The sequence below is a fragment of the Uloborus diversus genome, chromosome 2 (genome assembly GCF_026930045.1).
Source record: "Uloborus diversus isolate 005 chromosome 2, Udiv.v.3.1, whole genome shotgun sequence".
Taxonomy (NCBI): domain Eukaryota; kingdom Metazoa; phylum Arthropoda; class Arachnida; order Araneae; family Uloboridae; genus Uloborus; species Uloborus diversus.
In genome coordinates this window covers 201,385,786-201,674,143 of record NC_072732.1, presented here as the reverse complement: position 1 = coordinate 201,674,143, position 288,358 = coordinate 201,385,786, and the positions used below count along the sequence as shown (strand labels likewise).

Sequence of the window (288,358 nt, the reverse complement as noted above, 5' to 3'; positions counted from 1 at the left end):
GTATGTTGGGCACCATTTCGATTAGTTTCACTTTGCATTCATTTTTATTATTTTACTAGAAAGTCGCCCCTCAAGGAACGACGGGTGAAACTTCAACTCATCTACATTTGAACAAAACCATTGCCTGTTTGGTGATATTTTGATAGTTGAAATGTTAACCCTAACTCCTGTGGATTAATCCTAACCTCTAGTAGACAGCATTCATTGTTGTCCACTTTTTGGTTTCTTCAATACGCAACTCCAGCGCTCGAATACGCTACCTGGCGGTAATTTACGTAACTGCGGAAAAAACTAAAACATTGCGTTCCACGTATGTCTGTTGAGTAAACATAGGCAGTTTGTTATGAGTATTTATTAACGCATTCGATGTGTCTTGGATTGCTTTCAGTAATAGAAAGTGTTTTTTTCCCTTAATGTTATTCTCGAGCTCCTCAAAATAATGTTAGTCTTGATTATTTCCCTCTAAAAAGTGAGTTGACTGTCGTAAATGGCGTGAAATCCTAAACAAAGAAGAACTCTGGATTAACAAACTTCGCATTTGCAAGTCTATTCGAAGCATTTTTTTTTTTTTTTTTTTGGAAGAGGATAACTTTATACAAGTTAAATTTTTTTATTGTTTTGTGTGAATTTGTAAGAATATGTTTTATTTTTTATCTTAAGCTCAAAAGAAGGATTGTATGCAGTATTATCGTAGAACGGAATGAAAAATGTTTAACGCTGAGAATTTTCATCGCCAAAATAGTGCGATTATATTTTAGGGTTATAGTTTTAGTATTGTGCGAGCAAAGAACACTTGCTTGGCGAGATTTTGCATGTCAGTTGTAAACCATTTTTATTTTTTATCATGTGTGGATTAAAATGGTAGAAAGATAACAGAATTCGATAAGTTTAAAGAAATAATGGAAGATCAATTAAAAAGAAAACTACCGCCATGTATCCGTGAGAATTTTATTGATGATGCATGACAGAATTAAATCATAATTCAGAAATTAGAAACATACGAAACCGAATGTAAAACAATTAGCGCTAGCCAAACAAAACAAAGATCTTTCATCTTCCTCTTTTGATAACACTGATAAACAAAGGTTTATTTACATGAAATATTTATAGTGTTCATATGGCTACAATAAAAATGTAGTTTCATCAAGAATTGATAAATTTTGAAATCGACGTCGTGGAAATGACTGCTTACAACTACGCACTACGAAATTTGTATTAATTTCTAATGTTTAGTAATGCTTCTTGAATTCTCATTTCTTTTTACATGGCCCAGAATATCCATAAGACTTAGAAAATTAATTTAAAAAGAATAAAACAAAAAAGTCATGCATACAAACAAAAATTACTAGGCTCATTAGCATTTTCTACGCTACGGCGTGCGTTTGTTTTAGTTTTTTCGTCCGCCATTAGACAGTGACTGCAGTGCCCCCTATAGTTCGTTGGAGTTGCGAATCTTCATTCTCCTAAAATGAGTTTTACCAGTAAAACAGTTAAGTGACCGGATGCAGTTCAGCCTTGTCAAAATAAAGTATTTCCCTCCATGTCAAACATTAATAAAAAATATTATGAAATTATTATGCCGTGGCGCGGGTTTCATTGTTGGTGAAGTCAGGAGCGTTACTAGATCATTCGCTATCATATAATTGAGTATTAATAAATTAGTTTTTTTTTTTAATTTCAAAATTTGTTCATCCATTTAGAGGTCGTTCGCAAATGAGGCAGTAAGAGGTAAAAGGATGCAACTGCCAAAATCAAAAAATTTGTAAGTAATCTGTACAAATTCTAGGTGTATGTCTCCTCCTGTTTTGGAGAAAGAGATAATACTATATCCCTGGAGGATGCTGCAATACAGCATGATTTAGAAAATCTTTTCAAGGAAAGTCTACCTAGGACCGGAACTTAAAACGCGTTTTAATCAAAACTTGGGAAATGTCCACTTTCATCCCTTTGCTTCTTACTGCCTCAAATGATGTCAAGCTTTGAAAGGAGAAGGAGATTGTGATATTGTGACAGTTTGTGACAAGGGGGAGGGAGGATGTAACAAGAAGTGTGACACCACACTTTTTTGTTACAATATTTCAATGAAAAGTAGGGTTACATGAAATAAGCGTTAAGTGTTAGTGACCAATAATAATTCTCCTTTTTCCTCCAAAAAAAAAAAAAAAGGCTGTGAAACTTGAAAAAAATTAGGGGGTGCCATCCCCAAAACTGGGACGTGTAGAGGGAAAACGGTTTTTATGTTTGTATTCGAGGATATTACATAAGAATCAGAAAGAATACATAATCCAATTGTAGAACTCACTCCGCATAGTTTCTACAGTTGGAGCAAACCAGAGGCGGCGGTTGGGACTTAAAAGGGGGGCGGGGCGACATCTAAAAGCCCTTGCATTTTTAGCTACAGCAAAAAAAATGAATGAAAAATAACGGGAGGGGGGAGTACAAAATTTTTCTAAGGCTGGTTTTGAGAGCATATGAGTGGTAATTGATGAAAATCTAACAGCTTAGCTTATGTTTTTCTTAAGATTTTGATGAGTTATGTACATAATTTTTCCCGAAGAAACACTCAGACATGAATTGGACTTACATTATGTACCCCAAAATATTTTGAGGTGTCACAAACACTTAATTTCATTAAGCAAGAATGACTTGTTTAAGTAAAACATTTGGTTTACTAATATCTAAACAATGAATACATAAACTAAAGGTTTCTGCTCGTACTATATAATGTTTCGTAAACAGATATACGAAGTAAAACAAATAACTATGATCTGAAAATTTTGACATTTCTGCTTTTTTTATAACTTCTAGTTTTGGTTCTTAAATTAGAAAATAAAATAAATAAATGAACCAAAAAAACTGGAGGGGCGGTTAACTCCCCCCCCCCTTTTTTTACCCCACTACTTCCCATCTCCCTTAATCGCCGCCACTGGAGCAAACCTAACCTGTCAACGCCGTAATGCTCTGGTAAAGATCTGCGTAGCCTTCGCGATGCTGCTTGGTTAGTTGCCCCAATTGTAGTTAGTTGCTCTTAGCATACTTAAGTAAATTTGATTTTAAAGAAAAATTCGCCTATTAATCAGTAAAGATTTCCCAATTGTAAATTAATCTGGCAACCGGCTCATTATGGCTGATTGCTGTTTACTACCATATAGACTAATAATAAGAGTAGACCAAGCTATGGCAACCCTTTTGTTGCTCATAAACCAAACCATGTGACTGGTGGATATCCTAGCAACAGCGGGCGTTAATCGTAGCAGACGATCAACACCAGCGAGAAATAAAATTAATAGAATTGATGGAACACGGAAGAATGATCTTTTATGGAGTCCGATCTGTAAATTTGTTATTGTAAAGGTGCAAATATTTTGTTAATATAGTGAGTTTATCGTTTAGATAGTATTGTGCATTTTCTTTAGTCAATTTCAATAACTCTCTAAGCAATTAAAGATGCAAGCGCCCAAAAAGAATCGGCAAACGGTAAGATTTTTACCAACAATTTCAATTTAAGATACCGATTAGTACATTTTTGCGTTAACGCAAAACGTTTACGAAATTACGTTCACGCCAACGCTGACGTAGCAGTTCCAAATGAAATAAAAGTTACTGAAAACTGTGATCAAAAACTAATTACTGATGTCAAAATAATGCATAACTAAAAGAAAAACAGTTGAATCTCTGCACCTGGAAAAAAATTATAATGAAAACACATTACATCTTAAAATACATGTCGAGTGCCAAACTATAGATAATGTTGCCATCTAGCAACCATGCTGCCAAAGTTTTCGCCAAGCCTTCCACCAGTCACATGATGTATCCATGAACCAATTTTTTCATCAGCAAGTCTGAGAAAGCTCGGTCTACTCTTGTTATTAGTCTATGTTTACTACCGATTAATTGGTGCATTCGCTAAATGTACTTGAGAAAAGGCCTGTTTGAAGTAAGTGACCTATCTTTTACACCAGGATGTTTTAATTTTCGGTACACTATTGTATTTAGGAATTCCTGTGCGTAAAATTCGGGAGACTTTGCGTGAATAAATTTAGCAACGAATTTTGAATTTAAAGTTGAAAGTTTTTTATATAAAAGTTGGTATTTCTTAAATAAAGCTCGGATATGAACTGAAATTCGGCGTTCGGAAATCTGGAAGGCCCAAAAGTTAGGAAATTCAGATTACTATTTTGACCTTATTGAAGTTACAAAAAAAGAAAAACCTACAGCTTTTAGATTGGGGGGGGGGACGTTTTAAAAGAGGTATGTACTTTTTCTGTAATAAATGAAAATAAATTTATTTCTAAAAATTATAGCTTATTCCTAGATATTTATGATGAAAGATGACCAAAAAACTTTTGCTGTTTTAGAGAAAAGTCGGGAATGTTTTACCGCATTTTTAGGGAAATGAAAGCTTTAAAAAAGGGGAAATTAACTTAAAATGTTTCCAAAATGATCAGACATATTCTATTTTCATACTCGTGTATGTAATGGTTTCGCTTTTGCGATTGCGATGTTTCTGCCATGGGGTTTTTTGCAAGGCTGCGGAGTCGAAGGGGAAAAGACCGGCTCCGACTCCAGGAGTTTTAGAACATTCGACTCAGACTCCTTTACACCAAAATCAGTCTGACGGTATTTCCGAAAGCACTGCTAAAGTTGCGGAATTTGAGACAAAATGACCGACTCTTGGAATTTTCAACCTTTGACTCCCGACTCTTTTACCTCAAAATCAACCCGACTGCGATTCCGACTGGATTTTTTTCCGAATTTCTAATCACACTCAAATCTATTTCTCTTGGGGAACTTCGTTGATTTGATGAAATTTCGGAAGATATTTACTTTATTAGGCAGTTTGGGAAACGGCATCAAAATTCGGGAGTCTCTCCAATAAAGCGAGAGGATTAGCAGTTATGCCATTGTCAGTGGCGCACACAAGGACACAAGGGGAGGATCCAAAGGGTCCAGACCCCCCCCCCCCCCCCCACACAGTCCTTGAGGTTTTTTAATTGACTGTAATCCTATGCATGTAGTGCGAATCAAAATTCCAAGCAAAGGTAATAATCATTTCAAGATTCAATAAATGATAAAAAAATTTATTGAATTAATTGAAATGAAAAAAAAAAGAACCAACTTCAAAAGTGCTCTAAAAAGTGAAAAACAATTTTATTCTTTAAACACCATCGATAATACTTTTAAACATAATTTTTGAAGTTGGCGCAAAAACAAAAAGTAAAATCCAGTGTAACATGCTTCGTTCATATTTTTTTCAGAAAATCAAAAATTAGGAACGAAACATTTATATCGTTACTCAAATATGCTGTCATCAATGCATAATGTAAGTGGTAGTGAAGAAACTGGGCCTGGTTAATTTTTTATAGTTGTAGTTGAGTTATGGCTGTGAATGATTTTATCTATCGTTTTTGCGCCAACTTCAAAAATTATGTTTAAAAGTATTATCGATGGTGTTTAAAGAATAAAATTATTTTTCACTTTTTAGAGCACTTTTGAAGTCGGTTCTTTTTTTTTTTTTTTTTTCAAAATTTTTTTATTCTTTTTAGTGTAAATGTATTTCAGAAATAGTAAGAAGTTACCATCACGAAACTTCACCTTATTTTTTTCATAAAAATGCCCCATACTAAAAAAAAAAAACTATAAACACGCCTTAAACTTTAAGCGATTGGCACTAAAGACTTATCTTTGCTCCTTTCTGCAATTCATTTGCGTGTTAATTTAATTATAACCATTTAAATAATACGTTTTCCCAAACTAATTTACATTTCACAGCATACAAGATGCTTGTAATGCAATCCTGTATCTCCTTACTTAGCCCCGATCATCTGCTATTGACATAGATGATAACGATAAAAATACTACTATAGTTGAGGCAAACGTAACCTGGTAGCATTGTGAAGGCTAAGCAGATCCTAATCACTGTATTACTTCGCTTCCACGTTTGGTTTACCCCCACTATTGAGCAATGACACTGAAGAAACTAGATGCTTGCTTCAGAGAAGCCTTCACTCAAAATTATCATTACAATTGCTATTAATATCACTGTTGTATGGCACCAAACTTTTGTAACAATGGATTTTATATTTAATCATTTAATAGGGAAAATGCGTGAAATTTACTGTTTTTTACTGATAACTTTTTTTCTAAAAAACAAATATGGTCAAACGAAGTAATGGGACCTAAGTTGAGCCATCCCCTATCCATTAAAAAAAAAGAATCATCAAAATCGGTTCGCTAGGTGAGACGCTGTGAGTGGACAAAAAAAAAAAACATACATTACGGTATGAACTGATAACCGCTTCCTTTTTGAAGTCGGTTAAAAATACGTAATAAATTTATTTTTCTCTCTTTCTTTCCCTGCAAAATCGAACTATATGTGAACATAAATTGTTCTACAATGACGATTTTGCTTCGATGTTTTACTTTTAACATTGAGAAAAGTAAATATATTCATTCTTGTGCTTTCTGATATTTTAGTTAAAAATTTGTTATTCATAAATTTATTTTATTAACTAATGCTAAGTAATTATTCAATATACATATTTTTTTTAATGCTTTTTTTTTTCCTACAGTCGATAAAATCAAAGGAATATGTTTGGATGCGTGTTGGAGTATATGAGAATGGTGGACCTTCGATCCCGTACCCTTTGAAAAATTTCTGTGTGCGCCACTGGCCATTTAATAGAACCGTAACCGTACCTTTACCGTTCGTGTAAACCTCACGTTGGCTTGAAACTTGATCTGTTTGTTTTGCTGGCTCCTCACCATCCTGGCGACATTGGAATCGTCGAAGGGCATGGCTCCCGTGATCATGATGTACAGGACGCAGCCCAAGCTCCACACGTCATACATCATGGGGTTGTAGGGAGTGCCTTTGAGCACTTCTGGGGGCGCGTAGGCCGTGCTGCCGCAGAACGTCTCGCTGAGAACTCGCCTGCCTTTACTGTTGACTGGAAGGAGGAAGAGTGAAAAGTAATTAGGGGTAACGACACCAGTAACAGACATGCTTAAGACATTGCTCTCAGGTTAAGTCAATTTTCTGAGCCTATTAATGTATTTAGACTTGGAAAACTATTTTTCTCACATGCAACTGCATCTCGTCTAACGTTTGGCTGCTTCTAGATCCTTTGAATCGGTTAATTCTATTTTTATTTGCTCAATTTCGAAAAAAGGTCCGACCCTCCAGTAACATACACCGGAAATTCTGATGAAACCCAGCAACAGATAGGATGAGTAATGGACAGAATTCTTCTTTTCTCTTCAAAACGAGCAAAAGTTCTTTATTTTTATACCACCTAAAACCTTACTAAATTCAAATAAAAATAAAATATCGGCAGAGCTCGTGGTGGCTGTTCATAACCTTCCACCACTGCCTTGTAAAGACCAACTGGCTCATAAAATTTACTCTGAGAACACTAGATGGTTGCACCGTTATTCACGGGTCGCAGCAACAACAGTTTTACCCGCCTAAAATTCTTATTATTTAAATCGAAACTTACGACTGTCCGTTACTGGTGGCGTTACCCTAGTGAATTTCTGATACTCTAAAGCATTGGTGCCCAACTGTTTTTTACATCCGGGTCACAATCGACACTAGGATGAATCTCGCAGGTCAGAACACATATAAATAAAAAAATATTTTAATAGATAGCATGGGAAAACGAGGAAAAGGAAAGAAAATTGCAAACCAAGAACTGTTGTTGTAGAGAAATTTTAAAATTAAGTTTAAAGATATTAAACCTAGGCATTTAATCGATTGCGAATAATAAAAAATCCTTTGTGTTGAAAATACGATAATATATTTTCCAAATTTTACTCTTCCTTGTTTTTATGTAAGGAGAAAAAAAGATTTTCTATTACGAAAATTTTGGTGACATTCAGAACTCTACAGAATGTTTGATACAGAACATTCAAATCTAGTTACCGAACTGGTCCTACTAGCGATCGAGGAACGGGTTTGTCTGACAACAACATAACACGTACCCTATAAATATGTATCAATCAATTCCTCCAAATATTTAGACCAACTTCAGTACCGCTGACAATCCTCTAACTCTCCAGAGAAATTTTGAGGATTCTTATTTCGATTCTAGCCAGGAAACTACAATTTAGAGCAATAATAAAACAATTAAATAAGAAGCTACCTAAGAGCATTTTAAACACGTTTCTGGAAGCATAAATTATTTGCCCTCCTGTCCTCATCATTGAAATATGAGTTCTTAAAGTCAGCTGAAATGATAAGAAAAGTTGCCTAAGCGAGTTTAAGCAAATAATGGAAGAAGTCTTTCATAAAATTTCTTAACATTTCGGCAGACTTTAAGGCAGTTCACTTTGTTAAAGGACACTAAAACTTGGTGGCATGTATCACCATGTGTGCTACTTTTCAGTTCTGACCAGAAAACCAACATTAGAGCAATGTAAAACCTGTTTCAAAGTACAGGGCCCGACTGTGATTTTTGTAAGCACTGGGCACGAACCGGATTTGGTGCTCTCCCCCCCCCCCTTTCCCCACTTATACAATATAATGAAGTAATTTAATATTTTGGATTTGGAATATGTGAATATCGTTTTTTTTTAATTAAATATGTACATTGTACATCTTGCTTTGATACAGTTGGAAATTACTTCAACTTTTTTAAACTTTAGGTACAGATTTGGTGCCCTGGGCTTGTGTCCCATGTGCCCCTGCCTTAATCTGACCCTGTCTGGGTGCATAAATTATTTGTCCTCGTGTCCCCGTCATCTAAATATAAGTTCTTACAGTCGACCAAAATTTTTGGAAAAGCCGCCAAATTTAGCGAATTTTAGATAATAATGGAAGACATCTTTCACACGATTTGTGGATGGATGCAAACGAATTGCCGGCTCAATTTATTAGGCGCTTTTATTAAAATGTCGGCTGACTTTAAAACCTTATATCTCTACGACGAGAGGAATAGGACAAATCATTTTTGCATCAAAAATGTGTCTTAATACGTTCTTTCGATTACGACCCATTTTAACTTTTTTCATGATTACACTATTTAAAATTTCCCTGGTGAGAATCCGTAAGCTCCTGGAAACCTTTTGAAATTATTAGAAATCTCTAGAAAATCTTTACCTGTACTTCTGCAAAACCCGAAATCTATGAGTTTAATTTCGTCTTCTTCGTTTATCAGGATGTTTTCGCATTTTATGTCTCTGTGTGCCACGTCGAGGCTGTGCAAATACCTCAAGGCGCTTACCAGTTGCTTGAAGTAGTGGCGACTTTCATGTTCGTCCAAGCATTTGCGGATCTGTTCAGAAAATTAAGTTGGAGAAGATTAAGATAGGGAGATGTGGGCCAAAGAGAAATGGTTAAGATCACTTACTTTTTTAATGTGAACAAATCGAATTTTTTTTCTAAAATTTACTGTTCATAAAGAAGGTACAACATATTTTATGACAAAAATTGCATCGAAGAATTTTTTGTTTTTGGCAGTAACTTCGTTCCTCCAAGAAAAAATGGAAATTTTTCACTTCTTTTTTCAATGGGGCACAGTGAAAAAAAAATCGAATCAAATATTTTTTATCTGATTATTAGAGATATTTTTGATCAAATGAATGTGAAAAAAAAGAATGAATGAATAAATAAAAATAAAAAATAAACAAATAAAAAAGTAATTAATTAATATACGACAAAAACAAATAAGCGAACAAAGTAGTGAATGAATAATAAATTAAGTTTATGAATGAATAAATGAGGGAATTATAAAATGAAAGAATGTAGATGAGAGAAATAAGTAATAAACATGCAAGTGATTTGATAAAGTAGGGTCTGTTGGGGTAAAGTGGTCATAAAATCGTAGGTTTTCAACTTTGGTGGATAATAAATACAGCAAATAATTTAAACACCTCAACTTTTTTTGTTGTTATTTTACATTGCATTATTAAAGAACACAGTACATTGAAGTTTAGAAAAAAAAATTGATTTAATTAGTTTTATAACACTTTCTTTTCCCTTTGTATTTATGACCACTTTACCCCATGGGATGGGGGAAAGTGGTCATAGCATGGGTTAAATGGTCATAGTTAAAAAAAATGCAAAACCGTATTAAATAACTCTAATATTTGTATATTTCAGTTATTTTTATGGTTACAAGTATATGCACTAAAATATGCATGTATTCACGAGTATATACGTGTCGTTTAAGCATGAGTAATCACGTTCATATATGAGTAGATACCGTGCATACCTGAGTAAATACATGTATAATAGACGCATACACGCATATATGTACAAATGTACATGTGGGTATATACATAACTGTACAAAAATGTATGTACGGGTATATACGAGTTAATTCGTGGATGCATCCAGTGCGTGTTTTTACGTGTCTACTCACGTATATACACGTATATATGAAAGCACGAGTATATACGTATGTATATGTGTAAACACAATTATATACCTAAAAAAACGTATATACGTACATTTACGTGTACGTACATACTCGTCAACCAGTACATATATGTATTCACGAGTATATACGCTTACATACATGCATGCCTACAGAGTGAATCCAAGCTCTTGAGCAAAAATCTAAGGGGTGTGAGAGGTGAGGATAAAAAGCAAAGAATAATAAGGAGTTTAAGGTCGTTGACGCGCTACATGCACACAAAGCCAGAAACTGGTGGATGCAAAACAGGTCACAAATTTTTTCCGCAAAGATGATTTTACTCAAAATTTAGTTTTTAAGAAATATTTAGGGAACTTGTTAAAAGTTACGGCCCGTAGTAGTTCTAATACACGCGTCGCAACAAAGGCGCAGCGACAGATGAAGTTTTTCAGAAGTCTCGTTATTAAAACAGAGAGTGCTTTGTGATTGCGACGCATGTATTACAGCTGTAGGCCGCAAGTTTCTTCAATCGCTTTAAAACCTTCTTACGACCTAAAATGTTGTGCAAAATTGTCTTAGTGTAACAAATTTGTGACCTGTTTTGCATCCATCAGTCTTTGGCTTTGCGTGCATGTAGCGCGTCAGCATTGTGTTTGTTACCATATGTTGTTTGTGATTCTTGCTTCTTATCCTCCCCTCTAACACCTGTTAAAAATTTCCCCAAGAGTTTAACCTAACCCTGTATACTTGTATGTCATATGCTTGTATGTAAGTGTTTACTCGAGTATGTACGTGTATACACGTGTCTACCTGAGTATATAAGTGTTCGTATACATACGAGTAAAAGCAAGTATATACTTGTATAGTCGAATGTATATCTGCATAGATAAAAAATACCCATATCGCAGATACCCATATACGTATTTATTGGTCCATTTATGTGAATACGTTTATATACGTGCCTACACGAGTATATGCGTATGAATACGTATATACTCGTATATTTAACCCCATTTACGGTAAAAACCATACATATTAAGTGAAATTAATATTTCATTCATATCTGCCTTATACATAACTATTAAGTGACATTAGAAGAACAATATTCGTTAAGCCTAATATTATGACCACTTTGCCCCATCTTACTGAAATTGTTCTAAAAAATGATCCAAAATATATTCAGCTAACTGCTAATGAGTAAGCGATCTTAAGACATGTAGGAAGCTTCCTGTGCCATCAATCTGTTCATAATTCTAACAAAAAAAATTTCCCAAAGAAGTTAAAAGAGGTGTTTAGATTTTTAAAACTTTCATATTTCCCCAAATATTTTTTTTTTTTTTTTACCAAATAAAATTTTTCCAGGTTTGGAAATTTTGTATTCAAAATGTAGTTTCTAACTCCCCGAACCTAAAATAAAATTTTCACATTCATTCGAACATTTATTTCCAAGCTATAGTCATTTATTTGAAGTATGACCACTTTACCCCATTGACCACTTTCCCCCACCAGACTCTATTGAATAAGTAAACGAAACGAGCTATTTCACTTTGCCCTGAATGCACTTGAATAACTGTACATTATATTAAACACAAATAAGCCTAAAATTAAACAAGTAAATACTGTATCGAATGTTAGTTGATCTCAATTAATATTTAAAACGTTAATAATAAGAACTTTATCATTTATTAATGATAAAAATAATTTTTGACTAAAAACAAAATATTACAATATGAGTATCAATTTTTGAAAATTGCTTTTATTATGTTCTTTAATTGTCAGAGGTAACTTTATCTTGACTGGAATATGCTACATGTGTTACTACATGATTAAAATATTACCAGATAGGTGGTGCTAAAAACGGAGTAAATATTTCACCATTTCACTATGCCCCACATTCCCATACATCGCAAAAAAATAAATCTGGACATTGTAAATTTTATATTCAACTATTAAACGCACGCATTGACACAAATGAGACAATTTTACACATATACTGTTCAAAACCTGGTTTTATGTCCCTCGAATCTACGTTTTTCCCGCATTTCACGTTTTTTCCCCAGCAGGTCCCAATTTTTCCGTTTCTAACAATGATAGTTTAACCCGGATGGAAAATTTGTTAGTTAAACATTTCCCGCCTTTTACGTCTTCTCTGAGAAGGAAAAAAACTATTAAATGTTCCAAAATAAGTAATGCGTTCTCTTCTGGGTTTTTTAAAGGTAAATTTTCGTTGTTGATAGTAAATGTATGAAAGCAGAAAAGCTACTACTTCATCCAGTTATATTACGGACGAGTTTTACCCTAAACGCTCGAATTCGCAACTAAATGTATTAAAATGATCTAAAATTGTGTATAATAACGCATGAAGCGTCGTTGTATGTTTGCAATAAGAAATGAATTTGGATTGAAGTCTCGCGCCAAACTCCTCGATAAGGAGCGCATTGTGAAAAGCTTCTTTTGCTTATTGTGTTTACTGCCTTCCTTATTTCTTTCGAGTTCGAAGTTTTTGACTCTTCCAACGAGCGCCAACAATACTGAGGAGCACTATACGATAGCTTTAGGCTACCTTTTCATAAAAACTTTTTTTCTAATAAACTTTTTTTTTAGCGCTCCCTCATTAAAAAAGGATTAAGGGTGAGTAAAGAAAATATTGTTACAAATTTTGTAAATAGTAATTATTTTTATGATTAATTTTTTGTAATCTGGCTAAATTAGGCGTTTATTCCATTATTTTTCATCTAAAGTTATCTTAGTAACGTCACTTGTAAATAGTTTCTTGTAATGTACATACAATCCCCCAACATTCGACTGAAGTATACGGTACCCCCATTTCTAAATGATAAGATTTGTGAATGGAATTTAAAAAAAATATGAGAAATTGGTAGAACATTATAGGATTTTCTGGATATTTCTTTGCTGGGTATAAAACGCAAGACGTTGGTAAGGGCGTCTTGTGAATGGAGGAGAGTCAGTTTTGCTTTCTAACTGTGGAGTCTTGTTTTCAGCGTTCCGCTGGAAGTGTGTATTAGCCTTTGCGCTATATTATTGCGTATTTTTTATGTAAATACATGTGTAACCGTTTAGTTTACGGTGTTAATTGATATTTGCCTAATTGCTATGGTTAATTTAGCAGTTGAGATAACGATAGTTCTTGTACATAGTTGTAAATATATCTCCTGTGTTTTCTCAAGAACTGTGTCGTCATTTCGAAGAAAGTTTTAAGTGGCACCGGACTCGTAACAATATGTTTTTATTTACAATTCAGAACTTTTATTTGAGAGCTTAACTGCAAAGCATCAAATCGTAAAATATTAAATATTTCATCAAATCTGCAATTCAGCCAAGTTCTATGAATTAACATAATAGTTTTGGTGTAAAAACATTGAAACATATTCTGAGTAACTACGCCATCTTGATCATTCTGATTGGGTGAAAAGTAACACTTTTAGTAAAAGTTTTTCGAATTAGAACTACCATCGCTGCAACCAATCGTAATGTAAAGCATTTCGAAAAGCGTTAGTTGAAGTTGAGTTGAACCAAACACTCAAAATGCCGATTGTGACATTTAGAGAATGCAGTTTCATCCTTAACCCTGGTAAATCTTGGTCACGAACTCATCAATCTGGAGTAGTCGATAACGGAGCAGAAGGCTGATGTTCCTTAATCAAACTTATAGCAATCGCTTTTATGGAACATTTCAGAAGCAGCGGAACTTCACTGTCCACTACATCTATACAACGAGATTTGTCAGTTAGACCAAAGTTTTTCTACCTTTTTTGATCGACGGACTGGTAAAAAATTTTGAAAAGTTTCGTGAACTAGTGACATTAAAAAAAATATTTTTACTATGTAATACAAATAACAAATAAAACAATTAATATATAACATTTTAATTGGTATTAAAGAACTCTCACAAAAACATTTAAATGTGAGGACAAGTAATCCTCGTATATATAACAGCGAATGATCGAGTAACGCTCTTGACGTCATCAACAATGAAACTTGCTCCAGCACATAATTATAATAGTTATTAGTAATGTTTGACATGAAGGGTGATGCTTTATTTTGACGAGGCGGAACTGGATCCGGTATCTTAATTGTTTTACTGGTAAGACTGTCATTTTAGGAGAATAAAGAAACTAAAAAGTGGTCAACAATGAACGCTACCTACTGGAGTTGGGAGTTAATCCACTGGTTAAAATTTCAATGATCAAAATACCACCAAACAGGCAATTGATTGGTTCAAATGTAGAGATTTTCAGCCGTCATATATTGAGGGACGATTTTCAAGTTATTCTGATTTAATCATACTTAAGTAAACAATCATTTACCGGTCCGCCAGACCACCGGTTGAGAATCGCTGAGTTACACTATTCTATTCTATTCAAGAGTCACAACTGACTACAACTGTATTTATGTCGAGGACTGCATACTAAGTGCCTTGCCTCCATTATTTTATATACCGATAGATGGCAGCACCATCACCGGATCGAACAGTTAATGAGAATTTAGAACTAGTCCAAGAGAGTTACACTATGAAAGTGAAAATAGTATTTTTTTTTAAATCTTCTTACCCTTATATGCGACAGTAAATCTCCCCTTCCAATATACTCCATGAAGATGTAAACTGTTTTGGGGAAATCGAATATCTTGTAGACTTCGATGATGTTCTTATGCTGCACCGTGGCTAGAGTTTGGAGTTCTCTTGGAAGGAAACGGTTGTTGAAATCATTCGATATTTTAGCTCGTTTTATGATTTTCACGGCGATTCGCTTCCCCTTGTATGTAGCAGCTCTAAAGTGAAAGCAGTAACACTATCAGAACCAATTGACATGGGTATTTTTAATCAAAAGTACAGAAAACTCCCACAACCACATTCGCAGCATTAAGAATCAAAGGAAATTTAAGTTTAGTGCAGCAGACGATTGCAAAAAGAAGATTCTGACGAAAAAGAAGATTTAGTATCAACACTGACGCATATAAGCAACCTTTACTCAACTTGAGACCTTGCAATTAATTTGGGGCTTTAAAAGAAAAAGAAGACTTAGTAGTAACACTGACCCATATAAACGACCTTTACACAACTTGAGACCTTACAATTAATTTGAGGCTTTAAAAGAAAAAGAAGACTTAGTAACACTGACACACATAGCAACCTTTACTCAACTTGAGACCTTAAAATTAATTTGGGGCTTTAAAAGAAAAAGAAGACTTAGTAGTAACACTGACCAATATAGACGACCTTTACTCAACTTGAGACCTTATAATTAATCTGGGACTTTTAAGAAAAAGATTTAGTCACACTGACGCATATAAACGACATTTACTCATTGAGACCTTGCAATTAATTTGGGACTTTAAGAAAAAGAAGACTTAGTAGTAACACTGACGCATATAAACAACCTTTACTGAACTTGAGGCCTCGCAATTGATTTGGGACTTTTGTTTAGTAAGTCGGCTCAAATGCGTTAGTCGTATTTTTCCCCTCAACCAACGCATGTCAATAAATTACCTTCCTCAAAAGGTCTGAATTCACGTTTGAATGTATTCAATTTCGCAAACTTTTCGAATATTATCAAGAAGTTCTTGTTTCGAAATGAAACAGTAGTTATATCATGTAAAACTTCGAAAGAAATGGATAAAGTTTTTGTCTGGTAGCCAATCAGCAGTCCCCAAATTTTTAAATGGTCTCTAACAAAGTAAACGTCGTTTACATGCATCATAACATTATACATCATAACATGAAGTATCAACTTTCTCAAAAGAATGTTGTACTTGGAAAATAATAATTTGTACGTGTTTCGAGCTTTTTTCTAGAACAAGAAACTATGACGAATGCGTTTAGAACTTCTACCAATAGTTTCGAACTCTCCCAGTGCTCTCCCAATGTGCAAATGATCATGGTGCGGATATGAACAACAATCATCTTATTAGAAAAAAAATGCAACTGGATAAAATAGGTAACAGCAAAGCTCTAACTCACCCCCATCCCAGCCCTCCAAGGGGAGGGTTTGGAATTAAACCGCTCCCATTACAGAAGTAAAAAATTAAGTAAAAAATAGCTCAAATTTTAATTTAGGCTAGCTTAGAGTTACTTCGTATGTTTCTGCAATATATCTTTCTCCTTCGCATCTAAATAAAATTAAGCTGAATAAGTTCAATGAGGAAAGACCAGTTGAAACAATCTGACAAAGCTAAGCATCCAGGGTAATGCACCTTAACCTGTTTCTATGCGGTCTTTTTTTTTTTCGTGCGGTACATTAAAATTTCAATTAGGTTGGGGTTTAACTGCCGAAGCTCTTTTTAAAACGAGTGCGAGGTAGTATCTTCAAGTAACGACATAGGCGCCCCGATGGGAAGTCACTGTGACCTCCAAAAAAATTTCCCATTCGGGAAATTTGTCCGACTACTCGGGAAAACTATCATCACTTGGTTTACAGTCGAGTCCCGACTTACGCGACGGATGTGTTCCAAGACTCCTCGCGTAAGTCGAAATTTCGCGTTGTAGAGAATTGTACTTATACAATTTTTTAGAAACATACCAAATTCTTTAAGACACTGTTAAATACCCCTTAAACTGCTTTAAAGTATTCCTGAACTAAACATTACAGTTTCTTACTTAAAGAACTGAACTTTTACTGTTTTTAAAGAATAAAAAGCCATTTTATTCAACATAAAACACTTTAAGTTGCACAAAATGAATGATCAATGGGAGGGAAAGACATAAAATAAAACACGGCATGGTAGTAATAAAATGCTGCACTATAATAGTACTGTACGGTAGATACAGTAATAATATTCATGATTTGAGAAATAAAGATGGTAATGATGTTTGCTCCTTTCTTTTTCAATGCATCTTTAATACGTTTGCTTTGTCCTTTATAACGTTTCATTAATGACAACAGCCTCTTTCTGAACTCGAATTCACAGTGCAAGAGCAGCTTCCATTTTCATAATATATATTTACTTCGCTTAGACACTACTCTGCAATTCAATATTGAAACTAAGTTCTGAAGTCTGAGTTCTAAGTTCTGTTGTTTTGACTTTTAATTGTACGTATGAAAGATTCACTCATACTTATTTTCGTGCTACCGTCGACGTTTTGTAGTTTTCAAGCATATCGAGAATCTTAACCCTTTTTTTTCTCAGGAACTTTATTTTTCTTCCCATCTTCAAACTTTGGACGAAACAGCGCACGAAGGCGTCATTCTATTTCATCAACTTTAATAATTAGAAAGAAAAAAAAATAAATGAAAGATGCAGATTGGTTATTTGATGCACTAACAACGCGGTACGTAGACTAGTTTGGTATACGAACTTTCGCTGCTGTCAGTGATGCTAAAGAGATGTAATAACATTCACAAAATCAATATTTAGTAGCCAATATCGAAACTGATACTTCCTTCCAAAAAAAAAGTGTTGTCGTCGAGGAATTCGCGTTAGCTCTAAAATTCGTAATTTGTGAAAAACTCGCGTTATAGCCCTTTCGCGTAAGTCGGATCGCGTTGTAGCGGGAGGCTACTGTATTTTGATTTCGTTTAAAGATTATTTTGGGTTATTTTCTACGGGCGCCTTTTTTATGCGGTTTCTATCCACCGTATATATATATATATATATATATATATATATATATATATATACTAGCTGACCCAGCCACGCGTTGCTGTGGCAAAAAAGTTGGATTAAAATAAACTTTTACTCATTAATTTGATAGAATCAAATAAATATTTTTAAAAGAGCTTAAAATAGTATAGCCGATTTTAAAATATATAAGATTGATAATGGGCGTGATTCAATGTAAAAACGATTCATAAATGTTCCTGGAAAATTATGGGCAGCTGATGTGGCCAATTTCTGGCAGTAACACATCATGCCAAAACCCGGAAAATTTTTCCGATAAAAGTTAATAACCTTCCTGAAATTATCTCGGAAGCCTCTTGAAAAATTCGAAGATCTTCCTGTTTGAAGCTAGTCGTGTTTCTGGAACTTTAGTGTAAACTTAGGAAGGGATAAAAAAAAGCTTAGCACCTTTTTGATTTATTAAGGGGACACTGGACGTTCAAAAAGAAGAAATCTTTGTCAAATTTTTGAAATTTTTATTTTTTGAATTTATTTGAATGTGAGGGCAATTTTGTGAGTTTTGTTTTATTTATTATAATATAGAGAATGACTTTAAAAAAATTTCAGTGTTGTGAAATCAAACTAATTACGCAAGGGACTTTTCAAAGTTTTGTTAATTATCGTTAAGGTTATTTACATTTTTTTAAATAATTGGTCTTCTAATTGAAATTTTTTAAAGAAATTTTATAATTAAGCTTGTATTAGTGTTTAAAGTATATGGTTAAAATTTCATGCAAATCCATCAATAATTAAAAAAGTTTGTTTTCATGGTCCAGTGTCCGCTTAAGGAACTTCTATAAGCAGTAATACAAACATAGCCAAAGCTTAGGCAAAACTGCAAGCAAGTATCGAAAATTTTTACTCAGTAACGTTTCGGATTTTATTTTTTTTACAGTGCAGGCTGAAGAAAGTACTTATTGAATTCAGGAAGTACTAACTACATTTTCTATGGAAAAAGCACTATACTTACGCTTAGTAAATTTTGTAAGCATGACTTTGGCCCCAAAAAAAAAAAACTTGAAAGTGATAGTAAATATCGAAACTGATTGTAAAATAACCGAATGTATAAACTAAGCGTAAACCACCATACACTTTTAGATTCTACACTACATTTTATTCACTTCTGCTTTCTCTATAGTTTGTAATTAATAACTTCTTTACAAAATATATTAACTAAATTAAAAACATATAAAAATTAAATTTTTTTCAATGAAGTAGATAACATTGACTTCGAACTATTGTTTCTATTATTTGAAAACTGAAAACTGTCTAAGCACTAAGTTGTGCACAATGTTCTTGCTTAACCAGTCTTTTGCTAATAAGAAAAGTATGATAACTTTCCACTTGTTAGTAGGCGATATATGGTAGCCCATGAGAGAAATATTTATGTTTCAAGTTCAAACCGAAAGAAGACATTGTTTGTTCTTGAGATATATTTATGGCCTTTGCAAAAGCTAAACGAATCAAAAATTGAAGCCTTTCAAATGTGTTTGAAAATTATGACGCTATTAATGGATTACGTGGCAACACAAACATTTCTCCTTTAAACTTTCCCGTCAAAATTGTTGAATTTTGATGAAAAAACGTGTACCGTTGTGTAATTTAGGTGGGTTTAAATCGCGAAAAAGAATAAATTTCTTGAGCCAATTTTCAACCGGAAATCGTGTAGACGCATTCCTGGTGTATCCAGGGAATTAAAAAACTCAGTTGGAATGTTAACTGCTTTGTTTTCATCGACAACTGTATAGGCTTGTTCAGCATCCATGGGGAGCTTTTTTTTTTTTTCCAGTCGTCAGTAATGGCTCATTATTCGCAATAATTGTAGCTAAGACAGCGTCATTGCTCTGTTGTTATACGTTGCAAATCAGTGTTAATTAAGTCGATGGCCCAACTATCAAGTGACGGCATATCATAATAACTAAGTGGCACATTTGAAATTGAAACGCAAAAACCTTCAGTGAAAACTAAAGCTTCATATTCATCTCTGGTTTAAAATCTAGATTTGGACATTTGTGTGTTTGTTAAACTTTATGAAATACATCTTCAATTGTGAAAGTTATATAGTTTCTCCTTAAAAAATGATGATTGTGTTCACTGTAAAAACGATTCAGAAACGTTCCTGGAAAATAATAGGCAACTGATGTGCCCAATTTCTACCAGTAACATATCTTACAAAAACCAGGAACGTTTTCTGATAAAAGTCAGTAACCTTTCTGAAATATTAAGAAATCTCTCCTATTAATGCCAGTCGTGAACCTTCTAGAAAAATTACATAGGTTTAATTTATTCGATTAGAAACTTCTTGATTTACCAAGAAAGCTCCAGAGGTATTAGAGCAACCACGGCCACGCAAAAATTGCAAGAAAGAACCAAGCATACTCCTTGCCTGCAATTCCAGCCTCGCAAAGCTGTAGCTATCCAGTGACTTATTGCTCCCATTGGAAGCTTAGTCAATCCGAACGGGCCATAAACATTCTAAAGCCGATACACTTAATAAACACGCTCCGTCGATATTTAAACGGGTAGCAAAAAATATTTTTCACACCAGTGCAAGGTCTGCATTCGTGCATCTTTTAGGAATTCAGGAAACTTTTTTGCGAAGATACTTGATTTTTTGGGGAAATAGGTGAAAACCTCTGAAATCACGAAACGTATCACGGAAATAACCAGTAACGTTTCGGAATTTTTTTAAAGTGTTGGATAGTATGTCGTCAAAATTGTTTTTAACAGTTGACGAATACTGTTTCTCCTTATGTCAAACCTGCATTTGAAAGTGTTAACTCCCAATGACTTTGTACGACCAATAAACACAATTTGCGGCATGCATCGGGATATGTATTTGACAGTCGACAATTGACGATCCATAAATATTCCTGTCTGTTCGGGAATGTTTACCGAAAACAAAACTGCTACAAAACCAGTGCTATTACAGAGGCAATTATGATTTTTAAAAAAATTAATTTCATCTGGGAATAGACTCTCAATTAGTTCACTTTTCGTCTCAACGGCAGTGTAGAAATTGTCTGGCTATTTCTTGTAGTGTATATTTTGGTACAGATCAATTTCACCGTTTCCAATACTCAGCAATTGCTTAGAAAATACTTGTGCGATTAGATTATTTTGCGTTTATACTCTCATGTTCATGGCCAATCGCATTATCTCGACATTGCGCTATAAAAACGATTGTTTTAAAAATGCGTTGATTTCATCGGAATAACTGGTAATGTCTGCCGGAAGTCCCCAGACAGTATTCAGACGATTTCGCCTAAAAGTTTATCGTTGCCGTTCAAATCTTGCACAATCCTAGGATGTGCTTCCCCCCCCCCCCGCCTTTTACTCATGAGCCATAGTACACTTATCCCAAATTATAATTTCACTCTCTTGCAACACTACAGCCATACCACGTTTTTTTTCTTTAATGTTACACATTGCGTTTTGTTTGTTATGAATATCTAATAGGCAACTTTAAAGCTGAATGTGCTGTTCGTCTACCGTCTAAAAAAAGTAGCAGCAATGCCTGACGATGCAATTGTCACTGCAATTTTCTATTGCGGACGTGTCTTCGCAAGAATTAATGATATTAAAAATCTTTTGGGGAACAAAATAAAGAAAATAATTATTTTCCGCTTAAATTCATTAACCTTCCTCAAATTAACCTGGAATATTTTTGAAAAATTCAGTAGTCTTCTTGGTTAAAGGCAGTTATGATTCTGGCACCTTCAGAGAAGCCTACCGCAAGTTTGATATAATAGCCTGGAACCTTCCTGCTTTTCTAAGAAAGCTCTCAAAGCATTAATGCACGCATTGCCAACGCGAAGCAAGTAGCTCGAATGTAACTCCTCTGCAACTCTTGCAAAGCTTCGTGATCCAGATATCTTTTCGCACTTATTGAGTGTTGAGTCTATCTGGACAACCCGTAGTCGTTCCGAAACCGATACACCTATTAAATACGTTTAGTTAATCTTGATACTGGTGGAAAAAAATATTTTTCACAACGGTGTGAAATCTGGAATTTGTAGCAATTCAAGGAAACGTTTTGAAAAGTATAGTTGATTTTCTCAGGAAGTGAATAATAACCTGTAATATCCCGAAACGTTATATGGAAATTCTAAGCAACATTTCTGAGTTTTTTTATCATGGTGTTTTTAGTAGTAAGTCATACGATGTTAGAGTTATATCGATTAATTTACACCGCCATCTATTAAGAATTTTTAGAACTAAACAATTAATTCACACTATTGTTGCATAATTAATAGGAAATTTGCAATAAAAAAATATAAAAACGATCCTATCTTTTAAGTTGGACCAAATTACAGATACATATGAAATTTGATAAAAATCGGTTCAGTAGTTTCGGAGTTTACCCCGAACAAACATCGTGACACGAGATTTTTATATATATATATATATATATATATATATATATATATATATATATATATATATATATATATATATATATATATATATATATATATATATATATATATATATATATATATATATAACTGTGTTGCAAAAACAGCTTTTTAAAGCTAATCGCGAAGTTTTATGCGCTTCCCTATTTACTGCATAAAAACAGGTTTGGGTGTATTTTTATTTCTTATGTAAACAGTTTTTAGATCAATTTTGTCTTGTCGCTATACTGTAGTAATAGTGGTAGAATGTAGTGGGAATAAAATAGAAAAGTATTTCTTTGCTATGCAATTTTCATTTTTAATGACTTTCTGTAAATCCATTGAACGCGATTTTTTACTAAATAAACATTAATATAAGATGCAAAAAATTATTTGCTCACTTCTTCCAAAATATAAAATTGTGTAGAAAATAAAGTGTTCGGTTGAAAGAAATCTATAAAATTAATGCCCGCTTTTTATTTTTGTTTCATTTATTTATTTATTTGCATATTTACTACTATTTTTCCAACTTTGGACACTGTCACCAGCGATGGAAAAAGCTTTAGTACCCATTCCCGTTGGAAAGAAGTGAGCAAAAGATATTTGCTCACTTCTTTCAAAATGTAAAATTGTGTAGAAAATAAAGTGTTCAGTTAAAAGAAATATCTAAAATTAGTGCGCGCTTTTTATTTTTGTTTCATTTATTTATTTATTTATTTATAAATTCATTACTACTGTCTGATTTCGAAAGCCGCGACTAGCACCGTTGAACGGTTCTATTTTAAAAAGGGGTGAGAGCTTGATGAAGAAAATGCACCATGGCAGCATTTCTGCTTTACCGATAAGGAAGGGGAATGAATTTAAAAAAAAAAAAGCCTCAACTCAAACAAACACCTCTAATAAACGAATCCAACGGTAAAAAAAAGAAATCCCCCCACATTCGTTATCTCTCTTATCATTATCTCCCCCTATTTTGATAAGATCAGAAGCGACCTGACGCATGCGTAAATTTGAGGAAGGTTGCGGTTTAAAATATCAAACAGTACTTTTAAAACTTTGGGCACTGTCACCCAGTGATGGAAAATTTATTAGTACTCTTTCTCTTTGGAAAACCCTGGTCGAGGGCCTGACTCTACCTGAACAAATCTGAGAAAACTTACTTGACTTTGCTGTAAGATCCTTCTCCAATCGTTTCACCGATACGAAACCCATGTTTCATCAATACTTCATTTGACTTGCGATTCATCTTTTGTTTTTCAACCTCTAACGAACCCTCCATATTTACTTTTTTAGCCAAATGGGAAGCGTTTTTTGACATCACCACCTAGCTGTAGAATCTAACCAAATCTGAGTTACTGAAAATTCCAATTTAAATCACATTTATAATTTCGTTAATTTTTAAGCTGCTAGCTGCTAAAATCTGACCTATTATACTAAAAACTTGGTCACTCATTCATTGTTAGAACTCACTGTTACTCTTGGTTATGAGGATCCATTGTTACATTTCTAACAAGTATCAATAATAGTATTGTGATTTGATTGTTATGACTAAATAGTGATGAGAAAAATAGCGTCTGACAAGTAAAAGTACAGCATAATCTCGATTTAACGATTGTCAAGGCACTGGAAAAAGTTATCGTTGAATCAATTTATATCGCTAAGCATAGAAGGAGTGTGAACCCAAATAATTTATTGTGTAATTATTTATAGGGGAACACCAGTACACTACCAAAAAGTGAGCAAACTAATTTTTCTTTTTTTTTTTTTTGGAATCAATGTCAATTTTAGTGAAATCGGCAAAATCAAATTTTTGTGGTGGCAACTTTTAACAGTACTGTACCTTAACCGTTTTCATTTTAAACATTGTAACTTTTTTTCTGAATGCTTGGAGTAACTAGTTTTCATAGATACCAAACACTTCTATATTTCATGAGTAAAATTGTTTAGAAAAAAAAAATAAATAGCATCAATATTTTAGCATTTTGAGCGGGTGGACGAATTTGGAGAACCGGTATCTCAAAACAATAAGTGGGAGCAAGAACCTAAAAATTTGTACCAAATTTAAAGAAAATCCGAGTCGGTCATGCAACCAACTTTTTTAGTTTGCAGAGTGATTCCATACCAACTCAACCAATATCTGGACCAGTGATATGTATCATTTAATTGAGGAAATCGTTAAATCGAGTATCGTTAAATCGAAGCTATACTGGTGAGGTGTGAAAAATGGAAATTAAGGTCGATTTTTGAGTGAAAATTTTTTCGCGAATACAATACTTCCTTTTTTGTAAAAGGAAGTAAAAAGAATAAAATCGAATTTCAAAAAATCGCTTTGAGGTGCACTGCGCATTCTACAAACTAATTCTGTGCCAAATTTCATGACAATTGGCCGAAGGGTCAAGGAACTATGTGCGTCACAGACATGCAGGCATCCCGACAGATACCCAGACTAACAGCACCAAGAAGGAATGTTCAGAAATTTATGCAAATTTTAGAGTAGACGTACATCACTGAGTTATGTAAATGTTGTGAAATGCGCAGCTCTCCGACGCACGTGAAGTACAGGGGCTAGAAGGGATAGTGTGCCGTTCGACATTGTTCTGCGACGTTTTTTCTGTACCCGAAACCAAGCCTACCACTAGCTGGCACTCCATCCAACAGCGAGGTAAACATCAATGGTTTTAACAGTGGCTAGAAGCGATGGTGTGCCGTTCGCTATTGTTCTTTGGTGTTTTTTTTGGTACTCGAAACCAAGCCTATCTAGTTTTATGATATTACTATTGATACCCGCACGGCTTTGCCCGTAATAGAAAAATCAAAAGGTCTTTTGGTTCGCCTGTATATTTACAAATAATGTATGGTGAATTTTCTCGCCAGTTGGCTTGTACCCATCTTACGGTTCCACGTTATGATAATTTCGTATCTCGCCAATTGGCTTGTGCCCATGTTTCGGTTCCACGTTATGATAATTTCGTAATTTACTCGTCCATCTTATGATATTTTTTTTCTTAAAATTGGAATAGAAAAAGAACCACATCGAATTTTCGAAAAATCGCTTCGAGGTGCACACCCCCATGCTACGTACTAACTTTGTGCCAAATTTCATGAAAATCGGCCGAACGGTTTAGGCGCTATGCGCGTCACAGACATCCTATAGACATCCAGACATCCTCCGGACAAAGAGACTTTCAGCTTTATTATTAGTAAAGAAGATTTGCTAAATTTTGCTTACATTTAGTCATATGTGATTTTAGTTGGCCTTTTTCGGGACCCATGGTTCCTAAAAAAGCCAAATCGCCTTCTTTTGTTAAAACTGCTTACGAACATGAGTAACACTCAAAATTTTGGCTTGTAAATATTTTTTTCTTATTCTTCATGTGTCGGTTGATGAATGTGAAAAAGTTGGAGCCAATTTAATCATAAATGAGCAAGATTAACATGAGGACAGCTGTATTTGGCGCACTTACCTTATATCTATAGAACAGAGGTAGGCAAGGGTACCGTGAGAAAATTCTAATTCTTCAAAGGGTAGCGAGTCGGAAAAGTTTGGGAACACCTCTTATAGAAGACAATAGGATCTCCAGAAAAGAGATAAAAGGAATTTTTAGAAATATTTTTGGCAACAAAATGAGTGAGAAAGATTTTAATACTTAAGTGGGATTGGAAGTGGAAAGTCCAAACATTTCGTTAATAGCCCAAACAAGTTACACAAAATATTACTAATGAACGCATTGGGAAAATGTGAAAGAACTACAACAGTTAAAGAAAAATGAAGAATAAATGAGAAAATAATAAAGGTTCGAAATGAATATTATACTCCACTGAGAAAAAGAAAATTTGCAATTGATTGAGAGTAAAAAATTTAACAATGATTGTAATTAAAAAAGAAAAAAAAAACATGCATCAATACAATGCTCCAAACTGCTCACTGTTCAAAAGAACGGAGCCCTCTTTAGGAGATTGTACTAAAACGTTCGTTTAAGAATTCGGTCTTTTAGACTGGTTCGTTCATGAATTGCACATCCCTATTTGGGGGGGGGGGGACCTAAAATGTTTACAGAAAAAATTCTCTTAGGATTCAGCTAATAAAATTTCAAGTGTTGCGGGATTCAAACGTGAACGAAGAACTGACTCACTCCGTCGTCATCTTTGAATTGCATAACTTTTTATTACTTTTCAAACACTATATTAAACATTGTTTTTAGTTCTTCCAGTTCCGGTTTCAAAGACTAGATAGATTTGTTATTACAGTTATAACGTTATCGACCGATTTGCGAAAATTTATTTTTTGACGCAATAACTAATTTGAAATAATATAATTTTTTTTGTTTTTCATCATCATTGCATTTCAACTTTGGAATCAAGTTTTAATCGCCAAGCCGTTCTAACGGCAATTTCTCAATAAAAAAATTAATGAATTCTGTAAAAGATTTTTCTTTGCCAATGCAGTGTCAATGCCAAGAAAACAACTTGCCGAAGCCGCACGACAGTCGAGTTTCCACTGACTCGAATGATGCGTTCCAATACCCCTCGCGTAAATCGAAATTTCGCGTTGTAGAGAAGGGTTTATAAAAATCTCCTTTTTTTTTTGGCATTTTTAAACACACCTCAAACTGTTTTAACCAATTTCTTAACTTTATATAATACCACTATTCACATTAAGAACTGAATTTTTCCTGTATTTCGAAAAAAAAAAAAAAAAACTGTGTTATTCAACATAAATACTATTACGGTGTACAAAATCAATGGGAGAGGTAGGCATAAAATGAAACAGTACGGTGCGTATAGCATGTAGTAATAATAAGATGCAGCACTATAATAGTACTATACAAACAGTAGATACAGTAATTATATTTGACGAACGTTTTAGTTGTTCAAACATACCGAAAATGCTTACCTCTTTAATCGTCAAAAAATTGATTTTTTTTCCATTTTCAAGCTTAAGATAAACAGCATGCTTATATTTCATCAACTTCCTATTTAGAATGAAAAAAAAAAAAAAAAAAAAAAAGAAGAAAGAAAGAAAAATCTGAAGTGGTTATTTGCTTACACTAACAAAGCGATATTTAGACTTCACACTCCAGGGTCCCCAGTACCTACTACTATTGGTGGATTAACCGGTTGGATGGGATTCTGAAGACAGTTCCGGTTTTTTGATTCAGACTAGAAGCCGAGCAATCCCTGGTCCAGCAACCCCAGAGGTTTTGATTCGTTTGGAGGACTTTGTGACTACGAACATATTTAGCGTGGCGATATTTAGACTAATACGGTATAGGGGGTCTTCCGTTCGGAAGATCCGTAGGAAGCTCGTTCACGAAACTAATATTTAGCAGTCAATAACGACGGTGATACTTCAGCCACGTGATTCCATTTCGAAAATTTTCGCGTTGCAGGCGAGGAGTTCGCGTTAGCTCTAAAATTCGTCACTCCTAAAAAAACTCGCGTTATAACAATTTTGCGCAACTCAAATCACGTTGTAGCACGAGTCCACTGTAATAAAAAGAAAGGATGTGTGTTTTTAAGAAGTTGTACGTTGTGCATAGAAATATTGGTGCTGTGTTTGAATAAGCCAACCCGTTAATTCAGGCAGTTAATGACGTCAATGGTTAACGGCACTCATCAGTGATAAGTTTGGGTCGGGGGGAGCTAGTTGCCTTACGATTTCCAAAAAACCAAATCAGGGTCTGCTTTAGTGCACGAACTAAATTTTAATTTACTTGTGCTAAAGAATAATAAATTGACTTAAATACTTATTTCTCAAGCGACGATCGTAAACATACATAATTGTAAGAAACTTCTGGAAAATTTACAGATTGGTTTAGAAGTGGGCATACTCCTCGCTTTATTTTCAACATTAATATTAGTTAAGGTTGGATGCTTGTTATACACAGCTACTTTGAAGTCTTAAGAGTCATAAACATCGGTAGAACACCATTCATGTCGTAACACATGAGAATCCTTCGCCATGTTCTCGCAGATATTTATCGAAGTTTCGGGGAATCGTAGAGGTTTTGCTGCAGACATTTGCAAGAACGTTGTGCAGAACTCAGCTGTGTTACGACACAGATAATGTTCTACCAATGTTTATGACTCTTAAGACTTCAAGATAACATATTTGTGTACGTAGTCTGCCCAATAAATACGTGAACTCATGCAATCTAGCAGCCATGACGCGGACTATAGTCCCGCTAACTGTCGGTGACAGTATATATATATATATATATATATATATATATATATATATATATATATATATATATATATATATATATATATATATATATATATATATATATATATATATATATATATATATTATATATTGATTTATCGTATCAATCCCAAAATAATTCTTTTTTATTTATGTGCATAGCAGTGCAAGAAATTTCATGAATAATATCTGCTTCACTTTCCTCTAAATGTCTATTTTCTATGTCATCTTCAAATACCTGTTCAGAGTTCTGTTTCTTATGGTCTTGGTCAGGCATCTACCAGTCAACAAGAAGAAAACAAAGAAGAAAACATTTTGTCAATCTCATGTGAGGGGTGGGCTCTCCCAACTCGTAAAAGTACACGATTTTCAATGAAACAAAGAGAGTTTCTTTAAGAAAAGTTCCTTTATGGTGAGAAAACCGGGAGAAATCAGACGCCCGACCAAGTAGAACATGCAATGAGAACAGAGATGATTGAAGATATAAAAATATTCCAACCGAACAATATCTGACAAAAAGTCAAATTCAAGCTGCTTTTAGCCGATATACAAAGCAAAAAAAAAAAAGCAAATAATACTGATTTATCAAGAACCGACAGCCTTTTAGAGGTATTTAAAGATAACATAAAAAATAGACATTTAGAGGAAAGTGAAGCAGATATTGTTCATGAAATTTCTTCCATTGCAATGGACATAAATAAGAAAGAATTATTTTGGGATTGATACGATAAATCAATATATATATATATATATATATATATATATCGTTTTCTGATTTACCTGAAATTAAAACACCATCAATTTGTAAAAATCAGAAAAATAAAGTAGTGCTAGTCTTTTTCTCTTTCTTTAAACATATATATATATATATATATATACATACTTACTACATCCTTTAAGTTTTAGCAGATCTAATCTGCATACTGGACACACGTTTTATGCGCGAGAAAACGCATAAAACGAGCTACAAAAAAAATTATTTTCTAGAAAACAAGAAGAGATCCCATGCTGTTTTCTTTTTCATGATGATTTACACATAGTCAGGTACCATAATATATAAAAGGTTTTTTTTCCTAGTGATGCTGTTTTGAGTTAATTGCGATCAAAAAAGCACAATTTTTGAAAATTTGAAAAATATGAGGGCATTTTTCTCCTAAAAAAATTAAACCTAAAACAAATTTTGTGCTATTTACTCTCTTTATAGTCTAAACTTTCAGTATATGTCACATTTTTTTCCGGGGGTGGCTTTTTGGGGGGAAATAACGCAGGTTAAACTTTCGTGAAAACGGATAAAATCCATACTTTGCGACCCCTTATCTGAAGAAATCAACAATCCCCAACCAAAATAACTATGAAGTCATCATCACTAGATACAGTACAACCAATAAATATAAACATAACCGTGAGGTGGTGTTTCTGTAAAGAGCTATAGCGCACTGAAATGCGACTTATAGAATTTTTCTAAAAAGGCGCTGCAAAACCTCAAACTTTGGGAATTTTTAACGAGTGAAAAAATTTTTTTGGAAGACTAAAAATTTCAGAATGTTCACTTCTTATGACCTACTTTGACATCTAAAAAAATTAGGAAAATCAAAAATGGTCACTGCCAAAATTTCCGTTTTTTGTCTGAATTTCAAAATAATGGCTCTTAACATACATTATACACTTGGAATTTCTGTAGCTGGTTAAAGCGAAAGAAATATTCCATCATAATTAACGGAAGGTCATTTATGTTGCAATTAAAGCAATTCGAACTTCTTGCTATGACTTTTATGCATGCCATTGTTCTAATTGTTATGGAGCATAAAAACGTGCGAAACATGTTCAAGGGTTACAAAATAAGTCGGTATACCCTGTGGATTTGAAAGAGCGCACATTTCGGAAGGTTTACACCCTACCCATTTCTATGGAACCTGAATGCCGGGCGGCGCTGAAAACCCTGACGTCATAATCATGAACTTTCTGGTAACGCCGTCGTAAAAATAGCGGAAACTGTTATTTAAATTTCAGATCTAAGTTCTGGTAATTCAGGAATGGATTCTGGGGCTCAGGGGAGGTATTAGTTGTCGGCTGACTCTCTATTTTGCTGCAAACGGTATCTGCAATTACGTGAAAGTGCTTTTTGTCTGATCGAGGTAGTGGATTGGCTTACGTCACTAGGCAAAGGTTGTTACGTTTGGCATTTAGTCACTTTTAACTTTCAAATACTAGGATAAATAAAGGAAAAAAATCACACCCTTGAAACATTTTCTTCTACATTATTTTTAACCCCCGACACACAAAGGAAGAGGGTTTTAAGTTGGATGTGTTTGTGTATCTGTCTGTGGCACTCTAGCGCCTAAACGGGCGGACCGATTTTGAAGGGAAAAAAATATTCGAAAGGAGAGTTGATCGAGAGTGTTCTTAGCTAGGTTGCGTCTTCGGGTGGCATTAATTAAGGAAGATATTAATTAAAAACCTCTAAAAGGTTTTTTACGATTTTTGAAAAGAAAATATGTTTAAAATTTTTTTAATTTAGTACCAAAATTAAGGGTATTTTTTTCTTCTTCTGATAGAAGGTGTTTGGAACAATCATGTTATATAGAGGTCGAATTATAACGCTTTTTAAAGCAGATTTTAAAGACGGTTAAGCCTATATTCAGCAATTAGTAACGGAATTCATTGATAGCAGACAAGGAAACTAAAAGCAATGATTTAAAAATTTTATTTGTTGCCAGTTTCTATTTGATTTTTTACTAATAATAAAGCTCAAAGTCTCTCTGTCGGAATCTCTGTGACGCGCATAACGCCTAGACCGTTCGGCCAATTTTCACGAAATTTGGCACAAAGTTAGTTTGTAGCATGGAGGTGTGTATCTCGAAGCGAATTTTTTAAAATTGATTTTGTTCTTTTTCTATTCAAATTTTAAGAACCTTTTTCGAGGAAAATATCATAACGTGGAAAAATAAATTACGAAATGATCATAACGTGGAACCGTAACATGGGAGAGCAAATGAACATAGCCAATTGGCAAGAAATTCATTATCTATTCTTTGTAAATATACGGGCGAACATAATGACCTTTTAATTTCCTACTACGGGCAAAGCCGTGCACGTGCCACCAGTAGCAAATAAAATACTTGACATTGTTTTTTTTTATCAATATAAGGTTTTGAAAAAGATTTTCATTTTTTCCTCTTGATTCTACATTTGCGACTCACAGTCGGCATTTTTTTAAACTTTTAATTTTAGTTACTTGTTTTAATTTCTTAACACGTTCTTTATTCGGCAGTTTTTGTCTGACGATTCGGCAAAATCATCATCACTCGTTAAAATTTGGGATTATTCTCGGCAAATTGAGAATTTCTGTCCTCCCCGAAGCTTAAGTTCTGGACGCCCCTGCCCATAAATACATACTTCAACCAACGAATAATTAAAATCTAATAACTTGTCAACATTTCCTCAACGTCTTGTTGAATTTACATACAGAAGCGGCAGAAAATATTCGTACTCCCTCGCATAATTTTGCAATTTCTTTAGAAAATAGTCTGCTTTAAAAGTTCATTCTTATTTATGATCTAAAAGTTCCCAGCACGTTCCAGTTTAACGTTTCTTCTCCGTCATTAACATACCATTTGAATACCATTCTGAAGGAGGAACTTACGTGAAAGCAGTGAGTTTGGCTGCACTCACGCGACAGGAAATGACGATATTCGTGAATTACCGACACTTTTGTTCGAGATTTCGGTCACGTTTTCTTTAAGGAACCCCGAATACAGTTCTTGGGTTCTTCTGAAACAAGTTGACACGTGTTCTGAAGTTGACCTTGCGTAATGCATTTAACCTTGGACATTAATGTTTCAGTTTCTTCACCATGTAATATGGAAATTGAAATTATCGTTTTTATACGGAATTTTGAAATAGGTTTCGAGATTGTCCGTAAGTACGCTGCAAATGCAGTAACATAATCTGTCTCATTTCGCAAATGAATCTTTTACCACAATTTTAGGCCCGGGGGGGGGGGGGGGGGGGTTGGAATGATCCAAGAGTGGAAGTGGACTCAAGTAAAATTTTCTGAAGACATGTGAAATTTTCGGAAGCTTGCCAACCCCCCCCCCCCCCCGTTCATTTCCTGATTTCCGATCTTGGCTGACACACTGTCATGAGCTTAAAATTATTCATGTGCCGGATATCCGTATTCGCGGATATCCGATGGAGAAGAATGATCTGTATCCGTATTACATTTAGCGGATTTAATACAGCCTAAAAAATTTTCATACATTTGAAATTCTACTCATGGATAACTATAAATTGCTAATAAATTCAGTTTTTATTTGTTATAAAAATTGTACGGTATCATTTCAGCAATTTGTCAACTTTAATTGATTTAGGGATTGTATTGTTCCTTGTTTTGGCTTTTCCAGGCATTCTTCGAAAAATGTGTGACTAAACTCTGTTCACACTGTTTGTAGTTTCGTCGGTAGGGTGGTTAAGAAAAATGGGTTAGCGCTGCGTGTATGCCGAAATAAAAGAGTAAAAATGTATTTCTCACTTGTCCCGTGCAGATGCTACATCAACAGATCAAGCTGGGAATACTAAATTTTCATTTTATTTTGGCATAAATGCAGAGCTTTCCCATTCCTCCCACCGTCACATTTCTACCTTCTCTCCTTTTAGGACTTCCATTTCAAATAAATCGTATAATCTTGATCATGTGTTTGCTAAGATTTATTTATTTATTTTTTTTAAAGAAAGAAGTTATGCCTTTACCATTTAGATCTCATTTAGTTGAATTTCTATGGCATTTACCCTAACAGAAATACTTGAGGGCAGGGGTACTCGCCCCCTAAGAGCAAGGGCGCACCCCCCCCCCCGCTAAATATTGCGAAGACCCCCCCTCCAAAAAGTGAAAACTATCCCTTAAAATAACCCTCCTAAAAATTTCAATGACGCAGTTTGCGCCATGACTTCCTCTAGGTCGGCACCCTTGCCTTAGGTCACCAAGTTTATGTTTAAACCGAAATCAAATTGGGTAAAAAAAGTTGAGGTCGTGTCCGTGGATCAGGAGACAAAGGATTCGTATCCGTATCCACAGATTTACATTATTTAACGATCTGGCACATCACTTGTATAAAAATCAGTTGGCAAAATAGCATTTTGATATTTTTTTAAACGAGCATTTCTGCGTTTAACACTCACACTCTTGTTAACGAGTATACCATATCGAGACTTGGGTTGTTTCTGATTTTTCAAAAATATTGTTTTCCGAAAGAGCATGAGCGAAAACATCTGGAGAGAGTTTTTTTTTACTTCCTTTTACATAGTAAAGGAAGTTTGTATTCGGAAAAAAAAATTCACTCAAAAATCGGCATAAATTTCCATTTTGCTCACCCCCGAATGAATGTTGAGTTTTATTTTCGACCCGACCACATTTGCATATAATACTATATTTGCATATAGAACGTATGCACGCCTGAAATATCCATTTTAACGACCTCCAAGTTAATTACAACGGGTTTTCTCGAGACGTCTGTATGTGCGTATGTATCTCGCATAACTCAAAAACGGTATGTCGTAGAAAGTTGAAATTTTGCAAGTAGACTCCTAAGTGGGGTCTAGCTGTGCACCTCCCCTTTTGGTTGCATTCAAATTGTCCAAAAGAGGTCTTTTACACCAATTTGGGGGAATCATTGTTTATTTCGATTCTAACTCACGTGATGTTATAATTTGGCAGACACATGGTCGCCAGGCTTTTGATCGCCAAGCTTTGTTGCCAACTTTGGGGCGGGGGGGGGGGGGTCTTTAAATCTGCTTTCAATTTGGCCATTATTGGTGATATTTAGAGAGTTAACCGTTAAGTCACAACAAAATAACCGATAATGAGGAGAAAAATCTGTGAAAAAAGTTTTTTTGATCCGGTTCGCAACAAACTAAGGGTAAAATATTTACAATATTTCCTTCCATACTCTACGGCACTATTATCATTAAACTGGAGAAAAAGGAAGTCATGTAATGCACACATCAGCTCGTTTTTTCCTTAATTTTGACTTATCTCTGAACAATTTTTTTAAAAAAATCATCTTAAAAGATGTTCAGTCGTTGTTTCTATCTCCGTTGCTGACGTCACAAGTAAAGAAGTCACTAGGACTACCAGAATAAAGGTTCAGGACATTGAAAAATCACCAAAAGACAATATCTTGCCAGAAAAGACAGCCACGCGCTCCGATCCAAAAGATGGCTTTCTTCACTTGTGACGTCATACGTTGAAAAATTTTGCTTTTGAAATCTGACATTTAAAAAAAAATGATTAAAGCTAAAATGTCAGAAAAATAAAATGATTTTCTGGCTCCATGTTTTTTTTCTTAATTTTATTTAATTAATTTTTTTACTTATTTTTCAGTTCCAGTGATTAAAAGTAATATTTTTGACTAAAGGACCCCCCCCCCCCCCTTCTTCAGAAGATAAAGGTACAAATGATTTTGGCGATTGGCGTCATTTTGCGATATTTTTGTACACTACACGAGCAATGGACTTTTAGACAGATCGTTAATTCTGGTAGTAGGAATGAGATTAATGATGCCAGAGTGTATTGATATTGAAAAAGAACCTTCAAGAGAACTATTTTTGACATAAGTTGAGGGAAAGTGGTTAGAATGGCAACTGATATTATAGGAATGATTTTGTAAAGCAGTAGTTGTGTAAAATTTCTGCAACATTATATGCTATCATTTAAAAAATATGCTCCATAACAGCAAGAATTGTTTATTTTGTAATTACACAATTAACATACAGGGGCTCCCCGAGGTCACATTTTTGGGAGAGCAAAAAGTCTCAATTTGCAGAATATAATTATTAATTTTGCAGAATGCTAAAATACCGTCATGCACATCAGCACATCTAATGAAAAGGGACATTTAAAAATTGCATTTTTGCCTCTTTGGCCAAATTATCAGACAAAATGTACCGAATAAAGAAATTTTTGGGAGGTCAGAGTGACCTCCCAATCGGGGCGCTCCTATTAATGTACTCTCCAGTTAGTATAAAGAAATCAAGCAAGACTCTTTGCTGTATCCACTGGTCCAGGTCTTTTAAAATACTATATCATCTTAAGACAGAAACAAGCCTTCCTAAAAATAAAAATAACATTCTAAAATCTAAACGTCCCTCTTTTGACCAGTTCCTGTCTGGCTTCGTCTTTCGAAGAGCTGGAACAAAGCTTTTATATTTTTAATAACTCTAACTGGAAAAAAAAAAAAAAAACAGTATCTCAACCTTGTAGAAAACAATTGAGGTTTCAGAAATTTTTTCTACAACTGATAAAGACATTACTTGAGCTTTTAGTCGCCTTTTCTGCACAACGAGTACTTCAAGATCAGTTGTGAAATTTTTTGAAAGGCGCAAATCGAACCACAACGTTCTAATTCAGAAACTAAACGAAACTTCCTTCGAACATGAAAATGAAACCCTAGTGGTTTATCCGATGAATCAAAATCAAACCAAAATTTCAGACATGGTTTCTTAAAGATGCGCTTGAGAGTGTGAGGAGTTTGAATAACGCTGAGCTCCTGCTCATGATTGGGAACACCCACTTTTTCATGCGCAAATTGATCGATGTATTGAAAAAACACACACACACACACACACACAAACGGCGCGGCGTTGGAACGATTGGCGTGTGACTAAAGTCACTCATTGGCACACTCCGGACAAAAGAAACCCTTTCACAAGGCAAGAATTTTCGTCTATTTATGATTTGCACTTGGTGTTTTGTAATTGGTGTTTCCACTACTATATAAACCTATAAATTATTCAAAGTTAACCAAAGCTTCTCCTCTCTCTCTCTCTCTCGGATTGTCTTAAGTTCTTTATAATGTTGTTCTTTGAAAATGCCGGCTATTTTTCATCTCACACCAATTGTTCATGTATGGTTTTTAAATTCACTAATCAATTTGTGAAAAAAGTGGGTTGCCTTTACTACATTTTGATACTTTCTCTCTATAGCCGTAACCGAGAGAACTGTGTTGTTTAAAATCATCACAATCTCCAGCGCATATCTATAGTTGCCGAGGTGGCTTAGCGGTAAGGCGTCGGACTCGTAACTAAAGACTCGAAGATCCTCCTTGTTGGCTAATAGTCACCGGGACACGTTAAATATGTTCGTGGTCACAAAGTCCTCCTTCCAATTCCAAATCAATACCTCTGGGGGTAGTACGGCTCTTGGTCAGGATCAAATCATAGAACTCTTTCCAGGACCCCCCAAGCAACCGTTTAAACCGCGTGTAGTGGTAGGTACGGGAAAACTTGTAATAGTGTAGCACATACACTATAGGATCAAAATTCCTGGGACACTTTCAAAAATTCACATTTTTACGGATTTCTCAAGAAATAAACGACCAATTATTCTGTAATTGTTGCACATAAAAGGTATATACTCCAGCTGTCATTTTCCAATAAAAATTAAATCTAGTATTCATTTAGGGGACCAGTAATAAATTGAGGAAACAAAAAAAATGTTTTTGATCATTTTTCATTGTAAATAGCTGGGTATAAGCCATCAATATCAGACATAAGTTAAAACACTATCTAGAATTTATTTTTATATTTCCGTAAAAGTATCTCTTATACAAACGGAAATATAAGTATTTCTTTCAAAAATACAATTTTTTAAAAAGGTTTTCGGCTCATATCATGCAGAGTTTTCCGTCAAACGTTACTAAACTTTCAGAATATTTGATAGCATATCAGAGAAACAATAATAAAATTTGAAGTTAAAATATTGAAGATTCAGTGAAATATGAACGTTTAAAAGAATTAATTTTTCACTGCGCATGCGCAAAAGATAGCAATTTATAACTTTCATTATCCAAAGCTCAGATAGATTCTGCAACTCATAAAAAATTCCACCTCCATATCTTTAAAATTTAAAAAGTTATCAGCGATCCAATGAGTTGAATTTCTGCAATTCTTGGATGGGCGACGAATGGTAAGGGGTCGTTCGCAAACTGGCAACACTTTCCTCTTATCGTTGCAGAGTGATTAATGATAAGAACGGATTATTTGCGAACGATCCCCCAAGAGTCGTCGTCTAGCCAAGAATTACTAAAACTCGGCTCATTAGAGAGATCGCTGATAACTTATTACATTTTAAGAGATATCAAAGGGGAATTTTTTTATGAGTTGTAGAATCTATCTGGGCTTCCGATTATGAAAGTTATAAATTGCTATCTTTTGCGCATGCGCAGCGAAAAATTAATTGCTTTAAACGTTCATATTTCATTGAATTTTCAATAGTTTAAATTTTATTACTATGTTTCTCTTATATGCTGTCAAATATTCTGAAAATTTAGTAAAGTTTGGCGGAAAACTCTACGTGATATGATCCGAAAACCTTCAAAAAAAAAAAAAAAAAAAAAAAAATTGTATTTTTGAAAGAAATGCCTATTTCTCCGTGGGTATAATAGATACTTTCACGAAAATATAAAAATAATTCTAGATCGTTTTTTTAAACTTATTTCTGAAATTTATAGCTTATTGCCAGCTATTTAAAAATGAAAAATGACCAAAAGCCTTTTTTTTCTCAATTTGTTGCTGGTCCCCCAAATAAATAGTAGACTTAATTGTTTCTTGGAAAATGACAGCTGGAGGGAATCTTTTATGTAAAAAAAAAAATAAAAAATTACACAGCAATAATCAGCGTTCTCAAAGGAAGAATTGAAAATTTATTTGAAGCATTTAAAGATGAGAAAAATATGCTGGATCAGATGAAATCTTTCTCTGAATTCGTCCTGGAACTCTGCGTGAATGCTAAATCAGGACTCAGGCTTTATTTTAGGCTTAACCTGCAAAATATCTGCAGATTTTGTGCAGAAATCTACAGAATTTCTTTAGAAAACTTGTTCTTCCAACTTCCATTGCCTGTTTCCTTATGCCGCGATGTCAGACTGGGGGATAAATGCTTGTCTATATATCGAACCCTCGGTGGTGGTGACCCAGGCGAGAAGAGAGACCTCCATAAAAAATAAATAAGTAAAAAAAAACCAGCATTTTACAAAATTTCAAATGTTTACTATGTAGCTTTTGTTGTCTAAATTAGTTGTGCATTGTAAAATTTCGAAATTTTTTTTTCCAAGATTATGGAATTTTAATGATGTGTCACTATTGGTATATCGTTTTTGCGTCACACACCAGTTAATGTAAGCTAACTTTGTGTCAGTTTTGTGGCGAGAAAGAGCAACAAATTGAGTTTGGATTAGTAGTTAGTACGTTTTTCACAAAATTTTGAGTTGTGTTACTTTCCTTGCCGAAGTTCGTTGCGTCCTTTTTCTCTAATCAAAATTTTTTAATGTACCTAATGATCGCTAGCCAGCTCTTGGTCTAGTAGCATTTGAAGTAGGGATGTGCCGTTCATGAACAAACGGGTCAAAAAGAACGAATCCCCGTTCGTTCACTTAAAAAATGAACGACCGTTCTTTTGAACGGTGAGCAGTTTGGAACATTGTATGGATGCACTTGTGATAAAATCGCTTTTTTTAAAAAAAATTAGATTCATCTTTAACTTTTTAACTCTCAATAAATCTCAAACTTGTTAAAATTACATTCGTTCTGTGGATATTTGATTTTATAAAGCGGCATTCAAAACATAATAATAATAATAAAAGGTTTTGAAGTTTAAATACTCTTTAAAAATGAATTGAATTACTTCATTTATTTCTTTTTTAAGTATTTCAAAATACAGTTATCATTTTAACTAAACTTAAGGTAAATATTTTTTTATTATTTGCTCAGGGATCTTAAAATATAGGCGTATTATTGTTTGTTTAACAGAATCGAGAGAGCCAAGATTCAATATCGTTTGAGAGTTTACAGAGTGCTTTGTAACCTTGAACATTATATTTTCCTCTTTGTTCTCAAGTGCATCGTAGATTATCAAGCGCTTTTCTGACATCTGTTGAAGAGGCAAATCTGACTCTGAGATTTTCTCATCTTCTGAGACCGATTCCTTCACTTTCCTGGTGGTGTTTTAAAAAATTTTGACGTATGATGTCCAAAAAGTTTGATTTGATAAAAAGGCGATAGTGATTTTATTAAAAGATTGTTTTAACATGTTTTGGTATTGCAATGATTCTGTTCTTCCAGATTTGTTTTTAAAAAGTGGCTGATTTTATAATCCCGTGATTTTATTAGTGGCGGGAACTGTATATTCATTCGAACCTTTTTAACTTCTGCTTTATTCATATTTTTTTTTCATCGTTGCAGTATATTTTCTATTTTCCAATGTATCCATTAGTAATATTTTGTGTAATTTGTTTGGGCTATTAAAAAATGTTTGGACATTCCACTGCCTGTCCCACACACCTGCTAAAATGCTTCTCACGCTTTCTGTCGCCAAAAGTATCTCTACAAATACCGTTTATCACTTTTTTGGCAAACCTTTTCTCTTCGATAACATCCCTATCAACTAGCATCTACATTGATGTGACTTTATTTTTACTGATTACTGCTGTCTATTTTTTTCCTCATTTAAAAAGTGTTGCGGTTTTTGTTCTCATCGGTACTGTGGAATAATTTTGAAGCTCCCTAATATATTTAGGTGGGCCTTTTTTTTTTTCAAAAATTAAGTTATCCGGAACTCCGGCTGAGCTACCGATATATTTGTTGTTACTTTTTTCGTAATTCGTGGTCTATTATTGATAATACTATAATTATAATAGTGCTGTAGTTGGAAAACTTTAACAACTTAATTTTTTGACATGCTGAAATGAAACATGCAATTTTTGTAACGGAAAGCATATCTTACCCATTCGGCAACTGAGAAATATCTTAGAAAATGAACTATAATTGCTTTATTCATCTAAACCTGAATAAAAAATGTTTGATTCATTTTTCATATGCATATTTTCTTACTTTTAGATCATTTTAGTTATTTTTGCTTCAAAAAATATTAAATTACTGATCAAAAGTAACATTTCGAATGTGCGTGAGTATGTCGTGCAGAGTCTGCAATTGCAACTGTTCTAAATGAACGAAGTCGTAGAAATGAACTAGTTAAATGAACGGATCAAAAGAATGAACGATCCTATGATCATTAAAAGGAACCACAATTGTCCTCCTCTAATTTGAAGGCACTGCGCCATCGCCCGGGAACGGGATATCCCGGCCTAAAACCTTTTACATTTTAGTAAAGACGTATAAAATCGTCCAGAAATTCAAAATTATTTCTGTTTCAGATTCAGCATAATGAGGATAGAGAACCTTTAAAGACCGATTCCACCTTTAGATGGACGGAGCGTCATCTTTGAGCAAGTTCAAAAGGATATAGGAGTAGTCTGGATTTTTTGGTGAGTTTGGTTCTCCTAGTTTTTACATTCATCAAACATTCTTGAATTTATTTTAAATCTGGTTTCTAATTTTCAACTGGACACTGATTGAAAATTGTAATAATTCAAAACGATCTATTGTGCTAAACAGTTCTATTTATTATTGATAAGTTATTTTTATCAGTACTGCTAATTTGCACAGTAAAACGGATTAACTGTTGTACATCCCGCTCTCAATATCCAGTATAAGAAACCTTATACTGGAGACTGCACAAGAAAATATGTACCTTATTTACCTTGAACAAAGGGTTCTTGCCAGGGGCGATAGTGGTCTTAAGTAAAATTTTCGGAAACTGGAAAGAAGCTTCCCCCCTCCCCCCCATCAAAACTCTTCAAATATGTATACAAAAATCATTGAAAAAATTTAAAAAGTCTTTTTTTTTTAAAATTATTTTTCAGTTTTAGAATGTGTTGTCAGCTTAAAATTTTTGGAAACGGCAAGCCAAAATTTTCGGGTCACAAACAACCCTGGGCTCTTCAAAAATGCATTGCGACAGGCTCCAAAACAGAAACCACTATAAAAGTGGTGCAAATAACATCCAAGCTATTAATCCAAAAAAAAAAAAAAAAAAATAGTAACACTAACACATCAGAGAATAAATGGGAAAGAGCTTATAACTAGAAAACATTAATTTAAAAAAAAAAAAAATATGTACATAAATTCTTAACTTTTTTTGTTAGAAACTTTTCCTTAATATTTTGAACTTTTGTGATTGCGAGTTTGCAACTTACAAATAATTTTCTCAAATGTATATTAATTCTTAAGCAACCCCATCTTTAATTCATTAACTTTTTTGATATATTTCAAACTGTCTGCGTCGCCCGGTTTGCATGGTCTACTTTAATAACAAAAGTTGCATCAAGTGACATATGTTCAACAATTAAGCTTACAAAAAAAAAAAAAAAAAAAAAAAAAAAACATGCAAAATTTCGCTTCAGAACAATGACGACAGATATTAAAAATCCACTATAAAAATTGCACATCAGTCCCTAAAGATTCCCATTCGAATAAGAAAAATTCGTAAATCAAGTTAACTCTACCATAAAAATTCTAATGAATACGGAGAGTATCTAAAAGGATTCAAATAAAGACAAGTCCCAAAATAGCGTCCATAGATCCTACAAATCCTTGTTAGAATTAGGAAAACAGTTTCCAGAAATTATACAGTACAATCTTAACATTAGTCCCCGAAAAATTCTTACATAAGTAAGAACAACAGTCCTTAAAAAGCCCTGTCAGAGTAAGAACTACAGTCCCCGAAAATTCCCATTCAAATGAGGACAATAGTTCGATTCTCCATTAGAAAAAGAAAAACACTCCATTAAGTTCGCTATTATGATGAGGATCTCAGTTTTTTAAATTCTCGGTTAGATTAAGATTCGATTATTTAATATTGAAGAGAAGAGGGGTTTTTTTTGACTGATGCGTGAAGATATGTTGATGTTGTTCTGCATCAAAAAATTCAGTACCAAAAAAAAAAAACTTGTGCAGTTTTGAAAACTTTTTTTTTCTGAAGCGGGTTAAATGTGCACTATCACATAGTTAAATTTAGAAAAGTTTTTATTTTGCTGGATGAGTTTAGAAAAAAATTAATCCCAGAAAAAATGCAAAATGAAGTTTTTTTCAAAAATTCATAAATACAAAAATTGCTCTATCATTAAAAACTTTTTTTCATCATTTTCAAATTATATTTCATTTATTTTAGTACAAAGAATATCTTTCTGGTGCATTTAGTTCAGGGTCTGTGGGATAAAAACTACTAAAACTGCAAAATCACAAAAAAACATATTTCATAATTCAGAAAAAAGTTATTTAAAAAATCGAAGACCGAGGTGCACACCGTCGGCAAAAAAATTTCACCTTTCTAGGCCTAACTGGTTTCCCGGGAAGAGCGCCATACACACACTCACACAATCAAACATCCTATTTTATTATGTACTGTGTAACTAGGTGTAGTATAATCAAGGCGACTCATCGTTTCTTTGAATAACACTGTCGAAATAAAGAATTTTTTAACATACCACTTTTTATTGATGCTTAAAACTTGTAAATAAACAGAGACATGGCACAATATATGTGTTTGTTAATTTATTTACATAGGCACATCACAGAATGTTACAGTTATAAATTTTTACTCTCCTTATCCGGCTTTCCAGTATCCTATAAACACGTCTTTCTGAGCTTCCAAAAATAGAAATGTGGAATTTATTATTATTTTTTCATGCTACACTCTACAAACTAAATATATACAAAGGGGGGTTGAAGAGGGGAAATAAAATCTTCCCCTAAAGTAACTACAACAAGTAGAGTTGAGCAGAAACAGGTCACACTAAGTATGGAAAAACAATCGTACAAAAACCCAATCATCACTGAATAAGTAGTACGGTTCCCATGATTAGAAAAATTCTTTTCTAAAATGCAAGCACCCAACGAGCTGTCTCACAAATAACTGTTCTGCTCTAAAAGCACTATTATTCGAAAGAAATGAACAAAAAAAAATCTTAAATACATTTTAAATACATGTAATACACCGCCAGCTCAGTCATTCCAGCCGAGGACTGCAGTTTCGTGCTTATTAGCACTCATCAGCATAGCTTAGGAAATGGCCTGAGTTGGAGATGGAAAACCTCTTAAGGAAGCCAAGAGTGCCAAACAAACTGGTAGCTAATATGGAATTAGCACTCGCCAGACGAGTGACATGAGTGATTTTAAATAATTATTTGCTCTAAAATATACCAGTTGGATACGAGAGCACAATATATGTAATGAAAATGAAACGGGAAAATGCTTGGCTTTTAAATTTTTAAACGAAGATAAATAGATAGATTCTGAATCCATTTTGAAATCACAGGCAAATTTTAAACACATATCCATTCATAACACCATAAGTGAGTTTAAATGAATCAAAATATTTATTTAGAAAAAGAAAAGAAGTGATTTAAATAAATAAAATTTATAAAAATAAAATTTATTTCTTTAAATCAATCATTTCTTTTCTTAAATAATAATTAAAATAAAATTAGATAAATAAAATTTATAGAAATGAATTCAAATCCTTTGGCAATTGCGCAGTGAGTGCACATGCACCAAAATGTGACTTAACCTTCAAATTACGAATAAAGTATATAATTGAAACATATCAGCCTAGAAGCAACAGTATCAAAAACTGTTCTGCCTTCAAAGAGTCGTCATGGCTTCCAGTGCGCATGCGCAAGTTTTGAGTGATGAAATTTTTGATGCTGTCGCTTGTGGTGTGAAGATGGAAAATATTACGAAAGCATTTCTAATCAGAATATTGCATTAGTCTTTTGTGTACAGCTTGGTGGGTGCATGAACGCAGAAATTTCTACAGAAGCTCCAATTGGCATGATTATCAAAACCGTTTTTCTGTGCCCTTTGCCTAACTTTAGAAAATACTAATAGAACTACACAAGAATGTCTGCAAAAGAAGGAGGTAGAATCAGAAAGACTTGAGGAGGCCAAGCGTACATGAAATCGAAAAGCAATGATAGCTCATGTCGAGCTAAATTATTAAATTCAGTTTTTTCTTGTTCATTGGTGGCAACAACAATGCAAATACGATGCAGATTCTTTTTAAAAATAAGTAATGATGATTTTAAAAGTAAATTAACTAAACAAAGACACCCTTCATATACATAATAATTCCAAAAACCCATTAAAAACTTTTTCTTTTTATGCCCAAAATTATGATGCATAAAATCGTAAGAATGGAAAGAAAAAAAAAACTTTTAGCCATATTGATGCAATTTAATCCATGAATTTTTGGAAAGAATAAAAAACATACTTAAAAAAATAAAATAAAAATTGTTAGGGGAAAAAAAGTAAATGCGGTATACAATTAATTTAAACGCGGTTATACAATTCTATAGAATGTTTTTTCTGAAATAAATATATTGGACTAGGAGAAGGGTCACATTAAAAAAACTTTTAATTAAAAATAAATAAACAAAAATAACAAAGGATAAAACACAATTAAAAGTATTACATTTTTCTTATTATTGCCAAATTTTTAAATAGTGGTTTCTCAAACAAACAACAAGACAATACTGCAATAAATTAAATTCATTTATAAAATTATAAATATGTTACCTTTCACTATCAAGTTTGATTTAGCAAGTCCTGGTAATTCAAAAGTAATTTAAAAGTAGAACTAAAATACAGAATTTAGGGTGTACATAGTGTCAGTCAGTAAATGCTGACTCCGAAATCAGAAAAAGTGATAGCTTTTGAGTGACGCCGCCTATGAACTAACTTAATAACTAAACAAGTAGATCGCCAACACCATGAGTACCATATATATAACAATGCCAGTGTTATAACCCACATGCTGATTGCTTGTTGTTGCTCCAACAAAAATAGTTTCATGTTCTAAAAAAAAATTGGTTCAGTTCAAATTTCCCTTGGCCTCGGATATTACTAATAGGCAGTCATAACTTTTGACGCATTCGATAAACATCATCAGTCGACACAGTTAATAAATGCATTTTTAAATGACATTTCTATTTCGAATGTCATTAATAAACGCTAATTTCAGCGGGAAAAAATACATTCGAATTTATAATCAAAATAAAATTGTTAAGACTTTCCTAGAATAAATTGTGAAACTGCTTCACGAATAGAAGCCGTAACTACATTCTTTATAGAATTACTTTTATCTGATAAAATATGTAAAAATATTAAGCTTATCTAAGCCGCTAGCTCCTTTCTAAAATATATACGCCATTTTTCCCCAAAACACAAAATTTGACTCGAGTCGAGTTAAAAATAGACAGGAAAATTCAATTCTCCCACATTTTTAAGCTTTTTTGTTTTCCATGACATAATTTAAAAATGAGAGATACAAAAATAAAAAATATAAATTAATATGAATTAAAATGGTTAAAAGAATTCCATGAAATGATATAAAAGATGCTGGTATTATTTATCATTATTGTTTCATCAAATTGAATGTACAAGGTTATCACACAATGATAAATAACTACATATAAATGATATTTTCACTTCGGTCAAAAATGATTTTAAAAACAGGCAACATGATTTTTAAAAAGTAACCCTTTACCTACCATATAGTGGAACAATAAAAAAATATCGTACTACTCCTGAAGTAGTATTTTATTTTGTGTTTTCTAAGAACTAAATAGTAATTATGTGTTATTTCAACTTTCAAAAACTATACATATAAGCAGTAGTAATTGAGCTCTTTTTTTTTTTTCAAAAGCTAAAGCTTACGGCACATAGTTAAGATTAAAGATTGCTTGAGTCTGAAATCGAAGCTCGTTACATTAATGAACAAAAAAAAAAAAAAAAAAAAAAAAAAAAGGAAAAAGAAATTCAGATCTTTTTTTCCATTTAAGTAAGATTAACAACTAGAGCTTGGGAGGGGGGGGGGGGGGTTGTTTATGCCGAATAATCACATCAAAATTAGTGTTTTCTAGATCTTTGAAAAATGTCAAAAGGGTTCATTAAGTTGAAGGAAAAAAGTTGTTCTTAATATCTGCGGATATCTATGCAAAAAAAAAAAAAAAAAAAAAGTTGTAAATTCACAAAAATCATATGAAAAGAACAGAGCTTCTTTTGTTTGCACCGAAATAAGGGTTTATCTTCAATTCCAAAGGTCACATACGCCTCTTTTTTTTTCTTTTTTAATTTTTAGGTATTCATAAAAAAGGTTATTTACCTGCATCATTAGTTTTTAGATGACATCACTAAAATGTGACATTGAATTATACTAGTGGTGCCATCTAAGAACTAATTAATTAACTACCCGGGTAGAGCGCTAAAAACATGAATTCCCATTTTGTGTCTTGATGAAGTAGGACATCATGGAACAGGAAATGTGAAGACACTTTTGGTAGGTAAAGGGCTACGAACCATTTAATGGAAATGATATTTGCAATTTATAACATAAATAAATTATTAAAATCATAAAATCTCGCTATAGCATGAATTCGATATAGAAAATACATCAAAACAAATTGATAAAAAAAAATGTTCACAGCGAACCACCCAAAATTCAACTTTGATAAAAGAAAACACTCCAAAAAACCTTTCGTTTAATAACGTAGCCAAATGTACAAAATTCCTGTTTCATACTTATATAGTGCTTCGTGCAGAGGGAATTTCTTTTTAGATATGGGAATAAAAATGAAAGACATTGAAAGGGAAAAAGGATTTACTAACAAATAAAGAACAGGAAGAAATGTGAAGTGTATTAAACAGAGGTATTTATATACAGGAGGATTTTATGCAAAAAGGAACTATAATACATATATACCTTTTTTTTTTGTTGAAAAGACATCACTCATTTAGATTGAAACACATTGGTAAAAGAGAACACAGGGTAAAAATGATGTCTAACTACACATTACACGTTCTTCAAAGAGATAAGAAAACTGCAAAAAATTAAATAAATGCACGCGAAAAAACATTTATGCTATGACCATAGATATGACGAATTTCCTAAACAATATGAAAGATACAACATTTAATAGTTTGAGCATGCCACATGATAAACAGGTGAATTTGACGAAACACAGACTAAACATAAGAAATCTAACAGTTCAAGACTTTGAAAAACCGACAATGGGTGAAAAATGCAACTGAGATTTAATGGCAAAACTTTGAAAAATCTGTAAAAGTCACTCGCAAGCAAGCCTTAAGCGCCTGACGCTTGAGTAAGAAAAATAACTTTAACTTTTACAGTAAAAACTGACGAATATATGCTCGTCCGAAGGCTAAACCGTGTTTCTCACGCCTAAAACATAATACATAAAACAAAATAATAAGTGAATAAATAGAATAAATGATTAAACCATGTAAAAGTGTTCTTTTTTACAGAAAAGCTTCACTTTTTTTCTTTTAATTTAGCAAAACAATGTAATTAGTATTTGAGTTGGTTTTGAAACATTTAAAAAACATCTTTCGATTCATGAGGGGGGAAAAGAAAATAAAGAAAGTAATTGAATAAAAACAATAACATATATATTTTTGTATATAAAAGTAACATAACATAACTTTAACAAATGTGTAATTGTAACTTGTTACAATGTGTAACAAAATATTGCACCAAATTGATAAATGATAAATATTCGTAAAACTCGGAGCTTAACTAATGAAAAAAAAATCAAAAACTTATTTTTTGTACCATATTTTTCCTAACCAAGTAAGCATATCTTGAACTTCAAAAGAGACAAATACTAATTTCAAAAACAAGAAAAAAATCATAAGAAAAAACAATATAAGCTTAATATATTAACTCAAAATACCAACAAAAAATCCAATACAAAATGTCATCAGACACGAATAAAACTCAACTGAACATCAGAGAAGGAAAAAAAGGTTGACTAGCCAAAGCATGTATCAAAAAAAAAAAAAAAAAGCAACTTTTGGTATTAATGCAGCAGATTCATTTACTCATTTTAGATGGCACAACTGAAATTTGTTTCTTTCCCGGGAGCATATAAACAACTTCTACTCATCTAGGGACTATATAATAGTTGTGGGAATCCTGATTGGTCATCCAAAGCAAAAGTGTTGGCAATGCTTCTTTTCCCCTCTGGTGCATTAGAACAAATTTTGTTACTCTGAAGCAAGAGTGCCCACAGGGGGGAAGGATTATAGGGCAAGTTGCGCCATCAAAATTGTTTTTTTTGGGGGGGGGGATTTTTATTTATTTTTAAAATTTATTTATTAATTTTTAATTTAAATTATTTATTTTATTCTGTTTACATTTTATTTTGTTTATTTATTAAGTTGTATGCATGTCATTGGCATAGCACAGAACTTTTCTAATAAAATAATAATAATTAAAAACAAATAAATAAAAATATTTTTAAAAATAATTAAAGAAAAAAATTATTAAAAATAAAAAAGTAAAAATATTTAAAACAAAATAAATTTAAGAATGAGAGATCAAAAATGAAAAAGGGAAAGAGAGTTGAGAAAAATTGGGGGGGAGGGCACCCCTACTCTGAAGTTCTGAACTCACATTTGAATGTGTTTTTGATCCCCCCACCCCTTCGAATAATGTTTCAATCTTGTTTCAAAATGAAACAATACCATTAGAGAATGCAAAACAAGCTATAAAGGAGATGGAGGATGCTTTCACGATGTAGCCAATCAGAAGTCTTCAATTTTTGCTATGATCTCTAGCAAAGTAAAGGTTGTTTAAATGCTTACTGGGCATCATCACCGAAATTAACTACTGACTAGAACAGTATAGATCCCCTGCTACACTAAATAAATTTCATCTTTGAAGAAATTTTAATTAAAAAATTACAACTAAAAAAACTGAGAAGCACAGTTTATAACCACCAGGAAATAATAGAACATAATACTCTATAAATAACCGGCATAACATCAAATATATCATTTATTAAGTTCGGAGAAGAGAACCACACAGGTTATGATTTGTCACTGGAATGATGAAAGTCTACTTACATTACTTTTATAACTGGATGAGAGAAATTTAACTTTGAGATCCTTTAGAAAGATGTGCAAATGCATTACTTATGGATAAATGCATATGTATTATGAATATTTCGAAAATTTCCTATTGTTTGCGAGCAGGTACAGCCTAAGCACTCGTCTAAGAAGGACCACCAATTTTGAAATAAGTACCTCAAGAAGCGTAGAGTGTATTAAAATCTATGTCCTATGCATATTTCCAAAACGCAGTCGGAAAATAACACAGGTACCTGACCAGGGCGGCTTAGGCTGACCTTAGGCACTATATAGTACACTGTTAGAACAGTAACACTCTAGCTATTAGGGGATTTGACGATCGTAACACATCAAGGCGTCACTTCTTTTTACAGATTTCAAAGCTTCCCTCAAATCCCACTGAATAATAAAATGCAATATCTATATAATATACATATTTATATAGATATATTACGAATGTGAGTGTATATATATATATATATACTACATTTTCAAAAATTGACCTTTACAATGAAGATGAAGCACCTAAAAATCTTTCTCTCACGCTATGGCAGAGTAATAGTAGTATTAGTTACAGCAAAAGAGAATAAACCTCTCAGAAATTATCAACAGCTATATACATGAACAGGATTGGCAAGAATAAAAAAGACAGAATTCACCATCCTTCCTTTTGGTTTTTAAAGACTCTTTTATCCCGTTTTTTTTTATATATCAAAAGAACCCAGAAAAGGTGAAATGGTGATATTCCCCTTTAATTTGCAGATAGGGGACACTGCTTAAATAGAGCAGATCACCTCTGCTTAGGCACATTTCTCATTCCAGCTGGAGGCTGCCACATACGTATGGCAGGGAGCCATCAGATTGTTTCAATGCTAGTTCAATGTAAAACAAAGCAATTCAAGTTATAACTGGACAAGGGAATCAGCCTTGCTTGAAGAAATTTTTAACCTGGTGATGCTAAAAAAACACTTCATTTCATGATTAATAGACGATAGTGTGACAGATTTTTCGAAACTAGCTAATGTAAGGAAAAAAAAACTCACAAAAAGCCCAAAAATAAAATTACTATGTTTTATTTTTTGTATAATTTGGAAACTTTTAATTTCATACGAACTCTTTTTGATACTTCAGAAAAAAATATTGAATATGAAAATGTAACAAATTAATTGTAGTATTGAATTAAATAATAAAAATATTTTTAAAAAATATAATTTTCTTGCTAACAAGAAGTTATTTTTGATACATAATTGCACTTTTGGCCTTTGTACGGGTTTTTATTTATTTATTATTATTATTTTTTTTTTCATTAGATTTTTTAAAGTTTAAAATCTTTGTTTTACTTTTAGATCTATTACAAACACAATCAAGAAACTAACGTCAGTTTCTAACATAGCTCAGGACTAATATCCCTTACATTTAGCAAAGCAGTTGCCAGTGTGTGGATTATTAAAAGATAAAAATAAATTGAAGATAGGATATTTTTTAGTTTAAGATAGTTTTTTTTTTTTTTTTAATTGCAAGCAAGATTTCTTAACAATATAAGTCAAAAATATTCTCAAAATTAAAACAATAACAAATAAATATGGATTGACAAGATATAGCTGATCTTAAATCAAAAGCAAAATTTAAAACAATGTTTAGATTCCTATAACACTTATTAAATATCTCAATAATACCTAACAATTGGACGAATATATTATTTTAGTCAGCAGTTCGCAACAGCCATTCTATTTCTCACTGATAGCTTTTAAACGTTGTTCACAAAATTCCAATTTATACCTACACACAGAAGAAAAGAAAAAAAAAGTTTGATAGGGAACTCTTAAATAAGTTGTGGTTATTTCAGCTAAAACAATGGATTTCTATTAAACTAATTAAAAACTTAAAGTTTTTTGTGAGCTGACAGGAGCCAAAGTTTCAATGTTAAAGAATAGGAGAACATTACATTTTCGAATTTGTTAACAAGAAGTACTTAGTAACATAATTAAATCCACCACATGTGGACAAAATTACACGCGAATAAATATTGTAACATAATTTAGACAATGCAAATTTTAATTGTGAATTTGAGAAGAGTTTTAGGAAAATACTTCCAGTTTCCTTGGATTCCTTAGTTTTACATTAAACTAATGCTCAGTACTCCATGGTACTGTAGTAAAGGCTCGATGTAGGCAGCTCCAAATTCGCATGGATGCAATCAGAAAATCAAATTTCAACACGAAGTTCATAAAACCACTATGTTTTCCAATATAAATGCCACTGAAAGTTTAAACATTCAACTGATTTTTAGTTAATTTACTTAAAAGACAATGAACTGGAGGAGCAGACCAGAAAGTTGAAGTTTGTCGTACATGCAGCAGTATTCATTTTCAACATACAATTAATACTCGAAAAAATATATATAAAATTTTACAAATATGAAATATTCCTTCTTCCAAACTATGAAGCTATTACTCCTATGTAAGGTCTGCCCCTTCAATACCTTCCTAATCTACAAAGCCAATGAAGTTATCAATTCCAACATTCGTACAAGTTTGTCCAACAGTAATTTTAACTTTGATCATATGCTGCAACATTTCGGCAAAAGAATCAATAGAAGACAGAGATAATTAACCGGGATTGATTGGCCCTGAGTAGGGCACAGGCCTGGCACAAACTAGGGAGTCTTATCCCAACAACTTTAATAATAACAGATAAATGAATGCACAGTTCATATTGCACAAACAGCATTAAAATGCTAAAATAGTAATAGTAATAGTTTCTACTTAGATAAAACTGAATGTTTGTCTGCTTGTGATGCACCAGATGAATCGGCACTCAAAGCCAAAAAATTATGTACATAAAGTTCAAAAAATAAGAAATTGCTCTCCGTATACAATTGGCAATAAAGTAATGAAATAGTAATAATTTAAAACATAACTGTTCAGTAACCTCATCATGTGTGAGGGGGGGACTTCAAATGGGCCCTTAAAATTTAAGGGGGCCAGAACCGTGGCATCTTACGATAACCTAGCCCTGATAATAATAAAACTTCATATGGGCCTTTAGAATTTAGGGGGCCAGAACTGTGGCATCTTACGATAACCTAGCCCTGATAATAATAAAACTTCATATGGGCCCTTAGAATTTAGGGTGCCAGAATTGTGGCATTATACAATAGTCTAGGCCTGATAATAATAATAAAAACACACAAGCACAGCTTCGTTGGCTTTGAGGATTTGGGAAGCTTCAGAACCCTTACCTATGCTAGTAAAATACAAGTATGATATTTAATTAAAAGAAAAGATGGTTACAAATATTTTGATATAAGTCACTGAGTTAAGTTTCTAAGAAAAGTTTAGAGTTAAAGCTTTTTGTACTTTACTCTCAAGTTGAACATCTCTTCATGGGACAATGCCAGATAGTTTACAGGTGATGCAAAATGTGACTAAAAGAGATCCAGAGAGCTTGACCAGGCGTGTTTTTAAAACTGTTGCACTCTCACTTTGTGAAGCTCATCACCCGCTATGATATATTCATTTCATGAGTAACGATCTGAATGTTTTCAAAAATATTTCATACCTTTTGTTTCATTGAATGAGCAAACAAGCTCGAAATTTCACATAACTAATGGAGACGTACTAAGAAATGGTGCATGGAGATATTTTCAAATTGAAAGTAATAATTTATAGGAACAGCATCAGTATTAAATATGTCAAATAATCAATGTACATTAAAAAATTTCATATGTTACAAAAAATATCCATGAGTTAATTTCACAATAGTAAGCTATTACTTTATATTCTTTTTCTAATGCTTATTTTGTTTGCTTCTGAAACTGAAGTTATAACCAAGATTCATGAAGACTACTTGTATTTACATCTTATCCATTTACAGCTTACACTATACCCAAGAAAAAGAAAAGAAAAGTTATATTCTTCACCTAAATTAATTTGTTTTTGAAAGGAAAATGTTTTTGAAGATTTAAATATTTTTTTACCATATTTAAATTTTGATCTATTGAAATTTATTTTCACTATTAAGTAATGAGAAGCATTGAAAGATTTCTAATAGGAGTGAAAGAGAAATGAAAGCGAACTTTGTTTGAAATTAGTAGCCTATAAGATGCCTTCAATGAGTTAAAAGAACAGAAATTGACAAATTTCAAATTAAATCCACATAAGGTCAGAATCGGGGAGAAACTAAATTGGTTAGAATAAATTTATCTATGGATAAAACATTCGAACAGAGATTTACATTATTCATCTCTGTGATCCTCTTATCCTCACAAGATCTTTTTTATTATTCAGTTGGTTCATTCAACGAACACAAAGCATTAAAAAATATGTCCTCAATGCACCATTTCTTATGCATAACGAACACTGCATATAAAAACTTTTTACTGTTTTTTTTTCCATCAACCATTTTTAACTAATATTGATGAAGTACAATGCCTTTAATTTATATATATTAATTGTTTACGTTAAAGTAAATAAATAATTTTTCATTAGACTAGAAACAAAGAATAGCATTAATTGTTTAGTAAAACAATTTCTATGAGTTGAAAATATAAAGTACAAATGCAATTTTTGATTTTAAGAAAGAGAAATTCATAACAAAAGATAAAACTAACAAATTTAGACATTTTCTGAGAAATAGTCATTGAACAATCTTTTTTAAAACTAAACACATTTTCTTTGTAACAGGCATGGCCTCATTATTAAGGTAGAGTTCAAGGCCAGTCTTAAAAAATGTACTGTAAAAAGCAATATACAGAAAAAAATGGCAATGAATAATGACTGAAACTAATTTTTACAACAAATTGATAAAAGCGAACAATTGGGTTAATTGTGGTGTAATGACAAATCTGAATGAATAATATTTTTTTATCATTCTAAACAAATATTTTCGATTTTTTTTTCCTTTCTTCTTTTTTTTGACAATAGAATTTTAGCCATTTTTAATCTTTTGGACAGACTTTAACTTTTGCCATAAAAACTCATGGTTTCTAGACCATGGCCATCTGCAATATAATACAAGGCCTAAAAGAGAAACTGGCTGGTTTCTATAGGAGAGTAAACAATAACATATTTCTATGGGGTAAAGGATTTACATCTACGGAAGCAAAGACCTAATAAAAATAGAGATAGAGCTTTAAATATGACTCAGCACATTGTTTGGAAAAACAGGACAAACATAAACAAAATTTTAATCCTGGAATAATACAAATGAAGGAGTGATTAATAACAAATTATTGCTGGGTGTGTTTACACCAAGTTGAATCAGGTTTGCAGCTCACTCAAGTTTTCAACAATGATCTTTGTTGTAAGTGTCTGCAGCTAACTTATGAGCTGTAGTAAACTAAATCTAAATATTTGGCATTAAATATAACTCAGCCAGAAAGATTTTTTTAAATTAATGTTCGAAATAGGATTTTTTTCAAAAACTACACCATCAATCCTTATGTTAAATTTGAGACGGCCATGTTACTAGATGGACAAAATGTAGCAAATGTTACGAATTTTTATTAAACTAGATTAATTTCACATCACAGATCATTTGGCAAAGCAAGAAACATTTCCAATATTAAAAAATAATACGCATTTCATAAAACAGAACAATGATTAAGAGGGAGCTTGAGGTTTTGCCTTCTATGTTAAAAATGCAAACGATCACAAATGTAGAACTCTCAAGTCACCACTTAATCAAATTTAATCTTTGCTCAGACTTAACTTCTATATCATCCTAGGAAAATACAAACTGTCAACAATCAACAACTATTTACAGGATTTTAAGTTAAAACGTTGCTCATCAATAAATCGAAACACTACATGACGTAAATGGATAAACTCAACATGAAGTGGTCAAATAAAAAAAAAAGACAGTTACATCCAAGTACAAAATGCTCAATTTCATTAAATATTAAGTGTAAACTGACCGAAAGTCCAAAGAAAGCTTAGCATTGTGATTTAGCCACACATACAATAACACTGTATACGTAAAGTACTAAGAAATTATGAGATTCAACAATAACAATATGTTTACTAACACAGGTGTTTATATTTATACAAGGATACAAATTATGGGAAATATATTCTTAATACACACATATCACAGCCACAAAGAAAAACTCTAGATATATTTATGAATATATATATATATATATGTTTATATATATATATCGGCAATGTTTGATATTTTGACATGAATGAATGCTTTAAAGTTAATGAAGTACCCTTATAACGCTTACACATTACAGTAAGTAGGAAAGGCATTTTAAAGCAACAAAACTCCAATTGCGAAACACGGGCTGATTATTTACGGAGTGAAAAGCTATCCCAAACAAGCACCGGTAATTTCCATAATTGGCATAATAAGTACCAATTTCCATTCAAAAATATCACACTTGGAGGAAAATTGCATGGGCATATAACATAATCTAAAAATTTCCCGCTGCGCTTTTTTTATGAACAAAAAACGAGTGAACAGAAAGTACGGATGATGATTTCACGTTTCCTCTTCATAAAAATTTCCACCCCACTGCATTTCTGCGAGTGGTTGCTCACTGCAGGATGACTAGTGGCAGTGTAGGAGTTAATTCAGACATGCTGGAGGTAAATTTTTACATACTCTTCTTCAAGCAAGTAGCATGCTTCAAGTGAAACCAATTTCTGAACGCTTTTTTTCAAGTGTTATCTTTATCTTCGTTCTTCAGACCTCTAGAAATAACAGAAATTTATGAAAAATTGAAATTGCAAAATTTGATGTATTACGATTGTAATGGAACATGAATTAAAACCTGATTCAGGTCAAAACATGGGTTTTAACACTAGAACCAGGAACGAGGTCAATTTGGACCAAAACAATGTTATGAGTAATCACCTCCTGAAAAATTCCTTTAATGACTTTTAATTATTTAAGGTGACCAACATTTCGCCAGATTTAAGAACTTTTAACATGCATAATTTTCGGATTATTAGCACTTATACCAGTGGCGTCACTACGGGGGAGCGTTCCCCCTCTTGGGTGTCACCCATCTGGGGGTTGACACACAAAGTAGAATTGCAAGTTTTTGAAAAATGTGAAGCTAAAATACATTTTTAATACTGCTAATTTGAAAATTTTCCAGGGGTGAGGGATACGTCAGACCTCCCTATTTCCCACCCCACATCTTGGCATTAATACTATACTTAGAATTAGATTCATATTGTTACTATTTAGACCTAGTAGTGGCCTCTTTTACCAAAAACTTAAAATCCATTATCGTTCCCTGTGTTTGAGATACGTTTGAAATAATTATGTGACCATCAATTTCATACATTCCCCATACTTTTTTTACCTCTTGACGCACACATGCGTCTAGGACAAGTTACATAAAAAGTAATCAAAGTTTTTATTTGTCTTTTGTACATTATCCCACGTAAAATTTTGTTACAACACAAATGCAGCTATTTCTGAAAATTGTAAGAATTTCATGTTTAAATAGAATCTAAAACCTTTTCTTTTTTTTGCATTTGTAAGGTGGCGTGGGGGGGGGGATACACCAAATATTACCCCCTAGGTATCACCCATGCTTGGTATGCCACTGCTTATACTTAAAACTGGGGTGTAGGCCATTTGACCCGTAAGATATTTTAATGCACAAATGACAAAAAGGATGTGTTTTCTCAGAAGCAATTGTGGAATACTTCTTCCTCACTCTTGAATTCCTGAAATAGACTGCACCAGAAAAGAAAATAGTGAACCTTTTAAGTCAGCAGCAGCATGATTGGTTTGAAATGCAAACTACCTTTGAATGCTGTACAAAATAACATTGAAACGTTAAAAGACTTTTTGAAGTTTCTTTTTTTGCATGCATGTATAAAAAGACATTAATACTTCGTAATTTACAGTCTAGGAAGCTCTTGAATATTCAAAACAATCATCTGAAAACGATTCAGAAGGTGATGATGATGAAAGTGTTTTGATTTTGAGTAGGCTCTATTTTCAAAATTGATGATAACTTATCAAGTCAAAACATTAACTATGTTCCAAGGAGAGATACACATCAAGAGGAAAGACATTTGAAAATTAAATCATTTATAACATTCAAAATTGGAAATTATGACGTTGGCAAAGAGAAGGGAGTTTTGATTGCTCAAATATAAACAAAAGATGCAACTTTTAAGAGAAATTGGAGCAGGGTTTAAGCTGGGTTCAAAAATTCTTTAGCATAAAAGCTAAAATTGAGGGGAAAATGTCAGCAAAATGCTAAAATGTTACAAATTCTCATATATTTATGTATGCATAAGTGTGTTTCATCTCCAGTTGAAAATAAAATTCATATTTCATCTGTGACATCTTTGAAGAAATAAGTACAACAGCTATTTTTTTAAAACATAAAATGAAGAAAGAAAACACGATTGGTGTTTAGAACATTGCAGTCTCCTCCTCCTAATAAAGCAGTTATTGGGGGGACATAATGCTAGATAAGACTAATAGTTATTGAACTTAATTATAGTTTAAACATCTTAGCTAAGATTTAAAAAGATTAAGTTGATTATCGCCATACATGCTTCCTCTTTAGGATCATAGATTTCTTCCTTTTTTAAAAAAATTAATTTATTTTTTATCTGAGAAAAAAAGCGAAAATGCATTGCTTTATTTTCGCAATTCAGAAGGTGTTTTCGCATTATGCGAAAAATGCGACCGTAGCGGAAACCCTGAATTGGAGGCCTAACACCACATACTAAATGCAGTATTATCCACAACAGTCCTTCAAGGGCTTGGAGATTTGTTGTGAGTTGTGAATAAAGTGGTATTGAAGCACATAAGAAAATGTATTGAAGATAAAACATAACAACAGATTTAAGGAAAAGTATGGAATAAAACATTATAAAAAAAATCTATGTTTTATATCGGTTTTTATAAGCATGTAAAATGAATTTTGCAAAAGGATTTCAACTGCATAAATTGTAGCCGATGGACTGGCGACCATTTCTTTAACATATTTTGTAGAAGTAGTAACTAACTGATTTTTTTTTTTTTTTCAAACTATGTCTAAGTACATTGAAAACCAGGATATTTATGTCATATATTGTTAGGGACATGTTACTAGACTCACATGTTCCTAACTCACATGTCACTATTTAGACTCAAGCGTATAAAAAAAATCAAATACTGTCAGCCCCTTTAATGGGGTAAGGGATAACCCTGCTTATACGAATAAAACCTCCCGGAACAGAATATTTCCCCATAGACGCAATGTTAAAGATCCCTGTTTAATTGAATTGTTTCCCTGTTTTATCCAATAATAGTGCCAGTTATCATAAATGTTATTGCTAAGAAAACTTCTGAATAAATTAGAAATAAATTAAGTAAGAATATACAAAGATATAAAGTAATATTTTTCAGCGACAACGGGTGAGAAAAACAACATTCATATTCCATCTAAACATTTTCGCTTCTCTATACAATTTCTTTTGTCTTTGCCGTCACATACAAAAAAAAAAAAAAAAAAAAAGAAAGAAAAAAAATGCAGTTGATAACTAAATTAAATAACACTAAGAAATATGCACATTTTTGAAGTTAATATATTCGCAACTCTAACAAACTATAGGCGGCATTGCAGCAACTGTCCAATGTGGAATAAAAAAGGTAAAACAAACAAATGCCACAACTTATAACTTGCTTTGACGCTTAGTGAACGACAGTAATTTTTCATTGTGCTTGTGAGAAGCTTTCTTTTCCATTCCTCTGAAATTACATTACACCACAAACTGTCTGAAGCCTGTAATTTACCCCAAAGAAAACACTTGGAATGAAATGTTTTGCCTTTTTCTTTAATATAATTAATCACCGCAAGGTAGTGTATTCCAGCTCCGGAATTGCGAATTGATAATTATTAAATGTAAAACACGGCAGACGAGGAGGGAAAAAAGGGAGTCAGAAAAGTGTTTCCAAAAGACTTTGAGCAAGCAATTCACTTTTATGGAATTTTTCAAAAATTAATGTACTGCAAAAAGGTGACAGAACAAAGATTTCGTCATTCTAGTTGTTACTTTTTAGAATTTTCATACGTACATGTAACATATATATATATACTAATTATCAAACTATTGTGTTGCTTATTTAGCTTATTTCAAAAACTTTCAACCAATAACATTAACAATTTCCTTTATATAGTTATTGATTTATTATTATTACCTTTTAAGACAACTGTTGTCAGCTTAGATATGTAAAGAAAATTTCCTCGCTTAATCAACACCCCGCTTAATTGAATAATATTTCTTAGAACCGACGATATTCGATTAAGCGGGGCCAACAGTATGATTTTATAATAAATAAGTTGACTCAAACATGTTTTACACAGCAATTAATCAACTTTAATGATGAAAAATATTGATGATAATTATATTTAAAATATATTTCAGTTAACTAAACTAAGAGCTTATGCATTATTGCTTTACAATCTGGGGCAAAAATGACCCGGCATGCGATTCTAGCTTTAAATTTATAACAAGACACATTAGTCTATTAATAGATTGCAGTATTAATAATAAAATATGTTTTTGTTTGGATAGTATCTGAAAGAAAGTATGGAAATTAATACCATGCACATTTACCAAGTAAATCTGCACATACAGTTTTGAAGTTTTAGAAAAATTACCATTTATGTCAAAAAACCTTCAAAAAGTAAAACTCCAACACTTGGACTTAACCGACTACACGACAAAAGTTAGATACTGAATTGTTTGCATTAAATGAAATAGTGAAGTTGAAGGTAAATACAAAGAAATGTAATAAAATTAATATTCAAAGAAACACACATACACAAAAAATCTTTCTTATAAAAATGTTAAAAAAAAGCCATGTAGCAGGTTTGACCGTGGCATTGAATGAACATAAAATAAAGCTGGCTTAGATAATTTTTGTGCCTAAATATGAAGTATAACTAATAACAATTCTAACTGAAATAAGAAAGAAAAGCTAGCTGGCCTGTGTGAAGGATTCAGGCTTGAAATTTATAGTCCTGCTGTTAAAAATACCATGTAAAAACCAACATATGCAAAAAAATTAACACATCAGCAAAAAGCATTCCAAATGCACCAACTTTAAGACCATAGGTGTTATACCAAAATTATTTCTTTAAAAATGCTATAAAGGCAGACTGCCTGAACAGGAACTCAAGCTTTCAACAGCCCCCCCCCCCCCCCCAGGGACGGACTGGCCCGCTTGCCGATGCGCCCTCTCAACTATGTGTCCTCAAGCCTGAAAAACTCTTTTTTATTTATGTATTTTTTATTTTATTTTTTGTTGCAGATTTCCTTATTCCTTAAATTTTTTTAAAAAAATGTATCTTATTTTTTTACCCTCACAGACTTGTGCAACTTCGCTTTTTTTCTTTTCTTTACACTTGTAAACGTGTGTAACATTTTTTTTGTGGGGGGGCACCTTTTTTATTTTATTTTCTGCACTTTGTTTTGCAACTTTTTTTTTGCGCCCTTTGGAGGCCAAGGTCGGTGCAATCTTGTGGGATCCCGCTGCCCCTGCCCCCCCCCCCGCAAAAAACCACTCTGAGAAACAATGTATATGATAAAAATCAATCAACTATTTCAGTGACAGTCTAGGTTTACTTTCAGATACACATTTTGCAAAAAGTTAACAAATGGAAGGCATTCAATACTGAAAACAGTTTAAATTTGAATCAACAGAGACCACGGTTAGGCTCTTACTTGGAATCAGAAGCGAGCCTTTTGTCAGAAGGCAGTTCCTGGTATTTTAGGCGCAGAGGCGGCAGACTCTGTGCTTCCACCAGTTGCTTCTCTCTTTCGGCAGCTAATGCACGTTCTCTCTGTAATCTGGTGGATAATACGAAAAACAAAATATTAGACACAAACACACAACTAGAGCTCCAATGGAAACAAGTTGAAATAATTAATAAAACTTTTGTTTCCCTTATGATGCAAATGGTTACAGCTTTCATCAAAACCAAAAGCTTTTGTAAATGATTCAATTTCTACTTACTAGGGGAGGGGAAAAAAAACTAAAGTGATAGGCTTTATAGAATTTACAATTACTACAGCATCAGATAACTGATAAAAACCAGTTGAGAAACATTCATCTAATCTATATTGAATCAGCTATGAGAATTTAGAATCCTTATGCCCAAGAAAAAAAGAAACACCAATGCATATAAAAAATAAAAATATTTAACCACTGGAAGACAACAGGCACAACATTTTACAGTTTATGGGAGAGGGTAGGGCTTGGAAGAAGTTGATAAAGTAAAAGTGGTAGAATGGCAAAGCCCCTCCTAGAGAGAGCGTCCCCACTCTCCCAAATAAGTTTTCATAATTTAACAAAACAAAAATCATTTAACATTTCTTTAGTTTAATTTAGAAATGATATTAACAAATTAACTACACTGGAGAATAATTTTTTATGACAATTAGTTGTTTGTAATAATGGATTTAATTTTTTTCCCCTTTAGTCAGAAAATTATTTTTCTTGAAGTAACAAACCTTTCGTTCACGGGCTTCAATAAACGGACTTTAAGAGTAAAAAAAAATTATTTATGGATTTCAGCCTGTTCTGAACTGAAATGACAAAAAAGTTCAATATTTTGAACTTTCTAAACATATTTTTCAATTTCACTCCATTCTCATTAATTTCTTGGTCAAATTTTTCAACTGTAAGATATTTCAAAAATTTTACCAAATTGAAAGCATACTATAGCAGTCAAGAACACTAATGAAACTTAGACAGACAAAAGTATGAAATGAAAGGTTTAAATTTCAATTTTCTTTACTTTTCAATATACTAGGAACTTGCTAAAAAAGTTTGTCATGAGCATACCTCAGTGTACCAATTTACGTACCAGTATAACAAATATATATTTCAGTAGTAAAACTACTTTTTTCATTATTCTCATGCCTGATTTACTTAGACTTGGTCAAATAAAAACTTGTATTAGCACACTTTCAAAAAATAATTCATTCATCTTTGAAAATAGTTTTTTTACACATGAAATGGTATTTCCTTTGGAACTAAAAGAATGAATAATTACTTTAAAAAAAAAGAGAGACATTTTATTCATACAGCTACTTAAGTTAAAATAAAAATAATTTTTGTGCCCAATTCCATTTCACACAAGGGAGCCCATATGAAAAATTATAAGGGGGGGGGGGGGTCTCAGACATTTTCCCCATGGATTAGCAGGATATTTTCCCATGAAAACTGATTTCAGTGCAGATTAAAGTTATTACAATTTCATATTTTTGATAACTTATTCATTAACGGCTGGAGAAGAAATGTTTTTACATTTTTGCAAAGAAAAAAGCACTAAGAGCAAGGAAGTTCTAAATTCTAAGGGGAAGGGTTGAGCCCCCTTGACCCCCCCATGGGCGTCCTTGGTTTCACTTTGTCCCAAACAAATCCTTCAGGTTTCTTCTAAAAACAAGAGCAATTACTTTAGGAAAACACATTTTATACTTTTGTTTTTAATAGTTGGGGGGGGGGGGCATTGTATAAATAAACCATTAGTTTACCAATTGAAATTTAACTACTACAAAACTACTACAAACAGAAACATTTTGCTTTGATCAAAGGTTACAAATAACTCACCGCTTTTCCTTGAAAATAATCCCACATGCTGGTTAGCAAGAAAGAGAGAAATTCAAAATTGAAGAAAATTTAAGTCACAAAAGGGAATTAATTATATAAGAGAGGAAAAGGTAAACAGAGGTAATTATACAAAAATATTATTGAAAATAAAAAAACATATAACAAAAAAAGAATTTATGTTTTACTTGTTTTTTGACTGCCTGAGAAACTGCTGTATTTTTCTAGCTGCTTGGTGTTGTCTTCTCTGTGAATACGTTCTCCTATTTTAGAGAAAAAACAATAAGTATGTTAAAATGAATTAAAAATGTGTGGCCAACAGAAGTAGCTTAGCACACATTTCAAAATTGTATCAAGGCGTCCTCAATAAAATTATATTAATTTATATGCATAAATTCAATTTATGAATATGATCAATTTTGATAATTCAAATAATTCTCACATGTTTACAGATTACTATATTAAGATTAACAAATAGCTTAAAACCAGAGCTGGATCTAGGGGGAAGCAAGACAAGGCCCTTACCCCACGCTTCAACTTCACCCTATTTCTGCATTATTTTCCCTTTCAAACTCAATACAAATGCTTGAAGGAAGATGAGCAAGAGCAGCAGTTTCAAGTTTTTTCAAGTAAGGACCTACTCGAAAAAAATCATAGATTCTCATAGCTTAAAACTCAGTACAGTAAAACCTGTTACCGCGACACCAGGATTTCACGACACTCTAGATGTCATGTCAAATAGAGATGAGATGGGCTCTAAAACCGAAAATAGGTTTCTGGCTCGGGCTCAAGCACACATATTCAATCCCCAATCTCCATACAAACTCAGAGCAAATAAACATTTTCCCACTGTGAGAAAATGAAAGGAACAATTAAATCAGTTCAATCAATGCCAAATTTACCCCCCCCCCTCCCTTCACCAAAAAAAAAAAAAAAATTAAAAAAATTAATGCTTATTTATAATGTTTTCTTTGGCGATCACTATTGCAATATGTCATACAGTAATGCATTTGAAGTGGAGCATTTTAAGAAAATTTAGAAACTTCTGTTAATGAAGAACATTTGACGTAACATATTTCATTAACAGACATCATGTCAGACTGTAGAAGGCTTAGTTTTTGATACAAGAAAGTTTCCTTCGGGCTCGGTTACAGATTTTCGGGTTCGGGCCAGCCCGGGCTCTCTAAAATGAGCCCGAACTCATCTCTAATGTCAAAGCCTCTAACTTATCTATATATATATAAATGGATGTTGGTAAATTTGTTCCCTAAGATCTCAGAAACTACTTTGTTCATTTTGGTACTGGGAAGGTTTATAGACCTGTTCGAAAAAAATCCAATTGATAGTTCCTTTTTTATTCCAATTTTAGTCTCAATTTTCGCATAAATGCCCCAATATGGGGGTGGGAAAAAACGTGCACATATTAACATTATGTGTCCATCGAAAACGCTAATTTTTCTGCTGAAGATGGCATCTGTTAGAAAGTTCTAAGTTGTATAAAAAACGAATTATGAGCATTTTAGTTCCATGTTTGAAGGCTTTCCTCAACTCAATACAATATTTAGTGTATCATCTCAACTCCCAATTGATAGCTAGAATTGATGTACTGTTCAATATTTTTGCGTTTCGTGTGACTGTTCGAGGCTTTTCTCAAGTCAAATCTTAAAGTAACGTTTTCTCACAAGATTGGCAAATAATAAATGGATTTGGCTGATCATTTTCCATTCGATTTAAACAGAACTTTAATGTAGTTAATGGTTTTTTTATTACTATTTATGCTGTCACCATAGGTGGATTTACGGGGATGCCAGGGGGTGCGCCGCACCCCCAAAATTTTTGGTTGGGTTTTGAAAGTCAGTTTAGTATATTTCACTCAGAAATGCTGTTGGGGGAAAAAATTCATAGCTTTTATACTAATAAATTTACTTTGAATCCAGTGTATCACCACACGTCGCTAGTGCAAGAAAAACATAACTGTGTTCATATTAAGAATTAAAGTAATTTTATCCATTTGGGAAAAAAAAAACTAATAAATAATTTCATGCAAATAAAGAAATTTCTCAAACAATTTATTGTTCAGTGCTGTGTTATTATATAGAATAATTACATGTTCTGTAATTGGGTATTTATTTGTATATCAATACCAATTCTTCTATTTTAAAACAACAATAACTAATAAAGTCAAAAAAAAAAAAAAAAAAAAAAAAAAAAAAAAAAAAAAAAAAAAAAAAAAAAAAAAAACATGGCTATTGCAAGAAACTTTATCAATAAAATCTACGCCGAAATCAACTGAAAACCAAAATTTTTAAGTTAAATGGGGGGGGGGGGGGTTAAGGGTTGAAGGAGGACTCCCGGACATTTTGCTGCAGTGGTGCATCCAGGGGGGAGGGTGCACAAGACTGGTGACCCTCCCCACAAAATGCTGATATATGATGAGTATATGTTTTTAAAAAAATATTCTTTATTGTTGAAGAGAAGAAAAGATCTCATTTTGGGAAAACGCAGTTATTTTACGAAAAAAAAGAATGTTGGGAAAAAATCTTAATTTCTTTCAAAAAGAAATATTGACATTTAAATTTTTCAACAGCTTCAGATTATTGGCGGTGAATTATGTGCGTCCAATTCGCTCATTCCTCTCTCTTTCATATCTCCCCCCTCCCTTTTTTTCATTTTTTCTATTTCGTTTTCATTTTTTCTATTAGTACTCAAAATTTTTCCTCTCCAAATCCCTTTCTCCAGCCAAAGTTATTACAGAGTACCTCAAATTTCGTTTCTTGGGCTTCACTTTCGCAAAATTTCCAAGGAAGATCTTCTAATCACCTAAATATATCGAAAATCGTTTAAAATTGCGTTTTTGGAGCTTCAGTTTTGAAAAACTGCAGTGTCCCTAACGTTACCAAATACGGTCTTACACTCATGTGTAAGACCGTGAGTTTGGAAAATATTCGAACAAGAGTCTCTGACCACCTTTCTCTAATATCATCAAAGAGTGTTAATATTTTGGTTTTGAAAACTACTATTTCGAAATATTTAAGTGGGAGAATCCTTTGTTTAAATACTATGGAGTATTGCAGAAGAAATTCATTTTTAAGACTTCAATTTCGAAAATTTTCCAGGGGAGAGCTCCAGAACACCCCGTCCGGTAACAGCATCAAAAATTGTCCTCCATAGTATTTTTGGAACTTCAATTATGAAAAGTTAAAGAGGTAACATGGGGGAGGGGAGGGGGTTACATATTTCTATCTGCTTTTCAAAAAATCGATTGGAGACAGTCTATGAGTCTCATTCCTAACTCAAACTATAAATATGGACTATAATCACATTTATAAGACTAAAATTTCTAAAAATAGCCTTGGAGCCACCCGTATCTTTCTCGCCCCTAAAATATCACCAAGAATTGTAAAACTGCGTTTTCAAAACTACTATTTCAATTTTTTTCTGGGGCGTGAATCCCATTCAAAACAAGAGGCTGGATTCACCCATTGTTTCTAATATCGACTTTCGTTTAAGACTTTTTCTGCAGTTTGAAATGTTAAGAATTACCCATCTCCTAATCTTACTAAATATGGTTTACATCGCGTTTTTTAGATTTAAAAGTGTGTCCCGCCCTAAAATTATTTTCTAATTTCGCCACTGCTTTGTTATTCTGGGAATACCCCCCCCCCATCCCTGTTATTGTTGCACCCCCAAATATTTCGGCCTAAATCCGCCTATGGCTGTCACTGTTTTGAAGTCAAAGACTACGCAATAGTGTTTCTCAGCTTTCACCATGTAAACAAAATATCTCCAATCAAAGAATCTTTTTAAAAAAAAATTTCTAATATGTAAAATAATCCAGCATCTAAATTAGGCAAATCCACAAACAGCACAAACACTTCAATTAATTTTTCTTTTTGCACAATTTCAAACAGTCGCCAAATTTTACTACTTATTTTGGGAGCATTTCGGATGAAACTGTTAAGCGCCATTTTATGGTGACCAAAAATATTTCAACATCTGGCGACAATATCTTTGTAAAGAAAATTAGTAACATATCATTTTACAAAGTAAGGGAAGGAAGGGGAGCCTTATCAAAGGTGTCCCAAAAAGATTCCCACAAATTTGGTAAAATTGCACCAAGAGCCCACAGTGATTAAAATTTCCCAAAATAACTAAAACAAGTATAAGGGGATTACGGGCGGCTACATTTTTTAAACACTTCGTACTTCAATGGCCATACAGAGAAGGTTTTTGACTCCATGTTAAAAAAAAGTATTAACAGATAAATCTTTTCAAACATGTGAAGATTAATTTCATATTTTGGAAATTCTTCAAATTTGTATATGCTTAAATATCATGCTTTCGTTTTCTATATCAATACTATTTTGTTCTTTATACTTATTGCTATTTTAGTTTTATGAGTAAGGAAGATGCTCGATTTTTTTAATCATGTCAAAAAGGTGTGTTATGAATTCTTTCACTTAAAACAGAAAACAAATGCAAGTAACGATTGTTTCTCATTATTATTACTGACCCAGGCAACGCCAGGTATTTTTACTAGTTGCATATAAGTTTAGTGGCTTCTGATTTCACGACAGCGTTTCATTGTGAAAATCCAGCTACCACAGTATTTTCGGCTGCTTAGACAGAATCAGCTATAGTTGTTCATTACGAGCTTTCATGGAAGAAAGAGCACATTATTGAACCCCTTAATTAAATTGACAAGAAATATGCAAAGTCTTTCAAGTATAGAAAAAAGTAGACAACGTTTTTCTATGTTCCAAAGGTATGGATTGGCAGTCAGAATCTCTTTTCTCTCAAAAATGTATATCATAGAAAGCACAATTGTTCAAATTGTTATTCAAAAAGCAAGCAAACTCTTTTTTAGAAGTTTTCAAGTCAAATAAAAAAGTCAATGAAATATGTTTTCTTATGATTTTACCTTTCCCTTTGTCTATCAATGATTCAAAATTATGCTTGTGAATCTAATTAGTAACACCAAACTATTGATCAATTTATTAATAAGTAATTTTTATAATAATAGTTTAACTAGGTGTTTTTAAACTATTCTGGTTAAGCTCTGGCTGTGACAACACTTCGTAACTAGTCACAAGGCTGACGTGATAACGAGATTCAACTGTATTCTAGGATTGGTTTCTATCCTTTTTGCTATGCCTTTGGTTGGTTGTATGAATATCATAAAGCCAACATAAAACTACAAACATTAACCATCAGAAAGCTGATGTTTAAGGTTTTATAAGTGCCAAAAGCAATTAAAATTCCAAACGTTATTTAATAGTTAAGTTACTTTGGGGGAAAGTGAATTTATAGCTATTGGATGTTAAAAGTAAGACATTGAAAATATTATAGGCATACTTGCTTTGCTTTTTTGTTCTGAAGTTCGCATGAAAGTTCATCAATTTTCAATAAAACTTACAATTTATAGCACAACCGCAAAACCAAAGACTCCAGAGAAATGTGCCCCAGTTCCCAGCATGGCCCAGTCATAACTTTGACAATTATCCAAAACGAAATTTAATTTTAGCAGATCTGCCAATTTTCTACGTCCCAAATTTTAACTTACATCATATACATTTCACTAATAAGAAACCTACAAATGATAAGAGCCTCTAAGGAATAATTGCTAAATTGTAGAGATAAATCAATTGTAAATTGTATGGCATCAAGTTAAAATTAATCAATTTAAATAAAAATAATTTTGAAATGCATATGAAAGCAAAAAAATATGAAAAAGAGAGAGACTTCTTTGCTTCTCCCAGGAATGGTTGCAAGGCCTTCTCAGTTTATGTGGGAGATGTGAAGTAACAAACGTTTATTTTAAATTTTGAAAACATCACCATTAAAAAAAAATCTTGGCATAATTGATTACATATTTCTGAAGTATACATTGAAGAAAGCATTGATATAAATTTCACATTACAAAAATTTAAAATACAAATGATATCTGCCAAAACTGAAAAATTTGAGAACTTGCAAAGAGTTAATAATTACAAAATCAAATTAAGGTTCCATAACATGATTACAAATAGAATTCAAAACTTAACATAAACTGACTTGATTATATATAAAAATCAAATTAACAAATCATTATCGGTAATTAGTCATAATCATAGTTGAGCTGTCAAAGTCATAAGGCACTCATCAATGGCATCTAAAATCATTAAAGGGGCCATTCCTTAATTATGTAAGGGTTCCAAGAGGGAGGGGGGATTGGAAAAATCTCTACATAGCCTTACTTGGCGGGTTAGACCCATTCTTACATAATATTTTCCAAGTCGATATCTTATATAAGAAATTGTGTGGTCAAGTGCTTTTGCAGGGAACACATTTCATTTGCTTCTGGAAGGTAAAAAGGATGGAAGGTATTAGGATGAGCTGTTTTTTACTTGTTTTTCTAAGAATGAATAGTGTAAAATATAAAAAAAGAATCGCACTGTGCATGGCATGTTTTATTTTTAACTAGTATTGCATCATTTACAAAAAAATGTTTCTTGAAAAAACATTTAGTCTAGATTCCTTTTAGTAAATATTTCTTTGCACAAAAAATGTTTTTAAAAAAATTTAATAATAGCGAATTTAATAACGATTCCAGTGATGTCCAAGATTTGTTATTTTATCATTTTGAAAAACGAAATGGAATCTTACGTAAATTGGGGGGGGGGGAGGGGTTTGAAAAATCTTACTTACCCTTACATGGGAGGAGGAAGGGTCACAAATTGCCAAAATCATCCTTACGTAATTAATGAATGACCCCAAACACGATATGAAAGAGAGACTTCTTTTTTTTAAAAAGGAGTCTTACTTGAGGGTTGAGGATGTTGGAGTGCCTTCCCTACTGGAGTTGAGCCTGCGCTCAGACTCTGCCAGCGTCCAGTAAAGGGACTGCAAGCTTGCAGCAGAGGGTCCCGCAGCAGAGCTTGGTGAGCTACCAAGTGCTGGAGAAATACAGTCAGCGTCACTTTCCTTCCATTTCTTGAAGCGCTTGTGTTCGCAGTAGTTGCGAAATTGGCTCTGGATCAGCTGGGCAGCCTTAGTCATTTGCTTGTAATACATGTACTGGAGAGAATCGGAAAACAATGAATGAGTGAAGCCTTCAGCGATTGTCAAGAAAAAAATTGATTCAGGTAAACACATCAAGCATCTTCACACATATACACAGAGATGCCAACTGCTATGAAATGGTCGTAGTTTCAGGGGTAGAAGTGATTGACTTGTCACATATAGGACATTTTAAACAAAAAATATAGGACAAATATAGGACACATTATATGACTGATTTTGCGATGAAAAAATAAATAATACGTATCATATATTATTTATTTAGTTATTCTTATCAATGATTTTGTTTAAAGAAAAACCACAAACAATATTATAACTTACATCTGAAATGACTTTCCTGTAGTTGAAAGAATAATTTTTGAGAAAAGCAAAGTGTACTTTATAGACTGAATAACTAAACAAAATATGAGCAAAGATAATTTTATTATTTCTTCCTCACTCATGAACCAAGTACTCATTCCACTGTTCTTTGATTTTATATCTAAACCGAACCCTTTAGCATTTGTATTAAGAACAAACAGAACTTGAGAAAAATCCTTCTGACGTTTTTCAGAGTTTTCTTTATGCTTGAATGTCTCAGCATGCTGCCTCCATTGCGAAAATCCACTATTGCTTATGGGCACTGAACAGTTGCAAAAATGGCAAAAAGCGGTAAAATCATGTTTTCCTTTAGTGCACCATGCACCAAAATTTGTACTATTAATGTGCTCCTGGTCCAACCACTCCACACGAAATTTTGTTAAGCGATGCGATTTCGCCATTACAATTCCACTTATTACAACAAACTACGTTTTAACATCATAAGAAACTAACATTCCACGATCCCAAAATTCCACAAAATGAAAAGATTGCAAAAAGAATATTTGAACATTCCGATCAGAAAATGCACTAAACACAAAAATATACCAACGAAAACCATGATAGAAAAACAAAACAAACGGTTGTTGCCTCCCCCCTCCCCCCAAACGCAAAATTCTAAAACCAAGTTCTCGAAACTCCACCCACTATAGTGACGTCACATTGCTGTAGCCAATGAGAGAAGATGCCTGTTGCAGGATTTAGTTTCGTTTTTTAATTTGAAATTCGTTTGGGGACGTATTATAGCTATATTTCAGCAAAAAATCCGATGTCAAAAAGTTTATTTACTGTTCTTTTTAAAAGATATATAGAGTAAAAAACGGGAATATAGGAAATATAGGACATTTTCGAAAAATATAGGAAATATAGGACGGTTTTGATGCTTTTTTTGAAAATATAGGAAATATAGGATATATAGGACTACTTCGACCCCTGTAGTTTCTATGAACTGCAGCTTTAAACTACGACGCTACGAAAACGAGTCCAAAAATTACGATTTTCTTCTTTTTTTTGTAACCTTTAAAAAATTCAGTTATTGTAGATACTGTTAATATTATTAATAATTTAGATAATAACGCTTTTGTGATAACTAATGTTCCAAACTTTTGTTTAAATATAAACAAAATGAATTTATCATACTACTGTTTTATTGGACACACTCTCTCTCTCTAAAAAAAAAAGCACACCAAACATTTTTAGCCTTGCTTGTCAGAACGTTTGTAGACGAACGACAGGACTAAAAACAAAGTTTTTAGAGTTTTAGTTCCCCCCACCATATGCAGGTTTTCTTTAAAAAAAAAAAAGTAAAGCAAACTGTCATGCATAAAATATTTTTAAAAAATCATGCAAAATAAAAATTTGCCAGTTTAAAGGATTCATTCCTTCCACCTTGTCTAGACACATTTTGATGCTAGGTCACTTTTGCTTTTGTTCACATGTGTTACGCTTTCAACTAGTAAAAATAAACAATCTTCCACTTCATGCTATAGGCAAAACAAGTTGTTTAAAAATTATCGCAAAAGTTAGAAATAACCTAATACTATTTTCAGTTTTCAAAAAATCTCAATTACAATCACCCCCCCCCCCTTCCCCGTTAAGTTTATCAGTTTCATTTTGAAAATGGGAGGATGGGGGGTACTTTTTGGATTTTACTAGCGTAACTTATTTATTGCGTCTTGCATTTGTTAATAAACATGTCATCCCCCCTACCCTCCACGCAAAACTCTGCTACGAATTTAGATTTTCAAAAGTTGGTAGCTCTGCATTAGAGATGAGACGGGCTTAGCCCGGGCCCAGCAGCACGAGCCTGGTCTCTAGAACCGAAAATAGGTTTCGGGCTCAAGCGCAGATATTCAATAACCAATCTCCATAAAAATTCAAAGCAAATAAACATTTTCCTACTGTGAGAAAATGGAAGGAACATTTAAATCAGTTCAAACAATGTCAAATTTACCCCCCCCCCCCCCCCAAAAAAAAAAACAAATAAATAAATCAATTAACGCTTATTCATAGTGTTTTTTTTTTATTGCGATTGAAATATGTCATATGGTAATGCATTTGAAGTGGAGCATTTTAAGAATATTTAGAAACTTCTCTCTGTCAATTCAGAACATTTGACGTAACATTTTTCATTAACAGAGAGATCATGTCAGACTGTAAAAGGCTCAGTTTTTGATACAAGAAACTTTCCTTCGGGCTCGGATTTTTGTCTGAGACAATACCACTTGGGCTCGGGCGGACTTGGTTACAAATGCTCGAGCTCGGGCGGGCCCGGGCTCTCAAAAATGAGCCTGAACTCATCTCTTCCAGGGTTCATACACTTTTGGTTAAAAAAAGTTCCCTGACTTTTCCAGGTTGTTTTTTAGAAAATTCCAGGTTACTCGCTTCATTCAAAATTTAAGTTTAAATAGTAATATTTTCAAAATAATTAAAATTGTTTAAAGTAGCGATGCAGAAGAACTGAAACTTCTCCCTTAGATTAAAAAAAAAAAAAAAAACTTGGTTTTTTTTTCGTTTGTTTTCTCTGTCAAAATTTTAGGTTTTTTTTAAACATTTTGTTTAAAATTGTTTTAATTTGTTTACTATTTGTTGAAAACAGAGTACTTTCAACTTATTTTAGCGTTTCTTTGATGTCACGCGTAATATTATAGCGTTTTGCTGTAGTCCTGCAGCAACCTTTTAGCATCCGCTTTTGGTTTACAATACTTTTTATTTTCTTATAAGTAGGTTACACGAAACATATTGAGCAAAATGCAATGCTAAATTTCAGTATAAATATGATTAACTTGTTGCATCAATCGGCATACCATGTAATGCATAGTAACAAAAATCAACATCCGCCAATCATAGGCCAATGCCAATAATCTTTTTTTTTTTTTTTCACATATTAAAGGACGCTTACATTAAAATTTCAAACTTTCTTTTCCAGAAAGTAATAGTTAATTTTCAAAAATTCATAACTTTTTGCACATTTAATGTTATTTTCAATATTACACATTGATACAAACGTTCAATTGTGTTTCTGGAAGTTTAAGTCTACTTCCATTGTGCAAACGATCAAATATGGCGTCAAAGTGAAAAATTTAAAATAATAAGTAGATTTTTGGATTTAGTATAAAAGTAGTAATAAATAATTAATAATCCTTAAAAAACTACAATAAAAGCAAAATAGTCAGTATTTAGCACATAAGAGTCTAAATCAATTAAAACAAAAAAAATTTTATGAAGATTAAATTTTGAATTTTTCCAGAAAATAATTACAAATTATCCGGAAAAAAAGGGCACAATTTGTGTTGTTTTCAATAGTTTGCATTGCAATTAACATCCAATGCCGTTTTTGGGAACTTAGGCACTTGAAAAAGTCTTGTGTACTTCCATATTGGGAATGACCAAATATGGCGGCTATGCCCAAAAATAAGAAATAACTTTTTTTTAATTTGTTGCATGAAGACAATTAAAAAATAATAAATCTTCATGATACTACAATTCATTGAAAAGTTTTTATCACATTTGCGTCCGAGGCAGTGAGGACAAGATTAAGTTTTAAGAACAAAATTTTTCATTTCTCAAGAAAATTATTTCAAATAATAATAGAAAAACAATTTGCAGACCATTTTGGTTGTTTTCATCAGTTTTCAATTAAAGAAAACATCCAATTCTGCTTTGTTTTTAGAAACTTAGGCATTTTTGGATCGTATCTCCATCTTGTGAATGACCAAAGATGGCGACTACGTTTCACACGTAGCTGAAATGATTTTCCGATAAAAAAAAAAAAAAAAAAAAGATTTTCCCCGATCGACTTTCCCATCTACAGGTTGTGCTTCCGAAGCAGTAAATTGTCTTCTCTCCTGTTGAGTTTGTGCATAATTGCTGTTCACCTGATTGTTTTTCCCTTGGGAACTACTGAGAGCCAAAAATGGCGGCTGCTGAAGATTTTTTGTGTCGCCACTTTTTTCATTGCTTTAAAATTGTTACAATTTTTTTTAAATACATTGATAAAAATGAAGATTAGATCTTATAAAACGAAATTCTCTGGGAAAAATTGGGAAAAGAAAAATTTTGGGGACACATTTGGAAAATTCCTTGACATTTTTGACTAAGACATTTTCCCTGATAATTCCAAGTTTTCCCGGAGCGTACGAACCCTGAACCGAACAGAATGTTGTGGCAACCCATCTAAAACTTTAGGCAGTAGAAAGAAATGCGTTCCCCTCACTGACTCCATGCAAGAAAATATTCGCTCTTTTGGCGCATTTTTCGTTGTGAAAAAAAAAACGTTCATTTTTCGATTGCAGTTTTTAAGTGCCAGCGTCGGTTTAGATAAAAATTTACAATTTTTTTCGTGAAATCACAATAAAAACGAAGACTAGATCTCATAGTACTTAATTCCTTGGGAAAAAAATGGAAAAAAAATTTTTGGAGGACAAAATTTGAAAATTCCCTGACTTTTCCCTGACATTTTTGACAGTCATTTTCCCTGACAATTCCCGGTTTTCCCGGAATTCCCGGAGCGTACGAACCCTGTCTTCTCTGCATATACACTATGCAGTGATGAAATCTGAAGTGTTTTCCCGGGGGAGAAGGAGAGAGAGAGCTTTGTCATAGGTTGTGAATGTGTGACATTACTAAAATAAAAATTATTATTAAAAAATTCTTGGCAGGTTTAATTAGATATATTTTTGATGAAGTAAAAAATCATTGTTAAATGAATTGTTCCTAAAAGTTTTTACTGTAAAAGGCTTGTGACAGAAAAGTTACACTTTTTGAAGAATTACCCATAAAGATTACTCTGAAAACTTTATATAGCAGTAGGCCAAGGCACTAAATTAAGCACAAGCCACCACTGGCTACAAGAAATATTCTTAAAAACATATCTTACTCCAAAAGAGGACTTTTTAAGAAACACTACTTAAACAAACTTAAAAATGACAGATTTTTCATTGAATATTCGAAAGATGTACCAAAAGTACTAAATAACATACTTGTTTGTATCGCCTGTAATATGTTTGAATGAGAGTTGCAGCAGCTTTCTCTTTCTCTTGTTCCTCTTGGCGTTTACGTCCCTTGTAAGATCTGTAAGCTTTTTGGATGATTTTGGCAGCTTCATATAATTCTCGCTGTTCTCGGTCTGAAAATTAAATAGGGAGAGAAATTAAATGCAAATGATTACATGAAGAAACTACTCCGAACACATATATGTTAGGAAAAAAGAAAAAATATAAATGTATCTATTTTTAATTATTGCTAAAAATTATAATGTTTAGGGAATAATCCTTAAATTGTTCTCGGTCTGAAAATTAAATACGGAAAGAAATTCAACGTAAATGATTACATTAAGAAACTGCTCCAAGCACATATATGTTACGGAAAAAAATATATAAATGTATCTTTTTTTAACTATTGCTAACAATTATAATGTTTAAGGAATAATCCTTTGTACTAATAAGTTGTGAAAATGGTTTCTTCAAAATAAAGTAATAGTTTTCAAAAGAAAAAAAGGCCTTAGCAGATTACTTCCTATTTTTCCTTTTTAAAAATATATGCTTATTGAAAAAATTACGGTAACGCATTCAGCATATAAAGTCACATAACAGCAGTCACATATATAAAATCATGCACATCATGTGATGTTGTGATACAATAGGGGGACTTTTTAAACATTTGCACATTTTATTTTTCTCGTTCAAAGATTCATTACTTTTATTAAGATTATTAATTTTGTATGCCATTCCTGATGCGGCTCCAAAAATAGATGACTTTGAACCAGGTAAAGAATTAATTTTAAACGATTTATATAAATACCATTTGCTAATTTTGATACAATATTTTGAGAGCTTTTCTTCAGTTTTAAGCCAATAAATGAAATAACACTATTAAAATATTGAGGGATTTAAAAAGCAAAGAAATTCTGAATCAAAGTTAACCTAAATGGATTTTTAATTTTTTCTTTTATCTCTCTTTTAACCAAGAAATCAAAAATTTCATAGGTAGATCATAACATAGTATTAGAGGAAGTTCACCGAGGTCGGACTCCTGACTTACTCGTATTTTGCCAAATAAGTGGCATTTGCGAACGGTAAACATCTGAAACAGTTCACTTGCTTGTCAACAACCTGTGGGATCACCATTTTTCAGTTCAAGTCAATTAATTTTGAATAGCGTTCGAATGTTTGCTTTTGTGTTCTACGAAATTTTTTGAAGTATGACTTTGAAGTATCATCACTTCGCTTTCAAACAGGTAAGAATTATTACACATTTACTAGTATGTAGTAGATGAAAGGAAAGAGCCGCTTATGAGTGTTGAAAACAATTGGTAAAAATTTGTAACTCACAAAACCATGTTATTAAAAACATTTGTTTTTCCTGGGTCAGATTCCTACATGTTCCAAATTGTGACCCTGCACCCCCCCCCTCCCTTTGTGTTTGCTTTATCCAGCAGCATATTTCTAAAAAAATCATATATCATTTTAGTAGCTGAGTAGTATCTTCTATATGTACAATTTTCAAAATCAGGGAAACGATTACAGTAGGGGTGGACAAACTTTGACCACAACCAAATTAACATGAAATTTCTCAACATATTTTAATTTTCTAATTCTTTAATGTATAAACAAATATATGCTTTTTTGTTTTGTTTCTTCATACCAGACAAATTTTTTTTCAAAAATTCTAGGGGTCCAAATTAGGAGCACATATTAAAAATCATTTTCCTCACTTCTCACTAAATAACAGAATATTATTTCATTTATTTTTTTTTTAATTTATTTTTTTTTATTTTAACGAAACTTAAGAAAGACAATGAGATTCTTAAGCAACAAAATGAAGCATGTTTTATCACTGGAAAAGCTATGTATTTTTAAATACAGTAGAAGACCGTTTCACTTTTGTATTTGTATTTGAATCTGACAACACCAAATAGTTAAAACATCATGAACAAACCTGACAAAGTCAGCTTGGAAAAGTCTTTTTCCATTATTTTGCCAGATGCCTGAAAGAATTCACAAAAATCAGCGGTAGTGGGTGGAGGTGATGGAGAATCCAAGGTGAAACTTGAAGGGCTCTGTAAGCATGATGATGAAGCAGGACTTAATGATGACACAGGAGTACTGGTTTCACAGTACCTGATAGGAGGAGAGAAAAGGTTATTTCTGTAACAGTAAAAAAGGAATAACTTCAAATGTAGCAAGAACAGTTTGTAGATAGTGCTTGTTTTATAACCCTCTATTGCATACTTGTCTTAGATATGGAGGCAGAGCTTAGGGCATCTTTTCTTTAATGTTTCATGATTTTCAATATTTTTTGTTCAATTAGTTACAGCTTCAACAGTACTATAGGCATTTGGAATGGTTTACGGAAAGCAGCTGTAACTTTAGAATAGTTTTATAAGGGCTTTTGATCTTCCTTGGGTATTGATAAATTGACAAGGAACAACCTGCCCTGAGCCAATTGTTAATAGAGAGTTATATGTATTTTTCATTCAAAAAATATAAAATTACCATTATTTGTAAAAGATATTTAAGAATTTATGATTTTTTAGATGGCGCTATTTTTCAGATTAGGCTTATTTCCTCAAATTTCATCCAGAACAAAATAATAATGCTATACAACAAACCATGGGTGCCCATTTAGGAGGCAAGTGGGAGCTCAACCCCCCTTTCCCCTTAGAAATTGGAACTTCCTTGCTTTTAGTACTTGTTTCTTTGCAAAAATGTTAAAACATTTCTTCTCCAGCCATTAATGAATAAGTTATTAACCATGTCAAATTTTAATAACTCTAATCTGTACTCAAATTGGTTTCCATGGGGAAAATATCCTGCTAAACCATGGGGAAAATGCCTGAGCCCCTCCTTAAAATTTTGCATATGGGCGACCATGCAACAAACCAATAAGCATTGTTTGACTATTTTTTTTTATCTGCAGATTTATGTAGAACAAGTAACATTTTTCACCATTGATAAGGAAGCTTTGCTTTTTATTTTTCCGAAAAATCTTTGAGTTCTATCTCACAACTTTAAGAACAACCTCTTAATACACAGACCATTTTTTTCCCATTCATTCCAAAAAGAGTACATATGCAGGGCAGTCAGAGCCGCCAAGAGCCAAGGCTGTCCCCTATCAGTTTGAAGTTAGTCAGTTTTTGAAGTATTATGTATTTCTTGAAAACATGTTGTAGAAATCAACTTAAATTCTCCTAAATTGTTTTTTATATGTAAAAATATCTATTTTACAAATTGAGAAAGAATGAACTTTTGTTAAAATTTTCAAGTATAGACTGAGTTAAACAAACTTTAATAGATTAGGTCATAGAGGAACCATGTGAGACCTTTTGTGTAGTCTCGCATGCGAGTTCTCTCATGTCAAACAATCAAGAAATTGCATCAGGGCTAGAAACTTCTTAAAAAAACATTAAAGAAAATTAAAATAAATAGTACATTGGTCATTAAGATTACCAATACTTAATTAAAAAATATAATAATTATATGTCCAGACGGGCATATAAAGGTAAAAGATTCAGGCCTGATCGGAATTTTTAAATGCCCCGGGCATTTTGCGCAATATAATTTTCCAGCCATGATTGCATGAGTGGAATGGGGCTGTTTCCTTCAGTCAAAAGTAGTAATTTTAGTCATTGAAATTGATAGAACAAGCAAAAAAAAAAAAAAAAAAAAAAACATGGACCCAGAAAAAAAACTTTCATTCTCCCAACAGTTATTTTTTAACAAATTTTCGAAAATGTCCGATTTTTCAAACAAGGCATGGTCTTGATGACGTCCCAAATGATGCACTTTGCCGCATTTTTCTACACGTTTCGACGTTATGATAATTAAGAAGCGAATGAAATATGTGCTCTACTCTTGTCAGCAACCATATTGTTGCTAATACACGTGAGTAAAGATGCGAATTAAATATTTTGCTCTGTGAATGGCAACACTAAATGGCATCTCATTATTTGTGATGTCATCGGCAGAAGTATAAATAATCGGCAGAAGTGTGCGCACCGATTAAAGTATTTTTTTTAAACTATTAAACCTAAACAAATTATTTAAAAAAATGGTCCGATCCTCTGTTTTTAAGCATGCTCTTTCAGAAAAAAATTACTTTTAAAATTTTGGAAATGACCCCATTACTAATCTGCTATGAAAAAATACCTGTATGTATGATCAAAGTTGAATTCCTCATTCAGAAGTGGCGGAGGTGAATCATCAATTGGGCACATTTCCAAATCTGGAGGGTTCTGCTCTATTGACATGCATCTCCCATCTGTGTAGTCATCTCCGCTGCGAAAAGACATCTCTTCGGAGTCTGTGTTCGCAGTGGCTTTGATTCGGTCTGGCATGGCCGCGATGATGTGCTCTGCTAAAGTGAGTACCCTGTTGTCGGCTTCGCTATTCATGGGTAAGTTAAGGTCACAGCTGCTGCAACTGTCACGACGACTCGATAAAGTGCTTCCTTCTGAAACACAGAAGCATTTTAATTTGGATACAAACTATCATAGGAATGAAAATCACACAGAGATAAATATGTTGCAAATCATTTACCTATCTACAGTGGTATGTTATATATTATTAGACCCATGTCAATAATGACATTAAAAAATCATTTATAAAAGAAGAATAGCTATGTCTTTGCAAACGATGACAGTGGTTCTATGAGTAATTGAGCTAACAATATTTTATCATGCCGGCTCTATCAAATTTTTCCCAAAGAGGGGAAGAGAGGGGGCGGGGGTGGGCAAGGGAATATACCCTACACAAATATTATCAGAAAATAACAAAAACTGTGCCCACTTGTATGCACAACATAACGATTTTAAAGCCAGAAGGGTGAGGAATTGACCCCTTCTTCCTTCAAATAATGAGCCTGCTTATGGGGTGAAAGAAGATCTGAAAAATGTGAAAAGAACTACAGCTGTTCCAAAAATGATGATCCATTTACACGGAAAAACTAATTTATTGTTGGGTCGCCATTTTCGAAACACCGTGTATTGAAGAAAGAGATAGAATAACATTAAAAAGGGAATAAGCGATAAGAGTATTAGAAGTAGAAATGAAAGAAACAAATAGGAAACGAAAAAAATCAGCCAAGGTAGTATTGTTTAAAATAATATAGAATTTTACTAGTTTCTTGGGTCATTTTTCACTACTACTTTTGTTTGATGTTTTCATCCACAAGCTCACACCTTTTCCACTAAAAAAAGGGGGTTCTATGTAAACCCAAAATACCTGCATGCAATAATTTGTAATATTACACTACATAAGGATTGCATTTATCAATTGTTAGTTTGTTAGTGCACACAATTCAAAATGATCTTTTAAATTTTCTAATGTCTTATTGTACAGTAAATTACATTAGAGATTGATATGAAAGTGTTACACATGGCTTGGTAAAATACAAATAAGAAAAAAAAAAGTTGCCAATACAAATTAAGATTACATAAACAATTAATGGAGAAAAGTTATACACCTGTCTTAGACTTAAATCAATCTCATCTTAAGAGAAAAGAAAATAAAACTGTGAAAAAATAGCTATTATTTTGCACCAAAGTATCATTTCTTATAATCAACATCAGTATTTCATTTTCAAAGAACACTGGATTTGCCAATATATAGTTACATTTATACTTGCTGTCTTTTTCGTTTTTTTTTTTTTTTTGGGGGGGGGGGAATTTTGATATTCGACTCTTAAAATTTGTAAATTATACTGCTGAGCAAATAGACTTATAATTTAATTTAATTGATTAATTTGTAAAAGGAAGAGATTACATGTACCAAAAAGTTGCTAATAAAATTGATAAAAGCAATCTTAATACAGCATATCATTACAAATTATTGCATACATGCATTTTGTACATAGAAACCACTTTTCAGTGCAGATGATGTGAGCTTGTAGATGAAAACACATTCAACAAAATTGACTAAAAAATGAGCCAAGGAAGTATCAAAATTCTATTGGATTGTGAACAAAGGATGGTAAAATTATGTGTCACATCATTTCTACTTATTTTTTATATTTGTATTATACATTATTGCTAACTTTTGGTTGTTCCATTCCTTATTATATTTTTTGCATTAATGTTAGAAAATACAAAGAACACCACAAGAAGACTGCACAAAAAATGAATGAATAAATAAATAAAATATAATTAATTAAAATAAAATAAAAATAAATGAAATACATAATAATTGAAGTAATGATACAGCAAAAAATAAACATATGCTTACTTATGTAGTTAATGAGACAAAAATTTTGAATATTATAACCAAAAGAATTCAGAATAATTATGTGAGTAAAATCACATAATATTAGAAAAAAAAGAACTCATTTGGCATGTGCATCTTCAAGCATGTAAGTTTTTTTTTTTAATGATGAAGCAGGAAGTAATTAAAGCAAATACTATTTTCACATATGGTCAGTCTTAAGCACATGGTTTTCAAGAGCAGGTCTTCAAGAACTTACCAGTGGCTGCATTAGAATATTGTCCATCTGGCTCGTCATCTGAGGCTATGATGTCTGCAAGAGGACTTTTATTTTTATCACCTAAGAAAAGAAAAAAAGGAAAATGACATAATGTTCTACATTATTAATTTACGTTTAAAATCAAAATTATTCTGGTTTCACTAAGACTACTTAGAACTTTAACAAAAGTTACAAGAAATGACAGGAATGCAATTACGTCATTTTCACAAATCAATATACTAAAAGTTTTATTATCCTAAAACCATACACAGTCTCAAAATTTCACGGACTTTCTTTAGTAGTATTTTGCAGTTCAACTTACATTTTAAAGTCATTTTATAGCAAACTAATGTATCATAAGCTGAGATTTGCAAGAGAGATACAAGTTTTGATATTGCAGGGATTTTCTTTTTCAGTACTTTACATCTCAAATAACATGACCAAAAATTTTTCCTCCCAATAAACAAGTCATGAAAATGAAAAATGATGACATTTTGTCTCCCCATTAAAGCGAGTTTAGCTTTCAGCAATTGTTACTAAGATAGAATTACCATGGCATTGTTGTAAAAATCAAGGCATTACAATTTAAGATTTAACATTTGAATAACATCTAATATTACACATCATTCCGAGGTCTCCTCCATGGTTAAGTCACATTGGTGACAGAACAAGGAACCTCTGAGAGTGATGTCTAATTTTACAGGCTACAGGAATTTTATTTTCCAGTATTTTCTAAAAGGAATAAAATACATTTTCACACACATCAAAGTAATACAAGTTAAGTATTGTAAAGGAAATCGCAGATACTTCATAATATAGGGACTTTTCTATGCAGGGATCAATTGGTAGTTTGAAATTTTGTCTCTGACCGAGGCAAACTGGACAAAATCATGATTGATGTTTTTTTAATCTTTTTTTTGTGATGTTTCTCTATTGTCTGCAATGTATTTTTTTAATTCAAGGCGTTGATTAATACATCACTTGTATGCTGCAATGCACGTGTAGCTCGTTTCTTTCGACTTTCACAGCTGGTTAATCCAATCTCATTTAAATTTAGTTAACTTTATTTTATTATTTTTTACAATTTTGTTTGACTAAATTAATAACATATTGCTGATTTTACACCTTCTTATAACTTATTGCTCTCTTAACACTTGTTTTTAAAACTCAGTTTTATACAGAGTCTTTTAAGGAATACAGAAATGCAATAAAACAGCTATCATTATATTACTTACTATTTTGTATGAGGGATGGAGGGGAAGTAGAAACATCTTTCTTCATTTTTGATGAGTTAATGTTATATCTGTCTCTAGTACTTGAAGGATGAACATTTAAGAAAGACAATAAACTACTTTCGTTCAAATGCAAGCTGTAAGATTGGCTTTCCGGACTCGGATGATCCAAAACGTCGGACAATGAAAAAGATGAGGTTTTTGTTGAAGTTCTCTGACTCGAAACTGGTTGTGACTCTTTGGCACTGGCTGACGTGGTTTTCATCCTCGAGGGAGAATTTGACATGTTCGCCAGTAACTGATCCAGGTGCTTCATTGATATATTCGAATTAGAGTCTTCCAGCTTCAGGCCAGCAGATATGTCTTGATCAGGACTAAAAATGAAAAGAAAAATAACTCTAGCCATAATTAATTTTAAATTGTAAACATTTCGGATGTAGGGGAATGTGATGCAAAGTGAAATGGTTAAGATGACCGAGCTTTTTCAAAATGAACAGATCGGAAATTTGTTTTGAATATTAGAGTACATTAAGAAAGAAGATTCTATTTCATAATAAAACTTGTCTAGAAATAGTATTTTTAGTTTTAGACAATAAATTTGCACCTTTAAAAAAAAGGGGGGGGGGAATTTGTTCACTTCTTTTTTTTTATGGAGCAAAGTGAAAAAGAAAATATTTTTCTAATGAAATATTTTTTATTCAATTATAGCAAATATTTTTGATCAAATGAATCAGTAAATAAAAGGTTCAATGAATAAATGAAAAGATACTGAAACAATAAACTGAAAATTAAATTAGTTAATTAATTAATATATGATAATATAATACGATGAAAAACAAATGATCAAGTAAAAGAGAGAATGAATAAGAAAATAAGTGAATGAATTAATGAATGAATACGTAAGTGATTAGTAAATGAATGAGTGAGTAAACAAAATAAACTATTTCACTTTGCCCCATCTACTATGGCCCCATGTACTTGACTCATTGCAGAAAATATTTAAAATACAAATAAGCTTAATATTAACTAAATAAATATTTCAGAGTATTAGAAGGTCTTAATTAATATTTAAAATGTTAATATAACAAGAACTTTATCATTTTATAATAACAAAAATAATTTTTGACTTGCAAAAAAATATTACAATATGAGTATCAATTTTTGAAAATTGCCTGCATTATCATATGCTTTAATGTTTGGTGGTATTTTTTTTCTAACTGGAATAGGATTACATGCGCTACTATATCGTCACCTCAGAGCAACAGTAAGACATCTTAGAGTTATTTCTGGGATTATATATCTTACTGTTGCTTTGAGGCGAGGATCTAGTTAAAATATTACCAGATAGATGGCACTAAAAACAGAGTAAATATTTCACCATTTCAATTTGCCCCACATTCCCCCACTAATCAAGAAGTATACATCTGAAATTACTGGTACACTAAAAATTCTTCATGATTAATTCTGAGGATGAAAATTAAAAAAGCACAGCTAAGAAGCAAGTTTACCTTTTTCGGGAGCTCAACTGCTGTGATTTAGAACATTCCAATTTCTCAATCTGTTCCACGAGATCATCATGCCCTCTTTCAGAAGCGACAGTGAGAGGCGTGACACCTCTGTTATTGGGCACTTTTAAAGCAGCTAAATTCCACTGATACAACAACAAAGCCACTTCAGTGAATCCCAAGGCACAAGCCCACATCTATCACAAATAAAACAGTGTTGATTATAAATTAATGTGGTACAAAATAGAATTATTAGGCACTAAGCATTGAAAAATATATGTAAACAAAATATTGCAAAGCATTGATGGGGATGACTTCTAGCTTTAGATTTGTCCTCATCACATCATTATCATTGTATTAAAAATGTTTATTTTATAATTTTTATTTTCAGTTTTAAAAAGTCCATGCTTATTGCCTATGCTGTGATTTTTTACAAGCAGTCAAAAGACCTGTTAAGCGTAAAAGGGCATCACCAATATAAGTTCAATGTCAGTGGAACAATGAAAAAATAGGTACTTGACACCATTGTTCATGAATATCCTGGGAGATCAAGTGTAGATAAAGAAATTTTTCAAGAAGGAGGGCAATTGTGACTTTGTAACTTACCTCAAACTATGTATCTGTTTTACACATACTGGGGGGGGGGGGGGGAGCTGCCATATCACTTTGTTTCCAAACAAATAAAATATAAAAAACTAAAATATATAGCTTTAGCCAAGGAGGTTTCTGAACCTATTCCTTTCATTCTCCATTGCCAAAGGTATTGTAATGATGTATTATCAGAACTTCAATTTCATAAAAACTCAGGGGGAATGTTTTGAAACTCCCATCTCCTAACATCATTGAAAGTCATCTAAAATAGCACAGTTCTGAAATTTCAGTTTCAAAAAATCATTGCAAGAATTCCTCTGAACCCCATCATTTTCCCTAACACTACCTGAGATGGTTTGCAATCAGATCTTTATGAAATTTTTCCCTTGAAATTTTGAAAAATGTTCAAGGGAAAAGGACTCTAAACATCTCCTAAAATCACAAAAGATTGTCAAAAACTGCCTTTCTATAAATTTAATTTTCGAAAAGGTTCTGGGTTTAAACTCAATTCCTTCACTTAAAGTCAAAGATGGCCCTATACTTGCATTTTTAGGATTTCAAAACATTGCTGGAATCGAGTCCTTTTTGCATTTGCATTTGTATAAAATAAGAACTTTTTGTATAATCACCTAAACCCATCTTAATAAATTTAATATATATACATAAAATTTATATATACACCTTTTTTTTGTCTTATATGGTCCTGGTTTTCCCAATAACAATACTTTTTAAGTAGAATATAAAAAAAACAGCCCAAAAGATGAAAAAATGACATTTCCAAAATTCAAAGCAGCAGTAGAAACTCTAATTATTCAAAGCATAATATATATTTTAAGAACATCCTTTTTTTTTACTGTTTTGAATTATCTGTAAACTGCATCTGCTTATAACTAGAATTTCAATCTATAATCATAAATTCACACAACAAAATACAGTAAACAAAACAAAAATGTGAATTTAAAAAGTAATTATTTTATCAACTTTTGATTGTTTACCTAAGAGTTGATTCTACTGATGTTTAGCAAAGTGAAGAAAATTGTAAAGCAACCAAGCTAATTCTTAATTGTTTTAGTTTTAGTTTATAATAAAAACAAAATAAACTAAGTGCAAATATCAAAAAACAATAATTGATAAATATTAAGGAAGATTCCTAACAAACAATTTCAACAGCTAAATGTAGAAATAAAAAAAACATTAAAAATAATGTGTTTTTAAGCATTTAAAAAGTGCAGAGCAGTTTACATTTGTGTTATGCTATTTGGAATAATTTCTTAAGCCAAATTTTGCCACCTTTTACATCTGAGGCAGTGAGAAGCAAAGTGATGTTTACAAATACAAATACAAAAGTGACGACCAGCAACGTACTCTGGGCCCAGCTAGGCTGGTCCTAGGCAATTTACAATCCCCAGTGAAGATCAATGGCCCTCTTAAAAATTTCTACTCCCTTGCTCATTACCACCTCTTCCGATAAGCTGTTCCAAGGTTCCACTACCATGCTAAAATAATAATTTTTCCTAATATCCATGTTAGCCTGAGATTTAAATAGCTTAAAACAGTGACCCCTTATTCTGTTTTCAGTGGCTAACTTTACCCCATAACATCTTTGTGGACATTTTCAAGTTTTGAGTAAAACGCATTTCAGGTAACATCCTAGGTAGGCTTTCATTGAAATTTTTTTCTAAATCATGCTGTATAGCAGCAACTACCAGGGCTACTCTTGCCCCAAGATAGAGGAGAGGTTCACCTACCATGTATACTGGTTATCTCCAAATTTTTAATATTGCTACTTACATCCCTTTGATTCTCGCTGCCTCATTTGTGATTCAGTCAAATTTTTCTCAACTGTCATTGGATACGTTTGCAGGACACTAATACAAAAATCTGACTAAGCAATAATTTTATGGATACTAAGCATAGAAATATGACCGAGCAACAGTTACTGAAGGGTGCATTACCAGTGGAGTGCAGCCCCACTTGTCCTGGCTCATAGCGTCCACTTCTCGCTGAAGCATAAGTGAAGAGTTCTCAGTTCTCCAATGCAGCAGAGTGCAGACGAGACGTGAGAACCCTAATGCCGCAGCCAAGTGGAGTAGTGTCAGGTCCGAGCAAGTGGTGGTAGCGATGGGAGTGACGTCATCGTGGCGATTCCAACTGCCAGTCATGAACTTCTGGCAGAGAGTCACCAGCCTGTCTTCGAAGGACTTTTGTTCATCGTTAGCATTCTGCAAAAGAAAAAGAAGTCTTTAAAGAGGCATTCGGCAACTTAAATCGACTAAAGATTGACTTTCTGAGATCGAATGGTGGGGGGGGGGAGGTGATGCATACACTATGGATTTAAGTGGGTGTGTTACCCACCCGGTTGAGTTGTGACTTTGCTGACTACAAATTGCAAGACAACCCTTATCAAAACAGACTTTGGTATTCATTAAATAGTTGCTTTAAATTGCTAAATGATGTCACATAAGCACTATAAACTCAGATCCAAATATTTTCAGACAGCTACAGTGAATTCGCGATAGCTGGAAGTCCGATAACTCGAATATTACAATAACCCGAAGTTTTTATCAAGTCCCGACCTCTTTGTTTTTAATTATATGCTAATTATTCTCAATATCTTGAAGTTAACTTCCTTTAACTGGAAGTTTTTCAAAGATGACTCAAAATTTATTTCGAAAGAACGAAAAAATGAAGTGTTTATGAGAAAAATATTAATTCACTTTCACTTGCAATTCCTGCACAATAGACCTCTAAAGCAAGAAGAGCACCTGTTGAGCCAATGTTCTATAAAGGAGTTACACGTCTGGAATGAGTTAGCTTATTTTCTTTTGTTGTACTGTACTGTTTACACTTCGACATGTTGCTGGAATAAGAATTTGCTTTTATGTTGTCAAATCAACTAATTGCTTCTTTATTCAAAGGCTGATCTAAGATAAGATGTGTTCCTCCTCATTCTTTAGTTCGATCATTTGCTGATAAGATCCTGAAAGGCAGAGTGAGTTTTCTTTAGTATTAAAAATGTCTAAGCAAGTACTCTGTCAATGACATTAAAAGAAAAACTTCAAAAGTGGAAGAATCCATGAATACGAATTTGAAACGAATGAAGATGTGCACCTTTCCAGAAGTAGAATCGGCTCTACCCAAGTGGTTCCAGCAGTATCCAAATCAAAACCATGCTTTTGATTTTTTCCTCTATAGATTTTTGATTAAACTGTGCATATTGTGCTTAAAAACTTTTATGTTCTGTAATTTTGTCTGTTATATATACGAATTAATTAAAATATTCAATGGTTTTTAATATTAAAATGTTGAAAACCGAAACTAGCGGTAAGTCGAACTTCCGATAAGTTGGAGCTTTTTGTTGGTTCCTTTAGATTTGAGTTATCGCAAATTGACTGTATATTGCTTGTTTTAAAGATGACTAAATTAATAATGACTAAAATTTTCAGTGAGTATAAAAGAAATTTTTCAAATGACTATCAATTTCGACTTCAAACTCAGGGCTACATAGTCAGAGGAAAAATAACCAGCATTGAGAATTTTAGATCCTTCAACTCAGACGCCGACGCCTTGGTGAAACTAAATTTTGTTCCCGAAAATAACGTTTAGTCTGACCAAAAGCGAAATTCAAAATATTGCCATGATCGACTGAAAATGGGCTCGAGATCGACGGGTTGCTGACCGCAACTTTAAAGAATGATGGTAGCAAAACAAGTGGAACAGCTCATACTAGAACTGCAATACACCCAAACCTTCTTTTTAGGCAGTGGATAAGGATCGCATAAAAGAAAAATTGCATATAACTCCTGAGTAGCTATAAGAAAGTTAAGAAAAACAGTGTACAACACAATTAAAAAGCATTTCTCCATGTGATGAATATGGACAGCATAAAAAAGTCCCACATTGAAAATAAGTCGCTATACAAAATAACTGGGAAATGCTTTTTCAAATGAAAGCAAGACACACGGCTTGGTACTCACTTGGAATCTGAACAATTTTTTTTGGAATCTGATTTAGAAAATACACATGCAGCATTTTAAAATATTTTATTCACATGTGCACTTATTTTACAAATTCAAACTGCCACAATTGCCTTTGTAATTTTCAGTAAGCATTTTAAGCAGCATGCTGGGTACGATGAATCCTAGGATGATGTTACAACGAATCCAGCCGTAAAGTAAGAACTAAGAGCCTTTTCTAACAAAGAAAGGTATGAAGCAATTCAGTAATGAATAGAATCTGGATTACAGGAATGTTCTAATGTACAGGAGCGTATGTAGGAATTTACTTTGGGAGGGGTTCAAGGTTTGAGCTCCAATGGTATGAAACTTTATAAATGTCAGTTCAAAAATATTAAAATCCTTATTCACAAACAAGTAGTTTTAAGCTTATTTTACAAGAGGCTCGGCTCTTTCGGTTTCTCTCATAAATACGTCCTGGCTACCTCTCTAAAAAATTAGAAAAAATATGCAATAATATAATCTAAAATATGCTCTAAAAATCATAAAAAATATGCAATAATTATTTTTATAGTATTTCAACAAATGTCCTTATTCAGTTTCATTTTGCCTGTTGTCATATTTAGTATAATTTTTATAGATGTAAATATCCTTTTAATTTCTGCAGATGCTACTATGCAACATCTAAAGTATTTAATCATGTCCAGTTTCTTGTTTTTCACAATCATATTATACTTGTAGTCAAATCTTTTCCATGATAATGGCATTATAGTTTTAAAACTAAAATGTGGTCAGAAAGCTTCAGAATATGCTTGGTGCTCATCACATAAGATTTGGCTACTCTTCTGCACAGGGAAGCAATGTCTTCCTGTACAGAAAGACTGCTTTAGTATCATCTGTCATGTTTGGTTAAGTGCATTATGATTCAAATATTGCAACATGCTCATTCTAAGCCTTGATATCGTTTTTTTTTTTTTTCCTGATTTTTTAAATTACTAAAATTAAACCAATAATAATCAAGCAAAGATAATGTATGTGCAATTAATTCCTCCAAAACTAGACACCTGAAATTTGCAAAAATGTAAAACTACTGACAACTTCAGGGCAGGGTTTCTGGTTTTTCCACTGTGGGGGAAAAAAAAACCTTGGTTATGTTTCATATAATGGTAATCAAGCAAAAACAATGCATGTGCTATCAATTAATTTAAAACTTCACACCTGAAATTTGTAAACATCTTATATCCAAAAAACTTTCAGTGGCAATTTTAGGAAAGCCTCAAATGATTCCAGTGTATTCAAAAATATTATTTGTGCTTCATATTTAATATATACTTATAAAAACGAACAAATACCTGAACCACACTATTTGTTGTTAGACCAGCAGAAGAACTATCCAAGTTGAATGTTAGCTTTGTTTCCATGATTTCAAGTCTCTCCAAGAGTGAAAGCTTCAATGTGCTATCTAAAATGGAACAATATTTAGAACATTTGTCTTCTGGACCACTTCTTAAAAGATATTTTGAAGCTAAACAAATTAAGATCATCAAGTTCATTGAAAAATGGGAGAAAAATAATACCTTCAACAGAAAACCAGTCCTCAGATTTTATATTGGTAGCAGATTGTCTTTGTCTATACTCGAAAAATACTGAATTTGATATAACAAAGCCTTCACAGGCAACTTGAAGAGTTACTAAGCCGGTTTCATGAGCTAGTAAACAAAATCAAAGAGAAGGAAAAAGTAAGTATATTATTAACTAGCAAACACAAACACACACATACCCAGCATTGCCTGGGCCAGTAATTATATTGAGAAACAATTTATACTTTTCTTCATTTATATTTAGCTGTGCCCCGCAGTTCACTTGCATTAATAAGACAACAATGTATTCAAAAACTATTTTAAGTACTGTAAAGTCTCGAAAATTAGAGGTAATTGGGGCTTGCGCTACTTCGGATTATCCGAAGAAATATTTGAACTACATAAGGACATGCGCTTTTTACTTCCTTACACTATGAAAATGAAATATTGTCTCCTCGAAAAATTTATCACTCAAATAGCAACATTAATTTGTTTTAATTAACCCTAAACAAGATTTGATTAGATTTTTTTTCTTGATGTCTGCAAGTACTTGTGTGTAAACTAGCAGGCAATCAAAAAATGCCCTTTAATTGTCCTCAAATAAGTTTTGTAATTCCCTTTTTAGTTGCAATTGGATATTTTTAAACAGCTGTTTGTTCGTTCTTTGAGGCAAAACAATGTTTTAATTTCATTTTACTTTTTGTATCAACCTATTTTCTACTTTCTGCAAGAAATTTCTTAATCCATCTCTAACAGCCAATAAATATTTCATGCCACTTTAACCTTTCAATATCTTTTTATTACCTTATTGTAGGTTGTCAAAAAAGTTCTACATAGCAAAATATTTCAATTTTCAGAATAAAACATTTTTTGTGTTTTAAAAGTATACCTTAAAAATATCAACAAAGCACCTCGAATTAAGCGGAACCTCGGACTTTTGAGACTTTACTGTACATCATGCTATGATATATATAGTAAAAAATTATACACCCTTATCCACATCAATGTTTCCGTCAAATAAGTAAATCGGAAAAAAAAAATCAATACAAAATAATTCAAAACCCTTGATTTACAAATTAATATTTAAATGAGCAGGAAAATAAATGTTGAAAATCTTTTCGCCTGCAACGGGGTTCGAGCCCGAGACTCTAGGGTTGTTGGCCAAGTGCTTTACTGATTGAGCTATTTGGGCAACAAAAGTTCGAGCTATTGATGCAACAAAAAATGCATCATGATTATTATTGAGTTAATTAGTCATAGTGTGATGTTATATAGCCTATAGCCTTCCTCAATAAATGGACTATTCAACACAAAAATAACTTTTCAATTTGAACTAGTACTTCCTGAGATTAGCGCTTTCAAACAAAATAACTCTTCAGGTTTATTTTATTTGTATAGATAATAATAAGTGGAGCCTTTCAATGTGTGTCCCAAAAGACAAATCACTTTAAAACAGTATTAGAAACCAACCAAATACACAATGGGAAAAATTATTTACTTGCTGTTATTTTATGTAAAACCAAAAAAAAAAAAAAATTGAGTTTAATAAAAAATTTTACTAGCAGCAATAAGAAATATCCACTCCTCTTTTAATTAAATACATTTTACAAAAAAAATATTGATGCATCAAATTTAGAACAAATAAATGTACAATTAAATGTTGGTTTTGGTTTTGGTCACACAAGATTGATCATACTGAACAATAGAATTTGCTGGTTTACACAAAAAGTAAACCAAAAAACGTAATATCTACAGTAGGCGCCGCTTAATGTGATCACTTTGGGACAAATAGAATTTGATAACAATAACCGACTGATAACAATAACCGAAAAGAATCCAGGAGACACAAAATAATGATTTTTTTCCAATTAAGGTGCATTTGTTTCGGCAACCTCAAATTAAAATCACAATGACTCAACTGAACGCAGTTTTAAATTATAAATTATTAAATTAACAGAGTTGAAATATCTGAATTATAAAGTTAAAGCTAAATTATGCAATTTTTAATCACATAGTAATAGGTGAAAGTAAACTATGACCATTTTCCCTGACATTTGTAAACCAGTTTCAAAGCACATTCAGCTTTTCTATCTTTTCCAGCATGGTTTTGCTTGTTGTTTAAATTTTAATTTAACTTCGCTTTGTTTTCAATCTTGACACAATTCTTTAATAATTTACAAAGTAATGGCAACAATGGAGAACCTACATCAATGCCTGCAACATGTCAAGCGACTGAATTTTTTTAGGTGCTAAAGAAAGTTTTCTTAGAAGGAGTCTGGTCACTGGGGGCCAGCTTTCTGTGGCTTCATTCCTAAAAAAAATTTGAACTGCTATTGAAAACCACAAAATGCTACACAGAAAGTTAGTCTCGTCAGGGTTTGTCTATGTATTTCTGTTAATTAAGGAACAAAAATGGGGAAAAAATTGAAAGTTTATGAAAAAGTGATAACAATAAACGAAGACGCTGATTACAATATCCGACTTTTTTTAACATGTGTTAACATACAAGTGTTCCGGGAATTGGCTATTCTGATAACATTAAGCGAATGATAACATTAACCGTGATCACATTGAGCGGCGCCTACTGTATAAACCATAATTCATTATTTGTTTTATCTGTTAGCAAAATAAAAAGAAATAAATGAAGCACACAACACACAATAAAGATACCAATAACAATAAACTAGAAATGTATTTGTAATAAATGAAATAACATTATAATTATGCACTTTGAAATGTCAGTACTATATGTCACTATAAAGCATTATGATTTTTTAAAACAGGAAAAACAAAATTATTATTGTCAGTTCCTTCAATCTACTAAACTTGCCGCAAATTTTCTGGTGCAAAATGATAGAAAGGCTTGTGAGAGCTGAATTTTGATTAATGCAGTGATTCCTAAATGAGTGGTAAGGCCTTAAATCTGATAAGAGGCTGTTTACAAATGATGTCAAGCTTTTGGGAGGGAAAGGGAGGGGTGTGAGATCGTGACAAAGGGTTAAAAACAACTGTCAATCATTATGTCAACTTCAATTATTATTTAAAAAAATATCTTTGTAAAAAATAGTGTGGCATGTGAGAAGGAGGGGGAGGGGTAAGGTGAAGTGTGACACTTAGTCAGAGGCGGCGAGTGGGGCTTATAAGTGCGGGGGCAAATTTTGTTTAGGAAGTTAAAGACTATTTTAGGCTATCTTGAGTGACTGGGGGAAGGGGGGGGGCTTTTGATGTTCTCTCGAGTGAATGTTTTGGAATTGTAGTTTTAAATACGCCGTCTTAATACAGTTTTGTCAACGTTTGGGGAATGAAGAGGAGTTTCCATGGTTGTCTCCGTAATGTTTTTTTTTTTTTTTTTAAATAAAGTCTAATTATTAATAATAATGATAAAAACAAAGAAGTTTGGACTGTCTTTGGTAATGTAAGGGTAAGGGAGACTCATCCCGGAAAAAAAATCTTAAACTAATGCCTTAAAGAAGCAAATTAAAGCCATCTTTAGTAAACTTAGAGCAAGGGGTTTGGGGTTCTCTCCCAGAAATTTTGCGAAGTTTAAAACATTTTTTAACAGTCCTTTAAAACATCAATCGGATCATTTCAGAAGGAGTAATGATAGGGTTTGGAAGTTCTTCCAGTATTATTATTATTATTATTTTTTTTTTTTTTTGAACTGATGAAATATTAAGAACTCAATCTTGAACTTCCTTTGGGGGCTTCAGAAAAAGATCTCTGGATTTTTTTTTCTAAATCTGAGGCTTAAAAATGCAGTTTTACGATATCAAGGAGGATTCTCCTCCTGAATTTCCCCCCTCAAACTGGACTCTTTATAACGCGAGTTTAGGTCATCTTTGAATTTAAAGAAATGAGGAAGTGCGCTCAAGGATTTTCTCCCAGAAAAATTTCAAAATTGAAGTTTTAAAACTGAAATTTTAAACAGTATTTGGTGGCGTTAATGTTTGGGTAACCTCACCCAGAATGTTTTGAAGTTTAAATCTTAAACATTGAGGCAATCTTTGATGATGAAAAAAGTATGGGGGTAGTCGCCTACCTTGCCCCCCGATCCGCCGCCACTGCACTTAGTGACAAAAGGGAGAGGGGTCAAAAATTTTGAAAAAAAAAAAAGCCATCATTTATGACAACCCCTCAATACAAATAGTGAAATCCTGCAACAAGCAATGGGATTGGTTGGCAGAAATTTTACTCCATTATCAAATCTTTAAGGGTTATTCCATATGAAACAACAAAGCACTCAACTTGATAATTTCAGGGTTTTTAAAACTTTATTTGTATGTCTTTTTTTTAAATTTTTATCATTTGTGATTGATGATAACGTTAATTTTTGAAATTTGTTAAGATTTAAAAAAAAAAAAAAACTTGCTTGCAATCTCTTAAAATGTTAAAAGCTCAAGCTCAATGGAAACTGCAGAGTTACAACACAGCTCAATTTAAGGATAATTACCTGAACTTTAATTTAATATGTAACTTAAATATTTTTGTTTTTAATGTTTTCCAAAAAATTAAAAATTCAGAACTTTTTGAAACACAGTATTTTTCAAATCTTTTATAAAAATATATGGTTTTTAAAAAATACATCCAACAAATTTCAGAGTGGGGCCACGAAGGGATCAACTGTTACAGCAAATAATGTAGGACACTTTTTTTTACAATGTTTGCCCAAATTTGCTTTACAATAATAAAGCTCAAAATTGGTAGCAGCTAAAGGGTTGTATAATAGTTCATTTTAAAGTTAATTTGAGCATTTCAGTTTGATATGCAACTTAAATAGTTTTTGAGAAATTTATTTTCACAAAATATTAAAATTTAACAATTCATATAAAGTGTTAAGTAATTTTCTTTAAAATGAGCTGTCATACAACTTAGTACCTCCCATAGAATCTGAGTTACAACATTTTAAAGCACTGCTGGCAAATAAAAAAAAAAACCTTTTTAAATAATTTTAAAAATAAATTCACTTGTGAATGTGATAAAAGTTTTTTAAAAATTTATATATAAATTTACTTTGCAATTTATTATGTATATGAACAAATATACATAGAAAAACATGAAGCATTAAAAAATCCCTGGATCCCTTTTTATCCTTTATCATCAAAAAATTGCATTTTTGGAACTTCAATTTCGAAAAATATCTGAGGAAGAGTTCCAAGCTGTATTCCTTTTGCTACTGTTATTAAAGATGGCCTATAATAGCATTTTAGGAAACCCCAAAATTTCTTTTAAATGAGCTGTTGTACAATTCTATAGCTCCCATAGAACCTGAGTGATAATATTTTAAAGCACTGCTGATGAGTGAAAAAAATGCTTTTTAACAAACTTTTAAAAATGAATTGCATATATTTATATAAATTAAGAACTTAGCAAATTTGTATCTTAATAATAAATCGGATAGAAGTGTAATACATCTTTATCAGGTGGCAGATAAGAGAGTGATGGTTATATTTAAAGTGTAACTTGATAAAAGCTTCAAATACCTGGACTATAGCATCTAAGTACACCACTTTGAACTAATGTAGTTGGCACACTAACTCCATCAAATAAAATGGTATAAGGGGAAGAGGATGAATACCAAGGTCCTGTGACAAGAACCTTAACACCACCCTGGAAAGAAAGAAAAACAAGGTGAAATTTAATAAAATTAGGTACAGTCAAAAACTCTAAAACTAGACTTGAAAATGTAATGATCAGGTGGTACAAAGTGCACTTGAAATATGAGAAAAATCATTAAAATCTAAGAATAATCTATTGTGTGGGCAAATCATTTATATGAAATACATGCATACAAATCTATACAAAATGTGGTATGTCCATAGGTAGCTAGTGCACCAAAAAAGTTGGGAAAGATTCAGAGAAGAGGGTGGAGGTAGGGAATATCAATCCTCCTCAGCAGGGTTGGGTTTTGGTCTGTCCGAAACTGGTTTAGGATAAGATAGGTGGTTTTTATCGTCCAAAACTGTCTAAAACTGTCCAAAAGAGTCTGAAACTGTTTAAAAATAGCTAAAACTAAAGGGGTGCAATCTAATCAATTCGTATTTACTGCAATATTCATAATGCATAAATATAACTATTAATGAGGTTTAATCACACACACACACACACAATGAGTATTTAATAATATTTTTCTCCAAAATGTTCATTTAAAAAATATTTTACTGAAAAGAAATTGTGTCAATAACTCATATTACATAAAAACTTCCTTATGTAACATTTGGTAGAGTTGTGAAAGAAAATTCACAACACTACCAAGAGAACTAATTTTAGCTCCATTTATAACTCAAAGGAATGTTATTACATGTGCAATATTTAGGTGCAAAAAAAAAAAAAAAAAAAGCTTAATTTTTTTAATGGGTTTTGCAAATAAGTTTCACAGAATGTTTTAAAGATTTTTTTTTTTTTTGAATCATTAAAAAATTGATGATGAAACACTTATATTTTAAAACTTGTGCTACTCCTTTTTTTAGTTCATATTTTTTAATATAATACATTCTGTAACTACAAAAAAAGTAATTTATTGCATTTAAGTCAATTATTGCACTATATCTTGAACTTTCATTTGCACAGATGCATAAATGTCGAAAAATTTGTTTCATCGAAGAAAAAAAACTCAAGCATGCAAATTGAAATTTTAATTGAAGAATTTGATTTTTACGTAGCTACATTAAAACTAGCTGTATAAATAAGACATATATATTTATACTGGAATGATCACATTGAATAAATATATTAAAGAGTCCAAAAAATACAAATATAATTTGGACACATTTTGTTCTGTTTTTGATATTTTCTTACAAAATATAGTTTCTCAAAAAAAAAAAGGTTTGGACACTTTCGGACACAAGGGCTTTGAACAGGACGGTAAAAACCTTGCTAACCCGTCTTTCATCTGCATATACATAAACATAGGGAAAGTTGGTTACTATTATCAAAAAAATTAAATAAAAATTGAACTCATGCATACAAATTGAAATTTTAATCAAGAATTTAACTACAGTAAAACCTGTCTACAACGATACTGTTGGGACCTAAAAAAATATCGTACCAGACAGGTTATCATTATAGACAGTTTGATTAATAATGCTGAAATTTTGCTGGGACCAAGGGAAATATTGTTGTAGACAATTGTTATTGTCTATTGCTATAGACAATACCGTTATACACAGGTTTTACTGTAGTTTTTTTCATTAAGTGCACATTTTATTCTGTTTTTTGATGTTTTCTCACAAAATACAATTTCTCTAAAAATATAGTTTCGGACAGTTTTGGACAGGACAGTAAAAACCAGGGTTTTTACCGTAGTAGTGTCCAAAACCTTACCAACCCTGCCCTTGGGATTTTTGTTTTGTAAAATTGGGCAATATTGGAAATCATCGTCAATCAACTGACCTTCCAAAAAAAAAAAAGAAAAAAATTTGGGACGCAGCCATCTTTCACATTTTATGAAATAACATATTAAAATCCTGTTTATTCGCAAGTGTAAAAATGTAGTTTTTACTTTCAAAATAGATCAATCTACACTGCCTTTTTTTCTCTCGATTGATTGTTAATTTTAAACTTAATAACGTAGGGGGGGGGGGGTGTTCCTTTAATTTTCGAAGTGAGGGTGCAGTTACTGCACACTGCCTTCTTCAACGGGTCGTCTATGAATGCATCAGCTGAGTTAACAATTTTCTAAACAGCCATTCACCGTGTTAACTTGTGGGGAAAATCTGCTTTGAAACATAAGGAGCAGAGTGATCGGGCAACATGCACACATTTATTCAAGCTCTTCCCCCACCCTCTTATAAATTATTTCAACAATCAGAAAAAATGAAATTATTACAAAATTAAATTAAGAAAATATTATGCAATATTGAAAATAAATAAGCTTTTCACAACAACACACCATTTATATTTAATGACAAGAAAATAAATTTCTCCTTTTCCTAGTCTAACACTAAAATTATACTATACAATTTTAAAAGTAATCTTGCTGCAATAAAAACACCACAATATTTTTCAGTTTTCTCAACATTTTAGCACTAAGCAATAAAGCAAAAATTTAAATAATATTTTTAAAAAAAATGCCCCCCTCCTTTGACAGAAAGGCCCAGGACACTTGCCCCTGCAGTAATCAGGCACAGCTTAAATCTAAATGATATGTAGTTGACAGTTCTGATAGTGATTTGATTTATCTGTGCAAGCAACTACCAACAAAATATCAGATCAGCAAATCATCTGATTTTCCGCCGATGATGGATAGTTGCTTTTCCCTAAAATGATCTAAAAATGAATGGTTTCTTTCTAATCTCAACGTCCACAGACCAAACATTTAACATGACAAAAATAAGACAATTCCATTCATTCAGGGTTAAAATGGAAGAGTACAAAATATTCATCAAGATTACCGAACGTAGCTGGATGGATCGTTCCACCGAAGGGCCATCTGAAGAAGGGCGCGAGCGAAACGATCAACCTGGGCGCCATTTTTAATTTTTCTTAACGAAGTATCACTCTTTTTTGAAAGTTTTTTCTTTCCCTTTGAATCTAACACACTAGACTCAATTCCAGTCTTTTTCTAATAAACAGATTACATCTTTACTTAAAGCTGAAAGTCTCTCTGTGTGGATCTCTCTCTGTCCGGATCTCTGTCAGTCAAGATCTCTGTGACGCGCATAGGCCTGGATCGTTCGTGCGATTTTCATGAAATTTGGCACAGAATTAGTTTGTAGCATGCGGGTGTGCATCTCGAAGTGATTTTTCAAAAATTCGATTTTGTTCGTTTTCTTTTCAAGAACATTTTCCCGAGCAAAATTATCGTAAGATGGACGAGTAAATTACCAAGTTATCATAATGTGGAACCATAACATGGGCAAGCCAATTGGCGAGAAATTCATCATATATTATTTGTAAATATACAGGCGAACCAAAAGACCTTCTAATCTTCTACTACGGGCGAAGCCGTGCGGGTGCCACTAGTACTCAATAAATGGAATACAGTAAAAGCTCTTATTTAATTTTACACACAATGAAATGAGTTTATGGATATAAACACTACAGTACATAGTAATATGAATATTTAACTTTTTTTTAGCCGCCAAAATCACGCTAACAACTGTGATGGGCGCATAATGAGAAATTACAGAACATTTTAAGACATTTTGATTTCTGTAAAAGCACTTATTTTCACTAGGAGTAATTTTCGCGAAAATAAAGATATCGGAGACTAAGCGAGTTGAAAATTTTGAAAATTTTTAATGAACAGAACCAGTGGCGCCGACTCCATGGGTCCTGAGGGGGCCCAAGCCCCCTCAAAAATATTTTTGAGGGGGCAGAGCCCCCCCCCCCAATAAATCAAGAAAATTATTAGTTATATTATGCTTTCTAAACTCATAAATTTAACTTTTATTTTCTTTCTTTGAAGATAGCTTTTCTTGTAAAATACATTCAGTAACAAGTTAAAACAAATAATTATTGCGGTAGTAAGCAGGTTAACTGAAAACGAGTAGTGTGAATAATGATAGTGTTACGGTGCTGCAAGCACACTTAGAATTTGTCCCAGTGCGCGAACTTACGGGTCAAGTCATTTGCTGGTGGGCAGCGATGCGACGCGCTCATCTAAATGTTGCTGATCTGGAAAAAATATACGAGGGTTTGATTTGTATATTAAATGAGAGGCGTGATAGTTTTGAATACTTTTGGGTATTGTGTTTAAAAGAAAAACCTTCACAAAATGAACAAATTCAACATCCTTCGTTTTCTCAGAATCGACGTATACCAAAGAAGTATGAAGACAACGAAGCCAGCTCACCGCACACTTTCAAAATCCCACAGGGGCCGTGGTAGCCCGATCGGTAGAGTGTCGGATTCGGGGCCGGAGGGTCCTGAGTTCGAACCTCGATGGTCGAAGATCCACCGTCGTCATTAAAGGGGACTGGGCGACGTTAAATATGCTCGTGGTCTCAATGTCCTCCAAGTGAAACAATACCTCTGGGGGTGCACCAGGTAGCTATTAGCTCCTGGACTAGTTCTAAATTCTCAATAACTGTTCAATCCGGTGATGGTGCTGCCATCTATCGGTATATAAAATAATGGAGGCAAGGCACTTAGTATGCAGTCCTCGACATAAATACAGTTGTAGTCAGTTGTGACTCTGAATAGGAATAGGAAATCCCAAAGCACTACAAGGCAATACATTGATGAGGTTTGCGAAATGGCGCAATCTTGCATTATTGGGCGGTTTACATCAACTGAACTCCCGCAGGTTATTGCAGTTGAACAAGAGTGCTTGCTTTTGTTAAACAGAGGTGAAACAAATTTTGAAAAATCAACTGCTTTTCAAGAATGACCTAGACATTGAGAGACTTGCGTTTACATATGAGTATGTTAGCCGATATCACTAATGAAAAAAAAAAAACTGGTCTTAAAAAACATGTGTAAATTAAATTACCTTTTTACAAAAAATACTGTGCATGTTTGTATTTATTTTTTCCTTTTTTCAAAGCCAAAAAATGTTTCAGGCTTGTCGAGTTTTTGGGGTTCTAATGTTCATTATATAATTTTGAAATGCTTTAAAACTCACTTTTTCATCTCAATTTTAGAAAATTTCCCGCTGCGAGACCCTCCGGTATGCCCCCCCCCCCCCCACACAATATATTTTTTTTAGTCCGCGTCTCTGGGAGTGCCCTTCTATGCAAGTCAAAGGCCCTACCTTTTTCAATGCCTAGCTACGGCACTGCACGACTCCCCGTAAAAATGAACAAAAAAATGTCTCTTACTAAGACAAGTGACATGATCTAAATGAAACAGAAAATTTCTATACCAATTTTTAGATTGTTTTACTTTGAAAACGCCATATCACATTTGTTTGTTTAAATTATACACACCAGAAAATATGTAAATTGGCATTTTCAAGGAACAAAAATCTGACCTTTATTGTGGGGGGGGGGGGGACCTCCGTGGAAGTACATAACCCCCTAAGCCCCCGGTGATGTCTAGCCCCCTCAATAATTTTTGCAAGTCGGCGCCCCTGAACAGAACCGAAAGTTGATTATTAAGTTGAGATATTTCGCTAGGCTTAAATTTTTGCGATTTTGATGGGTTTGCTTAACGAAAACATCCTTTCAAGAGCATCCATTTATCATTTGAAAGTACGAACACTTTCAGATTCTGTTACCAAGCTGTTTTAAATAACAATAATCAGCAGCTGACATGCATTTTCGCGTAAAACAGGAGCAGATGTTTGAATTTAAAAAAAAGGGAAAAAGACTCAAAATGCAGCGCTAAAATAAACTCGTTCTAAAATATGGGACATAAAATTTATACTAAAATAATGAAACTAAATAAATAACGAAATAAGAAAACTAAAAGGGTTTGCATTATGTATTTCTAGCATTCAACATAAACTTTTGTTTCCGGGCTCGACATTTATGGGGGTCAGTGGAGTCAATTTCTTTTAGAAAATTAATGCTTTATTATATAGGTTTGTGGAGTTTTTGGTTTTTTTTTATTTTTATAAAAAAAATGCATTGAGTATGCATCATTTGCCTTCCCTCCCCCCCCCCCCAAGGGAAAAATCAAAATGACGGACCAGTTTTAATTTTAAGTCAGCAATCAAAACGGATATTGTTTTATTGGTTTGATGATTTTTTTTCCCTCCTTCTCGTTCCAAAATTTTTGTCACAAAAGAAAAAAAAAGGGAGTGGGGGAATCCATGCATGTCAAACATAACATTTTTAATAAAACAAATATAAGTTACTAGCGTGTAGCTTCTATCAATCCGCAACATACAGCAAAAATATTCATTTTGAAACTGTTCATGAAACTGCAAGTGAGGGGGGAAGCACCTGTCGTCAAATGCCTGTATATATATATTTCCTCGACCCCTCTTTGATCAGGCGCTATGAGTACAGTAACTTAAAGTAGAAGCGCCGCATCGGCATAACTTCCGCATCCCGAATAAAGTCCGTCAGAAAGTTTTTAAGTGCTCTGAAATGCCGCATTGTCACAAACGCAGCATATAAAAACGATGATCGACATCAATGGCACACCAGAGTAAAAAATACCCATTAAATTTGAAAGAATTTACAGTATAAATTGGAGTGTAGGTGTATCCCCAAACTTTTAAACAAAAAGTGAAGAAAAAACGGAATCCCGCATTTAAATCGATTTTGCCGAGGTTTTTTTTTTCTTTTTGCAAAAACACTTTCTGCAAAGTGCACAATTTTCCTCCACAAAGAACACTCAAAAAACCGCTTTTTTTATTTAAGTAGAGCAAAAAAAAAAAAAAAAAAGCTCAAATTCCCCGTAGTGTGCAAAAAGTAGCGTTTGATAAAGATAAAAAAAATCTCGCTGTTTTTATTGAATTAATGCGCACAACTATGAAATGTAACGTAATATAGATACAGCGAAAGTTCCAGCTTGGGGGGGGGGGGGATGGAAAAAGAAATAAATGCAATCCCTAAATAAAACAAAAAAAAAAGGAAAGAAAAAAAGCAAGCGCTGCCGAAAAAACACGTGATCATCACGTCAGAAAATGTAGAAGTATGCTATATGAAGTTGAAGTTGAAGAAGAGTCTTCAGACTCCAGGTTGATGAGAGGACTGCGTGAAAAACGCCTTGCCTCTGCTAGTTAAAAGGAGCGAATATTGAATCAAGGAGATTGACCAATCATGGGAGGGTCTTTATATTTCTTCTTTACGAGGACTGGGATATTAAAAAAGGAGTGCCATCGGATCTTAGTGAATAGTGGCTTGAAGAATTTGGACGTCAAATTGCAAGGATTATTATTAATATAAAAGGTTGATACAAAGCTTGTATTGGAAAAGGTACACAATATGATATAAAAGGAATGATCAAATATGTATGCAAATAAGGGATAATTGTGGGATTTTAGGCAATTAGCATAAACCTAAGAGACAAGAAGAACGAAACCAAATCGAGATATAAAAGCAGGGAGCGATGAACTGAAAACGAACAGGGCGAAAAGCCAAAAGGGATTACGGTTCTAGAAAAAACGAGGAGAGAACCGAACAATAATCAGGAGAGAAAGCGAGAAGGGGAGAGGCTAAAAAATCGTCAGAGCAATAAACAAGGTGTTTAGGGATAAGTTGAATAAGCTGGTTTCTTTGGTTATTATAACGATCACAAGTGTTTAATCTGTGCCAGATAGCTTCGGGAGAATCACAGGAATTACAATTTGGGGATGTTTCAAATTTTAGTTTAAAGAGTTTGTCTTTCAAGAGGAAACTGTCAAGGACTAGTCGATTTAAAAAGATTTCTTGATTTCTGTTTTTAATCCAATGGATGCTTGATTTATCAGGGATAGTTCTTAGTTTGAATTTGTCGTAGTATTTTGAGTTCATCCACCTTTCCTTTTGTTAATTTTTATGAGCTGATTCGATGTGGTTTTTACAGTCTTTCCAGGTTGTTAGCGAAAGTATTGGAATATTATGGCCTATGACGGCTTCTCTAGCTAATTTGTCGGCTAATTCATTTAGATAAATTCCTGTGTGGCTAGGGACCCAGGTTACAATAATTTTTTTGTTCTTGCTGGCTTCTTGTAAGATATTTCTTGTGGCTACAATAAGTTTTTCTTCTTTTTTCTTTTTGTTCTTTAATGCTTCTATTGAACTTAAGCTGTCAGTAATAATAATGGTGGGATTTGATTTGTCGATGAGAAATTTAGCAGTATAATAGATGGCGATCATTTCCGCTGTAAACACTGAGCAAATGTCTAGAAGTTTTATCTTCCTAATAACTTTATTACTGTTCGCAATGCCAAAACCGACTTTGTCTTCTATTTTTGAGCCGTCTGTTGCCCAGATAGCAAAGTTGCTGTGTTGATCAGTATATTCAAGAAAAGATTGTTTAATTTCTTCTATGTAGGTTGCCTTTTGAAAATGTTCAGATTTCGTGATAAACTCGAGGTTGTTTTCTTTCCATGGTGGTATATTAAGATTTCCTAGCAAGTTGTCTTGATTATTGACATATTTTGATTTATAATTTTTTATGATACTGAGTGCTTTGATTTCTATGTCGCTCTTGGTTTTTATTTTCATATTGGTTTTAAAGTTTCTTCGAAGATCACTTTTGTAATTTTGTTTTAGATTATATTTGACAATGTTCCAGATCATTCTGTCTTCGTACGAGCCAAGGTGCGTGAGATGTCGTAATACATCGTTAGGGGTAAAAGAGTTGACTTTTAGGCAGCATCTAAGTGCCTTATTTTCAATGGTGGAGAATCGGTTTTTGTTTCGTTTCGTGTCTTTTGTCCTGCATATGTTGGCGTAATCGATTTGTGGGATAATGGTTTGTTTAACTATTGAGATAAGGTTATTGTTATTCATTCCGGTACTTTGTGTGTTGAGAATTTTAAGAACATTGATTGTTTTGATGATTTTTCTTTCGATTGTATCTGTGTGGGTTTTCCATTTGAGATTATTATTTATCCATAATCCATAATCCTTTCTCTTGGGGGGGGGGGGCTCCCCTGTGTCACTGTATTAATTAGAATCAGTGTTGAATTTACGAATAAGCTAAACAAGCTATAGCCTTTAGGTGAACTTTCTGAATGGTAAGAAGTGTTACTTTCTCATTAGTATCTATTTTTTAAATATTTCCACCATTTCTTTTAAAGAATTTTATGCATTGTTTAATCTAGATAATTTTTCAATTGATTCAGCGTTGTGTTTGTCGGTGGGTAAAAGGGATAATCAAAACTAACGGGGTCGAAAAATAAAATATGTAACCAAAAGTCGATGTGAGCAAGTGATAGACTTTGCGTCATATCGTTTCTTCTCTCTCGCTTTTCCTCTCTGTCAATAAATATCAACGATTTGTTGAACCAAGGGCAATTTTTCTTTTGTATTGCCTTAATTTGCAAAAGAGTGCATAAGTTTAAAACATTTCTGTATTTTGTTCTCCTATTTTTGCTGATGTCTTTGTAGTTCGAATTACCTCTTAAAAGACCTCAAAATGCAGAATTTTTTAATGCATTTTTCAAAAACATTTACGGGGGAGAAACGACCGGACCCCCTCAAATTTGAGGTATTCTACCTTCAACTCAAAGGAGGTCCCTGTATAACTGTCCTGAAAACCCTCCTCGTCCAAGGTAAAAAAAATAAATAAATAAAAAGACAGTATAACAAAACATTTTTTAAAAACACATTCACGGCTATATCGCTATATGTGCCAGAAGAAAAGACACATAGTTGGGAAAAAAAAACTTAAAAAATAGCCTGTTTTGCTACTAATAAAATGTTGTCCGAGCTACGAAAAAGGTCCCCCATACTTAAACTAGCCTAGGGCCCACTAAGTCAAAATCCAGCCCTGTATACAAGAACCTCTTTTTAATAACATTACAAAGTTTGATTAAGAAGAAGCACAGCAAAGCAATTTTAATTGAGAAAAAAAAACTTTCAGTTAAAAAAAAGAACAAAAAAACCCTTTTTATTAGACCTAGACCCATTGACAATATTTAGGATATTTATGTAAAAGCAGAGCGAAGAAAGAGGAGATTCAAGTAAAAAGTTAGGGGCCCTGAAGAAAGTTGCATAGGGGCCCATAAATCCTGTCGACGGCCCTGGAAAGCTGATAAGATTGAGCCTTGAGGCAAACCATACGCGAGGGGTTTGGTGGTTGACATTGAGTTTCTCCAACTCACTTTTAAAGACCTGTTTGTTAGAAAATTATTTATCCATTTGATTATCTTTGTGTCAAGATTAGTTTTCAACAGTTTTCCTATTAAGATGTTCGTTCTGATGTTGTCGTATGCGCCCTTTATATCTAATGAGAGGAGGTAGATGGTATATTTGTCTGTTCTGGCGTCTTTTATGTCGGTGATTAATTTGATTAGAAAGTCTTCAGTTCCTCTTTCTTTTCTGAAACCAAATAAAAAATTAGGAAAAATATTGTATGTTTGTTCCCACCATATCAATCTTTCAAGGATTAGTCTTTCCATTAATTTACAAGTATTTTGAGTAAGGGCAATCGGTCTGTAATTTTCTGTGTTCTTGTTATCTTTTCCTGGTTTGCAGATATGGGAATTATTTTGGACATTTTCCAGATATTAGGAATGATACCGGTGGATAGACTATTGTTAAAAAACTCTCTCAGCAAATTTTTTCCCGTAGCTGGTAAATTCTTTAAAATTTTGTTATTTATCCCGTCTGTGCCTGCAGCTGTGAGTTTTAAATTCTTGATTGCAAAATCGAATTCTTGGGTGGTGAAGTCTTTTGAAATGCAGGATGTGTGGGAAAGTTAAGTCCAAATGATGGGAGTTGAATCTGAAGATGGGTTCGTTGTTCTGGAATAGTGTTCTGCAAATAGGTCTGCTTGTGCTTGTGGCTCTTTAATCAAATTGCCTTTGTCTTCCAGAACTAAATTACTAACGTAACTATGTCTTGTGGAATAACGTTTCAAATTGTTGACCGAACGATAAATGTCCTTGGTAGTTTTTAGGTTGTGTTGGATATTTCCCCAAAATTAATATTTTTCTTCTTTGATTACTTTTCTAAATTTTGCTAGTTTCTTTTTATAATTGAGCCAATCTGTGACGTTGTTCGTGTGATAAGCTTTATTCATCGCTGTATTTTTTTCCTTTTTGCTTATAGCACATCTTTTGTTCCACCATTTTTGATGAGTTTTTGTGTCTTTAAAGGTGATAGTGTTTGTATTTTCTTCGACGACTTTAAGAATACCTTTGTTGAATTTAATGATGTCTTCGCTTTGTGTTGGGTTTATATTTGTTTCAGCAATAAAATTGCTTATGCTATTAGTGACAATATTCCAACTTGTATACCGTTTTTTGATGAGTTTGGTATCTTTTGCGTTACTTTGTTTTAAAAAAGTTGGAAAGTGGTCGCTATCTCCACTTTCTTTACTTCGAAACCAAGAAAATAAGAGAATTAGGTCGGTGCTAACTATTGTGAGGTCGAGGATTCCGTCTTCTTTGCCTCTATTGCGGCGGGTTGGTTCTTTACTATTGATTATACATAAATTTTTTTCAAGAATCCAGTCGAAAAATTGTTTCGAACTGGGATGGGAGATTCTGTCACCGATGCATGTATTTCTGGCGTTAAAATCTCCGGTAAAAATAATATTATTGTGTAAAATGTTGTTGAAAAAGTGGATAATGTTATCGTGAAAGTGTCCGGGGGGACGATAACAATTAAAAATCTTAATAGATTTGTTCTCGACAAAAACTTCAACTGCGTTGAATTCTAGGGTTAAATTGCTTGTATCATAAAAAAGTTCGCGGGAAGATAAATTTTTTTGTACATAAATGCAGACACCTCCACCTTTATGAGGAAACGGTTCTTCTTTTGCATATGAAATGTAATTAGACAATACTGGTATTTTGTCGTCGCTACTCCAAGTCTCTTGGAGGCAAATGATATTGGGGTTAGACCAAGAAATAAGAAGTTTAAGAAAACAAAGGTTTTTGCCTACGCTGCGGCAATTCCAATTAAGTAAAAAAACACCCATAAGAAAAACAAAAAAAAAAAAAAAACATTAAGGGGTCGTGCTTCCACCTGGTTCGTCCACATTAGGATTAGAGATTTGCATTGGACTACCAACGTCGTAAAAAAGATCTTCTTTTGAGGAGTCGAAAACGGAGCATGAACTAAGTAAAATGTCTTTGTTTCGTAAAGCTCTATATTGTTCAATTAGTTGTTTTTCGCTGTCTCCCATTACATTTTCAGTATTATCGAAAAGTCCGGTGAGAGCGTTTCTTAACGCGAAGAGTTCCGTCTTTATGTTTTTGATTTCTTCTTTTAATGTGTTTATTTCAGAGTCTTTTTCTTTGATGATATTTAATAAAGTCTTGTAGTTTTTATTTTCTTTTGATTCTGTTTTTTGAGAAGGGATATCAAAGTTAGTGTTTGCTCTTACTGCATTGGCGTAAGTGGGTTTTATTTCAGTTATGCTGTTATTTTTCTTGTTAATGTACTTTTCGTATTCTGGACAATTTTTATCAAGAGAGTGATTTCCCTTACAGCGTAAACACTTTGGAGTGATATCGCATGTGGGGTGTTCTCCGCCGCAATTGACGCACTTTTGGGTTCCTCAGCAATATTTTTCAGGATGGCCTATCTTAAGGCATTTTCTGCATGTACTAGGTTTGTCGATGAATTTTTCGATTTTAAAGCGTAATCGGCTTATTTTTATGTTATCCCTATTTGTTATGCCTATTTCTTTTATCAGAACGACGGGAATGGGTTCTGTAGAGCCTTTTTTCTTAAATCTGATTAATTGGCTGACTATGATACCGTCTTCGGTTAATTTTTCAGCGATATATTTTAATGAGGTTTCAGTGTCGACGTTTCTAATGATGTATTTGGTGCTTATGGCGTCTTCAATCAGTCTGGTGGCTGTATTTACTCCTAAGAAACATTTTAACTGACTTACCTTGTCAACTGTGCTCTTTTTGTTAGTTGTTATTATAATGTTGTTATTTCTTGAGAATTGAACTTCATCTGTCTTGTCTGTGATTTTATCTATTTCTTCGTGGAATTTAATTCCCTTGTTTCTTGGGATAGGGGAGCTGATACCCATAAACACACAATTTTATGTTTGTCGCTCCATTATTAAAGGCTGCTTCTACTTTGTCCTCTAAACTTAAGTCAGCTTCGAAGACATTGAGATTTCTTTTCACATTTTTTTCCGAGGTACGTTCTTCGTCCTCAGAAGGATTGGCCTTTCTTTTTTCTGACATAGAAGTAACTTACTCCCCACTTGCAGAATAATGAAACAGCAACATGAAAAATGAAGGAAAATGGAAAGGAGGGAAAAAAATATAAATATATAAATAATATTGTGTAAACGAGAACACAAAAACAGCCTAAATTGGGCTAAAAAACCAAGACATAAGACCTCAAAGGTCAATACAGAAAAATTCTATTGAAAATTGAACACCCCAAGATGGTGGTTTTCTACGCGCATAACCTCATACACCTACATACACCTTCAACCGCGTCCCCAGCATACACCATGCAGAAAAAAAAAAAAAAAAAAACCAAGTAAGCTATATAGTAAAAAAAAAAAAAAAAAATTAACATTGCTTGCGATTAAGATTCCATCGTAAATATCGAATCGAAACCCAAGTAGTGACGTCGCAGGCATAAAAGATTGAAGAACGCTTTTTTCGACTGATGCGTGAAAGGACATGATGTGTTCAGCATTAAAAAAATTGTAAAAAAAAAACTATTGCGTATTTTTAAGAATTTTTTTCTTTTGAAGAGGGCGAAATGTTTTTACTATTACCAACTTAAATTTCAGAAATGAGGCTTTGATACTTCTCGCAGTATGATATTAGAAAAAAATAAAACCCAGAAAAACATGCAAATTAAAGGTTTTTTCAAAAATTCATAAAAAATACAAAAATTGCTCTATCTTCAAAATTTTTGTTCGTCATATTTAAAATTAAATTTCCGACACTATAGTACCAAAAATATTTGTCTGGCGCGATTAGTTCGGAGTCTGTGAGGTTAAAAGTACTAAAAAGTGCTAAAAATCACATAAAACATGAAATAACTTTTTTTCTAACTAAAATATCAAAAATCGAAGCCCGAGGTGCACAACTTCAGCAAAAACTACACCTGTATACCAAATTTCATACTTCTAGGCCTTACCGTTTTCCCGGGATGCGCGCCACACACACACACACACACACATACACACACAAACATTTTATTATATGTACTGGCCGCCTGCGGCGACCAGCTGGTCCGCCTTTTTACGCCAGAGGTGCCGCCTTCAGCGGCTGCTTAAACAATTTAGCGACGACATTAATCAATGTTTTTCTCTATAAATCAGTATTATCATTTCTTTTTTTACGCCAATGTTGCCACCTTCGGCTGCTGCTTAAATAAATTTCGTGGCGGTGTCAATCAATCTATATCTATCTATATCATTAATAATTTGAATAAAATATTTTCTAGATCTGTCTCCAGTTTCGTCGTTTGGAATATTTTTAAAGGAGGGGGAGGGGAGACACAAACGACGTACTCTTCATGCAAATTTTGTCGAAAAATAACAAAAAGCACTTCCACTTTTATGTGAAAGCATTGTTTTTTCAAAGTCATGGTGTATGTGGGCGAGGGAGGAGGGCATTGACATCCAATGTGCAAGCAGCCACCTACGGCGGCTGTTTGGCTAACTTGTCATTTACCTTTTTATTTCAAGTTTGCCGCCTTCGGCGGTTGTTTAAATAAATTTGGCAGCAGTATTAATCAATCCATCTCTATCTTTTTTTTGTGCCATTCACATTTTTACGTCAAGATTGCCGCCTTCAGCGGCTATCTACCTTTACAATCTATCTCTACATTTTCTTATCCATCTCTATTTATTTTGACCTCCTCACCCATTTCCTAATAAAAACAAAGAACACTCAAAAAACCGTTTTTTTTATTTAAGTAGAGCAAAAAAAAAAAAAAAGCTCAAATTCCCCGTAGTGTGCAAAAAGTAGCGTTTGACAAAGATGAAAAAAATCTCGCTGTTTTTATTGAATTAATGCGCACAACTATGAAATGTAACGTAATATAGATACAGCGAAAGGTCCAGCTTGGGGGGGGGGGATGGAAAAAGAAATAAATGCTATCCCTAAATAAAACAAAAAAAAAGGAAAGAAAAAAAGCAAGCGCTGCCGAAAAAACACGTGGTCATCACGTCAGAAAATGTAAAAAAAGATTAACATTGCTTGCGATTAAGATTCCATCGTAAATATCGAATCGAAACCCAAGTAGTGACGTCACAGGCATAAAAGATTGAAGAACGCTTTTTTCGACTGATGCGTGAAAGGACATGATGTGTTCAGCATTAAAAAAATTGTAAAAAAAAAAAAAAACTATTGCGTATTTTTAAGAACTTTTTTCTTTTGAAGAGGGCGAAATGTTTTTACTATTACCAACTTAAATTTCAGAAATGAGGCTTTGATACTTCTCGCAGGATGATATTAGAAAAAAATAAAACCCAGAAAAACATGCAAATTAAAGGTTTTTTCAAACATTCATAAAAAATACAAAGATTGATCTATCTTCAAAAATTTTTTGTTCATCATATTTAAAATTAAATTTCCGACACTATAGTACCAAAAATATTTGTCTGGCGCGATTGGTTCGGGGTCTGTGAGGTTAAAAGTACTAAAAAGTGCTAAAAATCACATAAAACATTAAATAACTTTTTTTCTAATTAAAATATCAAAAATCGAAGCCCGAGGTGCACAACTTCAGCAAAAACTACACCTGTATACCAAATTTCATCTTTCTAGGCCTTACCGTTTTCCCGGGATGCGCGCCACACACTCACACACATACACATACACACACAAACATCTTATTTTATTATATGTATAGATCAGGGTTCATACTCTATTTGGATGAAAAAATTCCATGACTTTTCCAAGACTTTTTCATGACTTCATTGAAAATTTTCATGACCTCATTACATGAAGAGAATAGCACTATTTAATCTCAAACTTGGTAATATTTTGAAATGAGCATTAGCAAAACGTCTAGTATATGAATGCCACAGCCTCATTGAAGCACTTACTTGTAATGGAAAAAAAAATAAGTGCACACTTAAAAAACTAAACTATTCTTATTTGTCTTCATCGTATAAATTTTTGTAAAGTAAAAATGCAGTGAAACAAATATGATGCTGCTTAAATGTCTTGATTTTTTTTTTTTTTTTTTAATGTGCAGAATGATATTGAATGGGACAAAGGTCATCACTAATTTTCAATAAATTTGCTTCAAAAGTTACCTTTTAGTGTCAACAGTGCATTTAATCATCCACGTAACTTGACAGTATTTTGGTTCTTTAAAGTAAAGCTACATAGTTTAGTTCTTTTTATGTTTTTAAACCAAATCTTTTTTGAAAAAAACATTCACTAATGAATCAATCTTCTGATTCAAAAGTATATTTGTTTTGTTTACAAATTTGCATATTTTCAAATGCATATAAATTAATAGGCTCAGAAATTCCAGAACATGTTTAATTCTTGACACTGAACGTAGTAGTGGGTCGCATGGATTAGTTTTGCGAGCCGTATGTTGGAATTGGGAACTACTGTTTTAGAACATTAGAATTCCTCTATTTCCGTATTCTATCGCCTGACTTAAGATCTTTATTTTCTAAAACATTCAACAAATTAAGATAAACTCTGATAAATTTAATAATAAAGTCCTTACGAGTGATGGAATCGAACTTGCATGCAATTGAATTGCTTTTTTTTGAGTGGGCGTGGCAAAACTAAGAACGTTAAATTTTGCTACTACAGAATATGAAACATAAGAAGTGTTGAAAATAACAGAAAATTCAAAATAAGTCCAGGCAATAAAATCACATCTCAAAAAATGGCAAGCGGCTGCGACAGAAGTAGATGCAATGAGATTTCAAAATTCAGATTTGATTTTTGGAACGTTCAATTTTTCACTTTCAATAGCTTTTATGTACTATACTGTTAAATCACTCAAGATTTCTAATGCTCTTTTAGCTACTGTTCCTTTCTCTTTGTCCAAGACATTTTTCCATGACTTGAAATAAATTTTCATGACTTTCAATGAAAATTTCAATTTTCCATGACTTTTCTAGGTCTGAAATTCTGTTATTTTTTTTCCATGACTTTCCAGGATTTCCATGACCCGTACGAACCCTGATAGATAGATATGAACACACACACACACAAAAAAAAAAAAAAAAAAAACAGCTCACGTTGTATAATATAAGCAGGGGTGATTTTGAGTTCATCAAAAAATACCTGAAAGTTTCAAAGCGAGAACGGGGGGGGGGGTAAATCTTTGGCCCCTATTACTTAAGTGCACCTTTGCCATAGTTTTAAATAGTTCTGAGTCAAAATATTGCGTGCACATTTCATTAAATTTGTAATGGATTACAAAGTTACTTTTGAGCTGGTGTTATACAAATTATCTTGACATTTGTCCATCTTAAGGGATAGTTGTCCATCTTAAGGCTCTTGCAGGTATATTTGATGTGTATTATATAATTTAAAATAAATTGCGGAGGTAGGGAGATAAAAGCAATACGAAAGAAGAACATAATTCCGGTATTTTCAGACATGAAAATACCGGAAATACGTCCGAAAATACCGGAAATTCGGTAAAATATCGAACCACAATCACCCCTGAATATAAGTGTTTAAACATCAATTTTTTTGTTTTCTAATCTATGATTTAAAAAATAATTTTCGTTATAACATCATGCAAAACTTATTTGCAAAAACCAAGCTATTTTTTTTGCACTTAGATATATTGCACATTTAGTAACACCCCTTTGAGTTATAAATGGAACTGGAATTAGTTGTGTTGCTAGTGTTGTGAATTTCTTTTCATAACTCTACTAACTGTTACATAAGGAAGTTTTTATGTAATAGTTATTGACAATTGTTTTTAGTAAAATATTTTTTAAATGAACAATTTGGAGAAAAATATTATCAACTACACATTAATTAAACCTCATTAAGATCTATATTTATGCATTACGAATATTGCAGTAAATACGAATTGATTAGATTACACTGCTTTAGCTTTGGCATAATTTTGGACAGTTAAAGACAGTTTTGGACACTTTTAGAGAGTTTTGGACGGTAAAAACCACCTGTCCTGTCTTAAATCAGTTTTGGACGGTCCAAAACCCAACCCTGCCGTCGATCATAGGTTTTCATCATTAATCATCAGTTTTTTTTTCTTTTTTTCTTTTGCATATAAAGGATGTTTATATTAAAATTAAAAAATTTCTTTTCTAGAAAATAAATAATTTTTAAAAATTCAAAACTAACTGCGAATTTACTTTTTATATTTTACATTGAGATAAACATCCCATTATGTTTTTGTAAATTTATGTCTACTTCCATCTTGCAAACGACCAAATATGGTGACTTAAGTAAAAAATTTAAGATTGTAATAAGTAGATTTTTGAATTTGTAGAATAAAAGCAATTATAAATAATATTAATAATTCTTAAAAAACTACAATTAAGACAAAATAGTCAGTTTTTAGCACATAAGCGTCTAAGCAATTAGAATTTAAAAAAAAAAATGTTATGAAGATAAAATTTCCCTTTTTTTTTTCAAAATAATAACGAATTATCCGGAAAAGAAGGCACATTTTGCGTTGTTATCAATAGTTTGTATCGGAATAAGCACCCAATGCCATTTTCGGAAATTAGACACTTAAAGTCTTGTGTACTGCCATCTTGGAAATGACTAAATATGGCAGCTACGACAAAAATTAAGAAATAATTTTTTGAATTTGTAGCATGAAAACAATTTAAAAACAAAAAATCATCATGAAATTACAATTCAGTTGAAAACTTTTTAGCACATTTGCGTCCTAGGAAGTGAGGATAAGATTAAGTTTTAAGAACAAAATTTTCATTTCTCAAGAAAATTACACATTTAAAATAAAAAATAATAAAAAAACAATTTGCAGCACATTTTGCGTTATTATCATTAGTTTGCAGTTAAAGAAAACATCCAATTCTGCTTTGTTTTTGGAAACTTAGGCATTTAAGTATCGTGTCTACTTCCATCTTATGAATGATACCTACGTTTTACACGTAGCTAAAAAGACTTTTCGATAAAAAAAATTAAAAAAAAAAAAGAATTTCCCAGATCGACCCTACCATCCGTAGACTTGTGCTTCAGAAGTAGTAAATTGTCTTCTCCCCTGTTGAGTTTATGCATTATTCCTGCTAACACCAGGAATTTTTTTTCTTGGGAACTATCGAGAAGCAAAAATGGCGTCCGCAAAAGTTTTTTTTTTTTTTTGCCAGCGTCATTTTGACTCAAAACTTTCAATTTTTTTCAGGAAACATCAATAAAACCGAAAATTAGATCTCATGGTACAAAATTCCCAGGAAAAAAAACTGGAAAAAAAATTTTTTTTTTTTTGGGGGGGGGGGGGGCAAAATTGGAAATTTCCCTGACTTTTTGATTTATGTCATTTTTCCTGATAATTCCAGGTTTTCCCGGAGCGTACGAACCCTGAATTATAACCTTAAATTTAAAAAAGAAACAAACGAAATAACTACCGTAGTTTGTAGGTGGATGGTGCCAGAATAATGTAATATTATTGACAATCAAAAAAATTAGCTGGTCCTCGACTAATCACAAGTCATGACCGTTCCGTAGACCGGAAAAAGACAGCCAATAGAAGCTTTTGGGTAGGATTTGGATTGGGGGGAGGGGGGATCGGAAGAGATTCGAAAAGTTTTGAGCATTGTTTTCATTTAATTTTTCTGTAAATTAAACTTATTTTTACATGCTTGTATTGGTTCTGGGCTCTCTAGAACCCTAGAACCAAATGGTCTAGGGCTTCCAATTAAGATATCAGAGGTTGCAGGTCAAACACTTTTTCGGAGTCCTCTTGCAGCCTATCATTACAATTTTTGCTATTTGTTGAAACTAGAGACGTACCGAGTACTCGGTAACTACTCGGTACTCGGCCTACTCGATCAATTTGCCGAGTACTCGGTACTCGGCCAAATTCTGATCATACTCGGCCAATACCGAGTAGTTGAAAAAAATTGAATATTATCCAAGACAGATACTAAAATTTATTTAAAAAAAAAGAGCAAGCAATTTATTCTGCAATCATTTACAATTAAAATTTATAAGTCAAATTTAAATTTTGAGAATAATGAAGTTTGTAATGCTTCAATGGAATAAATCTAATCGGAATAATTTTAATGTCCCCAAAGTTAATAAAACTTATTTATTAAAAATTACGCAAAAAGGTAAGTATAGAAAATATGGAATTTTTACATTAAAAATGGATTTTTGCTACAAATAACAATTAGTTATAAAAAATGTAAAAATACCTTTGCTTAAAAAATAAAAGGAAATAAAACAACGTTAAAAGCACAGTGCAGGAACACTGCAGACACGTGTTTTGGCATTGCAAGGAATTCCTTTTTCAATGCACAAAATGGGAACTCGTAGATTTAAAGGCATCCGACAAAAATCGGATTTTTTTGTTGAATGTCTTTAGGTTCTTTAGCTCACATGTTATGCACTGAAAAAGACATTCCTTGTAACGGGGGGTGGGTGCAGGGGGGTGCAGAAACACATGTCTGCAGTGTTCTTGCACATATGTTTTATCTGCTTTTAAAAATTATTTATGTTTGACGGACTAGAACTATAATTGATTGGTTAATTTGTTTTAATTCCAACTTGATTAATCATACCTTTTATTTATTTTTAATTTTAAAAATATTTTTCTTTGTAAAATTTTTGACACAAACAAAATTGTATATATAATGCATAATTAAATGTCAGCAGGAATTTAGTTTTAAAAACTATTATATGGACAAGGAGGTCTATACTACTATTCCAATAAGTTCGAAATTCATCACATGTGTGTCGGTGGTTCTTCTTAAAGCATAATTGATACTTGGTAACTCAGCCGAGTAGTGAAAGGCCGAGTACTCGGTAACTCGGTACTCGGCCGAGTAGTGAAAGGCCGAGTACTCGGTACTCGGCCAAAGTGCTACTCGGTACGTCTCTAGTTGAAACGGGTTTCGCCATTTAGGGGCTTCCAAATAGCAGAGACTCTAGGTCACGGTCTTGTTGGCCTATTCAGTAAACAAGCCCTGACATTAGGTGGCGGAAAAGCGCCCAACTGCTGACCTCCCAATTTAAAGAAAAGAAATGCAATAGCTATTTTGTTTAAAGAAACACTTTTCGGGGGGGGGGGGCAATTGCGAATCTATTACTTACAAAGTTTTCTTACATTTTTTTTCTTCAAAATAAATAAAAGATCGGGACTTAGCCAAGAAGATGGGAAAGAAGGGATCCTAAAACTAAATAGTTACCTTTTACTTCATCTAAGAGAAGACAGTCTATTGTGTTTTTGAATTTCAATTTCGGAAACATTCTGGGAGAGAGTCCGGAAACAATCCTTTTCTTTAATATGTCCAAAAATCTCTTAAAATTGCTTTTCTAGAATTTCGATTTCGAAAAATTCCTTGGCAAAGTTTCGAACCCCATCACTTCCCAAATTTACGATTTTAAAACTTTGATTTTCAAAAAATCCCGGGAGAGCCCATGAACGCCATCCCTTCTCGTTAGCAGGTTAAAAGGTGGCCCGCAATTGCGTTTCAGGAGTTGAATTTGAAAATTTTCCGGGGAAGAGCCTCTGAACCCTTGTTCCTGTTAAAATTACCGAAGCTCCTCTAAAATTGCATTTTAGGGACTTCAATATCAAAAATTTTTCCGGAAGTCTCATCTTTGTACACTTCCCCTCACAAACATCCTAAAAACGCATTTGTGAACCACTTTCAATGAAGTTAGGGGAAGGGATGAGAGGGTTTGAAACTTTGCCCCTTAATTTTTCGAAATCGAAGTTCCAAAAAAGCTATTTAAGGATGGCCTACAAGTGCATTTTTAAAACCTCAATTTTAAAAAAAAATTTACAAAGATGGCCCCCAAACTTGGCCTCTTCTAAATATCACCCGACTTCACCTAAAATTGCGTTTTTGAAACTTCAACTTCGAAAATTCGGGGGCAGAATCCCCCATTCACTCTCATTGCAACGTCATCAAATGTGGCCAACAATTGCGTTTTTAGGAGTTACATTTCAAAAAATTTCCTCTGGGAGAGCCCATACCCTCCTCTCTTTTTATTAACATTAACGAAGATTGTTTAGGATTCCTTTTTTGGAATTTTAATATCGAGAGATTTTCGGAAGAGTCCCTGACTCCTTCCCCCAAAGGTGACTCACAAATCATGTGTGTAAAACCTTTTAAAACTTTTTGAAATCTCGTTTTTTAAACTGGAATTTCAGAACAATTTTATAAACTTACCCCAAAAACCTATTTCTCGACGAAATCGAAAAATTGTACTACAAATATAGATTAATACGATTTTCAGTAGGGGGCCAAAAATCAAATTTTACGGCGGGGCCGAAAATTTGAAGTTACGCTACTGGTCTCGAGTGATGTTTTCCAGTGAATCTAGTTTCAATCAACAAGTTATTCTGGCAACCAATAGCGTGGAACACATTATGCACAAAAGTTTGTTTGTGAACGTGATCGATAAGGCCCAGGCGGGATGGTGTGAACGCGCATCATACACAATGGCAGAACAACGTATCACATCTTTAAGCGAAGAAGCGTTACATTGCAACTAGGGTCTCCAATCCCGCGGGATTTCGGAATCGAAAAGAGCCAATCCCGCGGGATCGACTACATTCGTCTAAAAGTTAAACTATACTGCTTGTGTTTCATAATTAGTAGTATTAACACATATTCAGACCGGCGTTTTTCGAAAGTGGTCAAAATCGATTCAGCACCAGTTTTCACTAATTCAATTCTTTCTTCTATTATTAGATGAAAGTAAAAGGAGATTATCCCAAAGCTACATTTCCTTAATTCACTAATTTAAATTTTTAGTTTCTAAGAGAGTAATTTCAACAAACAATGGAAGTTGTGAACACAATGTTATTTTTCTCTCGGTCATTTTCCTCTGTTGGATTTTCACGAAATCATTGCTTAAGGGATATCAAAGCCACATTGTTTGTGTTTACGTTGCACTTATAATACAACCTAAGGTCAAAAACTTGTACACAAAAGCGAAACTCTTAATTTCCTCCTAAAATAAACTGCTTTTAACAATTAAACATGAGGGATCAAACGGAGTTTTCAGCTTTACCAAATTCCGTACACAAAAAGAACGATGAAAGATCCCCACAACGTCAATTTCACCCCCTCGTTTTCGAGGTCCAAATCCTTGAAAGCCTTAGCTGCTATGAAAAAAGGATGGAATGCATCTAGCACGTCATAAGTGATTAAACACACTTAAGCTAAAAGAATTCAGTCCATAAGAAAATAATTGAGGTGAAGTTGAGGACCAGGAATGAAAAATAACCGAAATAGCAAAAAAAAAAGAGCCTTTTTATTTCGTAAAAACGCCCTAAGCACCAAGTTAAACAACGTGGAAAATGCCCAAAGTGGGAGCCCCAGCAGTAAATGTCGAAAGGTCACGCTCGTTACAAATACCAGACACGGGCGTTTTTCATTTTTCGACTTTCCTAAAAACATTTCTTTTTTGAATTTAGGTCGTTTTCCATTTCTAGTCCTCATTTCATTGGGAGCATAAATTTGAAAACCTTATCCTAAAACAACAATGACCGCTATTAAAACGTAAGCCTTTTGAATTTAGAGAAAGGTAAAGCAACTTTACTAACCTCAGTGTAACACCAGTCAGGGGAATAATCAGTGATGTTTGCAGTTCCTTCTCTGTAATCCATCGCTGAATGGTTAGTCTTGGCAGCAAAGGAACCATTACTTACGGGCGTCGACGAACTGCTGCTGGACAGGCCGCTGCTGGGAGCGAGGTCCGGGTTCAGATCGTCGAGGTTGGGGAGGTCACTCAGGATGTCGAACGTGTCCATGTTAAAGACTTCCTCGTCCGGCGTCGAAATGTCGTTGTCGATGAAGTCCATGGGGTTCAGATCCACTATCACATTGTCCGACGAATGAGAAGGTTCCAGCTTGACTGAGATCTGAGGGTTCGAGTCCTGCACGACGTACTTGGGCGGAGGCATGTTGGCTAGCAGAGTGCGATGGATATCATCGTGGGACATGGCCAGAGAGTCTTCGAAGAGATTCAGGGGCAGGTCCTTGGTTTCCGAAGACAGCTCTTCCATGACGCTGCACAGGTCAGGGTCCTTGCTCGACGGCACGTTCGACGAGAAGTTGACGTCCCTCTTCAGAGCGGATTCCAGGCCCTCCTCGACTTCCGTCTTGACGCTGCCGAGGGCCTGCTGCTTCTTGGCGGGCTTCGTGGCCGGACTGTCCGATGTATCCATTGCGCTATGCAGCGCGTGGGTCGTTATAGTCCTCATGGCGGTGGCGGCCGTCGTGTCTTGACCGCAGAGGAAGGTGACCGGCGTCACGGACGCTGACGTGAGCCCGACGCCCGAGGCGGCGGCGGCGCTGTTCAGGATCAGGAGTCCGCCGCCACCCTGGAGCTGCGACAGGTTCAGGATCAGCGAGGTGGCGGCGGTCGCCGATCCGCCGCCGGATCCGTGGTTGCCGATGGCGACCTCGTGCTTCCCGTCCTGCAGGATGGGGCGACACGGGGCCAGGATGACGCTCCCGGGCCGCGGGGTGACACCAGACACAGCCACGGTGGCCCGCTTGGTCGTCGGGGCGTCTTCGGACTTGGCTGACGTCAGGACCGTCGTGGTGGTCGACGAGGAGTGGGTCGACGACGTAGTCGACAAGGTCGTAGAGTTTGCAGCAGCCGTGCTCACGGCGGCCAGGACGCCTCGGGAATGGGTCTTAGGAGAAATGATCCTGTGAAAGGTATGAGTGCATTTCTTGTCAGCTGCTGAAGCAGTTCCCTTGGGTGCGTTGTCACAAGCACACTCGTGTGTTCGTGCGGTAGACTTGGCACGTTGCTTCTCCATCAACTGTTGCACAATTGCCTCTACAGTTTCTGCTGTCTATAGAAACGATGAAAAGAGTTGATCATGATGATGAAATATTACACAGATTATAAGAATAGTTTCCAGATAATAACAACGACTTACTGAAATTTCTAATTCATTGTTCAGATCAGGCTCGTTTTCACTATAAACTAGCAAGGGAAGAAGAGATAAATTATTAAAAACCTTTTTTTGGGTATAATTCCAATAAAGTTATAAGAAGTTACAGTACAAAAATGTGAATTAGTTCTTCATTTCAAACTGACGTCTCATAAATGTGCAAGATTATAATTAAGAAAAATCAAACATGAAATAAAACAACAGATTAAAGATAGATAGAATTTTCTCAAATACTTTGTTAGCTTATAAAATAGGAACACATAAATGCGATGTCTAATTGTGATCACGATTCTTAAAATTTTCTTGTGTGAATATTTTTTTATCAAGATCATCAATTTAGCTTAACATTTGGCAAAATAAAATGTTCAGAAAGCTAAACAAAGAGTTTAGTGTTTTCGGGAATAAGCGCCGAATCGAAATATATTCTCAAGGGAAAAAAAATTAATGTATGCGACGCACCCAGTATAGATACCGCACTCACCATATGCGCCGAACCCAACATTTAACAACTTGAAAAACAGCACAATTAGTCGTAAAAAAATCTGGAATGAAATACAAATGAAAGCTATTTTTAATTAACGAAATTATACATACTTTACTATAAATATAATTTCCTTACTATGGGAGGCGACATTCGTTGGTTAACCAGAGCGAAGGACGCGGACCCTACTCAATGCCTCGCCAATGTCAAACTCTCTGGCCCAAGTAGCACAAAAAAAATCGATCGACGTAGAAACGACATAGGTCAACGTTCGAATATCGAACAATAAAGGAAAAAGTTCTTGAAACATATAGACTATGTCGAAGTATATTTTTTTGCCGACTTGATTTAAAATGTCATTTTTACCGCTTATTTCGACGTTTGAAATCAATTAATCATAATAAAAAGCGTTAATATAGTAACATTGTTATTTATATAGAGATCAGAAGCAAAATAGAAAATTGCAAACATCGAAAGACGTTGTTTTATGTTAGAAAAAAATATTGAAACACTGACATTTTTTGACGCGACTGACGTACTTTTCCTACGTTAATCGTTATGTTTTGCTAACTGGCGGCAGCAGGACGATGTGGTGCCTTCTATTGGCAGCATTTACATAGTTTTTTAAAAACTTGGATTTTTTTAATTGAAAAAAAAAGGACTGTATCCGCCGCATACGTTATATACCCCGCCCCGGCAATGTTTTTGCTTTTTTTCTTGCATGCGCCACGGCACTTATTCCTGACAAAAAAAAACAAGTTGTTTTCAAAGAACGCAATTTCGCTAATGTTTAAAGACACCGGAATTGCTACTTCATAAGTACTCAAAAAAGTAGAAAAAGTTTTTTAAAATATCGGAAGAGACAGGGTTACTCAAATAAAAGTACATACACATAGGTTTTAGCTGTGAAACAAGCTCCTCCTTCGTCCATTCCTTTTTGTCAGCACAGTAACTGAGACTCGGTGTAACCAAGAGTTTATTGTCGTCGCTGTATGGGACATTGAGATAGTGAACTAGAACTATGTCTGGATTCTGTAAGAAGAAAAAAAATAAAGAAAGAACCTGGTGTTTTAGGGCTGTGGGAAAAATACACATCAGGTCAAAGGGGAATGAACAAGGAAAAGGATGGACATAACCAGATTTTTAAAAAAATTAAAGGAAGAAAATGAAAAGCTTACAAAGAGCAAGATTTTAAATCAATATACATTAGTTAAAGAATGAAAGATGCGTATTAAAAATTTTCGTTCATGCATGAAGCTTAGAAAAGTCAATTTTTAAAAGAACAAACACATCTGAACTTGGGGGGGGGGGAGGGGGGGGGGGAAGAGTTTAAGTATTGTATAATTGAAAGTTCACCCAAAAATAAAACATATGTTATTGGTTCTCCACTCTCCAAACATTGTAGTTCGTTTCCTGACACAAAGAGTTCGTTGTTAATATTCAGAAATAGCGCAAAAAGAAAGGTTGTAAAGTGATAAGTAATACAGATACTAGTGAGACAGAAGGTACAGCAATAGACACCGGGTGCTACCCTTTTAATTTGGTGGATTTGTGCAGTCGAAAGCTAAATACGCTAGAATCATTTCACCGAGGATGGAATGATTTATGACTTTGATGTTAATTAAGGAAACTCAAGAACTGAAATAGCTGTAATGTGCAAACTGAATGGCCAAAGCAGAAAATCCACAGGTTTCAGGAATTATGTATTTAATACGCCCTCTCCTTTCGTTCAGCTACATGGCCACTCTTACAGAAGCATTAACACGAAGATATTTCAAATAAAATGAAATAGCTTTTGCCACTTTTACTTTGTGGTGTATGAACATTTCAGCGAAATGTCAAGATTTAGGTGGACAAATAAATGAATCAATATTTTGAGTCGGAAAATTAAAGTATATCTAAACTTTATTTTTAAAAAAATGATAACAAGCAAGTTAAAAATATCTCGGCAGTGCATTTTGTTTTCTTTTTTTGCCATGTTGCCATGTACCCTTCCAGAAAGAGAACTACGCGAATATAGACGGGCTTGATAGTTTGCATTTCTTTTCCTAATCCTCGTGTCCAAGTTAAAAAAAAAAGAACCTGTTAAAATATATTTGTTTTTCATAATTCGGAGTAGTTTTCATGATTAATTTTTAATTTCTGAAGAAATTTGAACAGATTTCACATGCGACAAACGTTGAGACTGTGAGACAGTTCCGGTGAAAGCTCTTTTCTGTAGTTAAGTTGCGGACATTACTTCTTGAAGCCTTAATAAAAGTATCACATCCTGCCAAGGAAGCCCATATGCAAAATTTTAGGGGGGGGGGGGGGCACAGATATTTTTTCCATGGTTTAGCAGGATATTTTCCCGCTGGAAACCGATTTCAGTAACGATTAGAATTATTAAAATTTGACATTTTTAAACCTTATTCATTAATGGCTAGAGAAGAAAAGTTTTTACATTTTCGCAAAGAAAAAAGTACTAAAAGCAAGGAAATTCTAATTGCTAAGGGGGTGGGGCTTGATGCCCACCTCATATGGACGCCTATGCATCCTGCTGTTGATTCATGTTATCTTCTGAGTCTAGAAAAGTTTCTATCCTGACACAAACAGACTTACTTGGTCAGTATGAGAGTCATTTGCAAGTACAGACGATTGCCTCTCGCATTGTGCACAGAAACTTCGTTCCTTTTTTGTCTTTTCCGATTTCTCCTTCTTTCTATCGGTTTCCCGAATTTTAATAGCTGACACTACTTTTTTTTTCTTTTTTTTTTTTGAGACAGCATGGAAGAAGTTTCAAAAGGATAAGAAGTAAAAAATATCAAATTGTAGTGATTAACATGGAGAAGAATGCTCGAAATAAAGAAAAACAACTACTATTTGCGGATGTAAGATCTAGCAGTGACTTCAAGTGGACCTTAGGGAGAAAAGTATCTATGGAGCAGCGCAAATTAAGAAACAGGATGATGTGCGTTATTACTGAGTTGAGTATGAAAATAGGAAGGGAAGCATCTTCTCCTTTCACCCTTGCTAGGTCAGCAATACGTCTTTCACATTATGCAGTCAATTCGCGATAGCTCGAATCTAAAGGAATCGACGATAAACTTCGACTTATCGGAAGTTCAACTTACCGCTAGTTTTGGTTTTTGACATTTTAATATTAAAAACCGTCAAATATTTTAATTAATATGTACATATAACAGACAAAATTACAGAACTCAAAAGTTTTTTCACACAAGATGTAGTTTCTCTGTGAAGAATTCTGAAGATAAAGTTGTGTCTGGTCTTTAACTTCTCCAGCCATCCAGCACTGGCGTGGAAATTTTTGGTGTTCAGTAATATAGCAAAATAAATTGCTTTCTCATGCAGCGAAGTCACTTGTTTCTCCTCCGTTTTTTTTTTCCATTCTTTCGAAATAAATTTCAAGTCATCTTTGAAAAAACTTCGAGTTAAAGAAAGTAAACTTCGATATAGAGAGAAATTAGCAATGAATTAAAGACAAAGGGATCGATACTTAATAAAAACTTCAAGTTGTAATAATATTCAAGTTCTCGGACTGCGAGTTATCGCGAATTAACTGTATGTAACATTTGCTTTTAGTTTGCCTATACATCATTGAACATCTTATCCGTCTTTTTATTCTGTTTCTACTTTCTGCAATCGAAAGTTTTACAGCCTTATCAAACATCAACATAAACTAATTTTTACTTAAATTGTAGTAATATTTTATTCCAAAATCTTAACGCCTTTTCAAACCTGTAATTCAACAATTTTTGTGAAACTTCAAGGGCAGTAGAATATTTTTAGTTTCTAACATTAAAGGTAATAAATAACAATTGTAACAATAATGAATTGTTAATTTTTAAAAAAAAGGTGCTCACTTACAAGCAAGAAACACAGAAACTTACTTGTAACAGCCAATAACAACGCCGATGAAATGTCGGTAGTATAGCTGAATGTACATAACATCCATAAATGCACTAAAAAATAAAAAAAAAACGACGCATGCATATAATAAAACAGAAAGTAAACGTAACTAGTAATCATGAAAACAAGCATTAATAGTTTAAACGCTGTAATTAACTAATTTCCACGTACGCTTGGTTGATAATGGCTCTACCTTAACATTACACCACTAAACTAGACTGCAAGAGGTTAACAAAATTACTCGTACTAATTTGATAGAATAACGTGTATAATTTCTCATTCCTTCCCTTTTCCAGGTTTGATGTCAGCAGAATTTGTTCAGGAAAAACTCATTGCTTGCCGAGGGGTCCCCAAACTTTTCCGATTTGTGGCACCCTTTGAAGAATTTGAATTTTCACACGTCACACTTATCTATCTCGATGCATATGTACACTAAAAAAATTCCGAAATGTCACTGATTATTTCTGTTACGGAATTTTTTGACCCGCTGGTGGCGTGATGGTCAGACCCTGGCCTTCTACGCCTGTGGACCCGTTTTCTGGCCTGCCTGAGGTGGCCAGTCGGTGGATTTTCGAGATGCAGAAAATCATCAGCGCCCATGTCGTATGATTATGCAGCATGTAAAAGATCCCTAGCGTAATCGTTTGGTTTAGAATTCCCTAGGCAAAATTAAATTCCTGGTGCAATTTCGGATCAAATGAGAGCACAGGTGCCTCCATCTGGTGGAAACTTCGCGTCAAAACACTACTGTGTCATGCACCAGACACGAAACACTGATGCATTGTAGGGGAGCACACTAGGTCTGGTTATGGTCCAGACGCCTCTTGAGGTGGGTCTCTCATACAGCCCCATTGGAAACAAAAAAAAAAAGTTTCGGTATTTTACAGGTTCTCATCAATTTCTTGCGAAAATTAAGTATCTTTGTCAAAAAGTTTCCTGAACTATTACAAGTTGCACTTCTCGCTGTCGTGAAAATATTTTTAGTCTCCAGTTTGAAGATTAACCGAGCGTTTATTAAGTGTATCGGCTTCAGCTCGGTTACGGCGTGTCTAGATTGACTAAGTTCCCAATGAGAGCGAATAAGTCTCTGTATTCCGCAAAGATTTGATAGAATTGCAGGCAAGTGAGATGCTTGATACTAAACATGCAATTCTGAATTAGCTTTGACCGTGGTTACGATAATGCGTTTGGAGTTTTCTTGGTAAATCAGGATGGCACCAAGTTATTACTTAAAACTTGCTCAAGTTTTCTCTGAAGGTTTCAGAAACATAACTGGTTTCAATAGGGGAGATTTCTGTATTAGTTAGAAAGTTACAAGGAAATCTTCAGGAAGGTTACTGACTTTAAGCGGAAAACGTTCCTTTTTTTTTTTTGCAAGATATGTCACTGACAGAAATTGGGCACATTAGCTGTCCATTATCTTACAGGAACGTTTCTGAATCGTTTTTACAGTGTACTGATGCCATGAACACTTTGCAACAGCCCCCGCCTCTCCCTGAGGCACACCAAGTTACCATGGCACCCATTTTGAGAACCCCTGCTCCAAGCTTTAAAATGACCTTAAGCTAGGCCTTTATCAAGTGAGACAGGCACAAGGGGTTATGATCGTATCTTAACAAGACGCGAGTCCCATATGTCTTATTTATACCTGTAATTGCATTTATTACTCTTCCTCCGCTTCCCCTTAGTTTTAGCTTTGAAAATTAATTTGAAAAAACCAATTCGAAATTAAAAAAAATAAATAATAATAAAGCCTTTAGGTGCACACCTAAAGGCTTTGGGTGCTAGAAATGAATTTTCTGCCAAAAAGCGTCAGGGTGGAATCGGTCCTAGCCGAATCATAGACGTATACATACATAAATCCAGACAAACTTACTGCTTTATAATTAGTAGATGTAAAATATATTTTTTAAATAGATAAACATCATAATGTTGGTTATAAGACTAAGTTAGTTAAAACAAAGCGTGGAGAAATGTGAACGTACCTCCGTGCCCTGCACTTTCAGTTTCATGTGATCTTCCCGAGTGGTTTTGCCATCTTTCCTCTTTTTCCAGCAATAACCATCCCTACGATAGCGAACCCTTTTGCGACTGTACAGCAGCATGGAGCCGCTCTTGGGCCTGGGAACGAGAAAGTATCCATACAGCTGCACACAGACAATTGGCAATATAACAACTTTTCTAGAGGAAAAAAAAGACATTACCTGATCTTAACTTCTTTTGATAACCAGTCTTCATGACGTTCAAAGCTGATGAGAAGCGATGCTATTTCCTATGAAAAAGAAACAAACGCAATGTGAATGGCAGCTGAATACGTCGCATATGCTTTTCGTTGCAACTGCTATTTGAGGCATACATACAATTGCTATTTGAGGCGCTTAGCATCAAAAACCGCTCAATCCAATTCTCAAAAATTTACAGGACAGATAATAAACATAAACATTTGAACTGTTTTACAATGAAAACCGATTTTTGGCAGCAGTTTTCGACCTGATTGATCAAGACGCCACCCACCTTGCTTTATAGCCCGATCCACACGAAGTATCCACAAAGAAGAATCAAATTAAAAAAAGAAAAAAAAACTTTCGGAAATTCATAGATTGAGTTGCTTTTCGATACTAACGGTACGTTTGTACCATGCTTCATTCACATGTGTTAGCACTTATGGCAGGACCTTTAGGAGCCATTTTTTCAAACAGGATAATGCTCAATCACACACAGCTAGGCTGTCAAAAGACGTCTCCTCTAGAAACATGTCAATTATTTTCACCAGTAATGTGTTGAGAATTTCATCATGCGTATTGTTTATTTTGTAAAAACGTTCACTTTCTTTAGGATCAGTTTAGAAACATTTGCTAGAGTCTGTTATTCCCTGATTGTTTCATTACTTTTGTGAAAATGATTTATTTAACGATTTTTTATACAGGAAACAATAGATAAGTCAACATAAAATAGGAGTCAAAGAAATGAATACAAAAATATGACCTTGTATTAGGTTTTCCAAGTTTTTGTAACATTATTGAAAATTTTGAAAATTTAGATAAGATTTATTAACAAACACATCAACATGCATAAACGAACAATAAAATTGACACTAACGTTACACATACAACGTAATTACATAAAAATCACAAACACTGAAAAATTCCAAATTACATAGTTCAATATGAGTTAGTCTTTAACACTAAAGAGCGCCAAAAGCACTGTCTGCAGTGTTATTAAATCAATCTAATTTAGAGTTTTAAGTTATTAATATTACAATAGTTAAGCCTTATAGTTAGATATTTGAGGAAATTGTTTTTATGATGATCAATATAAAACATTTTGTGAGGAATGTGTGCACATTTTCCTCTTGCCATATGTCAAAGATTCAAGGGAAACTTTTTTTTTTAAACAAAAAACTCCACTCTAATACATTGTATCTTGCATTTTGTGTGTATTGTATCTTGTGCTGTACATTGTATCTAACATCTTGTATGTTGTCTCTTTTTCTTTCTACCTATACAAGGTGTCTCAAAACTCTTGGTAAATACTTTAAAAGATGAAATACGAGGTTGCTTGAAGCAGAAATCAATGTAGAGGCCATTGTCTATCTCGAATTGTTCTCAAGTTATTAGACCGAAAAGTGTCTAAATCTTTGAAAAAAAACCCATCTTTTTCCCTAAGTTACTAAAAAATTAAATACTGGGTTAAAACTTTTACTTTGGGTAAAAATTAAATATTAAGTTAAATACTGGCTTAAAACTTTTACTGTGCACACTTAGCTCGCAGACAACACTAATTCATATAATAAAAAAAACATATGATATGTGTAATATATCGATTTTATATCGTATCGATATTTGTGATGTTTAGTTTACACTTCTTGATTGGCAACGCCAACACTAAATCAGTTGAGTTTCCGTGCTTGCAAATAAAGGTTTGTTCTTTTTTAATCTTGTGTTTGTCACTGTTCTATTCATGTCTTACGCAGAATTGCATTAATTTCCTACAAGTTATTATAATGGCGACGAGGATGGGATAAAGGTGAACTCTAAAAGTTGGTTAAAACGCACCGTAGTTAAAATGAGCAAGTTAGGCCTCATCGGAACTTTACACGAGTTCGAAGCGGAACATGACGACATAAATTTGTACGTGGAGCAGTTGGAACATTTTTTTCTTGCTAACGACGTAGTCGAAGACAAGAAAGTATCTGTTTTTATTTCCGTAATAGGAATAAAGACTTACAAAGTTCTTCGAAATTTGCTGCTACCAAAATCTCCAGGAGATTGTAAGTACGACGAATTAACAAGTATCTTGAAACAGCATTTCAAACCTTCTCCAATCCTCATTGCTGAGCGATTCAGATTCCATAGAAGAAATCAACTGACTGGTGAATCAGTTTCTCGTTATTTAGTGGAATTAAGGAGATTGGCGTCTACCTGCGACTTCGGCTCATTTTTGGACGAAGCGTTAAGGGATAGATTCGTATGTGGATTGTGTAATGAAAATATACAAAAGCGACTTCTCGCGAAAAAAAATTTAAAGCTATCAGATGCAGTGGAAACAGCTGTTGCAATTGAAATTGCTGAAAGCGATGCCGCTAATATGAAAACATTCACACCAGCTGTGAATAAAGTTCGTAAGACTGAACACGTTAACGCAAATAAAAACCCTCAACCACGTATGAACTATGTTGCAAATACCAGCGGCAAGAAAAACTTGAAGTGTTATCGTTGTGGTGCTACACATGATTTTGCTAAGTGCAAGTACAGAAATGCCAAATGCCACAGTTGTGGCAAAATAGGACATATTTCACCAGTGTGTAGAAGTAGAGGTTCTTCAGCTAAAAAGGTTGAAATAATGGAAAGTGAATCTGAGCTTTCGCTCTATGCTGTGAAATCAGTAAACCAAGTTTCGGGAAATAAGAAATATATAATTCCGGTCACTATTAATGGCAAAAATTTAGACATGGAACAAGATACAGCCGCTGACGTTTCTATTACATCAGAAGTATGGGTAAAGAACAATTTACCAAATTCTAAAATCTTGACATCATCTACTAGACTGAAAGATTACAATGGAAAAGAAATTCCAGTAGTGGGAGAAATTCTCGTGGAAGTTAAGTGCGATAATCAGTGCGAAATGTTACCGCTAGTTATTGTGAAGGGTGATGGTGCATCTCTTTTTGGAAAGAACTGGTTATCGATTTTCAAATTAAACTGGAGTGAAATATTTTCAGTATCCTTTAAAAGTGAAAGTTGTGTTGAAGCTCTTAAGGGAAAATACAAAGATATTTTTCAAGTGAGTGACAAACCAATCAAGCATTTTAAAGCTGTGCTTAAAATGAAAGATGACTTTCAGCCAATTTTTTGCAAGGCTAGACCGGTTCCGTATGCAGTAAAAAAGGCTGTTTCTGATGAAATTAGGCTTCTGGAGCAAAGAGGTATTTGGAAGTTTGTTGAGCATTCAAGATGGGCTACGCCGCTCGTTGTTGTGCCAAAGAAGAATGGAACAGTCAGGTTGTGTGGCGACTACAAAGTCAGTGTCAATAAAATGTTGGATGCGAATCAATATCCTCTACCGACCCAGCAAGATTTATTCGCAACACTTCGGGGAGGTAAGTTTTTTACTAAGTTGGATTTGACTCATGCATATCAACAAATTGAATTAGATGACGCATCTCAGGAACTTTTGACACTTAATACTCATCTTGGGTTAGTAAGACCTACTAGATTACAGTATGGTATTACTTCCGCTTCCGCAATGTTTCAATCTATTATTGAACAAATTTTGCAAGGTTTTCCTTCAGTAATTTGCTTTCAGGACGATATTTTAATTTCATCAACTACAAAAGTAGAACATTTTCGCTTATTAGAGCAAGTTTTACAACAATTTTTAAAATACAATGTGCATCTTAATGGTGATAAATGTGTTTTTATGCAAACTAAAGTTGAGTTTCTGGGACATATAATAGATGAATTTGGAATTTATCCAACTGAAGAAAAGGTGTCTGCAATAAAAAATATCAAAACACCACAAAATGTCTCAGAGCTCAAATCTTTTTTAGGACTTTTAAATTATTATGCTAAATTCATTAAAAATGCATCTACATTGTTATCACCTCTATATGAATTACTTAACAAGGATGTCCCATGGATCTGGTCCAAACAGTGCCAGGAAACATTTCTAAAATGTAAATCTTTGTTAACATCTAAAACTGTCTTAGCTCACTATGACGAAAGATTGCCTTTACAACTGTCTTGTGATGCTTCCCCTGTTGGACTAGGGGCAGTTTTATCGCATATAGTGGAAGGGGAGGAACGTCCTGTTGCTTATGCATCTAGAACGTTGACTAAAGCTGAAAGTAATTATTCACAAACAGAAAAAGAAGCTCTAGCTATAGTGTACGGTTGCAAGAAATTCCATCAGTACCTGTTCGGACGGACATTTGTCTTAGTCACGGATCACCAACCTTTGTTGACTATTTTTGCTCCCGATAAATCCATTCCTGCTATGTCTGCTGCACGATTGCAAAGATGGGCTCTATTATTATCTTCATTCAAGTATACAATTAAGTATAAAAAGGGAATTTTACACCAGAATGCTGATGCTTTGTCTAGATTACCTGATGAAAATATTGAAACAGATATGTATCCTTCTGATATTTTTCGGGTATCTTATGTTGACGAATTGCCTCTGATGTCGGATGACATTGCTCGTGCTACGCGAGTAGATAAAGTTCTTGGTGTAATACTGAAGTATGTTCAGAGTGGATTTCCAAAAAGTACTGATAATCCTCAGTTAAAGCCTTTCTTCAATAGGAGAGATGAACTTTCGTGCGACAAGAACTGTTTGTTGTGGGGCATGCGTGTTGTTATTCCAAGGGTATACCGGAGCAGAGTATTGGATTTGCTGCATGGTACGCACCAGGGTACAACGAAGATGAAAGCTATTGCTCGTAGCCATGTTTGGTGGCCAAATTTGGATAAAGATATAGAAGGTATCTCATCTCAATGTCTGGCTTGTCAGAAAACAGCTAGAGACCCTCCTGCATCTCCGCTTCAACCATGGCGCTGGCCAAAAGCACCATGGCATCGTGTCCATATTGATTTTGCTCAGAAGTATCAATGTAATTACCTAATCGTGGTTGACAGTTTCTCCAAATGGATCGAAGTAATTAAAATGTCTTCTACGGTATCGTCAAGTACCATAGCAGCTCTACAGCAATTGTTTTCAAGGTATGGTTTTCCTTTAGAAATTGTTTCGGACAATGGTCCTCAATTTATTTCTCATGAATTTTCGCAGTTTCTAAAATCTGTTGGTGTTGTGCATACCCTGATTCCTGCTTATCATCCAAAATCTAATGGATTAGCCGAAAGATCTGTGCAAACGTTTAAATATGCTCTAGATAAAATGTCAGCTGATAGGAATGATAACTCATGTATTGGTAACAAAATTCAGCGATTTTTGTTAATGTATCGTTCGACTCCTCACAGTACGACTGGAAAGTCACCAGCTGAACTTTTTCTAGGTCGTCATATTAGAACAACATTACATTTACTCCATCCCTGCACTTCTTCGCATGTTGAAAAGAAACAAGTCGAGCAGAAATTTTATCACGACCGTTCCCATTCTAGAAATTCTAGTTTTTCACCTAATCAAATTGTGTGGATACGATCTCATAGAAGTAAACAAAAGTGGACTCAAGGCACATTAGTTAAGCCAAAAGGTTTTAACACATGGGTAGTCAACATTGATGGCAAATTTTTTTTAGCGCATAATGAGCAAATCCGTCCATCTTCTGTTATTGATACCGATTCAAGTATAGTTGAAGATGATATGCATAAAGAACTGTCTGATTATGATGAAATAAAATCTTCAAATGACATTATTCAGGACAGTCAACCGATTAATATTTCTAATGATACACCATGTTTGGATAATAATTCATCATTTTCTGATAATTTGTCAAGTTCTAATAATAATGTACCAGATTGTAGTACTAGTTCTCCTATTTTTGATAATAATGTAAATCCCGAATGCATTGTACAAGATAATGTTACTAATATACCAAATGAAAATGTTGATGCTAAAATTCCTGTTAGGAGATACCCATTGAGAAATAGGAAGAAACCCGATAGACTTGGCTTTTAATTGTTTTATTGTATTGTAGTGTTTATACATTTTTTGAAGGGGGGTACTGTAATATATCGATTTTATATCGTATCGATATTTGTGATGTTTAGTTTACACTTCTTGATTGGCAACGCCAACACTAAATCAGTTGAGTTTCCGTGCTTGCAAATAAAGGTTTGTTCTTTTTTAATCTTGTGTTTGTCACTGTTCTATTCATGTCTTACGCAGTATTGCATTAATTTCCTACAAGTTATTATAATATGAAAAATTCTACGATAGCCACATCAACTGCGTAGACGACATATAGTTGCAAGGATTTTTGTTATTACATCAGACGCTTTTTTTTTTTTTTTGCCAACAGTTTGATTTTTTTAAGTTTCAGGGCTGTATTGTGCGTTCAAAACGAAATGGCACCTAGCTCAGCCCTCTCGAATGCAGAGTTCAGTTTACCTCGGGGATAATCGCTAAACACATTCCCTAACTTGTACGTGAGACAACTTAAACTTTGGAGGACATTTAAAATGTATTAAAAAAAAAGCCTTAGTTCCATCTACGTCACTTGCTTAGCTTGTTTCTGTTAATTTTGTTATTCTTGTTTCTGTTAATTTTGTTATTCTCAAGTTTTAAAAACTGCTACTATTACGGAAAAATGCTTATGATCATAAACCTTCTTCCGAAAACAGTAAAATAGAATCGTTGGATACCACATGACGAAAGCGAAGCCTTCTCCTGATAAACAAACTATGTCTTGCCATTAGATAAGGTATTCAAATGAAACTAGGGATATGTCGTTCATGAACGAACGGGTTAAAAATAAACGAATCCTTAAAATGAACGGATCCGTTCGTTCACTTAAAAAATGAAACCGTTCTTTTGAACGTGAGTAGTTTGGAACATTGTGTTGATGCACTTGTGATAAAATCGCACTTAAAAAAAAGCATTCATCTTCAAAATTTAACTCTCAATCAAACTCAAATTTCTTTTTTCTTTTTCGATGCAGTACAATATATTTATTCTAAACTTCTTACTTTTTGCTTTAGTCATCATTTTTCTTTAATCGTTGCAGTTCATTTGCAATTTTCCAATGTATCCATTAGTAATGTTTTGTGTAACTTGCTTGGACTACTAACAAAATGTTTGGACATTCCAATTACTGTGACATGCAGTTGCTAAAATTCTTCTCACGCTTTCTGTCGCCAAAAATATTTCTAAAAATACCTTTTACCATTTTTCTGGCAAGCTTTTTGTCTTCTATAAAATCCTTTTCACTACCATCTATAATTATTTGACTTTAGTTTTCACTGATTATTACTGTCTAATATTTTTCTCCATTTAAAAAAGTGTTGCGGTTTTCTCCGTTCTCATCGGTACTGTGGAATAAGTTTGAAGCTCCCTAATATTTTTATATGAGTCATCTTTTTTAAAAATAAGTTATCCGATACATTTGTTGTTACATTTTTCGTTATACATGGGTTATTGGTAATGCTATAATTATTATATACAGTGCGTAGCTGGAAAAATTTAATATTGAATTATTTATTTTTTTGACATGCTGAAATGGAACCTGCGATTTTTTGAATGGAAAACATATCTTACCATTAGGCAACTGAGAAATGTTTTACAAAATGAACTATCATTGCTTTATACATCTAAACCTGAATAACATTTTTTAAATTCATTTTTCGTCGGCATATTTTCTTACTTTTAGATCATTTTAGTTAATTTTCGTTCAAAGAATATTACTGATCTAATGAAACATTTCGAATATACGTGAGCATGTTATGCAGAGAGATCACCTGCAACTTTTTTAAATGAATGATGTTGTTCAAATGAACGAGTTGAATGAACGGATCAAAAGAATGAACGATCATCTGGTGAACGGATCGTTAAAAAGAACGACATTGCCCAACTCTAAATGAAACTGATATCATATTAGAAGAATTTTTCTGCTTTGCAGCATTTTTGTAGCAATATTTATTTATTTACACGATTTTGACTTTTTGGTCAGATTGAGAACAATTGAAGACAGACCATAATGCAGTGGCGGATCCACAGGGGAGGGCGATTTCCGGGAAAAGGTCACCAACTCCCCTCCCCCCCAACACATCACAAAAAATCACCTACAACTGTATTTTTACAACTTTAATTCCAAAAATTTTCCAGGGGAGAGTACCTCAATTCTCTCCATGTCATCAAAGATTGCCAAAATTTCGAAATTTTAAAGCATCAATTTCGAAAATATCGGCGGAATCGGAAACTGTTTCGAAAATGTCATTAATAAGAGCCTTCAATTACGTTTTTAAAACTTCAATTCTGAAAAAATTCCGAGGGTGAGCCCCCGATATCGTGCCCTTCCCCTAACATCATTGAAGATCCACTAACATTACGTTCATGAAGCTTCAATATCTAAAAGTTGAGGGATAGCTTCTGATCCCATCCTTTCCACCAAAGATCGCATTTCAAGGCTCCAATTTCGAACAATTTCCCGATGATAAGTTCCAAACCCCATTCCTTCCCCCTAAGACATAAAAGATGGCTTACGACTGCGTTTTCAGGACTTCAATTTTAAAAAATTTCCGGAGAGGAGCCCTTCATGTCCTTCTTTCCTGATCTTTCAACAACATTCAAAGATCGTCTAAAACAGCGTTTTTGGATCTCCTGCATCGAAAAGTTTCTGGGGAAAAGTTCTGAACCCCTTTCTTCTACTACGTCATCAAAGGTGACCTACAATTGCGCTTTTAGAACTTCAATTTCAAAAAACTTTCCGGGGGAAAAACCCCCAAACCCCCTGGTTTGTAGCATCACTAAAGATATCTAAAATTGTGTTTTTGAAGCTCTAATATATATAAAAAAAAAAAAAAGACTGTGGGAGAGTTCCGGAATTTCATCATTTTCCTTCAAGAAACCAAAGATCGCAAACATTTTTTTTTTTTTTTGAAAATATACAAGTAAATTTCAAAACTTATCCGGAGGTGCACCTCCAAGCCTCCCTTTTTCATATTAAACTTCCAATAGTCTAAATCTTCTTCGGATGGGGAATCAATATTTTTTTTTTATTATCATTCTTGTATGTGTGTGTGTGTGTGGTGTGGTACTCGAAACACTTATAACTTTCATTCAAACTCTTTAAACGATTTTCAATATTCGAAAAAAAAAAAAAAAAAACAAAAAAACATCATGCTTTATTTCTGAAACTTTTTTTAAAATTTCATTTTCATTAGTCACGCCCCCCCCCCCCAATAATGCATTACTCAACCGCCCCTCCCAACAGGAGCGTCCGTCACTGCCATGTCTGCTTCAAATGAGTTCTAAAAGTATTTACCAAGAGTTTCGAAACATAATATATATGGAGCAAAGAAACAATCGAGACGTTTTTGCGATTAGGAGAAAATAAAGCTCTTAATTTAAACTGAAACTTTTAATTAGGGCATTTCAAAGCGTGTCCCTGCCGGAATTAAAAACACGACTAAACATAACATTACTGCAACGCGAAGCTTTTCAATTTATAATCTACAAGATGACAGTTTACAGACATTCCGTTAATTTTAATACCGAGAAATTAAGCAGCTCAAAAGATCTAGAAAAAGCTCTAACGCATCGCAGCATAAAGACATTCAAAAATTGTGTAACTTGAAACAAAATGTATCCTCATTAACTGCTTAAAAAGGAAAAACAAAGAAATTAACATAACTAAGGAAATTAGCGGGAAAGTTTTGCCCTTACATTAATGAACATCAGGTTAATCCATTAATTATGAAGGATGTCAACCTTAATTTCCTTCATTTATTACTTGTTCTATACACAAAAAAGTCCTGAAAATTCTTTTTATACTCCTTTCTTTTTTGTTAAGAAATTTAAGCAATAATTTATTTTGTGTTTACAGGTCATTAGGAAAAATATGTTTAAAAAAACAGCTTTAACAAAATAATTACATTTTCATGTTTGATGAGTATTAATATACAACGGAAATTAATCAGTGGTTCTAAACATATACTGTAAAAAAAATTAAGAGTTAAGAAAGCTTTTTTTTCTATCAGTATATTTTTCTTATTTTTTTATGGAAGATATGTAATTATTCATTAACGGGAGGAAAATAAAGTAAAAAGCAATGAATCTTTGCTATTCATCCAAAACTTCAGGGTACCAGTTGAATGGATATGTTTCTGGCATCTCGCTATCTACGATTGAAACTTTTAGTTCGAGAATTTTAGTCAGACGTCATAAATTTCTTCTTCCTTTTCAGAAAAATCGGTTTTCTCAACTAATACACTTTCCATCATTATTATCTTTTCGCGTAATGCGCCAAATGTACCAGAAAAAGAAAAATGTTTGTTATCTAAGTGGCCAAAGAATGAAGTTGAAAAAGAGGGGAATAATTTCTCTGAAAGCCAAGCAGAGTGGATGAAGCAAAAATTTGACCGAAAATAGCTCATATATATTTCATCTTCATCTTTCGTAAAAAATATTATAGAGCGACAAAAAACTTGGAAAGCGATGTCAATTATATTGGAGGAAATCCCACTGACTTGTTTCTTATTTGTTCCACGCTAATGTATGACTTAATAAATAGCTCAAATCTGTACCTCAGAACAAGACTGGCGTAAGTCCAAAAATTGCGATTTTCTGTTTACCATATTGCTGTGAGCAGGTAAACGGCAGTATCTGCAGAAATGAGTTTTCGAGATATTTGAAGAATGGGGTTGTTTCCAAAATTTTAAAAGTATTTTTTTTTTCCGAAAGAGCACGCTTAAAAGCATAAGATCTAACAATTTTTAAAATAATTTGAAAAAGTTTAATATTTTCAAAAAATTGATTTGACCGGTGCACTTTTATTGTTTACGCTTCTGCCGATGACATCACAAACGATGAAATATCACTCACTGATGCCATTCACAGAGCAAAATATTTAATTCGCATCTTTACTCGCGTGTACTGGCAACGATATGGTTGATAGCAAGCGTAGAGAGCAATATTTAATTCGCTTCTTGATTATCATAACGTGGAAAAGGGAAAACAGATGCGACAAAGTGCATCATTTGTGACGTCATACAGTCCAAGTCTTATTTTCAAAATCGGACGTTTTAAAACATTAATTAAAAATAAAGCGTTGGGAAAATTAAAGTTTTTTCTCGCTTCATGTTATTTTTTCTGCTTATTCTATCAGTTTCATAAACTAAAAGTAGTACTTTTGACTGAAGGAAACAACCCCATTATGCTTTAAATGGAATAAATACTGAAAAAGCACTTAAAAGGAGACCTTACGGTCTCGGAAATTCAGATCGGGATGAAATTCAGCAGATTAGTAGTAACATTTGAGCAAAACAGTTAAGTTACCAAATCGAGTTCAGCCTTGTCACAATAAAGCCTTTCCCTGCACGTCAAACATTACCAAAACATACTATCATATTATGATGCCGTAGCGCGAGTTTTATTGTTGAAACATGCCAGTTACTGGATCATCAGCTATTATTTATATGAGGATATTACTTTTCCCGTTCTTTCATGAAATTTCTACTACCTTTTACGAAATCTAATTTCTAAAAGTGATAGTTTAGCATTATTCTGCTCTGATGCATTAGCATTCGCGAAAATATATCTCCTTATTTCCTGTTCATCCCGAATTTTAGTGTGTAGTTTTATTTCGCATTCTGTCCTCCGTTTGACTTGACTCTTTCCTGCTGAATTTGTAATAAGGTGGCAGTGAAATAAATTTTCTATGTTCGGACAATAAATTTCTCTGATTTTTGGGTATGTGCCATACTTTCTTTTCGTTACTTTGCAGCTGCACGTGCCAGGATTGTGAAATGTCATCCCTTCTCACACTTTGGCTGGAGAAAACTTTAGCTAGTCTACGATTTGCGCTTCTTTTCTTTATACCACAAATAAAACTAAGGGTAAATTCAATCTAGACTTAAATTCTGTTTGATTTGTTGTTCAAAATTTTTACTTCGGTATCCTATACTCTTTCAATGACTAAATAAATTAAAACTAAGGAAAACAGATAAAATGTTCAACAAAAAAATTTGATAAGTAAAATTTGTTATCATTCCACCTTATTCCATTTATATTTTATTTCAAGGTTGGTAGTAACTTTAGAATAGGATTGTTATGAAAAGAAGTATTTCTCTTGTCGTGGAGCTAATGTAAGCCAGTTAAATTGTATTAATGGGGTCGTTTCCAAAATTTTAAAATTATTTTTTTCCGAAAGAGCATGCTTAAAAGCATAAGATCTGACCATGTTCTAAATAATTTGACGGAGTTTAACATTTTTAGAAAAAATTTTTTAATCGGTGCGCTTTCATTGTTTACGCTTCTGCCGATGACATCACAAATGATGAAATGCCATTCACTGTTGCCATTAACAGAGCAAAATACTTAATTCGCATTTTTACTCACATGTATTGGCAACGATATGGTTGATAGCAAGCTTAGAGCGCAATATTTAATTCGTTTCTTGATTATCATAACGTGGAAACGCGATAGAAAGATGCGCCAAAGAGCATCATTTGTGACGTCATCAAGACCACGCCTTGTTTGAAAAATCGGACATTTTAAAAAATTAATTAAAAAATAACTGTTGGGAAAATGAAAGTATTTTCTGAGTCCATGTTTTTACTTTCTTACTTATTCTATCAATTTCAGTGACAAAGAGTAGTACTTTTGTCTGAAGGAAACAACCCCATTTAGAATTTCGCATTATGAATAGAATTTAAATCGCACTCATCAAAGTATGTAGTGCCACCCACCTCATTTGTATTCCAGCGGTGACGCTGGTTGGGAAAATAATCTGCTTTCGGTATGCTTTCCAGGCTTTCGGGAAGAACTGGTCGGCTCTCTTCAGCTTCTGGAAAAGAGAAAGAGGACTGTTTGTACAATGAATTACAATCAATTACGCGAGATTAGATCAGACACCTTCTGTTTGTGCGTCATATTAAGAGAGGGCGCTGCTACGGATCTGAAAATAACACTGTTGAGAGAAATATCTGTGGTATTTATACAAGTAAGGCGATGTGGGTTAGAGGATGGAAATGGTAAAATATTTTATGTTTGCAGCACCATCTGTCTAGCTATATTGCATCTATGTTCTTAAGCACATAGCATCTTATATATTGTCCATGTCTCATTTTCATTTTATTTTTACTTCTTTTAGGCAAAATCACTTTTTTTTGCGCTATAATCATCCGTTTCATTGTAAAAGCAGTTTGAAGTCGAAAAAAAAAGAAATTTTTCATTTCATCAACTAATGAAAAAGCAAATGATTTATTTCGATTTTGCTAATTGATTAAAAACAGCAACGATTCACAAAAATCGTACAATATAGGAGTTCACAGCATACGTTTAATAAAAATTTTAATTTTCAGGTCTTCGCTGTTTCACTTCAGTCGAACAATGAATTATTTGAATAGCGAAGGTGAAAATTGCATTTTGAAAGCTAGGCATACTTCTTTCTGGACTTAACTCCACCAATGCTTTAAAAAATGTGAAAATGCATATATGTATGAGAAGAAATAACCTGGAAAAAATGGCACTAAATACTAGTTGCAATCAGGGAAGCACCAAAACCTTAAAAAGCTACAGATAAGCAGATAGACACATTTTTATTAATAAATATTTTAAATTTTTTTTGTTTATTTTTCGGTCTAGATAGCGTATTTCACTTTTGTTCAGAGCAAAGTAAGCAAAGAAAGAAAAAAAATTGTAATTTAAATTCAGAACTAACATATTCCTTTATTTACTTCGGTTTGTTTAAAAAAAATAGCATTACAGAGTAAGATTTCAGTGCATTTCTTTTTAAGAAGGCCAAAAACTTATCTGTGCATTTTAAAAGAGCATACTACATTAAAGCTTTAGATAATATAAATAGAATACACAATAATCCTGTAACTAAAAAACTATTTTATTTTCAGCAGTGGCAAAGGAAACTCCCTAAAACTACAGGTTTAAAAAATTGCTTAAGCCAAAAAACGAGAGTTCACATCCTTAGGAGGGGTAATAATAGGAAAAATTTAAAAGAAAAACTTCATTAACATTAAACAACCGAGCCAAATACTATTCTATTAAGTATCAAAAAGTCATAACAATTTGAAAAAGCCTGCGTATGTACATTTTTAATATACCTGAAAGTTAATGTTTTAGATTTAGAACAATATTAAATAGCATTAAGCAGAAAATTAGCCTTTAATCTTTAATTATTGAACAGCATTTCAACTCCCCCGTAAAACGGTTTACTTTACAACAATAGTAACTACACGGAGAAAACAGATACCTCGCTTGAAGTAGAAAGTACGGGTAGTTCATTAGCTGTTTTAAAAATACGTTAATAAGGCGATACAGAAGATTATTTAAGGGGTTGTTGGTCGTTAAATTTGGAAATAGAAACGAATAGAGCTAATTTAAGTATATTCTATGATAATATAGAGACATTTGAGAGAGAAAAAAAATTTGAATCTGGTGCAAATACTTTCAAGTCAAGAACTTGAACAGATGGCCAAAAGAATAGTATTTATAAGCCAGTCAGAGGAATCATTTCGTAACAATAGCAGCTAGAAAAGTAAGATCACTTAAATTACAGTTTTCAGTTAATTTTAGAAATCGGTTAACATAAATCTGCTACGAAGATCATATCAACAAGGAAGGGGTTGACAGTGATGGTTAAAAACATCATGTGAAACGTAAAAGGAATTGTTGTGCAAACGATGTTTTGGCATTTTAGAGAGCAAAGTGGAGAAAAGTAAGAAAAACTTGTTACTTAATTCTACTATAAGAATTTCTTACAAAGAAATAAATTAATCATTAAGCATGGCACTTCAACTTGAATTAGGAACAAACAAATAATGTGTTCGAAAGACAGATTTGGCCGTTTTGAGACGACCGGTGCAAAACATAGTTAATAATATAGCCCAAACTTTTGACATGAAAAATAGCTATATGATAATTGATGCTGCGCATACTAAAAAGTTATGACTTTCCTTGATTTACGCTGCCGTGGACAGATAATCAGCAGTATCTACGGAAATGAGTTTTCGAGATATTTGAAGAAACGCGTTTTGCATTCAATAGTAACAATAGGAAAACGTTGGAATTAGACTTTTTTTTTTTCACTCCCTTTTTTTTCCAGCGGTAACTAAATAAAAAAGTTTGAACAATAAAGCTGACGTACAATAAATGACAAAAAAAAAAGTTACAAGCACGGCAGTACAATCTTGTATATGCATGGTTAATATAAAAGCTTTAAAAAACCAGTAACAATTGTTTATTCATCTTAACTTGTTATTACAAAATAAAATTGTTATTAATAAAATGAAAAAATACTTTCATTATAATAATAACTATCAATAGTTGAATAATACAATATGAAAATGTCATGGTACTTTCCCATTGATTTAAATGCTACTATATCGTGTTTTTTTTTTTTTCTTCTTTCTTTTTTCAAAAAAATACCATCAAATTTTATGTGGTAAAATGCTAAAGAAAAAGAAATTAATTGTGGTTCCACCACTATGGCCATGGAGGGAGGAGTGCAGAGGGGTATAAGGTAGGATTTCATTATTCTTACATCCATCAGGGTGGTCCACCAGATTTGACTGACTCTGTAGCTAGTGTATTAAATAGCAATAACAAGGACTTGGTTCACTATAGCTCCGAAAATACACAACTAACAACCATTAACCGTATAAAAGAAGATTTTTTCTAATATTGGACCTATACACTTCATATCTGAAAGTTTCATATAGTAAAACCCTACGGGCACCAGGCGTTGAAATATTAGCAAGTTCTTTTACTGATCCTAAGTTTCCAATTATAGAAGTTTTTTTTTTTTTTAAACGAAGAAGTATGAGAAGAAAAAAAGGGGGGGGGGGACGGGAAATAAATAAATGAATAAAATAAGTTACCAGAGTTATTTATTTAAAATCTGCCCAAGGCATATAAAAACCACCTTTAAGCAGACTGCGAGAGTAATTAATTAAGCTATGAAATTATTAAAGAAAAAATTACCGTTTATGCATTTCTGAAATGAAGTTCGAACAATGTTTTAGAACTAATTCAGACTTAATACAACGTTTCAGCTTCAGACAAATCGTCGGAAATTTTAATTCCCGAACATATCAAACGACTCAATTACATACTAAACGACAACATTTAAAAAGTAACACCGAAAATAAACAAATAAAATTGTCAGGCGCAGTCACAGAGCGAAATAACTTCGTGCAACTAACGCAGCAACTAAGTCTTCCATGAAATAGCGATTTTAATTAGAAACTAAACACTGCAACTCGAGCAAAAGTTCTGACGATTAAGGTCAAAAAATTTCTAGCGCACTATCACAAAAATTAATGAGCAGTTTAAAAGCTTTTGACGATACCAACACATTAGGCAGCGACCCGTAAACTAATGAAGGGTACAAAAGGGTGTATTAAAAAGGCTAAAAACTGCGACTCGCTTTTAGAACGAAAGAGAGGGTCGATAATACACTCTAGCCTACCTGCCCACGCAAATCAATCCGAATTTTTGCTCCGTTTTTCCCGGAAATGGGAGGAATCTGCGGAATTTTTAAGAGGGAGCAAAGGAACTCAAATCCGCCCCCGCGCCTATGTGGATAAATTGGCAAACAGACATATAAATTGGGAAAAAAAGTAGTTTGTTGAAGGGATTGGATTTATTCTAGCGGGAGCCAAACTTGTTCTAGTATGTCAAACTGTGGATGAATACTCTGAAAATGCTATGCTTAGTTATAAATAGATTTTAAGTCTCAAAATACTGCAAGTAAGACTCTGAACAAGTACCAGTACACTTTCGAAAATATAGTTTCACGTTCTGTTATAGTTAACATTTTATGCATGAACATTTGAGATTGAAGTTGCAGCGGAACACTCGCTATGTTTATCGTCAGTAACTTTTATGCAATTTATTTTGCTTAAACACATTTTTGCTGATTGCTAACACTATTTTAATACTATTTTAAAAAATGAAGATGTTTTAAAATTCAATATTTTGAACTTAGGCAGTGAAAATGCTGAAAATAAAACAAAATTTTAACTAATAGCTGGCTCGCGTAGAAAAAAGTAGTTTAAATTTTGATTTAAATGAACATTTTGAAAAACTTATAACGAAACAACCGCAATACATACCGCAGTTATTCTAATGCGGTTTATTTTTCTTAAATAATTTTGCAGTCATCCAGCCTAAGTGTAAAGACTATTTTAAGACATTTTTTAGATTAAAAATGACTATGCTTTTAAACTAGTACAACGACATTTTCTATATACAGTGGCTCCCAAAAGTGTTCGTACACCTATGACTTTCAATGAAATAGGCCATTATCCATTGATTAGAATTAATATTTCGGAATAGGTATTTTATTATAAGATCTATGATCTATTCTTAAAAAAACTACATGAAATTTTTTAATAAAACATTCAAACATAATTTTTAAAAAATCAAAAACCAAAAATTGCCGAAAATTTTATCTCACAAAAGTCTTCGTATACTTTGAAAAAATGTCAAAATTTTTGTTAATAATCAAACTTTTTGCAAAGTTATTATTTAGTAGAATATCATGCAGTATCAACAACAGCTTTTAAACGTATGGGAATAGATTTCATTGTTTTTTCGTTCTTTTTTTGTGCAATTTCTGAGTAAGTGTTCAGCCGCACTTACACAGCCAGTCTTACTGTTTCTAGTTCGCTTTTCGTTTTAATGGTGTATTTTCGCAATCCAGCTACCAGATATCTCCAAATATGTCCCATTAAGTTTAAATCTGGCGATTGAGGAGATATTTCTAAGCTTAAGGACAATTTTTGAGGCACCAAACGCAAACGCATGCTTCTTGTCGTTATCTTGATAAAAAAAAAAAAAAAAAAAAAAAAAAAAAAGTTGTTTCCAATTACCAAATTTTGGGCTAGTAGGTTAAAATTATTTTTAAAAATATTTAAATAAACAGACTGATTCATTATTTCATCAAAAAATTTCAAATTTCCAAGTCCTGATGCTATAATGCATCCTCACACTAGAACACCTTCACTGTCCTGATTAACTGATCCAACTAAGTTCCTAAGATGAAATTTCTAATTTTTTCTTCCATTTACAATTATACAACAATTTAACCCAAAGTGTTGAATTTATTTTCATCTATAAGTAAGACTTTGTTCCAAAACGTTTTGAGCTTATTTATCATTGATATTACGACGGAAAGCGTAAGCTTACTGTTTTTCGCACGAACAAGAAAATTTCTGCAGGAAGAGGTCCCATTTAATCCAGTTAATCAGAGAACTTGGCGAACAACTTTAGGTGAAAATTAAACGTAAAATGTTTCATTCAATTCTGCAGAAACTTTTTCAGCACTCAAATGTGTATTTTTCATAATTTTTTCAACTGTAAACCTCCAAACACGCATTGTTAACTTTGCCATTTGACCTTTTTTTACCTTGTTTTCGATCCGATTCCTCTCTTTAAAGCATTTTATCAAGCACTTTACTATAGAACAGAATAAATTAACTAATTTAGAGACATTTCAAACCAATTTACCGCTACTGTGGGAAAAAAATTAAACTTTCGAATGGTGTTTGTGGTTCTTTTCGAAAGCACAATATTAAGGAATAAATACACAAAAAATTAAAGCCAAACGACCTTTAAGGGTCAACACAATGCAAAAATAATAAAAAAAAACGACGTGTGATAACTTTAATCAAGAATTTATACGAAAATATTTCAGCGTACGATGACTTTTGTGGCGTATTTTTCTCTTTCTCTTCGTTTTTTGATAAATTTCAAAAATAAAATCTGGTAATATTTTGAAAAGAACTAATGGGTTTTATTCAGAATGGCATAGGAATGGTGTGAAAAAAAAATTGGACTTCATATTCGAATTCAGTTTTGCGTTATTTTGGTTTTACTACAAAATTTCAAGGTGTACGAACACTTTTGGGAGCCACTTTATATAAAAATGAATGTTTGTCTGTATGTCATCCATGAACTCAAAAACTATCCGGCAGATTTGGCTGAAACTTTCACCGTTTGTTATTTTTGGTACTGGGAATGTTTATAGACCAGTTCGAAAAAAATCCGATCGATAGTTCCTTTTTTATTCCAATTTAAGTCACAATCCATTGGATAAATACGAATAAAATTATCGGCTGCAGAAATTAATTCGCGTGAAAGATCTCATTGATAAGAAGTTAGCTGTTGCCATTTTTCTTGAGTTTGAAAAAATAAATTCTTTCTTTATTGTTTTATGGCTTTTCATGCAACGGGGGGATTTAAAAAATTTTCTATTCGATATTTTTAGCGATTGATTGATCTTGCAAACTGCGTGAGTACAAAATTTGAGTATAGTCTAGGCTTCACTTGATACCTGGACCGATTATTATGAAAATTGCTATATATATATATATATATATATATATATATATATATATATATATATATATATATATATATATATATATATATATATATATGTGTGTGTGTGTGTGTGTGTGTGTGTGTGTGTGTATGTATTTTTCCACAGAGAAGGTGCATAATATGCTCATTGAAGCCACTCGCCACCAGGTGGCACTGCAGAGTAGCAACTTCTGCCTCGTTCAACCGATTGTCATGAAAATCAGTATAATGATGTATTTTTTTGTTGGCGTAGCAACGCGTGTCGGGTACAGCTAGTCTTTGATAAATGCCAAATATTAAAATTAAGGAAACACTTTTAATTTGATGTTTACAGTATGCCACTTATTGTACCACTCACTTGGCTAAACGTAAAGAATTTAGTGCAGGGAAAAAAGAACTAAAAACAAAATAGAAATTAAACAAGTCACCACAAATACAAAAATAACATTAAAAAGAAACAGTTGCAAAAGAACTTTCTTTTAAAGAAAAACTTAAAATTCCCTATTAAGATTAAAGAATCATGATGTTTTAAAATTATTATTAATTAGAATATAGAACGTTAACCGTGGTAATGCTGAAAATAAAGAAAACTTTGAATAATAATTGATTCTCCAGAAGACGGGCATACGTTACACTGGAAGAAAGCATACGTTACACTTGATCTTCATTAATTAATATTTAGTCCTTCCTATCTCAGAATAAGAGCATATGTCACAAATTAAAAATAAAATATTTCATTGGAAATATGCGATTCTTCTGGAGATCCATTCAATTGAATATTTTAATTCATTCGCTTACAAAGACGGTGCTTTGCCGTCTGATCAAATTGGGTCAATGCCTGCCGATTCGCTGGCGCCTTAAGTTCATGCAGTAAGAAAAATGGCAAGTTATAAATTGTAAAAAAGGCAGTCGAAAACTTTGTACTATGGAATGAGTAAAACGACACAACGTGTATAAAGTACAAATAAAGTATTAAAATAGAGTTAAAAACTCAGCAAACAGCTGTTTCGGGGCTGTCAAATGCAAGCCCCTTCATCACTGCATAAAAGGAGAACGAAATAGCTCACACAATGCAGACCAAACGACAAATGCAGGGCTCCCAACACATTTTAGCTTCAGAAAAGGGTAAAAGAGGACCATTTTCAATCAAAAAGGGGACTAAAGAGGACCAGTTAGGATCAAAAAGAGGACCTTGGGAGGACCACTCATAGTTAAACCCATGGAAGCACCAAAAGGCAAATTAGTTGTCAGTTGCTAAATTCGTGAAGATAATTCGTTAATTAACTATAATAATGAGAGATACAATTCTTTTATCACCTGTGAAACTGATCTCTTTATCCATTGATCGAGTGCATAACATTGGGGGGGGGGGGGGGGGCACTTAGTTTGGCCTATTTAGTTTTAAAGAGGCTGTATAGCCTCTTTAGAACTAAATAGGCACAATGATACATTTTGACTTGAACCAGGGATGCTGGTAGTCTCACTGAAGAATAGATGAAGCTGCGCTTCATCTTTATTTAGTTTAAAATTATTTTTATGTTTTTCTGTAATTTAATGCTTCTTAGTATAGCGTTATCATACACCAAACAAAAAAACTTGATTCTCTTGTTGTTTTTCCCAGTCTCTTATTTTGTTCCCATCTTCATAAGTTTCATCTAACTATTTGCTGAGAAATTTGCACTTCCTCATGACTCACACTGAAACCAAAAAATTTTGTTTTGCAAAACTAGAAATTTGAATTTTAAAAAATAATTATTTTTTAGTTATTTAAATAAAAATTAAAACGAGTTAATCTAATGCAGCATGTCAAAACAACTTCAAATTGCCAAAAATATAAAAATATTTATTGGATGCAAAACGATTGAAAGCTCAAATAAGCAAATTTTCACGTACCAAGTTCAATTTTGGCATATTTCCCATAAAATAAATTTATTTATTTTCTACTAAATTAAACATAAAGTATGCTAATCTAAGGTAGCATTTGTGAAAATAACATTCGATTGGGCAAACTATTTTAATATTTTCATGGTGCAAAAAGATTGAAATTTCAAACACTAAAACTCATTTCCCGCGAAGTCCGAGTAAGTTCATTGTTGCTATGATTTCCAAAATAATTACCTCGTTAATTATTTAAATTAAACGAAAAATAAGCTAATCTAAAGTAGTATATGTCAAAATAACTTCCTATTGTCATAAACATCAAAATATTTACACTAGACGTTAAATCCCGGTTATCACAAGTTTGCCATTTCAACTGCGCTTGCGCGCGGACTTCGGATTTTGGGCTTTCTATTTTAAGATTTCGTGTTGCTTGTGCTATATTTAAGCTGAGCTAGAGTCCCAACAAATTAATGAATAGGATTAGAATATTTTCACAGCGATTTCGTGATATTTTATATGAAACTCCGGATATGAATAACTGATAATTTTTATAATGTTAAGCGAAAAATGTCACTTTTTCTATTGGTTTGGAAAAATTTATTTAACATAAACGTAAAACACGTTGTGTACTTCAAAAATGATTGGAATATGAGTACAGATATCTGTCTTTTGCGGATATTTTACGTTAGGCGTAAACAGCTTAGTATTATACGTTTTTATTTAGGTTGGGGGTTCGGCTTTGTATTAGAAGTGATGCTGCAATACTAGTAAGCTCTTCAGAGGTTAAAAATTTGATATAAAAATCAGACACCAAATCCATTAGTAATTAATACTCAAAACTCAATCTTTACCGAGGCCTAAAAACTAAATCAGAGAAAGCTTTGTGATTTCTAATTTTTATCTGTTACTATTTCATATTTATTAACAAATTTAAAATGTTTGTAATTAATTTTAGCACGATTTTTGAATTCAGCTAAGTCCGCGCAAGCGCAGTTGAAATGACAAATTTGTGATAACCGGGATTTAACGTCGAGTAATATTTACAAGATGCAAAAGGATTGAAATTTCAAACGCGAGAAGCAGTTTTCCGTGAATTCCGAGTAGATTCAATGTTGCCATGGTTTCCAAACTAATTCCTCCGTTAATTATTGAAATTAAACGAAAAATAAGCTAATCTAAAGTAGTATATTTCAAAATAACTACCCACTGTTAAAAAAAAACAAAATATTTACAAGATGCAAAAGGATTGAAATTTCAAACACGAGAAGCAGTTCTCCGCGAAGTCCGAGTAAGTTCAATGTTGACATGGTTTCCAAACTAATTCCTTCGTTAATTATTGAAATTAAACAAAAAATAAGCTAATCTAATGTAGCACATGTCAAAATAACTACCTAATGTTTAAAAAAAATCAAAATATTTACAAGATGCAAAAGGCTTGAAACCTCAAACACGAAAGCAATTTTTCGCGATACTGCATATCGAACTTATGTTCAGAAAATTGCACACATGAATTTTTTTAAAGAATTGCAAGCAATTTAAAGTATGCTTTAGATTGCTTGTAATGATTTTTGAAAGAATTCAAGCAATAAAGAAACTTCTGACTTCTCATACTTTTTCAAGGCTTTCAAGCACTTGGAAAATAAACTTCTTTTTTTCCAGGAACTTTTCAAGGTTTTTCAAGGGCGTAAAATTTACGAACATATGCGCCTAAAAAAATGGTGCATGCGCCACGAGATTACTTCCGAATTTATTTGCAAAAGGGGTGGTTCATAGCAGCGTTACTATTACAGTCAACGCGCGACAACTCTATGTCCCAAGGGACCAGCTAAAACGTTCCGAGTTATGGGAAGTTTCCACAACAGTCTCAAAAGCTTGGGATCCAATGAAAACTTTGAGATAAAAGAATATTCGAGTTTCGAGTTATCAAGATCCGAGATCGGAAAGTTCGTTCGTTATTGCAAACGCAAGGGTGAAATTCCGAGAAATATAGGTAGCACCCTGCTCCGCGATTCGACGTCATAACTCAACCCCCAAACCTCTTTTTTTATGGATTTCCATGCTGCAGCGGTTGAAGGAGGAGTAATGACGTCAATCTGAAGCGAAATAATACGGGAAAGTCAGGTTAAGGCGCCGCGGCCGCGTGTTTGGGTGTACAGTATCTTTTACCACAATGGAAAACTTTTAAAAGCTGAATTTTAAATAAAAACAATATAAAAGCGGACTAATCGGACCAAAATGTTAAAAAGCGGTCTAAAGCGGACTTAACCCTAAAAAACGGACTTTGGCGGGAAAAGCGGACCATTTGGGAGCCCTGCAAATGAATAGAAAATGGAAGGAAGCAAAGTAAATGGACATGGAAACCGGAAACATTGCGTCACAGAACAGCAACGACACCTATAGTGCGGAAAAACGTCACAAACAGAAAAAAGTTTTTAAAGGTAAGATTTCCAAACACCAGGGAAAGGGGGCGTACTCGACAAATCATTAACTACTGAAGCAAAATTTTTCCAAATGGGATTCCCAAAAATCTAAATCATATAAATCGAAGAACACCTAAGAATAACAAACATTTAGAAACAAGATTTAAAACGTTCCTCTATTGCACAACATTGTTTGTCTTTCAATCATATTTTCGATTTTTTCTTCTGCCACGGTTATTCATAAGGTTTCTCTCTGCTGTCCTTGTCCTTTCTTTGTGTGAATGTGTTGTTATGCTGTGATTGGTTGCCTACCCTATTAACGGATCCTTATGCAGGGTTCGCCTATATATATATATATATATATATATATATATATATATATATATATATATATATATATATATATATATATATATATATATATATATATATATATATATATATATATATCCGATATTTATTTTGAAAATATCATAATATTTTGATATTTCGATATTCATTTTTTTACTATAGTATTTTTAATACAAAAGTATTTTAATCATAGTAATTTTGTTTATTCATTATTAAAATAATCAAAAGGTTATTTACTATATTTTATAATGTATAATACATCATTAATATAACAAAGTATTATAACATTCCTTTTTTACTTCTGTTTTATATTCATAAAATTATTAGTAATGTAACAATTTTAATTCATATTAAAAGTGCCTAATTAAATTTTAAACATTGCTCAGAGAAAAAGAAAATGTCTTATGACTGTGCACTGACTAAGGCATATTACTTATTTTTGAATCATATAACTGTAAAAGTAGCTAACAGAAGAAAAATGATTAAAACAGTTAAAGCTAATTTAACTTCATTAAAATTGATTGAAATGTAAACTGAAATATTAGATACTAGTGGTAACCGCAAGGCTTTGCCCGTTATAGAAAAATTAAAAGGTCTTTTGGTTCGCGTGTATATTTACAAATAATGTATGGTGAATTTTCTTGCCAGTTGGCTTGTACCCATGTTACGGTTCCACGTTATGATAATTTCGTAATTTACTCGTCCATCTTATGAAAGTTTTGTTCTAAAAATTGGAATAGAAAAAGAACCACATCGAATTTTCGAACTAACTTTGTGCCAAATTTCATAAAAATCGGCCGAACGGTCTAGGCGCTATGCACGTCACAGACATCCAACAGACATCCAGACATCCTCCGGACAGAGAGACTTTCAGCTTTATTATTAGTAAAGATTAAATAATGAAAAAAACATTAATTTTAAGTCTACTGTTGTAATTATAATATAAGAAATTAAAGAGCGATTTGAGGATGCATTTACTATTTTGAAGAGTTTGTGCTAATTGAAAATATCGGATATATATCGAAAAATCCGATATATATCGAACATATCGGATATTTTCGAAAATATCATGATAGTTTCGAACCCTGGCTACTAGTAGTATCTTTTGCCCCAAGACAGAGGAGGGGTTCACGTACGATTTTTACTGGTCATCTCCAAATTTTTAATTTTGCCACTTGTGTGTGTGTGTGAATCCCCTTGCTTCTCCACTACCTCATATTATGATACATAATGGTTTCTTATACATACATAGAAAAAAAAGTATTCAATTCCGGAAATAAAGTGGAAACAGGCGTTAAAATGTCACACCCGTACAAATGAATAAAGCAAACTACAAAAGCTTAACTAAAGAATATTCAACTGATCACGATCTCGAATCGGGCCAATTTTCCAACAGTTAACTCATGCTAAAATGAGTTTAAATCTAGAGCCAAATCAATTAATCAAATTACCAGTTACGACTCTTATCTCTGAGGTACAGAAACGATAAGATTAGAAACTAAGAAGTTGCTCATTTTATACTAATTAGAACAACACCGATAATGTTGGGAGAATAGAAGTTGCAAAACAATCCTCCGCCGAGGGCAGACAACCCCCCGCTCCTTAATGATCAGGACATGAATATATAAGCCCCAGCTTTTCACGCGTAACATCTAACAGCTCACGCACTATATGCGAGCATGCAAACAAATAAATATGGAGTTTCGCCGACGATGGCGCTGCTTCTGCGCAGATCAATAGCTGGCGGAGTGCCCAAGTTGACGGATTTGTCCTCTATTTAAAAAGAAAGCAGAAGCTTTTCGCGTCTGAGGGAAATAAAGGGGGGGGGGGGGGGCAGGTAACTTAACAGTTTTGACGCTTTCACATAAAAAAGAGAAAGAAAAAGGAAGAAGAAGAAGGAGGAGAGGCAAGGAAATGAAAACAATTTATCGCTTTGTAGTCTTGACAACAGCAAATGTAACGTAAAGAAGGAAATTTCTGGAAACAGTAATATCGTTAGATTGCAATTTTAAAGGCGGCTTTTATGTTATGTGAACGTATTTTTCAAAATATAACGGACGATCCTTTTCTTCGGTATCGACTCGAACGCTGTGAAATGTTATCATACCTGACAAAAATATTTTAAGATGAGTTTCAGCACCTGAAATCACACGCACGAAAGACGCAATAACAATTCCTTGGAAGGATATTTGTCACGGAGTAAGCATATAAATTTTACAATAATTCTTAAATTATCGGAATGAACATCACTTTTTGAAAAGCGAGTTTTCAAACGTTGTTGTTGGCTTTTTTAAGCGGAGTTGGTAATTTAAAAAAAATATATTTATTTATTTATTTCAGTTTTTATAAATTCAAAATATTCAAATCCAGAGCTTTCAAGCAATACAAAGTTCATATTTCTATGTAAATTAAAAGTAACTCAATTTAAATATGGCTATGGGGCAAGAAAGTATAAATGTAAGTTGTTCAATGTTGCTTTCAAATGCAATTTTCTCCAAACGTCAATTTAAAAAAAAATCATTTTTCTTTTTTCAGAAAACTACTTTAGATATTGCTCTGAAATTTTCACCACATTTTATTTATATGTTCATAATTATATTGAAGTGAAATTATTGCTTCAAGACTTCCTAAACAACTTTTTTAGGGTAAAAAAGTCCTTTTTTTCATTAAAAAGTGACTGTTGATTAAAATAAACAAATTTTGAAATGAACAAAATTGCCTATAAATTTCTATTCAGTAGACTCCTAAATATTTCTTGAAAACACTGTGAAGTTTTTATCATCAAACTTTTCAAAAAAAAAAAAAAAAACAATAAAGTTGAGCAATTTAACATTACGCGTATACAGGTACTTTTCACTTTTTCCTCTTAAATAAATACATTTTCTAAACCTCATTGAAAGAAAAGTAGAACTTGAAAATGTAAACACATGACTAACTTGAAAAATGTATGACCTAAAAATTTCAGTAAAGTAGAAGAAATGGTTTACGAACAGCTACTGTTTGGAATAGTTCCTCAAATGACTCAAAGCAACAAAAGTCACAAAAATATGTTTTCTTTTTATGGTGAATCCAAAAGTCTAAAAACAAAGAAGAATCTTCCTGAATTACTCAGCTATACAATTATTTTTTTGTCATCCATTCATTTCAGTAGCATAATATCCTAATTTTTCAGCTTTCAGTAGCTGCTTTATTAAGAGTGACAGTAACCAAAAATGGGACAATAAATATTTCCGACAAACACATTTAAAACTGCCAATAAAAATGCAAAGCTAAACAGGAAAAGTTGTGGAGAGCATGAGAAATCATGTTTAGTCGACAGATTTAATCTAATAAATTAAAGTAGAATTTCATTAATTTTACTGAAATGAAATTGAAAAACATTACATGACTGATGGCATTATAAAACATTGAGTACAAAGTCACTTTACATTGATGCAATTTTCAAATGTTTTTGGTTCTTTATGAACTTTTTTTAAAAATAAATTTCTACTCTGTTTGATCGGGACAAAAGAAAATATAGGGCTCAAACGAAGAGGCGATTTCATGGAATGATGATGATATTAAAAAATTTACACATTTACAATATAATGTAGCATAACAATGTTTGTGACACAAAGACAAAATTGATGTAAGACTTTTAAACTCGACAAACGTGGCTAAATAGTTCCATGTATCTAAGGTTGCAATTTAGAGATACGACTAGACCAGACAATGCAAGTTTTCACTTTGCAATTTGCCAAAAAATATGGGAAATCCAATGAACCATCAAGCATATTTATCATAAGATAAATAAATACCTTTGTGCTGAACAGTAAAGTAAGACAAAACAACGTTAGATGAAGCTTAGTTTTGGTCAAAAGGGATTTATTCCGCGAAATATAGAAGTTTTCTCAGTAGGAAATATGGCAGATGATTTATTATAAAATACTGATCTAGAGTAAAGTTAAGTATAAACACTTGATGACAAAAAAAAAAAAAGAACTTTGACATCTTGAATTCAAATTATGATTTTCGCAATCACGTGTGTAGACGTTTGTTTGTGTATATGTGCAGACAAGAGTGTGCGTGTGTGCAAACGCACGCAAGTGTTAAGTACAAACACTTGATGACAAAAAAAAAAAAAAATGAACTTTGACATCTTGAATTCAAATTATGATTTTCGCAATCACGTGTGTAGACGTTTGTTTGTGTATGTGTGCAGACAAGAGTGTGCGTGTGTAAGTGTATGTGTGTGTATGTGTATAGGTGTGTGTATATGTGTGTGCGTGTGTAGTCGTGTGTATGTATGCGTGTGTGTGTGTAGGCGTGTGTGTATGTATGCGTGTGTGTGTAGGCGTGTGTGTTTGTGTCTGTGTGCAGGCGTGAGTGAGTGGGTATGTGTGTGTATGTATGTGTGTGTGTAGGTGCGTGTATGTATGTGTGTGTGTAGGTGCGTGTATGTATGTGTGTGGGTGTAGGTGCGTGTATGCATGCGTGTGTGCGTAAGGTATGGACGCAACCCGGAGACGGTACTCGATAGAGGAGCAGTATCGGGAGGGGCCGTTCGACGGTGGTGCTGCAGAAGGCGGGGGGAAAATAAAATCATATAGGAATTCAAAACAGTCAAATGAGAACAATAAGCAATGTGATTGCTCAACAAAAAAAAATGTAGACATCTCCCTCAATGAATTATAATATAATTTGACGAAAGATCCATTCTGACGATTTCGTTTCTAGAAAAAGAGACATTTTGGAGCCGGTAAACGGTTCTGTCAAATACGAATCAAATAATAGTCAATTAAGTAAATTGAATACATCTGGCAATAACAAGGAAAACGTATAGATGCCTGTTTACTTAGTCACCCTCAAAAAATACACTTCACGGAAAGTTAAGGTCTTAAAGATCTTTTTTTAATCTCTATGTCTGTCTATAACAGACTAATCTTTGAAATATTTACATCCCATTAGAGAGAAAAAATACTCTTAAAAGCTTTTGTCGTTATTAGCTCTTTCTTGTAGACTCATTTTAGAACTTATAAAAGAGTTCAATTTAAGCAAAAAACATCGTTAAAAAACAAGTTTCACGGAGTACTTGATAAAATATTCAAAGAGATGAAGGTTTGAAATAGCTTTATAATGAAATTAAACATTGTTCCGTGAGTGCAGAAGAAAGCGATAAAAAGCGTTTGGGATAATTTTTTTGCTGAAATTTCAGTTTTCTGGGAATACTGCTGAACCAATAAAAAAAAAATCTTACCATGCCTTATTCTGCAATTCAATAAATAGGACACTGCTAATAGACTGTGCAGAAATCGAATATCGAAATTAAAATCTATATATTTGGCATTAGGAGAAAATAAATTATAGGATATTATAATCACTTTTCGTTCCCATTGCAATAAATTTCAATATTTGATTTTTTAAATATAAAAAAGTTATCAGTAATTGAAAGTCAGAGTTCTATAGTACGCATTGAACAATGTCAACAGAATTTCGTAAGGACAAAAAGGCAGGAAAATGTTGGTCAAAACTGTAACTTGACAGTTTAAAAACAGATGAGCACATTTCGTTTCGTAATCATAACTTTGAATGTTCTAGGGCAGAGTTTCCCCAAAGTGGGGTCCGCAAGCTCATATCAGGGGGTCTACGATACTAGCATGCTAAAAAAAATAAAATGAGTAAAAAAATAATCGCAATCAAATCAATTACAATGTGTAGCTGGAATAGATAAATAGCATCGATATGCAAATCGACAGTTGGTAGCTTCACTTGACACACTGCACAGATTGAGAGCAGAGTGGGGAAGAGGATGCGAACGAGCGCTCTGTGAAATATATCAAAACAACAACAGTGCTTTTTAACTTCAAAAAGTCACAGTTATCACTTAATCACAGCTATCACTTAATCTTCACTTGACATACTGTGCGGATTAAGAGCAGAGTGGGGGAGGGGATACGAACGAGCGCTTTGTGAAATATATCAAAACGACAATGCTTTTTAACTTCAAAAAGTCACAGTTATATGACTCTTAAGAAGAATGATCTCACTTAAATAAAGTGAACATTGCTTTGGTAACAAACTCCAATAAGTTCTTCATTATTTTTGTTAGGGCAAACCTAACCTAGCAGCATTGTTAAGGTTAATTGATCCTTAATCACAGCATTATGAGGCTACCAGGTTAGGTTGGTCCCAACTATAGTAAACTTGAAATAAAAACACGTTGCTAACATTAATTCCAAGTTTTAAATTTTTGAATTAATTTTTTAATGCCTCAGTCCAAAATAATAATGTTTAGTAATGAAAACTACACAGTACTTCCATAAAATATATAAAATGAACTAATATTAAAAAAAATATAATGCTGTAATATAATAAATTAAATTGCAGCAACGAGTTCTCTCATCCAGAAACTCCTTCAATCTTCTTTTCTTATAAAGGAATTCTTGCCAGGTCATTTTGTTCACATACAGTTGCACGTTTATTATGTCTTCAATCTCAAATGAGTAGTTTACGTAATTCAAAGTAAATTCCCTTTTTTACCTTGTATTTGTGATCGAGAAAATCGAAGACAGCTGTTAGGATCTTTCGTTCTCAGGATTGCCAGGGGTAGGGAGGTTCAATTTTTTTTTCTAACTAAAAACAGGACATCCCCCCCCCCCTTTTTTTTACTTACTAATAGTATTATGCTGCAAAAGTTTTAGCTTCTTACTCAAATTTTAAGGGGATGCTCAATGACCCTTCAATTTAACATTAGCCGTACCATAGAAAATGCCACAAATTTAGAAATATTTAATTTCCACAGCTGTTTTTTCGTAAATAATTATCGTAATGCAATGTATATGCATATTGATAGTGCATATTATAATATGTAGCATTGTTTTATCAGTTCAATGCATGTTTTTAACCCCCCACCCCATACTTATAAAATTTGGGGGAGAGGGTTGAGCACACTCTTTCAGTAGAAATAGGAAGCTAAAATTCTTCCATTATAATACTATCCACAAGTCTAAAAATATTGAGGGGTGTCCTGTTATCTAGGAGAAACTTTTTTTTTACATATATTTTTGAACAACTCTAGCCAGGGGTTTAGAACTGCGGTTGTAAAATTGATTTATGTAAAAATAGCTTCAAAAGGAACTAAATAACTTTTCCACCGGGGAATTAAAAATATTTTAGGGCAAATTTAACTTTGGTTAATTAGTTTTAAATTCTGTGCAGCTAAATATTACATACCAGCTAATTGAGTATTACATACTGACGCTGATGAGCGGTCAGATTTTTGAACTATTTGTTGGATAATTAGTTGACAGAAACATTTCCTCCTTATTTTATGACTGATTTCATTTAAATAATAAATTGTGGGTAAAATATGAGTAAAATTTGTATGCGCTATAAAAATGTATAACTGACAAAGTTCGTACGCTGAAAAGCTGATAAAATTTTCCTGAATTTGAAAGATTCGCCATCAATGTTTTACACGTCGCTATGAAAGTAAAAATGCTGCAAAAAATTACATGTTACGAAATTTGAAAAGCATCAGCTGTCAGAATCAAACTTAGACCATTGATGTTCTCACACAACAGTGTCCAAATTATGTTAGTTATATACAGCTTTGGATGCCAAAAAAACTTCATACTCAGAAGCTAGAGGTAGGAAAAAGGAAAAATATATTGGTTGCGGAATGTTTATAGCAAAATCATTGTGTGCGACTACCATTTGATTGGCTGAAAAAATTTGAATAATCGACTGGGAGGGTTAAACTATAGCAACAAACACGCATCTAAATGATAATTGCAACTCTATCAGTCACGCATGAAAAGAGCATTGTTTGCTGGAATTGTAATTTTACAAGTAACAATAAAAAGTATTTTCTATTCATGAGTTATGTGAATAAATAATAAGTAAACAACTATGAAAAACGAACTCGGAATGCGTCGTTGAAGAAACAAAATGATTTCAAATAAAATCAAATAACTGAACATCCCAGAATAAAACTCATTTGCAATCTTATTTGCATTTAAGAGTAAATGAGTTGAAAGCTTTTACAACTAGAGAATAGCAGTCTTCGAGGAGAATAATATACTAGTTAAAACTTACAAGGCAATTTTAATGTCGAAAAAGCAATGCTCAATTCAATGGCGTGCTCTTTTCAATGTCGAGTTATATTCGTAAATATTAAAAACAAAAGAAGAAAAAAATGTTTTCCAATGAGTACACTAAGAGCGATAGATAAAATCATGAATGAATAGGGTTAAAAATTGCAATTAGTTCTTCTTCAACCAATCACTGAAATGATTGGTGCGCTTTGTGTCCCTATTTGAATGAAGCGAAATTAGCGAACCATTTTGCCAGACAGTTAGGGCCATATTCCAGAAAAAAAAATCGGTAGTACATAATCCGCATCGAATTAACGTCAGAACTCCCACCTCAAACCGTCTGAGGCCACTATATAAAGGGAGCTGACTTATCGGACATTTTGGTTCCAAAACTGCAGGGGCACAAAATTAGTTTTGTTTTAAAAACACCTCGTTGCAGAAAATTGGTGCCCAAGCTTTAGCTGAGTTACCTGATTGATGTTTGATTATTTTATTCTGTAAATGAAAAAGATTTAATTAATACAAGTTAGAAAACAAATTAGGTGTGGAAATGACGTTCATTACAGTAAACATTTCCCGAAACAGTTTTGTTGGATTTGTGGATTAAGTTATCTTTCTAGATTGACCTTAAGTGACATTTTACTCAACTGAATATCAATTGTTTTACGACATAGCAACCAGCAAATGTTATAACGTCTAGAAACAGGGTTGGATTCAAAGCTGTCTTGGAACCAAAATGTCGGATAAGTCGGCCTCTTATAGGGGTTTTAAAAACGTCTCGCTTACGGAATTTCAAAGCTGCGATGGCTGAGGAAAGAGTTATGACGTCATTCCGAAGCGGAAAAAATTCGTGCTGGGTGCCAGAATGGAAGCCTTTATAAGTTTGAAATAACATAAAATGTAAAAAAAAATCGACCTCATAACAGTATTTTTTTTCTTCAGTTTTAACACTCAGGCCCTTCTGTTGATTTAACGAAAACCAGGTTTATGTTTCAAGTCAGGCAATTTGCATTTCATCTGTTTTTATGAGTGAATTTGTTAGCACGCAAGTTTATTAAAGTGGTTCCATTTTCCAACTGCGAAAGTAAATATTTACATACTAACTAGTATTACGAAAATAATAAATATCTTTTTGCAACGTAACAGCAGTAAACAACGTAGATTAAAGCAGAAATCAGCAAATTGATTGAACAAAAAAGGGGCACTAAAAAAGGGGGTTCCTTGAAATCCCGAAACCCGTTTCTGCAATAAATTTGCTAATTGTTCTTTATCTCTACGTTGCTTACTACTGTTACTAACTAGTATCATTCCACAGCGATTCTGTTGTTGGTGTCGTTACTAATCTCAGATTGCCTAGAAAAGATAGTCAATCTCCATGAACTTAAAAATCTAAAAGGAAGTCCTGGAACAGCAGTGGATCTCGGAGGACCTCGTTTTTAGTGAAACCAAAACAATCTAACATGGCACCTTTTAGGGTGAAACGTTGTAGCATCAGCGTCTTCTCCTTGAGGGTGAAATTTAGCTCTGTAAAGCATGCATCAGGGTGCCATATGGAACCTTATGGCATCTCCCCAAGAGTGCCATATGAAGCCAAAAAGCACCTTTGAGGGAGACATAGGGAGCTAAATGGTACCTTTGAAGGGGTGCCGCTGATACTACAACGTTTCCCTAAAAAGTGGCATACAACTCGCAGTTTTAACAGTGTACGATCAAGGGTCCCTCCGAACAACGATTCCTCACAAGGTATGTTTTTGACTATTTACATCTACTGAAGATGACCTCAATAAAGATCTTTTGCTAGCTATTCATTTGCTATTTGAGGGAATCATCCCATGAATTATATCTGTAGTGAATTCAGAATTGATAGCGAAAGTAAACAAAGAGGGTTGCTGTTTGGCGACAAAAGTTGCCTCTTTTATGAATTACTCACTGGACTGGCGATTCTACTCAGGAACATTTCACTTCTCTGATTGGCGCTGTTTTTGCCATCCCATTGTCTTATCAGACAACGGTATCGCCAAGTGTCAAGTCGTTTTGTTTACTTCTACTATCAGTTCTCGCTGAATTCATTCGCAGCTACCACTAGGCAATGGAGAAAACGTAATAACAGCATTTCAAATATAAAACTGTTTAGCAATAAAAAATATGAAATGATTTCGTTCATAAGATACCTACAATACAACCAATCAGATCCCGAAAAAGACCTTAAGCCCACAAATTTCACGAAAGCGAGCAATAAAGTATCTACACGGAAATGAAGCAGAAACAAAAAAGAAACGAAACATTACAACACAAGAGGGAGAGGGGGGAAGGATTTCAAACAAACTCAAAAGCCCAACCGTAAGGAAAAACAAGGCCAGAAAATAATGGCAAATCCGTAGGAAACAGACCCTATCCGTTCCGCTCAGTAAGAGAGGAGAGGTCTCATTACTATTGGTCCGGCTCTCCGGATTTCTGGACAAGAGCCAGGTAACCAGCCCATCCGACTCTGTTTTTGTTTCTAACTATTATTACAAATCCCGTCGGCTGGATTTGGAGGGAAAATAGCTTTATTAGGCGGACGAAAATAGAATGGTCTCCAACCGCCGTGGGCAATTGCAAAAAAAGAAGAAAAAGCAGTCATTTTAATAACCGCTCATTCTGCGTATCGAAAAGGTCACAGAACATAAATGAAATTAGAAGGATAATAATGAAGCCGAGTTCGGTAATTTTGCTTCTTTAATGAATCAGGAGAAATGTCGGGAGTGCTTTCGTCTGGCACTCTGCAATTAACTGTTTTTGAAAAATTAATATATACTTTATGATTAGTTAAGAGCAGTAGTTTTTTTTTTTATTTATTTTATTATTGCGATTTTTCAGTGAAATATTCCCCCGAAATCTTTACTAATAATAAAGCTAAAAGCCTGTGTGTCTGGATCTCTGTTTGTTACGCGCATAGCGTCTAGACCGTTCGGCCAATTTTCATGAAATTTGGCACAAAATTCGTTCGTAGCATAGTGGTGAGCACCTCGAAGCGATTTTTTGAAAATTCTATTTTGTTCCTTTTCTATTCCAATTTTAAGAACATTTTACCAAGCGAATTATCATAACATGGAAAATTTAATCAAATGGACGAGTAAATTATCGTAACATGGGCCCATAACATGAACGAGTAAATTATCGTAACATGGGCCCATAACATGGGCAGGCAAATTAACATACCAATTTGTCTAGAAATTCATCATCAATTATATGCAGGCGAACCAAATGACGTTTTGATTTTCTACTACGGGCAAAGCCGTGCGGGTACCACTAGTTAGGTGTTTTGGTGGAACATTTATCGATAAACTTTCTTCGGAAAAATCTGTTTTGCAAGAGGAATTGAAAAATGAAACTTTCGTTACAATTAGGTCAACAAGTCCAAATTATAGTAGATTTATTTAAAAAAGTGATGACAGTGTTCTTAAGACCCTAAATGAATAAACATTATGAATAACACTATAAATGATTGAGTTGGGGGTGCTTCGAGAGCACGGGAATCGACAGAACAATTTGACCAATTCGAGGGCACTTGAAAACACTTTTTGCTCAACACAGAATAGCAGACTTGAAGAAAAGCGGTTTATTTATTTTGTTATCATAGAACAGATAACTTTAAGTACATGTTTTTCAGTCACATATATGCATGTCGTAGATCATAAAATTGATAAACAACTCTTTTTCTTTGTTTCTCTGAGAAATCGGTACTTTAGTTTTTGCCTTAAAAAGGCTTTCATACACTAAGCATATAGAAATAAGCAGTTAGTCATGCGCTAAACAATGGAGTTTTTTCGATTAAGGGGCTAATTCAACTCGTTCAAATTCTATCTATCAGTGGCGTAGCGAGAAATTTCTTTCTGGGTGGGAAAAGGACGTTGGCAACATTGGACAAAGGCTGCACGACATTGGACAAAGGACAATGGACAAAGGACAAAGGCTGCGCGATTGGTAGATACAATTGATCATATTCGATTCGATTGAATTCTGTTAGAGTTGAATAAGCCCCTTAATCTCCTTCCGATTATAACTCATGGAGATATCCATTTTGGAACGAAAATGCCGTTCAAATAAAATGATTAATCTGTCTGTTATAGATCTAAGTATATCTCATACAAATCTCTCACAGTCTTACTAGTTACTGGAAAAAAATGAAATAAATATTTATAAACATAGGAGAAACACAGCAGCAAAGGAGTTGATTGAACACCTAGCTAGTAAGTACGACGACGATAGATGATTTTAACGATTTATAGCATTTTAGCGATTAGTTGTGCATTTCTTCAGAAAAAGTGGTGTTCCAGAAGAAAAACTTGGCAAGCAACGAAAAACATTTGCATAAAAAAGGACCCCGTTCATAGTTAATCTCTACCATTTTTCTTTTTAAATTCACAAAAAAGAAAAAACAGGAAGGACTTTTTGATAAGAACTGTGCTGCTGTTAATTGTAAGGGAGAATTATTCGCGCAAACAAATCTCAAATTCCTTCATTATTCAATGGAGAAGTGAAGTGAAAAATGTTCCACTCTTTGAGATCCAGTCACTTCATTCGCGACACGTTTCGACGTAATTATTATCCTGTCGTTAAGTAAGAAGTTTTCTCTCCACGTACTCCAACATTCAACACAGGCTGGAGGAAACTCTCCCAAAGCAATTAATAATAAGTAATTCCCAGATGAACAACAACACGTCATTAACGCTTAGTTTCCTATGTTACAAAAACGTAACTGGCATTATTAGTGACACGGAAAGCAAATGTATGCTTACAAGACCAGAGAGGAAACTGATAGCTCCTATAGCAACTAATATAACACAGAATTTGCATAGAAATGAGACAAAGAAAACGTCATCACAGACGTCCTTGCAACAACAAAGAGCCTTGCAACACAGATAAAAGTAATAACATCACTAGTACGCAGTCAAATTTGATTAAACCAAATTTGGTATTATAAAATTGAATATTTTAAAAAAGAGCTTAATGAACAACATTACAACGATGTTAACAACTTTCAAAATGTTCGCAAAATAACTATACAAAAGAATATTTAGCAGATATATAATTTTTGTACGGTATGTGCCTGATGATACATCAGGTCAGCAAGTAGAATCATTGCAAAACTGTCGAAGTGTTGTTCACAAGAAGATTTCTGCGAGGGGCGAGTTGATTCCTCAGTCACTCCCCCCTCCGTTTTTAACCACTCCACAAATCCTAGTGTAGAAACATGCAATTATATATACAGGTAATGTTTGTTATGACCAACCACCACACCTCATGGGAATAGTCTGTCTTTTGTTTTATAGACGATGATTCCTTCAAACTTCTGTCCCCTTACAGTACATCTTAATGATATTCTATACGTTGAAGCAAAAAAAAAAAAAAAAAAGCTTAACTTAATGCCAAATGAAAACCAAATTATAGCAGTCAAAAAAAAAAAAAAAAAAAGCACTACTGGGCAGATGGTGAAGTACTTTCTTTTCAAGTGCAAAAAGTGACATTCACATTTAGCCCCAACGCCAAAATCGACCTCTCAATGTTTAAGAGAGAAAATCAGCCATCACAAAAACAAATGCTAAGGCATAAATATCCCACCACGAACACAAGATACGATTTTATTAAAACAGATTGCAAACCAATATTTAAAAAATGAAACTGGTACTAACATACAGTTTTGACAACAACTTTCTCGGACTTCTCTCACAAAAGTGTTAGCGTCACTGGAGCGTGTTTTATGTTGTTGGCATGACCAATTGAGACAGTGAGAAGCGAAGGGATGTAAGTGGACATTTTCAAGTTTTAAGTAAAACGCGTTGCGTAATATCGTCCTAGGTTGGCTTTCATTGATTTTTTTTTATAAATCATGCTATATAACAGAACCTACCAGGGCTATTAGTATTATCTCTTTCCTCAAGACAGAAGAGAAGTTCACCTACCATGTGTACTGGTTATCTCCTAATTTTTAATTTTGCCACTTACGTCCCTTTGCTTCTCACTGCCTCATTTGTACTTTCAACTTTACTATAGCCTAATTTGTTCAACTACCGCAGTCGCTACAGCAACCTACCCCTGTCGCAACCAGCCCCGGTCTCTCGTACTTACAGTTTGTGAACACGTACAATATCTTCAAATTTGGTGAGACCACGAACATTGTAGCATCATATAACTGTCGTACCTAATCAGCTGTCAGGATCTTAATGTACTTCAGATCGCGAGTCAGTACCAGAAGCTTCTGCTAGCAGAAGCAGTACCAGAAGCTAGTCCCATCACTTGGGGGGTGGGAGTGCCAAGAGGTCAATCCTCCCCCCCCCCCCGGCGATGAAAAAAAAAACTTTAACAAAAAGTGGGCATGTTTTTGTTGTTTACTGATTAAACTCGCATCGAGTTTCACCTCCCCCTTCCCTCTAGCAACATCCAGGATGACAGGCCAGCCAGAAGCATTTTGTTCTCAGAAAATAGGCGCTGAATCTCTATGGGAAGCATTCTGGGCCAATGATTTCTCATGAATTTTAGATATAAATTCTTTAGAAACTAAGTTTCATGAACATAAAATCGAAACGAGTCGAAATTTGCATCCACCTCCTGACGACAGAATTCTTCCTGTGAAAATAATGTACCACCTCAAACTTAAAAGATTAGTAGTTGTTGTAAATAAGTGATCATAAAAAAATGATGTAGTTAACAATTGAGGCAGTGAGAAGCAAAGGGATGCAAGTGGACATTTTCAAGTTTCGAGTAAAACGCGTATAAAGATTATGTCCCATTGAATTTCTCTTCTAATTCATGCACATTTCTGCATGTACAGCAGCACCTACCAGAGCTATTAGTACTATCTCTTGCCCCAAGACAGAGGAGGGGTTCATCTACCATTTGTACTGGTTATCTCCAAATTTTTAATTTTGCCACTTGCATCCCTTTGCTTCTCACTAACTTAAATATTACGGATACGATCTTTGCTAATCATTATAAATGTATAATAATAATTTCCTCCAAAAAAGTGCTTGTCAAAAAATGCAATACATTAGTAAAATACTGGTTCAAATCCTGTAAATAGTAATTATTGTAGGAACGTAACCTGTAAATAGTTTCCCGGAATGAATATACAACCCCTTTTTCATTCGGCAAAATTAAACGACCCCTATTTTCTTTCTTTTCATTGATAACGGTCTACTACTTTACAGAAGCGTGTGGAATATTTGAGAAATTTCTTTTCGGTGTATTTAAGCCGTTAGCGATGGATAAACAATTAGTTTCGATTCAGATTTCGAACTGAGTGTGTGTATTAGCTCTGTTTATAGCGAGGCATTTCGCTGTGTTGTTTTCGTATTTGGAAGTAAATACGTGTGTAAACGTTGAGTTTACGGTGTTGCGTGATAATTGCTTAATTGCTGATGAATAATTTTGCAGTTGTTGACGATCTTTCCTGTACATAGTGTAAATAAATTTCCTGTGCTTTTATCAAGAACTGTGTCTTCATTTCAAGAAAGTGGAAGTCGCACCGAATCCGTAACAATTTGGCGCCCAACGTGGGGCTTCTTGTGGACTTTCTTGGAGTAAGTCTGACTTTGGACATTTTTTTTTTTCATAAAGACTTTTTGAATTTGGACTTTATTTTTATGGTGATTACTCGCGCAATGGATGAACAATTAAAACAACTTCTTGACGCAATCAACTCTGTGAAAAATGATATGGCGACTAACCAAGAACAATTAAAAAATGAATTGGCGACTAACCAAGAACAATTAAAAAATGAATTGGCGACTAACCAAGAACAGTTAAATAGTGATTTAACTGCTAAAATTACTACAAGTCAAAATGAAATAAAAAGTGACCTAACGTCGATGAAAACCATGATGGAGAATCAACTAACCGCCATGGGAGATAAAGTTGATGCTCTGGAAGAAAAATTTGATACTGTGGAAGAGCGTATCGCCAATGTGGAAAATAAGTTGGAAGAAGAAGACAAGAAATTTACCTCATTTAAGGAAGAAATAATTAAAGACATGGAAAGGAGATTGGCGACCGCGGAAAGCAGCTCTGTACAGTTTGGCGCTCCCACATCGGTTGCTCGACCGTCCATTAAACTTGCCACATTTGATGGGAAAACTTCGTGGCAGGTTTACAAAACTCAATTCATGATAGTGGCGGAAGCGAACGGATGGGACTCTGCTACCAAGGCCTGTCATCTTGCAGCATCCCTGAGAGGTGACGCAGCGGACATTCTCCAGACCCTTCCGGACAGCCAGCGCCTGGATTTCGCCGCCCTCACATCTGCGTTGGAGCTTCGCTTCGGTGAGAAGTGCCAGAAAGATTTCAGCCGACTCCAGTTGAAGTCCCGTTTCCAGAAAACCGGGGAAACCCTGCAAGAGCTAGCGGCGGACATCGAGAGACTGTCTCATCTTGCTTTTTACGACTGCCCTGCGGATGTTCGAGACAACCTGGCACTCAACTACTACATCGACGGGGTTCGAGATCCGGAAATCCAGAAAGCTCTACGGATGGCGGATGTCAAAGACCTGAATTCTGCTGTTGTGTATGCGATGAGATACGAGGCCGCCCAAGAAGCAACCCGTGTGGATCGCCATCTAATCCGGACTCAGGAAGCTGATGAGTCTGATTCCAGGTCGTCCCATCTCGCTGAACTTGAGAGACAACTCGGTGATTTGACAAGACATCTGAGCAGCATAACAGCCCAAAAGAAACAAGAGCAGAAGTGCTGGAAATGCGGTAGTGAAGGACACCTGCGAAGGAGTTGTCCGGCTCGCCAAGCTACGCGAGGGAAGGAAATCACTACCACTAGAGCTCTGCAGATTTCCTCTTCTAGTAGTGGCAGTGATGGACTTTTCATTTACGCCCATGTAAATGGGAATCCTTGCAAACTGATTGTCGACACTGGAGCCAATGTGACAATCGTTAGGGCAGATGTGGCTCGTGAATTTGGATTGAAACTGCTGTGGACATCGCCACGCGTAAGTCTCCAGACTGTGACAGGTGACAAAATTGAGATTGACGGTAAAGTGGACTTGGAAATAGTGTTTGGGAATGCCACCTACCATCATACGGCATTCGTCGCTAATATCACGGACCCCTTCATTCTCGGATTGGACTTTTTGAAGAAATATGACTTCACTCTCGACTTCAAGACTAATGAGCTGCACTCGATGAGAGAAGACATAGCCGTTTTCCCTGCAGAGAGTGATGTAAAATCCGCTCATCAAATAATAGCTCAATCAGATTTATCGATTCCCTCAAGGTCAGAATCATTAATACCTGGCTCCCTTGAAGAAAGCAATAGTTTTCGATTTGGACTCATTGAATACCCTAACCTAAGCAATAGCCTAAAAGGAGTGCTGGTAGCATCTACGCTTGTGGACCTTTCTAAGGATGTAATTCCCGTGAGAGTCGCCAACGTGAGTGAAAGGCCAAGGAATATTCGGAAAGGCGAAGTGTTAGCAACTTGTACTCCCGTAAACTGCATCATTAGAAGAATCAATTCCCCCGAGACTGTGTCTTCTGAGTCCTTGACATCGAAGTTAATTGGGAGTGCACCCTTATCGAAGGATCAAAGAACTGCTGCGGAACAATTGGTGGACGACTTCAAGCATCTGTTTTCATCTACATCGGAGGATGTGGGCCGGACGAATTTAACGCAGCATAGGATCTACACTGGAGAACACCCCCTTATTAAACAGCATCCAAGACGACTACCGTTCACCAAGAAGGAAGAGGTTGAGACCCTCCTGAAAGAGATGAAGGAGAATGATGTAATCGAACCGTCATCCAGTCCTTGGGCCTCTCCCATCGTCTTGGTCCGAAAGAAAGATGGCTCCACCAGATTTTGTGTCGATTACCGACGGCTGAATGAAATCACCAAGAAAGACAGCTACCCTCTTCCACGGATAGACGACACCTTGGACACTCTTTCCGGACACAAGTGGTTTTCGACCCTGGACTTGAAGAGCGGCTACTGGCAGGTTGAGATACACCCTGATGACCGAGAAAAGACAGCATTTACAACTGGACAAGGCTTATGGCAGTTTAAAGTGATGCCCTTCGGCCTCTGCAATGCACCAGCTACGTTCGAGCGTCTTATGGAGACAGTGTTAAGAGGACTTTCTTACGAATCCTGTCTGGTCTACTTAGACGATATCATCATCGTGGGACGCAGCTTCGAAGAACATCTGGCAAATCTTAGGAAGGTGCTGCAAAAGCTTAAGGAAGCCAATCTGAAGTTAAGCCCGTCCAAATGTAATTTGTTCCGCCGGGAAGTGAACTACCTTGGTCACATCATCTCTTCTGAGGGTGTGCAAACCGATCCAGAGAAGGTATCTGCGGTCAGGAGTTGGAGTCGTCCCGAAAACACCCATCAGTTGCGAAGTTTCCTGGGGCTCTGCACGTACTACAGGAAGTTTGTGAAGGGTTTTTCCAACATTGCACGACCTTTGCATAAGCTGACGGAGAGCAAGCAAAAGTTTGAATGGTCCGAAGAATGCGAAGATGCATTTCTACGACTGAAGGAGGCTTTAACATCAACGCCTATCCTCGCCTATCCTCAGCCTGAAAAATCCTTCATCCTGGACACTGATGCGAGCAACGAGGGAATTGGAGCTGTTTTATCCCAAGAAATTGACGGAAATGAACATGTCATCGCTTACTGGAGCAAATGCTTATCAAAGTCGGAGCGAAATTACTGCGTCACCAGAAAGGAGTTACTGGCCATAGTGAAAGCTGTAGAACACTTCCATCATTACCTCTACGGCCGAAAATTTCTGCTTCGGACAGATCATGCCTCGTTAACTTGGCTTTTGAACTTCAAGAATCCAGAAGGCCAGATAGCCAGATGGATACAGCGGCTCCAGGAATATGACATGGAGATCAAGCATCGAAAAGGGTTATCTCACGGTAATGCTGACGCTTTATCAAGGAGACCCTGTCCTGAGAACTGCCACTATTGTTCCCGAATCGATAAACAGTATGGAACGACTAGCCCTACCGCCTATCAGGTGACAGTGACTCCAACATCATCAGAACCTGATCCATGGAGTGATGACCAAGTTCGAAAAGATCAACTTGAAGACCCCGACATAAAACCAATTTTAGAGTTCATGGAAAGTGACAGTCGACGCCCTAGCTGGCAGGACGTTTCCATCTTCAGTCCTGCAACAAAAAGATACTGGGCTTTATGGAACTCACTCCATTTACGGAACGGCGTGCTACACCGGAAATGGGAATCTGACGACGGCAAGACATCTAGGTGGCAGTTACTACTTCCTCGATCCAGGATTTCAGATGTTCTGAAAGAAATACATAGTAGTGCGACTGGAGGACATTTTGGTGTCTTGAAAACTCTCAATAAAGTTCGGGAGCGCTTCTTCTGGAGCAAGGCGAAGGATGACGTGGAGAAGTGGTGCCATTCTTGTGACGCCTGTGCTGCTCGTAAAGGACCGAAGAAGAGAAGCAGAGGGAAGCTACATCTGTACAACGTTGGAGCTCCTTTCGAACGAATTGGGATCGACATCCTGGGTCCTCTACCAAGAACTGCTGATGGGAACAAATACATTCTTGTTTCCATCGACTACTTCACCAAATGGCCGGAAGCATATCCCATTCCAGATCAAGAGGCTACTACCGTAGCAGAGACTCTAGTCCAACATTGGATCTCGAGATACGGAACACCTTTGCAGATTCATTCCGATCAAGGGAGGAATTTCATCTCTGCTGTGTTTAAGGGCCTATGTCAAATTCTCGGAATTGAGAAAACTAGGACAACACCACTACACCCACAATCAGACGGCATGGTGGAGAGATTTAACCGCACAATCCTGAATAATCTCTCACTTATGGTATCCAGAAATGAACAGGATTGGGACAAGAAGCTACCTTTGTTCCTGCTGGCCTACCGCAGTGCTGTCCACGAGACTACCGGATATGCCCCATCTCAGATGCTCTTTGGACGAGAGCTTCGGCTACCTTGTGATCTCGTCTTCGGTCGTCCTCCGGATGCGCCTTCATCGCCTGAGGAGTACATCCAGGATCTCCAGGCCCGGTTGGAAGACGTTCATAACTTCGCACGAGAGCGAATCAACATCGCGGCAGAGAAGATGAAGACCCGATACGACACAAGGTCTACTGGACATGAATTCAACGAAGGCGACAAGGTTTGCTTATGGAATCCCATCCGACGGAAAGGTCTGTCACCCAAATTGCAGTCGCATTGGGATGGACCCTACAAAGTCCTTAACCGACTAAATGACGTCGTAGTGAGGATCCAAAAATCACCTAATGCAAAACCTAGGGTCGTACATTATGATCGGTTAGCCCCATACTATGGCCATAGTTCATGAGTATTACGTAAACAACCATGGTTGATGACATAAAAGTTGTAGATAATTTTTGCTTTTAATGTTTAGTAATATTTCTTGTTATTATTGTGTTTCCTTTGCACTATTGGTTATTATTTAATGTGTGTATTTGTGAACATGTGATAGAAGTTTGGCACCCTTTCTGGGGATTGTACTGCCCGGGACGTGCAGTCCTTGGGAAGGGGGCAATGTTACAAATCCTGTAAATAGTAATTATTGTAGGAACGTAACCTGTAAATAGTTTCCCGGAATGAATATACAACCCCTTTTTCATTCGGCTAAATTAAACGACCCCTATTTTCTTTCTTTTCATTGATAACGGTCTACTACTTTACAGAAGCGTGTGGAATATTTGAGAAATTTCTTTTCGGTGTATTTAAGCCGTTAGCGATGGATAAACAGTTAGTTTCGATTCAGATTTCGAACTGAGTGTGTGTATTAGCTCTGTTTATAGCGAGTTATTTCGCTGTGTTGTTTTCGTATTTGGAAGTAAATACGTGTGTAAACGTTGAGTTTACGGTGTTGCGTGATAATTGCTTAATTGCTGATGAATAATTTTGCAGTTGTTGACGATCTTTCCTGTACATAGTGTAAATAAATTTCCTGTGCTTTTATCAAGAACTGTGTCTTCATTTCAAGAAAGTGGAAGTCGCACCGAATCCGTAACAATACCTTTTTTTAAAACAAAAACACGCCGATTAAAAATTCATGCAAGATGGGATAGATTTTTAAGTCACTAATGAGAGACAATCCAAAAAGACATTTTCCAGAAATTTTATTATAAAACTAAATGGCCGATAAACTCGCCGAATAAGTGCTTCCAACGTGTAGACCACACATATCCAAACATAATGCTCGTTTAATTTTCAATGATAATAACGTAGAGGAATCAAGACAATAGAAATTCAAACACGGAATGGGCGGATATAAAATAATCACATTTTCTCTCGAACATTACGGCAGACGAAGCGCGAAAAAACAACCGTCATCGATTGGACAACCAGGGGACGACCATAAATCTCCTTAGGATAGGTACATCGTGGGAAATGAAAGGTACGTTCATCAACGCCTTGATATTAGAGTCACCGTAGAATTTAGTCAACACAACGACGGTAAAAAAAGTCAATAAAAGACGGAGATTTAATATTGTCACAAGAGATTTATTCGGAACACGAAGCAACGCTTATTGCATATTTTCATAGTCTATAAACCAGCGAAGCTGGGAAAAAGACACATCTCACCACAGAATTTTGTATCCATAACGGAACTTTCACAAACTTCGATCAAAAAGAAGACCTTGATGTAAAAGATGTCCAAAAATGCAAAGACATTTTTAATTTAATACCATTTTCCTTGTGGTACAGCTAACAATTTTTACGCTGCCATCGTCACACGCTGATAATAAATTATGAAAAGCAGCATAATTGAGTAACTATGGAATATGCAAAAATGTAGTTCAACTCTATGAGATACATAAGCTAAACGGCAAAGTTTGGAAAATTGCGATGTTTTAAAAAAATATTACAGTGTTTTTTTCTAATAATGACTTCTTTTCTGTATAGTAAAACTTGAATGTCTCAATAACATAGAAAAAATGTAATTTAGAAATTATTTGTATTCGGTAATTTACAAACTGAGGGGACACATATATATCATGTTTCTTAAAGGATCAAACATTGCGAAATCTTAAATAAACTGTTCGTAGATACCACAATTTCTTTTATAACTGTAACGCATCTTATCACAAGTTCTATACAATTCTTAAGAAACTTCCAAAATATGATAAATAAATAAATAAAAATTAAATTATAAAAGTCTGTAAATGGTAACAGAAATAATAGAGAAATATAAATAATATTTATCAGTTATTTTAAAAATTAATAAAAGTTGAAAGAATGAAGCTAAAAAACATTTAAACCTAAAATAGTAAACAGCTTTATTCTCTTCCACGAGCCAATGATGAATTTACGAAGCAATTAATCAATGAACAGACAGATAAGGATGACTGCAACTGCAAATCCCAAAAGAGGATACAACAATAATTTTAGTTCGTAAAATAAGTTTCGTATTAGCAAAAGGAGCCAGTAACAAAATATATTTCTATAACGGAAAGGGATAGGAATAGTAACGGAAAAACTGGAACGAAAGCAGCAACAATTAAGTTTTCGAAACTAAAAAGCGGGTTGGGTGCGGGTATGTTTATCTCTGAACAGATAATGAAATTTAATGTTTAATCGTTGAGTCCGAAAACTAGTCATCTCCATTTTTTTAAAAAAACCAAATTAAGATTATTTTAGTTTCCAGTTTAATTGATGTGGACACATCTTTTTAGCCTGCAAATAAGTCATATCTTCCCAATAGTAACAAACCAATGTTTGTTTTGTCAAAAAAAAAAAAAAGTACCCTTAAAGTTGCTTGTAAAGAAAGCATGTTCTAGAAAATAGTCATAAACCATCAGAGTTGCAGATGTTAAAAAATGTTAAATTACATACCAAGTGATTCTTTGACTTTTATGAGGACATTTGTATACGGCCCAGCATAAATTTAGCTGATTCAGAAGACATTTAATTTAGCTTCGTTAACTGTTAATACTATTACAGTGCAGAAATATCCATATCCATTTCATTTGTAATACATAAACTAAGTTTTATTTTTAAGTTTTGGATGAAATATTAATATATTCCCTTATTAAAGTAATGAAAAGTATGTTTCTTCGTTTTTGTACGAAAATAAGTCAATCTCAATTTTTTTTAAATCTTTTTAAATGTGAAAACAAATAGAATTATATACCTATAAAAGTGATGGAATTTTAAGTAAACAACCATGTTCTATGAGAAGCAATTTAAAAAAACCCTATATGTCAGATAATTATGGAAGATTTTAGTTTTTTGTTTCTCCTGTGAAATTAGTTTTGTTAGAGATAGCTGGATTTCGTACTCATCGATTCAATTGGATTTAAACATTTATTTTTATTAAGATTAACAGAAACTCTCAAAACGGGCAAGTGATTTTTTTTACCCTTAAAAGCAAATCATATGTGCTCGAATTTCTTACTTTCTTTTTTCTTTTTCAAATGTGCTAGAGTATTTTGCTAACTTTCAGAAAACGGGACATTTCTGCGCCCCGACATAATGTGCGGGACAACGGGACAGGCTGACTGAAAACAGGACTGTCGTCCCGTTTAAAACGGGACGTATGGTCGCCTTATTTATACATTACCACGCACAAGTTATGTAAGCTAATTGTTTCTTCTGTATTGGGGCCAGCGTGAGTGTTAAACTCAAATTTTGAATCAATAACTATTACGCTTTTCCTAATTTTTTGAGAAACGCAACAATTATCGCCAATGAACGGTACGACCATACCCCGAGTTCCTTTACTAAACAACCGATTGTTTTACCTAATTAAAACTTGACAGCCTACGAAGATCCAGGGTTCAAAAATATGATATTTTCGAATATATCAAAAATATCCGATATTTTCAATTAGCACAAACTAAAGTATCCAAACTAGTAAATGATTATGAAATCACTCTTTATTTTCTTATATTATAATTACCATATGCAGACTTAAAATTAAGATTTCTTTCATTATTTATATTTTATACTTCATTTTACATTTCTATCAATTTTAATGGATTTAATTTAACATTAGCTTTGTTTTACTAATTTTTCTTCTGTCGGTTACTTTTACAGTTATATGATTCAGAAATAAATAGTATGCATTAGTTGATGCATAGCCATAAGACATTTTCTTTTTTCTGACCAACGTTCAATATTTAATTAGGCACTTTTAATATGAATTAAAATTGAAACAATATTAATAATGTTATGAATATAAAATGCAAGCAAAAAAGGAGTATTATATTACTTTGTTATATTGATGTTGTGCTAATACATTATAAAAATATAGTACATACCTTTATGGTTATTTTTAATAATAAATGAACAATATTACTATTATTAATATACTTTTTATATTGAAAATATCGTAGTCGAAAAAATAAATACCGAAAATATCAAAATATCATGATACTATTTTCAAAAAAAATATCGGATATATAACGACTGATATATATCGGCGAACCCTGCGAAGATCCATAACAGAAAAAACACGCAGTTAGATCGGAAATACATTCCACGTAATTTATGGACATTCCCTCCCATTATTCTCGTATTCGGGCCGAAAAAGCCATCTTCAAAGCCCCTTGGCTGGCTTCCATCTCCAAAACAGGGGCAGGCCGTAACGACGTTGCATAACGTCCGATTGAAAGATCTTTTCTCAGCCGATTGAGTCTCCGAAAAGAGGGTTTTGATGAAGGAGTGTTTAGGATCACAGACGTCGCTATTAGCTTTGATCGATAGCACGTCATGTCAAGTGGAGTTCCAGAAACAGTCTCTATAAGCCTCCCTTTTTTGACGGCAAGTCGGAAGTGGAAGAAGAAACTAAGTTTGTAGTCGAATTTCTGTGTGACGAAGCTCAATAAAACGAATGTCCCAATTTAATGATTGCGTTGGCTGGAAGCAGGGAGATGTCCAATAAAAATCCTGAGGAAAATACTTTATGATCCTCCCCTCCTCCATTTGTTTTGATGGAAAATCGGAGGTAGGAAATGAAACAAAGTTATGCAGTTGAATTTCTGTGAGATGAAACTCCATAATGTGAATGTTCCAATTCATTGATTGAGTTGATGGGAAGTGGGAGATAAGCAATAAAAGTCTTGAAAATTACTTTATACTCTCCCCCGCCCCCTCCTCCTCTACTTGCTTTGATGCAAAGTCGGACGTGGAAAAGGAAACAAAGTATGCAGTTGAATTTGTGTGTGACGAATTTCTATTAAAAGATGTACCAACTAATTTACTGATTGTGTCGATTAGGAGTGAGAGATGTCCAATAAAATCTTGAATAGAGACGTACCGAGTACTCGGTAACTACTCGGTACTCGGCCTACTCGGCCAATTTGCCGAGTACTCGGTACTCGGCCAAATTCTGATCAGATACTCGGCCAATACCGAGTAGTTGCAAAAAATTGAATATTCTCCAAGGCAGAGTAAAATTTATATAAAAAAAAAAGAGCAAGCATTATATTCTGCAATCATTTACAATTAAAATTTATAAGTCAAATTTAAATTTTGAGAATAATGAAGTTTGTAATGCTTTAATGTAATAACTCTTTATTTTAATGTCCCCGAAGTTAATAAAACTTATTTTTTTTAAAATTATGCAAAAAAGGTAAGTATAAAAAATATGGAATTTTTATATTAAAAATGAATTTTTGCTACAAACAAAAATTAGTTATAAAAAATATAAAAATATCTTTGCTTAAAAAATAAAAGGAAATAAAACAACGTTAAAAGTACAGTGCAGGAACACTGCAGATACGTGTTTTGGCATTACAAGGAATTCCTTTTACAATGCACAAAATGGGAGCTCGTGGATTTAAAGGCATCCAACAAAAGTCGGATTTTTTTGTAGAATGTCTTTACATTCTTTAGCTCACATGTTATGCACTGAAAAAGACGTTCCTTGTAACGGGGAGGGGGGGGGCAGAAACACGTGTCTGAAGTGTTCCTGCACATTTGTTGTATTAAAAAAATTATTTATGTTTGGCAGACTAAAGCTATAATTGATTGGTATACAGTGAAACCCCTCCTAACGGACACACCTCTTATGCTGACAATTTTTAATTCCCCAGTTCCAATGCAAATGACATTATTAAACCCCTATCCTGCGAACACCTCTCTGTTGCGGACAAAAAAAAATTGTTCTGTTAGTGTCCGCATTAGAGGGATTTTACTGTAATTTGTTTTAATTCCAACTTGATTAATCATACCTTTTATTTATTAATTTTTAATTTTAAAAATAATTTTTTTGTAAAATTTTTGACACAAACAAAATTGTTTATATAATGCGTAATTGAATTTCAGCAGGAATTTAGTTTTAAAAACTATTATATGGACAAGGAGGTCTATACTACTATTCCAATAAGTTCAAAATTCATCACATGTGTGTCGGTGGTTCTTCTTAAAACGTAATTGGTACTCGGTAACTCGGCCGAGTAGTGAAAGGCCGAATGCTCGGTAACTCGGTACTCGGCCGAGTAGTGAAAGGCCGAGTACTCGGTACTCGGCTACTCGGCGAAAGTGCTACTCGGTACGTCTCTAATCTTGAAAAATTCTTTATAATCCCCCTCTCTCATACGTTTTGATGGGAAGTCGGGCGTAGAAAAGGAGAGAAGTATGCAGTTGAAATTTTGTGTAACGTATCTATATTACAAGATGTACCAACTAATTTACTGATCGTGCTGAATGGGGGGGGGGAGTTGTCGCGTAGAACTCTTGAAACGTACTCCAGTAAGCCACTCTCTGTCGTATGAAATTTCCATATTCATTCAACATCATTTGGTTTACAGGAGTGTATTTCCAAGAAATCTATTGGACAACTCCTACATTCAATCAACATTTCATATAGCCAACAGAATAAACAAACTAATTCGGCCAAATGATGTTAAATAAATCTGAAAATTTTTTTAGACTATCTCCCCAATTTCCACGGTCAGTTGGAGATTTAAAAAAAAAAGAAAGAAATTATCGGGTATAATCCTCATCCTTATATATTATTTCTGTAGCCTGTTTTTGGTTTCTACGCCGAATTTCCCTCAATTCTTGATCGATTTCTTTGATTTACGGCTTATTTTATAGCTTATGGTGCTGGCTACTGACGAAAAATAGACCCAAGGTCTGAAAATTGTTTCTTTTAACCGAAAAACCTGTTTTAAAGAATCAGAATAAGGTTTTCGGTCAAACTTATAACTTTAATTTGCGCTATGACCGACAGAGCTGAGTAGCTTGATCGGCAGAGCGTTCTCTTCGTATCCAGAAGATTACGTGTTCGGACCCACGTCCGAACAATCTGCAACAAAAAAATTAGAGAAATATCGCGCATTACATGAACACTGAATTAAATGACACGTCCGAACAATCTGCAACAAAAAAGTTAGAGAAATATCGCGCATTACATGAACACTGAATTAAATGAATAACAACTATGAGGGAATAGAATAAATGAGAAGGAAATGCTCCTTGCTGATATGAAAACATTCAGTGATTTTGTGCTAAATTACTTCGAAATTGCACGTGTTGTTTTTTTTTTTTTTGTTTTTGTTTTTTTGAAGCTTCGGCTCTGGAAAGAAAATTAAAGCATAATGTAAGCGAAAATATAAGCAACAGGTTTAAGATTTCAGACTACAATAGAATTGTTTTTTGTTCAGAAAAAAATAATAAATCGTATATTGAAATATATATTCTTCTAATGAGTTTTTGACTCTTTGTACAAATAAATAAAATACTACCTCAATTTGAAGGGTAAAATATATATTTTTTCTTCTTTTTGCTAAAAAACAAATAGCTTATCATTTTTACTACATTCGAAAGCATAGTTCAATTTATTTTGTATTTTAACCGTGCTGTTAAATGATGAACACGTGCTGCCATCTAAGTTATAACGGTTTAAGCAGCCTGCGATAACAAATTGTAAAAATTTTCAAAAATAAAAAAAATTTTCTTCAATATCTTATCTTATATATTAATCCCCTCTCATTTTAAAACTTATCAGGCTGGCCAATGACAAAAAAAAAGACTTACGGTCGAAAATTCAAGTTTTCGAAATCGCCTCTTGCTGTTTCAAAACCTTGATGCTGCCTGTAGTTCTTATGCATTTTTTAACCCTTTGAGGGGCAGTACTTGAAAAAAAATTAAAATCTACAAAAAAACTCACTTTTCATAATGTTTTAGCATCATTGAACTGATTTTCATTGGAAAAAAAAATTAGAATTTTTTTTTAATATTGGAACCATACGTTCTCAAGACGAGGACGCTGCCCGTCTGGAACAGAGAAAGCACAAAATGCTGTGCATAGGAAAAGCGCTCTTACAGGCACTAATTCAACTATGATATTTACATTTTTACTGATTTATTGACTTTTAATCTTATGATAAACACATATTCTAATGCAATACGATGGAAATAATTGATATATACATAAATACAAACGCAAAAATAATTTAGCATTTTCGAAAACAATTGTATTCTTATAATTTGGTTCCATTTTAAGTAGTATAAATGTATAAATATTATAAACAGATACTTGAATATAATACGGTTGTAATAGATCGCATATATAAATAAAATTGCACGCAATCAGTGAAGATAAAGTTAAAAGCAGAATAATATGCATGTATCTATATGCAATATTTATAATTATAAAGCTAAAGAGAAATCTAAGGGAACTAGTGCTGCCATCTATTGACTGATGAGAAATGACATACTGAACCGGGGCAATGTCTTCACAGTGAGGACGTATAAAATAAATGTATATTTCTCAATGTTTTTGCACTATTAAAATTTGGTAAAGACATTTATGAAGTCTTAGGAGCCTATAAAAATAAAATTTGTGACTAATATTTTTTAACTCTGGGTCTTACTACTGAAAAAAAAAAAATCCTCTGACCCTAAAAATTCGCACATTTCAAACCTCTCTCAGAGAAGGAAAAAAGACTTCAATGGTGCTGACATCTATTGAGTGAAAAAGCAACTATAAGGGTTCTTTAACAAATCGATAGTTTTTTTGCAGAGAGCTATATATATTTGGAAAAAAATTGTCAAATATGCGTTCTCAAGGCGGGGACGCTGCCCTTGAAAGGGTTAAAGCAAAGTTCTAATGCAGTTTTCCATTTTTTACGTCGCTTTCGGCAAAAAAAAAAAAAAAAAAAAAAAAAAAAATAGCCTGTGTGTGTGTTCATATTTTAATAAAGCTTAACAGCACTGGACTTAGTTGTTCGGTTTAATTGATACGTTTTTTTCGGTAGAGCGTTCGGCTATAAACTATTTGAACTTCGGGCAAGCCTGGGCTGTCCGTCATAATATCAAATTTATATTAGTATTACGCATTACATGTGCTCATAACATACACACCTAATAAAATAAATGCAGTGGGAATGCTACTTGGTGTTTCGACTCCTTTATGCAGGCTACAGTTATCATTCGGATAAGTTGATTGTTAATCGAACTGTGTTCTTTGACTACATCCAGACCACTCAACATAATGTAAGCATAAAAAAGTATTAGATTTACCTAAAGAAATCCTTTTTGTGCAGAAAAACATTTTTATTGTATGCTAAAATGTAGATGTTTCTAATAGCAGTGTTCGACCTTTTGTACAAATGAAAAAATACTACGCCCGATTAAAACTACGAGTTTCACTCAGTAAACCTTTAATTTTTTATTCGCGCGAATACGATATAAAGCATTAAAAGTATTATCAACTTCATTAGCAAGAAATTATTTTCTTCTCCTCTGCTTTCTGCTGAAAAAAAAAAAAAAAACATTTTGTCTACGTTCGAAAAATTACACTTAAGAACGGACTCAGTTCAACTGTGTTTGGTTTTGAGTTTTAAGTGTTCAATTAAAAGAGAAACATGTGAGGGCATTTAAGCCGTAACGGTTAAAGCAACCTTCTATGTGAAATAGTTCAATATTCAAAGATAAAAACACTTATTTTCAATCAAATTTATTACTTCTCTAGAATGTTTGTTTCAATCGCTACGTGAGATCTTCGTCATTCTTTAATCAGATTCCATGCTTTGCGAATAATTTTAAATCGTATCATGCTGGTTAATGACAAAACACAGATGCATGATCTTATTATTATTATTTTTTTTTGGCAAAAAGCTTTTTTGCTGTTTTTTACTACGCATTCCTTCAATGAATAGCTTTCGAAAAGGAAGGCGCAATTGCTAGGTTTGTTGGGGTGTCGGGCTGTTAGTCAGAATGGCGCCAATTCGAATCCGTGCCAATAAATATCTCTTTAATGTTTCTTTTTTTCCCGTCAGATGCTGACATGTGCAGGACTGTATTTGCCACAACCTGTTTTTTCACGATTCACAACTCAGCCACACTTTTAATGACATTTATGTTTGCATTGAAAATATGTACGATTAAAAGGGGAGCTATGATCAAATTATCACAACGTTGTATTTAACGAGGTTTTGTTACTGATGTCTTTAAATTACATGCCTTCTCTTCGGCGCTTACTTTTTTTTCGGTTCTTCGTCATAATGTTCTTCCTTTGAAATTCTTAAAGAGCGAAATGTCTTATGGAACGATTTGAAGCACAGTGCGGAGTTCCGCACGGGTCGACTAGTATAAATAATAGCTGGTGATCGAGTAACCCTCGTGTTTCAACAATGAAACTCGCGCCACGAAATGATAATTTGATAATGTGTTCTGGTAATGTAAAACATGCAGGGAAAGGCTTTATTGTGACAAGGCTGAACTCGATCCGGTAACTTAACTGTTAGTTTTGCTGGTAAGACTCATTTCGGGGGAATGAAGAAACGAAAAAGCAGTCAACAATGAACACTCTCTACTGAAATTCAGGGTTAATCCACTGAAGGTTAAAATTTCAACTATCAAAACATCACCAAACAGGCCATGGCTTCATTAAAATGTAGAAGAGAAGCAATTTTCACTCGTCATACCTTGACGGGCGACTTTCTAGTTTATCTTTACTAATAATAAAGCTGAAACGCTGAAAGTCTCTCTGTCCGGAGGATGTCTGGATCTCTGTGACGCGCATAGCACTTAGACCGTTCGGCCGATTTTCATGAATTTTGGCACAAAGTTAGTTTGTAGCATGGGGGTGCGCACCTTGAAGCGATTTTTCGAAAATTCGATGTGGTTCTTTTTCTATTCTAATTTTAAGAACAAAAATATCATAAAATGGACGAGCAAATTACGAAATTATCATAACGTGGAACCGTAACATGGGCACAAGCCAATTGGCGAGATACGAACCTATCATAACTTGGAACCTTATTATGGGTACAAGCCAATGGGCGAGAAAATTCACCATACATTATTTGTAAATATACAGGCGAACCAAAAGACCTTTTAATTTTTCTATTACGGGCAAAGCCGTGCGGGTACCACTAGTGTACAATAAACGTCGATTTTACAATGGTCTCCCTTTAGCAACTGCTTTAACACGCTGTCATTAAAATCTTCCATGTGACCCTGAAACTCAAGCAAGCAATTAATTTTTATGTATGTGCACTATAAACGACGTTCTTTCTTCTATTTATACTCCGTATGCGACAAAGGAAAACACTTTACTTTAATAACAAGAACATCGAGATCAAAGTAATGACATAAAACATGTGAAATTTGCTCATCAAAATCTCTTAAATTTATTTTCTGTGCCTGTCTATGACATCAAAAGTTCACCTTCATTTCCTCTTTTCAAACACAGGGCCACGATAACTCTGCCGCAAGATTGATGGACTGATATGAATCCCCTAATACCAAGGAAATGTATTTTTTTCTATCTTTAATCCCGAGCCGGGGAGAAAGGAAAATATATAAGTAATTCATTGGAGTGATAAATGAAGAAAGTACAAAAAATTTTAAAAATTGAGTTTAATTTCGGATATTTTTTTTAAATCAGAAATTGCAGCTAGAAATTGTTCTTTTTTTCTGTGATCTTTTAATCCGAGTTTCTAAACGTTATAACTTTGCATAATTTTACGTCTATGTTTTCATATTTTTTTATTCATATCAAATATCATACAAAAGGAACACTCATAAATCGCAACGACCATCATTCATGAACTCTGTCACAAAATAGCGATATGGCAAAAGGTAAAGTAATAAATCGCTAACTACTAATTACAAGGCGACCAACGAATCACATGACTCGCTATCTAGCAATTACAAAAAGTAAGACTCAAAGACAAAAGGTTGAATTTTTGCACATTTAAACTTGTAAGACTCATGAAAAGAAAAAGTCATCTTTGCTAATAAATTCAGAAATCTGTCTAAAGTGTCATTTTCTTTACTCATTCATTTGATAAACTTAAAGAAAGCGGGGGAAAATAAAGAGAAACCTTGAATTTTTTCTTGACAAAATAGACGTTTCGCAATCAAGTAACACTTCTTAACCCTTTAAGCAGTCAGGAGATTAAATTATTTCACTTAATCTATATATCTGAGAGTGGAATTTTATGTCGAGGCTACTTAAAAGGTTAAAAACTTTCTTTTCCATATAGCAACATTAACAGATTTAAAGTTAATCCATATTTATAGATTGAATTTTTCAGAATTTTCTCGTAGTTGCTCACCAGAAATTATAATACACATTGAAAAACTTCATGGATGGAAAAATGGCCCGGTTCTCCATCAGTAGCTTTAACTCGTGTAAAACGGTGTTTCTTTCAAGAAATAAATTTGTATAAAAGCTAAAATTAGAAGGAAAAAAAACCCGTCGAGGTTAACAAAAAACATTTTAATGACTAAGAAAAATAATGAACCAAGAAAAAAACCTAATGTGCACCTCAAGTTCAATTAAATGGGGAAGTATGTACATTATTGAAAAGTTCTACCAAAGGGGCAAGTTTGTAAAATGTTATTTGTCCGATGTGCATGAAAATATGTTCAGTTACACTAATGAGCCATTTTCACGAAAATAGCAAAAATCATGTCCGAAATCTTTGAATTTTGTTTATCAGTTGAAATAATTTTGAAGTACTAGTCATATTTTTGTATTAATTCTCCATCAATTTGTATATGATAAATTATCAATGGTTTGTACAAAAGTAGTTTATGAAATATTTTTAAATATTTTGAACACTTTGAGTGACAGGGTGAAACAAAACCCTTTAAAAAATCGTTCAAATCATAAAAAAAAGTTAATTACAGAACAAGCATATCAAGAAATAATGATTCGAAAATTTATACTGCCAGCACCTTCTAGAAAAAAAAAGAAAATTGTTCGCATCACTAATAAAAATGTAACTGAAGTGGACAACAGTTCCAATTGACTATCAGAAAAAAAAAGGGGAAAAGAAGAAAAATTAGACTTGTCTTGTTTGTTGACTATAGAATACAAAACAGCTATCTAAGCAAGGAAGTTACACTACCTCGTCTTCTTAAAATTATTACCAGTCAATGTAATTATTTATTTAATCTTTGAAATGGCTGTAACAATGTAGACAATCAGAAACAAAGAAAATATTGGGACATTAATACTATTTAAAAAATCAGGTTTAAAAAGTTCTGTTGTAATTGAATTTTTATGTAAAAGATATAGTACAACTAATAGCTTACATTATTGCATTGCAGCACAACTTGAACCCTTAAAAATATCTCTCTGCCATTTGGCAACATACCCAATTTAGTCGTCTAAAATAAAAACAAATTGAAACTGAATAGTTGCCAATAAGCCAGAAAATACTCCTGAAGATGCCATTAAATCAATTTTAAACTTGTAAATACAGATAAAAAACAAAAGAGACTTTTTTTCTGAATTTTTAGTTTAACTCGATGTTATCAATGTTTAAGGACATTTGACGGTAAATTAAGTTAAAACTCGATGATGATTTTTTTGAGTATTTTTCTTATGATTTGAACAGAAATTTAAAGCCAAAGAACACATTATAAAGTGTTTTTAAATAATTATGCATTTAAGGGTGAAATGTTAAATCACATTTCTAATACCAATGATTTGTAATTGGGAAGCGTAATATTCTTCTTCATGTTCCAAAACAAAATTATTTTTGGATCTTTCATTTTACTTGTGCACAAAAAAATGGTACTTGATTACACACAATTAAATGGAGAAACAATAAATATATGATTAATGGTAATAATTATTAAAATTTCTTTTTGTAAAAAATTCAAAAGTTCGGACATGGTTTGTACCACTTTAACGAGAGTATTTACAAAACAGAATATTTAAAAATAGCACCCTTAAAAATATTAAACAGAGGAAAGTGCATGAAAAAAGATAATGAAGAGCACAAATTAGCCCCAAAACATTCCTATGGCATAAATTCAGAAATAAAGCCAGATAAAAAATGAAGAGCCTATTAAACATCTTTGGTGAAAAAAAATATATTAGAATCTGCCAGAATGTATCACAGAATAAAAAGTGGATAAGAGAGTATGTCTAAACGTGATGAATTCGTGTAACTTTCGCTAGTTATATGACGTCCTTGACATCTCCTTCAATACTAGATAGACTCCGTCGAGATCACGCGATACGCAAATGACACGAAGGATCGCTCAACGAGCATTAGGGTTTAACGCATGGGCGTGGTCTAATTAAGGGAGAGGGACGTTAAGTGATCAAGGAATTTAAAATTCAAATTCTTGAAAGTATAGTTAGATGTAACACAATGAGATCGACGAGCAACTGTCATTTCGGAAATGTCAGCGGTTATATTTGTGTTTTAATATTCAAAAGCGATGTCATACGAATCTTAGCTTCCTCTCCGTACCTGGAAGGTTTTTTTCGCTGCATCATACTTGCATGACATCAGCAATCACATCGCAAGAGCACGATGGTTCCTTTACAAGCGAGGAGACACAGCCTGTACACCCATTGTTCTGAGTTACAGATTAGAATAAAATAAAGGGAAGATAATATTATGGTCTGGCTCAGATGAACTCCATTGAGAAGGAATAAAAGGTGGCGGAGAAGAAATAAAAGGTGGCGAGAGTGAAGCTTTCAAATCTTGAAGCAAGGATCTCAAGTCACGTAAAATATTTTAAAAGCAAAGAATTGGGAGAAATCGGGTTTCTTTCACTCGTTTTAAATAAAACGCGTCTCCCATTCGTAGTACTTGAACAGTGAGACTTGGGACCTTTGTCTCAAAGTTTCCTAAGTCAATGGTTGGACATGCTCCTACCAGTTACTAATTCCATCTCTAAGACGAACTCCAATAGACGAGGGATATAACGATCACATATTCTGAAACAGTACTAAAGAGAACCGATTTTGGAAAGAATATAAATGTTTCTAAGTTTGTAACGTTATTGCTTACAATGACGATCAATCTAGGGTTCGTCTACTAAAGCTGTTCAGTTTTGAGGGAGAGGTAAAATTGTGAGAATTTGCGACAAGGGAGAGGGAGGGTATAATAAGAAGTGTGACACAGGGTTCGAAAATATCATGCTATTTTCGATCGAAAATATCCGATATTTTGATATATATCCGATATTATTAATTAGCACAAACTAAAGTCTTCAAAATAGTAAACGCATCCTCAAATCACTCTTTAATTTCTTACATTACAATTACAATATGTAGACTTAACATTAGGGTTTCTTTCATTATTTATATCTTATGTTTCATTTTACATTTCTATCAATTTTAATGGAGTTAATTTAGCATTAGCTGTTTCACTCATTTTACTTCTGTTAGTTACTTTTACAATTATATGATTCAGAAATAAAAAATATGCATTAGTCGGTGCACAGTCATAAGACATTTTCTTTTTTTTCAGAGCAATGTTTAATATTTAATTAATCACTTTAATATGAATTAAAATTGTTATATTACCAATAGTTTTATGAATATAAAATACAAGTAATAAAGAAAGATTATATTACTTTGTTATATTAATAATGTATTATACATCATAAAAATATAGTGCATAACCTTTTAGTCATTTTTAACGAATTATTTTATTGTTAATTTATTTAGTTATTTTTAATACATTAACAATATTACTATGATTAATATACTTTTTGTATTCAAAATACTATAGTTGAAAGAATAAATATTCAAAATATCAATATATCAGGATATTTTCAAAATAAATATCGGATATATATCGTGATACATATCATGACATATATACAGATATATATCGACGGATATATATCGGCGAACCCTGGTGTAACATCATACTTTAAAAAATAAAAATACAGTATGTTTGAGGAAAATAGAGTAACATGTGATAAGGAAAGGGAAGGGGGAAAGATAAAATGTGACACTTTATAAAGACGAAGGGAAAAAGTGACATCATTTATGGACAGTTCAAGTTCTGGACCTGTATGAAAGGGATAAATACACCGCCAGAAAAACATCCCATTTTGAAAGAAATTTAAAATGTTTCTTTTTCCTCTTCAAGTCGTCTACTATGTCTCATAAATTCATGTAGCTCGGTCAAAAATAAATATACGACTTCGGAAAAATCCCATGTAGCTGAAAATTGGTACAGACTTTAAATGCATCATTATAAATGAAATGTCAAAAGTCCCCATCGATCCCAGAGGAGATACAAATTTTATGCAAGGTCAAAGGTCAAAATAAATTTCCAAAAAAAAAAAAATGAAAAAATTGCGTAGACTGAAAGTTAATACACACCTTGAATATATCATTATAAATGAGTCATCAAAAGTCTCAACTGATTCCATTTGGACAAAGAATTTTATACAAGGTCAAAGATCAAAATAACCAAAAGAAAGTTTGAGAAAACAGAAAAATTCGCATCAAAATGAAAATGGGTACAAACTTTGAATACAATATTATAAATGAGATATCAAAAGTACCAATCTATTATGAACTTAAAAAATAATCGCTTCTCTTCAAAATAAATTATGTATCAAAAGGGTTAAAACTTTAAAATCTTCACACTTAACTGGACTGCTGATAAAATATGGTCACCGTATACAACTGATGTTGAAGAAAAAAATTAACCGCTCCAAATGCTCAGTTAATATGTAAAGGGAAAACGTCAAAAGGAAACAAAATAAATGTTACAAAAAACTAACAAACTGGATCGTTTTTTTTTTTTTTTTCATTTGAATATCACGAAGAGTAATAATTTCAGTATTTGAAACTTGATTCCAGTCGCACTGAATTCACTAATGCCAGTTACCACCTTTTGCATCACTATCAAATTACTATGCATCAAGTGGTTCATATATTTAAAAAAAGAAAATAAGTGATAAAATTTATGATCAAAAAATCATAAATGCATACCACATAAATATGCGAAGTGAAAAAAGTGTATCCATTCTAAATGCATTTTAGCAGTTCCGGAAACAGCTGGGAGGGGAAGAGAGATAACCAGAGAAAATAAAAATTAAAAAAAGAAAAAAAAATGAAGATCTCATTTATTTCTTTGTTTCCGAAACGCCGGAAAGATCAGGATAAAGAGGAAATTAAATGAAGAAAAATCTTTCAGTCTGCAAAATGATTGGAGAGAAAAAAATAAAGTTATGATTAAAAGGAAAATAAAAAAAAATGGCGGGCACATTTTTCGATTAAACAGTATGCAACACACTTTCTCCCAAGACAAATACAATAAAACGATAAGGGGAGGGGGAGGCGAATCGAAGAGAAATCTGCATTCCAAAAGAAAACACAAGCACTCTCCTCCCCTCTTTCGAAAAGCATAAAAAAAGGAAAAAATCAATACACTGAAAGAATCCAAGTCGTTACTAGTTCCTCAATCTGGAGTTACCGTTTCATTAGTGCAACGAAGTTTTTATTTAGAGAGAATCTTTAAATAGCAACGTTCTATAAAAGATTTCGCAGAATGGGAAAGAGGATTGGGGGAGGGGGGGTTGAGCGCGCAAAGAAATTGCTGGCTATTGAATGGGAAGAGTTAATTTTGAAGAGAGTACATTCGATGGCGTGACCTGCTCAACTATATTGACTTGCACTTAACTAGAGGATTACGTCGGACGCAACTTTTACTCCGAGGTAAATTGGATTTCGTTCATTTTTACTCATGGTCGTTTTAAAGGTGATACAACAGAGTTCGTCGGACACAGTTCTTGCACTAAATACACATGAGATAAGCTTGAGAGGAGAGTACTAGAAAGATTATCACAGAAAGTCACGCCCTGGTATGTTCTAGGGTTCGTGTTTTTTTTTTTTTTTTTAATAAAAAAAAGTCGGATTTTTTATTTAAATCATTTTTTTTTTCTTTTTTAATCTTTAAAAAATTGTAGATATCTGCTACTTTACATTTTCAAGCATAATATATTTCATACAATAGTTGAACTCATTCAGTTTACTTTAAAAGTTAAGATAAGTTCTCTAACTTTTCATTAAATTTTAAAGATTTATAAATAAGTTATAATGTTTAGATAAGATGTGATTTTGTTTCATGCTTTGCTGAAAGATAAGGTTCTTATCACCATGTATGTTTTTAGTGTAAAATAATATGTTGAACAATTACTTTTCTTAACTGCATTAGTGATGGTGCGTAAGAAAAACTGCAAATTTTTATTTTGTTCTGAACTGTAATTTTGGAGCAAAAGCAATATTGCAAGAGTGAAAATATGTTACAACACAGAAAAAAGGTTCTATGTAGTTTTGCCTGTTGAAATTAAGATATTATAATGCAGTGTAGTTAAATTAAGAGCAATACATTCTAAAAATGCAAAAGCAATACATAAAAACAAAACCAACTGATTTTAATTTATGATTTTGTTTAAAAAATCACTTGATTTAAAGCAATGATTATTTTCAAATCACTTGATTTAAATCATGTTCGTAATCATTATTCAAATCAAGCTGATTTAAATCAATGAACTGAGGTATGTTCTAAAATGATATTTAACGGAAAAATTTTGTTTTTGTTTCAAATATCTCTAATTATTTTAATCAGTTTGTTTTTAAAGTTAAAAACAAAATCTTCACTCTATTTTAAGAGAACTGAAAGAGCCGAAGCAAACAAAGAGTGTTGATTTGTCTACAACATCTGCAATTTTATTGACTTCTCGCCGAATTGAAGATTTTTTTTCGTATTGACCGATAATAAGTTGATCAAGATTTTTGTTTCTTTACAATTCGATTGCTTCAGTCAAAGCAGCCAGAGCATAAAAAAATTCAAGGTAAAAGGGCATTTTACATAAAAAGAATGTACATTCTTTTTTTCTTCTTCTAAATATAGATTTTTAACGTAAAATTAGAATAAAACCGAAAAAATGGAAAGATTTTTATGCATCCAAAAATTTTCAATCTAAATAGAGCAGTTTTCAATCACCCTCAGCCACAACCACAATGGTTATCGCGAAGTGTAACCGTTGCTTTGTTTACCTCTGCTGTTAGAGATATTAATTGAACACTTAAAAAATGATGAAATAAATATATTTACAATACATTTTACTTGAGAGATATTGGATTGGTGGACATTCATGCAAAAATTTGTAAACCTAAGACGTCATGAAGCTATGAACCATTTTTCAAAATTCTTTGCAGTTTATTAAAATTTATTATGCTACTATCGTGCAGGGTTGGTGACTTTATTTTATTTCTTTAAGAAAATCAAAAAGTTGGAACTTTTTTTTAATTTAAACCGGATTTTTGGTTAAAATCAGGCTTTTTTTTTTTAAATCTTCAAAATTTGTAATTATTAAATATTTTATATTTATAAACATAATATATTTCATTCAATACGTGAATCCATTCAGCTTACTTTTAAAACTAAGATAAGTTCTCTAACTATTCAATTCATTTTTAATACTTATAATTACGTTATAATACTTCGACAAGAAGTGATTTTGTTTCATGCTTTGCTTGAAAATAAGGTTTATATTATCATGTACGGTCCCAGGGGTGATTGTGACTCCATGAAAAAATACCTGAACTTTTTTCCAAGAAGAAGTGTTTTGATGGGCATACATATACACATTACGTGTATGCACACATATTTATATACATAATTATTTGTTGGGGCTAAAACTCGAAGTTATAATTGGACTTAATATGTCCATGTGCATGGAGAGAATTAAATTCTTTTAATTTTTCTCATTTCTAAAAAATTTTCAAAGAATGTTTAATTTTCCTCCATTGTATCTGAATCCTTAACCATTTATTACATTCATTTTCTAAAAGTGCATAAATATTTCAGAATTAAATAAGTTTGGGGCAAAAGGGGCAAAATGTATTATGATCACTGCGCAATAGGCTAGGCGATATCCGAATTTTAATGCCACGATATATCGCTCTCCAAATATCGATATTTTCGATATATATAAGTCGTTAAATTCAACATTTAATGGGGGAGGGGGACTGTAAAACCTATTACATAAGCATCTACAACTGAGAAAAGCGATAGGCCATCTTGGTGAATAAATATTTTAGCAATTTAATCTAATAATATAGTTATAGCAAGGATTTTCATGTGTTTGTATCTTGAGGGGAGGGGGGGGGGGTCATGAAGCAGATTATACCACAAAAACTTTTGGAGAAATTAATTTAGAAGAATTTAAGTCTTTTTATTAGTGGGTGGCAATTCTTGAGGGAAAAGGGGGCTTAGTAAAATAGAGGGGTGCCATCGCAGTCGGGGGGGGGGGGGGAATGGGCAACCCTAGTTACATCATCTGTATATTAAGATATGCAACAGAGAAACGATATTAGACATCTTGAAAAGAAAATATTAAGAGGGAAAATATCAAGTAACGCTCCTTTCTCTTCTTATCTAGCCTTTATTTCATCTCTCACCTCAGCTTTTCTTCAATAATTACCATAGAGATTGCAAAACATGACGGTAGCTTACGCTTTATACCAAACGAATGTTTCTTCAATTTGGACTTTCGGCGTTTCATTACACATCGACTTAAATTTTACAAAAGTGGGTTTTTCTGAAAATATAGGATGGTTCCGGTATTTTCGAAGATGAAGATACCGGAAATCAAGATGTAAATACCGGAAATCCGGTAAAATACCGGAACACAATCACCCCTGCATGTACGTTTTAATGTAAAAGAATATGCAGAGCAATTACTTTTAATAACTATATCAGAGATGGTGTATAAGAAAAACTAAATTTTTATTTAGTTCTGTATTGAATTGAACTGTAATTTTTAGTAAAAACAATATTGCAAGAGTGAAAATAAGTTTCACACACAGAAAGAGGGATCTATGTAATTTTGCCTGTTGAAGTTAAGATTGTATAACGCATTGTAGTTAAATTAAATTAAAAAAACTAATCTAAATTTAATTTAGAGCAACAAATTCTAAAAATACAAAATTAATTTATAAAAATGAAATAAACTGATTTTAATTAATGATTGTGTTAAAAAATCACTTGATTTAAATCAACAAACCCTGTTTACAGGGTGTCCTGAAATAGACTGACTGATTTCAAAATTTTATAACGGGAAAACAGTTAATGATAAAAAAGAAACTGGACCACCCGTCATAGCTTTATGGGCTATTTTCTAGTATGATAATACAAGCAATTTTCAAAAATTATTTAGTTACTGTAAAACGATGAAGTTCTTGAAAATAACATTTGAAACAATAATTGAGACCTTCTAATATTTGGTTCAGTATTTATACAGTTAATATTAAGCTTAGTTGTATTTTGAATATTATGTGAAATTAGTCAAGTACAAGCCGGGCAAAGTGAAATAGCTTATTTCGTTTATTCACTCAATCATTTACTAAATCACTTACGTACTCATTTATTAAGTAATTTATGTACAGTCCTTCATTTAGTAACTCACTTATTTATTCATTCATTCACGTGTTTTCTTATTAATTCTCTCTTTTACTCACTGATTTATTTTTCTTCAAATATTAATTAATTTAACTATTCGTTTATTGTTTGAATATCTTTTCATTTTTTATTCAACCTTTTATTTACTGATTCATTTGATGAAAAATATTTTTTTATAATCGAATAGAAATAACTTCATTAGAAAAATATTTATTTTTCACTCCATGAAAAAAAAAAAAAAAAAAAAAAATTTTTTTTTTTTTTTTTTTGGAAGGTGTTAATTTGCCGTCAAAAATGAAAAATACTGTTTCAATGCAAGCTTTATTATAAAATACAATGCTTTTTCTTCCTGAACTCTAATTTTCATAACAGTTTTCCGATTTGTTCATTTTGAAAAAGCTCAATCATCTTAACTATTCCAACTTTGCCCACATTCGCCTACATGAAGACATTAACAACAGTAATTATTTGGGGTATTTCATTTATTTCCACAAACAAACATTCAGCTCTTTCATTTATCGACCAAATTTTTGGGACCCACTGTGCACCAAGCAAAAACTTGATAAACAGCTAGCAACAAACAATTTTTTTTAACATTTTAGAAGTGTGCCCCTATAGCCAAAAAATAGTAAACCATTTACAATGGAGGTTTTTATACAAAGTAGCTTTTGAAGTAAATTATTCCTGAAAAAAGACATTTTCAAGGAAAGTCAAAACTGAGCCTTTTTCAATTTTCACAACACGACATCTTAAACATAAAAAACCCCAGCAGGCATAAACTACCTGATGATTTTTCTAAGGATGGTAATAATTTAAATTAAGCAAACTTTCCACAAAAATTTGCATTTGGTTTTGACAGAAATGCTTAAAAACGACAACCGTTCATATTCATGAAAAGCACTTGCTCCTTAACTTTTGTACGTTTCACCATAAACTCATTCATGTGATAGTACTGAAACCGGCACTCACCTGAAAATGTGCTTTTTTTAAGAAGCGTGTCTGTCTGTTTTTTAAATAAAATTGCTTAAACCTGATATTTCACATGCACAGAGTGCTCCAAAACTAAATACTCCCCCCCCCCCGGATCCCCCTTATTTTCAACATTATGCTAGTCGTGGTTGAACGTTTGTTATACAGACCTTGGATTTTTTTCAGCACTACACAATGGTCGGGTTTGTCTTAATTTTCGCGAAAATAAATATATCGATGATTTCGAGAGCAAAAAAAAAAAAAAAAAAAAATCCCGAATATGCACGGTACAGAAAGTAGTAAAATCTGCTGCAGGGAAACTATTTCTCTGGGTTTCAATTTTTGCTATTACGACGGGTTCGCGAAAATTAAAGCCTCGCAAAAATAAGTGCCTTTACACAATGGGGTTGTTTCCTTCAGTCAAAAGTAGTACTTTTAGTCACTGAAATTGATAGAATAAGCAAAAAAATAATAACATGGACACAGAAAATTCTTTCATTTTCCCAACAGTTATTTTTTAATTAATTTTTTAAAATGTCCGATTTTGCAAACAAGGCGTGGTCTTGATGACGTAACAAATGATGCTCTTTGGCGCATCTTTCTATCACGTTTAAACGTTATGATAATCAAGAAGCGAATTATATACTGCGCTCTACGCTTGCTATCAACCATATCGTTGCCAATACGCGTGAGTAAAGATGCGAATTAAATATTTTTCTCTGTGAATGGCAACACAGAATGGCATTTCATCATTTGTGATGTCATCGGCAAGAAATGTAAACAATGAAAGCGTACCGATTTAAGTAATTTTTTTTTAATATTAAACTTAAACAAAGTATTTAAAAAATGGTTAGATCCTATGTTTTTAAGCATGTTCTTTCAGAATAAAACTTTAAAATTTTGGAAACGACCCCATTCAAACCCATAATATTTAATCATTTTATTCAAAAACTCACCTTAAGCAAAAATCATTTCTTTGTACCCCAGTACTTTAGTTCAGACTAATATATTCGACACGCTTTATTTAGAAGTCCCAGTTCTTTTGAAATATCGGTTTAAAATGGCATTAAGAAGTGCCTGCATACTTCACCAACAGGTGTTGCGATGCTATTTTGGGTTTATCATATGGAAGAAATACTGCGAAAGGAATCAAAAACGTATTTTCTCGAAATTCACGGAGCTTATTGCTTCCATTCTATACAGTTACTTTAGAGAAATTGATTTCCCAAGCCTAAAATAGAGATTTAACTCTGTTGGAGGAAAGCGGTAACCTTTATTTTTAGAAGATTAAGTTTTATAAACACCAGCGATTTTATGAGTCAGTAGCTGGTTCTAAACAAGCTTTGATGAGTAAAATATGTTTGAGCGTCATTATCGTCAGGTAAAATCTATATATATTTATAAAATAGGACATTGTATGAATGTACAAATATAGTATATTTGAATTTACATTTTAATCTTTACTAATAATAAAGCTGAAAGTCTCTCTGTCTGTCAGGATCTCTATGAGGCCCATAGCGCCTAGACCGTTCGGCCGATTTTCATGAAATTTGGCACAGAATTAGTTTTTAGCATTGGGGTGTGCACCTCGAAGCGATTTTTCAAAATTTCGATTTTATTCTTTTTCTATTCCAATTTTAGGAACATTTTCCCGAGCAAAATTATCATAAGATGGACGAGTAAATTACCAAGTTATGGGCAAGCCAATTGGCGAAAAATTCATCATACATTATGTGTAAATATATAGGCGAACCAGAAGACTATTTAATTTTATAGGTATGAATTAGGGATGCACGATTAATAGGCAGTAATCAGTAATCGATCATAATCAACCACTAGGCTGACCATTCATAATCGGCAAATTTTCACCGATAAATCATTAGTTTCTTTTGCACATTAAAATCATTTTAAGTATGCCTTGAACAGTAAGTTCAAAATGTAGGAGGCTATTAGATGGTTACTTTAAGCGTGACTTACTTCCATTTCTCCATCAAGACGTTTGAAGAATACCTTAATTCAAACTTCGTTTTTTATCTCTCAGTTACTGTTGTACTCTGTACATGCATACAATTACAGCACACATTCTATAATTTTCGTTTTAAACCACTACCTTTTCCACTCAATAAAAATTTTAGTATCATTTAACATGTTTTGATTTTTTTTTTAATTATTTTTTCCTATTTTACATTGATCTGCCTATCTATCACACAGCGTGTCCCCGTTTCACTAGCAAGGCTTCGATTTTCGAAACCGTTAGTTTTAGATACATACTTCAAATTGCAAAAATTGTCAAAATAAAGTGCAGAGCTAAGTTTGAAGCGAAAAAAAAATCAAAAAATACACAATCAAACTTTTTATATAGACCCTATGTCCTCCCACTCATATTTAGGGAAATCACAAGCATTAAAAAAAAATGAGTTCAAACACAAAAAAATTGGCACTGGTATCATCAATACTCACCGAGATATGGAACGCAGTGTTTGGTGATTTACACCACTTTATATTTGCAGTCAATTATACTTTTTGGGAGGAAACACAGCAGCTAAGAAAGGTTTTAAATATTTTTTTTCCTTCACAAACTGCAGGAGATTTTACTGGGTTTTTACGCATAATAGTAGACTATTCCCTTTTATTTTGATAGCAGTGAAAACGATTGGATTTTTTGTTTCAGTAATTACCAGAACGCGAGTTCTTTTGGTAGGGAGAATGCTCAAATCTCATTTTCAGCACGGCCCCGTAGAATTTTGAGCTTGAATGTCGTAAATTTTGTTCGTAAATGCTTCGAATTTTTTGTGTTTGAATTGTTTTTAAATAGTTGTGATTTCCCTAAATATGAAGTTGAAAACATAGGGACTATATAAAAGTTAGATTTTGTATTTTTTTTACTAAATATTTTTCTCACTTCAAATTCTTAATATCTCAACTTTGCTTCTTATTTTGACCATTTTTGCAACAGAGAGTACGCATTTGGGACTAACGGTTGCGAAAGGAGAGATCTTGTAGTTTAAACAGGGACATGGGAAATATTGCACACATCTCATGTTTCAATACCTCTCTCCACACCCTGACCCTACAACCTTTAGCATCGTGCTCTAAGATTGTCTTATAAATTTCGTAAAGATAAAAATCCTGCATTAAGAGGCTATTGACAGTAAAAAAAGTCAATGCTAAACTAAAAGTGTCTATAGCTAACGGTCTGGGCGATTTTTTGCGTGCTGAGCAAAGACCAGGGCAGCAGAGCCTCAAGGTATTCTCTCCCATTTACAGTCTCTGCGGAAAATAGGATTCGCTTTATAGGTTACTTGATCTTCCGTAGAGCAGTTCAAAAGAAAAAAAAATCGTGTTAGATCATGTAAATAAATTTTTTAATAGGAAAAAATCTTTATTCCATCGAAAAAAAGAAGGGGAAGAAAGGATCGACAATGTCGTTTCGAGCCTTTATCACTGGTTATTGCGACATACTCCCGCCACTTTTCTAAAGGAAGCTTTTTATACCCCCCTATCATCCTCCAAGAATAACCCTTTCATCACCTGCAGCGAGGCTTTATTCTCACATAACGAGCAGAAAAGAAAAAAAAAAAGGCCAGCCACCTAAGTTGACAAAGAAGAGGCCGATATAGATAGAAAATTGATCTCACAAACGAACAAGCCTCGTTATTTTTAAAAGGCTTCGATTATTTACTGCTGGGTTATTTTTAGAGCCTCAGAGAAGGAAACGGAGATGAGAGAGAGAGAGAGGAGTCAATCGATCGGACGAAGTTTCTTCCGTTAGCCGTTGGCATTACCACCCCCATTTTTTTTCTCTTTACTCCAGACAAAGATAGATATACATAAGGTGCTGAGTTTATCTCTTTCTTAAGAAAGACAATATGGGAGCAAGCATCCGGCAAGCAATATTGTGAATATAAGGCGCCCTGTCAGATCGGCATTCCATCCGAATACCGATACGCGGGAGAAGAAAGGGCCGGCCTCGTATTCCCGAACGAAGAAAGAACTTTTATCCTATAGGAATTTTCAATCTTGAACTGGAAAATGTCGGGCATCCTTGTTTCACGATTCGATTCTGGTTTTTCAGTAGAAAAATAACCGGAGGTATTAGTGATTTCTGCACAACTTTTTCAGATTTCTGTAGAAGTAAAATATTGTCTAAAACAGCGGTTCCTGACATGGAGGTAACTAGAAACATTTTTTAAACGAATTTTCAATCTTGAACAGGAACATTTCGGACATCCTTGTTTTAAGATTCGACTGTTTTTTTTTTTTTTTGTGTGTGTGTGTGTGTGTGTGTAGAAGTATTAGTGATTTCTACACTTTTTCAGATTTCTAGAGAAGTAAAATATTAAGTAGATATATGACAACGTGTATACATATACAAATAAAATCAATTAAAAAGAGTTTGAAAACTCTGTAAACAGCTTTTTCGGGGTTATGAAACCAAACCTCTTCATCAGCGCACAAAAGAACGATGGAACACAAAGTCAAACGACGGACAAGTGAAGAAGAAGCATGCAGAGTTTTGTAACTCTTTTTAATTGATTTTATTTATACATGTATACACGTTGTCATATATTTACTTATTCCATTGTACAAAGTTTTCGTCTGCTTCTTTATAAGTAAAATATTGTCTAAAACAGCGGTTCCTTGTAGGTAACTATCTTTTTACGAATTTTCAATCTTGAACAGGAAAAGTTTCGGACATCCTTGTTTCGCGAATCGATTTTTTTTCTCCCCCCCCCCTCCTCGTAGAACCGGAAGTATTAGTGAACCGGTTATTATGATCATCATACTACCACGCCATGATGATCATAATAACCGGTTCTTCAACCATTAGAATTCCTTACAGTTCCGTAGATTTTAAAAACTCAAGACTGTGTTTTCAATATCGATCCAATGAGACAGAAAGCAAGTCAGGCATAAAGAGTCATTAGTATTGAAGGGGGTCCAAAAATGCCAATCGTAAACGACGAGACTATCCTTATTGCTAAATTACATAAATTGTGATACCATACATGGACAGAAATTCTGCCAAAGAACCAACGTCAACCGAAATCCATCACATTTAATGAAGAGTTTATAAAAGAAAATAGTTCTTCACTTGTCATGAATTTCCTATAATATGAAATTTTTTATGAAGAGTTTTTAAAAGAAAATAACTCTTTCCTTCCCATGAAATTTCCTAAAATATGAAATTTTAATGAGTTTATAAAAGAAAATAATTCCTCCCTTCCCATGAAATTCCCTAAGATATGAAATTTTCTCCCCCAAAAAATTAAAGCACGAAAGTTAAATAATAACAAAATGGTAAATTGGTAATGGGAAACCAAGGAGTTCTGTAAAAATTCAGTAGAGGTTACGGGATCGCTTTTACAGTTTATTCATTCGGTTCCTTTCTGACAACAAGATCCAAAAAAAGCTACTGCTTGTTTCACATATTCGTGCAATGTTTGGGAAAATACGGCCATTCTTTGACATTTTACGATGTTATTGCAACGTGTTCGCGCTAACATTACGAGGAATCAAAGCTCTCACTTCCGCGTGCCCTCTCTTCTGCTGTCGAGGTAAAGACAAAAAAAAAAAAATAGATAAAATATCGTTGGTAAAGAGTTCACTTTATACCAAGTCCCTCTACGTTGGCAAGTAAAATGAAGCATATACAAGATATTCCTGACGCAAATCAACATGGTGTGTTATCTTTACAAGGAATCGATCATTAACAGTGAATTGTTTTCGGAGAGTCACTGGGAAATACAAATGACACAAGGCGTAAGAGGACAAAGAAATATAAAGTGGATGCATTGCTAGGTCTTATTACGCATTTTCTCTCTCTCTCTCTCTCGGCCGATTACTACTAGGAAATAAGTTTTCTCTTATATAGGCTTGCCAGACGTCATGGCTTGGAAGGACGGTATTCAAGAAATAATATATTTTTCTGGTATTCAAGAAATAAATAGTCTTGGTTTTCAAATAAAACTAAAGGCGGCCCAGCCGGTTTACTTCACGTCCCGGTAAAAGATTAATTTGTTACATATGACCAAACGAGTCTAAAAATAACTAACTGTGAAGGATTATTTAGGATAACTACTTTGTCATTTATAATATTGACCAGTTAAATTAATGTCGAATTAGCTTGTGAGCGTTTTTACAACAAGATTAAAATCAAAAATGACTTTCTAAAAAACGTCCTAGCCTTAGAAAAGAACATGTAAATATAGTTTGGATTGTATTCCTCATTCAAAGTGTGCTTCTTACAAAATAAACTCATAAATATCAGGAAATAAAATGGATAAAGTTATCTTCTGTCATTTATTACTACCCTTGGTTTAGGTTGAGGAAAAAATAAACATTTACTCATTGCAATGAGACTGAACTAATCTCTAAAATATTCTAAAAACCAACCTAGGTGCATATACTGTTCTGAATGCTCGCGACGCTAGGGAATAAGGGGTGTTGGCGTCCTGGTTGAACAGTTCAGAAACCTGGCAAGCCTACTCTTATCTGACTTGAGAGTTCGGAAATTAAATCTCAAGGTTCTTTTTTCTTTTGTTAACCTTTACCAAGACTGAGAGAAAAATTCTTTCATCCAATTTAGTAATTGTTAAATGACCATTTTGTACAACTTCATGGAGCAGAAATTGTGCTTTTGTAAGCCTGAGGGTTAAAAACAAATCAATCACATATAGAAGAGTACGCGATAAAAAAAATTGCATTCAACAAAACTCCTTAGTTTGTCTCCCCTACAATAAAGTCACATGGGGAAAATTACCATGCGATACTTTTAAGTTCATGAAATAAAGTTTTAAAAGCAAATAATAAAAACTTTTCCATTTCTTTTAACTGTCTTCGAAAGGTCGGCAGTTCTATTGGTGTTCGTTGAAACGCAGTTTTACCATCAACAAGAAGAATGTGAATCGATAGGTAAGCAGATAAAAACTTGATGTTTCCATTTTTATTCCAGAAACAAATATTTGAAACATTGGAATAAAGCACGACAAATATTTGTGACAGCGGACATCCAATTCCGTTTTCTGATAAACTAGACCCTAAATGATAATCTCCCAAACTAAACACTCTCAGAATCTTTAATTTCACTTTCCTCCACTCGGTTCACGTCAACCCCAAAACCCAATTGAAATTCTATGTCCAAAGCGTTCCGAAAAATCATGGCGATAAGTAAAAACTTTTTAGTACGTTCGCATGAATAAAACATTTTTCGTAACATAAATTCATTTTTTAATCATCATTCCAGCCATGCTGTTTGAATACGAAATTGGAAATGAAACAGTTTTTCTTCCTCTCCCATACAAATCAAGAAAAAATCCTCAGTGGCAGTCTACGACATCTATTTTTATGTGCACTGCAAAAAAAAAAAAAAAAAAAATGATACATTTGGAAAGAGGAAAATATGCATTTCTCTGAGAGTCTCGAAACGTATTTTAAGAAAAGTGAAGAAGAACGCTTAAAAGATGAAAATCTTAAAATGACTAGAGAATTCTTTATAAAGAATAAGAAATTTTTTATTCAATTTCAGTTTGCAACAAACGAGAATGCTTAAATGCAACATGGTGAAATTCAAACTCTCTTCTCACGAAAACTTTCAGTAATATATCCTCATATAAATAATAGCCGATGATAGAGTAACCCGCGTGTTTCAACAATAAAACTTGTGCCAAGCCATGATAATTTGATAATGTTTAACATGCAGGGAAAGGCTTTCTTGTGACAAGGCTGAACTCGATCCGTTAACTTAACTGTTTTACCGGTAAGACTGTCATTTTAGGGGAATGAAGAATCAAACTAGTATGTTGTGGCCATCACGAAACTTTCTTCTATATTTTTCTTTTTTTTTTTTTTTTTCTGATCCCTCCCCATGCTTGACGAGGAAGCAATATTCCCAACAAAAACAAAATTACACATGCAAAAACTTGACGACCATCCCAATGTCTGAATTATTGCAAAAGCAAAGCAAAGAGCGAAAATTGAAAGTTATTTTAAAAGCCTTGCTTGAATTAATTACAAATATTTTATTTGTTAACAAACATAAGATGGCAACAGTTAAAAATTTTAAATCATTGAGATAATATTTCCGATCATAATACCCCGAAAGTGAATGGATACATATATATACCGATGGGTCAAGAGTAGCAGACCATATAAATGCAGGTGCAGGCGTCTACAGTGAGCACTTTTCTTTTTCTATTCCTGTTGGAAAATATGCCTCTGCATTCGATGGAGAGGTAAAAGCTATACACCTGGCTTTAGATCAGTTGAAATACCGTGATTTTAAACTTAAGGGATGCGTTGTCCTATCGGATTCTCAAGCGGCTATTGAGGCGATAGCATCGATAAAGAGCTGCAAATCGCAGGAAATTTCTGAATGTCGCAGTTTCATTAACGATCTGGTGCAGCAGAATATAAAAGTGGTGTTGCAGTGGATCCCTGCACACTGTGGGATTAGAGGAAATGAGCTTGCTGATGCTCTGGCCAAGAGGGGGTCTGCTATTATTCAACTACCAAATGAGCCAGTCTCATTCAATGCAATAAAGTTATATATGAGGAAAAAATCAAGAGTTTTTTTTTGGCAAGACCTAAAAGCTAGAAGCAACCACAAAGCTTGGTTTATAAACCGTGATTTTGTCCCTTCAGCACCAAGAGCAGAGTCAGTGGCTTTGTTTCGACTTTTAACTGGCCATGACTGTTTACCAAAACATCTTTTCCGCTTAAGGATTGTGAAGAGTCCCAATTGTCCCCTTTGCAATTCAAACGAAGAAATGGACATTCGTCACCTGCACACTTGCACCCAGCTTTCCAGACGTAGCCTGTGTGACCGTTATTGGGAAGCAAGAGAGCGTATCGGCAGCTAAATATTTCACCCTATTGTTTCTGTATTTTTCCTTGTTCTGTGTATTGTGTTTGTTTTTGCTATTTTGTTCTTTGTAACCTTTTCTTCCTGCCAGCCATTGGAAATAATAATATTTCCGATCATTTCCATACAATTAAAATTACGAGAAATACGCAGACGACAATCTATTACGATTTATCTTTCTTATTGTTGCATTAATAAAGCTATTTTTATTCGCAAAAAAAAAAAAAAAAATCAACACCTCTTGGAGCGATTGGCGCCAAAATTGAACCAAAACCTGTTTACGTATGGATTCACATATATTCCAAATTTCAACCAGAACGTAGCATTACTTCTTGAGATAGGGTACTCACAATGGAAAAAAAGAACGGGCGATTGCGCTACCCCCCTTTTAGCTGTTGACACCAAAATAAAATCAGCTCTTATACCCACTAAGGGCTACTTGCCGATAAATTTTTCTTTCATTCCGTTCATTATTTCTTGAGATACAGCAGTCACAATTGACGACAAAAAAACGTTCTATAGCTCAACCCCCGTTTGAGTTATTGACACCAAAATTGAATCAGCACCTGTTCCTGTTAATGGCAACATATGGACCAAATTTTGTTTGATTCCGTCAGTTACTTCCTGAGGAATAGCAAGCACGCGTAACTCAAAAAACGTCCCATTGCTCCACCCCCCTTGGAGGAATTCGCGCCAAAAACCAATGGGCACAAGTTCACATACGGGCACATATGTGTACCAAATTTCGTTCGATTTCATGAGGTAGTTTTTGCTGCAGAGCGGCCACAAAAAACTGGTCACACACAGACGTGACACACATACATACACACACACATACATACACACACACACTGACAGACAGACATTTTCCAAAAATAGTCGAAATGAACTCAGCACACCTCAAAACGTTCGAATCCGTCAAAATTCGAAATTCGAAAATTTGCACGAATCCAATACTTTCTTCTATATATTAGATATAGAAGAAAGTAAAAAGGGGTTGAAAATAAACGCTATCCAGTGGAGTTTATGGCTAATCTACTGGAGTTAGAGTTACAATTTCAACTACAGTGAAACCTGTGTATGTTGACCACTTGCGGTGCAGTACTTTGGTGGTCAACTTAGACAGGTGGTCAACTTATAAAGGGGGTAATGATTTTTTCTTTTTTTGCATTTCTTGCACCATGTATTCATTTTTTGACTAATTCACACTTACTCTTTCCGTTCAACTCACTTTCATTGTTTAACATTACTTTGAAGCAATAATTTAAAATGTTATTCAAATATTTTTAGAGGTTATTTTCTCAGAATGACGTATAATGTGTCATGTAAATTTAAAATTTCAGTAAATTGATCAAAAAAAAAAAAAAAAAAGAATATCATTGATTATAAAATGTTATTTGATATTAACAGTTCCTAAAAATTCATAGCTAATCAAAAATAACAAATTTTTCGATTATTTTTTTTCTCATATACATTTAATACATTTATAACCATGATGATCTACTTTTCAACAAAATAACTCCTTATTGAAGTTTGGCGCTCTTATTAGACACTAGTTTTGGAAATGTGTCAGCGAATTTTCTCTGGATTTCTCCCTTTTCAATTAATTTTAATATTTCATACCTTTTATCAATCTCAAGTTCAACTAATTTTCTTTTTGAAGCCATTTTATGTAAAACTATAACACAAAGAGCAACAAACTGGACTCTCATCTCTAAAAGGCAGCTGAAAATGAAAATGTCCTATTTCTTAATCCCTTGCACCAGAAATACTGCAATGCAAGTAACTTTTACTCAGGGAGGTTAAAGGGGAGGAGATAAATCTTTACTATGTAGAAGTGGCAACGTTCGTTCACTTTTTCCAGAGGGCGCTGTATGTGCACCGCTCCCGACAATCGCAGCAGATCAATGTAAATGATGCTAAGTTTCTCATTTTTTTAGAAGCAGCTATTAAAGCAAAAAAAGAAAAAAACTACTGGAAATTGGTTGTAAAAAGGGGTCAATATAGTGGACGATGTACGGCTTTCGTCCACAGGAAGTTAGCGCAGTATTTGATGGAAAAATTTATTTTATTTTTCATCACCAACTTGCCGAATTCGTCTGCTATTAATATTGCGCTGTGCGATGTTTTATTTTTTACGAGTTGGAATGTTTCTATTCCTGTAAATAATTGACGAAATGAGAATGTAGTAGAATTAATTGCGTGAATACTTTTTACTTTCTTCTATATCTAATATATAGAAGAAAGTATTGGATTCGTGCAAATTTTCGAATTTCGAATTTTGACGATTCGAACGTTTTGAGGTGTGCTGAGTCCATTTCGACCATTTTTGGAAAATGTCTGTCTGTCTCTGTGTGTGTGTGTATGTGTGTGTGTGTGTGTATGTATGTGTGTGTGTGTATGTATGTGTGTCACGTCTGTGTGTGACCAGTTTTTTGTGGCCGCTCTACAACAAAAACTACCGCATGAAATCGAGCGAAATTTAGTACACATATGTGCCCCTATGTGAACTTGTGCCCATTAGTTTTTGGCGCGAATTCCTCCAAGGGGGTGGAGCAAAGGGACGTTTTTCGAGTTACGCGTGCTTGCTATTCCTCAGGAAGTAACTGGCGGAATCAAACAAAATTTGGTCCATATGTTGGTATTAACAGAAACAGGTGCTGATTCAATTTTGGTGTCAATAACTCAAACGGGGGTTGAGCTATAGAACGTTTTTTGTCGTCAATTGTGATTGCTGTATCTCAAGAAATAATGAACGGAATGAAAGAAAAATTTATCGGCAAGTAACCCTTAGTGGGTATAAGAACTAATTTTATTTTTGTGTCAACAGTTAAAAAGGGGGTAGCGCAATCACCCGTTCTTTTTTTTCATTTTGAGTACCCTATCTCAAGAAGTAATGCTACGTTCTGGTTGAAATTTGGAATATGTGTGAATCCATATGTAAACAGGCTTTGGTTCTATTTTGACGCCGATCGCTCCAAGAGGTGTTGATTTTTTTTTTTTTTTTTTTTTTTTTTTTCGCGAATAAAAATATTTTTATTAATGCAACAATAAGAAAGATAAATCGTAATAGATTGTCGTCTGCGTATTTCTCGTGATTTCAATTGTATGGAAATGATAGGAAATATTATCTCAATGATTTAAAATTTTTAACTGTTGCCATCTTATGTTTGTTAATAAATAAAATATTTGTAATTAATTCAAGTTAAGCTTTTAAAGTAACTTTCAATTTTCGCTCTTTGTTTTGTTTTTACAATAATTCAGACATTGGGATGGTCGTCAAGTTTTTGCATGTGTAATTTTGTTTTTGTTAGGAATATTGCTTCCTCGTCAAGCATGGGGAGGGATCAGAAAAAGGAAAAATATAGAAGAAAGTTTCGTGATGGCCACAACATACTAGTTTTAATTAGTTGTAAATTTCGTGACATGTTTCGAGAACTAATTAAAGTGAAATAATTTTTTGCTTTCACGACCTTTAACAGATAAAAATAAACGTTAATGTTCTATTTACTTAACTTCAAGCTGATATTGATTATAATAATTTACTCACTGCTTAAACAGAATTGTTATCATTATTTTTTTATTATTGCATTTTTTCGACAACGAAATGGGAAAAAAATCGAGAAACCTTATTCATTCAAAAAATTATACCTTGGAACGCTTTTTTGAGATAATTTGTGGGGTTTTCTGTTGAAATTAATCATGTTTTTGAAAATTACAATTTACTCTTTTTGGACATGTATTTTTTAAATGAAAAAGGTTTCCCGATTTTTTTCGATTTGGTTGTAGAAAAAAATGCAATAATAATAAAAAAATAATAATAACAATTATGTCTAAGCAGTGAGTAAATACATGAATAAAATGATTATAATCAATATCAGCTTGAAGTTAAGTAAATAGAACATTAACATTTATTTTTATCAGTTAAAGGTCGTGAAAGCAAAAAATTATTTCGCTTTAATTAGTTCTCGAAAAATGTCGCGAAATTTACAACTAATTTAAAAAAGTATTTACGTAAATAATACTACTACATTCTCATTTCGTCAATTATTTACAGGAATAGAAAAATTCCAACTCGTAATAACTAAAACATCGCACAGCGCAATATTGATAGCAGACGAATTCGGCAAGTTGGTGATGAAAAATAAAATAAAATTTTTTCATCAAAATACTGCGCTAACTTCCTGTAGACGAAAGCCGTACATCGTCCTCTATATTGTCCCCTTATTACAACCAATTTCCAGTAGTTTTTTTCTTTCATTGCTTTAATAGCTGCCTCTGAAAAAAAAAAAACTTAGCATCATTTACATTGATCTGCTGCGATTGACGGGAGCGGTTCGCCGACAGCGCCCTCTAAAAAAGTGAACAATCGTTGCCACTTTTACACTAGCAATCCCGTAGGACATTTCTCTCCTTCTTCCTACTCCGTGCTTTTACTCTAGCACAATTCCAGTGTTGCCAAAAAATATTGCAACTGGAAAAAAATACTTTGTACTTTTCTACTGACATATGTTTTCATTGAACAGAGAGTACAAAAGGTAAACTCAAATAGAACAACAAAAGAAAAACAAGTTTGGAGAATCTGGTTCTTAGTAGTTTTCCAATGTGGCTAAACTTACAAGGAGATTTAGTTATGCTGCTGTTTTATTTAGTTGGTAAAATGCTGGTCTGGCATCAAAAATATTCTTGGAAAGCTATAAAAAAATAATAAAATAATTTGCTAAATTAAGTTTTAAAAAATAAACCAAGTGGTCAACTTACAAAGGGTTTTTTACATTACTCCAAACCAAATTTGGGGTACATTAGTGGTCAAGATAGACAGGTGGTCAAGTTACAGAGGTTTTCCTTCATTATACGAGATAGGACTAATTCCGTTCCTGACAAAAGTGGTCAACATAGACAGGTGGTCAACTTACAAAGGTGGTCAACTTTACAGGTTTTACTGTATTAAAATATCACCAAACAAGCAATGGCTTCGTTCAAATGTAGAAGCAATTTTTACCCGTCATGCCATGACGAGCAATTTTCTAGTTTCATAATAAAGCATGAAATAGTGAGAATTTAATAGCAAGTGTATCGATTTCATTCAGGCACTCAGTAGAGCAGCCAAGAATTTCTTTTGATGGTTGTGGACTAACCAGACATTTTAAGCGTGTTCAACGGGGTGCCCTGAGTCAAGGGAGAGAGAAATCAGAGTATTCACTCTAAATATACTTTGTTGCATGCTGCACTAGTGCCATTCAATCGTCAAGTGCGGGGCAATTAAATTTTGTTTTTGATACAAAAAATTTAATTAAACCGGAGTAAGTACACTTCTTAATTTTTACATTTGATTAAAAGATACTCCCGACACACTTATATTTTGGTCAAACAATGTTGTACTTAAAATTTTTCTTATTTGCATGCGTCACGTGCAGGAATACTCAAGTCAACTTTTTGTTAATTTGCTGAACGAATTAGTTAATATTTTTGCTTTATAAACACAGCAATGACGAAACAAATTGTAGGTTTTGAAAGCGAAAGATCCAATGTAAAAGAAACATATATCATATGCTGCGAGATAATGTATCAAAGCATTTTTCCGAACAATGCAAAAAAAAGGTACTCTGCTATTTCCGCCACAGTAATACTTTAATTTTAACTTACTTTTCTTCATGTATTAATTAACTTTTTTTGTTGATTAGTTTATTGTTTCATTACCATTTCATTTATTTATCTATCCTTTTATTTGCTCATTAATTGCTTGAAAAATATTTTTCACAACCATATAGAAAGTATTTCATTCGAAAAATATTTCATTTTTCACTTTGCCTCATAAAAATAAGTGAAATTTTTCCACTTTTTTTTTTGAAGGCATTAATTTACTGCAAAAAATAAAAAATGCTTCAATGCAAGTTTGAATGCAATGTTATTTCTTTATGTACTGTTATTTTCAAAACAAATTTTGTTTATTCATTTTGGAAAAGCTCAGTCATCTGAACTATTTCACTTTGTCCCACATTCCCCTACTTTTTAAAAATTAATAGTGTAATCCTCATGCATTTTTAAGTTCTAATGACTAGAAAAGAATATGACAATTTCTGGATTTTGTATTAATCAATACAGTAAAAATATTTAGTTTGTTTCTGTCCAGTACGTACACGCTTGAGCCTCAAGGCAGATGAATCATCTATCAACAGAGGGAGATATGTCAAGTGAGGAAAACCTTTCGGCAACTTCAAGCACCGACTTTGATGGAAAAGGCAATGAAGGGTTGACGACAAGCAATGCTCACGCGTTTAGCTTTGTTTACTTTAAATTAATATGGTGTTGAAATATTTTCAACAGTTTCGCAAGAATAACACTGCGAATGCTCCGGCGGAAATATCCTGTCTGTTTACACTGTGGCGGTTTTTTGTACCATTTTTTTTGAAAAGCACTTTATACCGACTTCAAATGGAGCTATTTTTGGAACTGCGGATTGGTGGATTCAGTTCTGGAATAAGAATATTCGACATGCACTGCATTTGAATTAGTGATTTTTTTCATGAGATACGCAGGCATAAAAGTTTTTGAAGGGATTGCAGAAGATTGCACCGATTGTGCTTTTATCAGGCATAGATTTCCAATAGGAATTGCTGGCACGTGTTCGTCGTAATAATGCACAGAGCTATTTTCTCAGTGAGTTAACTCTGGCGTCAGTTTAGCGATATTTAGCAAAATTTCAGTAGATTCAGAGCTGATATTGATAAAATGAATATCTTTAAAAGTCTTTTCTGTATCGGTACACAATAAACTTGGGCTGTTATTACAGTCACGTCCGTTTATAACGAAGCCGTATACAGCGAATTTATTATCACACCCCAATAGCTTCAGTTCCATTTTGTGTTTTCTAAGAAAGATTTAACTTTTTATAACGAAATTATGACTATAACGAATTTTTTATTTGGATCCTTCGATTTCACTAATAACGGGGACGGCTGTACTTAAATTATTATTACTATTAATTTATTTTATTTCTTTATTTTTTCGCTCACTTTAAGGCATTTTTATACTGCTGTTTTTAACACCCGTTCCATATAGTTACTTCTCAGACGCTGACAAAAGCATTAATTTTTTTTACAATTGAAAGTTCCATTGTCTATGCATACCATAATTTTGTAGATAGTATAGGTGATTTTAGTAGGAAAGAGTCTAAACATTTTATGCATGTAACAATTATTACTTATAGTACGCGTACGTATGAGTACATGTAAAAACATCAATCCATTAAATAAGGATGAGAGAACGTAGCGTAAGGTCAACAACAGATTTTAATTTCACAAAATTATTGCACTCCATGAACAAACGTTTCAGAAATTAAACATTTGAGGCAGTGAGAAGCAAAGGGATCTAAGTGGCAAAACTAAAAATTTGGAGATAACCTGTACACATAGTAGGTGAACCCCTCTTCTGTCTTGGGGCGAAAGATGGTACTGGTAGCCCTCGTAGTTGCTGCTATACAGCATGATTTAGAAAAAACTATGAATGAAAGCCTACCTAGGATGTTATCTTTAAACGCGTTTTACTCAAAATTTGAAAATGTGCACTTGCATCCCTTTGCTTCTCACTGCCTCATATGTTCCTTAAAAAAAAAATGTTTAACTATGCAATACATTTCAAAGTTCTTGTTTTATGAATTTTTAATTTATTCCTTTGGAAAATGAGGCATTTTCTTGGGAATTAATAATTTACTTTTTAAGAAAAAATTCATACAAGAATTCATGTAAAATTCTATACACGAAAATGGTATTAACTCAAAAGAAAACTTTTACGGTGAGGAAAAGATACAACAAACGAACTGAAATGATACTTTGACGATAATGCAGAAGCACAACTTTCTCATCCTAATTTGATTAATAATGCTTAGCAATATACATTTTCAAAAACCAAGTGCTGCGAGAGTACCGGAACGGCGTTCCGGCATCAATCAACCCCTCTCATTTTCGCAGAGACAGATAAAGTTAAATACGTGAAAACTGATGTAAATTAAAATTGCAAAACTTGAAGGATATTTTTAGTACATATTATTATCTTTATCTTTTTTTTACTAATAATAAAGCTGAGTATGTGTCTCTGGATGTCTGTTACGCGCATAGCGCCTAGACCGTTCGACCAATTTTCATGAAATTTGGCACAGAATTAGTTCGTAGCATAGGGGTGAGCACCTCGAAGCGATTTTTCGAAAATACGATTTTGTTCTTTTTCTAGTTTAATTTTAAGAACATTTCATCGAACAAATTACCATAACATGGACGAGTAAATTGCCATAACATGGCCGAGCAAATGAACATAGCAAAATGGCGAGAAATTCATCATCCATTATTTGTAAATATACAGGCGAACCAAATGACCTTTTAATTTTCTACTACGGGCAAAGCCGTGCGGATACCGCTAGTTGAAAATAAAGAAACCATATTCTCCAAAAGTGATTCGTATATCAAATACAGTATACACCAGAATAAACATTCCCAAAACTGCCCAAGACTAAACGAACTTTAGAAGCAAGAAAAACCAATTTTAGAAAATCTTTAGCCACGGGTTTGCAAATTTCGAAAACTTACCTGAGCTGAGAGAATTCCGGGAAACGGGAGAGAAATCCGGTTTTCATGCAATCAGCGGCGAGAGGCAAAACTGGAGCGGAACTTTCTGGGAGCGGCGTTTCATAATGATTCCGGGCGCGTATAAGACTCATGGGCGTTGTAGGAATCAGTGCCGCCAGGCTATTAAATGCTAGGCTTGTGCTTGGACCGGGGCCAATGAAAATGATCGTTACAATCGGCGGCAGACCTCAGGTCTCGGTGAACTGCCACCACCCCTTTCCTTTACCAGGGCGATTAAAAGAAGCACGATATTATTGCCATTCGTGTTAAAAGCCTGCTTTTGACTGCACAGAAGTTTTGGGGGCCGTCACTAATGACTTTTCCGGGTCCCCTCCATATTGTTTGCTCCCATATTTCGAGCCGAGTTTTATAAATATTGGGCCCCCTTCAGGCCCGGGCCCCGGCCAACAGATGTCCCTTCTCCCCCCCCCCCTTCGTGTGCACGCCCCTGATTGACTGAGGTCGAGCACTGATTTGTGAACCCGAAGTTTTTTTCAGAGAAGGGGACACTTGACAACTTTTTAATGAATTATCTACATAAAAGACAAATTCATAGCTGCCAACATAGCAAAATGAACATGAGGGAAATTCGCGCGAAAATTGATTTTATGAAAATATTAGTGGTACCCGCACGGCTTGGCCCGTAGTAGAAAATTAAAAGGTCATTTGGTTCGCCTGTATATTTACAAATAATGGATGATGAATTTCCCGCCAATTTGCTATGTTCATTTGCTCGCCCATGTTATGGTAGTTTAATCGTCAATGTTATGGTCATTTGCTGTTCACGTTACGTTAATTTGTCCGTCCACGTTGTGATAATTTACTCGGTAAAATGATCTTAAAATTGGAATAGAAAAAGAACAAAATCGAATTTTCGCTCGCTCCTATGCTACGAACTAATTTTGCGCCAAATTTCATGAAAATCGGTCGAACGGTCTAGGCACTATGCGCGTAACAGACATCCACAGATCCAGACTTTCAGCTTTTTTATTAGTAAAGATAAAGATTCGATTCTGTAGGGATTTTTCGTAGTTAAATACGGATTTTAAAATTCAGGTGCTCATTCAAATCGATTTTGTTCCATTCAATCGAATTTTATCGACCAGTAGCGTAGGGAGAAATTTCCCTTTTGGTGAGGCAAAAGTAATTTCTGGCTGCGTGAGTGGTAGATACTACAACTGATCGTATTCGATTCGATCGTATTCTGAAAGAGTTGAATGACCCGCTAAATCTGATTTATCTGAACACCTAAACAAGTCAGCATGCTTCTGCTCGACGAGCATTTGTTACAAACTGAATCAGTAGCAACAAAAAATAAAATAAAAATTATATATATATATATATATATTCACATTTCGTCCAGTTTCACGTTTCAATACCAAACCATATGCCTCTTCCTTTAGCTGAGCTAATATTTGAACCTATAGATCGCCAGTAGATGTGAAATTGCAGTATCTCGATGTCACAATAAAGATAAATCAGTCAAGGCTTGGGGTGGTGACTTTCAGAATGAAATTGCTACTATTCTTATGAAAAAAATTATTAGCAACTAAATTTGACTATTAAACAAAACTTTCGTTCAAAACTAAACGAATCAACTTTCCTGAGCACCAATATAAATTTTCTAATCATTTCTACCAGCTTAATTTCTCAGTTGTCTTAGGTAAAATAAGGTTCAAATGTGCTTTTTAACAATTTCCTGAAAGCAAATGTGTCTTTTAATGTGAAAAAATATCATTAACTGTAAAAATATTTCTGATTGCTAAAAATGTAAAAATAAATCAAAAATTCTTTTCCGTTTTTCATATTCTACGTCAAAAGCTCTTTCCTATAAATGTTTTTCGAAGCGAATCCCCCAGGTTGATCCAGAATCATATAGGATTCAGATTTCATCGTAGGATATAATTTTATTCGTTTTTTCCCTTGAAATTATATTGTTTCAGGAAAATAAAAATGGAAATAAAATTAACAAGTCGAGATCATCCTCCTCATTGTTTTCTTTTTATGAATCAAATTCTTTCCGGAAAAATTATAATCCGGAGGTGTCCGGGAAGGTGGGCAGGCATGCCGACAGACATATTTTCTCACATTCTAACCCCACTTAAAAGATTCCGCAATTCAAGGTTCGTTCAATCATGCAATTCTATGTACGACATTTTTAGCGATTTTTCAAGAAACATCAAGCCTTCTTTCATGAATTTCAGCTTTTAAACGTTAACAAGAAAATAGACAAAAAAAGCAAACAATTAACCAACACAAACCACTTGATACATTTCAATTCCTTAAACTTAATTCGCAAAGAAACCATTTTCAAACCCAAAATCCGTTTAGACAAACCAAACATATCAATTTCTCAAGAAGAGAGGGAAAACGAAAAAACTGAAAAAGTCTAACCTTTCGAATCCACAGCCCTTCACTCGAGAAAATTCCCAAAGTCCCCTCTTCACTGCTTTCCCGCCAGAACGCTGAATGAAATATCCTTACTTAATATATAAGATCCCTATTCGACGTCACCGGCTGGAGTATTAATACATTTTAATCTGCTGCTCATTAAAAATAGCTGACATCTTAAGTCTTTACATCGATCCCGATGGTACGTAAAGGGTTTCTTTTCACTATTTTATTTTACACGAACCGATCAATGACTTAGATTTATTTGAAAGAGCACCTAATAAAGACGTCGTCACAACTTTAATTCTCGTGAGGCTTTTTTTTTTCCCCCTTTCAATTCCGAAAAACTGCGATTTCGATAATGATCTTTCGCTCCGAATTGCATCACGTCCTTCAAAATGATTTACTCGGTGGGAAGAAATGGAAGATGCTTAATTATTTTAACATCATTCAAAGTAAGTAGTTCTTGGACTAGAAGTTGCGTACGTCAAGCCCTATGACGGGTTGCAGGAAAAGTGTTTCCTGGCAAAATAACAGCATCCTCTTATATATAATAGCCAATGATCGAGTAACCCGCGTGTTTCAACAATGAAACTCGCGCTACGGCATGATAATTTGATAATATGTTTTGGTAATGTTTAACATGCTTTATCGTGACAAGGCTGAATTCGATTCAGTAATTTAACTGTTTTACTGGTAAGACTGTCATTTCAGGGGAATGAAGAAACTAAAAAGTGGCCAACATTGAAAGCTACCTACTGGAGTTAGGGTTACAATTTCAACGATCAAAATATTACCAAATAGGCTATTGTTTCGCTCAAATGTAGAAGCAATTTTCACCCGTCATACCTTGACGGGCGACTTTTCAGTTAAGGGTCGAAATGAGCATTATTTTCAACCGGTGTAGTACAATGGTATTGATATTGAAGAATCAGAGAAGTCTCCATTTAGATATCCAACTGCAAATTTATTTATTTATTTATTTATTTGGGAGGGGGGGAGGTTGGAAGCTATTTGTCTGTAAACTCTTCAAATTTTGAACTTCAGTTTTAATTGCAATGTGACAATGATCTGCGCAGCCTTCCCAACACTGTCAGGTGAAGATTCACTCAATGATAATTTACCACTTGACACGTTTTCCACTAAGCTCTTCCATTGTCAGCTCAATTTCGGTTACAATGTAAGAAATGTTTTCTCACTAATACCGATATGTCTTGCATCCTAAATATGCATCATCGAAACACAAATGGGACGAACAGCAACAGGCACTGGGCCCAGCTTGGCTAGTCCTAGTCAATTAATTAGTCGCCTTGAAGATCAATGGTCCCCTTGAAGGTATCTACTCTCTTGCTCATTACAGCCTCTTCTGGTAAGCCAAGTGACCACAACCCTATTCAAGTAGTAATTTTTCCTAATTTCCAGGTAAACCTGAGATTTGAACAGCTTAAAACAATGACCTCTGTACAAAACTTTAACATTTTAACATCTTTCATTTACACAAATTTAAACAACTGAATCATATCTCCTATGACCCTTCTTTGCTCCAGGCTATACACATTGGGCCTTTTAAATCTGGTGTCACAAATCTAAATCTGAAAGTCCCCTAGCTAGCCAAATAGCTCTTCTTTGAACCCTTTCCAATAAAGAAACATCTTTCTTAAGATCAAGAGACCAAAACTGAATACCATACTGCAAATGAGGTCTTACCAAACTTCTATACAAAGGCAGAAGAAACTTCTTGGATTTGTTTGAAAAATATCTATGGTATTTGTTTGAAATGGCAAGCATTCCATTAAAAATACACACTCATTTTCATATTTCAACTATCTCATAAGTAACAGAAACATAAATCTTAACATCTGCAAGAGGAAAACGAAAACCGCCCATATTAGTAAAAGACTCTTATAACCGATTTTCCAAAAATCACTTATTTGTCACATGCTCCACTAAAACATGCTCCACTAAACTGAGCAACTCCGAATTCAGTTTCGGTTACAATGTAACACTGCTTTTCTCGCCTGCCTCAACATAGCTAAAAATACACCATCGAAACACATAACCATTTTCATACTTTGAGAGGAAAATTAAATTCGCCCACATTCCTTAAAGTCTAATAAACGATTTCAAGACACGCCGAGACCGAATGGATAAATATATCACATAGAGTTTCAGTCTCGGCCGCCAATATTTAAACTGTGTCATGTTTTGCTTTTGGTGACTGGGGCAAAATAAACGTCGAAGAACCATTAATCAAAGAATTCTTTTGCGGTGCACTTTCTGCGAAAGATCTGCGATAAAAAGTCTGCGTTTCATTGATAGTAAGGGGTGGAATTGTGGTTCTCTCGTGAAAAATTGCATTACTTAAAGAAAAATCGTGAACGAAATTTTTATTGAGGCTAAAGATCATTTCACGAAAGATCATGGTATTATCGAAAGCTGGTGACATGCCGCAATGCCTATGAAAACGGACATTTGGCAGAAGTGGATAAAAATTCCACTCGTTTATATATATATATATATCAGCTTTGTATCAATAAAACTCTATTTTGTAGCGTAATTATATGTTTTTTACGATTTCAATTCAATTTTGTGACAGAATCTCAAATTCTGTACCAGGTTCAATTATAGTTATGCAGCATATACAAAAGATTTATGTATAAAAGAGCAAAAATTAATAAATAAATGAATAAACAAATATTTTAAATAAATAAACTAATAAATAAATAAAATGCTAATTTAGAATTGACAATTTCTCAATCCCTTTCGCAAGTGTGACATTTTTACGCATATTTTTGAAATTTGTTCCCGGAATTTTTAACTTTAGCTTTTAACTGTCCTATATTTGAATATAAGGAACCATTATATGTCATAATACAGGGTAGGCATAAAAAAAATCCCGGTTTTCAAAATTATTACAATTAACACTATAAATGATACATAAAAATTAAAAAAAAAGCTTTTCAAGGTTCGTTTCACTCACAGATGTTCGATGTGTGCGCCTTTCGTAACTCTACACACATCTAACATACTGTTACAAATTCTGTAAATAGTAATTATTTTTATGATTAATTTGTTGTAATCTGGCTAATTTTGGAGTTTGTTCCATTAATTTTCATCTAAAATTATCGTACTAACTTAACCTGTAAATTGTCTTGTAATGAATATACAACCCCCCCCCCCCAACATTCGTATGATGTATATGGTCCCGGATAAAATTTGTGAATGGAATAAAAAGAAAATATGAGAAATTGGTAGAACATTGTAGGATTTACTGGATGTTTCTTCGCTTGGAATATAACGCCGAACCTCTTGCGAATGAGGGGGAGAGTCAGTATTGCTTTCTAACTGTTTTCTCGTTTTTCACTGCTCTCTGTGAAAGTATTAGTGCTTGCGCTGTGATTTTCGAATTTGTTCTTTTCACGTATTTTGGATTTAAATGCGTGGTGCACTGAGTAATGTACAGTGTTTAACGATATTCGATTAATTGCTGGATGTTTGCTATTGCTACCTGTCAATATTTGTAAATAAATTCATTGTGTTTTTATCAAGATTGGAATCGTCATTTCGAAGAAAGTTTGGAGTTGCACTGAACTCGTTACAATACATTTTGGAGCGTTTCACTGTCAATTTTTCTTAATGCTACACATATACGATCTTCCAGTTCTTGCATTGTTGTAGGCAATGGTGGTGTATAAACAAAATCAGTCTTTGACGAAACCCCATAAAAAAAAATCACATTAGGTTTGGAGATCTGGCTGGTCAACGCACACAGGGTAAAGCGGCATCACCTGCACGACCAATCCACCGTTGTGGAATGTCAGTGGCGCAGCACACCCCAGAGGTCTTGGTTTTAACAGTGTTGCCAATCCTAATACAGTAGTTAATACACGTGTAAAGACTATTGTGACCAAAAAACCGTCTATAGAAGGATCTTCTGGCTCCGCTAGTACGGAACGTGCACGTTTAGGTAGTTACGTACGTTCAAAAAAAGGACAGTTTATCTTTTTGTTTTTATGTATTATTTATAGTGCTAAGTTTAATAACTTATGAAGTACAAACTTCTAAAACTGGGACCTTCTTTTATGTTAACCCTGTACGAATTATCAAATTTCTGAACAAAATTTTAGCAGGTACTTGAAAAATAATAATTTGTACGCGTTGCGGGCGTGACTTGACTTTATATAGGGATACATGATTCCTTACACATCCAAACCTGTTTTTATGCGGTGGATAGGGACCGCATAAAAATGTCTCACATAGAAAATAACCCAAAAACTTACAAAATTGTAATATTTAAACGAAATCAAAATAAACCAACTGAATAATTTTTGCCGAGTACTCGGACAAAATTTCCCGAATAAGGACATTTTTGGGAGGTCACAGTGACTTCTCATCGGGGTGCCTGTGTCGTCACTTGAAGATACTACCTCGCACTCATTTTAAAAATTATTTCGTTACTTAAATCCCAATAAGAATGAAATTTTAATATTCCGCAAAAAAAAAAAAAAAAAAAAAAAAAAAAAAAAAAAAAAAAAAAAAAAAAAAAAAAAAAAAAACAACCCGCACAAAAAGAATAGCACAAAAAAAAAAAAAGCATAAAAACAGGTTTGGGTGTGTTCGAATATATGACAATTGAAAGTCAAAGTTTGAAATTACGGAAGCAAAGTGCAAATAAATGCATAACGTGCAAATGGATTGAGCATTATTCTATTTAAAAAATAAAAAGAGGTTCTTAAGAACAAAACACCTTGTGTACGCTTTATAGGCTAATCTATAGTTAGTCTGTAAAATCAATAGTTAGTATCTAAACTATTGATATAGATACTAACTAATTTGTACAAAAGCAAATTATCGTTTATCATCAAACAGTAAACAAACTAACATACAAACACATCAAAATTGGTAATATAGTTTAAAAGCAAGGGTTGGGGAAGGTTTCAAAGCTGCGGCCATATCTTTATGAATGTATTTGCAATTTTTGTTATGCTTCCCTTTTTTTCAGAATCAGAAAACTACCTGAGCTAATAGATTTTATGAGATAATTTTCATAAGGGCTCGTGAATAAAAAAGGGAGTTCGTAAGATTCTGCCAATCTAGATTTCTTGAAACAGTTGCATTTCAGTTTGAGATTACATGCGTCGGTTAATCAACTAATAGGAAAGAATTTGGACAATTATGATTTTTATAAATAAAAATTTTATTTTCCAAGATTTTATTAACTTAAAAAGAAACCTTTTTTTTTTTTTTTTTTCGAAAATGGCTTTATCTTCATTTTGTATTCGTACATTCATACATCACTAAGTTCTCTAATTTTAAAAAATTATGACACCTGCAAAATACAGTAACAAAATCATGCACTTTTTCATTCTGCTGAAAGTTGAATATTGATGTATTATTTTGACTTCCAATAAAATACAATTATTGATTTGGAATCACAAATGGAAAGCAATATTTAAAATTAAAATTCACATGGATACTTGGTAGCAAACAAAGCACGAAGGAGTATACTTTCGATAGAGGCCAAATGTAATCTTTAAAATGGCTCGAAAAATAAACAAATGTAAATGAATAAGTAAATAAATACAATCAAAGAGAGAAAGAGTAAGAAAGAAAAAGAACGATTCGGAGAACCAAATGGCTTAAATATATTTAAAGCGAAGAAAATCTTAATAGTCCTTGTATAATGGCAAGAGTTTGGCAAGAAAGATACTTCTTTATAAGAATCCGTTATTTCTGAAAATTCTTTGAGCGGCAAGGGGGAAGAGGAACATTTCTCTCGATAATAGTTTCTGTACCCTAGAAAATACATTTAATGGTTCTGATAAATGGCCCGCAATAAATAAAATGTTTCAAAGTTCATGTTTACCTGGTAAATGAAACTTTTTCGTTTGGTTTATAACTTTGAACTTGATGTCGCTGAAAGATGGGAAACATTAAATTCCGCATAGGATATTGATTCAATTAAAAACGTTCGAAAATTGGTCGAGCCTCAGTAGAACATTCTACACAACTTCACCAGAGCACAGAAATTTTGGGGCCAGTCACAAATGACTTTTCCGGGTCCCCCTCCACATTGTTTACCCCTAATTTCACCTCTAGTTTCAAAAATATTGAGCCCCCTTTAGGCTCGGGCCCGGGCCAACAGGTGTCCCTGTGTACGCCGCTGAACTGTGCAGCATTTGTTCAAACACGGTACCACGAAAACGAAGTCCGACAACACACGACAGATAGAAGCGCCTTCTTCCGAAATTTTGTAATTTTTAGTTTATCAAGGAGCCGAATAACCCCAGTTTCTAATGGGAACTTTGAGGTCTTTGAGACCACTACGGATTTAATGTGCATCAGTCACCATGAGCGCACGAGGATCATTAAACGGTTGACATGCATTCTTTGGTAATTATTATTATTTTTTTTTCTTTTTTATAGTTTACTTATTAAGGTTTTCTTTCGGTTCAACGTTTCATGCGGAATAAACATAAAAACAAAACTTAAAAGAAAATTTCTTAAACTAATTCGAATCAGAAAAATAGTGAATTTTAACGACAAAAGGTAAAAATAAAATGGATGCGAATTAGCTACAAAACAGTTAAAACGCACTTAAAATTAATCCCCCTAAAGGAGAGTTGAGTTAACTTTCTTTCTCGATATTAAAACGTGTCGTCATCATCGTAAAGCAATCTTTTGAAGGCGTAATTAAAGGATTAACACAACCTAGTGGCAACAGCGAGAATAGAATATGGAAGGAATGATGATAGAGAGAATAAATAAGATTGCCTTCTTTATTATTAAGGCGCGGAAGCTTTTAAACGAATAATATTACAAAGAAAATGCGAAAACTTTTCATTTGAGATTTGTTAACAATTTTCTGGAAGTGTTGTAGCTAGAAACGCCACGAACAAATCCTGCGGAATAAGTGGATTACGTTAAATCTTTTACCAAAAGAAAATGGAAGTTTTCCCAAGAATAGTAAAAATGACAATATGATGTTAAAAAAAGTAAAATCCATTCACAACAAATGTGTGAAAGTTTTCGCCTTAATTTCTTTACACGGGAAACAAAAGAACTAAAATCTTTTAATTCTAATCCAGATTTAAAATCGCTTTAGGATATGAACATTATTTAGTTCAAAATGTATGCAACTAAATCTCACTATTCATCACACAAAATCATCAGATCTAAGTTGGGCAAAACGACTGCTCCTATCTTTAAACGAAGAAAATTTATACAAAAGTGCAACAATATATTTGTTGCAAAACTGCTTTTAAACTACACAAAACATCCTCTGGAGAAACATACTTATGCGAATCAAACCCATAATACGATTAAATATTTAAAACAATTAAAGACGAATAGAAACGTAAATTGGTTTAACAACCCTCATATATATATATATATATATATATATATATATATATATATATATATATATATATATATATAACAGCCAATTCACTGATCTAGTGACGCTCCTGATGTCACCAACAATGACATTTTTTGGTAACGTTTGATATGTATGGAATCGCTTTATTTTGTAAAGGCTAAACTGGATCTGGGAACTTAAATGTTTTACTGGTTATACTGTCATTTTAGGAGAATGAAGAATCGAAAAAGTGGTCAACTATGAACGCTATCTACTGGAGTTTAGGGTTAATCCACTGGAGTTAGGGTTAAAAATTCAACTATCAAAATGTTACCAAACAGGCAACTGCTTCGTTCAAATGCAGAAGCAATTTTCACCCGTCGTACCTTGACGGGAGAATTGCAGGTAAAATATAATTAAGAGCCTAATATCAGTAACACTTAGACAAACGTGTTAAAAAATTCAATTTCAATACAGTGATAAAAGTATGTGAAGATATATTATAAATCTTATTTTGCTTCAAAACTAAGATTAGTGGAAATTCTGCACACATACACACACATACTCAAGAACAAGAGAAGAGAGAGAAAGACAGAGATGCATTCAACTTAATGAAATTCAATGTCACACATTGGAAACAAATTCCCGAACAATACAGGGCAAATGAAATTTCATTTTCTACTTCCTATCGATTTTCTGACAAAATGCCCAGACAGATAAAGCTCATCGCGATACAGCGCGAATTGAGTAACGTCTCGGCTACTTGTCAATTTGCGGGATGTCAACTTTTTGTAATCCGGTGTCATAATAACACGAATGTGTCGGATTTCGAAAGATCTTTTTACTAGATTCGATTTTTCAAAAATACTAACATCAATCCAAAGTCGGACAGTTGCCAAATATCCGAAAAAATGTGGAGAATTTGTGTTTTGTAAAAAAATACATTAAAGTACAAAAGCACATCGCAAGGAATTATCATTTGGATTGTTGTTTTCTTCAAACTATTATTACTACAACTTGTCTTCCTTTGAGTCAATCTCGCGTAGTTTTATTTGGACTTCAACCAGTTAAGATTTTCAAAAGGATTAAATAACGAGAATTTAAACATATTAATATAAGATTTTTAGGAATAAAATATATATATACAGTAGAACCTCTCAATAAGAGACACCAAGGGGACCGGAAAATTTGTCCCTTAAATAGAGGTGTACCTTCTTCGGAGGTAGATGAAATGATGCGTGTAGTATATTAATTCAGTATAATTTCGTAATAAACATTAACTATTAACATTAAAATTCAAAATAATCTAATTTCAATTTTTTAAATTAAAATTTAATTAAAAATTTTATTGTCCTAAAGTCTTGAAACATATATGAATTATTTTGAATTAATTTCTTGCATGAACTTGTTTGATTTCATGCTATTTAAAATTCAATACAATATAAATTTCAATCAGTGTTCACATTTCAAGTTTTTTATACAAAGCTATTCATGCGCCGTTGACTATCCAGCGGTTGTTAGCCAACTTAATAAACAGCTGACAGAGAAAATGAAGAGGCATGTAAATTTCAGCTAGAATTTCACAATATAGCACATTAAAATATGTTAAAGTCAAACTTTCACCAGTTGAATTTTAGACTCTTAAATTCCAATAAATTCAATACTTTGTATGCATTTGTACAGTAATTTGTTTTCTCTCCAACTGTCCCTTAAATAGAGTGTCTCTTATTCAGAGTTAAAAATATATGGATCTTCCAAATCGAAGGGACTGGGACTTGAAAAAATGTCCCTTAAATAGAGGTGTCCCTTATTTGGAGGTGTCCCTTAAAGGAGGTACTACTGTATATATATATATATATATATATATATAGAGAGAGAGAGAGAGAGAGAAATACACAGTTGTGAATTTTATGAAGCAGTTAATGGATTCAAAATTGGTATATTCTGTTGTTGCTCAGTTCGTGTTTTTAAAAATTAAAAAAATTATTTTTAAGTCCAAGTCGGCTGCGTAAACGTGCCCCGGAAACACGTTTACGCATATTTATTTTGACATCTCACGTGGTTCTGCTAGTGTTTTGAACATAATGAATTATCATCGTTAAAATAAAGCAAATTTATTACAGACTGAGTAGTGTATAAAGTAAGAGCTAAACGGGTATAAAGACAGCAATAAATGATTGTAAGCTATAAGATACGAATTTGTAAGTCAATTAGAAATTAAATACAATTTTCCAAAACTAAATAGCCTGAAAATACTAAACCATTTTGAGAATTCGGAGCAAAAAAAGCGTCAAGGCACGTTTAGAAGTAAGACACAGTAAGAACGTGCGTAAAGGTGCTCAGATGTCAAGGCGTAAACTTGCCCCGTCGCCAAGTTAAGATTTATTTTTAACGTACAAAAAAAATTAATAACATTTCAGTTCAAACAAATACAATTCTCAAAAAAGGATAAAATTCTGCTAATTTTTATATGTTTGTTGTTTTTTAACTAAGTATTATTTATTCACAATAAGTTTCTAAACGTTCAACACAAAATTTACTTGACATGGTAAAAAAACAGATTATTCTTTCTGCATGCTGGACAGAAGCTCGACTGATGCTCAAAAACTTGTGAGGATATTTGCTAGGGAGCAGCATCTATCTGTTATAACTGTTGGTTCACCTGTTATAATTCGTTTTGAAAAACGGGCACTGCGTAAACGTGCCTCGGTCTACTCTACGACTGCGTGTGATTTTTATTGACGCAGGATAGTAAATTAAGTTCCCCCCCCCCCAAGTGAAATTGGTTCAAAATGTTAATTTTCCTCACAAACATCGGAAGAGATATAGACGGCACAATTTTGCAACAAATTCATCAGTGAAAACTTATAGGTTATTATTATCCTTTAAAATGTTCATAAACAGGAAATGAAAGCGATAGCCTTCAAATGTTTTCTCCTACGAAAGGGTATTCAGGTGGTGAAAACATATTTACAGTCCTGATCTCGAGTCGTAAGTATTTTATGAATGACAGGGTTCATACACTTTTGGTTAAAAAAAGTTCCCTGACTTTTCCAGGTTTTCCAGGTTGTTTTTTAGAAAATTCCAGGTTACTTGCTTCATTAAAAATTTAAGTTTAAATAGTATTTTTTTCAAAATAATTAAAATTGTTTAAAGTAGCAATGCAGAAGAACTGAAACTTCTCCCCTTAGATTTAAAAAAAAAAAAAAAAAACTTGGATTTTTTTTTTCCTTTGTTTTCTCTGTCAAAATTTTAAGTCTTTTTAAAACATTTTGTTCAAAATTGTTTTAATTTGTTTACTATTTGTTGAAAACAGAGTACTTTCAACTTATTTTAGCGTTTTTTTTTTTTTTTTTTTGATGTCACGCGTAATATTATAGCGTTTTGCTGTAGTCCTGCAGCAACCTTTTAGCATCCACTTTTGGTTTACAATACTTTTTATTTTCTTATAAGTAGGTTACACAAAACATATTGAGCAAAATGCAAAGCTAAATTTTAGTATAAATATGGTTAACTTGTTGCATCAATTGGCATACCATGTAATGCATAGTAACAAAAATCAACATCCGCCGATCATAGGCCAATGCCAATAATCTTTTTTTTTTTCACATATTAAAGGACGCTTACATTAAAATTTCAAATTTTCTTTTCCAGAAAGCATTAGTTAATTTTCAAAAATTCACAACTTTTTGCACATTTTAATGTTATTTTCAATGTTACTCATTGATATAAACATCCAATTCTTTCTGGAAGTTTAAGTCTACTTCCATTGTGCAAACGATCAAATATGGCGACAAAGTGAAAAATTTAAAATAATATGTAGATTTTTGGATTTGTAGTATAAAAGTAGTAATAAATAATTAATAATCCTTAAAAGGATACAATAAAAGCAAAATAGTCAGTATTTAGCACATAAGAGTCTAAATCAATTAAAACAAAAAATGTTATGAAGATTAAATTTTGCATTTTTCCAGAAAATAATTACAAATTATCCGGAAAAAAAGGCACAATTTGTGTTGTTTTCAATAGTTTGCATTGCAATTAACATCCAATGCCGTTTTCGGGAACTTAGGCACTTAAAAAGTCTTGTGTACTTCCATCTTGGGAATGACCAAATATGGCGGCTATGCCCAAAAATAAGAAATAACTTTTTTAATTTGTTGCATGAAGACAATTAAAAAATAATTAATCTTCATGAAACTACAATTCATTGAAAAATTTTTATCACATTTGCGTCCGAGGCAGTGAGGATAAGATTAAGTTTTAAGAACAAAATTTTTCATTTCTCAAGAAAATTATTTTAAATAACAATAGAAAAACAATTTGTAGACCATTTTTTGTTATTTTCATCAGTTTTCAATTAAAGAAAACATCCAATTCTGCTTTGTTTTTAGAAACTTAGGCATTTTAGGATCGTATCTACATCCATCTTGTGAATGACCAAAGATGGCGACTACGTTTCACACGTAGCTAAAATGATTTTCCGACCCAAAAAAAAAAAAAACTATTTTCCCCGATCGACCTTCCCCCATCTACAGGTTGTGCTTCCGAAGCAGTAAATTGTCTTCTCTCCTTTTGAGTTTGTGCATAATTGCTGTTCACCTGATTTTTTTTTCCCTTGGGAACTACTGAGAGCCAAAAACGGCGGCTGCTGAAGATTTTTTGGGTCGCCACTTTTTTCATTGCTTTAAAATTGTTACAATTTTTTTTTAAATACATCGATAAAAATGAAGATTAGATCTCATAAAGCCAAATTCCCTGGGAAAAAATTGGGAAAAGAAAAATTTTGGGGACACATTTGGAAAATTCCCTGACATTTTTGACTATGTCATTTTCCATGATAATTCCAAGTTTTCCCGGAGCGTACGAACCCTGAACCGAATAGAATGTTGTGGCAACCCATGTAAAACTTTAGGCAGTAGAAAGAAATGCGTTCCCCTCACTGACTCCATGTAAGAAAATCTTCGCTCTTTTGGCGCATTTTTCGTTGTGAAAAAAAAAAAAAAACGTTCATTTCTCGATCGCAGTTTTTAAGTGCCAGCGTCGGTTTAGATAAAAATTTACAATTTTTTCGTGAAATCACAATAAAAACGAAGACTAGATCTCATGGTACTTGATTCCTTGGGAAAAAAAATGGAAAAAAATTTTTGGAGGACAAAATTTGAAAACTCCCTGACTTTTCCCTGACATTTTTGACAGTGTCATTTTCCCTGACAATTCCCGGTTTTCCCGGAATTCCCGGAGCGTACGAACCCTGGAATGAATAAAGGAATGTTAAGTCGATTTACGGACATAAAAACAGGAAATAAACTAAACTTCAAAATTTTCATATGATCCAACGTAATTTTGCATCATGTTTTATTGGACTTTAAAGAAGATTTTGAGCATCATGTGAAGATAGAATTCTCAAAATTTACTACAGCTGTGAAACGTTCAGGAAAAAGTACTTCCCGCTTGGGATCATCGAATAAAAATGGGATGCAATAAAATTTGAAAGTCTGTATCGTTAATAATTTTTGACTTTCAAAAGTCATCAAACTGAACAATGTAGGGAAAAGGGTGGGGGGGGGGACGAGGAGGGAATAGGGAATGATTGAGATTTCAAATTTATAACTGATTTTTGCTTGATACGAGAGAAAATAGTTTGTCCTTCAAAATTTACGAATGTGAATTCATACTAAACCTGCTACAAAGGAAATCTTGTATATACTAAGTGGAGAAGGTGGAAAAACAGTAATCCTTTTACGAAAGGAAAAAAAAACTTTACATAGAAAATTTCCCTTCTTCACAAAAACAACTTCAGTTTAATGCAATGGCTAAGAAAACATCGTTTACTCGACAAAACGAAAAAATGTTGTGGAATTTCAACCGTTTTCTTCTTCCCCCCCCCTAAATCTAACCCAAAAGCGTAAACATATTAAATAAATTTATTAATGACGACGTACTGAAAGAATATGTTGAAGCAAAAGTACTTCATTGACAGTCTTACAAACTTAAACATTTGTGCGTGGTAAAAATCTCGATTACCTCATGCTTGAAAATAACTATTTTCAGAGGATTATTGAAGCAAAAAAATTCAATTCAAATGTATACCAATTATTACGCTAATCATAGGCATTCCAAGTAACTATCTAAAATTTCTGTATTTTTCAATGATTTACTCGTATTTGGGAAATGTTATTGTATCTCTCGGCATAAAACTGAAGAAAAACTCTTAAAGTAAGGCATTGTTGTTCAAAATTAAGAAAGAATAATTAAAAATTCCATGTTAGAAAATAATTAGAAAACTGTTTCTAAGTTATCTTGCCGTTTAAAGTAACTTCGAACTACGTGAGAAATGTGATGTTAAAAAATTGTTTTTTAGTAAAAGTAGTAGCATTTTAAAGCAGAAAAAAAAGTCCTAGACGTTTAAAAAGAATCAATTCTCATTTTTTGGAGCATCACGAGACTTCTAGATTTCGAACCAGATTTAGCATTTAAGATGAGTTTCCAAACAGCAATTTTAGAACTAATGGCTTATATAATTGGCTTAAGGCTTTTTTTTTTTTTTTTTTCGTTCTATGTCTCTAAAGCAGGGTTCGAGATCATAACGTCAAAAATTGGTTAAAACTGCCGAAAACCGATTTAAATAGTCGAAAACAGTCTAAACCTAAATTGATGCTGAAAAATTTTTGTATAAAAAACAAAATTTATAAGTAAAGTATTTTTTAGCATAATATTTTAGTTTATTTTAAATACATCACATTTGCATTGAAAAGTAATGCTTCAAAAAACAACTTTTTTTTTTCTAATTGGCTTCATTAACATTTGATTAATTTCGAATGTTGTAAAAATTGCAGTGTTATAATTTTGTTGAAACAAGTGCAAGCAATCATCATTTTCATGATTCCATATTTGCATGATGTAAGTTTAATTAAAGTGAAAAAAAGAAGCCCTAAGGATTTATTGAAGTTTCAAGCCAAATCAATACAGAAAAATGATATTTTAACCTCATAATTTCTGAAATTATTTAAATTTCTAAAACCTTTTAAAATAGACACACATTTAAAGCAAAAAATGAGCTTTCACAAGGTGTACATTGTAGTTAATGAGAACTATTGCAACAATCATCGTAGATATTTCCAAAAATTAAAACAATGTGTTTTTAAATCAGACTTTCTAAATTTATATTTTTCATACTTTAGATAAGCTATAGTGTATCAAGCAAAAGCACAAGTTAATTGATGCAATACATGGGTAATGAAGAATTGAAATGAAATTTTATACTAAGTAAATACAGCAGACCCTCGTTTTACGCGGGGGTTACGGTCCACGGAAATGCCGCGTAAATCGAAACCGCGTAAGTTGAGACCTAATACTAGTGTTAAATTGGGATTTGGTTCCGCAGATAACAAAATACTTCATTCTAGCGATGATTAAAATTGTATAAGTTTAATGTGTACTTATATCGACTTTTATGCAAAACATACATACAGAAAACATAAATTAATTTCGTGTTCTGTTTATAAAGAGGAGCTGGCTATGACAGTCTTTTGGCAGACATTAAGCATTTGTTTCTGTAATTCTTCGAAGAGCATTGACGCATCTATGATCACTTGCGTTATTTCCATGACAGAATCTTTCTTTACTAACAAATCAGAAAGATCATTTCTATAGTCTAGGAATGGCTCAAAATTTTCAATGTGAACTTTTCTGGTTGCGCGTCACCGACGTCGGTATAACCGTTGGTTTTGGCCTCCTTTGTCACTCCTAAAAGCTCTTCTTCCAGTGAGTTCTGAACTGTGTGAGTTTAAAAACTTTACTTCTAGAAAGAGCTCTGGAACCAATCGCATAAAATGCCCCCAGGGACCCAAGTTCGGTTATTAGCACGCCAAAACGTAATTTATTACTTATAATCTGCAATCTTTAGGAGTTTGGATTTTGAAAGAGGGAAAAATTTTATCTGTTTGCATTGCTACAACCGTGTAAAACCGAAACTTATCCGCGTAAAATAAAATAAAGTTGTCAAATATTAAACCGCGTAAAATAAACCGCGTAAAACGAGGGTCTACTGTAGTCGCCAGTTGTTGTTGTTGGAAATCGACATTGCTGGTTATACCATTAAAATAATTGTATAAGTTGAGATTTCTGACCATTTTTTACATCGGAATTTTGGCATGACAGTTAAATCCAAGGTTAAAACTGTCAAAAACTCATGCAGCAAAAACTTGCCAACACTTCCCTAAAGTACTCTTTACTCTTGCTTCTGCTTTACTTCTGCTTTTGATTAAAGATAAGTTTTAAGCATCATAATGTTTTCTAGTTTAACAAATTCCTAAAAATACTGTTACAAGTTCAACCTCTTCAAGAAATTCTTTAAATGACGACACAGTTCTTGAGAAAACACAGCAGATTTATTTACAACTACGTACAAGAAATATCGTTAGCAACTGCTAAATTAACCATATCGATTAGGCAAATATCAATTAACACCGAAAACTCAACGGTCACACGCGTACTTACATCGAAATACGCAAAAACAGAGCGCAAAGGCAAATACATACTTTCCAGTTCACGGCTCACACCAGTCTGACTTTGAACACGCGGCATGGCTATTTATGAACCTCGAAAGAGAGCTCTCAAATATTCCAGGTGATTCACGAAGTTTCCTTCCATTTTCTTTTTATTCATTCACAAATCTTATCATTCAGAAATTGAGGGACTATATACTTCATTCGAATGCAAGGGGGTTGTATATTCATCACAAGAAACTACATACAGGTTACGTTACTAAGACAATTTTAGATGAAAGATAATGGAATAAACGTTAAATTTAGCCAGGTTACAACAAATTAATCATAAAAATAATTACTATTTACAGAATTTGTAACAATACTAAAAACTATCTCCTGCTTTCAAATTGGACTTAATATGGATCGACAGAGTTTGTTTTCGGAATTTCTTGAAAATCGTTCAAGAACAATACAATGTTTTAATCACGCACATTATCCTAATACTGCTGCCACGAACAAAATAACTTTCATCAACAACTACAAAAATGCTCACGAAGAGTCCATATTGAATCAATATTTAGAGCACCGGCTCACAGCCTACTTAAACAAGCTATTTACCGAAAGCACTGAGTAAATGAACACACGAAGAGTTTGGAAATAAGTCGTTTAAAGCAGTAACCTAAACAATGGTTAACAACAGCTTGAATGCATCCAATCAGAAGGGCAGAGCATGTCGATGCAACACTGAATTCAGACACTTGAACCGTGTTGCTAAGGCGACCCTAACGAAATAACAATTCAGGTAAAATGAATTCGTGGGGAGTGCACGATGCTGCACACACATAATGGGCATTCGTTAAAGTTTCTAACAACGCTGTTGGATAATCACCGGACATTGATTGCGAATTTAGATATGACGGGATCCGACAGTGCCAAACGACTAGTCACGGAAAATAGAACTAGTTTAAAAGTTCGTTCCAAAACAGACGAACTGAATTGTAGATCACACAAAAAAAAGAAAAGTTAAAACATATTTTCTTTGCAAATTTTTTAATCCAGACATTGGCGCAAACGATATTACAAATCAGTATTTTGACCCGGAGTTCAATTAAATTCTGTAGATAACGTGCTAATGTAGATGTGACGGGATCTGACAGTGCCGAAAGTCTAGCCGCGGAAAACAGAACCAGTTAAAACTTGTTCCAAAACAGACGACCTGCCATTTATTTCCTTATACATCACACAAAAATAAATAAATAATTAAAAAACCTAAAATATATCTTCTTTTAAAATTCAGACTTTACAGAACTGAAAAGCACAAGCGATATTACATGTCAGTGCTTTGCCCAAGGTTTCAGTTAAGCTCTAGGCGGCCCTAATCGTTATAATGGGAAAATTTTGCTACTTGTCCAGCAGTATTGTCCGTTTTTCACGAGAAGGCACTTCCCTCCACCTCCTCGAACGCAGAGTTCCATTTTACGCGTTGGTGATCGGTAAGCAATCCACGCGCTTCTAAAGGAGACCACCAGACAGCCTCAACTTGGGCGTGCAATTTAATGCGCAAAAAAAGACAGTGTACTTTACAGCACTTGCTTCACTTGTCTGTTGCCATTTTAGTTATTCTTTCATTTTAGGAACTGCTGCTTTTACAACAGAATGCTATGAACTGAATATACCTTCTGCCGAAAACAGGGAAATAGAATCATCGGATACCAGGTGACGGAGGAGTGAAGTGCCTTCTCGTGGAAAACGGACAGTACTTCACTCTCTTGATGGAACGTTCAATCGACTTTTCACGCACTTGCGCATCAAAGCTCAGTTTTGTGCAGCTCGGGGCTGTAAAGAGACTTATGACTTAAAACACACTCTTAGAATAAGGGTCATAAAGGGTAAGGTAAAACGGCTTAACTGGCCAGTGACTCTAGTTATCATTGCGACAGAGAACATGGAATGGCGAGAGAAAACTCGAATGAAAACAATGTTATAGTTGTGCCACGGAGAGATGGCGGATGAACTTGGAGCGGAACAGACCGCTTCATTTTGTAATAGGTCGAATTAGAAAGAACAAGCAAGAAGTAAAGTTTTTACTGTTTGCTTGTTCTTGCTGATCATACCTACTACAAAATTAAGTGTTATGTTTCCGCTTCCAGTTTATCCGCCATCTCTCCGTGGTACAACTATACCGACCAATGACCAACCAACACACAACACATGAAGCGTAGATCAAAAGTGAGATGAAATTGTTCTCCCAGCTCTTGGTTATTTCAGTGGAACGTTTCGTGATTTCAGAGGTTTTCACCTATTTCACCAAAAAATCAAGTATCTTCGCAAAAAAGTTTCCTGAATTCCTAAAAGATGCACGAATGCAGACCTTGCACTGGTGTGAAAAATATTTTTTGCTACCAGTTTAAATATTGACGGAGCGTGTTTATTAAGTGTATCGATTTTAGATTGTTTATGGCCCGTCCGGATTGACTAAGCTTCCAATGGGAGCAAATAAGTCACTGGATAGATACAGTTTTGCGAGGCAGGAATTGCAGGCAAGGAATATGCTTGATTTTTGCTTGCAATTTTCGCGTAGCGTAGCCGTGGTTGCTTTAATACTTCTGGAGCTTTCTTGGTAAGTCAGGAAGGTTCTAATTAAATAAATTAAACCTATTTAATTTTTCTAGAAGGTTCACGACTGGCTTTAATAAGGGAGATTTCCTAATATTTCAGAAAGGTTACTGACTTTTATCGGAAAAGTTCCTGGTTTTTGTAAGATATGTTGCTGGATAAAATTGGGCACAACAGCTGCCTATTGTTTTCCAGGAACGTTTCTGAATCGTTTTTACAGTGCACCGAGAGACAGGGTTCGATACCCGACAAGGGTATGAATGTTATTCATCAGTACAGTAATTCTTTAATCATGTCCCAGTGGTGGGTTCCCGATACAGTGGCCGCCGCTTATATGAATCACGTTTGTTCTAAACTGTTTTGATTCCATAAAGCGGCAGATTCAATAAAGCAGCTAATTCAATAAAGCTGGATTTTGTTCTGTTTTTGACGATTTAATTCATTAAAGCGGTTCATTCAATTAGCCACTGGATCAATTAACCGGCGGCTACTGTATAAGCTATAGATCCTCGGCGATCCACAGAAGGAACTTCAACTATTCCGTCTGTTAAGCTCCATAAAAATGCAAGCAGCTAGCCAATCGCTCAGCAGGTGACATTCCTGAATCAGAGCATTTACGAATTGCAGATTTAAAAATAATATCTTTTGTACTGTGTGAACAAGTTTTGCGTAGAAAATGGGCAAGCGTACACAATAACAACGAAACCACGAGTTCCAGTCCAACAGTGAGAAAGTATGTTCTTAATTTAGTGATATATCTTTCAGAAAACTGCGAATTGGTTTAGTTAACAGCATATTTTTAGGAAAAGAAGGCAAATTGCTGCAACTTCCATGAGTAAAATCTTTTGAAATAACTATAAGGTTACCAAGAATTCAGTTTTCAATGCTGAAGATGTGAGCTAATAAACCAAAGATCTTTTTACCAATTCAATACATTTCAAATCAGAAACAAAGAAATGTTTAAGTGATAACACATCTGCGCAGATCACATATCGTTAAAGTACACTTGAAAGTTTTATAAAACAATTTTCTTTTTAAAATACGACTTGGAGAAGAAACTAAATGAATATTTTAGAAAGCAAGTTTGAAATAATAAAATAATTCTTTACTAACAATGTACCCCAATTAGAATTTACAATACTTCATAATAAAATAATTGTTTCTAATCATAAAGAAACAGAAACAAGTTTCTGGCTACACAAATGTCCGTTTAAAAAAAAAAAATAAGTAAGTAAATAAACTTTTATGGGTTTTATTAAGTTTTTATAATGTAAGCTAATAATTACAAGTAGACTTACATTACAAAAAATCATTACTTACATTTTAATGATTACCATTTTATTAGGTTTTAATAATGTAAACTGCACTAAAAAAACCCTTAAAATTAGATTAAACTCAGTAAAAATTTAGAAATTTTGACTTGGATTAGAGCGAACTTAGCACATTAACTTCAAAAAGTGTAATATCGAAGTTACAACAAAGAAAATTATACGTTAAAAACTTAATGAGTTCTTGTGACTTAGTTCTAAAACGTTATTTGCTACAAAACAGTTGGAATTTCGCTTTTTCTATCCCAAACTTCGGATATCATGTTTCCATTCAAAACGTTCAAAAACGATGCGTTAGTCGTACCAAAAGCCTATTTCTTATTTCACTAAAACAGCTTAAGTACTGTATAAAATTTCTAGCAAATAACTCAATACATAGTGAGAAACTTTCAAGTTCTATAGAAAAATGATAATTGTGAAAAAGAGCAAGCTAAAAATAAGACTTTATAAAAACATAAATAAAAAGCTTGCTTTAAAATAAGTTAATTTATTTTCTGAAATTATTTTAACTCCCCCAGCCATTGAACATTTTTTTCCCACTCAGCACCTCAATTCGTATGAAATACAAAAGAATAAAAATAAAGAAAAAAAATCTTTCACATCACCGAGCCAACTTTATTTTCAAAAATAAAAAATAAAAAAATAAATAAAAAAGGCGCCAAAATTAGGCGAAAAATTGTTTTTAAGAAATAAATAATATAAAGTAAAATAAATAGAAAAAAATTCAAAGAAAATAAAAACGAATTAGTTCAGAGGCAAAGAACTACGGAATATTATCATGAGCGAAAGCTAAGAGCACAGAACAATTGCCAAATTTATCACAACACATTGACATTGACACTCATATTATACCAGAATTTTTCCTTCTTTTTAATCGTTTCATTGGTGTGGGGGAAAAAAGCAAAGTTGAATATCTGAAACACGATTATGTTTTTAAATTCCCTACTCCTTTTTTTTTTAATTTCTCGCATGACCCCCCCCCCCCCCGCCTTCCTCCCCCTTCATGCTTTAAGTTCTTGAATTCATCACAAAAATTTAACCTAGATTTTACGGGAGCAATTTTATCTTCGTTTTTTAAAAAAGGAGAAGGAGAATTAAATACTAAATATTTATCAAAGGCCACTTTAGAAAAATTAATAAATCCTCAGCAAAGCCCTAATTTAACGATCCAAAAAAGAAAAAAAATCTACTCTTCACAGTTTAAAATAGTTTAAATATCTACTTTTTAATTCGAGTACAATTTTCATAAAAGTTAATTAATCTGAGAGGACTATATTACTCTTTTGTAAATACACAAAAAGATTTTAATAATATTCATTAAAGCTATCCGCAAGTAACTGCCCGAATCGCCTACAGGGGGGAAAAAGGATTAAAGAGATGGAGGAAAAAAAAATTCCTTCAGTCATGAGACGGTAACGCCCCCATCAGAATTGGCAAAATGTTGCCATTTGGAACCATTACAATTCATGCACTATGATGAGAAAGGGGACAAAAAAGGGCCGCTTACGCGTCATGGTAGTGTTATGGGTGGTAGCGGCGTGGTTCTGTCGCTGGAGAAGCTGGTAGACGGGGAAGAGTCGGCCATCCTCTTTGATGTGCAGCTGGACAACGGAGAGCTTTCGGACGATCGTCATTGGCCATAGCCATCCGAGGAGAAACCTCGGAGAACGTCGGCCGGCGGCTCCGAAGCCTTCCGATCAATGCCGAACTACGCGTACACTCGCTCGCGCGCTCTCGGGCGGGTAAATAGGCGCAGGACTCCTAGGCCGCTCTTGCGCATCTTACACACTCTCTGATCCCCTACCGCTACACGAAAGGTTACAATTATACTTTTAAAGCGTTCTTAGAAAGGAGGGGATTAATATGCGGGGTTGGGGAGCGGAGGATTTCATTGTGAGGGGAGGGGGGCTGAGAAGTATGTTGCCGGGCGGATTTCGGGATCTTGGTGAGTACACGGAAGATTAAAATCTTGATTCGGAGGAGATTTTTCTCTCCGGATCAATTTTCTTGGCTCGTGTTATTTTCACTAGAAAACTAAAAGTTTTAGCTTCCATTAATAAATGAGTTTAAATTACTTTTGAAACAATAGAGATTACATAAATAATTAATTTGAAACTGACTAGCTGGATTCAGTTATTAAGGGGAGTTGGTACCATAAAACCTAAAAAAAAAATAGTTTTTCTGTTTTTATAAATTTAAAACATTCAGACCTAGAGTTTTAAATCGACACAAAAATTCATGTTTTTATGCAGATTAAAAGTAACTCAATCTAAATATTAATGGGTCAGGAATGTATTGATATGTAACTTTCAAAAGCTATTTTCTCAAAACGTCAATTTTAAAAACTTGTGTTCTTCTTTTTCTAAAAAAAAATTACTTTACATGACTTAGAAATGTTCACCACGTTTTATTTCACAAATTTCGTGTTCATAATTACACTGAAGTGAAATTCTTTTGCTTTAGGACTCGCACTTTTTCATAAACAGCTGTTTTCATGGTCAAAAATGTCTTTTTACCTTCTTCTATATCTAATATATAGAAGAAAGTATTGGATTCGTGCAAATTTTCGAATTTCGAATTTTGACGGATTCGAACGTTTTGAGGTGTGCTGAGTCCATTTCGACTATTTTTGGAAAATGTCTGTCTGTGTGTGTGTGTATGTGTGTGTGTGTGTCACGTCTGTGTGTGACCAGTTTTTTGTGGCCGCTCTACAGCAAAAACTACCGCATGAAATCGAACGAAATTTGGTACACATATGTGCCCCTATGTGAACTTGTGCCCATTGGTTTTGGCGCGAATTCCTCCAAGGGGGGTGTAGCAATGGGACTTTTTTGAGTTACGCGTGATTGTTATTCCTCAGGAAGTAACTGGCGGAATCAAACAAAATTTGGTCCACATGTTGCCCCTAACAGGAGCAGGTGCTGATTCAATTTTGGTGTCAATAGCTCAAACGGAGGTTGAGTTATAGAACGTTTTTTGTCGTCAATTGTGACTGCTGTATCTCAAGAAATAATGAACGGAATGAAAGAAAAATTTATCGGCAAGTAGTCCTTAGTGGGTATAAGAGCTGATTTTATTTTGGTGTCAACAGCTAAAAAGGGGGTAGCGCAATCGCCCGTTCTTTTTTTCCATTGTGAGTGCCCTATCTCAAGAAGTAATGCTACGTTCTGGTTGAAATTTGGAATATATGTGAATCCATATGTAAACAGGCTTTGGTTCAATTTTGACGCCAATCGCTCCAAGAGGTATTGATTTTTTTTTTTTTTTTTTTTTTTTGAACAAAAATAGCTTTATTAATGCAACAATAAGAAAGATAAATCGTAATAGATTATCGTCTGCGTATTTCCCGTGATTTTAATTGTATGGAAATGATCGGAAATATTATCGCAATGATTTAAAATTTTTAACTGTTGCCATCTTATGTTTGTTAACAAATAAAATATTTGTAATTAATTCAAGCAAGACTTTTAAAATAACTTTCAATTTTCGCTCTTTGCTTTGCTTTTGCAATAATTCAGACATTGGGATGGTCGTCAAGTTTTTGCATGTGTAATTTTGTTTTCATTGGGAATATTGCTTCCTCGTCAAGCATGGGGAGGGATTAGAAAAAAAAAAGAAAAATATAGAAGAAAGTTTCGTGATGGCCGCAACATACTAGTTTTATTATTTATTTAAAAATTGACTATCGGCTTAGGTTTAATAAATTAATGAGATATCTCTTGAAAACACCGTGAAAATTGTGAATTTTTATCATTACAACTCTTTGCGAAAAAGGTACTGTAAAGGCACTTATTTTCGCGAAAAAATATCTGTGATTTCGCAAGCTGAAAATTCCGCGAATTTTATATGAATAAAAGGAAAATTATTAAAAAATATATATATTTCGCGAGGCTTACATTTTTTCGCGATTACATCGGGCTCGCGAAAAGGAGTTATCAGCAATTTAACATCAGAGCAAGATTTCTGAAACGGACATTGTAGACCACCACATAGCAGTCGTTTGAAATTTGTGGGGCCAGTCTCCCAAGGGAGGGGAGAACAGAATTATAGGAAACGGGGCGCGGAGCTGTTTCCAATTTTTTTTAGCAATAAATAAAAATTAAACTCGTGTCGGAAAAATAAGAACCAGAAAAACGTCATCGCAACAGCATTCGAGTTTGAGCGTCCGCACAAAAAACAGCGATATCTTTTCAATGACCCCACCGTATGAGAAAAGTTTAACCTCAAAAAAAGACCATCCATCACATTAATATTGAATTGATATTTCACTAATATTGTTTTTTTTAAATCTTTTTCTGCAATTTTTTACGTACAATAAAACCTGTAAAGTTAACCACCTGTCCAAGTTGAGCGCTATTTTCAGGCACAGAATTAGATCTATATCATAAAATTCAACCTTAATAAGTTGACCCCAAAGTAGTGCACAGCAAGTGGTCTACTTATATACTGTATTTTAAAATGAAATACTTCCAATATTCACATTTTATATAATGACAACGAAATATGCTTTTGATGCATAAAAACTAATATATTATACTAGTTGGTGTACATTTTAACCTATTAAGTACATCGTAACATCAGGATAGCATTCATGAACTCAGATTATTACGAAAATTGAAAGGTGGAAGAAGTATCGTAAGAAAAAATGAGGCGCGAGTGTGAAAAGTTTAGGAACCACTGCCATAAGTGTTTTTCGGGTTTGAACGTAATGAAGATATGCAGCAGAGCAATATTATTGGACATAAAAAGGGCGAATTAACTAAAGTTAAATTTCCGCTGTTTTTTTACAAAAAAAAAAAAATCAAAATATTCCAACGTGACATCTCGACAAATTATTATTATATTGTTTAGATATTTACTTTCTTTAAATAATTTTCTAGGGAATGAACTAAAATAATTTCTATTCTATGAATACTTTTTAGTTTTGAAATTTGATTTAAAGTTTTTATCTGGAAAACTACAGTAGACTCTTGTTTTCGGCGGGTTTTTTTTTACGCGGTTTAAGATATGACACCTTTATTTTATTTTACGCGGATAAGTTTCGGTTTTACGGGGATGAGCAGCAATGCCAACAGATAAAATTTTTCCCTCTTTCAAAATCGAAACGCTAAAAGATTGCAGATTGCGCGTAATCATCTGCATTTTGGCGTGCTAATAATTGAGCTTGGACCACTGGAGACATTTGATGCGATTGGTTCCAGAGTTTCTTCCAGAAGTACAGTTATTAAACTCACACAGTTAGAACTCACTGGAAGAAGAGCTTCTAGGAGGGACAAAGGAGACCAAAACCAACGAGGATACCGACGTCGGTGACGCAAAACCAAAAACTTTCACATTGAAAATTTTGAGCCATTCCTAGACAATCGAAATGATCTTTCTGATTTGTTAGTTTCATTTGGGTGATTGAATAAATTTCACCTCTATCAGGTTGGAGGTTTTTGAAAATTTCCTCTAAAAACCGCTCAAGAGTAAATTTTAAGCAAATTTGTACTTATTTATGCCCCAAAATACAGGTCTATTTATATTTACTGAGTTCAAGTTAGAAAAATATATAATGGTGCTCTTTGTGACAAGTTTTAGAAACACTGCTCCGTACGTGTTCGAATACATTAACGGAATTTTAGTTTGTAACAAACGTTGAAGCGTACAAAAATATGAAATATGAGGATATTAACCAGGTGAAGTTTGTTCTCCGAAATGATTATTTTTTAAACCGAAATACTAAAACTTTAGCTTCAATAATTGAATGAATTTTGTTTATTAACAAAAAGTTAAAGAGTGCGGAAGCTACTTCCCCACCTCTACTTTTTTCCATCAGGAAACTCAAAATTTTAACTTACATTAATAAATTAATTTTATTTACTTACAAAGTACAAGAGATTATTTTTCAAAAAAATACGAAACAATATGGTTTTAACAAGATCAAGATTTTCCTCCTTAAATTTATTTTCTTGGAGACTGTTAACTTTTTTATTAACAATCTTCAAGAAAATGAATCATTTCAGCTTCAATTAATGAAGGAATTTTATTCATTTACGAAATACTAGAAATTAAGAAAATACGAAACATTAAAAGATTAACTCAATGAAGGTTTTACTCTGAAGCTACCTTATGACAATTGTTTTCTTCCATCAAAATAGTCAACATTTCAGCTTCAATTAACAAATGAAACTTATTTACAAACAAAATGCTGGAAATCAAGGGTACTCCAAATATGACACCATTAAAAAAGTGAAGCTTGTTTTTAAAATCAGAAACATTAGAACATCGATTAGGAGATGATTATTTCTCAGAATCTATTTCAAGGATGCTTAAATTTATTCCATCAGAGAACTTCAAAATTTCTATAATTATTGAAACATAATAGTAAAACTTAGTTTTTTTAATAAATTTTCTGCGGTAACAATTTGGGAACATTTTACTAGCGTTTCATGAAACCGGCATTATAAACGGATAGAAATGAATTAATTTCACTAAAATAACGCTTAATATCATAAACTTCGTTAAGCCAGTTTCGGTTAAGATGAAATTATGCTTAAAGCGAAGAAAATATTCCTCCCCAACCAATTGATTAGATTTTCCTTAATTTAACAGAATTTCCTCAGGGAGCTTTCAAGAGCAATGAAAAAAAAATCAAGTCTTCTACTACTAAAGTTTTATTTTTCTACATACGGTAAACAAAATAACAGTAGACTATGGAAAAGCAGCAAAAAAAAAAAAAAACTAGAAAAAGGAAATTAATTACGCAGCGAAACTCGTAAAAAATTGCTCTTTTTTTTGTGTGTGTGTCATAAAGTGATCGCATCATTACCAAGTTAAATAATGAAATTGTGACAAGGCAATAGAGGTTTATTAGATAATTTTCGAACTGCACAGAAACATTTGATAAGAAATCTGTCAAAAGGAATCGAGTCATTCACTTACAGTCTGAGTAAAAACTTTAAGTCCAGTGTACTTTTTTGAGAAATTCGACACACCTTAATCTTAGAATCGAAAAGTCATATGAGTGATAATTATTAACCTTAAATACAAGTAAAAAAGACAAAAAAAATTTAATTTTAAGAGTTTCATTATCAGAAAATATTAGAGATCAATATTTGAACGTGAGTAAAATCTTTAAGGCCAACATAGAAAAAAGCATATGAGGACGAAAATTTAAGCATTTATAAGCTTGTGTGGGAGCCATTCCTTCAAATTACTTCAAATATTCTTGTTTTCATTAAAGAAACTAGTTTTTGACAAAATTCGGGATGTATTTTTTACCATTCATCTTCGATAGTAGATTTCAGCTCTATTGATGAAGTAAAATGTCTCTCCTTTGCATAAACTCCTCTTGCTAAGTCACTCAATAAGTTCTCTATTGGGTTAAGATCTGAAGACTTAGTTGGTATGTCAAAGTTTCAACATTGTTTACTTGGAGCCTATTTTTTGCACTGTTACTCGGATGGATAGATGCATTGTTTTGCTGATATTTTAAATTTTCTCCAGCAGTAAATTCGGCATTTGGGAAAAGATGACTTGGGAGGACATTTTGAATGCTTGTGAGTTCATTTTACCTGAAACAAACGCAACTGAGCACACACCATTGTAAGCAAAGCGCTCACAAGTTCTGACAGAGCCTCCATCTAATTGGCGATAGTAGAATATTTTTTTTCTTTTCTTAAATCATGCCAATAGTACTTCCATCCGTTTGGCCCATCCAAACTCCACTTCTTTCTGTTAGAAAAAATTATTTGTATGCATTGGTTATCCCAGTTCATGATTTCCTAGCTAAAGTTGAAACGTTCTATATTGTGCATTTTCAATAACTGAGGTTTCAGCAATTTTGCAGCATTAATAAAATTTCCACACCTTCTAAATGTGTTATATATCATTTTTGACAAACATTTAAACCTATCGTCTGAACAAGTTTCCTGGTTGAGTACTTTTCAGGTAATGTAAGTTTCCAAACTCTTCTTTCATGACGCGAGGACAGAGCTTTAAGTTTTCCCGGGTTTTCCTTTTTCCCTAATTGTATTTAAATCAAACAAAAATGTTGACTTCAGTCTTCGACCTTCCTATTTTTTCGCAACTACTAATCCTTGTTGAAGAAAAAGCTTCAATCTGCCCTCTTTCTTGAACAGTTAACTGTTTACCTTACGATATCGTCACAAGTGGAATAAAAACTTTGAAGAAATTAATCACAAACCTGCAAGTTGAAGGGTTTCTACAATCTTGTTAAATGATGTGACATTTATTACTAGAGACGTACCGAGTAGCACTTTGGCCGAGTAGCCGAGTACCGAGTACTCGGTCTTTCACTACTCGGCCGAGTACCGAGTACTCGGCCTTTCACTACTCGGCCGAGTACCGAGTTACCGAGTACTCGGCCTTTCACTACTCGGCCGAGTACCGAGTTACCGAGTACTCGGCCTTTCACTACTCGGTCGAGTTACCAAGTACCAATTATGTTTTAAGAAGAACCACCGACACACATGTGATAAATTTTGAACTTATTGGAATAGTAGTATAGACCTCCTTGTCCATATAATAGTTTTTAAAACTAAATTCCTGCTGAAATTTAATTACGCATTATATAAACAATTTTGTTTGTGTCAAAAATTTTACAAAAAAATTATTTTTAAAATAAAAAATAAATAAATAAAAGGTATGATTAATCAAGTTGGAATTAAAACAAATTACAGTGAAATCCCTCTAATGCGGACACTAACAGGACAATTTTTTTTTGTCCGCAATAGAGAGGTGTCCTCAAATGTTATTTGCATTGGAACTGGGGAATTAAATATTGTCCACATAACAGGGGTGTCCGCCTTTGAGAGGTGTCCGTTAGGAGGGGTTTCACTGTATACCAATCAATTATAGTTCTAGTCTGCCAAACATTAATAATTTTTAAAAGCAGATAAAACAAATGTGCAGGAATACTGCAGACACGTGTTTCTGACCCCCCGTTACAAGGAACGTCTTTTTCAGTGCATAACATGTGAGCTAAAGAATGTAAAGACATACGACGAAAAAATCCAACTTTTGTCGGATGCCTTTAAATCCACGAGCTCCCATTTTGTGCATTGAAAAAGAAATTCCTAGTAACGCCAAAACATGTGTCTGCATTGTTCCTGCACTGTGCTTTTAACGTTGTTTTATTTTCTTTTATTTTTTAAGGAAAGGTATTTTTATATTTTTTATAACTAATTTTTGTTTGTAGCAAAAATCCATTTTTAATATAAAAATTCCATATTTTCTATACTTACCTTTTTTGCATAGTTTTTAATAAATAAGTTTTATTAACTTTGGGGGCATTAAAATAAAGATTTATTCCATTGAAGCATTACAAAGTTCATTTTTCTTAAAATTTAAGTTTGACTTATAAATTTTAATTCTAAATGATTGCAGAATATAATGCTTGCTCTTTTTTCTATAAATTTTAGTATCTGTCTTGGACAATACTCAATTTTTTGCAACTACTCGGTATTGTCCGAGTATCTGATCAGAATTTGGCCGAGTACTGAGTACTCGGCAGATTGGCAGAGTACCGAGTAGTTACCGAGTACTCGGTACGTCTCTATTTATTACAATATAAGTGCTTGCAGTTTTTTAAAAATACTAGTGGCCTCAAAGTTTTTACTCAAGCTGAAATGCTAACGTTGGATAAACCACTGCTTTTCTGGTTATTGCATGCTTTACAAATCCTGTCTGTTGCGTTATTTCTTACTAATGAACATTAATAATTAATAATACAATATTAAAATCCCTTTAATTAGATTTTCCTTTTTTAAAATAAAATTATACTGGCCTTAAAGTTTTTACTCAGGCTGTATATTTAACAGTTTTAGTTAACTTAAAACCTGACCGAACATGAATATATTGATACTTTTAATTAACTGTCAATACAGAATGTGGCGATGTCCCTAAACTTTTCCAGTACTGCCGTGGAGTACGAAACCTTACCTCGCATGCTGTTTTTTTATTAGACATACACAGTACAGTTGAAACTCGCTAAAACGAACTTAAAGGGACCTTTAAAATCAATTCGTCTTACTCGAAAAACAATAAATAACGTTATGTGAAACTACAATAGGACGGGGGTTGCAAATGTTGTTCGTTTTAGCAGTAATTCGTTTTAAGCGTGATCGAAGTAATGAGGTTCGGCTGCACAACAATATCCTTGAAAATAGCAACAGCCGGTTGAGCTTTAGGGGAGTAAAAGCAGCTAGAGAAAAGTTGTTGTTGATACAATATTCAGTATCAAAATGAATGATGTAAATGGATTAAATTTTTGCACCGAAACCAGGACAAGGGGTCATTGTTTTAAGCTATTCAAATCTCAGGATAACCTGGAAATAAGGAAAAACTACTACTTTAGTAGGGTTGTGGGCACTTGGAACAGCTTATAGAAAGAGACAGGGTTGGTAAAAAATCCGTTTTTTTTTTCAAAAAAAACCAAAAAAAAACGGTTTTTTTTGGTTTAAACCAGATTTTTTTGGTTTAAACCGGGTTTTTTTTTGGTTTAAATACTATTTTCGAGAAAAACAATTAATTTTCGGAAGGTAATTAAGGTTCCATGTAATTAACAGTTATTCAATAGTCACATTATACCTAATTTCTTGATTAATTAAAGAGATTAGAACAAAATCTTGTAACTAAATTAAATAATTAAAATAGCTTTCTGCATGGAAATATTGATTGAAATGTTTGACTTGATTAACATATTAGTATGCATAGACATTCTTTTTAAAACAATATGAGTAAGTAACTTTTGTAAACTGCACTGGTTAGCTAAGGCAAAGCAAATACCAAAATCCCAATTCCAATGAATAAAAGGGGGGGGGACTAAGAATTATCTGCACCCAATAGTCATAAAGCAACATAGGTGTATAGCCAATCAAAATCTTTTGAGCACACAGAATCCAAAAAAAAAAAAAAAAAAAAAACACCAATGGAGAGTCAATGGAGTCTCAATCAATTTTTACACATACATTTGCATTTTGTTCTGGGAATTTAAAAATTTGTCTTTTAATCTTCCTACATTATAATATAAGAAACTATTATGTATCATAATATGAAGTATAAACATTTTTTTTTTAATTTGATTCAAAAAATATTATTTGTGTTTAACTGCAGAACAAATCTTAATTTTTAGGTGCAAACAATTAAGTTAGACTGTTGATTACCTTACAAGTCAAAGTTAAAATTCCAGGAAAGTGCATATAAATGGGCAAAAATGTCACACCCCTGCAACAGGAATGAGCAATATAATGAATTGCATCTACAATAAAAGATTCAACCCTTAGTAAATCTTAACTAATCATGCAATTTAAGCATAATGATGGAAGTTGACTGAAATCTGCTTTTTGGCACATATATGAAATAAAAAATATATTAATATATTTTTTCCGATTAAAGCTTGTAATACATTTTGAAGAAGCAACTTTGCAATTTTAGTATTTATCTCTGCAACTTAGCTAGGAACTTAGCATAAATGGAATTTTACATTTTTCAATATGTGTGGGAAAATCAATGTAAACCTGTAAAATGGATTTTTTTTTTTTTTTTGGCTTTTTTTTTTAAAAACCATTTTTTAAAAAAACCACATGGTTTTTAAAAAAAAAACAATTGGTTTAAACCAAACAACCCTGGAAAGAGATGGTAATGAGCAAGGGGGTGGATGGCTTTAAGAGAGCCATTGATCTTCATTGGGGACTAATAAATTGACAAGGACCAGCCTAGCTGGGCCAAGAGCCTGTTGCTGGTCATCACATTTGTATTTGTATTATTTTGGATCAAAGTTACCACGGCTGTACCTATTTTATTCCTTTTTTTAACCAGTTAGGGTAACGACCCCAGTAATTGGCACCATTTCATGAATTAAAAAAAAAAAAACTTGCAAATATTTTTGTATTAAAGCATGCACATCTGTGCATCTATTTAGTTGACTAAAATCAAAAATATTTGAATTGTTATTTTTATAAAAATATATATATATATAACGTCACCAAAATCACTGGGGCACCTGATACCCCAGTGTATGACACCTTGTGATCCAGTTATTGGCACATGTTGATAGAACTGGAAAATCACATTATTTTTCACTTTTAGATTACATAACTTTAACCAATCATATTTTATCATCATAAGAAGCATAATTAATGTTAAAGTAGGTAATTTTACATAAATTAATGTTAAATCACACATCTTGACGTTGAAAAAGTAAAATAAATTTGGAGGGTTGATTGGAAAAAAATATCGAGATCATTGCTGTTTCCTTAGTCGGTATGCAGTTTAGATTTTACGCATTATAGCTCTGTCCACAAAAAAAGAGAACATTAACCCGATGATTCCAAGGGACCATAAAAAATGAACCGATTCTCTACAGTCGCAACAGCTGACTGATGGCCAAACATATTTACTTCTTATTGCTTCTTTAAAAATGTAACAGTATATTTTGTAGGATTTAAATCAATGGTAACACCCATATAATATAGTTGCTGCAAAAGTATCAGAAATCAAACTAGTGACATATTGCACAACACATTAGTGTTTACAGGTACATGTGCCAATTACCGGAGACTAGCAAAACTGAAGCACCACTAAATGGCATCCATCATTATTTCAAAAATCCAAAAAGGGACAAAAATATATTTCTACCCACTCAAATAAGTAACACCTTTCAACTTAAACAGAACTTTTGACAACCAATATTAAAAATATATTTTAAGTCAAATTTTAATGGATTGAGGTGCAAGCTTCCCAAGAGCAATAGATGAAGCTTTTCCAATAAAAATGTCATATTTGACACAAGATACATTTGTTTCTCTTTCTTATGCACTGCGACCATTTAGTAACATGATTTGAAGTTATAATCTTTAAAGTAAATGTACATTCCGTTGGCACATAGCCTCCTACTTTTAAAAGATTGGATACGAATCTTATTTTACAGGGTTCATACTATATTTGGATGAAAAAATTCCGTGACTTTTCCAAGACTTTTTCATGACTTCAATGAAAATTTTCATGACCTCGTTAAACGAAGAGAATAGCACTATTTAATCTGAAACTTAATAATATTTGGAAATGCGCATTAGCAAAACGTCTATATGAATGCCACAACCTCATTGAAGCACTTACTCGTAATGGAAAAAATATAAGTGTACACTTAAAAAACTAAACTATTCTTATTTGTCTTCATCATATAAATTTAAGTAAAGTAAAAATGCAGTGAAGCGAATATGATGATGCTTAGTTTATCTGATATTTTTTTTTAAAAAAACAGGCAGAATGATATTGAATGCGACAAAGGTTGAATGAGTCATCACTAAGTTTCAATAAATTTGCTTCAAAAGTTACCTTTTAGTGTCCAACAGTGCCTTTAATCATCCACGTAACTTGACAGGTTTTAGTTCTTTAAAGTAAAGCCACATAGTTTAATTCTTTATGTTTCTAAACCAGATATTTTTTGAAAAAACCATTCAGTAATGAATCAATCTTCTGATTCAAAAGTATATTTGTTTTGCTTACAAATTTGCATATTTTCAAATGCATAGAAATTAATAGGTTCAGAAATTTCAGAACACGTTTGATTCCCGACATTGAACGTAGCAGTGGGTCGCATGGATTGGTTTTGCGTGCCGTATGTTGGGCATTAGAATTCCTCGTTTTCTGTATTCTATCGCCTGACTTAAGATCTTTATTTTCTAAAACACGCAACAAATTAAGATAAACTCTGATAAATTTAATAATAAAGTCCTTACGAGTGATGGAATTGAACTCGCATGCAATTGAATTGCTTTTTTTTTTTTTTTTATTTTGAGTGGGCGTGGCAAAACTAAGAACGTGAAATTTTGCTACTACAGAATATGAAACATAAGAAGTGTTGAAAGTAACAGAAAATTCAAAACAAGTGATGTCCAGGCAGTAAAATCACATCGCAAAAAATGGCAAGCGGTTGCGACAGAAGTGAATGCAATGAGAGTTCAAAATTCAGATTTGATTTTTGGATCATTCAATTTTCCACTTTTAATAGCTTTTATGTGCTATAAAGTTAAATCACTCAAGATTTCTAATGCTCCTTTAGCTACTGTTCCTTTCTCTTTGTCCAGGACATTTTTCCATGACTTGAAATAAATTTCCATGACTTTCAATGAAAATTTCAATTTTCCATGACTTTTCCAGGTCTGAAATTCTGTTATTTTTTTCCATGACTTTCCAGGATTCCCATGACCCGTACGAACCCTGATTTTAGGACATTTTTGTTGGAAGTGCCAATTACTGGTGACTTGCCAATTACTGGGGGTGTTACCGTAGGCACTGAATTTTTTTTTTTTTTCTCGACTTTTTCTGCTTTACTTAAAGCGAGAATAAAGAGAAATTAAGAACAGCAACTTTACTTTGAACTATCAATAAAAACTAGGTTTTGAAATCCAAACTTTAAAAACACTAAAAAGAAAAAAAAATGAGCGCACTTTTTTGCTTGAATCCTTCAGATTCTCTAGCGAAATTGGAACACGAATTCTTTGTTCTCAGATTTCAAAGTGTCCAAGTTTTATGGCTCAAGGCAGGTGTCCGGAAATTATTGTCAAAGTTACTCTTAATTTGTCTCCATAAAATGGTTTCACCAAACTAAGGGTAAAAGTTTAAAACTTTAATAGCAATCATTAGTTTTACTTCGAGTTACAGGTTAAACCATTTTATTTTCAGACACTTAAAGAAGTATCAGTATTTCGTAAAACAAATTTCAATCAAGAAGTTTAATTTGAGTTTAAAAGTTTTGATATTAATTAGTTCTGGTTCAACAAAGACCTTTTAACCTATGCCTTGTCAATTCGAGACATTTATAGTTTACTATTTTAGATTCAACACGTTATTTCAAGAATTAATACAATTCAATTGGCTTACATAAGGGGTAATTCATTAATTACGTAAGGATGATTTTGGCAATTTTTGACCCCTCCTCCCCCCATGTAAGGGTCCTTAAGATTTTTCAAACTACTCCTCCCTATCCTTACGTAAGATTCCAGTTCGTTTTTCAATGATAAAATGTGTAATGTAGTAAAATGTGTGTGTGTATGTGTGTATCAGCTTTTCTAAAACTCCCAGTTAGGCGTAAATCAAAGATTTTTATTTTTGAAATATATTACATAATGTGAAACTACTTTAAAATAAAACAGGCCACAAATAGCGCGATTCGTTAATTATATCTCACACTATCCATTCTTTGTAAAATAAATAAATAACAGCTCATCCTAATACTTTTTTACCTTCTAGAAGCAAATGAAATATTTCTTCCAAACCACTTGATCACGCGATTTCTGATATAAAATATCGAAAATATTACGTAAGAATGGGTTTGACCTCTCCCTCCTCCCAAAGTAAGGGTATGTAGAGATTTTTGTAACCCCCTCCCCCTCGGGACCCCTACGTAATTAACGAATGACCCTTTTAGCTTCACAAGTGAAATACTTCTTTTTATGCCAAACATACTCCGAAGTTATTGCCAACCTTAAAATAAAATATAAATTGAATAAGGTGGAATGATAAGCAATTTTACTCATCAAGTTTTTTTTATCTAGCTTTCTTGTACATTTTATCTGTTTTCCTTAGTTTTAATTTACTTCACTCATTAAAAGAGTATAGGATACCAAAGTAAAAATTTTGAACAACAAATCAAACAGAATTTAAGACTAGATTGAATTTACCCTTAGTTTTATTTGTGGTATAAAGAAAAGAAGCGCAATTCGTAGACTAGCTAAAGTTTTCTCCAGCCAAGGGATGACATTTCACAATCCTGGCACGTGCAACTGCAAAGTAACGAAAAGAGTAAGTATGGCACATACCCAAAAATCAGAGAAATTTATTGTCCGAATATAGAAAATTTATTTCACTGCCATGTTATTTCAAATTCAGCATGAAAGAGTCAAGTCATACGGAGGACAGATTGCAAAATAAAACTCCACACTAAAAATCGGGACGCACGGGAAATGAGGAGATATATTTTCGCGAATGCTAATGCATCAGAGCAGAATAATGCTAAACTATCACTTTTAGAAATTAGATTTCGTAAAAGGTAGTAGACATTTCATGGAAGAACGGGAAAAGTAATATCCTCATATAAATAATAGCTAATGATCCAGTAACCCGCATGTTTCAAGAATGAAACTCGCGCCACGGCTTAATAATTTGATAATATGTTTCGGTAATGTTTAACATGCAGGGAAAGGCTTTATTGTGTCAAAGCTGAACTCGATCCGGTAACTTAACTGTTTTGCTGGTAAGACTGTGTCATTTCAGGGGAATAAAGAAACAAAAAAATTGTCAACAATGAACGCTACCTATTGGAGTTTTGAATTAATCCACCGGAGTTAGGGTTACAATTTCGACTATCAAAATATTACCAAACAGGCAATGACTTCGTTAAAATGTAGAAAAAGAGAAGCAATTTTCACCCGTCATACTTTGATGGGCGACTTTCTAGTAATGTAATAAATATAATGTAATACATGCATTTTTTTTTTCGAGAATGTAAATTTACAATTTTATTCTCTCTTCGGTAAATTTAATCAGTCGTTGTTATAAAAAGAAAGCAAATCCAGCTGTGTAAGTATACTGCTTAAAGCGTGGCGAAAAAAGAGACTTCACTTCTATCATCGTTTTGTCAACAACAATCCATCTCACAATAAATCGTTGATTTAAAATTATGAAGGTAACTCGTATGAACTCATGAAAAGCTTTATACACAAAAACCTTAACATGTGGCCACGAATACAACAGGTTTCATTTTATTTTCCCGCATGGCAACGACCTGTTAGATTTCAAACCAAAACTTGGCGAATTTGTGGATGACTATCATTTGGGTACGAGTATTTCTCACAATACACAAAGGAAAGAACAGCAAGAAAATGAAACTTGGGTACTTGAGATGAAATTATTCAAAGAGTATCAGTTAGAAATGAAACAGATAGCAAGGCAATATAGATTAATCTCAATGTTAAAGTATTCTAACCTAGCCAAGGGCAAATCGTGTTTGAAGGGTACGTCCTAGAATTCGGAAATAGGACTGAGGTGTGCGACTGAGGTTTCGAGCAACTTCTGGCACTATGTAAAATCTTTGTATATTGAGTAACAAGATAAGTGTTTCTTAATTCCGAAGAGGAAAATACTAGGATGTTGATGTTCCACGCGGTTTCAATCATTGTGAAGACAACCGGTTTCTCCTTTTCTATCAAATCGCATATAAACAACCCTTACTCAGCTAGGGATCCTAAAATAGTTTTCGAGCACCTGATTGGCCAGCCGACGCAAATGAGTCGGTCATTTCTTTTTTCTCATCCAACGCATGGGAACAAATTTCTTTCCTAAGATGTTCTGAATTCATGTTTGAATTTTTATAACTCCTCCCCTCAAATAACGACGTGAATATCTTGTTTCTAAGTTATACAATTATATGAGCATGCAAGACAAGCAGTATAGGTGATGGATGACCTTTTTTACGCGGTAGCCAATCAGTAGTCTCCAAGTAATTACATGGTCTCTAGCAAAGTAAAGGTTGTTTATAAGCTATCAGGTCTACATTTGATTGCTCAATCTAAGTTATTCATGCTGTTAAGCACGTGTATGTGTTTTTGAGGTTCAAGTATCTTGGCTGGGAAATATTTAATTTCTAAGGACATCAATTGAAACATGTTTCACATAATTTCACTTTCGTCAACGCAAACTACAAAAGCTTCAGCTAAGCTTCGTATAAGCAATGTATAAGTTGTTTAAACATAGCTTTTGTAATTCTTTTTTTCAAGGGAATTTTAGGCGAAAAGTATTCATTGCGAATAGAAGAGGCACTATTTTTCAGCATGTTTACATTTTCGTTAAATTGCAGTGTTATATTGATTCCTTGAGTTATGTTGGACCTGTAGTTCATTGAAAAAGTCGCACACATTTCGACTTTTTCGATCACATCATTTCAAAAAAAAAAAAAAAAATCACGAACAGTGGAGCTCAAATTTTTGTCGGATAAGTGATACCGATGGAAAATAATTCCAAAACAATTTTTCTCCTTTCAATCAGTTTTTTCAGAAATAATTAGTTCAATGGTGCTGCTCCAGTTGCTTCAATCTTATGGTACATTCTCGACAGTCAGTCATTGAAGACATTCCCTGTTGCAGATTCGGCGACCATGATTTGAGTCCAAGTAGGAATTCAAACCAGAGTCGCCCAATCTGAGACAAGGCTTTGAAGTCTGCTGCTGTTGATCACATTTCAACTCAGCTTGCATTTTATTCTTGACACTTCTACGTATCATTCAACGTTAATCTTTCCTCTTGAGTTTAATTGATCCAAGAACTGTGTCACAGTACGAGTTTAACAACTGAAAATGAGGAGATATTTTGGAGACATCTAAAAATTTCGTTAAATGACTTAGCGATGAGCATCAACTTTCTGGTAACAAACTAGATTACTTGCAATAGATTTCGTCAGACAACAACTAATTGTAAGCGGTACAAAATTTCGAAACTTTTGAACCTTTGACATAAAACTCCACAGTCCAAAGTCTCTTAAGAAAAACCGTATTAAACTTTAAAATAACAACAAAGGTGTGTAGGAAAATGTAGAGAGCCCTGATAGGACGTTCACGGTGCAACAAAACAGAAGGTTCACAACCTATGCGTCCAAAATACAAAATTTCAAGAGTCTACGACTAATCGTTTTTCAGCTATTCAAGATACACACAAAAACATATGTACGAACAGACGGAAGTCTGAACAAACAGCATAATATACAATCAAAAAAGGGAGGCACAACACTAGACGTTGCATGAGTAATAAATAGAAAGTTTCGATATTCTATAAGGCGAGTCCATTTTGAATAATGCGAGATTTGTAAGCACGAACATACACACCTCACAAAAATGAACTGTAATGATCAAAATGAACTTTTCGGTAGACCATACGTTATAGAGCTTTTTTTTTTAATTATTATGTATAATATACGTATATGTTATGTATCAATTTACGCCAGGATTCATAAGTTATAAAAGTCTGTTTCTGTCTGTGTGTAACCAGTAACTTTAAATTTATTGTAAAAAATAAAAAAAAGATTGTATTTTGTTCTATTTAAATAAATCTTCCAGAGACCCATTCCAAACCGGTTAATTCGATAAAATTGAAAGGTACGGGAGTCTTTGGGATGCTAATAGTATAGACCTCGAGACTAAACTAAGCAACAATGATTTACAGGTGATAACAATTGATAATTGCAGTGAAATATTTCATAAAAGAATAATTTAATAATAATTCGAAAATATTCTTCTCTTTCCTTTTTTTTTTTTTTTTTGCTTGGAAAAAAGTAAGTAAAATAATAATCTCATTACTCGTATATTCTTTACGATGGGGGCTTTTAAACTCCAAAAAATTGTATTCCTAATGAGGGGGCCCACAACTTTATCTCCTCCGGGGCCCAATTTACGCCCGCGGCCGTGCTGTAGTAATTCAGTGCGCAGAACAACACAAGGTTCCTTACATAAATAGGAACGACGCATGACTTGAATGGATTCAATCGATCAGTGACGAGTGAATCGAGGTCCTCTGAATGAAGCCATTCAGGCGAAACATGCGATTTCATTTCGACTTCGCCGAATAAAAGAGAAGAAAGAATAATTTTTTACCAACACATAAAATCTCGATTATTTCGCGCCTCGATACCTCGCGCGTGTGGAGTTATAGCTTCACTTCTTTGCCAGCGTGATACCAGGTAGAAGAAGTTCTTAAGCAAAAGATACTATGTTTGTGTATCACATTTGTTTTGATTTTCATTTTGTGACATTAAATTTTCCAAAATAAAAAGCAATGTGCATCAGAGCCTGAAGCCCCATGCTCGGGAAAAAGACTTCTGATTGGTTGAGATTTAAACGATTCCATTTGTTGAAACAGGGAAGAGGAGTTGCTTACAACGATTGTTGGCGTTGTGCCAATCTAAGAATTCTTACTTTTACAACCTAAAAAATAAGCTCGGTCAAGGTCAAAATTCTTCTTACCGAAGCTCGACTATATGCTTCTCTTCTTCTTTTCAGCTATGTAAATCCGAACGAAACACCTACTTTCTCGAGTTTCCTCTTCGCATTAAAAATATTTATCTTGTAACACAATGCAACAAAGATTTTAAACAATGTCAAACACTTGGCGAAATTCGGAACATCGCCCAGTTCCTTCATAAATGAAACTTACGCGTGGTAAAACTCAAGTATCTCGAAAATAATATTGGATATGATGATTTTCACTTCAATTTGTGTACTAACACGGTTTGCCTTTCACTGCTTTCGATTATTTTGACGTTGATATGAAGGTATTTTGGTTTTCCAAAGAAATTATCAAATTTTATTTTATCATAATTATTTTTTACAAAATTCACTCATTTCATAAATGATATTATAGTAACTAATTTAACATCAAAAACATGGAAAAAAATGTATTAGACTCGAATGAAAACAACTGTTAAAAAATTATTTAACAGAAAATAAAGTATTTCGCTATTTTATTTTTTTCATATGCTTTAAAGTTCCTCAGAACGAGATTATTCAGAAGTCTTCAGTTTTAAGACATTGGTTACAGTGCACGGTCAGCTTTCGCATCTAATGTATTAGTTAATGGTCTGTTGTAATTACAATTTTTCTCTACAAAAAAAAAAAAAAAAAAAAAAAAAAAAAAAAACCCTCAAAAAACAGAAACGGGAAAATTATTCCCTCTTAAACTTTATAACCAGAGAAACACGTAAAAGTTTCCACATAGCAGCTCCTTCACTCTTTAAAACGAAAAATAATGCCCGAAAAGCAAATGAAACTGTCTGGTAAGAAAAAGGACAAGAGAAAACTTTCAAATCCCTGAGGGTATCCAAGGTAGCAACGGCTCTGATTACTATTTCACCAAAACCGATACTTTTGTATTTTCAGCCTTTTCAATGTCCTCGAGATATGCAGAGCAGACATATTGCATTTGTGCCAAAAAAAAAAATCGCCATTCCAAAAACCCCGAGCTAGGAGATATAAAGGTAGTAGATAAACGTATATAAATCATTGAAATGCATTATTCAAGGTATCACATTCGCATATCTGGCTCCTAACTATTTTCAAAACAGCATGCAGTTGAATAACGTTTTCGCGGATGTTTTCATCTTTAATTTTGACTTGACACGAACACTATACTTCACAGCATTTAAATAGTCTCCATTGATGATTGAAAGCTTAGAAGCGGTTCATGAATGCCAATGTCACACTTTTTTTCAACATTTTTGCCCTCCCCCCTCCCCTTCCTCCCTTGTCACAAAGTGTCACACTTCACGTTACCCACTTCTTTCGCCCTGTCACATGTCTCACTATTTTTCTTATACTCTTTCTCATGAAAAATGAGTGATATCAAATTCATCTTGTACTAGCTCTATCCTCTAGTCATAAACTGAACATCCTTAGTGACAACCACATAAGTATTTTAAGGAGTTTTTTGAGTTCAAGTTTCGGTCTAAGACAATTAGAAGAAAAGTTTTAGGGTTGTTACTTAAGCCGCAGCAACATGAAACCGGTATTTATCTGATTAAAACCAGAGAGTCCGTCGCGAGAATTTCAACGGAGTTAGAAACGCACGTTTGTCTTCAAGATTCAGATTTGAATCAGTTCACTCTTGACCACTATCGCAGAACCGTGTCAGCGAATGAAAATCTTTGGAAATCACCATTAGTTCTACTATCTACTCATTGAGAAGGGATAAAAGGTGAAGAGAGTAAAGTTTTCAAATCTTGAAGCAAAGATCTCAAATCATGTGATGTATTTAAAAGTAAAGTATTGGAAGAAGTCAGGTTTCTTTCGCTCGTTTCACGTAAAACGTGTCTCCCATTCGTCGTAGTAAAACTCAGAGTTTGAAAATATCATGATATTTTCGAAAATATCGAAAATATCCGATATTTTTATATATCGGATATTTTGATATATATCCGATATTTTCAATTAGCACTAACTAGTCTTCAAAATAGCAAATGCATCCTCAAATCATTTTTTTTTTCTTATACAATAACATTTTTTTTCTTATACTTAATTACAATATGTAGACTTAAAAATAAGGTTTCTTTCATTATTTAGATCTAATAATTTTATTTTACATTTCTATCAATTTTAATGGAGTTAACTTAGCAATAGCTGTTTTATTCATTTTTCTTTTATTAGCTACTTATACAGTTACACGATTCAGAAATAAATAATATGAATTAGTAGGTGCCGGTGCAATGTCTTAAGATATTTTCTTTTTTTCTGAGCAGTGTTAAATATTTACTTAGGCACTTTTAATATGAATTCAAATTGTTACATTACTAATAATTTTATGAATATAAAATACAAGTAAAAAAGGAATATTGTACTACTTTGTTATATTATTGATGTATTAATACATCATAAAAGTATAGTACATAACTTTTTGTTTATTTTTAATAATAAATGAACAATTTTACTATGATTAATATACTTTTTATTTTGTAAATAATGTAATTGAAAAAATAAATATCGAAAATATTGAAATATCATATTTTCAAAATAAATATCGGATATATATAGTGATGTAAAATACCCAGGTATTTATTTTGGGGGGTAAATACCCAGGGTATATACCCGGGTAAATACCCAAAATGGGTATTTACCTTCAATTTATTTCAAAAATTTATATTCAACTAAAATACTTTTCTATATGTATTCCACTATGTATATATGTAACCAACCATAGACAAAACAAATTTTTGCCCAAAAATTGTATTTTGATCACATATTTAAAGAATTATTGTGTGAAACAACGTAGCAATCTAATATGATATTCACATTAAATGTGTTGGATATGCCTAATCAATGTTGATAGCCTAATTTCAGATATAAAAAGCCATTCTACAGAAAGTAAAAAGCTTAACTTGTTACCAAAAAAAAGCAAACATCATTTTTTTTTAGGTCCTAGTCTTTTATAACTCAGTAATATGTCTCTGCATGACATCAAAATGTAACGAAATGTCAATAAAAATAGTTTGAACAAATTTTCATCATGAAGTACCAGGGAGCAAATGCAAATGAGCAAGGCAACAGAAAACAATATTTTGATTTGTTTTTTGCTTATTAATGTGAAAACTGTTTCTATATTTGCCACCTTATCACTTAAACAGCAATAAAATGAATAAATAACGTCATGATATCTTAATAACTTCTCAGTTTATTCTTCCAAACATCCCTCATGCTTCCTTTTTTTTTTTTTCATTTTGGATATGACTAACCTAGATTGTGAATTTGAAATCCTGAAGTTCATCATTGAATTGCTTATACTTCTCCAATTATGACAGTGAAAAGAAAGACTCTTTGGTTCACAAATATGTTTCTCTCATAATTTCATCAAGTCTTTCAATAAAAAATTGTTATAAACTGTGTAATACATATGTATGTATCAGTTTTACCAGTTATTTCATATTTAGATTTGAAAAAAAAAATTCCCATTCACTTTCTGCATTTTTTTGTAAAATACCTAGTTTTTGGGTATTTACCCAGGCTCTGGGTAAGTACCCGGGTAAATACCCAAAAAATATTTACCTACCCGCTGGGTATTTACCCGATCCACATCACTAGATATATATCATAATATATATCAACTGATATATATCAGCGAACCCTGAACCTGGTGACTTGGGATATTTACTTCCAGTGTTTCCTTCCTAAGCCAATGACTGGACTTGTGCCCCCAGTTACTAAATCCTGCTCTATGGTTTACTTAATCTAAAAAACAAGTTTTTATGTTCCCAACCAGTAAGTCATTGGTTATCATTTATCCTATATCCGACTACAAAAAGTAATTTAGCCAAAAGAACTACGTTTTGTAGATTACGTTCAAGTTGTAACGTACGATGGGATAGAGCATCAATAGGTGATGCGAAAACTCATAGCAACAACCCATAATCCTAATAGTGTGATTTATCGCCGGTGAAGTTAGTTTAAAACAATCATTAAAAGTTGCGATTCCTACCCCCATCTCGCCATGAAAAATCAAACAGTAAAATAATAAACAAATCAATAGGCATTAAGGATGATGATGAATAAATTAAAAGATACAGATAATTTCATTATGTTTTACGTTTTTGAAATAGCATCCGCTCTCGGTCGCAATAGTATTTCGAAAGGGTAAATCAAACTGCTCCTGAAATGGAAATTCTAAATATAGCTGCTGCAATAATGCTTGCATCACAACGCAGCAAATGTAACATTCAATTAAAACCAAATAATTGCGTTTGGGAAGCTTATAATCAATACCGTATAATGTCGGTTACATTAGACTCGCAATAATCTGACGCAAATCAATAGCCAGTAACAAACCGTCGATGTGGAAGAATACAACAATTAATACAGCTTAATACACTGGTCTTTACGACTGTACATTGTTATATCCATAGCCGTGTGCAAAGTGTGTTACCACTAAACGAGGTTTATCAAGGGATTTAGATTGCCTCGATAAAACTTCTTTGTGTCAATCCACAAGGGAAAAAAATATTCGAAGATCATTTTCAAAGTATCTGCGCCAGTGATCTTCGACCCGTAGTCCGTGGACCCTTGTGGTCCGCTCTGAAGATATCAATGACCCGCCTAGCGATTTAGCGTTTTTCGTTTTTTCGATATTTGCTGGCATTTCGAAACCACTCGTGCATCAAATGGCATTACGTTTCAATGTTATAACGATTTACAGAAGCAATTTAATAACTTTGGACCATTGGATTTTTATTAATTGCATGTTTAAAAAAAAGATCAATTTTTAGCTATCAGATTTTATGTTATGTTCACAACATCCCTTTTTGGCAGCTCTTACATCCGTGAGGATCCAAAATGAAGAATTTAGCCAATTGTGTTTTTAACACTCGTCTCGAGAGTTCTCTTTGAATTGCTTCATCACACATAATAGTCAGCGTTGACACATTAGGAAAAGAGAAAGAATTTCACATTTCTGGTTACACTGAAAGAAGAAAAAAAAACACCTATTTGAACATTTTTATTTAGTTATGTGTATAGGAACACGTTTTCAACTTATTTTCATTGAATATTGATTTCCACTGTAGTTTTTCAACCAAACGAAAACTTATGATTTTTTTTCTTTTTGTCTCCCTCTAAATTGAAGTACATATGAGGCAGTGAGAAGCAAAGGGGTGTACGTGGAATATATAAAGTTTCGAGTAATATCACGTTTGAAGTTCAGATCCCAGGTAGGCTTTCCTTAAAATATTTTTCTAAATCATGCTGTACAGCAGAATTATACATGATCAATTCAGTTTTGAAGGCTATGTAAATACACTGGTGTCCAAAAGTTAAGCATAATTCATAAAATGCGAGAAAAATCTGTAAATTTTCGTAAAATTACATAAAGTTACTTATGGAGATTCATTGGTTGAAGAAGAAACAATATGTTTCTGCAAAATAGTATAGTCGATGGTGTCACGCGCGAATTAGGTGCGCGTTTCGGAATGTGGATAAAACAGCTCGCACGCTTTAGGCGCTTTTCATGCAATTGCTGTACCAAGAAACATTGGATCTGGTGAAACAGAACTAATAATGGCACAAAGATGCCAATTGGACATGTTTGCGAAAGGAAGAATCGTTGGAATGCTAGAATCTGGACGATCACAAACTGAAGTGTCTCGTATTCTTAATGTGCCTCAGTGTGTAATCTCGAGACTGTGGCAGAGGTTTTCAAATACGGGAGATATTACCCGCCGACCAGTACCAGGTCGACCAAGAGTCACAACTGCAAGCCAAGATCGTTTTCTGGCAATTTCGGCACGACGTCATAGGGACAGCTGTGCCAGAAAACTGGGTTCGGCGCTCAGTGCCGTCACAGGAATAACAATTTCGAGGCAAACTGTTTACAGGAGACTCAATCATGTCGGTCTGTATGCCAGAAGACCAGCAGTTTGCATTCCTCTCACATCAGCGCATAAACGCGCTTGTTTAAACTGGAGCTTGCAACATCGGCATTAGAGTCTGGGACAGTGGGCTAATGTGATGTTCAGTGATGAGTCTCGCTTTACTCTAAAGAGTGATTCTCGTCAGGTAACAATCTGGAGAGAAAAGGGAACTCGTTTCCAACCGCAAAACATAAGAGAAAGACATCACTTTGCGTCAGCAGGAGTAATGGTGTGGGCGGGCATTATGTTGGATGACCGCACCGACCTCCATATTTTTGAGACAGGCTCAGTCACTGGTCAAAGATACAGAGACGAGGTTCTTGAGCCTTATGTTCGCTTGTTTCGAGATGCTGTTGGTCCTGAGTTCATATTCATGGACGCTAACGCGTCATGTCACCGAACAGCTGTGGTCGATGACGTCCTCGAATCAGAAAATATCCAGCGAATGACGTGGCCTGCGAACTCCCCTGATCTGAACCCTATCGAGCATGTCTGGAGACAACTTGCAGCCCGTTCGCCCCCACCAAGCTCCGCTACGGAGCTAAAAAGAGCTCTCCAGCATGCTTGGAACTGTTTAAGCCCACAACTCATCTACCACCTCATAGAAAATATGAGTAATCGTTGTGCAGCGTGCCTGGCAGTCAGAGGTGGCCATACACACTATTGAACTTCAGCATCATCTTTTAAAGAAAAAATTTTGTGCAAAGAGTAAACTCCTCATATGCCTAATTTTCATTCAAACTATTTTTTGGGATGATAAAAGTAAATATTACCGTTTTTTGAGCAGTTTCTTTATTTTGTAACCGTGTTGCACTCGCATATCACATTTCCCCCTATTTCGATGTATATTTCTCGCATTACTCACATAAATAACAATTATGCTTAACTTTTGGACACCAGTGTAGATTACGTAAAATGCATTATTTTGTGAGCAAAAGCTTAGCATATCACTATCAGCTAGTAGGAAAGGGATATTATATTAGCATTCGCTTCATTGCAAACAAATCACAAAGCAAGAAACATGTTTCATTCAATTTAGTAAGAAATTTGAATCTGAATCATTATACATTGTAAAATTAAATTATTCAGAAAACAAGAAATACGTGCAACTATAAATAGCCGACTATTTATCGCTAAAGTGGCGGCAAAGTTGAGATGCCAAACCCAAGGTCGGTTTGGATATATTGGCGAGGTTCCCAAAGAATTCATTGGTACACTGTTGAAAATTCAGGAAACTTATATGGTAAATATTCCTGTAAAATGGAGTGTTTACAGTACAGAAAAATTTTACAGTACATTGTACCGAGGAAAATAAACAACTGCAGCGCCAATTGATACACCACGTGACTTACAATGCGAAACACATAACGCAGTATTTCCTCTCACTCGACGTGTCTCAACTCGTGTGGTGGGCAGCAAACCCGTCTATCAATCTGAAAATCCTGAAACTGAACCTGCAGCTCGCATTTTGCGTTTTTAAACTCTCGTTTATTCTACTGTAAAGTTTTACAGTAAAATAGGATTTTACTGTAAAAGTTACTACATCATGGATGCAAGTAACATTTACCGTAAAATTTCAAGATTTTTTTTTTTTTAACTGTAAAAATTGTCGAAAAAATCCGATCGGACTTGGCATATTAACATGGTTGTCAAGAGAACTATTTAGGTTTTACTTTGTGATTGTTAAGTTACATATTTTTTAATCGTCAATTGGCCTCATTTCTGATTCTTGTTGAATATTATCAATAGTCTCCGTTCAGTTTAGAAAAACATAGTTTCGAAAAAACTTCCATCTTTACTAATAAAACGATATATGAATAGTTCGTTCGAAACCTAGCGGAACAGGTGAAATTGCACTTATCTGCATATTCTTCCTCTGCTTTCAGTATTTTGTAAAAAATTCGAAGTTTGTTAGAAAGCAGCATGTTAAAATCGTTTACAGTGAAAAAACAGTTTCAGCAAGATTTTTTTTTTTTTTATTCAAAACATATGCTTCTCGTTTCTGCCTATATCTTTTCCAACAGTAAAAAAAATCTTGGGTTCATTCCCGCGTGGATAGAAAGTTACGTCAGATATAGGAATTTCAGGTGGAGCTTGGAGCAGATTCTTTTATTTTTTTTAGTGGGGGGGGGGAGAGAGATATGAATATCAACGAGTGGCTTTATCTGCCCATTTAAGTAAAAAGGAACGAAAAGATATGAAGTGGAAAGGGCGTATTCATATTTCAGTTTTATGTTTTGGGGTTTTCATTTTCTAGCGATTTGAATTCTTTCAATATACAGTTCCAAGTTTCTGGAACTGTTTCTGACGCCATTTTCTGACCTGAAGTCTAGTTCACAATTTAATTATTTTTGTTTATTTCTTTTCCTTTATATGTATGTAGAAAAAAGCGGTCCAGGGTAGAAATTCAAAAAATACTCGTCTAGGCATCAATATAATATTGTGATTAATTTTCGAAAATAACTGATTTCAGTGATTCCGGTTGGAATCACGAGAGCAGAAAAGAATAAAAAAAATTCAAGCGTCAAACCTTCTTCGAGAATAATAACACTCTCACTAAAAATAAAAACAGTCAAGTCCTAGTTTAAAGTTACCAATAAGCAGAAATTCCGTAATGGGTTTTTCTTTCTTTGTTTCGCATTTAATGGCTTAAGCGGCCCCAAATGCTATTATACTGCACCAGACGAAGGTTCTGGATGTTAGACAAGGTGTCACAACAACAGCCTCGCTTTTACATTTCAGAAAGCAAGTGTGGCGAAGCTTGGATCAGAGCCTGGAACCTGGGATGGTTCGTGAGACACGTTTGCGAGTCAAGAGTCAGGCACGAAATGGAAAACTCGTGACGATAAAACTAGCCAAAACTGTTTAATGAATGATCGAAACAGAGCTTTGGGTTGAAAATTGAGTGAGAAACTTATCGTAAAAAATAACATTTCCTTTATTTTGCAGAAGAAAGCAAAAAGCCAACGATGAATTAAGAATCACAGCAAATCGGAGTCAGAACTAAAGATAAGAAAACATGCTTTGATTCGATCTCGTTGCATGCAAAATTAATTAAAATTCAAACTGCCCAATTTATTACTTCTAGAAACCAAATCGAGAGATTTGTATATAATCCCCCAATATCGACGACCAATGTAACAAATCAGAGGTAAGAAAGTGGGTCAGGAAATAAATGCGATTCGCCGGAGAAGATGGGATGAAGTCAACAACTGTACGTCCCTAGAAAGAACGTGGGGGAAAAAAAATAAAAGTTTCCAAATTCTCAAACTATTTTTCTTCTGCTGCTCCTTTCTGCCAGAGGGAAAAGGTTGGGCTCTTCCTAATGCACCGGTAAGCATATTCATCGATCCTTAGTTTTCGGAATGTTTCAACCCACCTCCCGCCCCCTATCAATGGGATCTGGAGCAAATCTGCCCGTTTAGCTACGTATTAAAAATATGAAAGTTTTACGTTCAAAGAAAAGGTATCCAAATGAAACATTTTATTTCATTTCAACAAATGCATCCAGTGGTGCCCAACCCTTTTTTACCCGCGTGCCGCACCTTATATTTGAATAATTCCTGGTGGCCATAAAACACATACAAAATTTCAAAATATTTAAATTCTTTCGAAATGATGTGGGAAAATATAGAAAAGGAAGGAATATTATAAACCAAGAATTGTTGTCATTATTAATGCTTATTTTATGACTTCCATCTAGTTGTTTTTTTTTTTTTTTCTGAAACCAAATTTCTGAATAGTTCGCTTTATAATTGTAACACTGCCCCTAATCTTGCTTTTCTGTTTGAAACATTGAACAAAACTACAGGCCACACGGATCAGCTTCGCGGGCCGGATGTGGCCTACGGCCCGTAGGTTGGGCACTACTGCATTCTATCTATCGTATCTAGGACTTAAAGTACAGTAGATATTTGGTATACGAACTGTCGATAATTGCAACAGCTTCTTTTTTCAAAAGACGACCCCCCCCCCCTCCTGATCTGAAAATTTTTTCTTACTCGTAATTAATTTTTCAAATTCTAACGAAACGTATTTACCACATTTAAAATCATGTGTAATAATTTTCACGCCTATCTCTGAAAATTACCCCAGGAACAAATCCAAGAAGACAAGAGAAATATTTTCTTTAGAGAGGGTAAGTTCTTTTTATTAACACGCTTTTATTAGCTTCACCTGTATGTATGTATGTATGTATGTATATTGTAACGGAATTGCAGCTCAAATTTCACCCACTTCCTGCGATCGGATTCTTTTGAAATTTGGCAAGCGATCTCAGACCCGATGACAATGCAATATTCTATAATCAAATTAATTAATTAACTCTTTTAATTGTTAGTTTCCTCCAATTTTAAGCAATATTTTGGCATAAATCCAACAATGAAAAAAAGGAAAAATTTTAAAAAATACATTAAAAAATGCTCGCAAAAATTATTTAAAAATATCTACAAAAACCTTTAATTTTTCTGCATCAGATAAAATTTGTTCCAATGTTCCAAGGTAATTAGAACATGAAATATAGTTGTTTTTAACTAAATGCCAAAATTTAGATGAGCCTTCAATTGGAAATTCATTGCGGATCAGACCATTGTTGAACAAAACTTTTATTCAAATGCATCTCAAATTTTCAAAGTAATATAAATATGATTTCCGCAAACATACATCGATGACTCACAGTGGCTTCCCATCGGGGTGCCCTTGTCTTAACTTTAAGATATTACCTCGCACTCGTTTTATAAATAATTTCGTCGCCTGATAATTCTCCAACATAAGACTAAAACGCAGAAAAATAAATTAATAGTTTTAAAAAACTAAAAAAACACGCTTTCGTAGCAAAATGAACTAAAAAGTGAAAAATAATCTTTGGATGATAGTAGTTGACCAATCACATAATTTTAATGTAATACAAAAAGGCGTGGGGGCTTCTTATCAGTTGTATTGAATTTAATCCATTTGGTGTCCAAGCAAAAATGTAAATAAACAGCACCCCGCGCTTTTTTGTATTACATTGAAATTAAGTGATTGGTCAACTACTATCATCCAAAGATTATTTTTCACTTTTTAGTTCATTTTGCTACGAAAGCGTGTTTTTTTTTAGTTTTTTTAAACTATTATTTTATTAATATTTGAATACTTTAAATTTGATAAATCTTTCGCTTGGTCATGGAACAGAAAACATATTAAGCATCAGATAGTCAAATAATGGTTCAAATATGACAGGAAAATGACTATACAGAGAGCGACAAAGAATCATGAGGACTTCTTAGTATGTGGTATGTAGTTCTTGCAGCTGTTTAGGAACATCTTGCTAAAATCAAATTTACGGGAGAATGGCAGTTTTCCAGTTTAGAGAAGCATTTCTATGTCTAGTCTTCTTTTTCGTAACCTTCTTAAACTTATCTATGATCCTATGGAGCGCCTTAACTTACATGAGAGTATAAGAATCATGAGTAAAAAAAGACAGTATAAGGATAAATACAGTTATCACAAATACATTACGAGCTATCTCTAAAATAAAGCAAAGCTATGCGTTCATCATAATTCTCTTAAATTTGTTATCTTATTTTGTAACAAGTAATTGAATAACTTCAGCTGCTACCTTGATGGGCGAAATGTAATCCGGTAGCGCGTTATTGCCTTTACAGAACTGGTAAGAAAAGAGTTTTAGCTCAACAGTTCTTAGTTTCATTTGATCAATAACAAAGCAAATGTTGCATTTCTTTTTAAGATTTATGAAACAAAAGATTGGATCTATCAATTTTTCAAAAAAATAACCTTCACCCCCTGAAGTAGTATTTCCCGTTAACAGCAAGATCTGAAGAGATCTCTTCACTATCCCACTAAAAACGTTTAAGACATTGACGAAGTTATCGCGACAGTATCTTAGTTTTGCCATTTACTAGGCCACATGACAAGGATCCTTCAGCTTCGACCAATCGGATATAGAAAACAGCTTTTAGAAAGTACGCCACTTTTTCTGGTACTAATTTTCAACAAAGATTGGTTGCTCATGCCTAACGCACTGCTCGAGTAACTTTTATTTGCAAGATCTCAACTCCGCCAACTCGTGGTGTCAAGTTACTGTCTGACCACGGATTGTATGAAAAGACAAACATCCGTTTTACAGTCGGAAATGGACGAATCTATTATTTTTTACCAATGTCAGCTTTTGCAGAAGCAGTCTCATTCAAATGAGCGGAATACGCGCATCAATTTTTTTCTTTTCCCCCCTTATTCACATAGATTCGTCTTATCTGGACATTTGAAAATTCCATGCAATCCGTGGTTGGACAGTATTTAGATCTCCAGCGCCGAGCTAAACGCAAAAATATCCCTTTAGAGGACAAAAAAAATTGATTTTTTAAGTTATTACAAGCGAAACATTCTTTCGCAACATTCTTATAGTTCTCACGCTGCCTCCCTCCTCGCGTCGAACAGCAAGCAGGCTATATTAACCATTGAGAAGAAATAAAATGGAGGGAGTGAAGACTTTCAATCGTGAAGGAAAGACCCGAAGTCACGTGATAGATTCTGAAGAAAATCATTGGTAGAAATCAGGTTTCTTTCGTTAAGTCCACGCAAAATGTATCAACCATTGTTCGATGTTGATTCACGTGACTTAAGCTTTTTTCCCAAGCTTTTGCTTAGCCAATGATTGGACTTGTTCACTCCATTTTAATTCCTGCTCTAATATATTAACTAAAGCCATGAATCGTAGAATAAGTAACGACACATCCGCCATTTTGGGGCTGAACGTTGCTTTCATCCTATGTCTGCTTTGGTGAAGTAGCTTGTTTTGATTCTTGATTGTGACTTCTTATCAACTCCATGTCAATAAACAATGAAGAAGCACCACAATCAAGAAGCAAAACACGCTACTTTACCATAGTAGACATAAGGAAGGAAGCATAGTTTAGCCCCACGATGGCGGACGTGTCGCTACTTATTCTACGATTCAGAGCATTAACATCTGCTCTATAATCCTCATCGATACATTTGCATACGCTTCATTAAGGCTGCCATATCACAAACTTTAACAAATCCGACATTTTTCACGCGTAGATAGGCTTTCACAAAAAAAAACCTAAGGCGTAAGTGTCCAAGAAATAAATTTTTAAGTGTTAAAATGATGAATAGCACAATACTCCGATTAATCATTTTTTGTCTTCGTTCCAAACTCAACGACTGGCGACTGGCCAACAGCTATTTCTTACCAAGAGCTGATTTTAGATAAATGAACTATAAACCGCATTCAATTCCTATTCATTACGCTGAATGAGGATAGGTGTCGCCATTAATAAATACGTTGCAACATGACAAAACTTCTGACATGCATATGAGATGAACGCTCACGAGAAAATTCCGGCTCAAACGGAGATTTAGAGAGGCCTTTTAATCCATTGCAATTCGTTTCTAAAACACGTCACGAGACTGGAGAATTTTGTAGCCCTCATTGTTTAAAACCTAACGTCACTTGACACAAGTTATAAATATTCTAAAATTTATTTCGCGGACGCATATATACATTAAGATACAACAAAACTTCTCCAGGACGAATACTGATGATTCTTACGAAAAATTAGGCGCTTTGACAATATAGCAGAAACTAGTCCAAAACAAGTTAAATTTGATTTTAAATAATTACATTCGTTAATTAGGTTATACTGTGGAGATCTAGAACATGTTCTATAAACTTCAAACCTTTCGAAATATCATTAAGAAAAATAAGTTTTTTTATAGAAATTTATACATTACAATTTAATAATTTAAATTTAACAGTTCGTAATTATTTTTTTTATTATTTCATTGATTCATTTATTTATTTGCTTCAATAAGGTTTTTTATTTCTTAGATGAATTGGCAATATTAACTTTCTTCTATACAATTCCAGAACGGAAAGAAAAGGGGGGAAAAGAAAGAAAAAGAATCTGTGACAGGAAACAATTTTGGAAAAGTGAACAGGAAAAAAAAGTAAACCAAAAAGCAATGTAAACAAAGGAGTAGCAATAAGTAGAGAGCATAAAATAAAAGACGAGTGTAAAATAAATACAGAATACACGAAGATTCTGAAACTTTCGTTAAAAACAAAAAATCCCACATGTTCATTGAATAGAAAATGGTGTGTCTTTCTTTACGGGTTCACACATCGGACTGCTGCCCCATTTTTATACTAAGAACTGAAGCAAAACCCCTAAAGGGGTCACAGAATTTTTTTCCTCTTTTACTTTTAATTTAATTTTTTTAAGGTTTTTTTTTATTGTCACGTAACAAAAACAGAAATTTTAAGCAACTTATAAATCGATCCAATGCCTGTGATAGACAAAAAACAAAGGAATGTGATTGTATTTGACGTCTTTCTCGAGAGTAAGAGGCTTGTATGCTGGCAGAGGTCTGGAGGTATACGCCAAATATAAATTCAATTGATATCGAGTTTACGGAGAAAGTAAGGCTTGTAGAGCTTGTAGGGTTCAAACCCCTCCGAAAATTTCCAAAACCATTCCAAAAATTGCTTTTCATCACTTTTTTTGCTGAAAAGATTACTATTTCCATTTTACTTATTATCATTACGATTATTCTTTATTTCAATAAATTCAATTTGTATGCATTTATTTTTTATTCATTAGGCGCGTTTCCGTGGACAGTTTTGACCCCGTAAATAAGCTGTTTTTCACCGCTTTCAGGTTCTTTGCTGGGGAAAAGTGGATTTATTTATTTTTTTCACCTCCTGCTTTCTAGTGGAGTAAATGCGGAGGTTTTACTCAGAATTCATTACGCGAATCAAGTTCCTCTACGAGCTGGGTATAGCAGTTTCTCTAGTACAATGGATAACTTCTTTTAATATGTAAACGGGGAATTTTTCAACTCGCGTTTTTCGAAGCCGGAGCGGTTATTTGCGAGGTAAAAAAGTGTGTTGTGAACGCGGCTAATTACGCATTAATTACTCCAACTTTTCTCTGTGACTGTCCCTTAGATCAGCGGTTCCCAACTATTGGGCCGCGAACAGCGTGTTACTGGGCCGGAGACACTGGTTGAGAATCTGAACCAAAATAAATCATAGGGTATTAATTTCCGTTTTTTCAGAAAATTCACTTATTACATGTAGCGTCACTCAGAAACTCTCCCTGGCACATCGCCAATAAGGAACTTTAGAATGAAAATTTTTCATATTTCTTAGCAACTTTCACTTTTAATTGAAGATGAAAGTTAATGAAAATTACCAAAGAAATAGTATTAGCTTTAAGCTCCAAGTTAAAAATGCTCCTCCATTGCTGAACTGGCATGACAAATTAGGGAATCGAGGCACTTGAGGGGCGACAACCTACCTAATTGAATGAGACTTTTCATTGCAGTTTACAAAATAATAATAATAATAATAATAATATAGAAATACATTGAATGTGGCAAATTATTTGAGACTAAAACTATCCAGTTTCAATCCAGACATCAATTCCCTCGTATAGGAAAAACAATGCCAAAAATCCCATGGAGCTTTAGCTTTTGAGTTTCATTCACAGCTATGCCAGCTAAGTGAATGCAATTAAGTTATTTTCCTTCTGAAAAAATATTTTGAAACTTGTTCTTATACAGTATATTTAGATCTGTGGTGCAACAGAGAGAAGAAGGGGATTAACATCTCCAGAACTCTTGTTTTTTAACGCACTTTCTGTCCTAATACGGTATAATATTTACACTTAAGGACCGTTATGAACAGGTCTCCCCCCCCCCTCAGAAAGTAAATTTTGGCTGTGCAAGTAATGTATGCAGTAAATAGTGGGCTTCAATCGTGTTTTCTACAAAACTGGTGAGCTGCACAATAAAAAAGGTTGGGAACCGCTGCCTTAGATAGATTGTCCCTAAATCATAGGTAAATAAGTGGAGGTCCCTATTAAAGGGGACTGGGATCAGAAAAAGTTCTCCTTATTCAGAAGTGTCCATTCAAAAAGGTACTATACTGTAATCACCTTCTTTTACTGCAAACATTACTTTGGTTCCCGGGAAACGACCCAGTATAGTCCGTTGAGGTTCTAAACCCCACTGCACACAAAACAAAACACTATTAAAAAAAAAAAAACGCAATGTAAAGGAAATAATACAATCAGAAATGTTACTACACAGATAATCTTTAGAACTAACAAATAACAAAAAAAAACGATGACTGCGCACATCGCATGATTTACTGAAGAAAAAGATACCATAAACGTTTTCGCAATTATCCCCACATCCAGGTCAGACTACTCGTCGCAACAAGGATATGCTTTTTACTCCAGGGCACAATAGTCTTATTTACTTACCCCGCCACAGACTTTTATGGATCCGATCGAACAACAAGGGCGTTTCGAGAAAAAGTAAATGAAGAAAGAGTGGCGTGATTGCAGAGAGATAAATGATGCGCCATTAAGAAGAAAGGGAGATGTTCGATTTCATTCTTTACACAAAAAGGAACCGTATTGATTCTAAAGGAGCAAAAAAAAAAACAAAAATAGCATTTAACTTATCGATAACTAGTTGGAAAAAAAGTTAATCTAGAAGAAACATTTTTGTTGGGGATCGTTTAGCATCGAAAATGTTCATCTGTACTATGGTTTCTTAACCAAAATAGCTCCCTGTAGTCGTCGTTCCCGTTGAATAGCCGCCGGTTTCCCAAAAAATAGTAAAAGCAAGCAGCAAAATATTTACTTATAAATGTTCCGCAAGAAATGGTTCAAAAAACGTATTGATTCTGAAGAAGATAAGAAACAAAAATAGCATTTAACTTATCGATAAATAGTTTTAAAAAAGTTATTCTAGAGGAAACATTTGTGTTGGGGGATCGTTTAGCATCGTAAATGTTGATCTGAACTATGGTTTCTTAACCAGAATAGCTCCCTGTAGCCGTCCTTTCCCGTAGAATAGCTGCCGGTTTCCCAAGAAATGGTATAAACAAGCAGCAATACATTTACTTGGGAATATTCTGAAAGAAATAATTCAAAATTATCTGTAGTTCGCTTCACTATGGTTGACACTCGGCAAACTAGAAAGATCAATTATTTCATGTACAATGTGGCTCTGGTAAGTTGAGCCATGGCTACCTGCGATCGGCCTGCCCTGTGCAGATAGCCATGGTTAAGCTACAACCTTGAAAATCTTTACCTCTTTATAGGGTAATAGGGAATGGTAATTGTCGTTGAGGTGAGTTAGGCTACTTTCGTAGTACTTTTGCAAAAGTATCTGTGCTGATAACGCGTCCCTTTCTCATTGAACGCTCCCAAAAAGGGGATAAACATTGTCAAGGATACAGCTCAACTTATCAAAGCCACACTACAGCTGTGTCACGAAAAGATGGCGGATGAACCGGAAACGGAACACTGCGTTTTGTAATATGTAGAGTCAGCGAGAACAAAAAGCAGATAAGTTTTTACTGCTCGCGCTTTCTTGCTGATCCGTCCTACTACAAAATGAAGTGTTCCGTTTCCGCATCCAGTGCATCATCTATCTCTAAATGGTCAAGCTTTATACACCGTTTGATAAACTAACTACTGTACTTCATGAAGAAAATAAAACTTGCTTCGTAAAGGCTGAACTACAGCAATCTTGGTCTCTCTTGTTTGCAATCGGTTTTGAAGCGGACGCGTCAGATGACGAATGAAAGAATTGAACTATAGAGTAAATTGGTACGGCGTGGAAATTTCAACTGTGATCTATTGATCAAGATGGTAACCATCAAGCCTGGAACAAAGATGTAATTTTCCTATGAGGACATTTATGGGGCGGTGCAAAAACAGACGGCTTTGGATTTTCGTGAATTACTATTTTAATTATGATGTTGCTTTGTTATTTTATTTCAGTTTGAGAAATAAATAAAACATGGCTTGAGGCGTCCAAATTGAGTTGCTGACATTGAAATGGCAAAGGAAAAGAGAATGAAAATTACATCATGAGTTTCACACTCCATTTATTAACTACGTAAAAAAACAAGTCGAAGTTGATTATGTAAGCGAGCTTTGCGTGCTTCAAACGCAATGATGCACTCAGAATGTAACGCGACCCCATTTTCATCTTTGAAGCGCATAACTTTTTATTAATTTTTCAAATTACTACATTAAATTTCGTTTTTAGTTCCTTATGTTCCGTTTTCTAAGTTCATTTGTTATTAACATATTTATAACGAAATCGGTCAATTTAAGAAATTTTATTTTTTAACGCAAGGACTAATTTAAAATAAAATGAATTTTCTGCTTTCGTCATCACTCAATTTCAACTAGGAAATCAATTTTAACACCACGTCGGTCGTTCTTATGTCGATTCTCCAAAAAAAAGTGAATTCTGTAAAAGATTTTTCTTTGTCAGTGCAGTGTCGATGCCAAGAAAACAACTTGTAGAAACCGCACTAGCGTAAGTCGATATTTCACGTTGTGGAAAACGGAACGCATACGAATTTTTATAAACATTTTCAATTATTTTAGGCACTTGTGAACAAATTGTTTCAAAACATTCCTTAGATGTACAATACCGTTTGCAACGTAAACCACTTAATTTTTTCTTTGCATGAAAAAAAAACTATTATTTAACATAAAATACTGTTACGATGCACGAAATAAATGATCAATGGGAGAGATATAAAATGAAACAGTATGGTACGTACAGTATGTAGTTTTAATAAAATTCTGCACTCTAATAGTACTGTACACTAGATACAGTAACTTTTTAAAAAATGAAGATGATGAGTAACATTTTTTTGTGTAAAACAATTAGAGACGAGAAAAAAAAGGGCTACGAATAAATTTGCTTCTACAGACCCAATGGTATATCTAACAACATTGAAAGATGAACATTAGGGAGACTTCGCACGAATAAATTTCACGACATAAATTTGAGAGTAAAATGGATTTTGTAAATTTAATGGATTTTATATTCTTGATGTTTTCCTTAAACTGGTCGGCATAGGATCCGAAATCTACTACTTTCAGGTAGAAAAAAATTTAAAAAGAGGTATAAGTTTGTTTGCTCTTATAAATCAAAATGAAGATTCCAAGCAGCAGGTAAACATTTAGGAAGTTTAAAAAAAGGGGAAGGGGGTTACCACACTTTTGGAAATAAAATTTTAAAAAAAGAAGAAAAAACGAAAATAAAATCAAAACGTTTCAAAAATTATCGCACGTACACTATTTCCACACACGTGTAAAGAAAAGGTTTCGTTTTTGCGATCGCGATTGTTTCACAGTAGGAATTTTTTCCTTATTCTTACCACTGAAAATTCCTCTTTTTTAGGGGGGGGATTTCGTTGTTTTGATGAAAATTTTACTTCACTGTAGGGATTATTTCCAAAAATCTCATAAATGAAAAATCCCTTTTTAGCGATTTTTTTTATGATAATTCGGGAAATGTGCACTTCATTACTGAGAGTTTGGACAAAGTCATAAAAATTCGGGAGTGTCCCGGACGAATCGAGAGACTTGGCAGCTATGCAATGGTGACCAGTAGCGTAGAGAGAAGCTCATTTTCATCGGGGGGAGAGGGGGGGGGTTCATGTAAAGTGTTTCGAAACTAAAGGTCGAAAAGCGCAATCTTAGGAGATTGATTAAATAGTCTTAAAGCAACAGTAGGATATCTTAGTGTTATTTCTGGATGTCTTAGTGTTGTTCTGAGGCGACGATGTGTTCTATCGTATAATTTCGTTGCCTGATCGGAGGATAACCCCCCCCCCCCGCCATCTCCCTCCCCTTGACTACGCCCACCAGAAAAATTCTCAATCTTGATCTTCAATAAAATAGCGGCCCTTACATTCCCTTCGAATATTGCAACATGAACCCGTTTACGTTAGAGAATCGTTACCGCTATCCAAGTTCCCCTGACCGGCAGGCTTGGCAACGTTCCAGCAAGAAAAGCGATAAAGAAGCGGCCAAAACACAGTCTTTCAAATCCTCGAGAGGGTCTTAGAGAATTCTTCGTCCTCCAGGATGAGGGAGAGAGAGAGAGAGCACAAAACAAAAGGAGCAGTGGCGGAAGATGATCACAATAGAGAGAGAGTTCTGAAGAAAACAAAAACACGCAAAGCAAGACGGAAAGAAATACATGTCAAGTCAGCCCTTTCATCTGTGATAGAAAAGGCTTTTATTTTCAGATGATGAGAGGGCCATTGAGGGTGGCCAAAAAAAGAAATAAATGCGTGAAATAAAATGAGTAACTGCATTTCCCTTCATTATCAGTGTGGTTTTGCTAGTCGACGAAAGTTTTGTACGAGTGTTTTATAACAATCAGTACATCGTTTCAGGATTCAAAAAAAAAATAATAAAAATTTCTTTAATACTCGGGGTCGTGAAAATCAAAAGTGAAAAATGAAAGAAGGGATCGAATTGGGGGATTTTTATTAAAAAGTAGTGAAACTGACGTAAGTCCAGAAATATCGATTAACGAAATAATTGATTTTTAAATCGGATTCCAATAGAAACAGTAAAATCAGAAAATAATGATGAGAATTAGGCCCTAAAGATCCAACGTTAAGTCAAAAATTAATAATAAAATAAATTTCACATACACGGAATCTTAAAAAAAATTACTTCTTAATGATAAACGGAGAAGTAGCAATAACTAAGGGGATAATCTAATAATGAATAAGGTTGGGGAAAATCCTAATAACTACGGATAAATCCTAAGAGAGGAAAAAAATTCTAATGACTATGGAAGAAGTCTTGACGATTGAAAGTAAAATTAACTATTTATGAATAAGTCCCTTGGATAAGCGTTTTTCTCAAAGTTAAAAAAAAGTCTAAAGAATTTAAGAAAAAAAATCTATAAATGAGAAAAATTTCAATGAACACCAGAAAGAAAAATCCAACACAATTATTGTAGCATCCCTCTTTATTCATTAAATAACGTGACATCAAAAACACATTTTAAGGGGTTCTTTTTTAAGAAGCGTCATCGAAAACCTTCCGAGTGCGTGTATTTCTGATGGCCAGAAAAGAAAACATCGCATCGTTAACAAGGAAAATATGAGAACTTGCTGCGTCAACACATTTATAAATATTTTATATTTTTCGACAGAAGGCTACCAAAAAAAAAAAAAAAAAAGAGCAGTTCATTAGGCGAACAAAGGCTTTTCTTGGAATGACTCAAATTAATGTCTATGACACAAACCTGAATTCGGAGCATCACTCAAAATAATTGTGAAACACAAAACTAGAGTGTTTATATTTGTAGCAATAATAAAGAAACGGAGTGTTTCTAGAGCGACTGAATATGCATGTAGAAAATGACCAGAGGATTGGTTTCCTGGAGACAGTTAATTAAATGAGCAAAGACAAGATATCTATATATATACTAGAGGACCTGACAGACGTTGATCTGTTCAAACTTTATAGAAAAGTTAAAAAATGTCAATATACCATCAAGCGTTTGAACAGTTTTGTTGAAAAACATAAATAAAAACAAAATGTTTTAAGCTGCTTGATGTCGGAATGCGTATATTTATTACAACTTGATTTATCTAATGCCCACTGAGCAGTTGTTTTATTAACTATTTTTTCTCCCGTACTTGATGGTTTGTTCCTTCAGCCATACTCAAAAAATAAAAAGCGTCCACAGATATTTAGTGTAAAAAGCTAACCACATCTTCAACAAACAGGAAATCCCGATGCAACATCCCCCATATGAAAAAGAATAAAACAATCAAAAGGATATCGTTTAAAAAAATGATAAAGGTAAAAGGTTCTCTAAATAAGCGGAAATCACTCAATTCCCCCCCCCCTCCCCCTCCCGATGTAAAATAAACACATTCTTCAAGTAAAATGACTAAAAACTCTTACTAAAAAATAAAATAAATTACATTAACAGTAGCTTTAAAATGTAAACAAATGATCACCCAACTCTAGTGTTTATAGCCAAAGTCGCCAATCCACCACGTTACTGTAATCCAGCCGATCAATGAGCGAAGTCAACTCCGACCGATTAGCGGTCCGATCTTTTCAACGAACTTTTCAAACTTCATATATTGCCTAATTTTTTTTTTCCACCAAAGATAAAGATCTACCACTGCACTGATCTTTTGTGTACAGAACTACCTTGTTGTAATTTATCTGGACGAAAATAAAATCTGTTTCGTCTTTAAATTCCATCATCTTTTCCTTTAATAATGTACTGATTAGATAGATAAACTTTAAAGTATTCTTGACATTGGTGCCAAAACTCAGATGAATTTGAGCCGAGAAACAAATGTTGCTAGGTACGGTACTTTCTGATCATCTTGTTAGGAAAACCTGAAGCACCGATCCGGTCACATGGTTCAACTACGACGACAGAACACACGTTTTGCGTGAACCTTCCAGTACTTTACTTTAAAATATACCACGAGACCTAAAATCGTTGCTTTCAAAAAATGAAGGCTTCACTCTCTTTCTCTCCACGTTTTATCTATTCTCAGTTGACTTATCACAGTAGGAAATTTCATTACAAAAATCAGAGCTGGCTTTTTTATTCTCCTTTGGCAACGAGTTAAATATTTATTTCAGTTCTCGCTCAACAATAGGTTAAAATAAATATCAATCATTTTGGGATATAACCATCCAATGTTTAAATTAATTAATTAACAAAAACGCTTCCGATTCGATCCATCGCGCTTCGAAACAATGCTTGCCACAACTTAATTACACACAAAAAATTTGATCAAAATCGGTCCAGCCATTTAAAAGCCTTATGGTGACAAACGTCCGCAGCTAATAGTTTAAATGTACAGAAGCAGAATTCGGCTATTTCTTATCTCTCGGTCGGTCAGGGCCATCCAATGAAATACAATATGAGTAAAAGTCCTTTCTTAATGCATTCGCTTGTATTTATGAAGACAGAAAACAAAAAGCGAAAAGAAAAAGTTGGGGAATTTTAGAAGAAAATTTGGTTATTTGTGGGGGGGGGGGCAATGCAAGGGAAAAAGATATATTATAGGAAGTCAATTCATTTTATGAAAATATTAGTGGAAAAATGATTTTTAAATTTGGGGAATTTAGATTGAAAACATCGCTTTTTGGGGAAAAGTTGGAAGGGAAGTGGGGAAATCTGGATTTGTGACCATCTCGCAACACTGCCACTGAGCTAATCCAAGACCGGAATACAATGTAGAGAGCAAGGTTCGAAAATATGATATTTTCGAAAATATCAAAAATATCCGTTATTTTGATACACATATCGGATATTTTGATATATATCCGATATTTTCAATAAACACAAACTAAAGTCTTCAAAATAGTAAATGCACGTCCTCAAATCACTCTTTATTTTCTTACTAGCTTTTAACAGCGGCTTCGCTCACGTTGATGTAGTTTTTTTTTTTTTTTTTTTAATCGATTCAAGTTAATGGTCAACACAGGGAGAGTTATATAGTTACCAAAAAATGGGTTCTCCCCAGTTTTGTCGACATTTAAAATGGCCTCCCCTCCTTAATGTATCAAAAGATATGATGAAAACTGAAAATCAAAGGGGGGAGGGAGGGTAAATGAAATGTCGGCGAAACTAGGAAGACACCCAAAAAATCACACAACATAAATCAGGAAAACGTTCAGGAGTTGTAAAATCAACAAAAATGTTTTTACTGTCATGTACCAAAGGCAGTTTTTAATGAAATTATAAATTTCTGAAAATGAAACTATTCTTTAGTGTTTATGTACTGGTCAGACCAACCTATCCCATCAATTCACTTTGTTTAAATACAATAAAACGTAAAGTAAACCTATTTGATACAAGAAAGACACATTTTATGACTGCCAACCAGCGGATGAAGAATTTCTCTACTTCTTTCGTCAATGGCATCCGAATCACGTTTTTAGGATATCTGGGTACAAACTATTAAATAAACCACGAAAGCGAAAATAAACCACTGATTCAAGAACGTGCGGATTAAACAGAGACATGTTCTACAGTAGAGGCTATTTTTAGACTTAAAAAAGTAAGGCGGAAGTCGTTGAAGTCTGGATTCCGGAGAACCAAAAAAAAAAAAAAGTAATGAAACTGAATGAAAAAGTTTCAACTTTTTATTTCTCAACCGTAACACAAAACTTTTAATAGACCAAACTGACAATAATCTTCAAATACTTGGACTCTTGTGAAACGGTATGGCAATGCCATCCTCAATATTCTTGGAGCGTAGTTCGTACAGTAACAATAAGACTTTTTGGTAAAAAAAATGAACATTAAAAAAAATCATTATCTTAGTGGGGAAACAAATATAAGAAATAAATATTGAATATCAAATACACAAATTACAAAAATATTGCAGATGTCTTTAGTGCTTACAAGGAACCACTTTTTCAGCTTAAGGGGGTTTTAAGATTCAGGAAGCTCAGCAGCAATCCGAAATATGATACTGCACACCGAAGCCATTTATTGTCATAACAATTTAAATCACCACGACAAATCAAAAGGGTTGAATGTGATCGTCGACGAGGCCCTCATAAAAGGCGCCAAAGAGAAATTGATGGAAACCCTCACGCGAGCCAAAATTATAGCGACGAAACGACACAGAAATATTCGAAAACTGAAAAGACATTCTTCTGTGCTGGAGCTTATGGATTGATGGTTGCAAAGGCCAACAATGTTGCCAGAATCATTATTACGCATGCAGAATTGGTATCAGGAGAGAGGTTCCTGGTTGCAATGCCAGCTGGCAGAGTTTGTTTCTTTATAAAAGGGGGGGGGGGACAAATATGATTATGGAAATAAGTGTGTGTGTGTGCTTAATTTGATTCAAAAGGATTTTGAAACAAGCTTAAAAAAGAGTAGGAGAATGCTTCCAGTAAAGAATATATTCAATTCATCGGGATGGTTTCAAAAGAACGAACTCTGCCCAGAACTTCAAAAGGGGAAGAGTTCAAATTATTCCATCTATGGATCACATTGTCAATGGAAATAACTGTGTGATAAACGCAAAATCAATAATATTTATGTCGGCTTGGTGATGGGTGTTGTTCGTTTGAGTTTTAATTTTTCTTTTGGTTTGATTAAAACCCTTTGATCTGTGCAAAAGCATTTCGTAAAATGTGGGGAAAATATAAACATTCGTCTTATCACATCTGACATTAAGTATATTCTATCCTCATATATATAATAGCCAATGATCGAGTAACCCGCGAGTTTCAGCATTGAATCTCGCGCTACGGCATGATAATTTGATAATGTTTTGATAACGTTTAATATGCACGTAAATGCTTTATTGTGACAAGGCTGAACTCGTTCCAGTAACAACTGTTTTACTGGTAAGACTGTGTCATTTCAGGGGAACGAAGAAACGAAAAAATGGTCAACAATGAACATTATCTACTGGAGGTTAAGATTCATCCACTGGAGTTAGGGTTTACAATTTCAACTATATCAAAATATCACCAAACAGGCAATGGTTTCGTTCAAATGTAGAAGCAATTTTCACCCGTCATACCTTGGCGGGCGATTTTCTAGTTATTGCATGTTAACACACACAAAATATTATAAAAACCTGAGTTACTTTTAATCAGATCTATCATATTTATAGGTATTTGAAACTGCCCCCGAGACCTCAGCAAGGAAAGTGACGCAACTCAAAATTTGGGGAAAATGTACTAACTATTGATTTACCTTGCTGCGTTGCGACGCAAAAACAATATGCAGTCGAAGTCGCTTATAACGAACCCTGATTTAACGAGAAACCGCATTTAAAGAGGAAATCCGAAACACTTGGTTGGTACAATGTTTAGTATATGGGAGCATAACTCGCTTTTAACGAGCAAACTTCGCTTAAAGCGAGCAATATTTTTGTGATTCGTCAAATTTTTATTGACTTCCAGCTCAGCTTATCCTTTTTGGTAAACTTTCTTTAACATTACAAAGTCAACCAAAGTTATTAATAAATCACAAATCCCAAGAACAAGCGAAGGCAGCACTTTTTTTAATTTGAGGAGTAAAGAAAATACACACATAAAAATATATATGTGTATACATGTGTATTCTTCAAAAACAATGAAATAAGAAACATTCAGGCCGTTCAAAGCAAAGTAACCAACTTCTTTGGTACTGTACAGGAATTAAAAAGAACAGGAAAAAAAGCAACTATTTTTTTTCCCGAACTCGCTTTTTACGAGCACTTGGTTATAACGAGCAAATATCGTGGTTCCTGTATGCTCGTTATAAGCTGGTTCGACTGTAATCAATTGTGACACACTGAAATTTCATTTTTTAAAAGAAATATTCTAACTTTCCGCATGCGTATTAAATTCGGCAACAAAAACTACCTTTTTTTTTTTCTTTGCGAGTGTTGTAATGTTTGAGACTCAATTTCTCAAAACTTCTATTGCGAAAAACCTTGATTTTCTCCAGTACTGTTTTTTTTTAAGTGGCGTCACTTTTTTTGCCGGGGTGCGATGCGTCACGTTAATGGCGAAAATGGTTGTTGGTTCATTAGTTTATTGAAATGTTATCAAAATTAACAAAAAGTCATATACTACTTTATTTCATTTTCATTAGGTGAAATAATACCTTGCTGAACGCGTCACATTTTGCCTACATTAAACTTAAAACTAGTGCCTCCACATGAAATTTTAAGACCCAAAGGAGAATTTACAGCGTAAACTTTCCATGGCTCCCAAAGCGACTCATAAAATAGACACGAAACAAGTGATATCCCTAGATTCAGCTCATCTCTCAAGAGGCAGCATTAAAGTTTATTATTATTACTTTTTACGAGCTGTGTGGCTCCAAGCTATTAGTTATTTATAATTAATCCTGTAAGACTCAGTGCAATTTTCTTTATAAAAAGTAGTAAGTGTAGTAACGAATAAAGTTACGATAGCATCTGTTTATGTTTAACGATGAGAGTAAACAAGCACAAGAAAGTCGATTGGCTATTTCATGGAAGTATCCTAGGTTGTCAGTTATGTGTTTTGCATGCGCATAAATTTCTGCGATCCCTGGTGTATCAGTTGGCATGTTCTCCTTTTGTGAGTTTATGTACATACGTCGCTTATTATAGTTAAAATTGATATTATGCCAGCCCTACAGTCAATTTAATCAATTCTGTTAATCACGTTGATATTACTGTTCCGAGTCTTAAAAAAAGTTTTTTTCTTTCTAAACCTAAAAGTTTATTGTTATTAAGTCGAAAAGAAACTATTAACTAACAGAAAAGCAATGACGACAATAATGGGGTTGCTTCCTTCAGTCAAAAGTACTACTTTTAGTCACTGAAGTTGACAGAAGGGCAGTTCATCTTTTATGATGTCATGCGCAGAACCGTAAAAAATGAAATTGAGTCTGCGCACCGATTTAAATGATCATTGCTTATCTTCAAGAGATACAGGCAGTTCACAAGAAATATTAGCTCACTGTTGTCCAAACTTATCAGCACATTTGTCCCGAACAGGGGCGGGCACAAAAATTTAGGGCCCGTCACAAATGATTTGTTTACCCCTATATTTCAAGCCCAGTTTTAAAAATATTGGGCCCCTTTCAGGCTCGGGACCGGGCACACAGATGTACCTTCTCTCCCCTCCCCCCCCCCATGCACACCCCTGGTCCCGAGCTCAGTCAGCCAATAAGATTGCGAGTTACGAAAAAAACAGGAAAAGCGGACGATGTAAAATCCTCCAAATTTGAAGGGTAGAGATTTTCGACTTATACCACAAGTTCCCTGAGGAACCCTTAATAAAACTAAAACAGATGCGAAAAACTTGTTAAATTACAGCTTTCCAAAGCATAAAACTGTCAGAACATTTTCCTAAAAGGTCACCAAATGAAACTGAAAAAAAAAAAATCTTAACAAAAAAAAAAAGTTCTCCGTGCAATTTTAAACATTCCAGATGAAAAATTTTCTAAAGAGCAACAACAAAAAAAATGCACTTAGAGGAGAAAAAAAAAGTATTTTTTCATAAATCCAACGAAGGGAAACGACTGACACATTGGAGAAAGAGAGAGAAAAAGGTCAAAGTTAAAAAATAAATCCCGAATTTCTGGAAAGCTCCTAGTTTTTGCAAGTCAAATAAGCCGCCCGTCAAAAACGTCAGGCAATACACACAACGCCGAGAAGTCGCCGAGCTCTTGCATACGTGGTTAGTTTGGAGAGCAAACATTAGAGGAAAACCGCGTCATGCACTCTGTATGTCATCTTCATTGACAGCGCATGAGAAACCTCATGTCGAGGGGGAAAGTTTTATTCAACAAATGGATTGAATGTTGCCACTGGGCGATAAAAAGGCTACTTTTAAGAAAAGAATACATCAAAAAGGAAATTTATTTTCTCGACTGGAAGTAGGTGCTGGTGATAACGTTTCTTTCGTGCATTAAGTAGAACCACGTTATATACAGGCCGATGCATCAGCTTAAGTTTAGCCATTTTGGATCGGATTTTTCATTGTTGTGGAGCTAGAGTTACCAGAGCAAAAGTTTCGGGTTTTGCCAAATCAGCCAAAAATAATACTTTATTTAATGAACAATCCACGTGCCGCTAATAATTGCTAGCAGTGAAAAATCACCAAACGCGATAACTATAGCCAGAAAAGACAACCACTCAAACACGCGCTCCGATCCAAAATGGCTGATCTTAAGCTAATGCGTCGGCTCGTAGGGCCTTAGTATAAAGCAGCCGGCTTTGTTCAAGATTTCCTTGAAGGTGTTAACACCAGACATCTGTGTAAATTTTACTCTATCGAAGATCTCACTAAACAAATGCAATGAAAAAATACCATTAGAAGCAGAAAGTACTGTACAGTGAACTCTGGTCTTACGTCCCCCGAATATACTTTTTTCCAGCATTTAACGTTTTTTTTCTACATCAGGTTTCAGTTTTTCCGTACATTAATAATGCTAATTTCTTTTTATGAATTTCCCGCATTTTACCTTTTCCCTTTGAAGTTTAAAAAAATAATAATGTTATAAACTTCGCAATTTGTTCCATTTGTGCTTCTTTAAAGATAATCCACGTTGTTGAAAGTTGGTCTATGAAAACAAATGCTGCTGCACCATCCGTAGCCGACCTTGTGGACTTTCCATCCGCCACTAAAGATGAAGAACCGAAAGCGAAGTCCGTCCCCTTGTTTCAATATTGCATTAAAAATTATATTACTATTGATACTACGCCTTTTTGAAATAGTAATCTTTACTACCTTTAATTATTTTTTTTTTTTTTTCTGTTTGGATTTTGCTCTCCATGTATTTTCTCGTATTTTACGTTTTTTAAACCCAGTCCCTTGAAAACGTAAACTCGGAGTTTCGCTGTAAAAAGAAAACGTAGTTTTGGAAACAGAAACTACTTATTACTAATGTATTTTTAATCCGTTTTCAAAGCTTTCAATTCTTGAATGTACAAGGTCAACATTGCGGGAAACCTATAAATTCATCAGCAAAAGGAGAAATCCCAATTGCGCACTTATGGAAACCCCAATTTTGCAACTACTTGAACTCCCACCAAGCTAACTGAGAATCTGCACTGGCAGTGGCAGTTAGAGGAAGATTGCTACTGGAAGAGTGAACATGTAATTTTATGTATTAAACAGTGATTTACCAAAACCGAGTTATGTAGTCAATATCCCACCTCTGATACCCACCACAACAACATAAATGAATATCACAACTTAATTGGACTATTGCTGGGACCTTTTGGTGGGATAATTAAAAATACCTAAATTAGATAAAAATTTTAAAGTTATATGCGGTAAAAATTTAAAAATCTCCACCATTTTATTTATTTATTTTTAAATTGTTTTACAGACTTTGATGCAGGAAGAAAACCTGGGCAAACCAAGACAGCGATAAATGTGACATAATTCACGTTCTAAGTTCATCAACCAGGTATCCAGACTTAGAAAAAGCAAATTTCACTATGTTTCTGAACCGTGGAGCAGAAAGCTGGGTCTCTGAGAATAATTAACTGCCGTATTCACCAGCTAGATTCGAACCACCATCAAATATCTGAACTGAAATCAGTACTTTAAACTGAATTAACGATCAATCTTTTTCAAACGAATAGGAATGCTTCAATCGGCCGTTCGGAGAGTAGAATCTTGCCGGAAAATAAGACCATGAACTTTTGAAATAGGGGAGCCTTTATGGGGAGTCACTGTGACCTTCCAAAAATGTCCTTTAGTCAGCAAATTTTGCCTGACGATTCGGCAAAATTATTATCATCATAAAGCAAAAGTTGTGGTTTTATTCAGCAAAATTTCGAGTTCCATTCACCAAATTGAGAACTTCCGTCTAACCACCGATTAGATGGAAAGGCAAACTTCCGGTTTACAGGCGGAAATGGACGCAGCTATAAGTTTTCAGGTAGGCCAGCTTTTGCAAATGTATGCTAGCCTCTAAATTAAGCAGAGGCACATTCATATGAGCGGAGCACGCGCATCAATTTTTTACTTTTACTCTCATTCAGATAAACTCATTTTAACTGGATGTTTGCCAATTCCATATAATCTGTGGGTAGACTGTATGGAGCGCCCCTGCTTTCAAAGAACATTGTTATTGTTTGACGCAGGAACTGATTTCCGCAAAAATTTTAATAACTAAAATAACACCTTTGAGTTGAAAATATAAAGAGATAAAAATTACGACAGTAAAGCGGTGAATTTCCATAAAATGTCATACACGTATTTCATGCAAACAAGGAACCTCATTCCAAAGCAGAAGATGTGAAATTATGGATGAAAGTACTCCTGACCATAGACGCCCATATGGCGGAGGGGAGCAAGTAGAGGCTCAAGCCCTCCCCCCCCCCTCCCGTTAGAAATTAGAACTTCCTTGCTTCTAGTATTTTTTACTTTGCAAAAATGTAAAAACATTTCTTCTCCAGCCGTTAATGAATAAGTTATTAAAAATGTCATACTTTAATAAGTCTAATCGGTATTGAAATGGTTTCCATGGAGAAAATATCCTGCTAAACGAAAACAAAAATATCTGAGCCCCCCCCCCTTAAAATTTTGCACATAAGCGCCCATGCTCCAAGTGACAAAAACTTTTTTGCACAAAAGACGGAATAACACTTGAAGCACAAAAATACTTCATCAAAGTGGTGCAAATTACTATATATTTCCTGCACCGAGAAAATTAAGAGAAAACGAAAAAAACGGGAACAAAAAGTCCAATAAAAGTGGAAGAAAGAAAAAAAAAACGGGAAGTAAAAATATAATGGAAGGTACAATAAAAAGCAAAGCGCAAGGAAAGAAGATTATCACGAAATTTCAGCACTGGAAAGAATGCACAAAAGGACTGAAAATTTCCATAAGCCAAAGAAATAAACACGCAAGGGCGAAAGATTCCTGGCGAAAAAAAAAGTTAAGAAGCATATATTTTTCAACTTCCTTCTCTCCAAGAGACCACTTTAGACGCTAGTATGACCCAGACTTTAAATTTTCGACTTTTTTGTTTTCGACCACTGAAAGAAGTGGAACTGACGAAACAACATTTTCTCATAAACAACGAAAAAAGGAGGAAAACTTGAAAAGGATAAAAAAATTTGGCACTCCCAGAAAATATTACAAAATGAAAAAAATAAATGAATGAAACGTCAATTATTAATTATTTTTCATTTTGCACGACGATCATCTTTTACGTGTAGCCAGAACGATCAGTAAAAGTATGACTGATTGAATGAGATATCGTAAATCACAAGAATGATGTCAATATATTTTAGTGCCAAGGGTGCCCCCCCCCCTTACAGCAAGGGCGCACCCCCTCTCCATAAATTTCACGAACACCCCCTAAAAATGAGAAAAATACCCCTTAAAACCCCCCTTCTAAACGTTTCACCGGCGCAGGGGGCGCCAGTGAAACTGCCCCCCCCCTCAGATGCGCACCCCTGATAGTACAAGTCAAGGTAGTATTTTATCCAAACATGGGGTAAAAATATCTGAACTTGATTTACAGGGTGTCCTGAAATAGACTGACTGTTTTCAAAAAAATTTTGCAGGAAAAGGGTTGATGATAAAAAAAATAATAATTCTTGCAGAAAACTCATGTGGTGGGCCGTAAGTTTTGTCCCCCAGAGTTCCAAATTTTAGTTCACGATTTTTCCAATAGATGGTGCTGCAGATTGTACGCCTGTAAATCAAAGAAATTTACATTATGGTTTTTTGAAAAATGTTTTTAATTAACAAAATTACACAATATTTTCAAATTGCCGCCGCGCCGGCTGCAACCACATGTCGCAATCGAAGGAAAAATCGGTGAATTTCAATACTTTTTTGATTTAAATGGCTTACTATCTGCAGCACCATGCATTGAAAAATTCGTGAACTAAAATTTGGAATTCTGGGGGGGGGGGGAGAATTTTGGTTCACCACATGTGAAATTCCTGCAAGAATTTGTTTTTTTATAATTAACCATTTTCCTGCTATAAAATTTTGAAATCAGTCAATTTCAAGTTCAGGGCCCATCCTAGCAGGTGTGCAGTGTGTGCGCCGTACAGGGGCGGCCAAAGCAAGGGGCGGCCGCAGGTCGCATCATATATAGTTCTTTTAATCAAGCAAAATTCCTCAAGTATTTCTCACGAGATAACTTATAATAAGTCAAATAAATATGCTGAATTTTAAATGTTCAGTTATCAAAGTGCCGATTTCCCGACAGCATAGCATAGTTTAAGAAAAATAGATTGTTAGGGAACATTGTGTTGGTTCATTGTCCATTAATATCTACTCTTTACACATATGCTTCATTTGGTTGCAAAATTTGTGACAGAACCGGTAATCAGGCATGGATACAGGGAAGGGGAGATGAGGGAAATGGCCCCCTACTGAAGCATGAAAGGGTGCCTTCTAAAAGAAGCACCCAGGGCCAAGGGCGGCCACTAATGTTTACCTCCCAAGCTTTTATAGACGTAAACAATGAAGACATATTTTATATATTATATTTAAAAAAAGCTATACTGATTAGATACTGTCGCAAGCAATTCAATCAACAAATTCTGTTTTCAACAAACCGGGATGCGTTTAGAGACAGTGGAAAATTGCGACTCCCCTGAGAGTGAAACATATATGAATGACGAACTAAAATTTTGTAATTTCCCCCCTTTGCAGCATTTTTTTCGAATTAAAATCACAAATGAACTGCCCAGTTCCAGATTAGGGTTCTTGCCCTAAAGAAGGCTTAAAATTGCGTTTTTAGGACTTTACTTTCGGAAAATTTTGCTGTTTGAACCACCGATCTTAAGGACCCAATTAAATCTCTGATTCACCCCTTCCACCTTAACTTAATCAAACATAGCCTGAAAATATTGGCTTTAAAATCCAAAATGTTTTCAGAGGACAGCCCTTCTTAATATCATCAAAATCTGCTTAATGATATTTTACGTATTTCTTTTTCGAAATTTTTGCAATGGAGTGCCCCGAAATTCATTCCCAAACATTACTACCAAAGATAGTCTCAATTAGCGACTTTAGAGAGACCCCTAATCCCACACCCTCAGTTTGAAATTAACTTCAGTTTCCAAAAACAGTTCGTGAGGGTACCCTGAACCCCCCCCCCCCCGGCCCGCTTCTGTTCCATCGTTATCAAACAATGCGTAAAATACGAGTTTCTAAAAAACTCTGGAGGAGAACTGCCTGGCTTAGGGCATATACCCATCAATCGTCGAAGTGAGATGGATAAAAGTCTATAGTTGTGTATTTCAGATATTAATATCGAAAAATATCCGAAAGATCCGCCGAAGATTCCCAGTTTTGTTAACGTCACCAAAGGTAGCATACAATTGCGTTTTTAGAAATATCCACTAGGGAGCTCCAAAACCCTTCCTTCCCGAAAATAGCCTAAAATGGATTTTAGTTCCGCAAAATATTTCGGTTCGGAATATTTTCTCGTTTTCCCTATCGTTTTCAAATGTAGCCAAAAATGGGTTTTTGAAACAATAATGCCGAGAAATTACAGGTGGCAAGTCGCCAGATCCCCTACCGTCACCAAAGACAGCCTAAATTTGCGTTTTAAACTTCAATTTCGAAAATTTTCGATAGGAGATGATTGACTCTCCCTCCCTCTAGCAACGTCAACAAAAATAACCCAAAACTGCTTCTTTAAAACTTCAGTTTCGAAAATTTTTCGGGAAGAGCGCCGATCTTTCCTAAGCTACGGTCACAAAAAATAGCTTCGAATTGATTTCAACTTTGAAAGAATTTTAGGAGAGAACTTCAACATCTCCTTTACTTTTCCCCTGAAGTCTCGAAAAAGTTCCTAAAATTGCGATATTTGACGTCAATTTCAAAAATTTCTCCATGCACTTTCAATATACCCAACTCTTTTCTCCTTGCA

General features: G+C 33.7%; 2 protein-coding genes across 2 annotated transcripts in view; both read right to left on the bottom strand.

Moving 5' to 3' along the window:
* Positions 1 to 23,618, bottom strand: part of LOC129216757 (testis-specific serine/threonine-protein kinase 1-like) — a 24,029-nt gene extending 411 nt beyond the window's left edge. Inside the window, 4 exon segments of the mRNA XM_054850974.1 lie at positions 6,700 to 6,950; positions 9,101 to 9,275; positions 14,930 to 15,149; positions 23,509 to 23,618. Coding sequence (XP_054706949.1) covers positions 6,700 to 6,950; positions 9,101 to 9,275; positions 14,930 to 15,149; positions 23,509 to 23,618 — 756 coding nt within the window.
* A 30,688-nt stretch (positions 23,619 to 54,306) lies between these two features.
* LOC129216242 (calmodulin-binding transcription activator 1-like) lies at positions 54,307 to 235,884 on the bottom strand. The gene is made up of 22 exons (XM_054850441.1): positions 235,707 to 235,884; positions 140,527 to 140,624; positions 127,867 to 127,934; positions 127,648 to 127,783; positions 125,644 to 125,715; positions 122,644 to 122,785; positions 121,258 to 121,304; positions 119,908 to 121,170; positions 96,199 to 96,325; positions 90,716 to 90,847; positions 90,491 to 90,600; positions 87,138 to 87,404; positions 84,629 to 84,788; positions 83,090 to 83,482; positions 81,855 to 81,935; positions 79,547 to 79,850; positions 77,337 to 77,518; positions 75,380 to 75,525; positions 69,784 to 70,037; positions 63,170 to 63,244; positions 61,094 to 61,219; positions 54,307 to 56,098 (listed from the first exon to the last, which is right to left on the bottom strand). The coding sequence occupies exons 1-22, from the start codon at positions 235,831 to 235,833 to the stop codon at positions 56,065 to 56,067; spliced, it is 4,344 nt and encodes a 1,447-aa protein (XP_054706416.1). The 5' UTR covers positions 235,834 to 235,884; the 3' UTR covers positions 54,307 to 56,064.
* Between the last annotated feature and the right edge of the window lie 52,474 nt (positions 235,885 to 288,358).

What these genes read in the sequence shown, in the direction of transcription:
- LOC129216242 (XM_054850441.1), bottom strand. Translation starts at nt 235,833, where the DNA reads ATGACGATCGTCCGAAAGCTCTCCGTTGTCCAGCTGCACATCAAAGAG. An exon ending in TTCCAAGCTGACTTTGTCAG is followed by an intron (nt 75,526 to 77,336) that starts GTTTGTTCATGA and finishes TTTAATTTTCAG; the next exon opens with ACCGAGAACAGCGAGAATTA. An exon ending in CCAACATCCTCAACCCTCAA is followed by an intron (nt 63,245 to 69,783) that starts GTAAGACTCCTT and finishes TCTCTAAAATAG; the next exon opens with GAGAACGTATTCACAGAGAA.